Source organism: Homalodisca vitripennis, chromosome 5 (assembly GCF_021130785.1).
Source record: "Homalodisca vitripennis isolate AUS2020 chromosome 5, UT_GWSS_2.1, whole genome shotgun sequence".
In the NCBI taxonomy this organism is placed as follows: Eukaryota; Metazoa; Arthropoda; class Insecta; order Hemiptera; family Cicadellidae; genus Homalodisca; species Homalodisca vitripennis.
The window spans coordinates 128447298-128731777 of record NC_060211.1 but is presented as its reverse complement, the minus strand read 5'-3'; the positions used below and the strand labels follow the sequence as shown (position 1 = coordinate 128731777).

At 33.4% G+C, this 284480-nt stretch overlaps 5 protein-coding genes across 6 annotated transcripts; 2 read left to right on the top strand and 3 right to left on the bottom strand.

Moving 5' to 3' along the window:
• Positions 1–17528: 17528 nt before the first annotated feature.
• Positions 17529–40110, bottom strand: LOC124362877 (serine/threonine-protein kinase Warts-like). The gene is made up of 2 exons (XM_046817745.1): positions 39935–40110; positions 17529–26747 (listed from the first exon to the last, which is right to left on the bottom strand). The coding sequence occupies exons 1-2, from the start codon at positions 40049–40051 to the stop codon at positions 26316–26318; spliced, it is 549 nt and encodes a 182-aa protein (XP_046673701.1). The 5' UTR covers positions 40052–40110; the 3' UTR covers positions 17529–26315.
• Positions 40111–64470: 24360 nt separating this feature from the next.
• Positions 64471–109379, top strand: LOC124362876 (epidermal retinol dehydrogenase 2-like). 2 transcript variants are annotated; one of them, XM_046817744.1, is made up of 8 exons: positions 64471–64572; positions 90190–90349; positions 95414–95568; positions 96666–96843; positions 103524–103653; positions 104769–104886; positions 105671–105796; positions 108815–109379. In XM_046817744.1, exons 2-8 carry the CDS (start codon positions 90206–90208, stop codon positions 108882–108884), a joined length of 921 nt encoding a protein of 306 aa, XP_046673700.1. In that variant the 5' UTR covers positions 64471–64572; positions 90190–90205; the 3' UTR covers positions 108885–109379. The 2 variants fall into 2 exon arrangements, with proteins under 2 accessions (XP_046673700.1, XP_046673699.1); XM_046817743.1 differs by lacking the exon at positions 64471–64572 and adding an exon at positions 88568–88726.
• Positions 109380–126256: 16877 nt separating this feature from the next.
• Positions 126257–184338, bottom strand: LOC124362875 (serine/threonine-protein kinase Warts). The gene is made up of 8 exons (XM_046817741.1): positions 184001–184338; positions 166230–166639; positions 160500–160614; positions 151964–153582; positions 150467–150564; positions 142801–142979; positions 136631–136929; positions 126257–135455 (listed from the first exon to the last, which is right to left on the bottom strand). The coding sequence occupies exons 2-8, from the start codon at positions 166530–166532 to the stop codon at positions 135024–135026; spliced, it is 3045 nt and encodes a 1014-aa protein (XP_046673697.1). The 5' UTR covers positions 166533–166639; positions 184001–184338; the 3' UTR covers positions 126257–135023.
• Positions 184339–211986: 27648 nt separating this feature from the next.
• LOC124362874 (KICSTOR subunit 2-like) lies at positions 211987–248947 on the top strand. Its single transcript, XM_046817740.1, has 9 exons — positions 211987–212194; positions 225479–225616; positions 228910–229046; positions 238380–238520; positions 239078–239216; positions 243718–243911; positions 244503–244656; positions 245681–245779; positions 248041–248947. Exons 1-9 carry the CDS (start codon positions 212114–212116, stop codon positions 248212–248214), a joined length of 1257 nt encoding a protein of 418 aa, XP_046673696.1. The 5' UTR covers positions 211987–212113; the 3' UTR covers positions 248215–248947.
• A 6832-nt stretch (positions 248948–255779) lies between these two features.
• On the bottom strand, positions 255780–281225 carry LOC124363611 (platelet-activating factor acetylhydrolase-like). Its single transcript, XM_046818866.1, is given in 11 exon segments — positions 255780–255904; positions 258702–258813; positions 258816–258843; positions 263214–263387; positions 271279–271370; positions 273127–273240; positions 273353–273479; positions 277560–277737; positions 278169–278283; positions 279020–279120; positions 280995–281225. Coding segments are annotated over 11 exon segments (1206 nt in total). The 5' UTR covers positions 281035–281225.
• Positions 281226–284480: the final 3255 nt, after the last annotated feature.

The following is a 284480-nucleotide window of genomic DNA, read 5'->3' as shown; positions in this document are numbered from 1 at the left end:
GGGTATTCAGGATAGGTAAGGTTGGAGGTAGGGTTGCCTCCTATCGAGATCCATGAGGAAGTCCTATCGAGACCCAATATATATAGGGCACTAATCTCAAGTCATGTCCCCTCGAAAGAAGAGGATGCCAGCTCTGAACCAGTCTCTCCAACCAAAGCAGGCAGTTTGGGGCATACCCTTAATGTTTAGGCTGGTAAGAACCTCTGAGGTTAGGGAACATTCCTCACCAACTCCAACAGTCATCTCCCACAGTAGACTATTGAATTTCCCTTGCACCCCAGAATCTCGACATTTGTGGTTATTAATATGCCGCTCCTAGACATTCATAAGGTTACCCAGATTTGTGACACTTCTGTTTTTGCTGTGCCCAGTGATAGGTTCAACTGAAAGGTATAAACAAGCCAGAAGTGATCTCTGCTGGGTATATATACATATACCCAGCGGCTTGCGGAAGTGATAAATGTCTAAAAGCCTAAACAAGTTGAAAGTTGATACAAAAATAGATCCTGTAAATATCTTGGCTAAGTTCACTGGTCAGCTTGGTACACCATTTTGTTCCATTAGGCTGTTCAAACTGAAGTCAACTGTGTGGGAGAACCAGGTCTATGCATTGAAAAATGCTTTAGCATCTTCCACCAAAGACTGTAAACTGGTAACAGGGAACTGTAAATAGTTTTTGTGTGTAACAAACGGGCTCTTACATTATCCTTTGTAAAGAATATGTGTTATTTTTTATATTACATTTATTCAAATAATACCTGTTTTTTGTGTTGAGTAACCACGCAACAACGTTGTGCCGCGTCGCACTATTATACGCTATGTGCGGGACCACTGTCCGGACAGTTCCATTGTTTGGAGACAGATCCAGTGAAAATCAAGATCATCTGTGGCATTTCTGGTCCTTTTGGATATTACTCATCACAATTGGTAAGTTATTATGATATTTTATCTACTTAAAAAAAAATGCCTTTGCCAAAAGTGCGGGCCACTGTCCGGACAGTCCAGGCCATTACGCGTAAGCACGTTATACCATCTAATATGATGATTTTAAATCATAATGAACCAATAAGTCCAAATGAACGAAAATCACGAGTTCGAATTTTGGCGCGTATCAGATTCATTATGGGGGTCTTTTGCCACAGCGAACGTGTTAACATTGGTGTAACTTGTGTAACAAATTTGTTAATTTTGTATTGAATTAATAATAAGTAAATAAATAATAAAAAAGCCTTTTATTGATGAGTGGTTTTCAGATAAATCTGATTTTCAGAATAACTCCTAGTTATTAACTTGTTAAATAAATAACAAAACTAACAATACAATATATATTACAACATATATACTATATACAGCGTGTTCATTTGAAAACTTTAAACTCGTATTAAAAGACTTATTAGCCCAAGTATCAAAATTCTGTAAACATGAGTTAATATTGCTAATTGGGGGAACAAAAAAGATTATTTGCAAAATGGAGGTGCTCACCACCCCCCTCCATACCCAAAGCCAAAATTTTAAATGCCAACTAATACCTTGTGACACCTTAAATTGAAGCTCATAAAAAATGCTGTATTTTGGTTAAAAAAATTGAAATTGGCCAAGCCATTTGGTATCAGCAGCCAATAATGTAATGTCTTGTACAACAATTATTATTCTAAAAACTACTGTACTACTGCTAATAACAACAAAATTACTCACTGAATACTGTTGGACCTGTTTTTATTGAAGGAAACTTAAATGGAGAATCGCTCTAGATTTGCTAGAAAACACTATTGATCCTCTTATTGTGGAAACACTTGAAAACTAGGTAATGAAGTAGGCCAGTTAAATTTAGATATAGATCTGTTTTATTTTCAACAATATGAAGCTCCTCCACATTATGCTCTTCCTGTGTGACAATGGTTAGATGCACACTACCCGGATCACTGGATCGGTAGAAGAGAGTCAATTGAGTGGCCGGCAAGGTCTCCAGAATTAACACCCTTAGACTTTTTTTGTGGGGTCACTTGAAATCAGTAGTTTTTAAAACACATCCCATTGGTGTCCAAGACTTCAAGAACAGGGTCACTGCTGAGTGCAGACACTTAACGAGAGAGACTTTTAGAAAGGTTGGGTAAGAATTTGAAAATAGATTATTTATTTGCTTGAACAACAGTGGCTACCAATTTGAACATTTGATTTGAAGTTTACAAAGGATTTACAACAACATTCAGTGAGTAATTTTGGTGTTATTAGCAGTAGTTTGTAGACTAATAATTGTTGTGTAAGAAATTGTATATTGCCTACAGATACCAAATGGCTTGGCTGTTTTCGATTTTTGTTTTTACCAAAATGCAGCATTTTTTATGAGCTTTAATTTGAGGTGTCACAAGGTATTAGTTGCCATTCCAAAATTTTGGCTTGGGTACGGAGGGCGTGGCGGTGAACACCCCCATTTTGAAAATAATTTTTTTTGTTAACCCAATTAGATAACCCGAATTTTTTGTTCCGATTATTTTTTTTTTTTTTTTTTTTTTTGTACTGTACACTTTTGTTTACAGAATTTTGATACTTGGGCTATAAGTCTTTTAATATGAGTCTAAGGTTTTCAAATGAACAACATATCAGCGATCATAGCGTTTCATGCATTGTACATTAATTTTACATTTTTCTTAAAAGCAGTACAGGATAAGTGAACAATGTCACAGAGGAGGTCGTTCTACGGTTTTGGGCCGAAATACCTAAACCCTTTTACCATAATATCTCTAACGAGACCTTTGAGAAGTGCAACTTCCCACTCTGCTAGGTGGCACACCAAAAGACATCCTCCTGATATGAGAGCCTCTTATGAAGACAGCATGGCTCCTTCAATGTAAGGACTTTATGCACCAAACAACAAGTCTCTATTCTGCTGTTTCTATTAATATCATATGTAGAGCTTCTCAGTAAGCAGAAACATGATTGAATCTCCTCTGATGACAGACAAACCACAATGTGGCATACTGCATTTTTGGAGTTCTGCCAGTATCCTCTTTTGAGATCCTGTTGCCATAAGCTGGGAAGCAGTAGTAGAACACAGACAAAACCAGTGACTGAATGATCTGTAATTTAGCAAACTCAGGCAGCAGTTTTCTGAACCGGCACCATCCCCCCTCAACCTACCTAGAGCTTGCTGGCAAGCATATGAATAATTCTTTAAATGTGCAAGCACATTTTTTGTGCCAAATTTGACAAACTTTACAAGTGTTGAGTCACACACTGCATCAATTCCTTGAAAATTATTTTATTAAAACTTAATATTTATCCAAAATATATTCAGAACGTTAGTTTACAATATTTTGGCTTTTCTGTATATTACATATTTAGATAATTTTAAAATAAACTTGTATTTGTAAATACAGTAACTTTACTGTATAAAACCTTCTACAGAGGGCTGGCCAAATTTCTTTTTTGTTTCTTTGTCTATTTGCATGACATCTTGAGAAGGAATTAAACTATAGATTTTACATTTTGCATGAAAGTTAATTTCTGCATAGGAAAGACAAGTTTGAAGGTGGAACATCTCTGTCCATGGGATTTGTTGACCATTAGTGAAGCCTATTATTACACCCAAGATAGAATTGTGCTAAAGAATTTAAATTTAATATAAAATTTAATTTCAACATTGGTAAGACGAAGTGTGATGATGGTACATGTCCACCATTGGGGTTTGCTGAGCATTAGCAAAGCCTGTCATTAAGTGAAATATCTCAAGAAAAAAACTGAGCTACAAAATTGGAATTTTGTATGAAACAATCTCTACATTGGTGAGAATAGAATAGAATAGAATAGAATATTCTTTATTGCACATATTCTTGGAGAACAGGGCAAAAGTCATGTTTATGTTACAATTGGTGTATGAGTTATTGTTTGTCAAAAATTGTGTGTTCTACATTGAACAAATTCTTGGATTGTGTAAATTGGTCGCTCCAGTAGCCAGTTTCTCAAGGAGGCTTTGAAGTTCTTTTCTGGCAGTCTTCTTAGGGATTCAGGTAAGAAGATTGGAATTAAAGAGGATTCAGGAGATCGAGTTAAATGACGGTGCATATCCCTATACGGACTATCCAGAAGGATGGCAGCCCTCCAAGCATGATTACATGGTAACTTATATTTTTTTTGCATAAGTGAGGTCATGTTACCTTTATGAACAATGGGATGAACCATATTACACCAAGATGTCATCAACAATATTCATGGCCTCTAAACTTAGCAAAGGTTTTTACATGACATGGGGACTGGCAGATAAACCTTGAGTAATCTGATACCAGGCCATTTCCTTGTTTCAGATTTTTCATTACTACTGAAGAACACGAAAAATCTTTTTTTTTAATCTTTAATGGTAGCAATTTATAAAGCTCAATTCTTCCTTAAGATAATTCCCTTCTCTAATGTTTAGCAAATCCTATGGATGGACATGAATCACCATTAAACTCAATCTCGCATTGCTCTATTCGCTCTCATAATATCCTGGGAAAAGACAAAATTTATATTTTTATACAAGAAACAGAAGATAAATATCGTAGGCCCTCTGAGAATTTAATTTAGTTCGTTAATTCCCAGTCAACAAAGTCCAAAGTGCATAATGCTTCGGGTATTAATGGTAATTAACACTGTGTACTTTAGCAAGTGCAGTGTTAATAATAACACAATCACTACAAAGAGTACAGTTGTAGTGTGTTGTGATGGCGGACACTAGACACTGAAACCAAAATATTGTCACAGTGCAGATCAGTTTACTGAATTTACATTTACTTAACCAAGACAATCCTCTTATCTGCTGCTACATTTTTATTAAGACAAGTCTACAGTCAATAAATACAATACAAATAAAATATATACATCTATAGAGATTAGTAAGTATAGGAGCAACTTACATTGATATGATTAAGTAAACCAAGGTAGGATTTGTATTTTAGACTCTGGTTTATTATATAAGTCCTCTTTTACTCTAAATGTTTTAAGTAAACCAGCACATAAATCCTCACTGGATTGTGGAGCCACACACTCAGGATCCTGAAATACTAAGTGTGTGCTGATATTTTTGGACAGTAAGTTACCAGGTCCTTTTTATTGATAGCAAATCAACTCAGGGTTTTTAATACACTTCAGAATCAAATACAGTCATTAAAAATATATCTGGCCAAAAACTTACCCACAATTTCAGTAGAACAGAGCACCTCCTCCCAAGTGTGATGGTCCCTAAATAAAATGTTTCCTCATAAACTGGATGGATGAAGAGGAACTGCAGAATGACCTCAAGATCATTTAATTTGTCATCATTTGACTTGTTCTTTTGGGGACACATGATAAATTAACTACAAAACAAAAACTTCATTATTTAGAAGAGCTGAGGCAATGAATTGGAGAAGAAGCTAGTCTAACTCCTGTAGAAGAATTGCATAGGTAAGTATCAGCTTTCTACACTTTGCCAGACTGTATAGGAAAATCATTTTAAACACTTGTAACCTTTTTCTTAATTTGGGAAATGGACTTTCTTAATTTTAATAATCATCTAGGTTATTGTTGTAATGTTTATAAATTTATTTTTCTTCTATTGACTATTGGAATGTAAAACAGACTTTTTAATACAATTTGTTCAGTTATAAATCCAAAATTTAACTTCATGATTGGCTTCTGTAGGCTAACGTTTCTGAACAAGTAGATTCACTCAAATACCTCTGCTTTGAAACTTTGACCAATTACCATATTTGATATTTTTTTAGACGAAACTCGTGACCTACTTAGAAAAAATAGGCTTTAAAATGATGATAGGCTTTACCATTATTTAGCATAGATTCTTATAAGAACTTTTTATGACATCCTTCAAAGACTATCCCCTCCATGTTGAAATACATTCAACACCAAAAGATGATGGTATACGTTCAACTATGTAGAAAGTCTCAAGCTACTATCTGTATAATTCAAAAGGTATAAAGTTGATTCCATACTTGTTTATGAACTGTATTAATCATTACATCCACATTCAGCGCTGGGAACAAATGTTATAAGTGAATAAAAAAAATAAAATAATAAGACTACACATTTTACTGAAACCCAGCACTGTTTACAAAGAACATAAATTGTTTTTAAAATGAAACAATTAAGTAACATTTTCTTGTTTAAAATACAAAGTTGTTGAAACACTTTCTAAAAATAAAATACCGCAATGCCACTATAGAAGTAGTGTTCACCTCAAGAAAGTACCAGAGATTTTACACTCTACAAAAAAAGTAGTGTGATACAGTTGTAAGCTCCTATTCAACACTAAGATTGAAGATAGTATCTCACTATACGTATCTTAGATTATAACTATGTCTAATACTGATTCGATGAACCATTTTAATTCACTCAAAAACTCAAATTTCATTTTTATGAAGAATTTTTTAATATTTAACACTTAGAAGAATTGTACATTGTGAAAAAAAACCAGGTACGAGTTAACTAAAGTTTTTAAAATATTCATTTAACATGGTTTATATTGATCCATTATTTTAGCATATATCTTGATTTGTCTCTGTTGAGAGCAATGTTAAACCTCAAACTGTTTGTGTTATTCACTTATTTTTGGTTGTAGTTTTTATTTTTCTCATTTTATAGATATGGCCTAAGCGTACCCAAATTCCTTATAATTTTCTCAAATACTACTATTATATATTAGCTATTTAGCAAATATATATAAAATGTATTTTAATTAAATAATTGATCATAGAAAATCTATATACATTTCTTTTGATTACAAAGACATTTAAATGCTTTATATTGCCATAGTTTTAAAACGAGATATCTTGCAGAGTTTTGTGAAGATGAAGGAGAAGAATGGTTTAAGGTGTAATATTTTTCTTGTGGGACAAAACACATTGATTTTGGTCTGTACAATCCATAGTTAGACTCAAAGCTCCTAATACTGTACAACATTGATTTGAGTACAAACAAGTAACTATTGTACTATTACCAATGTTGAAATGAAGATTCGTGCTAAATACTGTATAAACAAGAGTAGCATAAAACGTGGAGTTTTAAATACCACACTTAAGTTTATTTCTCCATAATAGTTTATCTCCATTGAAGCAAAAATTTCAGTTAACTAGAGCAGTTAAGTGGACTAAAGGAAGAAACCTTGAAAATTTAGATGAATATCATTATATTTAATTTCAACTAAAAATGTGACAAAAATTAAGCCATTTTAGATTTTAATAATGTTTACCAATGTTAATTTGAATAGTTGAAAATTTACTAATTTCAAGCTTTTGGCTTCAACTCACTCTTAGCTGAATCTAATTATTGCAGAGTTATAAAAAATCACACTTTTTAAATATCAATAGTTTAAATGTTTAATTGTAATGTTATTTTAACAACACATTTTGCATATCACTTATTTCTTTCCTTTATCTTTTTCTTCTGTGCATCTGGCCACGAAAATCCTCGGCACTTCAAGACATCCTGGACATTATGACAAGTATAGTATGCATTTTCCATAGCATATTTTAACAACACATTTTGCATGTCACTTATTTCTTTCCTTTCTTCTTTTTCTTCTGTGCATCTGGCCACGGAAATCCTCGGCACTTCAAGACATCCTGGACATTATGACAAGTATAGTAAGCATTTTCCATAGCATATTCATTAAATATATCAACATTACATCGTGATTTAGATTTTCCTTCACTTTTCCTTGTAGTTTTAGTTGTTGGTTTTTTGTTCTTTTTAGACTTGTCATCACCAGATTTTGAGCCTTTCTTTTTTCCCTTACTTTTATTAGGCATGGTTTTAGTTATTTTCAATAAATTTCTGTCCCTAAAAATTAAAACAATATTAGAATTACTTTCATGTTTTATCATAAACAAAGTTCATTATAAAAATTGTTTATTTACAGTACACAAAATATCAATTAGTGACTCCACTTATTCAGAAATAAAAACTATACCACACAATTCTTTTTAGATTTGATACTATATACAAAGTGATTACCTAACTTTGTAAAAATATTGCTTATAAGAGATTTTAGGACTGAATGGCAAGGGGTGGAATGTGCTTCAGTAAATCAAACATGAGGTCAGGTATTTATTATTATTATTATTTGACATACATATGGCAGTATGTCAAATAAATAAATAAATTTACTCACTTATAACAAGGAGAACCTTATCTACAAAACCCATAGAACTTGATAGAAATGCGTAACACTATTCTTTGCACTGTTCAAACAATCACAGCTGACACCTCTAATTGATTAGGTGACAGCATTGGTTGGGAGTTGTGCTTACAGTAATCTAGACATGTGGGATGAAAAGCTTGGTGGGGAAAGCCATTTCAAGGAATCGAGAGGATCTACTGACTGTCAAGGTCGTCTGGTTTTAATCAAGTCTGCCTGATCTTTAGCCCCAGCGTATTCCCACATCTGCACTAACAATCAGTGTTTATGCTAGTAAACAAACATTAAATTAATTTAATCCTTTCTAAATGGCCGTTACTTGTGATATATCTATTTTCAATGGTGCAGTGTAGCGGGTACGGCGGTTATCGCAAGATAACCAGATCAAGCAACGTCAAGCGTGGCCGCTGCTTGGAAAGGTGACCGCTGAGCGATCCTGTCCTTGCAAGCGGCCCGCCTGCCCGGCCATTGGTGGTAGTTCGGAAGTCACCTTTAAGCCGTTGGTCCCCAGGTTAAGTGTTGGAGAGGGCTTCTTAGCCCTAACTTCGCCTGGTAAAATAAGACATTCTTTACTTTACTTTACTTCAATCTGTCAGTCATATATGAAAAAAATGTTTCTTTACTCACATTTGAATAAAGTACTTCTTTAAATATACAGTGCTTTAGTATTTGTGGAAAAATATTGTTTATTTATTCAGTATTGGTCTACTATTAATACATTCATAAAAAGCAATAATACAGTACTAATATAATATTTTAATTGACCAAAATAAGGTTGGAAACCATTTTCGTGTATGAATTTTTTAAGAAATTCAAGGAAGTGCCTTCTTTCCAAATTGTGAAAGTTAGTACTCGGCTCCAAATTTAAATAAAAAGTGGTTATAATACAATTTCTAGGACGTGATTTTCTCAAAATCTTTCATGGTAAACCCTGTTACCCACCATTTAAGAGGGGATATTCCTTAATCTCCAGACTCTCAATCACCTTATCTCTCCTTCTCTTTTATTAACTACAAAGCTTATTTTCTTCAAGCAACATTACTGCCTTACACCACTGTTAACACATTAACACATATTCTACAATATATATAGTTATTGATGTTAAAACTCTATCACTGCCTTTTATGATAAAGTAATAGGTCCTATACTAGTGTTAAGGAGAAAAAAGGAAATAAAAACTAACTGTACCAGTAAAAAAGTTTGGACAAAAATCATAAAATGATAATTATATATCATGACTTAAGTAAAATGTAGTAACAAAATTTAAAGAAACAATTATTAGTCAATACTTTAGAAACACTATGACATCAGTTTAATTATCCAAAATATTCATTGAGTTAAGTTGAATATTTAAGATTACAACACGAAAGTTGGTGAATGTTATTTTGTGATTCTTAAATTTTGTTTTAAATAATGATAATGTTATTTGCTGTCAATGTTGTTCCAGCCACAGAGTACATAGAATCTGTTAACTTGTCATTGGTATTAACAAATAATGATTTATAGTCCAGTCATTTAAGGTTTTATCTGCGGAAAAATTCCTAGTGAGCTAAATTTTTGTATACACCTTCATTATGGCGTTTTAATGAAGATGTGAAAAATCGACATTGATATCGTGCCGGCTAAAACAATTATAAGGGTCAAAAGGTCACAAAAGTCAGTTTTTTCACGAATATCTCGCGACCTATGGCTTGGAGGAGTCATTATAAAAATTATTCCTCATACGATTATTACAAAAAATGTCTCTTTCATTTTTCTGTAAAGTCAAAACCGTTGACGGGCTAGAGTGCTCGTGAAGTGCCAACATTATGATGATGCACTCGTTTCCGCAACCACCATTGAGTGATAGAATGCAAGGCGCGTTTTTTACAATACGATGGTTTCCCCCATAGGGCATACATAATCCATGATCTGGTCAATAAAAGTTTTTTTTTATTTTATGCTTAAAATAATTATTTATTTGTACATTGAACAAATAGGGAAAAAACATTTTTTGTAATATAATTTTCTTTTATATTCATTCGTTGTTGATATTCCTCAATTTCAACTTCATCAAAAGTTGCTGACAAAACATCGAGTGGACTTATTGTTGTAAAGGGTGAGAGGCGCGGTAATTTGTCTTTTTTGTGCACTGCAGGAGCCTTTTTGTAGCGGCACTGTTGGTCGAAGAGAAGGAGAGAGTGGGCGTGGGCTTATACGAGTGGCTGACGGGAGATTGTATTCCTCCGCGTTCCAGTTGCCATCATGCAGTGGACACGAGAGGAGAGGTCGTTTTGTGGTTGAAGCGTATTTTTCAAATGCCCACTCGATCATTGCAGTGCAGCGTGCTTTTTGTTTACGATTCACTGTTCCCACACACGCGGACGTGTTCCTCGGCAGTCAATCAATTGTAAATTGGAGTAACTGCATTCAGAATACAGCAGGGAATGGTGTCATGTGTACGAAGGGGACCTTCAGAGAAGAATTACAACACCGGAAAACAGATCGATAGAGTTAGAGCAGTGATCAGTACTGCAATCTCCAAAAACGCTCTTGCTCGGAAGCAATCACTTGCTCTTGGGCATTTCAAGACATTCTCTCCACTAGATTCTTCATGATGAACTGAGATTTCACCCGTATAAAATGTGCAATGATCCATCAATTGTCAGCACGGGACTATTTGACACGGCGTACTTCTTGTGAAGACATGCTTGCAACTATACCCGCGTGACGCAATTGTGTTCTTTTCTGATGAGGCACATTTTCACCTCAGTGGGTGTGTCAACAAGCCAAAACATGCGCTAACTGGAGTGAAACAAACCCTACACAGAGAAATCCACCAAGAGACCTGTGCATTCGGCATACGGACCGCGTCACTGTGTGGTGCGCCATAATCACGAGTAGGCATCATTTATTGGCCCTTTAATTTTTTCAGGATAAAACCGTCGTGCCATAACTGTGAACTCCCCGAACGGTACTTGACTATGATACAGGATTTTTCAGGCCGGCTCTTGAGGCAATGCAATTAGAGGATACATTGTTCCAACAGGATGGTGCCCACTGCACACACAGCGAGGGTTACCATGAATTGTTTGAGAGGCAAATGTATTTCCTGGACGGCTTATCTCTTTGAGGGGTGGTATGTGAAGTGGCCGGCCCCCCCCCCACGCTCACAAGACCTAGCCCCCATGCGAATTTGTGCCTTTGGGGTTACCTGAAGTCGAAGGTGTATATCAAAACCGTCCCAACACCATGGAAGATACCTAAGGAACAATATTGAGGCTGAAATTGGCAGAATATTACCAGTCCGACATGCTTTTTAGAGTTAATGAAAACTTCAGAAAACGTATGCAGGCGAAGCAGTGTGTGGATGCCGAAGGTCGACATTTGGCAGATACTTTATTTAAAACCATGTAATTTAAAATTCCCTTACTGTTCAATATAATTAAAATAAAAAATAATTTTTTTTTGAGGTTCATAATTTTTTTTATTTCATTTACAAAATCAGCAAATTACTCATTACCGTCGCTCCACCCTGTATTTAAATCAAAATCTTCATCATTTCTTTGGTCTTTCCCTCTTTATGTTAAGCATGACTGACCATAACAAATATGTCCACAAGCTTTAGAAGATCTCGCAATCCAATTTTTTTACAAACCACCCATTTGCCACCCAAAACCTTTTGTATACAATTACAAAAGTTTAGTAGATCATCTGGGTGCTGGTGGCAATACAGTTGTTATTGACTGTATATATTGTTTTTCATCCTCCCAACCCCATTGTTCTGGATCAATTTCTTTTCCTAGCCAGGTTTGTATTTGATAATAGACTTAATAAATATGCTGTTGAGCTGCTGAAGAAAGTGGGGTGGTAATAATTGAAATTTCAATTCAGCTGTGCTTTGTCTTGTTAGTTTAGCAAAGCTGCAGTATCTGTAACTGTCAATTGAATTTTCTGATTTTTGGAGCACCGTACATTGCTAGTAGAAAGTGTATTCCAGCATTGACAAGGGCATCTCAATAGCAAATTTTCTTGTTGGAATATTTCTACAGAAATTCTGTAAATCGAGTCTTTTTTCAAACATCTTCATGACTTTAAATTTTTTCCTTTCCCAAAAAGTGTTGAAGTTGTGTCACATCCGGTCCATGGGTAAGTTGTAGAAAACAGAATATTTTTCCTGCAGAGTGGATACTTGTTGAGGCTCTCAGTCAAGTAATATTTTTGTTTCAAACACTGTTTTTCACTCTGTTTCTTAAAAAAATTTATGTAGGTTGATCAAGTTATTTGTGTGCGTTGCTATGAGAAGTACTAATAGATCTATGTCTTCGCCAAATGACAATTGTAGTATTATTTATTGATTTTTCTCAATTGCTGTTTCAACTATTAAGGACGTGCATCATCATCACGTGATTGTCTTGTAGAAATACCAACGTTTTTTTTTTAGAAATTCTGAATAAGCATTTCAATTTTCATTTCATTAATTTTCTTTTGTTAAATCGATTAGATCAAATTTTTTCTTGACTGATAGGAACTTTCATCGATTCATTGAAGTGCACTTCACAAAGATGTAGAAAAACGGCTGCGGTATCGTTTTTAGTTGTTCCATTGCTTTGATATTTTTATAGTATCGGCAGTAACCATAAAAAAATGACAACAGTATTTTGACCAACATTGTTTGATAAATAATTAATATATTTTGTTGATTAACAAAGAGTTAGTTGAGTAACAAAAAATTGAGAGAATAAACACTCTATCATGGTACTTAGCTTCAACAGAGACAAGGTCAATACTCAAAATCTATAAAAAAACGCTCCTTTACATTTCTTTCCATATTTAAAAATCTGCGGCTTTTAAAACTGTGTCTTTAAATGTGAAAGTACTCACCTTCTTATATAGCGCATCATGTATTTTTTTTTCTTTCAATTTCTTCACTTGCTTTCTTCTCCACAACATAACAAACCAGCATAATTTGTTTGAAAATCGAATGAATTAATTCTTTTTTTGCGCAGAGATGTTGATGTACTCGGCTCTTCTTGTGTCGTTTAAAGGCCCGCAATACTCAAATTGTTCATATAATTTTTACGACAATTACTGTGAACATTTACAAATGTCACAATATTCAATGTTACCATAACTTCTAGCAACACTAGCATTTTTTAATGTTTGTAGACCACGTCTAACTTGTACAACAAACATTTATCACTCAATGTATGAAACTGTTCATGTTCAAGAGCACAAAACTACGAAAATAACATCTTTAACACTCAAGAAATATTTTTCAACTGAGCTAAACACGAGTCCCGACAGGCAGTAGCAGGTATAAAGGGACGGGTCTCAGAACAATAAGGAACGGAAGTATTATATGGGTCATTTGTATATATATATAGTACATTTTACTAAGTTCCAAAACCTCTATAATATAAGTATATTTGTCACAAAACGCCCGAGTAGAAGTTAGAAGTTTTAAGAAAACTTAAAATACATTGATAAAAAGCAATACGAGTTATGACGCCTTATATAATTATAATTCTAGTGTATATAGTACCCTAATGTGAGTGCATTCTACCTCGCTTTCCCAGCACTCTACTCTAGTCCGAAAATGGTTGACTTATACAGAAAAATGCAAGATGGCATTTTTTGTAGATAATCGTATGAGAAATAATTTAGTGTATAAATTTCCTTTATTGACCTCCAAGCCATAGGTCACGAGATACTCGTGAAAAACTGATTTTCGTGACCTTTTGACCCTTATAACTTTTTTAGCCGGCACAATATCAATGTAGATTTTTCACATCTTCATTAAAACGCCATAATGAAGGTGTATACAAAAATTCAGCTCACTAGGAATTTTTCCGCAGATTGAGGTTTAAAAAACCTAAAATGACTGGACTATTAGTTTTAGTTTAGATTCACCATACAATGTGTTTTTAAGGTATTTGGTAAATAATTAATTTTAAAAATATATTATTTAAAAATCCTTTTATAGTAGTTTAGCTGAGATTTATTCACTGTGAATCTTCTTCTATGTGATGAATAAATTACCTAAACTCATCTACATGTACAGGCTTTTGAAAGTAGGTGTAAGATAATATTTTTATATTTCTATTGTTATATTTTGTTATACAAGTATTTTTTTCGTATTTTTCTTAGATCTACTTGTAGGCAATCTAGATGGGTATTTATTATAGATCCCAATCAATGTGTTTATGACAAATGCATTGAAAATGGTCTAATGTGTTTTTATCTTTGATTGTTGATTCTATCATCTTATTGGATATATAGCCATTATCTATGTTTATTATCTAAAATTATTAGGTCCATCACATAAACTTTTCATGTATGAAGTATTTCTTCTGTTGTGAGTATGATATAATTGTTGTGTTCATTAGAAATAAAGAGCCTTGCCAAAAATAAAATGTTATTGGAATTTTCATTTTTAAATGTGTAAAAAAAATTATAATTATGATTTATAGAATGCAGTGTCAAATTTTATTTTCTACTAATTCAGCATGTTACAATTGAAACATATACACTGAAAAAGAAGATGTATTCTTTATCCTATTATTGTTGTTATTTAAAGCACAGTATACATCTGTTTATCAGCAGTTACTTACAATATGACCACTTAATTCCTTGTTATTTGAACAATCTATTTTATTTCTTATACACAAAATATAATATTACTACAAATACATTTTATTGGTGGATATTGTACCATACTGTTTTTAACATAATTGAATTAATAAAACTATTTATAACAAGAACTTTTACCTTTTTGTCTCTTTACCAAAACCAGCTCAACATCATGCAGTTGACATTTGCTTTAATTGGAATACACTTAGATTTTGTTGGTATTCAATTTAAAATAATTGTTATATTTACTTGTAAGAAAACACACATTTATTCACACAGACTGATTAACTCAGAAAATCACTCAGACTATTGTGAACTGACCAAGGCTTTAGTTTGATCAATAAGCCAAGTCTCTTCACTTACTCCCTTGGAAACATTTTATTGATGTTTGTAAAAAAAGAGGGAGGTAAACAAAGTCTTGAACCACTACGTGTGATTACTTTATCACATGTTAAGTTTCAAATATAAAGATCTTAACACATGAAGTCCAAACGGAAACCAATATCAGAAAATGTAAACTAATATTAAAAAGTGGTTTAGTGCTAAATGACTAGTTTTAACGTATTTGTGAGTTTTAACTGTAGGCATTTCCTGAAAGGCTACAAAAAAGGGGCGTAGAGTGATCTAATGGGTTTGAACCTGAAATAATTCTTACAGCTTTCTTTTGCCCATTAAAATTTCATTTATCCTACTGCAATTACCCCATAGGATTAGACCATGCCTTAGAATGGACTGGAAGTAGGAGAAATAAACAATTCTTACATAGTTTTTAGGAACAAAAAACATAAGATGTCTTGATAAAAAGTTGTTCTTGACAATTTTGAAGCTATAAAATCTACATGTGTATCCTAGCTGAATGTATGTATTATGAAGGAAAACTCCAAAAAATTTAACTTTACTTACCAAATTCTCCTCACCAACATTCAATTTGTATATTTTCAATTTGGTATTGTACATTATGAAAAATCCAGGTAAATTAGACTTCATAACCGACATTCATAACCACAATACCAAGAATCTAAATAATTTAATAGTTGAATTTAAACGTCTTGGTAAAACCATGAATATTCACAAAGTTATTTCATAAGTTCGTAATAAATTAATGCCATTGGTTAATAAATATCCTGACTTAATTTTCAGAAAGAAGCTTTATATGTGGTTACTAGTTAATCCTTTTTACAGCCTTCAAGAGTTTTTTGTAGTACCTAGGTCAAATTGCTTTTTGAGAATTGTTTACTCTTTCGTGTTATTTGTCTCAACTCTACCAGTTGCTTTTTCTTATTATTTCATATTAGTCTATAACCTCTAGTTGTTATTTATTCATTGGTATTGCTAGTTTATTTATAAATATTTTATTAATAGTTGAATTTTAGTTTTGTTGATTAATAACAATGTTTTTTAAATTTGAATTGCCATTTTAATTGAAGTAATTTATTTTAACTAATTGATGGCATTGTTTTAACTCTTTTTACACCTCAACATATATCAAAGTATAAAAAAGTATGAATTTTAAATATAATAGTTTATCTGTAATTTATAGTTATATGTATATCTAGACTTTGTGTTGTGCTGCAATACTGACGTTATTAATACTTGTAAAATGTCTTATAACAATAAATTGATTCATTCATTCTATTTATCACTGCTAATTAATTGCATTTGTTCGCAGTTTATGGATTAATGTCGTGGTAGAATAGTTAAACTCAATTTATCTACCACTTCTGAACATTTCAAACTTAGTTACGTCATCTTTCTTTTATTTGTTAGGTTGCTGATAAAAAGGGATGAGGCAGGTCTAACTTTCAAATTATTGTGAAAGATATGAGTAACTTTTTCACAAATAAATTCAAACATCCCACTGACTGTCTTGTGTTTTTGATGGACAGTTACCATACTACAGTGCTGTTTGTAGTACAGTGGTGCCTTGATAAATCGAACCTCAATATATCGAATTCCTTGATAAATTAAAGTTTTGTTATTCCACTAAAATGTGCCATTTACTTCAATGCTAATTTTACCTATATATATATATATATATATATATATATATATATATATATATATATATATATCGAAGTTTCGTCTTTAATTTTGCTTGCTGTTAACCTCTATATATCGAAGTTTCAGTTTATCAGCCCAAGTACAGTACCGTATTTTTCATGTTGAGACTTGAAACCCCAACCACCAAAATTCCTTTGTTTACTGTTGTCACCAGTGGTCAGTCACCACCCCACCTTCAGTTTGCTTTGGACGTTACCGTGATTCAAGTAAAATTAAAGTCAATTCAGTGAACAGTGCGTGTTAGATTTTCAGTGGTGACAGTATTTCGTGTAAAACTGAGATGACAAAATGAAAAACAATCTTGTCAAGATAAAGTTAAACTTATAGACAGTGGACGCTGGGATCAAGGAAAAAGTGACACTGTAAAGGAGTTTGGTGTACATAAGCAAATACTCTCTGACTATTTCTTACAACATATTTCCCGATAAAGTATTCATAATGAAGCCTACATTATTACTATAGTTGTAGACCTCTATACATCAAAGTCTGCCCCAAACAGCCTTAATACACTAAACTTCATTAAATCACAAGTTTTATATTTCCATTTCACTTTCGATATATCAATGTTTCACTGTATAACGTTATGTGAAATCACCGAAATACTGTCATGAACACACACACAGACAGGGCTGCTGAAGAGTTGATCTGGTATAACTAGTATATTTTCACGGGTAATGAGACACTTCAGTTTGTTTAAAACATATTCATGTATTGCTGAATTTAAATAATGTACATTATCACTAGCACAGAGTGGCATGGCAGGTCAATATTTATACACTACTTACAAGATAACTGTACATAGCTTTATATAAAAACACAAAGGCACTAAACTTCACATTAAATTCGATGATAATATTTTTGGTACATCAATCCTCTCAAATTTAAATGGTCATCATTTACTTCATGTTAATGGAGCGACACACAAACCCGTTAGAACATAAATGAAGCCTTTTCAATCCACTAGCACGCATTACTTCCAGTAACTTCTATAAATAACATATTTACATTGGAGCGCTCATTATATTAATATTTATATATATATATATATTACTGTTAATAAAAGCTAAAAAATGTTAATTCTGTGTATTTATATATGTATATAAATATTTATAAAACAATAATAATTACAAAAGCTGGAAGATAGCAAAATTCTATGTACAATGGTCAGATCTGGCAGAGAGCGAGTGTATGGGGTGTGTGCTTCATCAGTCATGGTAACTCTTAGGCCTACAACTACAGGTAATGTGATGAGACATGCATAACTCCATCCATGGCAACTACAGCATGAACTGATTGGTTGCAATTTTCTCACTAAATTACATCTAACAAGGAATCAATTGAGTAGAAACAAAACATCTTCAACATCAACAAATAAGTGTTTTAAAACATGAAGTGATTGACATGCAATAAATTATAGTTAATAGATATTGTAAACATATAAATATTTCATTTAATACCTTATCTACTATCACTTTATTAGCAGGGCTTCCTCTGAATTTACATTTTTAACAAGATATTTACAATTTCAAACCTATTTTATTTTCAGCTGGAACAATAACATTTCAAAGGATAATTAAAATATTAGTGGTTCTTACAATTTTCATAAAAATTATATTAAAAGGAGATTGAAAACATTTGGATTCCATTCCCACTTGCATAATCTCTTACTTTCTGAAGCCTAAAAATAATTCCATAATTTCATGGACCAAAATAAATAAAACTAAATACTTAGTTTCAAATACCACACATTACAAAGTAATAACAGTCAACCATAAACTACAGAAAAAATTCATGCCAATTTGAATAAAGAACTTTACTCCTTGAAGGAATTTATTAAACAATTTAAAACTAACATGCAATTATAGCTTTAAACAAATAAAACTAGTACAATAGTAATTCTATAACACTATACATAGATGTACTATAGTATTTCAATAATCAACAATTCCACTTTGTTTCTGCAGAATAATTTTTTTTAAAGCCCAACAATAATACATTGTACCAAACTATGTATTTGAAGCCATTTCCTTCTTGATGAACGTGAAAATAAAGAAATTCTTGTCTTGTCTTGTATAACAATAGGTTTTTCTCTTATCAATGACAGTTAACAATTTTCAAAATCTTATTCCGTAATCCACTTTTGAAACATCACATTCCTGACATGATCCATGTTTATTAATTTTACATCTTTCACATTCTACACATGTAATGAGTATTACATCCAAATAATAAACTTCTTAATATTTTTTTTTTTTTCAGTAAAATATGTTAGGAAGGTACAAAAATACAAGATGGTTTTATAATTCCTACAGAATTACTTTATATAACTAGTTCCAAAATGTAGATCTTTGATTGTAAAGATACAGTGTTGTCGAATTTCATTGATACAACATTAAATAATAAACAAGAATGTGCACAAACAAAAAATACATACATTGGGGTTTGGTTATTTTAATGTTTTGCATCTCTAAAATCATTGAATTATTATTAAGAAACAAATTCCCTGCTTGCTTCAATTGCCAAACAATTTACACAAGTCCTAACACTAAACAAACATATTGGGTGAAGTGAACAAAAATTAGTACTTGCTTTGTTATGCCGATTTTAAAGCAATTACTTTGTTTACAGTGAATAAAAATTAATGTGTTACCAGTATTTACTCCTGATTCATACGAATAAAACTGAACACCTAATACCTTGCTCTAATAACCGCATCGTATAAGAGGAGCCTAGGTCAGACTGTTTTAGTTGTCACCATCTGGGTGATTTCACACACGTTCAGGGGTATAAGTTGTATCATGAGCTTTCGCATGTCACTGATACACAATTTTTACTGTTTGAGGAAGAACGTGTTAATTTTTGTACTGCTGAATTTCTGCCAGAAAGTGATGACACAAAAAGAAGCTTTGACACACAAAAATTGAAATTTTTTACATGCTGTGTCTAATTCAGTATTTCAAGTTAAAGATGTTAGAGTCGAAGACTATTACACTTGTAATTATTTACTTTCTCATATATTTAAATGACCGGTGTTCTCTAAATGTTATAAGGCAAGCAAATAGTATTCTGTTCACACAACTCTTTCCAACAGTACCACTAGAACCTTCAGCTTTGAGACATCTTGTCGTGAGGTTCAGAGAGTCAGGAGTAATTACTATGATGTAGTAAATGGTAAGGAAGTAAAAACTACCATATGTTCCAGACAGCCTGTAGTAGTAAGTATGGAGTGACAGCAGTTGTTTCTTCACTTCCTTTCAATACAATGCTATTACTTCGTGGTGGCTTCCGCTACTATTTATTTCTTTTTATTCACTTCACCCATTATTCTTATTTAAAGAAAAACAATTCCTTAAGTTTATTAATATTAATTTAAAATTAATTGTTGTCACCCAATAAAGTATTTCCCATATATCACACACAACGGACACAAGAAATAGCGATAAATTTAAAATTGTATCTTCCATAGATACTTTAATGCAAAAAATGGATATTATTACAAACTTCAACCAAATCCTTCGATTCACTGGAAACGGTTAAGTGATATGGGTCAAACCTTTAAACATTGCCTAATATGCAATAGATTTTGACGGATTGTTTATTTCACAGTGTTCAAAATCTACAGCACGTCTCAAAAAAATTGCAGTCAGTTCCATTTACTATGTAGTAAGTTTGAAAACACTACGATCTTTCTGTAAAGAATTATAGCACAGATGGACAAACAACATGATTTTATAAAGAACCTGTCATAATAAACATTAATAGACTTAGATAATGTTACTTTGATTGATTTCTTTTTAACTGGTTGAGTTAGTCTGCATAGTTCCTGAAACTGAACTGATACCACTTAGTAAGTATTGAATAAGAGATTAAATTGAAGAGTTTATACATAAACTTTAGATATCTTGATTATTGATATGTCAAGATACATGGTCTTGGAGTATTACCCTTCCTGTAATGCTCTGATAGCAGTTTAATGGGTTTCATCAGCCATCATAACCCTCAATATAATACACAAAAATAGTAGTATGTACAAAACACAACATTAACAGATCTTCTTTTATAAAATGTTAAACATTGATATGATTATTATTTTTTTCATGATTATGCGGTTTTGTATGTCTAGAGCCATAGCTGGCATTATTGCTTATCACTCATCATCTTAACCAGGATGGCAATCAGTGGAAATTTGTTATATTAATAAAAAAATCTTAACCATAATCGTTACCATTCATAAATTCAAGGCCCTCTATCACCAAGAGTAGACGGTTTTAAACAGCTAATAAAATTAACCTAAGGGGTTAAAATTTACCCCTTTAAATTATATTTTACGACTGCATTTAAAGGCAATTCTACAACAAGTGTGCTTAATTCAGTAAAATGGAACATATTGACATAAACTTATGTTCCCTAGAGGATATCAGAAATTTTACCACAATTCAACCTCCTTTCACATTTGTATTTGATAAAATTTTGCTTAAAAATAATGATATTTCTACACTAAATATTATGTAAACTGTATTTAAACAGATGAAGATATAGGCACTTTTTAACCCTAAGCATTTGAAGGCAGTATTTATAATTTGTCCTTAGAGCTCGTATGGCCAGCTCTACTGGCTGCCACCATTTTGAAGGAAGCATGGATTAATTTTTGCGTTATGTTATCTCAGCTCATATGTCCAGCTGTACTGGCCAAGATATAATACGTCTACAGATCGTAAGCCAGCACTACTGGCTATTAAACATAGCAGTTATTTTCTAATATTCTCTTTGTTTTATAAAGACTGGTGAGTGCTGAAACCTATCAACAAGCAGCTTTATTTTAAAGTACTTTTTAAGTAAAGGAGTAAATTTTTAAATTAGCCTACAATTCTTCTCTAAACATTGCAACTGTGCAAATAAGATGAATGATGCATAGAGGACCTATACACTGAAGTGATAGAAAGTATGGAAACTTAGAAAATTTTACTAAAAGACATGTACTAACTATTCTTGACTACACATTGGTATGTATTATTAAAAGTTTTATTCCATAAAAAAGTGTAAAGACTGAGAAAAATGTAAAATAGTTTGTGTGTGAATATAACATAACTGTAAAGGCCTACTTTAAAACATTTTATTTACATATCTTTGTTAGCAATATACACATGAGTTAATTTATCAAATCTATGTTTATCCTTTGTATTAGAAATTCATTAAAAATAAATTTAAAATTATTTTTCATTTCTTCTTTAAACACTAAATTACCATGCAAATAACACAAAGGAAAATGGAAAAATAATTCCGTTCTGGGGAGGCAAACAACAAATATGGCCGCCGAGCTGTCAATGAAAGTAGCGTGGACATCTGTACTAGCCATACGAGTTACGAGGACAACCTACGGCAAAACTAATGCAAGCTGTCTGCAACCTTGGTGTGGCCAGTGCTGCTGGCCTTTCGAGCGTAAATGGTTAAAACCACTAGGGTAAATATTTTGTTTAAACTGTTAAAAAAGTCCACAACTACTTTACTTAGTTCTTACATTAACAACTTAATCAACTACTTTTGCTGGTTTAAAAAAATATTACTAATTTACAGGCTGTATTTTATACCATTACAATACTGGATCTAGTTTATGAACATGCCCTGTTCTAATCAGAGTATAAAGATTTAAGAAACAGTTGCTTTAGTTGAACTTCTTAAATCAATATCCTTTTAGGTTGTTTTTGTCCATTTTAAATGTTTACCATAACAATAGAGTAATTCAATAACATAGTAGTATTGTACTATCACTAGTATAAACGAATACAACATTTTCCAATATAATTTTTATTTACACAAAAGAAAAATTATATTGGAAAATGTTCAACATATTAGTGGTTATTTTACATTTGTTGAATTTATCATTATAAAGATACAATGACTGTATAGCCTAAGTAGCATAGTCTACCACAAGGACTGTACAAATTTGACAAGGAGTAGAAGTGCACATCAAAATAAAACATATTCATCGGTACGAATAAACTCTGTTAACAAGTACTTGATATTTTCATTAACATAACTTAGAATTAGAGGAAAGGCACGTTAAGGCACCTCATCCTGATATCCATGACATGGTTCTTCAGATTTACATATTTACCACAAGTGCTGTAAAAACGTATATGAAAAGGTATAAATTACGATGTGTCAAGTAAAAGAGTTCTATTCACTTGTGTATCATCTTTTATATGACCTATCAAACCCATTTCTCTGTTCATTTTATAACATAAAAACAAAATGGAGTTTTCAATCTTGTCTATAAAAACAAAGTGGAAAACTCCCAGCAGAAATGTATGTAGATTTACAGCAACTTCGTGGTGATTTTTAGGCTTATAAAAACCATAATACATGTAGCACATTTATATGAATTTCAAATATAATTAACTAACTACACACAATGCAGTGAAATAAGCTACAAACATATGGTCATTCATTTTGGACCAAATACTGAAAATCCCTAACATATAAATTTCTATTTAGCAATCAATAAAACCTGACCAGGGAACCAAAGGTCTAATATACTCGTGTAAGTTTTATTCTTTAAATATTATCTTTCAATTAGAACTTATTAACTTACGTTATGATAACTTAAGTACCAATAAAATTCCATAAATGCTCTCTTAATACAATGCTATAATTGCAACTGTTGAAAATGAAATAATCTAAAACGAATAAGCTGTTAGTGAACTGTTGTGAGATAACTGAATGAGCTGTTAGTGAACTGTTTTGAGATAACAACTGAATGAGCGGCTTGCACTAAATCGTCTCTAACTACTACAACATTACAAAGTGAAAAATTGACTGTATTGGCACATGTGTTCGTGATTGTTTAGAGTTAAGGCACTGCACAGATATCTACAACTAAGTAAAAAATATATATATATCGCAAAACCAGCTATCACTCACTTACATCACAGTTCTCTAACGCACTATACAACACACACCAGCGCAGTAAAATGTACATGTTTACAAAATCTTAACACACACCCCAACATTATAAATCTATATATTATAATAATAAAATAAATTGTTAACAAATCCTATGATCAAATAATATTTATTGTGATTCAAAAAAATCACATAAAGTAGGTAGTACAAGCAACCTGACATCTTATATCACATACCAATTGACTTGAAGGCATACCCAAACTACATGTCAGACTGAGGTGTGCCAAACATTAATATACCATGTTAATAACAATCAACTTTGGTACCAAGGACAATCTCATTGTGTCAACTATATAACTGCATTTTTATCACGATTTTATCTGAATGCAGTCATGCAATCACAAAATAAATATAAACACTAGTATACACAAAAGGCAGTTCATTTATGGATTTTCAAGAGCATTTAACCCTTAGACATGTTATTTTTCATCTAATCGACAACTTTTAACATGATTTATTTAATAAATTTTGAATTCAGCTACCAATTTAGAGTTTTCTAACTTAATGTACGTTATGAATAAACTTTAGAACTTATATGACAATCAGTGGTGATACTAAGAACTGGAAAATAAACTTAGATATTTTTAATATAGTTTTAAAACTATATAAAACAATTCCGTTGAGTCAATTTCAGAAACAATTACAACAATATGCTCACAGATACATTTGCACAAAATTCATCAACTGCTGTCACATTTTCAACAAATGTTAAAGATCTCATACATAGTTTATCTAAAAAAAAAAAACAATAAATCTAGATATTAATGCCAGATTAGCTGAATGACTTATGACCTCAACTACTGCAAAGTTCAAAATATAAGTTCCTGCAGTATAATGTTTAGTATGAAATCAATAAAGGTACCAATATGTAATACTGATTTTGATATCAAATATCAAATAAAATCTATTTTTACTGAAATCGATTCAACAAATTTTCTTGTTCACGTTCATTATTATGGGATGTGCTGAAGATGACAAGACATATTTAGTATGTAAAACACATAAAATGATTACTTTAGTTAAATCCTCTAAATTGTGTTTTCTTAAAATATACTCCATTTACATATAAAAAAGATACTTAATGTACTTTAAAACATGCCATTATCTAACAGATTTCACAAATTTTTGAGTTATTTAAATGTCTACTTATTTAACAACCTATCAAACAATACCAAGAGACATGCAAATATGGAAATCAATATTTGCATATTGTTAACTATGTATAACAATATGATCAAAAAAATAGAATGCTCAAAGATGTTCTTGGAGATAACTTCAAGCATACTCACTAGAAACCAACTTTCATCAACATTTGTAAATAATGGTCCTGTTTAACTTATTTTGCTACCCAAATACAAATTGGAAACCTACGTTTTTAAATAAAAATGATATACATTAAACTATTTGAGTTGATCCATTTACGTTACTAATGTATATCATTAATAAGAATTTAATGATTGGTATGATGTAAAATCATTAATAACATATAAGAGATCCTGGGAAGATCAATTAAAGTAAAGTATCATGTTATATGTATCTTGCTATCTACGATGATATCGTTACACCAAATATGTTGTATCTTTTCAAAACCACGTGGTACTTACAGGAACAATCTAAGATATCAAATTGCATGTTTATAAACATTTATCTTAAGTATGTAGTGTAAAAGTATGTAGTGTAAAATTGAATGCTTAGACGAACTGGGTGTGCTTATTGTAAACCACAGCCTAAAAACAAGTTAAGATGAGTACATTTTAAAGATCCGAGAATTTAATCATGTTGTAAATTTGTTGTTGTTGTTAGTAAATTTGACAGTAAACAAATATTGTTATGTAAGAAATTTGGCTTATTTATAGAAAACATTCTTTAGAAATAAACACTATTAGAAGAAGCATACACGTTTTAAAGTAAAAGAGCTTTTAAAAAAGTTGAAAAGAAAAAGTTTGTTGAGTCTCACTTGTTTGTAGTTAATGTTGAACAATAAACAAATCTATAGGTAGATAGCAACTCAGATTAGTTGCACCAATGTTATAAAATTATAGATTTTAAAATAGAATAGAATAGAATATATATTCTATAATAACATATTCATTAAGAACATTGATGTCATTGATTCCTAAACTACTGAATAAATGGCAGGCATTTTAAACTTTGCAACTTTGTTTCATTCAATAATTGAGTTGACATCTTCATAAACAACTTACAGAGAGATACTTTAAAATAAAACTTCTCTATGCAAGGTAACTTGGTTGATATACCTAGGAAAATTAAACTGATATAATTACTGTGCTTCAGATATTCTGGCAACACCTCAATCTGCTGACAAACCAAATCAAATTAGAAATTTGTGTATACATGTGAGAGCAAAGACGTTTCACGCCTGACTACTTCACCTTCACAATAAAATAACATTATACATTCATTTGCAAATGTTATTGTAAGTGTACCGAGTTTGACAACTCAATAAGTATTAATACAGTACAATACAACAATTGTAAAGGCTAACATAAAGTCATACATAAACTGCACCTTGGTTATCGTTATCATCCAAACTAATCTTATTGGGATATGGAGTCCCACCTCCGTCGTCAAAAAACCTCCTAAATGTAAACTCAAAAAACCCGTGAAAAGGTTTTCCACTGTCTGAGAACTCATCAGATTTTGACGAATCTGAGGACGCAGAGTTCCTAAGTTTGTCGGGATCCACTGGGTCAAAGTTAGAAGTGTCTGTGGAGTATTGTATCCTAGGAATATGAGGAGGAGATTGCCGCCGAACTCCTTTCTCAAAGTCTATACTAGCGAAGAATGGATGTGATTTTACTTCATTCGCATTCTTCCCTAACCGCCTATCCGCACTTGTACACAGTTTGAGGATCAAGTCCGTGCCTTCAGGTGAAACGTTCGCTATTTTGGGTATTTGGAGTGTTGATTCCCAATTTATAACCTGAAAACAGAAACATTCCATTAAAAATATTGAAAACTGAATAAAATAAAATAATAATATCAGTTAATCGTACTTTTATTAGTGCTCTATAAAAGTACATTTCCTAAGGTCGTTAAGATGGTGGATGAAGTAAAACATTTTCTTCTCCTAGTATTATTTAAAAGCACATTATCCTAAATATCTGAATTCAATAATAAGCCATACACTCTGTTAATCCTACAAATTCTAAACAAAAGAATCATAATTATGAATAAAATAAGGAGAATGTCAATTCCATTGTTTACATTGGTTATTGCACCATGATATGGACAATAAGAACAAATAAATAAATTATGCCAGATGTGTTGATTTTAACATACTATGCCAAATCTTAAATTTAATTTGAGTGTCTAAGCTATCTCAAATTCAAATCAACGTAAAACTTAGAAACATTAACCAACTATGAACTATTTTATGGTTTTGAGAGCATAAAACAATTGAATTTAAAAATTTTTTTAATTGTTGTTGAAAATGTTTCTATGAAACATAAGACTATGTGTGAGACCTGGTGTAACAACAGGGTTTTCTTCATTTTTGTGTCCAATGTACATTTACATTCTAAGGAAGTTTACTGTGGCCATGGTGTTAATGTAATAGTTGGATATGGTTAATTGAACTGTGTGACGGCCCATTAAGAAAGCCCCTGACCATTTGACACTGTGAGGTTAATATTATTATTGACCAGTGAAGTACTACAGTATTTATATTGTAGTACTACCAACCAACGATTCTTCATTGTTCCTAACAGTAAAATGTAAGTACTATTACTTACAAAATATCTACCGTCACCTAAATTATTAAAAGGAAATAAGGAACAGTGATTATTATATATTTATTTAGTAAGATATAAGTCCAAGTAATAGTTGCTCGGAATATTCTAGTTGATCTCAACTGAGTTGTTAAGCAGAAGTAGCCCGATACCCGTGGCAGCTTTAGCTGCAGCTGGCTGAGGAATTTGCTGATTCTGCTGACTCCAGCCTGTGTCTGGCCAAGTTGTGTCGTTTCTAGACTCTGTTACGCCCAAGTAAATCGTTTGGGAGCAGCACCGTACGGAGTCTAGTCCGCCATTTTAATAAAAATTTGTAGCGAAAAAGTATGTGCGTGGAGTGAGTTGATCGCCGGTACTCGAACGTAACGCGTCGCTCCGTGTTTGCCCTTCCCTCTAAAATCTAAATTTTTTTAACCTACTGTTTCGCTGATGAATTATTAATATATTTTAAAAGTACAGTTTAGGGAATGTGAATAGTATCGTAATAATTATTAATGTGAAAGATTAAATTAAAATCAGATTTTTGCGGCCAACTAGTGTTCTGATTATCTAATTCCCAAGTCCCGTCTCGTCCGTTACAAGTGGTGTCAGGTGTGGGGTGCGGTTCAAAAGTCCGTGATTAAATTGTTTCCACGTTTCTGCGAGTCCTACGGAGCTGAGAAACCCTGTGGAGATGGGACTGCGGATCATCAGCGATTCCAGTAAGTAAAAATAATCTATTACGCTTAACCTAAGCTAGCAATAATAATCAGCTAACAGATTAATTAATAGTTCTTCTATTAAAAATTTATTTTGTATATTTTTAGAGGAAGGGCACAAATATTAATCAATTAGTTGAAATTTGAACATAATCTGGTAATATATTATCAATTTAAATTAAAGCATATTTAGAAAACGTATTTAAATTTGATAGTGATGCATTGATTTAGGCATCAGCTCAGACTATCATAAAGGCAGTGAAGCCTGACAGTAGGCAGTGAAGCCTGACAGTCCACGTTAACTGCTACTTATTCTTAGTTAACAGTATTTTAACTATAACCCTAACTTGTTTAACATACAATAGAAGCTTTTAAACTAACCTAGTATTAGTATAAACTAATATTAGAATAACCATACCTAGTGTGTTAAAGTGCGTTGGAAGCCGTCTGGGCGTCATTGAAAATGGCTGATAATTAATTATAATTGATTGATTGAATTTAATGTCAAATTAAAATAAATAGAATAATAATAACTTGAGACATCGACTCTGAAAAATATAGAGTCGCATTGTGGCTAATTTTCCATGTCAGGTCAAAAGACGCCAGCGCATTTGACATACTATAGAAATTAATTAATTATTGATTGTTTATTATTTATTATTGATTGCGATAGTATGAACTTACAACATAAGTAGTAGAATCAAAGGAAAATTAGAATTGAACGGTTACCGATTCAATAAGTGATAACTAGCTATTCTATGATAATTTCGGAATTTAATTCGATATTTTGAGCTAAGGACTTAGTCGAAATTTTTGGACTTTACTGATTACTGTAGGGTGCCTATGGCGGTGTGAGGAATAGCTTAGTGACTAATTCAATATTAAAACTTGTTATTGACTAAAAAGTTTATTCATAAATCAGGAACTAAATTTATCGAATTTTAAATTTAAAATATTAAACGCTACGTGGACTTAGGCGTATAACTGTGATGATTAGTTAGACATTTGAAGAGATATTGCGTGAGGGTTTGATTTAATGACGAGTAACTAAAAAAAATTAATTGATTAATTGAACGTGACAATTTTTAAAATTATTTGAAGAGTTGAGTTAGTGTATGGAATTTTCATTTCCCCTTTGGAATTTAGTATTGGCATACACTATGAACGCGTATCTCTTGAAAAAGGAAGAGAATCAATATGAATTGAAAATCCGCGGACAGCCTACTTCCGGTACGGCTGAGGATTTAAGAAAACGGCTGACGAAGTGTGTTAAGGCAGGTACGCCTATTGATCAGGCTGTCTTAGCTTCCTTAAATGTAGATGAGGAACTGGAGGCCTGTGAAGATAAATATAAGTCATTGGCTGCCTCCGCGAATGAATATGAGGGGGACTATACAGACACTGAAGGTCAGCGTCTTCAAGCCAGGATGTGGCATAACTATTTAAGGGCGGGACGTATACCAATAGGCGCATTAGGTGACAAAAGTATCGCAAAACGTCATGAGGTGTTAATGGATAAGACCAAAGAACTGTGTGACGCGGCCGAAGCCAAGAAAGACGCGGCAAACGTCGAAGCTGAAAATTCAACAGCCGAGCAGACCCCGCGGCCCAAAAATGCGGATGTGAAATCGCCTCCAGAGGCAACAAGCCACATCACCGTCGGTGCACTTGCTCGACAAATAGATTCAACCGTCGCGATCACACCGCAACAAAATTTTAACTTAACGTCATCCGCACATAGTAGAGGAGTGCCTGTGTATAAATGGGGCTTACAATTTGACGGCCAATCACAGAGCGTAGGGGCGTTTCTGCAGAGAGCAGAAGAACTGCGCAGAGCTCGAGGGGTCACCACAACCGAACTGTTTGATTCGGCAGTGGATTTGTTCACGGGACCTGCCCTAACGTGGTATCGATCTACGATAGGCCGTCTCAGAAACTGGGAACAGCTGTGTAGGGATATGGAACTGGTCTTCCAACATCCTGACCATGACATATACCTACAGCAAGAGATATTCAATCGAGTCCAAGCCGAAACGGAACCCATTGACTTATTTATCGCTGCGATGGAGGGGTTGTACAGTCGCTTGTCAACACCCGTAGTGGAAGAAGTAAAGCTTAGGCAAATATTGCATAACTTACATCCCCAGCTGCAAGACCGGCTTGCTCTTTTCGATGTTACCTCTCTTGAACAACTGAGAGTGATGGGTAGAAAGGCAGAAGCGGGACGCTTGAGGTCCATCACCACGCGTGCGGTAGCGTCTAACGTGGGTGTACTCGAACCAGACTTAGCATATCCTCCTCCTCCTCGCGGGCCGACTCGGGGCAATGCCCGTCCCACGCCTGAACGCAAGGTGTTCCAGGCAGCCAATACCTCAGATATTACATGTTTTAATTGCCATATGAAAGGCCACATCTCTCGGGACTGCAGGAATAAAAGAGAGGAGCGCTCTAGTCGAATAACGTGCTGGCGTTGCAACAAGGCAGGCCACATACAGAAAGATTGTAGAGTTCGACTAGACTCTAAAAGACCTCATTCGGGAAACGGGAGCGGGGTAAGTGGATCCACCGACACGAAGCCCCGGAATTAAAGGAAGCTGTTTCGCAGCTACCTACTAAGGTGAACCTAAATATGTGTACGACTCGTAAGAACTGCACTACTGAGAAGCAGGTCAGGACTGTCCCCGAGATTCGAGATGTGGTAGATGAACTTGTAGCCATCGGTAAGATAGAAGATGCAGAGGGAAAGGTCCTAATTGACACTGGAGCGCAGGTTTCCCTCGTAAAAAGAGGAGCCTCATCCGCTGAGCTCACCAAACCAGACGTAATTTTGAAAGGTATTTCTGGTAGGACATTGAAAACTTACGGGCGACAAGAGTTGACTTTAAAAATGAAACCGGGCGTTGAAGTGGTAGGAAATTTTGTAGTTGGGAACCTCCCTAAGGGATACCTAGCCGTACTTGGTTGCGATATTTTGGGCAAAGGAAACGGAGAAATAAATGTTGAACATGGTCTACTTCGGTTGTATGGTGGAGACATTTGGTTAAATCGGATAAAGAAAGGGGAGGCCGTGCCGGATCCTAACCGTCCCTCAGCTAGCTGTGCACCTCCAAAACAGCAACGCTATGTGTACTGCTGTAGCGATGTGAAAATTCCGCCCCGGTGTGAAAAGATTATCCAAGTGAAGACTAACCGATGTGCCACCGGTTCCGACGACTTAGAGGGAAAGGACGTGGTGATTGAACCCCCTGACTTTATCATGCACGGTGTTTATCTTGCTCGAACCCTGACAAAGGTAAAAGAAAACCGCTGTTGGGTCAAGACCGTAAACGCAAGTGCTGAGGAGTTAACTCTACCCAAGAACTTGAAGTTAGGAACGCTCGACAGAGATTTCGACCCAGTGGAGGGAGGAAATCCTGTGCGACAAAAACTACTAGTTTTAGCAGACAGTCATGGTCGTGGACTCCAGGAAATACTATCCGAAAGACTACCTAGAAATTTTGATGTAGAAGTCTTTTTCATGCCCAATGGAAAACTAAAACAAGTAACCTCGAAATTTGGTAGTACTATTGATACATTGACCGAGAACGACACGGTGATCTTGATAGGGGGAACAAACGATGTTGACAAGTGTGCGCCTTACCCGTTAACCCTGAAACAAGCATTTGAAAATTTTCCGGTGAAGTGGAAAGCGAGAGTAACTGTTCTGTCGATATTTGACCGCTATGATCAAGACCTCAAATCCGAACTTGGAGATGCCAACGGAATTCTTAAATCCATCATTCAAAATTTAGCTAAAAATAGAGATAAAATTCAACAGGGTAGGATTGAATTTCTAGACCTCAAAGGAAAATTAAGCCATAACATGTACACAAAGCACGGGTTGCATCTGAACCAACAGGGTAAAGTGAAATTGGCCACTGTTGTGCGCGACATAGCACTTCATAGCTACAAAAGGCCACAGGCAAGAGTAGGCATGGTGAGTCGTTCTGACGAATCCGACTTAGAGGCGTGCTTGGACGAGAAGCTTAGGCATCTGCCAAGTCACGAGCGAGACCTTGTGAAGTCCACTCTCATGGAATTCAAAAATGTTCTTGCTCACAGTGAAGACCAACCCCTGGGTTGTACTTCGGCAGTGACACATGTCATACGAACCGGGAATGCAGCCCCTATTTACAAAAAAGCGTATCGCGTACCATACCATCAGAAGGCCACACTTGACGAATTAGTTAAAGATCAACTAAACAAAGGTATCATTGTTCCTAGTCAGAGCGAGTGGGCATCGCCTGTAGTACTTGTGCCTAAGAAATCTCCCGACGGTACCCCTAAATTAAGGTTTTGTGTCGACTACAGAGGACTTAATGCGGTGACCACCCCTGACGTGTACCCCCTCCCGAACATCACAGAAACACTGGACTCACTTGGCGGGTGCCAGATGTTCACGACGTTAGATCTCCGGTCTGGGTATCACCAGATTCGAGTTGACGAAGATAGCCGACCAAAAACAGCATTCAATGTCCCCGGCGGACATTATGAGTATCAGCGTATGCCATTTGGACTAAACACGGCTCCGGCTACTTTCCAAAGACTAATGGACTCAGTGTTAATGGGCTTGAAAGGTGAGAAATGCCTTGTCTACTTGGATGACATAATTTTGTTTTCCAGGGACTTGCCTTCACACCTGGAAGCCCTTCGTGAAGTGCTATCGAAATTACAAAATGTGAACCTGACAGTACAACTTAGTAAATGTAATTTTGTGGTCAATGAAGTCAGCTATCTTGGTCATGTAATCACTAAGAAAGGTGTTGAACCAGATCCTGGAAAGGTATCGGCTGTAAGGGACTTCCCTGTGCCCACTACGGTGAAGGACGTGCGCTCTTTCCTAGGCTTGGCTGGCTATTATCGGCGTTTTATTGACGGTTTTGCCACCATTGGACGTCCACTATTCGAGTTGACCAAACAGGATAGCGAATTTGTGTGGACACCAGAATGTCAGGAGGCTTTTGAGCTCTTAAAGACAAAACTAATATCTGCTCCTGTGTTGATATACCCTGACTTTACCAAGCCGTTCATATTAGCGACAGACGCGAGTACTGTTGCCTTAGGAGCAGTCCTCTCACAGGAGATGGATGGCCGGGAACACCCCGTAGCGTACTGTTCTAGAACATTATTCCCAGCCGAGAAGAACTACTCGACAACCGAGCGCGAATTACTTAGTCTAGTCTGGAGTACAAAATATTTCAGATGCTACTTGTTGGGGCGTCCTTTCAAAGTAATCACCGATCACTCCGCTCTAAAGTGGATGATGTCGCTTAAGGACCCTAGCAGTAGGCTGATGAGATGGTCGTTGCGACTAGCTGAGTTTGATTTCACGGTAGAACATAAAGCCGGAAAAAAACACACTAACGCGGATGGGCTAAGTCGCGCAGTGCGAGCGGTTAAACAGGAAGTGCTCCCTGTCGTTGACCTTGAGTTAATTAGAACACGTCAACGCGAAGATCCCGTAGTTCAGGGTTTGAGACAAGCCAAGAACTTCCGGATGAGCCCGGAGAAGGTCCTGTACCGTTTGAGCTCGGGTGAAAAGAAAATTGTAGTACCAACTTCCTTAGTCCAGGAGATAATTAGGATCAATCATGATTTGCCCACAGCCGGACACGCCGGAGTGGCAAAAACACTAGACCGGGTGAAACAGAAGTTCTGGTGGAGAGGTATGGAAAGAGACGTTATGAATTACGTCAGGACATGTCGTAGCTGTAGCCAACGAACGAATTACGGTAAAGCGAAAGCGCCCCTGGGTGACGTCTTCAACGAACCCCAGGAGCCCTTCGAAGTGATAGCGGCAGATATAGTTGGTCCTCTGCCCATTAGCGAATCCCGCAACGTTTATATTCTCAGTGTTATGGATCACTTCTCCAGATACTGTGAGTTTGTTCCACTGCCAGATCAGACCACCGAAAGTGTTGCTCGAGCACTAGTGCAGAGGGTGATAACCAAGTTTGGCGTGCCAAAGGCCTTAGTTACCGATCAAGGAGCTAACTTTACATCCGGCTTAATTAAAGACTTATGCAAATTTCTGCACGTTCGAAAAATCCAAACTACTGGTTTTCATCCTCAGAGTAATGGCAGACTGGAGCGGGTCCATTCCACTGTGATGAGAATGTTGAGTCATTTTGTTAACCGGAACCAGACCAATTGGGATGAATACTTGCCTTATGTCACCATGGCCTATAACTCCCAATCTCATGAGAGTACTGGGTATTCTCCGTATGAGTTAATCTTTGGTCGGAAAATGGAGGTTCCTATGGAAGCGGATCTGAAGATTACGGATGAGACAGATATATATGACAATCATATCGAAGCCCTCCGGGAGAAACTACAGGAAGCTTACAAGGAAACTGCAGTGCTTAAAGCCAGAGCCCGAGGCCGTAATGAAAGTCAGTATAATAAGAAAGCTAAATCAACCGAATTCCGTGAAGGGCAGTTTGTATTATTGCATGTACCCAGTATAGGACGTCATCGTGTAAAGAAATTATCAAAACTATGGAAAGGACCATATCCCATAGTTAGAGTGGTATCACCTCTAAATGTTGTTCTTCGAATACGAAAGCGAGAGGTCGTCGTGCACGTGAACCGTATCAAACCTTATAAGGAACGTCCGCGTCCTTCGACCGCGCAGAAAGAAAAGCAAGACGAGAATAGTTCCAGTGACGAAGAGGTAGATGATAGTGGTCTGCAGAACTTAAACGGAGGTGTAAAGGGTGACGATGAAACCCAAGCCCCGGTAGCAGTAGCCGGGCCTGCAAGTATCGGACGCCCAAAACGGAGTAAGAAAGAACCCGCGAGATGGGGTGACTTTGTTAGACTTTTGAAGAGCTTTGGAATAGTTGGGGAATAGTGCTCGCTACATAGCCTGGGAAATGGTGGATATCGAATTTGATAGTGTCACATGAAATCATAGATGTTCTGTTGTAGGCCTTTTAGGCGTTTTATTGATCCTGGAAGGTGTCCTCTGCTTCCACCAGGGTGTCATATTCGAGAAAGAAGGGGACGTTTTACTTACAGACAGCTACTGGACTGTGGTGCTCCAGTACAACCTGACAGGAGTGGAAGAGGAAAACAGAAATCTAAGTATAATCTTGGTAAAGGTAAGAGGTCAGTATGATGAGTTTTTCCAAAATCTTCTCTCGCAAAACAACAGCTTACATACTATAGTGCATGACCTTGAAACCAGTTTCAGATACGAATATTATGGACTACAAAAGATGGTGACCGACTACGTTGGCAAAACGAGTGACTTGGTCACTCTGCTGCCGCGTACCCAAAAGAAGCGCGGTCTGTTTGATGCCGGTGGTCATGTACTAAAATTCTTGTTTGGAACTGTAATCGATAGCGATTTGGAAGTTATGAATAGTAAGATAGATGATGCCAATATAAGGAATGATGAAATATATCATGACACAAAAGATCAATTAACTGTCTTAGATAACATGCACTTAGAAATTTTAAACCATTCGAGGGTAATAAATAAAATGATTTACATCTTGAAAGCGTATCACCAAGTGATGCATGACAACATGGCTCAAAACTCAAGAACAGAATCCGTTTTCTCAAGTTTGTTTAATACTCTTTTCCAATACTTAAAATTAAGTTGTGCCTTGTCAGAAATTAAAGATGCCATTAACCTTGCTGTACAAAGAATGAATCAACTTCACCAAGCTGTAGAGGACTTGGCTGCTAATAGGATGACTAGCAACCTATTACCCCCTCATCAGTTCCTAGAGGTCCTGAAATCTGTAAAACAGGTTATACCACCACCTGCAAAATTATTCTTAGACGTTAAGTTAGAAAACCTCCATAGCTTCTATAAATTTGCAATAATCAAATCGTATGCTACGGAAACACAGCTTAGAGTACTCATTAAGCTCCCCTTGAAAAATGATAACCAAGTGTATGAAGTTTTCAATGTAATAACTTATCCTGTTTTTGACCCTTCTCTAAAAAGATGGGTGAAGTGGGAAGTAGACGACCAAAAATTAATAGTTAGCAAGGACAGACAAACCTATACCGTTTATTCATCTGACCATTACCGAAGTGAGTGTAGTTTCGGCCCTTTAACAGTGTGTCCTCTGTCGGAAGTATTATTTAATGTACACCAACGACCAAATTGTCCAATTGAACTTTTGCTGAAAGAGAAAATTACGTTGTGCACTAGAAAGTTGATATCCGGCCTGAAATCCCCAGTCCTAATTAGAACTCCAACCCGATGGATCTATACTACCTCGGGTGAAGCCAAAGTAGTATTGAATTGCTTTAGACGGGATGCTGGTCTGAACGTTAGTACAACCATTCTGAAAGGGGTGGGTGAAATTCCGAATCGGGATCGATGTGACCTGATTGCAGACGGGTACAGGATGCCTGCCCGATTCTTCGGCAGCTCCTGGCACTCGAGCGATTTTGGAAAGATAACTTTTCCTGAAGTAGATGGGATATATAGTAAAGAAGAAACCGAACTGTTGAATCAGGACGTGAATGATACTTTGAAGGTCCTCCAAGCCTTGGATGACCAATTTGGCACTCTAAGCGTAAAGGAGTATTCTTTAGAGAGTACTTTCCAGCACCTCAGAGTCAATCGTTTTAAGCATCGTATAGTTAAGCAGGTCATATTGAGTGGATCTACGATTACTGTGTTATTAATTGTTGTTTTTATCTGTTTGAGATATCGAGTACGAGTTGCCAATCTGCTCCGTGCCAGCCTGAGAGGTAACCGACGACACCCAGAAGCTACCCGGACCGATGCGGAACTCAGAGACCTTGGGAAGTCGATTGTCCCAGATGAGCAGACCGTTAGAGAGAGTAACCAACCAGAACGAGAGTGTGTGCCAGGAGGATCTGGTATTATCGCATAACCGAAATCCAAGCTTGGTGTGTACTAGCCGTTACGTATGTGCCAGACGTATGAGGATCCTACGGACGTAAGTGAATTCTAATATTGTGTTGAGCTCAACCTGAATGAGGAACTTTCGACAGTGTTTCGAGATTGACGTGTCTCCGTGTGAACTTACAAGGGTCGACCCATGGTGCACTTATCATAGGCCTTGAACAGGAAAATCGAATTTTTCTAATATTGGGACCATTTACAGGGGTTTAGTTAGTAAGTAACAAGATCTTGCCATGTTTCGTCATAGTATAACTTTTGTAACATTGTAAAAATTTAACGTTGTATTATTAATTTGTAACGAGTAGTCGTAGGGTTTCATTGGAGGCTGGTAAGGGAGAATTTTTCATAAATTAATATTATGATCAATATCCAATGAGTGATATCTGGTATCCACAGAAAGGTAAAGCCGGCATCCCCTCCCCCTTATACCCATTCCTATCGCTTCCCAATACTGGACTGTGGATGCCTAAAGAAAATAAATTATTAATACATGATGAGCACACAGCAATTAAGACTGTGGTGAATGCCTTGCTGTGGGATCTCCCGGGCCCCATCAGCAAGACAACTGCTGTACCGTTGCCAGCCCTACCAAGATGTTACGCAAGCACTTTTAATATTATTTTAAACTAGCTCACGAATAATACTCAAACTCCAATAGTATATAGATGATTGTTTAAGGAAACTATAGGTTGTAATTCGTGAATTTTTGTTGTTCAAGTGAACCAAATAGTACTTGCTGTTTTAATGTGTTGCTATGTTAATCGTATGCATGCCTCTAAATTTAGTTTTCAAAATGCTAGATTAAGAAAATATCAAGTGAACACTGTTTGGCACTGCTAGGTGTATGGCAATGCCAACGACTTTAGGTTCTGTTATAAGGATTCTAGTTGCCTCGTTTTTGGCTATTAATGGCAGTATATATGTCAATTTGTATATTGGTACTTTTTTTAACTTAAAATGTGTATTCTCGTTTTAGTAGTAAGACCTTGTGACTTAACAACTGTTCCAATTTTAAAGGGGTGACTGACCTACGGCGGCCCCGAGTGAAAGCCCATGCGGCCTCACCTATACTGGGCAAGTAGCGGTTAAAATTTCCTAATCGACACACTTAAATACCTTTTTTTTGTAATAATTGGATCTTAGCAATCCACTGTGGTGTGCTCGACCAAAAAAAGGAGTAGGAAACTAAAATTAACGATCTCCTCCTTCTCCATAATCCCACAAATAGTTGTTGTGTCATTAAGGGTTGTTGTTTAAAGCATGTTTGGTTGCCTAGTGTTAGAGTGTCTTTCTTGTTGTGAGCGTATTAATTATAGATGTCACTATTCAACAACCATGTTACTTTAATTATTATGTTAAATTTTATTTCATTTTCTGAAACGAAATTTGTTATTGCTGAGTATGTTAGTCGACCTTGAATTTTGAAGTTTATTTTTTAATTAATGAAGCTTTTGTTTTATTGACTTTCTGTGAAGGGAGAGGCACACCCGAGCGACGTATGTTTGCAAGTTTCCATCGATTTTTAGCGAGATATATTAGCACGAATTTAACTTCGAAAGAGAGTCCAGATAAGGACATCCAACATTTTTTTCTTTTTTTCTATTTCAATACCTAAATATCAGTTGAGATTAGCTGAAACAAATTCCTGAATCAATTAAAAAAAAAAAAAAAAAAAAAAAAAAAAAAAAAAAAAAAAAAAAAAAAAAAAAACAACAAGGGAAACCTATTGAACATTGGACTTACCGTTTTATGTTACCTCATGCTGAGGACAGCATGGTCTAAGGGTGAGGGGTGTGTGACGGCCCATTAAGAAAGCCCCTGACCATTTGACACTGTGAGGTTAATATTATTATTGACCAGTGAAGTACTACAGTATTTATATTGTAGTACTACCAACCAACGATTCTTCATTGTTCCTAACAGTAAAATGTAAGTACTATTACTTACAAAATATCTACCGTCACCTAAATTATTAAAAGGAAATAAGGAACAGCCGGTACTCGAACGTAACGCGTCGCTCCGTGTTTGCCCTTCCCTCTAAAATCTAAATTTTTTTAACCTACTGTTTCGCTGATGAATTATTAATATATTTTAAAAGTACAGTTTAGGGAATGTGAATAGTATCGTAATAATTATTAATGTGAAAGATTAAATTAAAATCAGATTTTTGCGGCCAACTAGTGTTCTGATTATCTAATTCCCAAGTCCCGTCTCGTCCGTTACAACTGTACCAAATATTTTTAAATCCACAAGATAATATACAAGATGTTCATTTTGAGAGGTGTACTGCCAGAAATAACTACTGACATGTACATTATATTTTCCCAAGTAGTAAAAATAACCTGGAGGAAACCTTCATTTAGCACCCGACCCAAGGTTAAGGAGGGGAAATAATTGGACTAACTGGAACCAATACGATATAACCATTTAAATTTTCTTACATGTAACAGAGTCTAACTCATAATTGTTAAAGGTCTTGAAAATCTTTCTGTTGTCGACACCACATAAATGATCTTAAACATTAAAGATATTAGGCTCACAATATACTTTATCACATTTGACAGCTTTCCTACTTCTTGATCCAAACATATTTACGATGAAGTGAATATGGCATAGTTAAACTGCTTTGGACTCATATTGTATCTGGTATCTTTTTACAAAAATAAAACTCAATTTGCAAAAACATACGATGAGCTAATTTAAATGTTATTTACTTATTTTGTTAAATAAATAATGAGGAACATACTTTAAACTGAGTTTCACCAGGGGTGTTGGCCAGGAACGGTGGCGAACCAACCAACATCTCATAGAGTATAACACCAACACTCCACCAGTCACAGACGTGCGTATATCCGGTCCGCATGAGCACCTCCGGAGCAATGTAGTTGGGTGTGCCGACCAGCGAGTGGGCAAGACATCTCTGGTGCTGGGGGGGGGGGGTGGGGGGGGGGGGGGGTGGGGGGGGGGGGGGGTGGGGGGGGGGGGGGGTGGGGGGGGGGGGGGGTGGGGGGGGGGGGGGGTGGGGGGGGGCTCTTTATGGGCGTTATTTTAGCATTGTCTCTTATGGGATATACATTTGGGTACTTCCTAACCACAGACTTCCTGGTTTCCGGCAACTTATCTTAACCCCAGACTTCCTCTTGTCACCTATCTTAACCCTGACTTCCTGTTTATCACACACCTCTGACTTTCTTTTCCAAAGCCGTAGCCGACGCCTATTGAACCAAACCTTGGCCGTCTGGACACCCGCACACTGCCCAGGTCCGATACGGATCCGTGCGTATCGATCTTACCTATTGCATAACCTTTACGTTTGCATACACCTATCGGTACCCGCTTTTGACCGTATTTCTAACCACCCCTCCGACTGTCTTACACTGTTAGCCCCTGATTTCTAACAAACCCTAAGCCTGCGCCTACAGCCTGAGCGTTTTAAGACTCACACTAGCATATGGTCTACACTTTACCGATACCTTTGCTAAATCATTAGTCTGCCGGGACCCTAAACTTTTTCCAATGCCTCCCATACTCCTACCGCCTACGTTTTTACCGATGAATATCCACATACTTCAATCATTCACATCTTTTCGTGTGTCGGCACCCTGCTCAGTCCTTTTCCACCACCATCACCTACCGTACTTTGACGTATCGCCTACACTCGGATCTTATACTGATACATATCCATGAACACGTTTCTATTGTCTCCCATACTTCGGGCCTTAACAAGGCGTATAACAATCCAAAATGTACGTATGCCTACGCCTACAGACTCCCACCTTTCGAGTAACGGAGCGCCTGCAGCCCTCAACAGCATACTACCAGGGCTTTAATACTTTCCAGCTGTCTCATCCCGGAATATCGCTCATATCAGTATTTGTGTGCATAGGCCTATCCACCCTTTCGAGTACCGGAGAGTCTTAAGGCTCACACTACCGGTGCCCGATACTTCTCTAATGCTCTTAGCCGATCGTTTAGCTCATATCTATCACCTTTACGTGTGCATAGACCTTTCGCTACACGATTTTACCCATATTTATAACGGCTCCCTCAAATTGTCCTACGCTGTTTAACCTCTGATTTCTAACTACGTATGCCTACAGATTTCCACAGTAACGGAGCGCCTGGAGCCCTCAACCGCATACTACCAAGGCTCCAATACTATCTAGCTGTCTCACCATGGAATATTCGCTCACACCCGGATTTGTGCATAGGGACTATCCACCCTTTCGAGTACCGGGGACTATTATGGCTCACACTGCCTGGACTCCACACTTTGCCTGTCTCCCGAAACACCCTAACCATTACGTTTACCTACGCCTCAGTCTGCGTATCCCAAGCGTCTTAAGGAGCGTCTAAACGTCACGCTGCCAAGGTTCTCATACTTGAGCATACCGGAGTTTACCGTCTACACTGTACCGATCACTGGCCTACATCATTCATCTGCTGGGACTAAACTTTCAATATGCACCTCCGACTCCTACCGCTTACTTTTTACCTATGAATATTCACATACTTCAACCATTCACATGTTTCGTGTATCGGCACCCTGCAGGGATCCCACACTTTCCATATGTCTTCCGTACTTGAACGTAACGCTCATACACGGATTTTACCACCGATCAATATCCACACATAAGCCTATATCCACTCCGTCTCTTGGACATGCATTTCTAACGGTCCCTGCCGGAGCCTCACACTTTCCTAACGCCTCCCATAATTCGGGTCTTAACAGAGCGTATAACAGCCCAAACTTTATGTAGCCTACGCCTACAGCCTGAGCGTCTTCAGGCTCACAATGGCTTAAGCATATGGTCTACACTTTACCGTACACTGTCCTATAAAAACTCATCTGCTGGTACCCTACACTTTCAATATGCATCCCCGACTCCTACCGCCTGCTTTTTACCGATGAATATTCACATACTTCAACCGACAACATCTTTCATGTGTCGGCACCTTGTTGGGATCCCACACTTTCCGTCTGTCTTCCGTACTTAAACGTAACGCTCATACACGGATGTTATCACCAATCAATCTCCACATACATCGGCCTGTAACTGCTCGTCTCTTGGACATGCATTTTTTAAACAGGCCTCACACCTTCCTAACGCTTCCCATAATTCGGGTCTTAAACAACCCAAACTTTACGCGTACCTATGCCTACGTCTACAGCCTGAGTACTCCGAGCGTCTCCAAGGCTCACTCTGCCGAGGTTACTTTTCGAATGCCTCCAGCACTCGTAGCGCATACCCCGATTTATCACCTACGACCGGTATCCACATGACTGCCCATATATTCCCATGTATTTTATACTGAAACACATTTCTAATTGCCCGGTTATTCCAGACACTGATGTCTTTAAACTCCTGTATTGGTTGACCATACATAGTCTAATACATATTTTGTAGTTCACTTAACTTACTAAAGTTTTAGGCGTATGACCGAAAAATTCACCTTCGCTCCTCGCTCAGTTTCACGGAAACCTTTAAGGGATGACTTCAGAAAAAAAAACATCTATACATGTTTTATAGTACCTGAACTAAATATTAGCCGCGTGTTTTCCAAGGCCCTACTCTGAAGCAACAACCCTAATATTTGCCCATACACTTGTCTCATTACCCTTACCTATTCTAAAACAGTTTTCAAAACAGTCTAGAGAAAGGTCCATATATTTTTGTGTATGTACGTCCATGTATTTCGTAACACACTGAGCCCATTACGGAACCTCAAAATCTTTTATTCACACTTAATACAGCGGGCACCTATTCAAGTGAGCTTTGCATTCTTTACCGTACACGCCTAACCCCCGACATACTCCTTACTATGCCAATACTTTACTTTTCGGACGAGATACATTCACTTGACCCATATTAAAAAACCAAAACTTTTGCATTATGGCCATGCATCTCCATAATTCATTAATAAACATTATCTTTCCGTTGAGGCACATTAATTTACTACTCTAGTGTATGAATTTCTGCCTGACATTTTCTTAGTTCCGATATATTTATTACGGTAAACCATCACTTTATGAATGACGACTTACTTGTTGCACCGGCTGACTGTTCGTGGTAGACTGGTCGTGGTCTGCGGTTACTGCATGCTCAGACACGTATACAACAAATACAATATTTAATGAGTTCACAGGATATCTGAATTCATTTTATCCGAGTGTGTCCAGAGTCTATTTTCAAAAAGATCTCGCTTAGTAGTTCATACCGGACGTGACGCGCGGCTTTGAGGTTTGTAGTCACCTGTAAAAAACCAGACATTTAACATCTACCTCAGCGGTCTCATTGGTCGGAATAAGCGCGTCCCCGATTGGTCTAAATTAGCTTCCTGACTGGTCTGCTCCCTACAGTAGCGGCAACAGATACAACTGACAACCGGTAGAAGGCAAAGAGACAGCCCCTGTGCTCAGCGGTATTGTGTTTAACTTCTAATCTATTACTATAGTGAATATAGTGGTATTTGTTATACAGCAAAGCAGTGTAGTCTTAGTGTCCTGAAATGTTTTAAGTTATTTGTATCATAGTGGTGTTTTATTAAAGTGAGTTATCGTGAGGGCCTGTGTTTCAAGTGCTTGTTTTTACTATCGTAGTAGTGTTTTTATCAAAATATTGTTCGTGACTGTATTTCAAGTGCTTGTTTTTACTAACGCAGTGTTAGTGTGTAGGTATCGTAACGGTAACCTAAAAAGGCTTAGTCAATTCATTCCGGTTATTGCATCATACCATAGTGCACCGTAAAAACGTGTACTGCGCATGCGCGGCTCCCACTCCTATTTAAGCGCGTGACGGGGTCTTCTTGTCAGTCTCTGACGTGACGTTGAAGAATCAAGTCCGCTCTAAAAGCTTGTATCAAAGCTGTTCGCTGTATTATATTAGCGGTTTTTCATTATTTATAGCATTATCTTAGAGCTAATTACATACAACATGGAGCCCATTAAGGTAATGAGTACCAATAAAAACCTACAGTAGCAGGTTTTAGAATTAATGGATCTGAAACCGTCTTCAAATTTAATCCGGTGCCTAAAGGGGTGTCCGAACTAGATTGGATTAGGAAAGGGTTCTCTGATCTTGTTAAAAAGGCGAAAGAGGACACTAGCGAAAAACGATTATCTTGGTTTCACTTTAAATTCTATAAATTTCAAAACTAAAGACCCTGGATATGTAGCTTACCGACCTGCCAGTCAAGTACATGGCGATATACTTTGGGACATCTTTGGAGGGATCGTTCAGAGTAATGCCGATTCTATTAAATCTTCGGACACTTTTAAGATCACATGCACAAGAGTGAACCTCCCTGTAGGTAGTGGTGGTAGTAGAAGACCTGGCTTGTACAATAATTTTCACGAAGAGTGCAAGGCACGAACAGGTATTGTATCGATAGAAAATGTGGACAATTTGTGTTTACCCCCCCGTGCGTTGGTTGTGGCCAAAGCCTACGCCAAAGAAGATCCTCAATTTAAAGCAATAAGACAGGATAAGGGTAAGCGACAAACTTTCAGAGCCCAAAAACTGATGACTAAAGCCGGTGTCCAAATTTCTGAACAGGGAGCGGGGATCCCCGAACTTTCAAAATTCCAAGACCACCTGAAGAATTACAACATTACAGTCTACAGTTATGGAAACAAAGGCCGGGTTGTGTACTTTAATGGTAACAACTCTGATGCTCAGTACAAAATCAACCTGCTTTATCACGATGGACACTACAACGTGATTACATCTCTCACTGCAGCTTTTGTATGCACCTACTTCTGTGAGCCTTGTCACACCCCTTATGACCACAAGGGTGAACACAGGTGTTCAAACATATGCCCCTCCTGCCAGACCATTTCTCCGCCATGTAAAGAGGAGCATGGAGGAATAGTTTGTCCAAATTGTAACATCAAATTCAAAAACCAAATTTGCTTAGCAGCCCACAAGAGTGAGCGCTGCAAGTCAGTAAAGAAATGTAAAGACTGCCAAAAACTCGTATTTTTCAAAAATCGCAAGTCAAAACACGTGTGCGGTGAAGTGTTTTGCAAAACTTGTAACGATTATATGCCACCAAACCATCAATGTTACATGCGGGTAGACAATAATAAACCCAAAACTAAAGATTTTTTGTTCATTTTCTTTGATCTGGAGACCCGCCAAGATGAAATTTTAGCCGAAAATTCTAAAGTTCACAGAGTCAACCTTTGTGTCTCTCAACAGTTCTGCTGGCAATGTATTGATGGTAAATCTTGTGATATTTGTAAAGACAGAACCAAAATATTTAACAATGATCCTGTAAATCAGTTTATGGAGTACGTAATGGATGAGAGGAAAAAATTCAAAAACGTATGTGTAATGGCCCATAATGGCCAAGGTTTCGATTTCCAGTTTTTGCTAAAGTACGTTCTCGAACAAACCAAATTCACCCCGGAACTGATCATGCGAGGCACTAAAGTAATTCTCATGGAACTGGACAATGTGCGATTTATCGATTCGCTAAACTATTTCCCCATGGCCCTCTCTGCATTACCCAAAGCCTTTGACCTTCCCCCGGAGAAGAAGAAGGGCTACTTCCCTCACCTCTTCAACACATTGGCAAACCAAAATTATGTAGGCCCCATACCATCCAAGGAGTACTACTGCCCTGAAACCATGTTCGAAAAAAACCCACAGAGACTTTGAAAATTGGTATAACGAACAAGTCGCTAACAATGTAGTTTTTCATTTTCAAAAAGAGTTGATCGAGTACTGTATTTCAGATGTAGACATACTGGCGCAGGCGTGCATTAGATTCAGAGACATTTTCTTGAAAGAGTGCAATGTTGACCCCTTCATGGAAGCCGTTACCATTGCCAGCGCATGCAACCTGGCTTTCAGACGCAACTTCCTAAAACCAAACACCATCGGTCTGATCCCTAAGAACGGATACCGTCTTGTGGACATTCAATCGCCTATCGCTCTGCAGTGGCTGAGCTGGGAGGAAGAAAAGCGCGGTGTTCAAATTCAGCACGCGGGGCGGGGGAGAGAAATCAAAATTGAGGGGCTAAAAGTAGACGGTTTTGACGGAGAACGAATCTATGAATTTCAGGGCTGTTACTTCCACGGGTGTCCTAAATGCTTTCCTTTTAAAAGGGAAGAGCCCGTTACAGATGACCCTTCCGATACTCTGCATTTAAGGTTCGATAGAACCAAATCCAAAATTTCTCGACTTGAGAATGCCGGCTACGAGGTAGTTGAAATGTGGGAGTGTCAGTTTCAAAAACTAAAGAGAGAACAACAATTGGATTATCTAAATTCACTCCCTATTCTAAACACACTCCCACTCAACCCCAGAGATGCCTTCTTCGGGGGAAGGACAGGAAATGCGAAGTCCTATTACAAGTGCGAGGACGGGGAAACTATCCAGTACGTGGACGTCTGCTCTCTATATCCCTACGTTAATAAATTTCGTCCTTACATATTAAGCCATCCGAAAATCTATGTAGGGGACAAGGAGTGTAGAGAAAGAGGCTTGAAGGCCGAAGGTCTCCTCAAGTGTAAAGTTCTGCCTCCTCTAAATTTGTATCATCCCGTCCTTCCAGCACGTATGAACAATAAATTAATGTTTGTTTTATGCCGTACATGTGGTCTAGAAACGTCAAACACAGAGTGTAATCACAACATCGAGGAAAGAGCATTGACAGGGACATGGACAATGCAGGAAATACGCAAGGCTGTGGAAAAGGGATACGAAATTGTAGAAATGTATGAGCTCTGGGAGTACGAGGTGGCAAGATACGAGACAGGGGGCCTATTCACCGACTTCATAAACAAATTTTTAAAAATCAAACAGGAGGCATCAGGTTACCCTTCCTGGTGCCTCACTGAAGAAGACAAGACCAATTATATTCAAAACTACTACGAACACGAAGGTATTCACCTGGACCCGACCAAAATTGAAAAGAACGGGGGTCTTCGCTCCCTAGCTAAATTAATGTTAAATTCTTTCTGGGGTAAATTCGGCCAAAGAGAGAATCAAACAAAGACATCGATTGTTAGAGACGCTTATGAGTACTTCCAACTGCTGACTAATCCAGAAATAGATGTAAATACTACTCAAATCATTAATGAGACGGTACTAGTTGTGAATTGGCAATATATTGATGAGGTATGTGAACCCGCGAGAACTGTAAACGTAGTAATTGCAGCATTTACAACATCACATGCCCGATTAAAATTGTATGAACATCTAGAAAAGTTAGAAAGCCAGGTTCTCTACTACGACACAGACAGTGTCCTCTACGTTCACAGAGAGGGCATGCACAAGGTCCCCACAGGGGATTACTTGGGCGAGATGACCGACGAATTGGTCGAGTACGGCCCAGGCTCCTACATTGTAGAATTTGTTTCCGGAGGGCCAAAGACCTATGCCTACCTGGTATGGTCCACTAAACAAAAATGCACTAGTCGAAGTATGCAAAATTAAAGGCCTTACCCTAAATTTAAAAACCAGCGGAAAATTAAATTTTGAAACTCTGAAATCATTGGTCCTGAGTGGCTCATCGGAGACAATAGACATTGAAGAAAACAGAATAAGACGTACTAAAGAAAAGAACATTGTTACAGTGGAGGAGCATAAATTATTTAAAATTACAGGACCCAAAAGAAGGCTTGAAGGACCTTATGACACTTTACCTTTTGGCTTTAAAAAACAAAAATTAACACACGAGGTAATACATCAATCACATTCTTAACGCAGCGTTGTAAAACCTGAGGAATGCATACAGAGAAAATAAATGTTATTTAACATCCGTTGATTGTGACCGAACGTTTGTTGTACCGCGTCCTTCAGATGTGTACTACTATTGAATTATGTTATGAGAGCTGACCACGAGTAAGAATTTGAGATTATTTTATTATACAGATATTTTAAGTACAAAAGAATTTTTTAAATACTAGATATTGTACTGTATTATTGCAGCCATTACATATAATTTTGCACTCCAGACCCTTCTTTGGGTGGTTGGCCAAAGGTGCAAGTATTCTGAGTGTAGTATATCACTGTTCTATCATCTTTACCTTCAACCATGAGAATGCGTGACCACCCTTGTGCCAAGGGAGCGTCTGCTTCTAAGGCAGGCGTAACACCTGTAAGTCCTGGAGCAGTTCGACCTCTTTCACGGCCGGCTTAAAACCGTAAGCCCGGGAGAGGTTGACCTTGGACAGTGTGGAGGTATGAATGTGGGAGCTCAGTAGAGTGTTTGGACTTGGGCATGGAGATGAACAAGTCTAGGCCCTCGAACGGCTCGGTATGGATGTGGTCTTTCGGGTGGGCTAGGCCCCATAAGTCCCTGAGACCGTGATTGTCTACTGTTGACTGAAATGGTATATGCTGATTTTCTTAAGCCCTTTGGTAAACAGTTATTTGCTTTAGTATTTTATATTTGTCTATTGTACTATATCAATGTTTGGAGACTATCACTTTTATAAGCCCCTATGTATGACCTCAGACAAATCCGTTTATCAATGTTCACACCATGATTTTGTCACAAAATGAAACCCTATATACTTAAAAAAAAGTATATTCCTTGAGATTCTTTCCAAATATTATATAATAACCCGTAACAGACTCTACACATACCCATGGAGACACACATACCCATGCACACATACATCCAGATACTTGTTATATATTGATTGTAGCTTCTCCGTCTTCATTCCTACACGAGTACTCAGAGAGTTAACATGGGGACCGTCCTTAGGCTTGAGTCTAGAAACATTGTTAGCAAAAATGAGAGGTTTCGTACAACATGTGAAAAACTAAAGTTTTCACTGACCTCTCCCATTGACTTAATAGAATGGCCCCTAGCATTTTCAGAGTGTATTGTTGATCATATAAAGGATGACGCCTTACCTACTGATCACTTTGGAATTACAATCGAACATCAAGGTATGCCTAATGAAGGCCGTATCCCTTTCATGCCAGCATCTAAATTAACCTCTTATGAATTTGATGATGCATTTGAGAAAACATTCTATAATGTTCAAACCTTAGCAGGCCCTTTACTTGTAACAGTAACTAGGGTAAACATACCGAAGCGGTTTCTACAATAACTGACGTAGATATAATTTAGTACTGAGGTTTACCTTGATTTAATAATCACTCTGTGCTGACCGCCTCATACCGGAACCGATAAAATATGCTGGGAGGTAGCAAGTGTGGCTACCACCGTAAAGGGCGATGGTTGAGGCTCTTTACACACACGTGGATAGGCCTACAGGGGAAGGAGCCACGTAAAATATCTCCTAACGCGCCGGGACCCCTACCCCTTGGGTGGTGTGGAAACGTGGGTCAAGGGTAGATTGCTGAAGTATAGAAACTTCATAGATTCATACTCTACGGTATTATATGTTCATATCTAGCAATACCGTTGGTAAAACTTTGATTTTAAGGTTTTGCCAACTGAGAAAGGGGATAGATTCAAGCCTCGAAACGTAGTGTCTTACCATATAACGGTGGAAATAATCAAAATCCTATTATGCTTCCATACTATTTAATACAATTACCAATAGTGTTTACCGTGGCTACATTTGTACCATTGAATTAATGTTACAGATGCAAGGCTTTAAACATATGTGAAGCTAATAAATGAAAAAAATTGTTACCAAAAATTGTTACCAAAAATAATACAGCAGTGCAGTATTAGTCACATAATAGGAACCTACAGCATGTATTAGCTCGATTTATTCAAATAAGACTGGTGTATTACTATTCCAATACACCAGACTCTGTCTGTACTTGTAGCCTAGAAAGGTAGTTTACATTAGTATTGATATATAAAACAGCAATATTGATAGCAAACATAAAAAACTAGCAGTAATACAGACAAGTAGAGTAACCCGGAGGATAGCCCAGCGCTCTGATTGGTCGAGAGCAGGTCACGTGATCCAAGATGGCGTCTCCCATATCGCGATTGGGCGGGGAAATCCCTCGCACTCCAGTGATTTCCCCAGCAAACCGTGACATGGGCGCCGCCTTCGTGGATCCTCTCGACCAATCAGAGGCCTGCTAATCCTCCGTTTCTCTAGACTCAAGCCTAAGGACGGTCCCCATGTTAACTCTCTGAGTACTCGTGTAGGAATGAAGACGGAGAAGCTACAATCAATATATAACAAGTATCTGGATGTATGTGTGCATGGGTATGTGTGTCTCCATGGGTATGTGTAGAGTCTGTTACGGGTTATTATATAATATTTGGAAAGAATCTCAAGGAATATACTTTTTTTTAAGTATATAGGGTTTCATTTTGTGACAAAATCATGGTGTGAACATTGATAAACGGATTTGTCTGAGGTCATACATAGGGGCTTATAAAAGTGATAGTCTCCAAACATTGATATAGTACAATAGACAAATATAAAATACTAAAGCAAATAACTGTTTACCAAAGGGCTTAAGAAAATCAGCATATACCATTTCAGTCAACAGTAGACAATCACGGTCTCAGGGACTTATGGGGCCTAGCCCACCCGAAAGACCACATCCATACCGAGCCGTTCGAGGGCCTAGACTTGTTCATCTCCATGCCCAAGTCCAAACACTCTACTGAGCTCCCACATTCATACCTCCACACTGTCCAAGGGTCAACCTCTCCCGGGCTTACGGGTTTTAAGCCGGCCGTGAAAGAGGTCGAACTGCTCCAGGACTTACAGGTGTTACGCCTGCCTTAGAAGCAGACGCTCCCTTGGCACAAGGGTGGTCACGCATTCTCATGGTTGAAGGTAAAGATGATAGAACAGTGATATACTACACTCAGAATACTTGCACCTTTGGCCAACCACCCAAAGAAGGGTCTGGAGTGCAAAATTATATGTAATTTGGCTGCAATAATACAGTACAATATCTAGTATTTAAAAAAATTCTTTTGTACTTAAAATATCTGTATAATAAAATAATCTCAAATTCTTACTCGTGGTCAGCTCTCATAACATAATTCAATAGTAGTACACATCTGAAGGACGCGTTACAACAAACGTTCGGTCACAATCAACGGATTGTTAAATAACATTTATTTTCTCTGTATGCATTCCTCAGGTTTTACAACGCTGCGTTAAGAATGTGATTGATGTATTACCTCGTGTGTTAATTTTTGTTTTTTAAAGCCAAAAGGTAAAGTGTCATAAGGTCCTTCAAGCCTTCTTTTGGGTCCTGTAATTTTAAATAATTTATGCTCCTCCACTGTAACAATGTTCTTTTCTTTAGTACGTCTTATTCTGTTTTCTTCAATGTCTATTGTCTCCGATGAGCCACTCAGGACCAATGATTTCAGAGTTTCAAAATTTAATTTTCCGCTGGTTTTTAAATTTAGGGTAAGGCCTTTAATTTTGCATACTTCGACTAGTGCATTTTTGTTAGTGGACCATACCAGGTAGGCATAGGTCTTTGGCCCTCCGGAAACAAATTCTACAATGTAGGAGCCTGGGCCGTACTCGACCAATTCGTCGGTCATCTCGCCCAAGTAATCCCCTGTGGGGACCTTGTGCATGCCCTCTCTGTGAACGTAGAGGACACTGTCTGTGTCGTAGTAGAGAACCTGGCTTTCTAACTTTTCTAGATGTTCATACAATTTTAATCGGGCATGTGATGTTGTAAATGCTGCAATTACTACGTTTACAGTTCTCGCGGGTTCACATACCTCATCAATATATTGCCAATTCACAACTAGTACCGTCTCATTAATGATTTGAGTAGTATTTACATCTATATTTCTGGATTAGTCAGCAGTTGGAAGTACTCATAAGCGTCTCTAACAATCGATGTCTTTGTTTGATTCTCTCTTTGGCCGAATTTACCCCAGAAAGAATTTAACATTAATTTAGCTAGGGAGCGAAGACCCCCGTTCTTTTCAATTTTGGTCGGGTCCAGGTGAATACCTTCGTGTTCGTAGTAGTTTTGAATATAATTGGTCTTGTCTTCTTCAGTGAGGCACCAGGAAGGGTAACCTGATGCCTCCTGTTTGATTTTTTAAAAATTTGTTTATGAAGTCGGTGAATAGGCCCCCTGTCTCGTATCTTGCCACCTCGTACTCCCAGAGCTCATACATTTCTACAATTTCGTATCCCTTTTCCACAGCCTTGCGTATTTCCTGCATTGTCCATGTCCCTGTCAATGCTCTTTCCTCGATGTTGTGATTACACTCTGTGTTTGACGTTTCTAGACCACATGTACGGCATAAAACAAACATTAATTTATTGTTCATACGTGCTGGAAGGACGGGATGATACAAATTTAGAGGAGGCAGAACTTTACACTTGAGGAGACCTTCGGCCTTCAAGCCTCTTTCTCTACACTCCTTGTCCCCTACATAGATTTTCGGATGGCTTAATATGTAAGGACGAAATTTATTAACGTAGGGATATAGAGAGCAGACGTCCACGTACTGGATAGTTTTCCCCGTCCTCGCACTTGTAATAGGACTTCGCATTTCCTGTCCTTCCCCCGAAGAAGGCATCTCTGGGGTTGAGTGGGAGTGTGTTTAGAATAGGGAGTGAATTTAGATAATCCAATTGTTGTTCTCTCTTTAGTTTTTGAAACTGACACTCCCACATTTCAACTACCTCGTAGTCGGCATTCTCAAGTCGAGAAATTTTGGATTTGGTTCTATCGAACCTTAAATGCAGAGTATCGGAAGGGTCATCTGTAACGGGCTCTTCCCTTTTAAAAGGAAAGCATTTAGGACACCCGTGGAAGTAACAGCCCTGAAATTCATAGATTCGTTCTCCGTCAAAACCGTCTACTTTTAGCCCCTCAATTTTGATTTCTCTCCCCCGCCCCGCGTGCTGAATTTGAACACCGCGCTTTTCTTCCTCCCAGCTCAGCCACTGCAGAGCGATAGGCGATTGAATGTCCACAAGACGGTATCCGTTCTTAGGGATCAGACCGATGGTGTTTGGTTTTAGGAAGTTGCGTCTGAAAGCCAGGTTGCATGCGCTGGCAATGGTAACGGCTTCCATGAAGGGGTCAACATTGCACTCTTTCAAGAAAATGTCTCTGAATCTAATGCACGCCTGCGCCAGTATGTCTACATCTGAAATACAGTACTCGATCAACTCTTTTTGAAAATGAAAAACTACATTGTTAGCGACTTGTTCGTTATACCAATTTTCAAAGTCTCTGTGGGTTTTTTCGAACATGGTTTCAGGGCAGTAGTACTCCTTGGATGGTATGGGGCCTACATAATTTTGGTTTGCCAATGTGTTGAAGAGGTGAGGGAAGTAGCCCTTCTTCTTCTCCGGGGGAAGGTCAAAGGCTTTGGGTAATGCAGAGAGGGCCATGGGGAAATAGTTTAGCGAATCGATAAATCGCACATTGTCCAGTTCCATGAGAATTACTTTAGTGCCTCGCATGATCAGTTCCGGGGTGAATTTGGTTTGTTCGAGAACGTACTTTAGCAAAAACTGGAAATCGAAACCTTGGCCATTATGGGCCATTACACATACGTTTTTGAATTTTTTCCTCTCATCCATTACGTACTCCATAAACTGATTTACAGGATCATTGTTAAATATTTTGGTTCTGTCTTTACAAATATCACAAGATTTACCATCAATACATTGCCAGCAGAACTGTTGAGAGACACAAAGGTTGACTCTGTGAACTTTAGAATTTTCGGCTAAAATTTCATCTTGGCGGGTCTCCAGATCAAAGAAAATGAACAAAAAAATCTTTAGTTTTGGGTTTATTATTGTCTACCCGCATGTAACATTGATGGTTTGGTGGCATATAATCGTTACAAGTTTTGCAAAACACTTCACCGCACACGTGTTTTGACTTGCGATTTTTGAAAAATACGAGTTTTTGGCAGTCTTTACATTTCTTTACTGACTTGCAGCGCTCACTCTTGTGGGCTGCTAAGCAAATTTGGTTTTTTGAATTTGATGTTACAATTTGGACAAACTATTCCTCCATGCTCCTCTTTACATGGCGGAGAAATGGTCTGGCAGGAGGGGCATATGTTTGAACACCTGTGTTCACCCTTGTGGTCATAAGGGGTGTGACAAGGCTCACAGAAGTAGGTGCATACAAAAGCTGCAGTGAGAGATGTAATCACGTTGTAGTGTCCATCGTGATAAAGCAGGTTGATTTTGTACTGAGCATCAGAGTTGTTACCATTAAAGTACACAACCCGGCCTTTGTTTCCATAACTGTAGACTGTAATGTTGTAATTCTTCAGGTGGTCTTGGAATTTTGAAAGTTCGGGGATCCCCGCTCCCTGTTCAGAAATTTGGACACCGGCTTTAGTCATCAGTTTTTGGGCTCTGAAAGTTTGTCGCTTACCCTTATCCTGTCTTATTGCTTTAAATTGAGGATCTTCTTTGGCGTAGGCTTTGGCCACAACCAACGCACGGGGTAAACACAAATTGTCCACATTTTCTATCGATACAATACCTGTTCGTGCCTTGCACTCTTCGTGAAAATTATTGTACAAGCCAGGTCTTCTACTACCACCACTACCTACAGGGAGGTTCACTCTTGTGCATGTGATCTTAAAAGTGTCCGAAGATTTAATAGAATCGGCATTACTCTGAACGATCCCTCCAAAGATGTCCCAAAGTATATCGCCATGTACTTGACTGGCAGGTCGGTAAGCTACATATCCAGGGTCTTTAGTTTTGAAATTTATAGAATTTAAAGTGAAACCAAGATAATCGTTTTCGCTAGTGTCCTCTTTCGCCTTTTTAACAAGATCAGAGAACCCTTTCCTAATCCAATCTAGTTCGGACACCCCTTTAGGCACCGGATTAAATTTGAAGACGGTTTCAGATCCATTAATTCTAAACCTGCTACTGTAGGTTTTATTGGTACTCATTACCTTAATGGGCTCCATGTTGTATGTAATTAGCTCTAAGATAATGCTATAAATAATGAAAAACCGCTAATATAATACAGCGAACAGCTTTGATACAAGCTTTTAGAGCGGACTTGATTCTTCAACGTCACGTCAGAGACTGACAAGAAGACCCCGTCACGCGCTTAAATAGGAGTGGGAGCCGCGCATGCGCAGTACACGTTTTTACGGTGCACTATGGTATGATGCAATAACCGGAATGAATTGACTAAGCCTTTTTAGGTTACCGTTACGATACCTACACACTAACACTGCGTTAGTAAAAACAAGCACTTGAAATACAGTCACGAACAATATTTTGATAAAACACTACTACGATAGTAAAAACAAGCACTTGAAACACAGGCCCTCACGATAACTCACTTTAATAAAACACCACTATGATACAAATAACTTAAAACATTTCAGGACACTAAGACTACACTGCTTTGCTGTATAACAAATACCACTATATTCACTATAGTAATAGATTAGAAGTTAAACACAATACCGCTGAGCACAGGGGCTGTCTCTTTGCCTTCTACCGGTTGTCAGTTGTATCTGTTGCCGCTACTGTAGGGAGCAGACCAGTCAGGAAGCTAATTTAGACCAATCGGGGACGCGCTTATTCCGACCAATGAGACCGCTGAGGTAGATGTTAAATGTCTGGTTTTTTACAGGTGACTACAAACCTCAAAGCCGCGCGTCACGTCCGGTATGAACTAAGCGAGATCTTTTTGAAAATAGACTCTGGACACACTCGGATAAAATGAATTCAGATATCCTGTGAACTCATTAAATATTGTATTTGTTGTATACGTGTCTGAGCATGCAGTAACCGCAGACCACGACCAGTCTACCACGAACAGTCAGCCGGTGCAACAAGTAAGTCGTCATTCATAAAGTGATGGTTTACCGTAATAAATATATCGGAACTAAGAAAATGTCAGGCAGAAATTCATACACTAGAGTAGTAAATTAATGTGCCTCAACGGAAAGATAATGTTTATTAATGAATTATGGAGATGCATGGCCATAATGCAAAAGTTTTGGTTTTTTAATATGGGTCAAGTGAATGTATCTCGTCCGAAAAGTAAAGTATTTATTTATTTATTTATTTATTTATTTATTAACGGACAAACCATTTTACAATAAATTACACAATAGCTGATACAAGCGATAAGGCAATAAAAATACAAAAAAAGAATAAGTGTATAAATCGAGAGAATGCGATACAATAACATTATGAAGCTTATAAACAACAAGATGTAAACAAAATATAAACTATTGAAACATAAACAATGAAACTGCAAGATGTGTTCTGCAAATACAGCAATTAATTAACAAAAATCAGATACTAACAACAATACAATATATATAATAATAAATACCAACAATAATAAACTATATAAAAGTGCAATAACAGGAATAAATAAAATATAATAAATATATAAAAAGCAATGAGAACTAATATTAACAGCTAATAAACTATGTAATTTAGCAATAACAAGAATACCATATATTAGTAATTAAAAATGAGTAATTAATAAGTAGCTAGGAAATAAATTATTATATAAAATTGCAAAACACGACACTCCGTAGAGGCGCTTCCAATCACTCTTGAGCTGCGATAAGTGAGGTGTCCTTCCTCCTGAACAGCTGGCCACTGCTGTATAATCAGTAGCTTAATTGGTGAGAACTTCCACTCCCCGCGCGATGGTCCGCGCCTGTACAACCTTGCCGTGCCTTGTATTGGCATAGTAAGGAGTATGTCGGGGGTTAGGCGTGTACGGTAAAGAATGCAAAGCTCACTTGAATAGGTGCCCGCTGTATTAAGTGTGAATAAAAGATTTTGAGGTTCCGTAATGGGCTCAGTGTGTACGAAATACATGGACGTACATACACAAAAATATATGGACCTTTCTCTAGACTGTTTTGAAACTGTTTTAGAATAGGTAAGGGTAATGAGACAAGTGTATGGGCAAATATTAGGGTTGTTGCTTCAGAGTAGGGCCTTGGAAAACACGCGGCTAATATTTAGTTCAGGTACTATAAAACATGTATAGATGTTTTTTTTTTCTGAAGTCATCCCTTAAAGGTTCCGTGAAACTGAGCGAGGAGCGAAGGTGAATTTTTCGGTCATACGCCTAAAACTTTAGTAAGTTAAGTGAACTACAAAATATGTATAGACTATGTATGGTCAACCAATACAGGAGTTTAAAGACATCAGTGTCTGGAATAACCGGGCAATTAGAAATGTGTTTCAGTATAAAATACATGGGAATATATGGGCAGTCATGTGGATACCGGTCGTAGGTGATAAATCGGGGTATGCGCTACGAGTGCTGGAGGCATTCGAAAAGTAACCTCGGCAGAGTGAGCCTTGGAGACGCTCGGAGTACTCAGGCTGTAGACGTAGGCATAGGTACGCGTAAAGTTTGGGTTGTTAAGACCCGAATTATGGGAAGCGTTAGGAAGGTGTGAGGCCTGTTTAAAAATGCATGTCCAAGAGACGAGCAGTTACAGGCCGATGTATGTGGAGATTGATTGGTGATAACATCCGTGTATGAGCGTTACGTTTAAGTACGGAAGACAGACGGAAAGTGTGGGATCCCAACAAGGTGCCGACACATGAAAGATGTTGTCGGTTGAAGTATGTGAATATTCATCGGTAAAAAAGCAGGCGGTAGGAGTCGGGGATGCATATTGAAAGTGTAGGGTACCAGCAGATGAGTTTTATAGGACAGTGTACGGTAAAGTGTAGACCATATGCTTAAGCCATTGTGAGCCTGAAGACGCTCAGGCTGTAGGCGTAGGCTACATAAAGTTTGGGCTGTTATACGCTCTGTTAAGACCCGAATTATGGGAGGCGTTAGGAAAGTGTGAGGCTCCGGCAGGGACCGTTAGAAATGCATGTCCAAGAGACGGAGTGGATATAGGCTTATGTGTGGATATTGATCGGTGGTAAAATCCGTGTATGAGCGTTACGTTCAAGTACGGAAGACATATGGAAAGTGTGGGATCCCTGCAGGGTGCCGATACACGAAACATGTGAATGGTTGAAGTATGTGAATATTCATAGGTAAAAAGTAAGCGGTAGGAGTCGGAGGTGCATATTGAAAGTTTAGTCCCAGCAGATGAATGATGTAGGCCAGTGATCGGTACAGTGTAGACGGTAAACTCCGGTATGCTCAAGTATGAGAACCTTGGCAGCGTGACGTTTAGACGCTCCTTAAGACGCTTGGGATACGCAGACTGAGGCGTAGGTAAACGTAATGGTTAGGGTGTTTCGGGAGACAGGCAAAGTGTGGAGTCCAGGCAGTGTGAGCCATAATAGTCCCCGGTACTCGAAAGGGTGGATAGTCCTATGCACAAATCCGGGTGTGAGCGATATTCCATGGTGAGACAGCTAGATAGTATTGGAGCCTTGGTAGTATGCGGTTGAGGGCTCCAGGCGCTCCGTTACTGTGGAAATCTGTAGGCATACGTAGTTAGAAATCAGAGGTTAAACAGCGTAGGACAATTTGAGGGAGCCGTTATAAATATGGGTAAAATCGTGTAGCGAAAGGTCTATGCACACGTAAAGGTGATAGATATGAGCTAAACGATCGGCTAAGAGCATTAGAGAAGTATCGGGCACCGGTAGTGTGAGCCTTAAGACTCTCCGGTACTCGAAAGGGTGGATAGGCCTATGCACACAAATACTGATATGAGCGATATTCCGGGATGAGACAGCTGGAAAGTATTAAAGCCCTGGTAGTATGCTGTTGAGGGCTGCAGGCGCTCCGTTACTCGAAAGGTGGGAGTCTGTAGGCGTAGGCATACGTACATTTTGGATTGTTATACGCCTTGTTAAGGCCCGAAGTATGGGAGACAATAGAAACGTGTTCATGGATATGTATCAGTATAAGATCCGAGTGTAGGCGATACGTCAAAGTACGGTAGGTGATGGTGGTGGAAAAGGACTGAGCAGGGTGCCGACACACGAAAGATGTGAATGATTGAAGTATGTGGATATTCATCGGTAAAACGTAGGCGGTAGGAGTATGGGAGGCATTGGAAAAAGTTTAGGGTCCCGGCAGACTAATGATTTAGCAAAGGTATCGGTAAAGTGTAGACCATATGCTAGTGTGAGTCTTAAAACGCTCAGGCTGTAGGCGCAGGCTTAGGGTTTGTTAGAAATCAGGGGCTAACAGTGTAAGACAGTCGGAGGGGTGGTTAGAAATACGGTCAAAAGCGGGTACCGATAGGTGTATGCAAACGTAAAGGTTATGCAATAGGTAAGATCGATACGCACGGATCCGTATCGGACCTGGGCAGTGTGCGGGTGTCCAGACGGCCAAGGTTTGGTTCAATAGGCGTCGGCTACGGCTTTGGAAAAGAAAGTCAGAGGTGTGTGATAAACAGGAAGTCAGGGTTAAGATAGGTGACAAGAGGAAGTCTGGGGTTAAGATAAGTTGCCGGAAACCAGGAAGTCTGTGGTTAGGAAGTACCCAAATGTATATCCCATAAGAGACAATGCTAAAATAACGCCATAAGAGCCCATGTTAAAATAACTCCATAAGAGCCCATGTTGGGGCTCGATCCCGGGGTAGTCTACTAACTACCATTGAAAGATCATGAGCTTTTCAAACCACTATTTATTAACTTTAAAGAACGCAACGTTTTCTAAAACTTATTACTTAGGTGGGTGATCTAAAATTCGACATCCTTATAAGCTATTCGACTATGTTTGCATGTTTCCGCATCCAATCTTGAGAACTTGTAGGGCCTTGACGTTACTAATTACATTATATCTTCGTAAAAATATCGCGCTAAAGTTGGTATATAGAACTTTCTCTTATAAAATGTATGTAAAGAAACGATATCATAATCTCACAAAATACTTGTATAAATATGTAAATATAATTGATAATTTTATTGACAATTTTCGTCATAATCAAAAGCCCCTAAACATTTAAAATTTACTCTATGATTCCTCATAAGTACCACATTTGTTCCCTTTAACGATCATTTACTCTACCGTTGTAATACATCTAGGGATTCGCGGAAAATCGTGACTTTATTTACTTATTTACTCATAATGAAATCTCTAACCTTAGCAAACATTGGGTACTGATGCTTGCAAACAAACCGGTGTAATGTACTACTATTAAACTGTTGTCATGCATTACTATTAAGCTTTCGCCATACACTATTTTAAACTTTCGTCGTACACTAGTTTAAACTGTTGTCGTACACTAGTTTAAACTTTCGTCGTACACTAGTTTAAACTGTTGTCGTACACTTTAAACTTTCGTCGTACACTAGTTTAAACTTTCGTCGTACACTAGTTTAATCTGTTGTTGTACACTATCATTAACTATTGTACACTATTATAAATTGTTGTCGTTATTATAACACTATTATACATTATTATAACTCACATCTGCATGTAGGGTACTGTTACAATGATGACTAAAGATTGTTACTACATCATACCAGATGTCCGATTTAGGTACCAGTAGGATAATGTGGATTAAACTCTAGTCATACTCTATTATAAACACGGAGGTGCTCTTAAGTTTCAAGAGCTACTTATTAAATAGTTCTAAAACTTTTCTAAAGCGGAGACTTGCGGAAAAACACATATTTTCATAACTGATTTTATTAATATAGGCCTGTTTTACAAAATTAGAAATTAGCACTTTGACCTCTTATTAGACTACACATTCACATAATTATTTACAAATCACGTTGTTTGCCTGCTTTCGTGATCGATTGTGGCTATTCACGGAAATATTTTGTGTCAGAGCGCTATATGTCAATACCTTACAGTAGCCACGAGTGCACACGATCTTCTGAATCTATAGGAACAGCTGAACTATGAAATGTTACCTCACCAAAGGGCACTAAAAAACAAACGGGTTTGGTACCTGACCTCAGAGCTCTTAAATATCCCACTGACCTTGAACTACTAAAATATCAGAAACTAATCGATCAAATACTTCTACCTTTTGCATAGACAGTTATGGTATCTCATAGTTTTTCTCTAAGAAAATATATTTTTTTTCTTTGACGTTTATTCACCATTAATGAGATCTTTTTACTCACGTTTCAATTATATTAGCTTTGTTGCGTTCCTTTTTTAATTCTATAAAGTATTCCTTTATCACCCTATTTTCATTTTAGAGATAACCTCGATAATCTTAAGCTCTTAAGTTTATAGAACATTTCGTTTATAGTACGACAAAATCGTTGTATATTTCATGTCTTTTTGCCAATTTTCTTATTTTAATGATTCAAAGTTTACTTCTGTTTTAAGAAATATATACGAATTTCTAAATTAATGAGGACATGTTTATGTGAACACTGTCAAATCCAACATGTAGAATACGCGTTAAAGTAATAAAATTTATTTTTGTTTCAAAAACTTGTTCCTGTTAAGATTTTTGTCCATTCCTATACCACCAATACATTTATGAACTTACGGCATAAATACTTATACCATATTTGAATAAAATTATAATTTGTAAGAAAACAATACTCTAGAGTACGTGATGTATTGTGTATACAGATTTTATGTCAGCAGTATCCTAACACTGAAACATACTTTTAAATAAAATAGAATAATACAATTTTAAATTTTAATAATTTGAGTTTAGTGTTTAAATTTGGTAATAATATTGGCACAGGAAACAATTTAATCCTCTATTTCACATAACGAAATTTTCGGTGTTCCAGGATGACTCGTCAACTTCCCCATACTAATGTTGAAACTATATTACTATCGTTTCCCTTGGTATTTACATACTATAATGCAGTACATTTGGTTTTGTACAAAATGTGTAATGTTGTGCATAAAGATTAATGAAGTGGTATACATTATATACTGTAAGAGTTCTAACATTTCCTATCGTTGGTACAACATTCCTTAACGTTGCTTTATCAAACAGGCAAATTAGTAACGCATTAAGGATTAGTAATTAAATACCAATTATAGTAATGTTTAAATACAAGTATATCGTAACACCTTTGCATCCAGACACTTAAATTACAAATTATATGAATCTATATTTGTTAACTGATGAAGGTAACCGACAATTCAAATATAAAAAGTGAATAAAATATTGATAAAATTTAAAATTATAAATTTACTGGCGGCTTCATACGCAATTTGGAAGTTTTTGCTCCTGTGTAAACACTTCTGGTTCGAGTTAATTATATTTTCGACGCCAATGTTTGCCTTCTTGCCACAATCAAGAAAATGTGGTAAAAATGTATATTTACGACCATTGTAATTTACTTCGGTCTTAGTAATTTTGTTCCATAGTCGATTTTTCATTTTTTCCCGATCAAAAAATACATATACAGACACAACCCTGAGAAGCCTATTTAGTGGGCATTGCACGTGTATGACCACTGCTGGCTTGAGTGAATTATATTTCGGACACCAATGTTGATCTTGCCTTGTTTCCCGATAAGAAAATATATATCACAGATTATAGAAGCCTACTTCTGTCAAAAGACAACTAAGATTAATTTTATAGCAGCATTTTAATTTATAGTAAAAGTTAGATAGTACATTTGACTGTTACATATAATACTTAACATTTGCTAAAATGTGCAGTTAAAATCACATTAACAATGACACCATACACGAGTTTGTTTCTTTATAAACTGCAAAATATTTACCCTTGGTACCTACTTTACTTCAATATCACAGAAAAACAAACTCTCATCTAGCATAGTTCTTGTCGACTGCTTCAAAGGGAGTCTTCAGAGTTAAATTCTGACCATCTTATGTTTTCTAAGGACATTTTTTAGGAAGAGGAGTACTTTCCTAATCGCTGAAATGTAAAAAAGGTGTGAAAACTAATTAGAGAATCTATACATTTATAAATGTAAACAAATTGAAAACAGTGGTTAAATTAATTAAACATTTTGTTGTACTGTCAAAAAATAATGTTTACACAGAACAGTTGATTACATTTGACAGGCTCATTCAATTAATATCCCACAACTTTTGTGACCAATATGGTATTGTTCGCTACTTTAAAGACCAGTGGGGCGTATCCCGGAGGGTTTTTTCGAAATTTAATATGCTTATCAGGGACCGTACGTCCACGTAACTTTTCAGTACAATCGGTTGAGTAGTTTACGCGTGGAAGAAAAAAAAACAAATAAAGGCACTTTTGCATTTATAATATTATTATAATAATTATATTTTATAATAGTATACCGTATATACTAATAACTGTTAGAGTACCTATACATAGTTGCTGTTTGCTCTTCCAGAATAAGAACATGCGAGGTGTAGTTAATTCATTAATCGAGAATTCAGTTCTTATGACTATATTTAAGTAATTTGTTTCATACACGTCATCTCAATTACTATTTTCAGATACTAGGGTCTCGTCGCGATTGTAACATCTCTTTACTAAAGGTAGTAATCATCTCTTGACAGGTCAATAATCTCTTAATTTATATCTCACAGTTTTCACTATCACAACATGAGACTGACGCTTATTAATAGAGAAATAAAAGACGTCCTTCAAAGTTAGAAATTTAGTAAATATGCAACATTTCAGTGATATTTTATTTTAAAATACCAATTAAGTCTCTCTTTTAAGTGAAACAATACCTTACTATCCATTATATGTATTATTTTCTAAACTTGTCATTGGCGATGGATGATTTGAAACGATTAAAAGTTGGCAGAAATTTGACATAATTAAATTTATCAAAAATATAAACACTTTGTTGAGGATTGGAATCTATCTTCTTCTTCTTCGGGTATCGGAAACCTTACATACACCATTAGGTTAAGCGTATATAAAAAAGTAATTAATAGTTGTTTAAATATTATTTATATAATTATTTTAATTTTTTCTATACATTTTATTTGTATGCCTTTAGGTTGTTTGAGACCTGAGGAAGAGTAGATTCCAATCCTCGAAACGTTGCATTCTATTTTTGCAAATTAACGATGGTTACAAGTGGTCGTAGTACTCATCTCCTGAAAGATGAACACTAATACAAGTCGTTGTAAGTTTGACCTCGGTCGGTTTCACGCAAGAGGCAGACCTGAATGTACATTATAGTCGATGTGGAGGAGAGAGCGCAGCGATCAAACTAACGGTTACCTAACAGCACTTGTCTATTCCGAGCCTTGCTGGTCGCACTGGGCTAGAAATATTTACTTGTCAGGTCATTACTCTTTCCACCCCCCTCCCCTGTTCGGAGAAGTCTTCAATTGTCATTTGGAATCAATAGGCTAGTTACGGAAATAAATACCTTTTAACTCTTCGGCGTTGTTACACTAACTTGATGGACTCGGTGTCAGTGTCTATTCGTCCCTTCCCTGCACCCTCTCACCCTGTTGTTATTTTCGTACTTAGGTTGACCCAGGGGCCCACGAGGCTGGTATATAAGCTCAGTGCTCTCTAGCGGCGCTCGCACACACTAGAGCTGCAGTGAGAGTAAGTCCGAGTCGAGAGTGAGAGTGTGACTGCCAGCCGCGCCGCCACACAGAAGTCACGCACAGATCGTCTCAGGTTAGTACCTGTGTTTACTGCCTTCGCCTTTCACGTAATGGAGCATGTAACTCTCTCGCCTTGCACTTCATCTCTGATAAAACAGTTTCTGTAATCTACAAGCGAGATCGTAGTGTTGGTCTATTGGGGTTGCCTTTATCAATTTCTTTGTTACTGCTCATATATTTTATTTCTAATAGTCTAGCTGTTTTATATACCATTAAGTATTTTAAATGCCAAGGCATGTTTTATTGTAGAATATTGTTTATAGCCATCAGCATAAAACGTAAAGGCAGTCGCTTTACCTCATTTTACTCAAATTTAAATTTTTTCACGTTTGTCTCAATGTTTCTAAAAACGGGAAAACGCAAAGCGATTTCACCAATCGCCAAAACATATTAAACCATACAAGCCCAGTTCGTGAAAGAATATATACAAAATTATTAACACTTAGTCATACTTTATGAAAGAACACATGTTTCACTCCATGATTAATTGTAATCTAAGCCATTTATTATTTAAAAAACTAATTTTCTTTAATTATAATTTTGTTTATATTTTTATATCGAGTAATATTTGTATCAAGAAAACGTTATGTAGCACTTTTAAAAATATAAATATATTGTAAATGATAGGTGAGTATTGTAGTGAGTGCACTACTGTACTACTGGAATAATGTCATCCCACAAGGAAACGACATTGAGCGGACAAGTTTTTGTAGGAATTTGACAAGGAATGTCTCCATCCAGTTCTTTCATATCAAGGTCATTTACAAATGTCTGCATCTTTGCAATTTTTTAGGCTTTATTGATCTAAAACATAATATACTGATAATAAATAAAATAATACATTTTTGTTAATTATTATTCTTCAGACGCACGCAAATCCCCAAACAAGTGCTAGTAGTCTCCCTGTAATTAATGTTAAGATTTTAATTAGTTATTGCATAAAGTTGAGAATATATACAAATTAATTAATTTATGTTATCAAAACTATTAGAATAAATTATAAAAGGTATTTTCTAAAGGTATATTCTAAACACAAGTCATCCGTAAAAACCCGATGGATACATTTAGGCTAAAGTGAGTTTTTATAATTTCTTTGCTTAAATATTTTCGTTTTATATATTCAAAATAAAATACATTTTATAAAGAAAATGAATCGCCAAATGCGTCCCTAAGCGCTAATTTCGAGAACAGCTTAACCAATTCTGAAACTTCTTTTACAACATTCGTGGTAGCTCGAGGAAGGTTTTTGTAAAGAGAAAAATTGGAAACTTTTCCCGAAATATGACAAAATTTCCGAAATATAATTCGAAACTGACAGTAAACAGCTGTTGACAGTTTCCGCTGACGTTCCGAAGAGGCTTTTGTTGTAAGACACATTTGTTTATATTTCAGTTTTAGAAAATATTAAATATATACTGCTTGATCTGGTGTTTGTACATGAAATACTTCAAAGTGGTGACTCCATTGACACTGTGTATAATATTACACTGTGGCTAAAAAAAAAAAAAAAAAAAAAAAATGAGACAAATAAGATACGGTAAGGAGCCATTCCTTTCCAAGACTTACAATCTGAAAAACAACAAGACTTACATCGTGCAATCTTATTATAACCGATTATTTTGAAATACTGCATGAACTTAGTTTCAATGATTTTGCTCTCTTTAGTGGAAGCAAAACAGCTAACGTATGTATATTTTTTCATCAGAGTACAAATTAAAAAATAAAAATCAGTAGACAGAAAGGGCACTAGAAATATTATAGATCAGGTAGAGGCTCTTTAATCGAAGTTGGTTTCCAGGACCTACATTATATATATAAAATGTATACTGTGAAACCGTAAACAAATTAGATCGGAAGTGAATGTAAACCGCCAGAATAGACATTTTATGATTGCAGTAACTTTTTATTCGCAGATAAACTCAACTATGGCGCTGGAAATACCTTTTACGACTCTAATTAAATTTAAATGGCCTTAAGTTAACACTTGTTAACCGAGATAGTTTTCCGAGACCTTTATATGATCTTAATTGTAGCATCAGGGTAGACAAATTCAACTGTGGCGTCAGAAAAATAATTGATTCGAACCAGAAATGCTCATGCACTCGCAAAACCTGAAATAAGAACGAATAGAAATGTAATTTATCTTTTGAATTTCTTAATCATTGATAATGAAATAATAAATACCATAATATATATATTCCTATTTTTGTTTGAAAAATATCATAGGATATGATTCAAGTATGATTCAAGAATATCATATAATATTCAAAAATATTACATAATGAATGCTTTCGCTAAGAAAACTCTGCGTCCTTCGAATTTGAAAATTGTTGTGAAGGCGTGGGCAACTGATAACTAATATCAAACCACTTTTATTTGCCAACATTTCATGCTGCTCCAAATGTTTAAATAACGTTTTCTTACCAAAAGATATCTTTCCTAGTTCAAAATTCCTGTTTAAACTGTTGAGTAATTTTTTATACATTTCCTTCCTTGTTTTGAAATGTTACGAACACTGTAGAAATATAAAACCATATTGTATAACAATTTGTATTATGACTAAGTTTGTGCTTACTATTTAAGTTCCCTAGGCTTTTTTTCACGTGTCTGTAGCAAAGATAAGGTTGACCTTGACCTTCGGTCATTATCCTCATCGATGGTTTTTGTTATTACGTGAGTGACATTGGACAGGAGCCAGTAGTGAGTGTATCTACAGTGAATAGTGATCATTTGTGTGGTTGTTTTCCTGAAGCCACTGAGTTATAAATATGCAAATGCCGCTCCAGGACGTAAAATAAGAAATAATAAAGTCAGAATATTGCAAATGATTTATAACACGTCTGGCATACATATTATTGATTAATGTATTTTTATGACACTCTACAGATTATTGTATGTGAATTATATATCAATAAGTATCAAAAAAGTTACGTTCCTTTTGAAGGGAACAGGATTTTTTTCGAAAATTTTCCATCGTTCAGTGATACAAAAGAATCAGTAACACTACGTTACGAGATCTGCAACCTGATCTCGAAACATTGTGTTCATTGTTACCCGTATCACTAAACGATGGCAAATATTCGGAAAAATTATATTTCCTCTTCAGTTTTCCATCGTGAAAATCATACTTCAAACAAAACGTTCCATCATTATATCGCAAGGATTATCATTACTGGTATTCAAAGTTTTTACTGATTTTCTTTCTTTCTTTTTTAAACTTTTGCTGGTTGTCTGTTCGTAAACAGTTGAATGATATTTTCATTACTTCTGAAGGAATAAAGAGGTTTTTTGAGAAATTTATTTTAACTATTTATCATAATATAGTAAAATGTATTACACACTGATTGCAAATATGTCGTATAATTTAAGTTCAAATCGTGAGCTAGTAATGAAGCTGACATTGAGATGTGTAGAAATACGAAACTACTAATATGCGAGCCTCGTACTACCCTTTCTACAAACATTTCCGTGTAATGCCTTAGACGGTTCTACGAGCGTGAACCAGATGTCAGTCGCAGCAGTGTTACAACACAACAGAAGAAAATTTTGCAACTGAAAGAAACGTGTTTTTAATTGGCAGAAAAGAGAAAATATAAGTCTCACTTTAACAACTGTTCGCAGTGCGATCCGATGGCCAAGCCTAGTACTAACACCAAAGGGAAATACTGTAACAATAACGTATTCTGCTGACTGGTTCTAGTTACTAAACTCAGCAAGATATTTAGGTTTTTTGCAATTGTCAGTTTACGTACACACTTTTTCAGCTTTATTTTTTGACATCAAGGCGAAATCCACCAGAGCAGAACCCGCTTCATCGGCATTTTCCCCCCTCTTTTTTTGTTTGTTCATAAACCAACTTACGTGCATATATATTTGATGACAACGCTTGAAAATAGTCAAATTAATGCATTAAAATTAGGGTTAGAGGAGTAGTTCGTCAAGCAGCATTCGCTTTTAACTTATTCTCTACTTAGCTTAAACCGATATAAATTTGTTTTCAAGGTTGTTATTGAAGAACGAGAATGATATTATATCTAATTGGCAAAGAATCATTACTAACATTTAGTAAAACAAATGCTATATAAATCCACTCTGTACTTTGTGTTATGCTGGAATAATGTGCTGGAATCTAAGTCTGAAGATCTGTACAGTACTATTCAACACTTTGTTGCACTTAAATGGTTTTACCTAATATCAACCTAATGCGTTCACAGCCGCCATTGTGTAGTTTAAGAAGCCAATCTTTGTCTAGACCTAGTGATTGAACAATACCTTGCTTCATCTATTGTATTCACTTAATGCTCAATTCAATTGTGTAACCATGTTAAGCCGCTTGGTGTTAACGTACGTCAAGACGCATTGCGTAAGGGATTGTTTAACTACTGACAGCGTAACCGTAATGATTCTACAAATTATAATGAAACAATTAAACAATTAGAGTTGTATGCTAGAGAGAATCTATGATGGACATGAATTCGTTTCTGTAATTTCAATTAATTTGAAATCGACCATTTTTTTAAAACTAAACGATAGTTTAGTTCATTCATCTGATTGAAATTTCTGTAGAGCCATAATTGTATAATATTTTCTTCAATAATAGTGTCTTTCCATACATATTCATTTTTCAACTATCAATTTTTGGTTATTATTTAGTAGTTTACGCTTAAATTATATATTTTCTTATACAACATTTTCTGTATGAATATAATTCAAAAGATCTACATGAAGTTTTGCACCGTTTATCCTATTATGCATTTAACCCTATTATTTTTTCCGTATAAGAAATTTCAGCCATGTGTTTTTGTAAAACAGCTTCTTTATTAAAGTAAAGAGGATTTAATTCCTGAAATTAGGACTTTAATAGTGGATTTCAAGCTAAGTGTACATGCAAGACTAATAATTATTCACGTGAGAATGCTTTCAAATTTGACGAGGAATAACAGAGGAAGAGAACTGACTGAATGTTTCTATTGTTCCTTATTGTAACTGATTATATAACAAACAAGGGCTTTCAGTATTAAAATCATAAAAAAACACCACTTCATATTAAAAGAAGATTTGATGTAATAGCTAGGCCTACAGTACAAAACTAGTATCAAAATTTCCGGCATTCACACAACTGCAGAAATCTAGTCGACCAAACTATACATCTTACTGCATCAAATCTACTGCATCTTCCTAGGTACAACAGCAATGCACGTTATCACTAGTCGTATATAAATTAATACAGATATGATGACATTATTGTTCAATTCGGTACAACTGACGCTGACATTTCTCATGATAGGTTAACCGTATGTTAACAGGTACGCTTACTGTTATTATAATTTCCAACTTATAGAATTGGAAAAGCAAATTAAATTTATGATTCCTTTTTCAATGTAATTATATATAAACGAGGATTTTCTAGTAGAATGGTGTGGCTATAGGACAGATTAAAATGTGTTATGATGCATCTTATTGAATTGAAAAAGAAAATTAAATTTATGATTCCATTTTCAATGTAACTATATAGACGAGTCAGGATTTTCGAGCAGAATGGTGTGGCTATAGGAAAGATTAAAATATGTTATGATGCATCCTATTAAATTGAAAAAGAGAATTTAATTTATGATTCCATTTTCAATATAGACGAGTAAGGATTTTTTAGCAGAATGCCGTGGCTATAGGAAAGATTAAAATGTGTTATGATGCATCTTATTGAATTGAAAAAGAAAATTAAATTTATAACTCCATTTTCAAGGTAACTATAACTATAAAGGTAACTATAAAGACGAGTTAGGATTTTCTAGCAGAATGGCGTGGCTATAGGATAGATTAAAATATGTTATAATGCATCCCATTAAACTGAAAAAGAAAATTTAATTTATGATTCCATTTTCAATGTAATTATATAAACGAGTCAGGATTTTCTAGTAGAATGGCGTGGCTATAGGACAACCAAAAACGTGTAATGGGTTCGGTTTCCTACAAATCAAGTAAAATCGCACTATCAGATCTTTTTATTTGATTGTTATTTCGTTTACAGTTGTGATTCTTTAGTTGTCCGAATGTAATACACATGCTTTGAGACAAGGTGTCGTGAAAGTGCTGTATGTATCTATTCTATTCTTTAGGAACGTACTCATATTGTCCCAAAATTTTTAGAACATCAATGGCAACAAAATAAAGAATATTTCCAGGTAAACCACCCAAGGATTAATCAAGAGGTTGATGAATTTCTCTTGCATGGTTGTAACAGAGGCCTGAACAACAAGTCTTAAAACCGTAAACGATCTCATACAAAATAGGTTATCGTTGTAGAGAAAATTATGTTTTAAATGCTTCCCAACTCAGTTATGTTAACTTGTTTCAAACGCATTCAAATATTGAAGCGTTCATTAAAAGTGAAATATTTTCACAATCAATAGTTGAGCGTAAACTCAAACGCTAAAAGTTATATAAAAGGACGGACTGAACAATCAGCACATTACAATCTGCGATTACAACGTCACCGTAACTTGGCGCCCGCGTGCAGCTTCTTGTCGATAATGACATTGCCAGAGAAGCCTGCCATGTGTTGGTTGATTGTAGGGCGTCAATCTGAAATAAACATTCTAGTCGATACTATTAACTCATTACTTTTAATCAGACAAATATCTTATTTTTATTAACATATTCACCTTTATAAGTGATACCTACTGGTCTTACAAAATAATAAGACCTGGAATATAAACGCTTATAGAGTTCTACGTCTTTAACGTATTACTTTGTTTCAAACTATTATAATAATACGAGATATTTATTGTAAGAATAGTGTTACAATTAAGTTACTTAATATATTTTCTAATTTCAAAATTTACAATCTCCCTCATTACGAGCGTTAATGTAATACACGATAAATGTAATTCTAAATCGTTGCCTGGGTCCCACACGGTTAGTAGTGGCTAAATTGAATCAATTAACGACTTCAAGTTCAACTTCACTACTCGTAAGTGCACAGAAAAACCAAAACAACTATCCACCTCACAGTTCAATTGCGTTTTGCAGAATAATTTAATGTATTCAGATATGAATCTTTTAGGATCCATTGCCAAATTTTACTCCTGTTGAAGTACAAAGTATGAACGCAGGGAATTTACATTGCTTATATCAACAATGGTCGACTGTGTCAACAATATAAAGTTACACAAACATTCCGAAGGACGTTCCTTCGGCTATAAACATGTTTTTTTTGTCTGTCAAGGTAGTAGCAATTTTTAGACATCTATGGTCAAGAACGAATAAACACGGGCGTTCACCCTCGGAAACTTTTTTCCTCGTATATTACTCCAAGTAAACATGAACTTGGTTCGTAAATGTCCATAATTAGTCATATAATCTGATCAAGGTTTTAACACTGGGATAGTATTTTCTACTAAAACATAGACCCATGCAATCTTTACTAGGGAAGAGTTGTTTGTTTTAGCTGAGAAAACCTCTCATTCAGTGAGTCCAACACTCCAACTCGTAAAATGGTCTCTGCACTGCACTGCTCCCGAAGTGATAAAATATACACGATGGATAGCGGGCTCTATCTCGGGCATGTCACCTTGGAAATGTGGAAATAAAATCATGTTTATTTCAAGATTGTATACAATAAACAAACGTAACTGAGAATATTATTTAACTCGGCTTTCCTCTAACTGTAAGTGACGACATTTGCAAATTTTTCTAACATCACAATGTCATAATGATTTCCCTTTAAATAAAAAAAAATATTTATTTCAGTTTCTATGTCCTTGTTGTTTAAGGTGCAGATAAAAAGTTTAGGTATATATCATTTCAAGACTGTATCATGCCACACCAAGTGTCACATAACAGGCCTCTCTTAGAGTGTATGCAAATCTCAAACTCATTTCGTGCTCGAGATGTTCTGCGGACAGATACAGACAGATGTTCGTGTAGAAATAAAATGTACTTTCACCGGTAGGCAAAAGAGAAATTGTGTCAGCCTACTGAGTGATAAGCTTCAATGATGCTCAGCCTAATTCGATGGAATTCGACGTGTACCATCATATAACTTATTCTAGTCTATGAAAAAATGAAGTTTCATGCAAAACCTAAAGTCTATAGATTAAATCTCTCTGAAGAAATCTTGCTACATGCTGCATTCACATTAAATTTTTGTTCAAAAAAATTGAGTTACGTAGCAATTTTCCAATAATAAAAGGTCCGATGAGCTACAGAGGATATTACAACACAAGAGTGCGCTAAAATAAAATCTTCTCAAACGATTTCTAACATTGTTTTTTTCACTCTATTATTAAATTTTTCATTTTACTCTCATATGATTATACTTAGTTTGTTTACAAATGTATTTATTCTGCTACTCTCGTTGCCATCGTGGTTACACCATGACACCAATGTAAATATATTCGCTAACGCTCAACCAAATTCCATGAAGTAACATAAACCATCATCGATATAAGTGTTCCGTTTATGAAATTAAAGCTTCATTCAACATTTCAAGTCTGTATGTCAGTTTGTCTTCGAGTAATCATGCAGACAGAAATGACATTTTTTCCAGTCCAGGAGTTATAGGCTTCGTTCCCGTCAGCCAATTAATGTTTATTAAATATTAGTAAATGAATACATACATTATTAATAATCCAAATTAATAAACAACATTATTTTATTAATGTTATTATTGCTACCGTATACCATAAAATATATTATGATAATATAGTACCTGACAAAAGTACAATGCTGTCTGAATCATATATTTTGTTCTCTCAGCCTAGGTTATCATTGTTTTGTTTTAGTATATTTAGGTTATCTCTTTGTTTCAATAAGATAAACCATCACGTAGTTTCTGTTACTAAATTGTTAGATTACACAACATTTTCTGTTTAAGACAAAACGAGTGACAATAAATTATAAATTCGTGTAATAGTTACCATAATAAATCTTTTTTATTATTATAAACCTAAACTCACGTTTGTAGCAAGTAAATTTTCACACACTTATAAAATTACAGTAAAGTAAAACCCTGTTTACTATACACAAAAGTAAATTTGTCTCCTTCAAGTCCTCCAATCATTTTTATAAACATTAAGTTTATAGAAGATTATATCAGTTTGATCAAAACACAGAGCGCAATTCGTAATAGAGGTCCATTGAATCATTCGAAAGGATGTCTTTCATAAGGATCAATAAATAATTAATACGCGCAATTATAATAAAAGTTATGTTCCAATTGTAAAGAACTAATGATATTTATAGATTTAATTATAAGTTTGTATATCATATAACCTTAAAGGTGTTTTACACTCAATAGCCAAGATGGCAGTCTGTGGTGTTAATACTCGTATTTATATCTAATGTAGGTAAATATAGATATTTTTAGATAGCAATATAGTCTGGTGAGGCGTGGTTAGAGAGGAAAAACAATAATACGTTGCGTTCGCCTTCGCTCCTCAGTAACAGCCGCTAATGAATATTAGTATCGATTGCATCAGGAAAATATTGAATTTTATTTAGTTCTTTTTTCTATCAATCGATCGATACGTTGATAATACGACTAAAGAACGTTCTCAATATACTATAATTTACAAGAGAACCGAAGCAATAAAATTAGCTAGTAAAATAATGTGGAGATAATATAATTCTCGTTAAAGATATAATTTATACATTTATTCACAACATAGGTAATGCAATATAAATCCTCATTTTTGGGTTGTGATAAAGGTTTTATCTTAAAAATTAAATTGTAATTTATTACTTATTATTTTTTTACACTTTCTCTTAGTACACAATTGAAACCCTCTATTCGTTTGTACTTCAAAGTAAATAACTTTTTATAATTTACATTCACAATGTCTTCATGAATGTCTTAATGTCATATATTACTTTCAAAGTGTATATATTGTATTACTAAACAATCTATTTTTTTTGGAAAACTGGATTAGGAAATATTACTGTTTTGTGATTCTGGATATTAATTAGGAAATTACGTATATACCACAGAGATGAGATTGTGATAGCAAATTTATGAAAACATAAAATTTTAAAGAAATTCTGTTGGAAATTAAAGGACAACGCAGTATTATTGGCGATAGTTCTGGATTATTCTATCATATTATATCGTAATAGAATAATTTAATAATTTTCAGTGTACATAGATAATATTCATGACGAAATGACAACAGCGTCAGCCTTACTGTATGTGCACTGCTATACAGTATAGATGAATATTGTCACCTTGTTGCAATCATAAATTACAACGAATATTGAATAGCATGGATATCCAGTATGACAACTTTATTGTGCGACTGGTTATAAACATTTGGTACTTGCGTTCGAAATTGGTCCACATTATTGTAAGAAATCGGTTTCATCTCTTGATAGACTTTTGAAACGAAGTACTAGAGCAGCCAGCACGAAAATAGCCGATGATGACTGTTGTGTTATAACCCCCCTCCCACTACACAACACGCTAATCTTACTAGTTTTTATGTATTAGAAATTACTGATCCACCTCAACATCAGGAAACAGCTTGTGATCAGCAGAAATATGGCAACACTGCCTCAAATTTCATTGACTACTCCAACAAAAGGTTGGGGAAAACATGATTCTTTTAAATTTTTTAAAGTAACTCCTTCATTGCTATTACACAAATAATGTAGCCCTACACTTTGTAGAGCATATGTACATTGTCTGTGGATAATAAAGAAAAGTATGCATTTAAACATGAGTTTGAGTTGTTTTGTTTCAATTTTCGATTAAAATAACGTCTAGAGGGCTATTTTATTTCCGATTTACCACAAACAAGCACATATAGCCATTGATATCAATGCTTTCATTACGGTTACCAGATAACTCGGATGAGGGTAATTGACCCCTCTGATTCGATAACCTCGTTAGACAGTTAAACAAAAACAAATGGAATTATTTTCTGTCTTCTATCGCGTATTTGTGTATCTACACCTAATTTAGAAATGTTTGTTTACTAGATCTTTGTTGTTTGGAAAGTAAATATACGCCAAGCCTCTCGTGCCCTTTTTGGTAATATCGTGTACGTTGTCAATGTCTTGTGCCCACTAATGTACTGGGACTGATAACTCCATTGTATCTTTCTCTATGTGTAAGTGATTACGTAAAACGTTTATGATTTCCTGTTCTGGGAGCACATGAGTCACTCACCTGTATAAATTCTGTGGTATCATATGAAATATCAATGTAAGTCATCTGGTATATTTGCCAGTGCTTTCATTGCCTCTCTTCTTTCTGAAATGGCCTATGTCCAATTAGCACAATAAATTGTTTTACTGTCTGTAAAATGTGCTGTTAAATTTTAAATATTTAACTTCCTCTTGTAAAACAAGGAGCTGATCTCCGTTCGTGGACATGATATAACAATTTCAATATTGAAGTATAGCACTGAAACTCTGTATTTTCGTTTACCCTTCACGGCAGTTCACATAATATATTTGTTTATCAGTTACTACATTTTGTGAAGTGACCTTATACTCTTCACAAGAGTCACACGTCATATCTGTGGTATCATGTGGTTTTATGAGTCTCCTGAGGAAGACCAAGTTGAACTCAGTCAATAAAACGTGTAATTTTTCGAACATACTTTTACGAGACTAACATGATCTCCAACATGCTTTTTTATCTCATTTACATACATATGACACATTTTCATCATACTCAAATTCAATCTGAGGTACAACCGTTTAGTTTTTGACTAGAACAATGTGACATGCATGACTGAATGGCGGTAAATGAGTTAATACGAACTTTGTAATTTCTTACCTACGGTTTTGATATTTATCGGGTTATAACATTGACCATTAAATTTTTATGAGTTACCATTTTGGTTTCTGTTGTTGTGTACACTATATATTGTCTTTTGGGAAATGAAAACGGTTCAGGTAAATATCTAACACACTTTAATATAAATGATCAAACAATAAAGAAATATCTGAAAGAATGCTTTTTTTATTGTGTTTGTATTTGTAGCCCTAATAGTTAAATTTTAAAATGTATTTTGAGAAACTTTTCAGTTTACCTTACTTTTATAAAACACTGAATTGAGCTTTTTTCTTATCTATTGGTTCTAATTCCACTCTTACTGACAGCTTATTTATAGCTTATTTTACTTATATAAGTTTCAAATCTAACCAAGAACTAGGTAACAACAATAAATAAGCAATGCTCACAAAATAACTCAGCTGTTTACCGCCAAATATAAGCATCTGGTATATTTGGCCAAAGGCAGTTGGAACCTTGTCTCACGGACATGTGAAACAAAAAGAAAGTAAGCGTATGACGAGATTCCATCTGGCAGATGGAACTTTCATTTCAGCTTTCAAATAAATTTATTTAAAACAGAACTTTGGCATTCCTGCTAACTCTGGAATGGGCCGAAAAGGTAGTGTGTTGTATAGAAAGGCTCAGATGAAATTTTTGTGATGCGAAAAACTAACATTTCGTGTTTTTAATAGTTTAAGCCTTGTTATTATAGGATAGCGACTTGTCATAAACTACCTCAAATTGAATACGGGGAAAGGAATTCACGCAACAAATGTTTGTGTTTACTGCCTAAAGATACACTTAGACTCACAGGTTCGTATTGTTAAATTTTCGATCATAGAACTGGGTTATACTATGAATCATTTAAAAGTAATGTTAAAACTTTATTAGACAAGACAAAAATGTGAAAATTATCTATCCGTTTTTTAACGTGAACTATAAATATGTATAACAATGTTTTAAACATGTGGATACTTATAAAACACTATGTATAAAAAAAGTAAATAGAGATATGTGCAAAACTAGAAACGGCAACTATTATCGTCATTAAAGGAGTGATTAGAAATTTAAAATTCTCGCAACCAACACAAAAATGTAATATGGAAGTACTTTGTGTTGTAGACAATTTAAACATAGAAATTAAAGGCAAACATGTTTTAAATTATAAGTGATATGATTATTTCTCCCAAACATTTGTTTATTCATAAAACTTATTCAGTCTTATAAATGTTGTGACTATCTTATAAACATTTGCACACACACACACACACACATATATGCACGTATATGTACTATATAGAATGTATATAACACTTTTCATGTACTATTTGGCCATTTTTAAATAACTTACGTGAAACTCCAATTAGAGTATTAAAATCGTGTAAGTCTTTTATTTCATCGGTAGCTCTGTTACATGGAAGACCTTGTCTGTAATGGACAGGTAGTGGTTTTTTAGTCACTCTCCAAGGTTGCATTCTGTCACAATTTCCTTAACTTGACCTGTAGTTTAAACTCAAATAGTATAGTATTTTATAGTGTATGCCTTGTATTTTAGAGTATTGTGGCAAATCTAAAAGAGAACAACGTAAATCACTGGGTGTATCGAAATATTTTTACCTAGATCCGTTTACACTGGTTCATAAAAGTTGCTTGGTGAGGTCACAATCCACCGACCTCAGCGGTTACCTGTGTACAAAATCGTGCAGGACCCGTCAGATCAGAGCCTTCTCAAAATCGTCTCGTTTTCCTTCCGCCTCTCTGTGCGATCTCTTGAGTTCCAAGATACTTTCAACTTGGTATTCAGCTTCTAACAAGGAGAACCCGTATTAGTTTTTTAGTCTAAAGGTCAAAATTAAAAGCGAAAATAGAAGTGTAACATCTTGGTCTAATGAGTAAACATGATAAGATGGCAACGATAAAAAATGCATATTAAGCAAATTTTTACGAAAAAAGTACAGTCATATGACGTTTTTAGTAAGCTACCAACACATATGATGAAGTTACTTTGTTGGATTACCGGTAAGACGTTCGTTAAGTTATCTCGCGTCTATCGATATTTCGTCGTACTGATTTATTAAAATTTGAGAAAATTTAAGGTTTTGATTCTTGACTTTTTCAATAAAATCATTCTAGGTGAAAACTATCTATGAAACATATTATCCGTTGTTACGTTAAAGTTAATTAGAGGATGAACCGTTAAATATTCAGCAAATGTTCAACTCCAACGAAAGTCTCTTTCTCAGTATTGATTTTTTTCGATCACCTGCACAGTCTAAAATGGTGATATGCCTAACTAATTGTTTAGCGAGTTTCCGTTAGTTGTATTGTGTTCTAGCTCATTTGCATGTTTAATGAAACAAAAAATACTTCATTAACTTTCGTTCTTAATTGTTTACCTTTCAATCTGTTATATGACAGCTAAAAAATCTCTATCATCTATGCATTTTCTGTTGCGTTTATTTAAAGTTCCGAAGTAAACAAACTATTGAAACTAGTCGGTTTCGGAAAATCCTCAACGGTGTTCGAATTTTCATTTAGCTCAACAGGTTTTGAAACTTAATCAAACTATTTGTTGTCATTAAAATAATGCAATCAGTTGTGCACTTCGTAATTTTTCTTAAGTACGCGTATTAGGAAAATCCTAGAATATTTACAACGTTTTCTTGAAAATTAAGTCTCAATTTGTGTGACAAAAAATCTCAAACAGCACACAATAGGCACTCATCTATTATATAAATATATACACAGCAATATATATATTATATAATTATATAAATGTATACACAGCAATATATATATTATATAATTATATAAATGTATACACAGCAATATATATATTATATAATTATATAAATGTATACACAGCAATATATATATTATATAATTATATAAATGTATACACAGCAATATATATATTATATAATTATATAAATGTATACACAGCAATATATATATTATATAATTATATAAATGTATACACAGCAATATATATATTATATAATTATATAAATGTATACACAGCAATATATATATTATATAATTATATAAATATATACACAGCAATATATATATTATATAATTATATAAATGTATACACAGCAATATATATATTATATAATTATATAAATGTATACACAGCAATATATATATTATATAATTATATAAATATATACACAGCAATATATATATTATATAATTATATAAATGTATACACAGCAATATATATATTATATAATTATATAAATGTATACACAGCAATATATTTCCTTGAACAAAATGGATATAGCGTTTGAAATATCAAGGTATTCTTGTCTATAAATTAATTATTTTGCATTTATATTGAGGTTGTACGTCGTCATGCCTCATAGATATATAGTCTTTCTCTGCACCTTGCCAGTTTATGACCTTATAAATCACACAATACGCCTTATCAACTGCAATAAAATTAGCTATTTATTTATATTGCATATTTTTTTTATTCTTAAGTACTCCAGATATTAATTTAAGCCACAAATACTACTTTATAGTTTAGGTAGTCTTTTTCGTCATTTGATATTCATCTGTTACAAAATCGCAAGTATCTCATGTTGGTCAATTAATATTCATAAATGAATACAACTCTAAAATGTCAATTTTTAAGTTTACTTAATTTATGAAATAAGCAAAACAGTATTAATTACATGATGTTTAGATTGTAGCTAATGCAGTAGTAAGCTCTGTACTAAGTTCTTCGTCAGTGGAGCTTAGCGGATTTTTAATTTATAACATAAATTCTAGAGTTATCTTTTTAATATAAAGGCATTAAATCATAAAAATCGAGTGTAACAAATTATACACTACAATATAATTTAAAATATTCATATTAGTAATATACTGAGCAGCATGAACAAATGCTCCAAAGAGAAGAAAACTACATGAAAGGAATTTTGGAAATGACTTTCGTAAAGAAAACTATTCATATAGAATATTTTATTATATTATATTAGTCCCAGAATTGACACCTGATTCATCAGGTATGCAAAAGTGGATATTTTGTACTTCAGTATATATTTTATATATTATATATATATATATTGTGTGTGTGTGCGTGCGTGCGTGAGTGTCTAAGTTAGGACACCGTTTGAGTCCTCATGGCTTTGATTGATTTATCCTTATAACATTTTTTTAGTGTTTAAATGGCTATTTTTATATAAACAACTACATTACAATTAATTTTTAAAATTAAACCACACCGTTCAAAAATTGACTATTTCTCTGTAGATATTTATAAAATAACTTAAATACTGAATTATATTAAAACCATAACTTTATCGATAGTCACACGGATCAGTTACATTTGTTGAAAAATAATTTCTAACATTTGGTCATATTTAAAATTCTTTTACGCATATGAAAGCCACTTTTTATCTCATATAGTCCCGGAACACAAAGTTCAAATGAAAATGAAACTTTTATTATTAGCAACATCTTAGTATAACGTGTGGGGAAGAAATACAGCTAAAATATTGTCTCCAGGAATCTTTTTAAAATTGAAAACTCCCAAATATCCATCCAAATTAAAACTAGACTAAGTTATAAATATACTTTAATTTGTACCATGTTTATATAAAACATTAAGTATTGTTTCATATTAATTGGAAAAACATTTCTTGCTTCGATGCAAAAGAGGGAGCGCTTTGTATAGAATAGTGTCAATTGTAAGGATAAATCTTAACACTTTTGTACAACATTTATATACTTACATGGAATTCTTCGTAAAATATTTCGTGGAGGTAACTATATAACATTGTCATGTATAAACTAATTGTTAGAATATTGTTACTGTTCGTCTTCTTCACTATATGTGGATGTCCGTACATACTCCTGAGTGTGGACTTGCTTCTGATGTGGAAAGTGTAATTAACAGTTTTAATCTAGTAATACTAAACATTTAAAACTGGCTAACACAGTGGGACCCTAGCCGCAAGTCTCTGTTCATCTTTCTGGTCACCAGGCCACTGTTAAGTCCCCAGATGTTGACTTGATAACATGTAATTATAAGTTTGTGATCATCGTTCATCGTTATACTGCATAGAATCTTCTAGATTGCTTACGAAATACTGTAAAAACCTAGCAAAGTAATAGATCTACCTATAAGCTAATCGATAGTAGAATGTTAATATAACCCTATAAAATAGATTACTCGTATCATCATATCCAGTATCTTCGGAAGCACTAGATCGTTTACATTAAACATATAGTGCATTAAAATTGTAATCACTGATTGACACGAGCATTATGTACCGCAAAGATGACCCTGACTGACCGTATTCTTTCGATTTACGTCACACGACATACCAACGTTGTGACGTACACACTTTAATAGTGGCCCTTTGTAAGTGGGGACTGCACTCTGTCTAGATGACGTAGGCCACTGAAGGACCCTTGCCGACACAAGCTTCCTAGCGCGCGTACTCACAACACTGGGCTTCCCTTTCAATCACCGACTTTGTTTTCGATGTGTATTTACCAATTTTGTTCAATCTTATTTGTCTCAGTTACTTTTATAAATTGTACACAATGTATCATCTTAATACAAAAATAAAGAAAGTAAGTTCAAATAGATTGTATTTATGAAAGTAAATACAATCTATTGGAAACATATAAATGTCCCCTACCTAAAGGGGCTATGCTAAAATCTTCATTCGATTTATAACACGTAACGTAACATTTCCTTTCGTTTTTCATGTAGTAACATATTTAATCAAATAGTATCAATACACTAAGGAATAAAGTACCTATAACTATACTAAGAATACTTAAAGCTAAGCGTAAACAAAAATGTCACAATTTTGAGAAATTATTACAAATACCTTTAATACTTTTGGTTTCAAGAAGGCCGTTCAAATTTTGGAAAAGATTGAATATATATCTCAAACATGCATCATAGAGCAAAACGAAAAATAGGTTTGAGAATTCTCTAGGTCATTTACAACGCACAATTTTGTGTATTAATACTATTTTGACGTGACAACGTCTTAAATTAGGTTGCGGCTCGGAGTCACTCATGAAAAAGTGTAACGCCCTCGGTAACGTTACGATGCCCGTCCAGTGGGTCCGTCCGCACGGATCCGCACGGGATTAAAGCAAGATAACTGTGGAGCCGCCGCACGGGATAAAGCAGATAACTATGTTTATTCGTGAAAATGTGGAGCCTTTGAGGCTAGATTTGTCATTTACAACAACTACAAACAATAAAGGTAAAATACTTGACACTGATATTTCATTATCGTAAACTATGATTGATTGATTAATTGTTAGATTGACACAAAAGTTGAGAAAACTGAGGTTTATAGGTTATGTCCATACTATTGGACAAATGTTGATAGTGTTAAGTAAATTATTTAGTTTTAAATCACTCTGCATCAATCGTAATTCAGTCGATTGAGAAAGAAACAGCGGCGTATTAGCTAGTCAAACATTTAAAATAAACAAATTATAACCTCTAACCTGTCATAACAGTGCGACCAAACAAACGAACTAAACCGAAACCATCACCACGCGCGGAGTCTTAGGATTTAACTGTGTTTAGCAAGAATTTCAAATTCTAATTTTAGTAAATGTTTTATTCAACTTTACTCATTTACAATAACAAATTTTAATTAATTTCAAAAATTATGTACAATGTTTTAGTAAACAAAATATATTTCTATAGTTAAAATTTGTGCAATTCTTATTTTCATTCAATTTCCTTGTTCCTATTGTGCAATTTAATAATACATTCATATCAATAAATATTCTTACCGAGAGGAAAAAGACGTTGTCACGTAAAATCTTCGCCCGTTAAAACAGGCAACCATAAATTTTTTTTGATACCATCGAAAGGTTTCGAGATAAAAAAATAGATCACACAAAACTTTAAGAATATCCAATAGCGTTGAATCTAATATAGTGAATTTCGTAAAAGCAAATAATAATTCTTATGAATTACATCTGAACCAAAGTCCATAAGTTTCTAGGAAAAAAGGTATATGCTCATGACGATTAACATTCCTTGATGTAGTTCACTTCGACTTGTAAAATCAGTTAGGCCCAAAACTATGCATGACTAACATGAGAATGAGATAAAAAAAAACTTATTATTGAAATTGTAGCCTCAGTTTATATTACGCAACTCTTGGTTCCGACAAAATGTAGGATGAAAGACAATCTGACCACATCGACCTGTTGACAAAGCTTGTATGGCGGTTAGGCGAAGGATAGTGGTCAATAGAGGACATGTTCTCGTCTTTATTTCATGCAGCTTTAGTTTTATTTGAAGCTAGGGTGAAGACGATCTGCATCCTTCTTATTCCATTACAAAGAACCAAACAAAAGAAATTCCTGTCCAAAACTTACTTTCGATGTGCTGCAACTGTATGTGTACTGTTCCAGGAAGGAATAAGAAAAATAAGTAGTAGTAATCTCTCCCCATCCTGAAAACGTGAATCATTGCGTCCTAAAAAAGAATGCAATTTTTATATAGTGAAGAATGGAACATAATTGATCATACATAAAAATATGGACTCCATCGATAATATGTAATAAGAGTGGATTGTTACCGACAAAGATAAACATTTAGGAAGAAAAAGTTCAAGGAATTCAACTACAAAGTATGCAGGGAACTGGAATACTTTAGGGATCTTCTTCTCCGGCTTTTAATTATACAGGATAAAAAAAAAGGGGGTCCTTAATTTAAGAAATAAATAACTAAATCCAAAGTAGATTCACTAGTGGTATTAAAAGAATTAAGAAAATCCCAAAGTGTATTTTAAAATAATGTGTTCGTAGACACCTACAGTCATTTCAATACAAGTTTCTCTTTTTACACTACGCACATCGTAAAAAAAAATAAACCCTCGTCCAGACCCCTAAAGGTCGGAACACAACGTATCCGCACCGTGCCGGACACGTGAGTCGGCCGAGTGTCGGTGCGGGGCTCGGCTCGGTTACCGTGAGGGCTCACACACGTCCGTACGTAGTCCGAGCGCAACACATCTTACTGTTTAGACAAGAGCATGTTTCTATTGGATTTCTACGTGACAGATACTTTAAAAAATATTCAGAAGATTAAGTATTAGCCTACTATAGAGATGAAGAATGTTAATTTTATTGTGTGTAATTTTTATTAATCTGCTGTGGTGAATGAAACATTGCAATGCTACAGTAAAGCTTAGTACAATCAACTAATATGTTAAAATTAGTAAATATACATTATCTGGTTATATTTTTGATCCCTATTATTTCTTGTTCATTGTGTTTTCATTGTAGTGAATTTCGGTCAAACTACACCATAAAACATTATATTATGGTATTTATTGTATAAAAGCTGCTAGTGTAGGCACGTGTTGTGCCAGTGTACAAAGCCTTTTTAATTTTTTATAATAATTTGTAAAAAAATAGTACATATTTGTAAAAATATTGGACTAGAGAACATGTTTTTTATTTCTTGCATGAAAATCTTATTGCAAATAAAATTTTTGTATTTTAACTTTATTGTAGTGAAAAGAATAAAAATAACAATGTCATAGAAACATTCTTAATATGATCCATATAAAATACCAGAGAATAAATTTATCTAGTAACTTCAATAGGTACATCCAAGATTAATTAGAATTTTGCGCAAAGTAACTTACCCTTGTTATTTCTTAATGAAAACTTATTTATAGAGTTTGACATAATTCGTAATCTAGTTTGTTTAACAATCAATTACTACAACAATACTACTAACATTAAAATTATTCTACATTTTTTTTTAAATTTGTTGTTAATTTGAGCATAATAAGAAAATATAACTTGTTTACTCTCTCTAACATGTAAAAACTATTAATACATACTTTTATCAATAAATATGATTTGCGTACGCGAACGCAGGTGTGTAAAGTTAGTAGGCTATAATTCAATAAAATAGAACGTTTAGACTACTTAATAGTTTAGTTTTAAAAAGAAGAGTGCAACAGTAACCAACATAGAATTATACTTCAAAACTCTATTCAAATTTATGCTTTTTCAATTTCTCATTTTCACGTAATCTTCTTCCGCACACATTCTCATCTATTACTCTCTGCATTCCGATATTTTTTTTCACTTGATATGATCATAACTTTAAATAATATGATAAATAAATAACAGGATATAATAATAGATAAATAACAGGAAACTTCCTTACTACTCTTCGATTTGTTCTATATCCATGCATGATGACGCTCGATAGACCGCACCGTGCCCGTCAAAAAAAATTCAAACTCCACATATCGGTGACGGTGCGAGCACGGTTGCGGCACGAAGGTCTGTGTCGGTGCGGGACATGTCTGACACTTGCAGGTTTAATACTGCGCTGCAATTCTTTCACCGTAATAACGGCCAACAATCGGCCGACTCAAGTGTCGGGCACGGTGCGGGCATGTGTGTTCCTGGCCTTTAAATCATTGGTCACAGTTGCTATGATCAATTTGATCGTACCTTTTTGAATACTGGGTGGCCATAAGTTAGTTGTCACTAGCAGTCCATTTATTCTGTTCCTTTGTTTGTTTTTAGCCAACAACTTCGGCAACCTGAATCCATGAGGGTTTGAAGTTCATTTGTTCTGTTAATTTTGGAAAAAATGAAGGAAACAAAAAAAATTTGATACATCTTATCTGCCAGGAGTCGACTAGCAAATGTCCTAACCCGAAAAGGAAAGGCCACGGATGGACGAACCCAAGGACTGTATAAACATTCCCTGTTGGATTGAGTTTTTTTCTGTACTGTAATGAGTAATTTTCTGCTGTTTTCTTAAAACTCTCTGTTTTTGCTCTCATAACACACTGTTAAGTTTATGTTTATTAAATTATGTTAATTTATAAAAATGCATTAGTTCCTTAAAACTGAATGAAACTTTGGACGGAAACTGATAGAAAGAACGCGATGGTGTTGAGGATGTTATCCATTTTCAGGTTAGTAAAATACACAGTGGTCAGCACCACTGTCGTAAAATTTAACAGTATACTTTACACTGATATAATTTTTTTTTTAATTAGTGTTTACAAAATTTATTTATTGGTAGAGAAACAAATGAGAACACAATTCTTCACTTCTATAGGGTTTAAAACATTCAAAATATATCAAAGTATATCTTAATAACCACTCATAAATAACTCCAATATTATAAACCAAGACGGCTGTCTTGAGGTATGTTCAACAACCGTTCAGCGAGAGGGTTATATAAACAAACAGACAACTAGTTACAGAGCTCACTACCAGGGAGAAGCACTAAATACAACGGAGTTCGAAGTGCATCATAGTATACAATAATTTGTTGGTTTCTTAAAAAAAAAATTCTACTTAGACAACTGTAGAATAATTTTGTTTTTCATCTATACTATGAACTGTCTAAATAGTAGTCTAAATATTTTGAAAAATCAGGTCTTAAGAGGTTAATGTGTTTTTTTCCAAAACTTCCTCATGTAATGTTAGTTATAGGTATAGTAGAGTTGACATATCACGGAATTTCTCCTGAGATTACTGGATTTCAATGGAAAAGTATAGTTCCGGGAAAGTTTTTATAAAAACAAGATTTCTCATTTTTTACATTTTTATGCAGAAGTGCGTTGTATAACGGAAATGTTTTTGATAACGAAAAGTATTTATGTTTGTTACTTTATTATATCATGTAATGAATTCCAAAGCTAAACCTTTTGATTACATTAGTACACAAGAAGTATAAACAAAATGCTAAACCCATTCCCCCTTTACACTTTAAAGTCTATCGTTATTACTCTTTGTCTTTTTTTTCTGCACGAAACTTCGATCATAGCTTATAAAAGAAAAAAGAAACGTCGTTAGCTTTTACCTTTATGTACAAATCTGGTATCTGATTTTAAACCAACCTCGCAAGGACTAAGAGATTTGAAATGTTACACATAGCTTAGAACTGGATCGCAATGGAATAATGTGCAATATTAATACTGTAATACGAGTAAGAACATAGTATATATTTTTAAGTAAGAATAAAATAAAATTCTAATGCTTTTGCATTTTGTTATGAGTAACCATGACGGCAACGAGAAAAACAGAATGAACAAAATTTTAAACAGGGTTTTCTGTGAAAGTTTATGAATTGACATTTTTCTGTAAGTTACCAACACATGTGATCAAGTTACTTTGTTTTATGGGCTGGTATCGTATAAAGACTGAATATTTTAACGACCTGTAATTTGTTACTTTATTTTACTTTTCAGACACATTTTTTTCGTTTTACGTAGGGCGCATGATTGGTGATTATACATGAAACAACTGTTTCTTAATATTCACGACTTTGTTTAAAATTGTACTGGTATTTTATCTAACAAACTACTATACATTTTAGTACAATCAAAATGGAATCATGAACCTGTTTGAATGTAAGTTAAATAAACTAGCATAGTCCATTTTAAAAACGTGTTTTAAAGTGAACTTATTAATTGAATTATAGGCTAATTAGTTCACGATGCAAGGTTTCTTGATTTCCATTTGTAGAGATGTTGTTTTCTCTTGTCTGCCCAAAAGAAAAAAAAGAAGAATAATAGTAGATGCAATCAAAGGTAAGTAATGTGTCAAGTATAGTTTTAGATGACATTCTTGTCAAGAGTCATATAAAATAATACAGTATAGTTTTTAAGGTTTGTTGAAAAAAATAGCATTCACAATCAATTACAAAATCCATCTTGTCGTCGTTCTAGTACTGGCTCGAACTCTACAAATGAGTGGTAACTCATTTCAGTTCAAAGCTATAAATGTTAGTTATCCTTATAAACGTTATACATTTAATGTTCAATAAAAAAGGACAATGATGGTAGGTATCAAAATCTGTTACTGCAGGTTTATATTGTAGTCTAGTTTTATTAATACTAAAATATTGAATATTAGATACTAGCTGATAAGGTGGCGTCACAATTTTGAAACTTTTGCTTAACTTTAGAACTTAAATAGTAAAAGAGGAGAATCTAATCTTAAACTCAGTTAATTTCAAAGTAAAAAAAGAATCGTGTGTGCATTCTGATGATATTGTGGTTCCATATTCGCACAGACGCGGGGCAGAACCAAAGAGTAAAAAGAATAAATTACATTTTTTCGATCCTAACAGCTGACTGTATTTGTTTGTTTGTCTTTTGTGCCATTGAAACCGGGTATGTCTGTACTCCGTTGTTTTTTGTAATGTTGCAGACAAATTTTCGTGCAGTACTGGTTTAGTCATTGTTTGTTTATGTATATGTGGGAGGAAAATAATCATGTGGTTTAGCCTTGAGTTTGATAAGCTAATAGGAGTATTTATCTTATCTACTAAATTGACTATTTGATCATTAGTCTTACACATGTACTTAGGAAAGAGTTCAGTTTGGTAGAGTAAAAGGTAATGCAATATTTTATCAACACTTAAATAGTCTATTTATTAAGTTTGTAATTAGGTAAATAATATATGACAGTTATACTTATTATTCTGATAGATGGGTGTTGATGGGATGACAATGCTAAATTTAAATCTTGTGTCAGCTCTAGAATTTTCAGTTAACAACATAGCATTAGAAACAACTAGGCATAATAATTATTCTTATTTTGTAAGAAACAAATTCAGTCTGATTTTTAATTTCAATACATTAAGACTTCAGTAAATAGGCTATTAATTTACTTTAGCCACTTCACACTATTTGTCAAAATTTCAACTTAAAATAAGAAAATAAATTTATAGGAGATTAGTACAATAGATAATAAAGGAAGACAGCTGAAATTGGTTACAGTATAATAAGCAGCCACCAACATAATCGGATGATGATTATCGAATACAATAATTGTATTCATTATTGATCATTGCTAGCTTTCTTTATTTAGACTAGTGACATCATTACCAGCTGTTGTTATTTCGTTTATGTAGGAGAAGGTTATTGAGAACGACAAGAACAATGGCAATCAATATGCATATATTGACTCAAAACGTTTTTATAAACACTGAGCAGTGATTTAAATGGCTGTAAGATTCACTAATCCTATTAATAATTGTGCAACATGTTACACCTGGAATAATGTTTTTTTTTAATAATTTTAATTTGTTAATTATAGCAATCCAAAAACTGGCAAGTAAATTACCTCTATTGGCAGACCACTTTTCAGGTTTTGCTTGGATATTTTATAAAAAAATATAAAAATCACTAAAAGTTATTTGATTATGCATTGTCATATATAATTTTTTTCGTACTCCCTCGCTCAATACTACTGTCAAAGACAGCTAGAATATCAGTAAAATATTGAACATTATATACTAATCAATAGATCATATCCACTATCAAAAGCTGTAATTACATTTTGCAACATACTAAATTTTACCACATTTAGACGCTATTTCACGGCAATGTTTGAACATTGTATTCGTGACATTTATCAGTTGTTGGGACAATAAAATATTGCATTTTCTGTGCCTAACAGTTGTTGGGCTCAAAATTATTTATTAGAACATATGTAATAAATGCATTTTTGTGGATTAAAAGAGAAATAATCAAACTTATTTAAAAATTGTGTTTAAAATTAAATACTTAGAACATAAGGCTTCCTGTTTGTTCATTTGAATATTATGTGGTTGAATAAATGAAAACTCAAGTAAAATAAAATGTCTGTGTTTCCTACTGTGAAATGTTGATATTTCTGACAGTATTTTTCACAAAAGACAGCAATATTGATCTGGTTTTTTAGTAATAAGTTGGTATGATTTTTTATTGGCTACCTTTTAGTACCTATACCTTACATTTTCTTTTAACTTGATTTTTTAAACATTTTTTATATAAATAATTTTTGTTTTGTCTCACAAAAGTGTAAATTTTTCAGATTCAATCTGTGAACTATGCTCTCTACAATTTCATCTTATGCTGTGCTCGTAGCTGACATATTACTTCTTTTACTGAAAGTCTTAATTGGAATAGTGGAAGCCTTGTATCAAGCTGTAGCCCCTGCACAAGAAAAATCCGTCTCCAATGAAACCGTCCTCGTAAGTTGTATTATAGAAATTTTGTAGAATAAGTTTTTTTTCTAATATAAAATGTTAAAATCTCCCTATGCAAAATACTGTAAAAGACTATGTCCCTGTGTAAAAAGAATTCCTTTAGAGTCCTGTTCAGAATCATTTAGAATCAGTACGCACCTTGGAAAATTTATAAATTATCACTCAAAAATGTTTAAATCCCTCCAAAATAAACAAAATTACAAATTAAAGCTAACTATATTTTTTGTTAACTGATTATTGGTGCACCCTATTTATAATGTTTACTGTAGAACTAAGTAAGTTGTAGTATGTAATAACTATTATTATTATCAAATAATCTTATTTCAAACCTGACATTTTTTCACTAGCTGCTGTTTTGTGTAGAGGTTATTTTGCTTTGCATGGTATGCTAGGTCAGTACTGATGGTGTCTTGCATACCACACCATTGAAATGACATTGATAGAAGTTCTTACCTAAACTTGAATTTGAAATTGATGTATTTTACTAGTGTACGGCAAAATTCTTCTTAATTAATCTGTGCACTTGGTAGTATTAAAGCTTTTAACCCTTAGAACTCTGACGTCCAAAAAATGTGCCAAAAACTCCAGTGTCCAATAGGTTGGACATTTGATAAGCAGTGTTGCTTGCTATGTATGATCCAAATGCATTTAATTTGTGATAAACCTAATCTGAATAGTTGTAAAATATAACAATGTAGTAAACATTGATGCTCTATGGAATGTTTTTCATTAATGAATGATGCAGTATCAACTTTTTATCAGTATCAGGTAGTCAGTTTATTTTTGGTTTGTCTGTATTTTTGGTTACTCTCTAAAGCTTTTTTTCTCTTTTATGAGTATTTTACTTTGTATTTTTTGCTGTGTTACTTATATGAGGAGGTAACATTCAAAAGCTCACATGTCCAAAATTGAAAAAAATCGAGCTGAGCACTGATTATAAACTGTTAGTGAATGTCTTTATGACTACACATCTTTTCCAGTCAAAAGCTCACACAATTCTATTTTAAATCAATATATATAAATATCACTTTCCAAGCAAAACCTCACTTATTTTATTGACAGTTCCAAGCAAAACCTCACATGTACCAAGAGCCAATAGGAGCACGCCTTGCAGGTCACGTGACCTGTCAAAGACGTGTCAGCTGTTTTTTATAGCTGTCCATCAGTTTGAGGTTATGCACTGTAGATTTGCATTTACAATAGTAGTCATAGTGTTTTTCATGTGAAAATATGGAAAATATTACCTGTGAAAGTGGTGTATTTAGTTAAAAAATACGTCTCAAGGAAGTAGGAAGAAGTTTAAGAAACCTACAAAGCGTGAAATTGCTAAGAATTTAAGACATTCTGCTCCATCTGGTTGCAATGTTTTTACCACCGTGTAAAACATAATATACTAAGGTATTTCAGTGCTGTAAAGTGCGCCCTCAGGATGCATTGAAACTATCGAAAAAACCTGTACTGTTCTTCTAACAAACAACTACAAGATCAAAAAGTAAGTAGACTTATTTCACATTCTGGAGTAAAGCGTCAGAGATCCCGCACAACTAATTGCCTAGGCCTAGGCCTACCTAAAAAAAGTAAATCTCACAGCTTTTCGGCTCATTACGTGTTTTCCTGTGGCTAATGGAAGTAATATCACAGTCTGCAAATCATTTTTTTTTCTGCACTTAACTAAATTCAAATCAGACAGGGTTAGGCAAATTTTGAAGAAACTTCGTCTTGGCAAGGACTTTTGTAGAAAACCGAGGTGGGGATCGAGTAAGTGGTAAGAGTATTCTAAAGAAAAAATTCTGTTAGAGAATTTATAGGTAATTTAAAAAGGTTCAGAGAGCCATTACAGCAGGAAAAAAAAACAAAAGAGTCTACCTCAAGTAGTGACCTGTCAATTAAAAAGTTGTGGACTATTTATGATAGCTCTACAATTTCCAATGATCTTAAAGTCACAAAATCTATGTTTAGACGTATATTCTGCAATGAGTTCAATATCGGATTCAAATCCCAGCATTGGACATCTGCAGTTTTTGTGCAATGATGGATAATAAAATAAAAAGCGCAACACCTCATGAGAAGCAAGGACTTTTTGTCCAAAAGGGACTATTCACAAAAAACGCGCTAAAGCATTTTATGAACTCTTGAAAGAAGTTAAAGGCAATGAAGTAACATTATGTTTTGACATGCAACAGGTTCAGAGTCTTCCACGAACACCTGTACAACAAGCATTCTATGCAAGGCAGCTGAGCCTATACAATGTTTGTATTAACGGATGTGAATACAAAGAAGCCTGAATTTTTTATGTGGTCTGAAGAGCAGGCGGACGTGGATCTACAGAAGTTGGGTCTGCTCTGATAAATTTTTTGAGCTCCTACAAATTCGATGAATCTATTCACCCATCTTAGACTTTTCTGTGATGGGTGCACGGGCCAAAATAAGAATAACCATATTTTGCATTGTTTGATGTACTTTTTGGCTAAAACGGAAGGGAACTTGGAGACAATTTCAATTACTTTTCCTGTCCGTGGACATTCTTTTTACCCGCAGACAGAGTGTTTGGCCAGAGTAGAAAGAATATTGAAGAAAAAAACCAACAATAATTAAATAAAGAGGAATATTTTGGAAGAGTATAGGAAAGTGGGTCCTGTCAAAGTTCTAGGCACTGACTGGAATCTAAAGGATTTGAAGAGTTTGGGGGGGAAAGAAGGTTTTCTCAAACCATTAGCTATGATCAGTGAAAAAAAGAGAATATTTATGACAAAGAAAGTATCCTCTAAAGGCACCATCTCAGTGAGGGTAAAAGCCAACGAATATTTTAGGTTCGAGGATGAAAACCTTAAACAGTTAACCCTACTAAAAAAGGGAATGAATTGGGCAACTATTTTAAAGGCTCCCGCTTCGAGAAGTGCCTTTGATTCACCCTATTACCAATGCAAAGAAAAAAGGATGTTGATGGCCCTATTGAAAATCCTGTTTGGTGAACATTGGGGTAGGGATGAAAGCCTCTCCTGGTACAATGATATAATACACGGAGAAAATACACCAACCATTGAGGAAGAGATCGAGGTGCCCCAGTGTGACTGCCTAGAAGACGATTGTGCGCTTCACATTTAGTGTAAAGACTTATTAAAACACAATGAGAGATTTTCATTTCACTTTATACATGATTTTTTTAATTCCTAGAATATAAATTCAACTCTTTAATATTCTTTAAGTAATTTATCTTTTTGGTATTTTAACTTTGTGGTGTTAAATAATATAATATTGTAATCTGTATATAATGTTTCTTATTAACCTTTACCTAGACATAAATTTGTGCTTACTTAAGTTTAATTTATCATTCAATTACTGCAAAATGAATCATGTCAAAACAACACAAAATGAACCTCAGTTCTGAACAAAAGCTCACATGTCCCAAAGATTCAAACAAAACCTCACATGTCCAAAATTTAAACCTAAATATTTTAGTGAACCTAGCACATTTTAGGCTCGAAAGCTTTAGAAAATGTGTTTTGGGGGACAAGGAAAAGGTGTAGGCAGCTTATTTTTTGTTTCAATTAACAAGGTTGCTGGAGAAGAGTTTTTCTCTTTTCGTGTAAATTTTGATTTGATGGACATGTGAGGTTTTGAATGTTACCTCCTCATATAACAAAGTTTGTGTTGAGTTAACATTTGGTGATTTCATATCGTAGTTATTGGTTGGAATAAAAACCCTATGTAAATAGTAAACATTTTTCCGTTATGAATACATTTTGTACTGTTTAGATTACTTATTCAGTAAAGTTGGTAGAAAATACTGATTATAATGGAAAGCAAAAAACTATGAATTAATCATTTGTGTTATAACAAAGACAAAATGCCCGCATATCTCTTGACATTTCACTTCTTGAGAGATTTGTTAGCAATTAAGAAAACGCCTAATTTTTTGGATAATGAAAGCAAGTTCATAAAATTAAGTACATTAGTAATTAAGTTATTAGAAGATTGAAAAGTAATAATGATTTTTTATAGGTTAATGTAATTTCATTCAGTTATAAGGGCTGAATGTTTAATTTTTAAAATATATACATTTATAAAATAAACTTATAAAAAATAATAAAATAGGATTTCTAGCTAAATATTTTTATTTTTTATATGTAGAGTTTTCTAAAAAAAAAAGAATCAAATCATGCCTTTATGTACTAAATAAAGTTATAGTTTTTTACAAAATTAATAAAAAAACCATGGAGAATAGGTCACGAGACAGTAAAAATAATGCAACAAAAACCATCATCTGGGATATCAGCTTGCCACCAGATGACCTACTGTGGGAAACCAATTCTGCCCTGGGAGGTTACATGTGGTGAACCACAATTGTTACCAGAAGACCCCACCTGGGAACTGAGGAGACCTCTCATAGACAGAGCCCTCTAGCCAATCCGAGACTTAGAACCCCTTGGGTGCGACACAGTAGGGTAGGCTGTGCCTCCTCTGGAGAGGGAAGGCACCACCTTAGTATAAAACCCAAAACAGTCAAAAACCTCGTAAGTCCTGACCAGTGTAGATGTATCCGTCTTAGTACCGCAACATTTTGCATTCAGTCATGTCTTTGTTAGGCATCTTGATGTTGGCGCTGGGTAATTCACGCTATCCCTCGGCTCTAATGTATATCTAGTAGTCTCCACTAATATTTGGAACATGTAAGAGTAACTTTTATTCAACCATTAATTGTCACATTTAACCAGTCTTGTTTGCTTTGCTTTAATAAAGTAATGATTCTCTCAAGCATTTAAGTTTGCCCATTATTTACCATCCTGACTTAGACGGTATACCCCAACCATACTTAACACTCTGATCCTATCTAGAAAAAAAAATGTTGTAAAGACTAGTACCAGAACAGACGCGCCCAAATACACCTGTGCATGACCACAACAGTTCATTTTCCTTTCAAGAATTCAATAATAAATTAAATACACAAACTAAACTTTAGAACTTAATGTTTACTAGAACTTTCTATTTTTGTAACTAATGAGAATTATAGAATCTTGTTTCATACATTCCATTCTCTATTTGTTTTAGATAACCGGAACAGGACATGGAATAGGCAGAGAATTAGCTTTACAGTTTGCTGCCCTAGGAGCCAAGATAGTCTGTGTTGACATTAATGCAGAGGGCAATGAACAGACAGTCAAAGAATTGAAAGACCGAGGCTATACAAGAGTCCATCGCTATGAGTGAGTAACTTTTTAACCTTATAATCTTTTTTTAAGAATAAGCATCTAACATTTTTGTATTTTTTATAAAAAATGCAGACTGCAACTGTCAGGGATATAAGGTTACTCCCCCTAACAGAGGGTGGTAAACACTACCGAATATAAGTTTATTTCATTCTTAGTGTTCCAGGAAGATTCTTACAAACTGTTTGCCATCTACAAATCCTTTTTTTATTCTTCATTTCAGATTGGTCTTACATGTCCTGATCAACATTACCTTCCACCTCTAAGCTAATCTTATCTCTTTCAGCACAATGAAATAAAACTAATTGGTTCCACTCATAATAGATTGTTATACATTATTATTTATCGTTATTACAGTTAACTACTCTTACATCCAAGTATGAGATTAGGACTAACTATTGATAAACAAAGAATAAGTCAATAAATAAAGCATTAATATTTTGTAATCTATTTTATAAGGCTTAATTTTGTGTTTATAATAGTCCTTTAATTATACAACTTTGTTATTTACACTACCCAAATGGAAAATAATAAGATTGTTGTACATCAGCTTCTGGCAGAGAAACGTGCAAAATTTGTATTACATTTGAAGTTATCTACCTAATTAAGTAAAAAATCTAACAAAAGTAAAAGCAAGTAGTTAAGTTTAATTGTAAAATCAAGGTGAATTTAAATCAAGGTTATCATATACATTTATGAGTTTAGCTCCAGTTCAGCTTCCTATTCTGGAATCAGACGCTATCACAGACTTGACTCCTGGAATCTTGGGTTAGGTTCCATATTTGTTAATATCTACTTTATTACCTACAATCATATGAATTATTACCATAGATAAGGCTTTAGATACTATATATTTATCCGTTTTACCTTAAATGTTTTTACCTAGTAAAAATACTTTTTTAATTCAAATTCAGTCTACTACTCAAAATATTTCATTTTCCAAACGTCAAAATTATGTACTCTTAGTATTTTAAAATTATGATTGATTAAAATTGATTACTGTTCATTTTCGTGATGTTTATAACCTAATGATGCCAGTTTTGAGTTAAATAGTAAAATATTTGTAATAATTTGGTGTTCTGTGTTTGCAACAGGTGTGATGTGTCCAGTAGGGAGAGTGTGTTGGAGCTGGCTGAGAAGGTGGGGCGAGAAGTAGGAGATGTGACTGTACTTGTCAACAATGCTGGTATCATGCCTTGTCATCCATTTACCTCCTCCAGCCATGAAGAGATCATGCGAATTTTCAACATCAATGTCTTTGCTCATTTTTGGGTGAGTAAAGATGAATGTACATATGTTCAACTAAATAAATGGGGTCTTTTGTAGAAGAGGGCCACCAGTCTTGAAATATGTTCTTTAGCAATGGCATATTGTTTGAAGGGTCTTATTCTGATTGTTAATGTTAGGGGCACTTAACTGAAACACGGAAGGCCTATAGTAGGCAAGATTCACTATTGTTGCGTTATCTTATCTTATCAACCAGTGAGCGCCGAGCCGCGCGTCGCCCGCCACTCCGTTATCTGATATATTCAGTGGTCAGTCAGTCTCGTGTATCTACTTGTTCTAATTATGTCGCTGTTCTTGTTGTCCCAAGAAGTTAATAGCAAGGAAAAAGCCGTTAGGTATCTACAAACCATAAAAGTGTTGCATAGTGAACGGGTGTATGCTGAAGGACACAATATGACACTTCAGTTGAGTGAAACCAAGGATCGCTGGCGATGCAGCTTAAGGCAATGCCGTAGGAGTGTTGGCCTGAGGAAAGTTATGTGGTTGGAAAATTCAAAGATTCCATTGGACACATTTGTATTATTTGTCTATTGCTGGTCACAGGAATACACAACTACAAAATTTTGCAATAAAGAACGTAATATGTCATCCCACACAATAACTGATTGGAAAAAATATTTACGTGAATTGTGTGCTGACAGCTTGTTGCGTAACCCAATCAAAATTGGAGGTCCTGGTTTAACGGTTGAGATTTATGAGTCATGTTTTACCAAGAGAAAGAACAATGTAGGCCGTGTTTATCCACAGCAATGGATTTTCGGCGGAGTATGTCGAGAAACAAAAGATTGTTTTCTGTATGCTGTACCAAATAGAACTGCAGCCACCTTGTTGTCCTGCATTAAGGAATGCATTTTCCCGGTACAAAAATAATGTCAGATCTATGGAGCTCGTACAATGGTATTACTAATATGCCAGGAATGCAGTATGAACATTTGACTGTTAACCACAGTGAAAACTTCGTCTATCCGGAAAATGGCACTCACAAAAAACAAAACAAAAAACATTGTCCTCGGGAAATGAGCCTGCATGGGCTATGATGCCTGTGCGCAGACTCGAGTTGCTCACGCCTGAAGAAATAACGGACTGGATACACATTTAAAAAAAATTAATACCTATAAAATATAATACACTATTATATACCACATACATACGTGAATATGGAATAAATATATTAAAAGGATAAAACCGTGTAATTTTAATATGTACCTGTTTTAAAGAATTGAATATTATTAATTTTAAAAACATTTACATATTAGCAACAAGGGTAAATAAGCAGGGTCACCGCAGATTATAATGGGGTAGTGATAATGAATAATGATGGGATAGGAGTAAACAATAGAATCTTTGTGGGCGTCAGCAAAGCGAAGAAATAGAAAAGAATGTGGTACAAGTAGGGCTTTGATAGATTCGTACCTTTGCGAGTTCATGTGGCGGCGAAGAAACAAAGATGACGATATGTTTCAAGCTGTCTGGCGGGACATGAACCTATTCTGGCCTCTACAAGAATAAACCCTTATATAGTTTGTAACATAATTATTTTTTTTCTTTAAAATGTGTTCAAATTGTGTCCAATACATATATAGGCTACTGAGTGTACAATGTGTGTTTGTTGGTTCTGTATTCATAGAAAATATTTCAAGACTGGTGGTCCTCTTCTACAAAAGACCCAATAAATAAATCGAGAAAATTACAAAATCCAAATCTACTGACAAATTGTGGCTTAATACATCAAATGCCACACTAACCCAATGGGGCCGGCCTATATGACATTGTCAATTTTTATGCCCTATAGAATTCTTACATAAATAGAATATATACAAAGTTTCTCCTTTCACTCAGTCACTGGACTGGATTGAACTGGTCTGGCATAGTGTTCGTGCAGGTTGTAGCACTAATTTGTGAACTCTACAATTACATCCAGGGCAGAAGAAATTGGTTTTCTTTTTCAAGTTTTTACACTCACATATGGCACACAAGCGACAGTTCGTGTTGGCAAGTTTTACAAGTTCATGATCAGGGTCAGGGTTAGGAACATCCCCAGGTGGAACAACATCTTCTCTGTCTGTCTTACACAACTGTGAGAGAACACTTACTAGGATATCACATCTGCTACATGGTCTGTCAGGTTTACCTCAATCTCAGAATAAACTTCATCATCAGTAGAAATAGAATGATCCAAAAACAGCTCTCTAACATTGCATGATTGGTCTCTAAAGTGTTCACCCATAATAAACAACTAAAACTATAACCTATGAAAGCTGAACCAAGTAATAACAACACTGAAACACTACAAAATACATTTTTACATAGATACTATTGGATTCGTAGCTCCAAACAAAATCCGGCACTTGTTTACAGTTTCACAACAACAACATGGCTGACACAACAACATAGTTGATGTGTATTACATTCTCATCAGCTGTCTGTTGAGAATGATGTTCGATGTTTTACGATAATCTAAGTAAGAACAATAAATCACTACTACAGTTAATACTCTGCCAGAATATATCATATGAAAATCACTTATATAACCTTAACCCATTGGCCTTGTATCACGGAACGGTTCCGTGACAGCTAGTCTGAGCTCAAAATTTATATCACAGAACCGTTCTGTGACAAGTACAGCGCCATCTAATACTCTAATATCATTGTACCGTAACACATATGAAAAACTGCAATACTACAATTAATTGAAATTTAAATGAATAATAAGTTACTATAAGAATATTAGTGTACTACAAGAGAAAAAAATCAATATTCTTGGAATTTTCAGTATTTAGAAAAAACATTTATTCTGACAAACTATGCATATTCTAGTATTGCTAGGTAGAGAAATACATTTCAAATAAAATAAAAGCAACAATGGGATATTTTATTTTATATTATTTGAGTAAAAAAAAGTTTTGATTTAAAAAATTCCAAAAAGTTTTTGGTTTTTACAGTATTATTATTTTTAAATTATTACCAAATATATCACTATCTATTTATTATTAAAGCCCATTTCATGTTAATCCAAAAAGATATAAAATATAACCAAATAACTTGAAAAATCAATTTTTTATAAACATATAACAAAACTCTTACGTTGTTGGCATTTTTAATAGGATAACTCCAGTTGAGCTGATAGTAAAAATATGTATAAGCGAATGGGTTAAATGCTACAATTTAAATAACTGTAGATGTTTACTTTGTGGATGAATATTGGTCGCCAATTCTTTTCATGCCAGCTGTAGGGTTAATATAAAATCAACGTCACTAAATTCATGAATCAAGTTGGCAATACCCCACCTTGGGAACGTATATGGTGGAAATTATGCATTAATAATATATTTAAGTAGTAATTAACAATATTATTTTGTCAGATTATATGATACGTACCATGACTATGACCAAAAAATTATATTTGTTGATCTTTATATTTTTATTAAGGACTTATAAAAAACTTGTCTCGAACACAAATGTAGTTCAGGCATATACTTGATCTATACTTGATCAATTTAAGTATAACCCAGGGAATATTCCCTGACAATTTTAAGTTGGCTAAAGTGTACCCTTTGCACAAGTCAAAACAGCTTTACTGACAAAAACAACTTCCGTCCGATATCCTCTTGAGTGTCTTTGCTAAGGTACTGGAGAAGGTAGTTAAGGAACAGCTCATACATTTTCTCCAGGTAAATAATGTACTTTCTCAGTGTCAGTATGGGTTTAGGGACGACAGGAGTATTTCGGATGCATTGTTTGATTTAAATAAAGAATTAAAATAGTGCAAATCTCAGAAAACAAAAAATCAATGCTAATCTTTTTTAGACCTCAAAAAAAAGCCTTTGACTCTGTTGATAGAAATAAGTTAATGAATAAATTAGAACAATTTAGGTGTTAGGGGCAATGCCCTTACCTGGTTTCAAAGTTATTTTACCAATAGAAAAACCAATATGTCTCAATTTGTAATGTTAGTAGCGATGCAATTAATGTAGACTACGGTGTAGTTCAAGGGGAGTACACTTGGGCCAATTCTGTTCTTATTATATATAAATAATATTGCCAAGCTAAATTTAAACGGAAAAAATAACATTATTTGCCGACGACACACTTATTTTTCTGAAAGGAAATACATGGGCGGATGTGAGACGAGAAGCATTAAGTGATTTAATGTTATTGAAAAAGTGGTTTGATCAGAATGTCCTTTCCTTAAATATAACTAAAACAAAATTTATGCCAATTTCTTTGAATCCTCAGTCGGATTATGTCTTAGGAAATCTGATCATACATAATTGTGGAAATTCACAGTAACAGTACCTGTATTTGTGAAGCAATCGAAAAAAATAAAAACTCGTATAAATATCTTGGCGTTATTTTAGATTTCCGTTTGAAATGGTCAGACCATATTGAATATCTCAAACAAAAGACCCGAAAGTATATCTTTGCCTTTAAGAACCTTAGGGATATTCTTACTGTTCAAGAAATGAAAATGGTATATTATGCATACGTGCAATCTCTTTTTGCATTTGGGATAATTTCTTGGGGGGCAAGCTTATAAATCAAATCTTGATCCTCTTTTTACGGTTCAGAAAACAATTTTGAAAGTAGCTTTTAAAAAATGTCATAGGTTTTCAACATCCATTTTATTTCAAGAAACTAAAAATGTTTACAATAAGACAACTTTTTATAAAATCTCTTTTTAATACACATGTATAAAAATTTAGATGATTTATTTGTAAGAACTCAACACACCCATAACACACGTTATTCTAGATCAACAGGAATTCTACCATTGCAATTAAACTAAATCTTATTCTAACACCAACTCATACTATCTTGCTCACGTGCTTTTTATAAATATGAGTAAACAGTTTCCAAATTTTAGTTTTTTCAGTGATATTTCTACAATTATTTTTAAAAGGAAGGTTAACCAGTGGTTATTATTATTGTCTATTGAGGAGGCCGAGGCAGTGCTGTCTTCGGACTACAGACGGACAGTTTGACATGTAAACAGCCACCACTCCTATCCCATCATCATTCATTATCAATAACCTATTATAATCTGCGGTGACCCTGCTTAATTACCATTGTTGCTAATATGTATATGTTTTAAAATTAATAATATTTAATGCTTTAAAACAGGTACAAAGCAAAATTACGCGGTTTTTTTCCTTTTAATATATTCATTGCATATTCGCATGTGTATGTGCATGCATATGTATATGTGTATATATGTATGTGTGTGTGTATGTATGTGTGTGGTGTGTAATGGTGTATTATTTTGTACTATATTTATATTCATTTTTTTTTTTTTATTAATCCAGTCCGTTATTTCTTCAGGCGTGAACAACTCGAGACTGCGCACAGGCATCATAGCCCATGCAGGCTCATTCCCGAGGACAATGTTTTTATACATGATGCTATTTTTATGATGTTTATTTTATGTTGTTTATTCTATGATGATTATTTCTTATTCTTTCTTCACATTTCAAAATTGTTCGGTATTGTAACAATCTAGAAATTAACTGTACAGATTGTATTATAATATTGTACATATTTTTGGGAAATAAAAATCAATTCATTCATTCATTCATATGCCACAACATGTGTCCATGTCACCTGTCGGTATCCGTTGCAAACAATCATGTCCTATTTGCAGTTCTTTAGCTAACCTATACAACTCACTGTGTGTTTCTGACGTGTTCAGGATTATAAATCCTGCCATGTGTGAGATATGGTCAGTGATTCATTTTTTATCCAATAAAAGTATTATATGGTGATAATGCAATGATAATGTAATTTGAGAGAATAGAATATTCTAGTAACCATTCTCTCAAAAAGTATCGCTCTCAGGTGTCCATGTACTTGTATAAAATTGTGTCAAAAAAACTCAAATTTTGCTCTTGATGCATTCCCAAACTCCTCAAAGAGGACCACAAATAATTGGAATTGGACAGAACCTTGATCTTTATGACTTTTTAAAGCAAAGAAAGGAATTATCTGTTTTGACAAATTGTCACAGGAAATAAAATGTTGGTATCCCATATCACCCTTGAATCCAGACTGTTGTCTATGGTATGTTGGCACACAACCTCTCTACTATTAAAGTCAAAGCCAAACATGTGACAGTGCAAAATAATGGCACCTGAGTTCTAGGATAGGGTTGTTGTTTTGCTGGTAAACTTCATTCCATGAGTAACAACCTTCAATGCAGAAGCCTACAACACAACATTGACCTAAGCTCTTTTGAGCGGTTTAGAACAAAAGACACAGCATGCTGTTATAGGAAATCCATAATTGCTTGATATTGCTCCTCCTCGGTAGTGCAAGGCCTTACACTTAAATTCTCCCACTTCAATAACAATGAAGAAATTAAAATGGCCATAAACTTTTGGCTTTAAGAACATGCAGGAAATGTTTTAAGATAAATTTCAAAACTTGGTTTCTGTATTGGACAAGAGCCTAAATAAATAAGGCAACTATGTAGAAAAACAAAGTTATGCAGAATGTTTTTGATATATGTATGTGTTTTGAAAAATATTTGTTTTTTTTTGTGTTGTAAAAATACAGTCTTTATTTTAATTAATTAATTAACAACTATGTTGTGTGCCAACCTTATCTCAATGTAACATGTAGTTTTTAGTTATATATTTGTTGATATTATATTAACTGCTACAATTTTTCAGATGCTCCAAATGTTTCTACCAGGGATGGTTCGTAAAAATCATGGACACATAGTTGGTATCTCTTCCATGGCAGGCATTTTAGGATTGACCAATCTAGTCCCCTACTGTGCTTCCAAATATGCAGTCAGAGGTAAGCATCAAGAACGCTTAAGTATGTAAATCGTTACTGTATATAACTGAGAATTTATTAAATTGAATTTTAGTACCTATAATAAACACTGAAGATTGTAAGTTCTTTCATTAAATATATTTATTTTTTAAGGGAACTACTTTTGTGTTAACTAACTCATATTAACTTCCTTGTGTTGGTAGTTATTACTCGTAATACCTTCAATATAATCCCGGTGCATAAAAAGGGCCTTTTCTTCTTCATCTTCATATTTGCATTTTAGTTACCTTAACAAGCTGCACTGTTTAATTTTCTTACATAAACATTAACTCTGTGCCTTTGATGAATAGTTCTGATTTGTAAATGTCCAAAAAACAGGTGTGGTTAATGGCACCTGTGCTCGGATTGGACGAGCGGGCATCATATCACACTTCATTGCAAAGTATAATAATGAAATCCTAGATTAACTAAAGTTAATTAAAACCGATAAGTAGAGTTACTACCTTGGTATATTTTAAAATCCTCAAATTTAGTTTATCAGTTATTTTATTGTTATAACATAGTAAAGAACAACAAAGTGACTTCAAGTGTGGTCTCTTAAATACATGAGAATGGAAGTGAGTTTAAACGGCCAGAATAGACACTTGTATAGACTACTTGTACTTGGATTGTAGTAGGCTTCTCCGTAATACGTATGTGTATAAGATTTAAACTCACTTCTGTTCTAATGTATTTTATGTGCCACACACACACATATTTCTTCATTAGAACAACAAGGCAAAATAATATATATCTCTGTATGTAGATGTTTTTTGACTGAAGGAGATTTCCAAGATCTGTATATGTGTATATTATTTTAATCAAGGAAACAAATCAAAATCAAGTTTGGCACAAAACATACTAAGACTGGAGTAAATTACAATAGCCACGAATATACACTTTTTGACATTTTTTTTATGGTGCCAAAAAGGCAAAATCAAAGTTGATGTAGGAAATATAATTAATTTGAACCATAAATGCTCAAACACGTGGAAAGCCTACAAAATAGCATGTGAAGCCGCAGGTAACTGCTAGGTTGAAGTGTAGTTCAATTAGAATTCCTCAGAAGTGCAAGTAGTGTATTTTATTATTTGCAGGGTTGATGGAGGCTTTAGCAGAAGAGTATAGAGAAGATCCTCGACAATTGAACATAAAGTTTACTTCTATTTTCCCATACATTGTGAATACTGGGCTGTGCAAAAAGCCTAAAATCAGGTAATACTTATTATATTTTGTTAGCTATTTTAGGTATGGGACAATTCCAATTTAAAATCAAGGTAATTTCTCAATTCCTTACTTTTTGAGCTTAGTTTAGATGCTGATTATTATTATACTACTTATTAGTCTTTATTTATATACTTATAATGAGTATTAAACCAACTTTGACCTTATTGAGTATTGCACTTACAATGCTTGGAGAACTCCGTTTTGAAACGTTATAGGGAGTTCTAATACTAGCGATTAAGAATCAGCAAAATGCTAAGAATTTGCTTATGTCTATCCTTCAAGACACCTTTATTCTGTTTTGAACACAGTGTAAAATGTTAGACTCAGTTGGGACTAATAAATTTTTTGTAATTAATGAATACAAAATTTTGTTCACACATAAATAAATTAAAATTAAAAATACAATCACAAAAAAAAATGAAACGTAATTTTCTGTTACATAAGTGTTTATATTTACCTACAAATTATTCATTGAAGACACTGGAGGAGAGAATGAAGTAAAACTTTTTTTTAGTGAGATGGAGCATTATGTACCTGCAAAAATTGGAGGAGTGGATCAGTTATTTTGGACCAGAGCACTCTAGATGAACTTTTCATATTGTTGGGATTTGCTAAATGCAATGACACATGCATTTCACGTTGTATTATTTTCATACATAAAAAAATACACATTTTTTTTGTTTAATTCCAAGTTAAATTAAATTGTTTTAAAACATCAATCTGAGAGAAAAGTAGCCACCATTATTAATAATGTATTATGTTTTGCTGACAGGTTTCCCAGTTTGTTGGGTATAGTCTCGACCCAAGAAGCTGCTCGCCAAATTATCCAGGCAATGCGGAGAGATGTCACTGAAGTGTCTATTCCTTCAGGACTCCTCACAGTCAATTATGTGTTGAGGTCAGTTATATACATTTTATTAGATTCTTTAGATTTTTATGTATAATTTCTGATCCCTTAAAATCAGTATATGTGGTATTAGTAGTATGTATTACCCACAATACTGTATTTCTCTTCTTTTTTCAATAAATTTTGAGTACAGTATTTAAAGACATTAAACACAAATTTTTTTATATAGGATTTTTCACTTAAAAATCTAAAGAGTGTATGTCATAAAAATATCAATTTCTACTTACAATCAAGACACTGTTGTACTCTAAATAGCATTTAACGTCATGAAAGAATCTAAATTTAGTTTAGATTAAGAACATTTATGAAAGATCAGAACAAAATGGAAATGGATTGAAGCCAAAAAATTTTATATATACTCAATTTTCTCTTGAGATTAGTATTACTCATATGTCTTTTTTGTCTACTTATGCTTTTCAAACATTTTTAAGTGTCTAGATTTGAATACAATGAACCTTATGGGACTTTTTAGCTTTTAAAACTAAAGACTGTCTGTTACAAAAGTGCAGAATGCTATATCACAAACAAGTCACTGTTGGCCTTCAAACTAAATACCATTTAACAAGAAACTGAGTAGGAATGAATCATAGCCAACATTTTTTATTTATGCTTGCTGCGTAATGATATGGAGATGATTACACATGAGTGGAATATAACAGCAAATGAATAGACCTGACTCAGATACAGTATATTGTGAGGGGAGCATTGTTACTATAACATTTGGCACTCTTCATGACCACGTAATGGACAGAATGAACAAACAAGGACATAATACTGTATATGAGATAGGAGAAATTGTAAGTCAATGCCAGAAATATTAAACTTGTATAGCTATCCCTCTTGTATTGTACATTTCAGCTCTTGTTCCTATTCGTTTTTGTTGTGTAGTGTATCTTAATAAATAGGTAGGAATGTATGTATGAACATTTTCCTGAATTTAGAAACTATAGTTATAACTCTTTTAATTGACAGTTTACAATAATAAATCTTTGTTTATCAAACAAGTATATAAAATTGTAATAAAATTTAGAAAAAAGTCTTACAACCAATGCACACATGATGATGATGATGATATTATTAAAATGAAATATCAGAGACCTCCCTTGACCCGTTATAGTGCCACGTAGTGTATGTATATATGTATCACAAAGTGATTCATAAGTGAAGACTTACATGTCTTTTGAATATGTTTATTAATTGGATAACATGAATATTTAGTAAAATGTTATTCTTTCTCAAAATGTCTCTCATAATAAATTACAGTAATTTTAAATGTTATTTGAGACAAATCAGTTGTAAGTTGTGGAGACCATTAGAAAAATTATATTGACCTGTAAGTAAGTTAGTTTCTATTTCTATCCGTGGCACTGCTGCGCTCGCAGTTCCATGCATGTGTGGCATTATTCTGACTCAAGGAGAAGAAATGTACACCATTTTGAGATTGCTGCTGCTGACGTGTGCTTTGTGTGCTTCTTTATAATGTTAGTGTTAATTGAAAACACCATCGCTTGTGAATCAGATCTGTGATTCTTTTCTAAATGCAAAGAAAGTTAAACCAATTGAAATTTATTAGCAAATCTGCATGGTTTATGGACAAAATGCTATGAGTGATTCAATGGTTAGATGGATCAGGCTGTTCAATGAAGGACATGATAAAGAGAAGCTTAAGGGAAACCGTAAGTTTATACTTAGTGCTTTTGCTATGGAATTTCCACAAATCTCACTAATTCATGAAATTGTAACTGAAAAACAAATTTTGAAAATTTTGCTCTTGTTGGGTACCCAAACTTTTTACCGAACAACAACAAAGAATGGCTGGGCAGTGCACTTTAGTTTTATGGCTCACTACGATGGAAATGGTGATGGTTTTCTATCTAGTAGTCACAGGGTATGACATTTGGGCATCTTATGACAACACTGAAACTAATTGGCAGTTGATGGAATGGAGGCACATTTTGTTGTACCCAGTGAAGGTTAAGCCTAAGCAAATCTTGACACCTTGAAAAATCATGTGCACCTGTTTTTGGGACAGAAAAGGCATTTTGCCGATTGATTTCTTACCATGAGGCGAAACAATCAATGCAGATGTTTACTATGAGGCTCTTAAGAAATTTTGATTTTGTAATACAAATCAAAATTCTCTTAATTCATCCATGTACAGCTAGTACATGAAAGAACGTAATTTTTTTAAACTACACAACTAAAGTAAAACTATATTGAAATTCAAATTTACAATTTATTAAAATTTCAATGTTGTTAAGTACCTAACTCATAAAAACTCCTCAAGTGTATATAATGCCAATTCTTTTAAATGCTTCTTTAAATTTCTTTGAGCTATTTTCATTTTTTTAAATCATTTGGCGATTTTTGAAAAAACTAATTTCTTACATAAGCGGTCTTTTTTAATTCCAAATTGTATTTTTTTTCTTTGGTACAGTACACAATAAACACTGAGGATTACTGTCAAAAGGTGTTGTTTTCTCCACGATAATGCCCAACCTCACATTGCCAACGTGACTAAAAAACTCCTACAGGAATTTGGCTGGGACTTGTTTGACCATCCTCTGTATAGCCCGGACCTCGGTCCTTGCGACTTTAATCTCTTCTTACACCTGAAATCTTATCTTGGTGGTCAACACTTCAACAATGATGACAAGCTGAAAGAACATGTTATCGCATGGTTAAAAACACAGGTGGCAACCTTCTATGAAGAAGGCATACAAAAACTTGTGCCACGCTATGACATGTGCCTTCAAAATTCTGGAAGTTATGTAGAAAAGTAGTTTTAAGAGTTGTAGATTTTTGTACAATAAGTATTTTTTCTGTATCTGTTTAGGTTTTTTATATAACGTAACATAACTTACTTTGTGGAAATAACTTGCAGTAGAGTCAAAAATTAAAAACAAAGATGGAACTGAAATCATGTTTTCTCATCTCCAGTGACAACTATGGAGTGATTAACTATTTTTATGTTCCAAGTGTTGATCTAACTCTGCATCACATTTTCAGGTTATTTCCAGTGAAAGTCACTCGTTTGGTGAAGGACTTTTTGGACAGTGGTTTGGAACCACATGACTGAACCTTTCTTCTTGTGGCTACTGGTGCAGTCAAGTAGTGGAATTTGCACATTTAGTCTAAGGCTAACCGTGGCATTTGTGTGCTGTCTTGATGATACAGTACATCTCTTCATGACTTCAAAACCTTGTCTTGTAAATAGGTTAGGTTAAGTGCCTACCTTGCCTGCCAATTGTTGTAATCACTTGTACTACATGACATCACGTAAATCAATGCATTTACATGTGAAATAGACTAATCAGGGGAAATATTTTACTTTTGTTTACGAGTTCTCAACTCTTACATAACCTGTAAGGTACTTGCCTGTAACTTATTAGACATAGTTATTTCTCTATTTATCTTGTGAAGTTAGTATTAGATTACAGTTTGACTAGATTATTAGACTGTTTTTACATTTGGCTTGAATCGCCTTTTTCTTAAATTTGTTCAACTATTAGTTGTGTTTTTGTGATATTGTTAAGTATAAGCAATTTAAATATACACATGTTTTCGTACAAAGTGTAGCATTCATTATTTTAAATCCATTTTTATCATTAGGTAGATGTTGTGAACAAAATCGGCCTATTGTAATTGTTCCCATCCATGGTAGTACTTACCGAAAATGTCTGCATAAATTCACTAAACATGACACCTTAGAGCATATATATATATATATATATATATATATATGCAATATGCAATTGATATATATATATATATATATATATATATATATATATATCATAGTTTTCTTTTGTTCTCTTAGAACGAGAAGCTTTTATATTGCACCTAGTCCTAATAAGGACCTTTGCACTGCTTCCGGAGTAACAGGGTATTCAGGATAGGTAAGGTTGGAGGTAGGGGTTGCCTCCTATCGAGATCCATGAGGAAGTCCTATCGAGACCCAATATATATAGGGCACTAATCTCAAGTCATGTCCCCTCGAAAGAAGAGGATGCCAGCTCTGAACCAGTCTCTCCAACCAAAGCAGGCAGTTTGGGGCATACCCTTAATGTTTAGGCTGGTAAGAACCTCTGAGGTTAGGGAACATTCCTCACCAACTCCAACAGTCATCTCCCACAGTAGACTATTGAATTTCCCTTGCACCCCAGAATCTCGACATTTGTGGTTATTAATATGCCGCTCCTAGACATTCATAAGGTTACCCAGATTTGTGACACTTCTGTTTTTGCTGTGCCCAGTGATAGGTTCAACTGAAAGGTATAAACAAGCCAGAAGTGATCTCTGCTGGGTATATATACATATACCCAGCGGCTTGCGGAAGTGATAAATGTCTAAAAGCCTAAACAAGTTGAAAGTTGATACAAAAATAGATCCTGTAAATATCTTGGCTAAGTTCACTGGTCAGCTTGGTACACCATTTTGTTCCATTAGGCTGTTCAAACTGAAGTCAACTGTGTGGGAGAACCAGGTCTATGCATTGAAAAATGCTTTAGCATCTTCCACCAAAGACTGTAAACTGGTAACAGGGAACTGTAAATAGTTTTTGTGTGTAACAAACGGGCTCTTACATTATCCTTTGTAAAGAATATGTGTTATTTTTTATATTACATTTATTCAAATAATACGTGTTTTTTTGTGTTGAGTAACCACACAACAACGTTATGCTGCGTCACACTATTATACGCTATGTGCGGGACCACTGTCCGGACAGTTCCATTATTTGGAGACAGATCCAGTGAAAATCAAGATCATCTGTGGTATTTCTGGTCCTTTTGGATATTACTCATCACAATTGGTAAGTTATTATGATATTTTATCTACTTAAAAAAAAATGCCTTTGTCAAAAGTGCGGGCCACTGTCCGGACAGTCCAGGCCATTACGCGTAAGCACGTTATACCATCTAATATGATGATTTTAAATCATAATGAACCAATAAGTCCAAATGAACGAAAATCACGAGTTCGAATTTTGGCGCGTATCAGATTCATTATGGGGGTCTTTTGCCACAGCGAACTTGTTAACATTGGTGTAACTTGTGTAACAAATTTGTTAATTTTGTATTGAATTAATAATAAGTAAATAAATAATAAAAAAGCCTTTTATTGATAAGTGGTTTTCAGATAAATCTGATTTTCAGAATAACTCCTAGTTATTAACTTGTTAAATAAATTACAAAACTAATACAATATATATTACAACATATATACTATATACAGCGTGTTCATTTGAAAACTTTAAACTCGTATTAAAAGACTTATTAGCCCAAGTATCAAAATTCTGTAAACATGAGTTAATATTGCTAATTGGGGGAACAAAAAAGATTATTTGCAAAATGTAGGTGCTCACCACCCCCTCCATACCCAAAGCCAAAATTTTTAAATGCCAACTAATACCTTGTGACACCTTAAATTGAAGCTCATAAAAAATGCTGTATTTTGGTTAAAAAAATTGAAATTGGCCAAGCCATTTGGTATCAGCAGCCAATAATGTAATGTCTTGTACAACAATTATTATTCTAAAAACTACTGTGCTACTGCTAATAACAACAAAATTACTCACTGAATACTGTTGGACCTGTATTTATTGAAGGAAACTTAAATGGAGAATCGCTCTAGATTTGCTAGAAAACACTATTGATCCTCTTATTGTGGAAACACTTGAAAACTAGGTAATGAAGTAGGCCAGTTAAATTTAGATATAGATCTGTTTTATTTTCAACAATATGAAGCTCCTCCACATTATGCTCTTCCTGTGTGACAATGGTTAGATGCACACTACTCGGATCACTGGATCGGTAGAAGAGAGTCAATTGAGTGGCCGGCAAGGTCTCCAGAATTAACACCCTTAGACTTTTTTTGTGGGGTCACTTGAAATCAGTAGTTTTTAAAACACATCCCATTGGTGTCCAAGTGCAGACGCTTAACGAGAGAAACTTTTAGAAAGGTGGGGTAAGAATTTGAAAATAGATTATTTATTTGCTTGAACAACAGTGGCTACCAATTTGAACATTTGATTTGAAGTTTACAAAGGATTTACAACAGTATTCAGTGAGTAATTTTGTTGTTATTAGCAGTAGTTTGTAGACTAAAAATTGTGTAAGAAATTGTATATTGGCTGAAGATACCAAATGGCTTGGCTGTTTTTGATTTTTGTTTTTACCAAAATGCAGCATTTTTTATGAGCTTTAATTTGAGGTGTCACAAGGTATTAGTTGCCATACCAAAATTTTGGCTTGCGTACGGAGGGCGTGGCGGTGAACACCCCCATTTTGAAAATAATTTTTTTTGTTCCCCCAATTAGACAACCCGAATTTTTGTTCTGATTATTTTATATTTTCTTTTTTTGTACTGTACACTTTTGTTGACAGAATTTTGATACTTGGGCTATAAGTCTTTTAATATGAGTCTAAGGTTTTCAAATGAACAACATATCAGCGATCATAGCGTTTCATGCATTGTACATTAATTTTACATTTTTCTTAAAAGCAGTACAGGATAAGTGAACAATGTCACAGAGGAGGTCGTTCTACGGTTTTTGGGCCGAAATACCTAAACCCTTTTTACCATATCTCTAACGAGACCTTTGAGAAGTGCAACTTCCCACTCTGCTAGGTGGCACACCAAAAGACATCCTCCCGATATGAGAGCCTCTTATGAAGACAGCATGGCTCCTTCAATGTAAGGACTTTATGCACCAAACAGCAAGTCTCTATTCTGCTGTTTCTATTAATATCATATGTAGAGCTTCTCAGTAAGCAGAAACATGATTGAATCTCCTCAGATGACAGACAAACCATAATGTGGCATACTGCATTCTTTGAATTCTGCTAGTATCCTCTTTTGAGATCCTGTTGCCATAAGCTGGGAAGCAGCAGTAGAACACAGACAAAACCAGTGACTGAATGATCTGTAATTTAGAAAACTCAGGCAGCAGTTTTCTGAACTGGCACCATCCCCTCAACCTACCTAGAGCTCGCTGGCAAGCATATGAATAATTCTTTAAATGTGCAAGCACATTTTTTGTGCCAAATGTGACAAACTTTACAAGTGTTGAGTCACGCACTGCATCAATTCTTTGAACATTATTTTATTAAACCTTGTGCTTTTTACTCAGTTGGCGAGTTCATGGAGTACACTTGAGATTGATATTCGCGGCGGTGTTGCAATCCTGGGGGTTGATCCCACAAATTATGAATTTTGTTTTTTTTTTTTTTTTTTTTTTTTTTTTATGTGTATGAATGTGTGCCTGCGTGCAACTGTATGGAAAGTTGAGTGAATGGATTTAGTTTTTAAGATAAATACCGTAAAAAATTGGTATTATTGACTATTGCAATACAATGTAATATACATTGTCAACGCAATAAAATATATTCTATTCTATTCTAAAACTTGATATTTATCCTAAATATATTCAGAACGTTAGTTTACAATATTTTGGCTTTTCTGTGCATTTACATATTTAGATAATTTTAAAATAAACTTGTACTGAATGGGTGAAGAGGAACTGCAAAATGACCTCAAGATCATTTAATTTGTCATCATTTAACTTTTTCTTTTGGGGACACATGATAAATTAACTACAAAACAAAAACTTCATTATTTAGAAGAGCTGAGGCAATGAATTGGACAAGAAGCTAGTCTAACTCCTGTAGAAGAATTGCATAGGTAAGTATCAGCTTTCTACACTTTGCCAGACTGTATAGGAAAATCATTTTAAACACTTTTAACCTTTTACTTAATTTGGGAAATGGACTTTCTTAATTTTAATAATCATCTAGGTTATTGTTGTATTGTTTATAAAGTTATTTTTCTTCTATTGATTATTGGAATGTAAAACAGACTTTTTAATACAATTTTTTTTTGTTTAGTTATAAATCCAAAATTTAACTTCATGATTGGCTTCTGTAGGCTAACGTTTCTGAACAAGTAGATTCACTCAAATACCTCTGCTTTGAAACTTTGACCAATTACCATATTTGATATTTTTTAGATGAAACTCGTGACCTACTGAGAAATAAATAGGCTTTAAAATGATGAACCATTATTTAGCATAGATTCTTATAAGAACTTTTTATGACATCCTTCAAAGACTATCCCCTCCATGTTGATATACATTCAACACCAAAAGATGATGGTATACGTTCAACTATGTAGAAAGTCTCAAGCTACTATCTGTATAATTCAAAAGGTATAAAGTTGATTCCATACTTGTTTATGAACTGTATTAATCATTACATCCACATTCAGCGCTGGGAACAAATGTTATAAGTGAATAAAAAAAATAAAATAATAAGACTACACATTTTACTGAAACCCAGCACTGTTTAAAAAGAACATAAATTGTTTTTAAAATGAAACAATTAAGTAACATTTTCTTGCTTAAAATATAAGAGACAAAGTTGTTGAAACACTTTCTAAAAAAATACTGCAATGCCACTATAGAAGTAGTGTTCACCTCAAAAAAGTAACATGGTTATTTTCCACACTACAAAAAAAGTAGTGTGATACAGTTGTAAGCTCCTATTCAACACTAAGATTGGAGATAGTATCTCACTATACATATCTTAGATTATAACTATGTCTAATACTGATTTGATGAACCATTTTAATTCACTCAAAAACTCAAATTTCATTTTTATGAAGAATTTTTTAATATTTAACACTTGGAGGAATTGTACATTGTGAAAAAAACCAGGTACGAGTTAACTAAAGTTTTAAAAATATTCAATTAACATGGTTTATATTGATCCATTATTTTAGCATATATCTTGATTTATCTCCGTTGAGAGCAATGTTAAACCTCAACCTGTTTGTGTTATTCACTTATTTTTGGTTGTAGTTTTTATTTTTCTCATTTTATAGATATGGCCTATACGTACCCAAATTCCTTATAATTTTCTCAAATACTACTATTATATATTAGCTATTTAGCAAATATATATAAAATGTATTTTAATTAAATAATTTATCATAGAAAATCTATATACGTTTCTTTTGATTACAAAGACATTTAAATGCTTTATATTGCCATAGTTTTAAAACGAGATATCTTGCAGTTATATTGCCATAGTTTGAAAACGAGATATCTTGCAGAGTTTTGTGAAGATGAAGGAGAAGAATGGTTTAAGGTGTAATATTTTTCTTATGGGACAAAACACATTGATTTTGGTCTGTACAATCTCCATAATTAGACTCAAAGCTCCTAATACTGTACAACATTGATTTGAGTACAAACAAGTAACTATTGTACTATTACCAATGTTGAAATGAAGATTCATGCTAAATACTGTATAAACAAGAGAAGCATAAAACGTGGGGTTTTAAATACCACACTTAAGTTTATTTATTTATTTCTCCATTGAAGCAAAAATTTCAGTTAACTAGAGCAGTTAAGTGGACTAAAAGAGGAAACTTGAAAATTTAGATGAATATCATTATATTTAATTTAAACTAAAAATGTGACAAAAATTAAGCCATTTTAGATTTTAATAATGTTTACCAATGTTAATTTGAATAGTTGAAGATTTACTAATTTCAAGCTTTTGGCTTCAACTCACTCTTAGCTGAATCTAATTATTGCAGAGTTATAAAAATCACACTTTTTAAATATCAATAGTTTAAATGTTTAATTGTAATGTTATTTTAACAACACATTTTGCATGTCACTTATTTCTTTCCTTTATCTTTTTCTTCTGTGCATCTGGCCACGGAAATCCTCGGCACTTCAAGACATCCTGGACATTATGACAAGTATAGTAAGCATTTTCCATAGCATATTTTAACAACACATTTTGCATGTCACTTATTTCTTTCCTTTCTTCTTTTTCTTCTGTGCATCTGGCCACGGAAATCCTCGGCACTTTAAGACATCTTGGACATTATGACAAGTATAGTAAGCATTTTCCATAGCATATTCATTAAATATATCAACATTACATCTTGATTTAGATTTTCCTTCACTTTTCCTTGTAGTTTTAGTTGTTGGTTTTTTGTTCTTTTTAGACTTGTCATCACCAGATTTTGAGCCTTTCTTTTTTCCCTTACTTTTATTAGGCATGGTTTTAGTGATTTTCAATAAATTTCTGTCCCTAAAAATTAAAACAATATTAGAATTACTTTCATGTTTTATCATAAACAAAGTTCATTAGAAAAATTGTTTATTTACAGTATACAAAATATCAATTAGTGACTCCACTTATTCAGAAATAAAAACTATACCACACAATTCTTTTTATATTTGATACTATATACAAAGTGATTACCTAACTTTGTAAAAAATATTGCTTATAAGAGATTTTAGGACTGAATGGCAAGGGGTGGAATGTGCTTCAGTAAATCAAACATGAGGTCAGGTATTTATTATTATTATTTGACATACATATGGCAGTATGTCAAATAAATAAATAAATTTACTCACTTATAACAAGGAGAACCTTATCTACAAAACCCATATAACTTGATAGAAATGCATAACACTATTCTTTGCACTGTTCAAACAATCCCAGCTGACACCTCTAATTGATTAGGTGACAGCATTGGTTGGGAATTGTGCTTACAGTAATCTAGATATGGGGGATGAAAAGCTTGGTGGGGAAAGCCATTTCAAGGAATCGAGAGGATCTACTGACTGTCAAGGTTGGCTGATTTTAATCAAGTCTACCCGATCTTTAGCCCCAGCGTATTCCCACATCTGGACTAACAATCAGTGTTTATGTTAGTAAACAAACATTAAATTAATTTAATCCTTTCTAAATGGACGTTACTTGTAATATATTTATTTTCAATGTGTCAGTAATATATTGAATTTTAATAATGTGGAAAAATATTTTTTATTTGTTCAGTATTGGTCTTCTATTAATTCATTCATAAAAAGTAATAATTCAGTACTAACATAATATTTTAATGGACCAAAATAAGGTTGGAAACCATTTTCGTGTATGAATCTTTTAAGAAATTCAAGGAAGTGCCTTCTTTCCAAATTGTGAAAGTTAGTACTCGGCTCCAAATTGAAATAAAAAGCGGTTATAATACAATTTCTAGGAGGTGATTTTCTCACAATCATTCATGGTAAACCCTATTACCCACCATTCAAGAGGGGATATTCCTTAATCTCCAGACCCTCAATCACCTTATCTCTCCTTCACTTTAATTAACTACAAAGCTTATTTTCTTCAAGCAACATTACTGCCTCACACCACTGCTAATACTACATATTCTACAATATATATAGTTATTGATGTTAAAACTCTATCACTGCCTTTTATGATAAAGTAATAGGTCCTATACTAGTGTAAAGAGAAAAAAGGAAATAAAAACTAACTGTACCAGTAAAAAAGTTTGGACAAAAATCATAAAATGAGATGAAGATGTGAAAAATCGACATTGATATCGTGCTGGCTAAAACAATTATAAGGGTCAAAAGGTCACAAAAGTCATTGTGTGGGTCATTTTTATAAGGGTCATTAGCACATCTAGCACATAAAAGGGTCATTTTTAAAAAGTCACAATTATAAGGGTCATTTTTCAGTACTCGTGAAAAACTGATTTTCGTGACCTTTTGACCCTTATAACTTTTTTAGCCGGCACGATATCAATGTCGATTTTTCACATCTTCATTAAAACGCCATAATGAAGGTGTATACAAAAATTCAGCTCACTAGGAATTTTTCCGCAGATTGAGGTTTAAAAAACCTAAAATGACTGGACTATTAGTTTTAGTTTAGATTCACCATACAATGTGTTTTTAAGGTATTTGGTAAATAATTAATTTAAAAATCCTTTTATAGTAGTTTAGCTGAGATTTATTCACTGTGAATCTTCTTCTATGTGATGAATAAATTACCTAAACTCATCTACATGTACAGGCTTTTGAAAGTAGGTATAAGATAATATTTTTATATTTCTATTGTAATATTTTGTTATACAAGTATTTTTTTTTTATTTTTCTTAGATCTACTTGTAGACAATCTAGATGGGTATTTATTATAGATCCCAATCAATGTGTTTATGACAAATGCATTGAAAATGGTCTAATGTGTTTTTATCTTTGATTGTTGATTCTATCATCTTATTGGATATATAGCCATTATCTATGTTTATTATCTAAAATTATTAGGTCCATCACATAAACTTTTCATGTATGAAGTATTTCTTCTGTTGTGAGTATGATATAATTGTGTTCATTAGAAATAAAGAGCCTTGCCAAAAATAAAATGTTATTGGAATTTTCATTTTTAAATGTGTAAAAAAATTATAATTATGATTTATAGAATGCAGTGTCAAATTTTATTTTCTACTAATTCAGCATGTTACAATTGAAACATATACACTGAAAAAGAAGATGTATTCTTTATTCTATTATTGTTGTTATTTAAAGTACAGTATAAATCTGTTTATCAGCAGTTACTTACAATATGACCACTTAATTCCTTGTTATTTGAACAATCTATTTTATTTCTTATACACAAAATATAATATTACTACAAATACATTTTATTGGTGGATATTGTACCATACTGTTTTTAACATAATTGAATTAATAAAACTATTTATAACAAGAACTTTTACCTTTTTGTCTCTTTACCAAAACCAGCTCAACATCATGCAATTGATATTTGCTTTAATTGGAATACAGTTAGATTTTGTTGGTATTCAATTTAAAATAATTTTTATATTTACTTGTAAGAAAACACACATTTATTCACACAGACTGATTAACTCAGAAAATCACTCAGACTATTGTGAACTGACCAAGGCTTTAGTTTGATCAATAAGCCAAGTCTCTTCACTTACTCCCTTGGAAACATTTTATTGATGTTTGTAAAAAAAGAGGGAGGTAAACAAAGTCTTGAACCACTACGTGTGATTACTTTATCACATGTTAAGTTTCAAATATAAAGATCTTAACACATGAAGTCCAAACGGAAACCAATATCAGAAAATGTAAACTAATATTAAAAAGTGGTTTAGTGCTAAATGACTAGTTTTAACGTATTTGTGAGTTTTAACTGTAGGCATTTCCTGAGCTACAAAAAAGGGGCGTAGAGTGATCTAATGGGTTTGAACCTGAAATAATTCTTACAGCTTTCTTTTGCCCATTAAAATTTCATTTATCCTACTGCAATTACCCCATAGGATTAGACCATGCCTTAGAATGGACTGGAAGTAGGAGAAATAAACAATTCTTACATAGTTTTTAGGAACAAAAAACATAAGATGTCTTGATAAAAAGTTGTTCTTGACAATTTTGAAGCTATAAAATCTACATGTGTATCCTAGCTGAATGTATGTATTATGAAGGAAAACTCCAAAAAATTTAACTTTACTTACCAAATTCTCCTCACCAACATTCAATTTGTATATTTTCAATTTGGTATTGTACATTATGAAAAATCCAGGTAAATTAGACTTCATAACCGACATTCATAACCACAATACCAAGAATCTAAATAATTTAATAGTTGAATTTAAACGTCTTGGTAAAACCATGAATATTCACAAAGTTATTTCATAAGTTCGTAATAAATTAATGCCATTGGTTAATAAATATCCTGACTTAATTTTCAGAAAGAAGCTTTATATGTGGTTACTAGTTAATCCTTTTTACCACTTCTGAACATTTCAAACTTAGTTACGTCATCTTTCTTTTATTTGTTAGGTTGCTGATAAAAAGGGATGAGGCAGGTCTAACTTTCAAATTATTGTGAAAGATATGAGATTATTGTGAAGCTTCTTTTTTGGAAAACATTCAGGTGAATTCACAAGTCACATAGTTTATGGTTCTACACACTCCACTAAGGATGAGTCTCAAGTTGAGGTTAGTGGCAATGTATCTTTTGAAGTCAAACTTGTACTTATTAATCTTCAATCAATAAAAAACAAATTAAACCTATTGGACATTTTCAATTCGTACTATTTTATGTGATATACTGTGTGTCAATGAACATTGGTGTACCCAGGTGTGAAATTGGATTATATGTACCTGATGGATATTTTCTAGCTGCTAGCTATTGTAGACCTTCTCCCTACGGGGGGGGATCTGCAATTTTTGTAAGATACTCTTTTCAATATCCATTTGAGGTGGTAAATATTGACATTTACTGTGAGTGCAAAATATTTGAAGCAGCCATGATTGTATCCAATGCTGTCGGTCTGATCATTTTAACTGTATATCGTACCCCAGATTCCGCAATTGACATTTTTAATGATAGATTTATCTGAACTTTTGGACTTTATAACTAGTAACCCTAAATTCTGTAAGTTGAAGATTCGTTATCGCAGGTGACATAAACATTGATCCTAGAGTAAATAGTTCACAAACTATAAAGTTCATCAATATGCTTAAGTCTTATGATTGCTTTTGTTTGAATTTTCAACCCACTCGTGCGGAAGCGGTGCTTGGATAATTTCATTTCCAATCTCCATCCAGCTACTTATACTTGTAAAACTGTCCAACCTCACCTCTCCGATCACCTTGGCCTGCTGTTGAATTTCGAACTTCCAGTTACAAGCTCACAACCCGTAATGCGGGTGAAAAAATAACCTACAACTATAGACTTTTAAATGATGTAAATATTAATAGATTGAAGTATAGGTTAAGTAATATTAACTGGCCCATATATATTCTCAGTAGCTAATGATCTTGAAAGTGCCTGTTATTCTTTTCTACAGTCTCTGTCATTAAGCCTTGATGAATGTTGCCCTCTAGTTACTAAAACTATTTCTAGGCCTAGGCGTGCCAAAAAACTGGTATACCCCTTTCCTTAGGAAAAAACTTAGGCTATTGCTAGATTTAAGCCATCAAAAAAGCAAAAAATGATCCTAGCCTGTTACAAAATCATAGGAGAATCAAGAAGTTTTTATAAAGAACAGATTGATATTGCAAAAAAGGAATGCCAATGATAAATACATACTAGAATCTCGTAACCCATGCAAAGCGGCTTGGAATGTCATCAATGCTGAAAAAACTGGGCGTAGTTTAAAAAAACAATTGTCAGTCTAAACTTCCCTTTTCTGCCGATGACTTCAATAACCATTTTGTCAATATATGTAATAATGTAAATAGTAGTAATGATAATGTGTAAATACAGCTAGTGCCATAGAGATATTAAAATCAACCATCAAGAGTCCTCAGGTATTGCCTTTTTAAGTGGAGTTATGTTAACCCTGTTGATATTCATAACACTGTATGTAGGCTAAGTTAACTCTAAGTCTGAAGATGTCTTTGGATTATCCAATTTTGTTTTAAAGAAAGTTACAAAGGAAATTTTGTATCCCTTGACAATTCTTATTAATTGGATGCTCAGTGTTGGTGTTTATTCCTAGATGTTTAAAAAGACTGTAACTGTGCCGATATACAAAAAAAGGCGATAAATTAAATGTTAATAATACCGACCAATTGCTTTGGTGCCTGTTGTGTCCAAGATAATCGAAAGCATTGTTAAATTCCAGGTTGAACATTATTTTGAGCAGAATTGCTTACTCTCATCGGAGCAATTTGGTTTTAGACAAAACCTCTCCACTGTTAAGGCTGTAGAAACATGGTCTCCTATATTATTAATGGTTTTGAAAAACAAAGAAGAGATATGCACTTTATTGTTGGACCTTAGTAAAGCTTTTGACATTGTACCTGACTCAGAACTCATTGAAAAAGCTTAACCATTATGGGACTCGGAGATGTTGAACTATCTCTTTTTAGTTCTTACTTGTCTGATAGGTACCAGTTTGTCAAACTAAGTGGCCAGAACTCTGATCTCAAGAGAGTGACTAGGGGGGTTCCCCAGGGCTCTGTCCTGGGCCCCTTTTTGTTCGTCGTCTTCATTAATGACCTCCAAAATTTCTACCAAACAAGAGTATCTTATATGCTGACGACACTACTTTGATGTGTTCTAGTAAACTTCCTGAGCTTAATCTGTTATGATGGACTATATGAAAGAGAGATCCTACCTTTGGTTTACTGCAAATAGTCTAAGAGTTAAGGCAGTCCGACCTCCATAAGAACATAATGTTAACTTGGGAACCTATATCTCTGTAATGGTTATAGATAGAGTCCTGATTTTTATTTTACTTATTAAATAGCTTATAATCTAGGTCTTATCATGAGGGAGTTTTTAAATTTGAAAAAAAAATTAAAAAGTTATAATTTTTTTATAATTTATTTGTTTTTAACTAACTTTTTTATAAGTAAAAATGTTTACTGTGCCTCATTGACAAGAGATATTTATAAATTCCCATGAGGGGGGAACTAGGCAATAGTAAGTAGAATACTGTATAAAAATTTGACTGGGGTAGGGCCTAGTAGTTTTTGAGTTATAGGGCCCCAAAGTTAAAAAATAAACAAGTTTCGGCAAATCAAGAAAAAGCAAGAAGGTAGCATATTTGGACTCATACCTTGGTTTAATGATGGCCTGCACTGTAGGAAGGGGTTGTCTGGATCCTCTGCTTCTTGATACAGATCCTCCAGCTTCCTTTTGGCTAAAGTCCTTGATTGCCTGATTTTTTTTTCAATGTCGGTAGGCCGCTTTATTGCTTTGCGAATCCGCTGGGTGTCGAGACGTTTTAAAGCTAACCGCATATTCAGTCCTGGTTCTAGCCCAATGTGCTCTAAAACTTTCACTTTGGAGCTGTACCCATCATTGAATGATAGGACTGCCTCATAGACACCTAGCCTAAGAGCACCTAGTGTAACAAAAGGTGCGTTTAGGGAGCCGAGCCCAAATGACATTATTCATAGACTCATTAGGATTTTGATGATTTTCCTTTTGAGACATTTTCTGAGTAGTTCTAGGCTGCACAAAGATTTAAAAATAGGTTTGATTGCTTTCATTAGAACAGGTGAGAGGTGAAAATTGCTGGCTGTGGTCATATTTAGTTTTTTCTTTGGCGGCTTTGTTATACTTACACCATGTGTCTTCGGTGTCTGGGCATAAAATATGTAAAGGCGTATCGTTAGTAGACTGAACATGACAGTACAACGCCCCAAAATGCTCGCCTCATGGCTTTCCACGCTGTGTGTATTCCTACGGATGGCTAGTCCATAGTATATTTGGATTTGTTGGATCGCCTTCCCTGTTAGCCTACCTTTCCCAGAAAGAGATTTTCCGTCAGAAAGCTTCAAGCCTTTATTTTTCATGATAAAGTCCCTTATTCTTGTCCCCATCCTCTTCTGGACGTGTCCTACACATTCCAAACTTCTGAATGGACACATCTGGGCCATATGGTGCTTCTGCCACAACTGCTGCATAGCCATTGGAGTCACCATCTCCAAGGTACTCCACATAGCGAACACCGTATTTAGTCTCGGATCTTTTGAACATTGCAGTCGCACCTTCAGCTTCCATACCTCCACTGCTACCTACATAATTTGCCTTGCATATTTCTAAGTGTTGGTTGCTTGTTCTCTGAGGGCAGTTACAGTATTTTGACATTGAATAAATATCTATTACTTTACCCGTATCTGCTGAAGTAATTGTGACAACGCCATTTAGCGAGGTGTGGCCTCGCTTTTGCCAGCTTCCGTCAACCGCAACACATAAGTCATTAGAATTTCCATTTTCAATAACTGCTTCTGTCACTGCTCTCTTCATAGAGTTTTCACACACACTTTCTACATGGCTGGACAAAAACTGTTCATGTTGATTGAACTTGCTGGGCGGAGCGGGTAAATTCATCATGCCGCAAAGAGTTTGGGCAGCAGTATAGCCCTTTCCTATTTACACGCAAGCCGTTTTATACTAACCTTAGGTTCAAGTCATAGTAGCATTGTGAAACTTTTGCTTGGTGCCTCAATAGGCCTAGGCCTAATATCTGTTGCTTTGGGACAGTTGTCAAAAGCTTTTGTCATGCCACAGCTACAGGAGACGGAAAATTTGTACTGCGAGCCCTGCTAATGGTTTTCGACTAAATGATAGGTTGCCATGACAAACCCTACACACTGCAACATCTTTCAAAAACTGATTCTAGCTGTACAATGTTTTACTATGTCATACTGTAAGGTATCAGTTGAAATTATCATAGCAGGCTAGGTTAGGGCTCAATTTCTCATTGGATGTGGAAACAACTTTGGGTGTTCTAGGCCTAATCCTCTTCATTACCTGAAGTTACTACTGTTTTCTTGCTACGAACAACAGTCTTCTTCTTGTAAACATAGTTTCTTAGTTCCTACTCTCTTCTTATTACCCATTTTAATCTACATTCAATTACAATAAAAACTCCTTTACAAATAAAAACAACAGGGAAACTTGCAAATCACAAAACACAGTATTTCAAAACTTCACAATAACCTCCAACATTAAAATAATAACAACAGATGACATCTGTCATATTGCTGACAGTGTGTGATATCAGCTAAAACCAGACTAAAAGCAAAACAGTACCAACATAACAAAACCAATTAATATCTATTTTATAGATTGTTGTTTACTATAAGGAGTGGTGCTCAACGCCAAACAACAGTTGCAAGCCTTTTTATATATATTTTTTATATAAGGTTAATATTATAGTAATAAGGTATATTATATTACCATTTTAAAGAGAAAATTCTAAAGAATATTAATAAATAAAAAAACCAAAATTCCCCAAAAAAAATTTTTTTTTCATGTCAGACTGCCCTTAATGAGGATAAGTCAGAGGAAATAATATTTAACCTAGGTGTCAAACTCTGTAAATAAGTCTGTTAAGTTACTAGGTCTCCATCTTGACTCAAGACTTACATGGAGAGCACATACTGATGCTTGTGTGCTCGTCTATGTAGAGTTATCTTTTTACTTAAGAAACTTAAATTTTGTACTAGTTGTAATTTAGTTTTAAAGGCTTATTTTGCTCTTTTTCACTCTCACCTTCTGTATGGCACCCTTCTCTGGGGTGGATCTAGTGGTGCTAAATGAGGTTTTCTTGTGCCAAAAGAGGGCTGTGCGTACAATTTTTAATATTAGCTATAGTGACACCTGTAAACCATATTTTATAGAATATGATATACTTACGCTTCCTTCAATTTTTATCTTACAAATTTTATCATATGTAAAAGAAAACTTAGAATTATTTAATTTAAGAAGCTCAGTCCACAATCATTATACTAGAAACCAACATTCTATTGATCAGAGGTTTGCTAGACTATCTAAAACACACGGTGCATATCTTTATTTAGGCGTAAAACTCTTTAATAAGTTACCATTAGTTGTAAGAGACATTTCATGTAAAAATTTTAAGAATTCAATGACTAAATGGTTTAAAAGAAAAAGCTTTTTATTCTGTAGAAGAATTTTTATTCCTGTAGTATAAGTGATTGCATTTTCATGTAAATTTTGCTATGTTGATTTTTATGTGCCATGTGATTTATAAACTGTTTTGTTGTAGGCTATTTTAATTTTAATTTTAACTTAATTTTAAATTTAAATTTTAATTTTTAATTTATTTATGTGCTCCTATATGTTGGTCATATTTATATATTTATTTAGGCCTACTAGTGCTATTCTGACGTTGTCAATACATTGTTATGTGGGATGACAATAAAGATTCTTGATTCTTGATTGATTCTTGAGTAACTTTTTCACAAATAAATTCAAACATCCCACTGACTGTCTTGTGTTTTTGATGGACAGTTACCATACTACAGTGCTGTTTGTAGTACAGTGGTGCCTTGATAAATCGAACCTCAATATATCGAATTCCTTGATAAATTAAAGTTTTGTTATTCCACTAAAATGTGCCATTTACTTCAATGCTAATTTTACCTATATATATATATATATATATATATCGAAGTTTCGTCTTTAATTTTGCTTGCTGTTAACCTCTATATATCGAAGTTTCAGTTTATCAGCCCAAGTACAGTACCGTATTTTTCATGTTGAGACTTGAAACCCCAACCACCAAAATTCCTTTGTTTACTGTTGTCACCAGTGGTCAGTCACCACCCCACCTTCAGTTTGCTTTGGACGTTACCGTGATTCAAGTAAAATTAAAGTCAATTCAGTGAACAGTGCGTGTTAGATTTTCAGTGGTGACAGTATTTCGTGTAAAACTGAGATGACAAAATGAAAAACAATCTTGTCAAGATAAAGTTAAACTTATAGACAGTGGACGCTGGGATCAAGGAAAAAGTGACACTGTAAAGGAGTTTGGTGTACATAAGCAAATACTCTCTGACTATTTCTTACAACATATTTCCCGATAAAGTATTCATAATGAAGCCTACATTATTACTATAGTTGTAGACCTCTATACATCAAAGTCTGCCCCAAACAGCCTTAATACACTAAACTTCATTAAATCACAAGTTTTATATTTCCATTTCACTTTCGATATATCAATGTTTCACTGTATAACGTTATGTGAAATCACCGAAATACTGTCATGAACACACACACAGACAGGGCTGCTGAAGAGTTGATCTGGTATAACTAGTATATTTTCACGGGTAATGAGACACTTCAGTTTGTTTAAAACATATTCATGTATTGCTGAATTTAAATAATGTACATTATCACTAGCACAGAGTGGCATGGCAGGTCAATATTTATACACTACTTACAAGATAACTGTACATAGCTTTATATAAAAACACAAAGGCACTAAACTTCACATTAAATTCGATGATAATATTTTTGGTACATCAATCCTCTCAAATTTAAATGGTCATCATTTACTTCATGTTAATGGAGCGACACACAAACCCGTTAGAACATAAATGAAGCCTTTTCAATCCACTAGCACGCATTACTTCCAGTAACTTCTATAAATAACATATTTACATTGGAGCGCTCATTATATTAATATTTATATATATATATATATTACTGTTAATAAAAGCTAAAAAATGTTAATTCTGTGTATTTATATATGTATATAAATATTTATAAAACAATAATAATTACAAAAGCTGGAAGATAGCAAAATTCTATGTACAATGGTCAGATCTGGCAGAGAGCGAGTGTATGGGGTGTGTGCTTCATCAGTCATGGTAACTCTTAGGCCTACAACTACAGGTAATGTGATGAGACATGCATAACTCCATCCATGGCAACTACAGCATGAACTGATTGGTTGCAATTTTCTCACTAAATTACATCTAACAAGGAATCAATTGAGTAGAAACAAAACATCTTCAACATCAACAAATAAGTGTTTTAAAACATGAAGTGATTGACATGCAATAAATTATAGTTAATAGATATTGTAAACATATAAATATTTCATTTAATACCTTATCTACTATCACTTTATTAGCAGGGCTTCCTCTGAATTTACATTTTTAACAAGATATTTACAATTTCAAACCTATTTTATTTTCAGCTGGAACAATAACATTTCAAAGGATAATTAAAATATTAGTGGTTCTTACAATTTTCATAAAAATTATATTAAAAGGAGATTGAAAACATTTGGATTCCATTCCCACTTGCATAATCTCTTACTTTCTGAAGCCTAAAAATAATTCCATAATTTCATGGACCAAAATAAATAAAACTAAATACTTAGTTTCAAATACCACACATTACAAAGTAATAACAGTCAACCATAAACTACAGAAAAAATTCATGCCAATTTGAATAAAGAACTTTACTCCTTGAAGGAATTTATTAAACAATTTAAAACTAACATGCAATTATAGCTTTAAACAAATAAAACTAGTACAATAGTAATTCTATAACACTATACATAGATGTACTATAGTATTTCAATAATCAACAATTCCACTTTGTTTCTGCAGAATAATTTTTTTTAAAGCCCAACAATAATACATTGTACCAAACTATGTATTTGAAGCCATTTCCTTCTTGATGAACGTGAAAATAAAGAAATTCTTGTCTTGTCTTGTATAACAATAGGTTTTTCTCTTATCAATGACAGTTAACAATTTTCAAAATCTTATTCCGTAATCCACTTTTGAAACATCACATTCCTGACATGATCCATGTTTATTAATTTTACATCTTTCACATTCTACACATGTAATGAGTATTACATCCAAATAATAAACTTCTTAATATTTTTTTTTTTTTTCAGTAAAATATGTTAGGAAGGTACAAAAATACAAGATGGTTTTATAATTCCTACAGAATTACTTTATATAACTAGTTCCAAAATGTAGATCTTTGATTGTAAAGATACAGTGTTGTCGAATTTCATTGATACAACATTAAATAATAAACAAGAATGTGCACAAACAAAAAATACATACATTGGGGTTTGGTTATTTTAATGTTTTGCATCTCTAAAATCATTGAATTATTATTAAGAAACAAATTCCCTGCTTGCTTCAATTGCCAAACAATTTACACAAGTCCTAACACTAAACAAACATATTGGGTGAAGTGAACAAAAATTAGTACTTGCTTTGTTATGCCGATTTTAAAGCAATTACTTTGTTTACAGTGAATAAAAATTAATGTGTTACCAGTATTTACTCCTGATTCATACGAATAAAACTGAACACCTAATACCTTGCTCTAATAACCGCATCGTATAAGAGGAGCCTAGGTCAGACTGTTTTAGTTGTCACCATCTGGGTGATTTCACACACGTTCAGGGGTATAAGTTGTATCATGAGCTTTCGCATGTCACTGATACACAATTTTTACTGTTTGAGGAAGAACGTGTTAATTTTTGTACTGCTGAATTTCTGCCAGAAAGTGATGACACAAAAAGAAGCTTTGACACACAAAAATTGAAATTTTTTACATGCTGTGTCTAATTCAGTATTTCAAGTTAAAGATGTTAGAGTCGAAGACTATTACACTTGTAATTATTTACTTTCTCATATATTTAAATGACCGGTGTTCTCTAAATGTTATAAGGCAAGCAAATAGTATTCTGTTCACACAACTCTTTCCAACAGTACCACTAGAACCTTCAGCTTTGAGACATCTTGTCGTGAGGTTCAGAGAGTCAGGAGTAATTACTATGATGTAGTAAATGGTAAGGAAGTAAAAACTACCATATGTTCCAGACAGCCTGTAGTAGTAAGTATGGAGTGACAGCAGTTGTTTCTTCACTTCCTTTCAATACAATGCTATTACTTCGTGGTGGCTTCCGCTACTATTTATTTCTTTTTATTCACTTCACCCATTATTCTTATTTAAAGAAAAACAATTCCTTAAGTTTATCAATATTAATTTAAAATTAATTGTTGTCACCCAATAAAGTATTTCCCATATATCACACACAACGGACACAAGAAATAGCGATAAATTTAAAATTGTATCTTCCATAGATACTTTAATGCAAAAAATGGATATTATTACAAACTTCAACCAAATCCTTCGATTCACTGGAAACGGTTAAGTGATATGGGTCAAACCTTTAAACATTGCCTAATATGCAATAGATTTTGACGGATTGTTTATTTCACAGTGTTCAAAATCTACAGCACGTCTCAAAAAAATTGCAGTCAGTTCCATTTACTATGTAGTAAGTTTGAAAACACTAGGATCTTTCTGTAAAGAATTATAGCACAGATGGACAAACAACATGATTTTATAAAGAACCTGTCATAATAAACATTAATAGACTTAGATAATGTTACTTTGATTGATTTCTTTTTAACTGGTTGAGTTAGTCTGCATAGTTCCTGAAACTGAACTGATACCACTTAGTAAGTATTGAATAAGAGATTAAATTGAAGAGTTTATACATAAACTTTAGATATCTTGATTATTGATATGTCAAGATACATGGTCTTGGAGTATTACCCTTCCTGTAATGCTCTGATAGCAGTTTAATGGGTTTCATCAGCCATCATAACCCTCAATATAATACACAAAAATAGTAGTATGTACAAAACACAACATTAACAGATCTTCTTTTATAAAATGTTAAACATTGATATGATTATTATTTTTTTCATGATTATGCGGTTTTGTATGTCTAGAGCCATAGCTGGCATTATTGCTTATCACTCATCATCTTAACCAGGATGGCAATCAGTGGAAATTTGTTATATTAATAAAAAAATCTTAACCATAATCGTTACCATTCATAAATTCAAGGCCCTCTATCACCAAGAGTAGACGGTTTTAAACAGCTAATAAAATTAACCTAAGGGGTTAAAATTTACCCCTTTAAATTATATTTTACGACTGCATTTAAAGGCAATTCTACAACAAGTGTGCTTAATTCAGTAAAATGGAACATATTGACATAAACTTATGTTCCCTAGAGGATATCAGAAATTTTACCACAATTCAACCTCCTTTCACATTTGTATTTGATAAAATTTTGCTTAAAAATAATGATATTTCTACACTAAATATTATGTAAACTGTATTTAAACAGATGAAGATATAGGCACTTTTTAACCCTAAGCATTTGAAGGCAGTATTTATAATTTGTCCTTAGAGCTCGTATGGCCAGCTCTACTGGCTGCCACCATTTTGAAGGAAGCATGGATTAATTTTTGCGTTATGTTATCTCAGCTCATATGTCCAGCTGTACTGGCCAAGATATAATACGTCTACAGATCGTAAGCCAGCACTACTGGCTATTAAACATAGCAGTTATTTTCTAATATTCTCTTTGTTTTATAAAGACTGGTGAGTGCTGAAACCTATCAACAAGCAGCTTTATTTTAAAGTACTTTTTAAGTAAAGGAGTAAATTTTAAATTAGCCTACAATTCTTCTCTAAACATTGCAACTGTGCAAATAAGATGAATGATGCATAGAGGACCTATACACTGAAGTGATGGAAAGTATGGAAACTTAGAAAATTTTACTAAAAGACATGTACTAACTATTCTTGACTACACATTGGTATGTATTATTAAAAGTTTTATTCCATAAAAAAGTGTAAAGACTGAGAAAAATGTAAAATAGTTTGTGTGTGAATATAACATAACTGTAAAGGCCTACTTTAAAACATTTTATTTACATATCTTTGTTAGCAATATACACATGAGTTAATTTATCAAATCTATGTTTATCCTTTGTATTAGAAATTCATTAAAAATAAATTTAAAATTATTTTTCATTTCTTCTTTAAACACTAAATTACCATGCAAATAACACAAAGGAAAATGGAAAAATAATTCCGTTCTGGGGAGGCAAACAACAAATATGGCCGCCGAGCTGTCAATGAAAGTAGCGTGGACATCTGTACTAGCCATACGAGTTACGAGGACAACCTACGGCAAAACTAATGCAAGCTGTCTGCAACCTTGGTGTGGCCAGTGCTGCTGGCCTTTCGAGCGTAAATGGTTAAAACCACTAGGGTAAATATTTTGTTTAAACTGTTAAAAAAGTCCACAACTACTTTACTTAGTTCTTACATTAACAACTTAATCAACTACTTTTGCTTGTTTAAAAAAATATTACTAATTTACAGGCTGTATTTTATACCATTACAATACTGGATCTAGTTTATGAACATGCCCTGTTCTAATCAGAGTATAAAGATTTAAGAAACAGTTGCTTTAGTTGAACTTCTTAAATCAATATCCTTTTAGGTTGTTTTTGTCCATTTTAAATGTTTACCATAACAATAGAGTAATTCAATAACATAGTAGTATTGTACTATCACTAGTATAAACGAATACAACATTTTCCAATATAATTTTTATTTACACAAAAGAAAAATTATATTGGAAAATGTTCAACATATTAGTGGTTATTTTACATTTGTAGATACAATGACTGTATAGCCTAAGTAGCATAGTCTACCACAAGGACTGTACAAATTTGACAAGGAGTAGAAGTGCACATCAAAATAAAACATATTCATCGGTACGAATAAACTCTGTTAACAAGTACTTGATATTTTCATTAACATAACTTAGAATTAGAGGAAAGGCACGTTAAGGCACCTCATCCTGATATCCATGACATGGTTCTTCAGATTTACATGTTTACCACAAGTGCTGTAAAAACGTATATGAAAAGGTATAAATTACGATGTGTCAAGTAAAAGAGTTCTATTCACTTGTGTATCATCTTTTATATGACCTATCAAACCCATTTCTCTGTTCATTTTATAACATAAAAACAAAATGGAGTTTTCAATCTTGTCTATAAAAACAAAGTGGAAAACTCCCAGCAGAAATGTATGTAGATTTACAGCAACTTCGTGGTGATTGTTAGGCTTATAAAAACCATAATACATGTAGCACATTTATATGAATTTCAAATATAATTAACTAACTACACACAATGCAGTGAAATAAGCTACAAACATATGGTCATTCATTTTGGACCAAATACTGAAAATCCCTAACATATAAATTTCTATTTAGCAATCAATAAAACCTGACCAGGGAACCAAAGGTCTAATATACTTGTGTAAGTTTTATTCTTTAAATATTATCTTTCAATTAGAACTTATTAACTTACGTTATGATAATTTAAGTACCAATAAAATTCCATAAATGCTCTCTTAATACAATGCTATAATTGCAACTGTTGAAAATGAAATAATCTAAAACGAATAAGCTGTTAGTGAACTGTTGTGAGATAACTGAATGAGCTGTTAGTGAACTGTTTTGAGATAACAACTGAATGAGCGGCTTGCACTAAATCGTCTCTAACTACTACAACATTACAAAGTGAAAAATTGACTGTATTGGCACATGTGTTCGTGATTGTTTAGAGTTAAGGCACTGCACAGATATCTACAACTAAGTAAAAAATATATATATATCGCAAAACCAGCTATCACTCACTTACATCACAGTTCTCTAACGCACTATACAACACACACCAGCGCAGTAAAATGTACATGTTTACAAAATCTTAACACACACCCCAACATTATAAATCTATATATTATAATAATAAAATAAATCGTTAACAAATCCTATGATCAAATAATATTTATTGTGATTCAAAAAAATCACATAAAGTAGGTAGTACAAGCAACCTGACATCTTATATCACATACCAATTGACTTGAAGGCATACCCAAACTACATGTCAGACTGAGGTGTGCCAAACATTAATATACCATGTTAATAACAATCAACTTTGGTACCAAGGACAATCTCATTGTGTCAACTATATAACTGCATTTTTATCACGATTTTATCTGAATGCAGTCATGCAATCACAAAATAAATATAAACACTAGTATACACAAAAGGCAGTTCATTTATGGATTTTCAAGAGCATTTAACCCTTAGACATGTTATTTTTCATCTAATCGACAACTTTTAACATGATTTATTTAATAAATTTTGAATTCAGCTACCAATTTAGAGTTTTCTAACTTAATGTACGTTATGAATAAACTTTAGAACTTATATGACAATCAGTGGTGATACTAAGAACTGGAAAATAAACTTAGATATTTTTAATATAGTTTTAAAACTATATAAAACAATTCCGTTGAGTCAATTTCAGAAACAATTACAACAATATGCTCACAGATACATTTGCACAAAATTCATCAACTGCTGTCACATTTTCAGCAAATGTTAAAGATCTCATACATAGTTTATCTAAAAAAAAAAAACAATAAATCTAGATATTAATGCCAGATTAGCTGAATGACTTATGACCTCAACTACTGCAAAGTTCAAAATATAAGTTCCTGCAGTATAATGTTTAGTATGAAATCAATAAAGGTACCAACATGTAATACTGATTTTGATATCAAATATCAAATAAAATCTATTTTTACTGAAATCGATTCAACAAATTTTCTTGTTCACGTTCATTATTATGGGATGTGCTGAAGATGACAAGACATATTTAGTATGTAAAACACATAAAATGATTACTTTAAAATCCTCTAAATTGTGTTTTCTTAAAATATACTCCATTTACATATAAAAAAAGATACTTAATGTACTTTAAAACATGCCATTATCTAACAGATTTCACAAATTTTTTAGTTATTTAAATGTCTACTTATTTAACAACCTATCAAACAATACCAAGAGACATGCAAATATGGAAATCAATATTTGCATATTGTTAACTATGTATAACAATATGATCAAAAAAATAGAATGCTCAAAGATGTTCTTGGAGATAACTTCAAGCATACTCACTAGAAACCAACTTTCATCAACATTTGTAAATAATGGTCCTGTTTAACTTATTTTGCTACCCAAATACAAATTGGAAACCTAGTTTTTAAATAAAAATGATATACATTAAACTATTTGAGTTGATCCATTTACGTTACTAATGTATATCATTAATAAGAATTTAATGATTGGTATGATGTAAAATCATTAATAACATATAAGAGATCCTGGGAAGATCAATTAAAGTAAAGTATCATGTTATATGTATCTTGCTATCTACGATGATATCGTTACACCAAATATGTTGTATCTTTTCAAAACCACGTGGTACTTACAGGAACAATCTAAGATATCAAATTGCATGTTTATAAACATTTATCTTAAGTATGTAGTGTAAAAGTATGTAGTGTAAAATTGAATGCTTAGACGAACTGGGTGTGCTTATGGTAAACCACAGCCTAAAAACAAGTTAAGATGAGTACATTTTAAAGATCCGAGAATTTAATCATGTTGTAAATTTGTTGTTGTTGTTAGTAAATTTGACAGTAAACAAATATTGTTATGTAAGAAATTTGGCTTATTTATAGAAAACATTCTTTAGAAATAAACACTATTAGAAGAAGCATACACGTTTTAAAGTAAAAGAGCTTTTAAAAAAGTTGAAAAGAAAAAGTTTGTTGAGTCTCACTTGTTTGTAGTTAATGTTGAACAATAAACAAATCTATAGGTAGATAGCAACTCAGATTAGTTGCACCAATGTTATAAAATTATAGATTTTAAAATAGAATAGAATAGAATATATATTCTATAATAACATATTCATTAAGAACATTGATGTCATTGATTCCTAAACTACTGAATAAATGGCAGGCATTTTAAACTTTGCAACTTTGTTTCATTCAATAATTGAGTTGACATCTTCATAAACAACTTACAGAGAGATACTTTAAAATAAAACTTCTCTATGCAAGGTAACTTGGTTGATATACCTAGGAAAATTAAACTGATATAATTACTGTGCTTCAGATATTCTGGCAACACCTCAATCTGCTGACAAACCAAATCAAATTAGAAATTTGTGTATACATGTGAGAGCAAAGACGTTTCACGCCTGACTACTTCACCTTCACAATAAAATAACATTATACATTCATTTGCAAATGTTATTGTAAGTGTACCGAGTTTGACAACTCAATAAGTATTAATACAGTACAATACAACAATTGTAAAGGCTAACATAAAGTCATACATAAACTGCACCTTGGTTATCGTTATCATCCAAACTAATCTTATTGGGATATGGAGTCCCACCTCCGTCGTCAAAAAACCTCCTAAATGTAAACTCAAAAAACCCGTGAAAAGGTTTTCCACTGTCTGAGAACTCATCAGATTTTGACGAATCTGAGGACGCAGAGTTCCTAAGTTTGTCGGGATCCACTGGGTCAAAGTTAGAAGTGTCTGTGGAGTATTGTATCCTAGGAATATGAGGAGGAGATTGCCGCCGAACTCCTTTCTCAAAGTCTATACTAGCGAAGAATGGATGTGATTTTACTTCATTCGCATTCTTCCCTAACCGCCTATCCGCACTTGTACACAGTTTGAGGATCAAGTCCGTGCCTTCAGGTGAAACGTTCGCTATTTTGGGTATTTGGAGTGTTGATTCCCAATTTATAACCTGAAAACAGAAACATTCCATTAAAAATATTGAAAACTGAATAAAATTAAATAATAATATCAGTTAATCGTACTTTTATTAGTGCTCTATAAAAGTACATTTCATAAGGTCGTTAAGATGGTGGATGAAGTAAAACATTTTCTTCTCCTAGTATTATTTAAAAGCACATTATCCTAAATATCTGAATTCAATAATAAGCCATACACTCTGTTAATCCTACAAATTCTAAACAAAAGAATCATAATTATGAATAAAATAAGGAGAATGTCAATTCCATTGTTTACATTGGTTATTGCACCATGATATGGACAATAAGAACAAATAAATAAATTATGCCAGATGTGTTGATTTTAACATACTATGCCAAATCTTAAATTTAATTTGAGTGTCTAAGCTATCTCAAATTCAAATCAACGTAAAACTTAGAAACATTAACCAACTATGTACTATTTTATGGTTTTGAGAGCATAAAACAATTGAATTTAAAAATTTTTTAATTGTTGTTGAAAATGTTTCTATGAAACATAAGACTATGTATGAGACCTGGTGTAACAACAGGGTTTTCTTCATTTTTGTGTCCAATGTACATTTACATTCTAAGGAAGTTTACTGTGGCCATGGTGTTAATGTAATAGTTGGATATGGTTAATTGAACTGTACCAAATATTTTTAAATCCACAAGATAATATACAAGATGTTCATTTTGAGAGGTGTACTGCCAGAAATAACTACTGACATGTACATTATATTTTCCCAAGTAGTAAAAATAACCTGGAGGAAACCTTCATTTAGCACCCGACCCAAGGTTAAGGAGGGGAAATAATTGGACTAACTGGAACCAATACGATATAACCATTTAAATTTTCTTACATGTAACAGAGTCTAACTCATAATTGTTAAAGGTCTTGAAAATCTTTCTGTTGTCGACACCACATAAATGATCTTAAACATTAAAGATATTAGGCTCACAATATACTTTATCACATTTGACAGCTTTCCTACTTCTTGATCCAAACATATTTACGATGAAGTGAATATGGCATAGTTAAACTGCTTTGGACTCATATTGTATCTGGTATCTTTTTACAAAAATAAAACTCAATTTGCAAAAACATACGATGAGCTAATTTAAATGTTATTTACATATTTTGTTAAATAAATAATGAGGAACATACTTTAAACTGAGTTTCACCAGGGGTGTTGGCCAGGAACGGTGGCGAACCAACCAACATCTCATAGAGTATAACACCAACACTCCACCAGTCACAGACGTGCGTATATCCGGTCCGCATGAGCACCTCCGGAGCAATGTAGTTGGGTGTGCCGACCAGCGAGTGGGCAAGACATCTCTGGTGCTCCCGTCGCCTACGTCGCTCCAGGGGCTTCAGCTGGTGGCATCTACACTCACTGTTGGGTCCGCCGGCTGTCATCCACTCCTCACTCGGATCCATAGAATCCTGTCTTCCGTGCTCTCCTACAGACATCAATTATTAGATGAACAATGACGACTCCAAAGCCTAATGATAACCTTAAATGTTCAAATGAAGTGGCTAACTTAAAATTGTCTTTTCATACCACAGTTTGATACCGAAGTGACATATATTATAAATGGCTATAAGCAACTAGCTGTGCTCAACATAACTACAGTTTGGTAGGCTAAAGAAGGTCTATGAGTCAAGAAAGTGCATGTTGTTATTCCCTGTGCTATGCTACATTTATTGAATGCTTGTAGGTCATATTATTATTGACACACAAATAATATTGCTTTAGCTGCAGGACTTATGACAACTTTGTAGTACATATTGTTTCCCAGTCCAGTACAATCTCGTTTGTCCAGTTTTTTTGGGACCAAAAGTGATCCCAGATAGACCAGGAATAGAGTAAAAACATAATATATTATAGATAAGATTACATTTGTTACAAATATAACAGTAAAACAAGGCCAATTTATTGTTTATTTTTGCAAAGATTAACCCTTTGAGTGCCACGGGTATTTTCCGAAGGCATATGCATAAAGTGCCACGCTGTTTTTCGCATATTTGTAAGCTTTTGGGAAAAAAGCTGTTGTAAAATAACTACCAAACAGATTTCCATAATTTTCTTGTTGTTTTTTTTTATTAAATGCAGAATATGATACATATCGTTACAAATAAAATTTGATTTATAAAAATATAAAAATTTCAGTATTTATAAAAAAAGTTTTTTACTTTTGTATAAAAAGTTAAATTTCGACCTAATTTGTGTGTATACGTTATTTTTAAGATTTTTTTTATTTATACCATGATAAAGGCCATATGATTCTAAATAAAACCCATGGGTAATATCTTATTCTAGAATTTTAAAAACATGGCATTATATGTATTAACAAAATGCTGCCCGGTATCGACATTTTATAAACTGTACTTCATTTGTCAGAGTTTAGAAATTACTTAGTAATGATGTAGTTTTCCCAATAAATCTAATAAAACATTAATACAACACTAATAAATATGATTAGTAAATTTAGGAACAAATACTTGCTAACATATTTACATAAAACTGTACATTTTCTATATAATAACCCTAATAATATTTACACTGAAAATTCACGTTTTTTCGCTTGAACACAACTCAAATCATACATTACTTTTGTAAAGAAATACAGTAAAATACTGTATAAGTTACTATTTTATTTTGTATTTACTCAAATGCTTGGTTATCGGCACATAAACAACAAGAAAGGCCGTTACGCAACACGGTACTCGTCCGCTACGTCGCGTGACTGGAAGACAGAATCATCGTACAGGTACTTATCACAGCCCACTATTTTTGGACGAGTTTTCCTTATCAGAGATCAAAATAAACTTCATTTTACGTTCCTTCTTCCATAATGAATCGAAAAATACTCGATGAGTCATACTTCCTATCTCCAAATAGACACCCGAATGGCCTGACATTTTCGAATAATGAAATTTTGTTCTTACAGTTTTTGATTTAATTGACTGTCGTAATAACTTGTAAATTCCAAAATAGGTTAAATAAAGTCAGTTGTTTTTAATACTGTAATTTATTTTGTCCCCGATAAGGAAAACTCGTCCAAAAATAGTGGCTTCTTGATAAGTACCCAAACAACATAAGTTTCACAGATACAATAGTAGAGAAACAACATAAAACTCGTATTTATTGATAGTTTGGAACCTATTGAATACAGCCGTCTGATTATTTGGCCAAAATAATCTTGTACTATATAAAATATTATCGAAATATGAAACGTCAAAATTGGCAACGCTGGCACTTTATGCACTTTTCGTACCGTCAAAATTAGCGACGCTGTGGCACTCAAAGGGTTAATAATTACAGAGGACACAAATTTGTAAAAAAGTTGCTTTTTGTTTACCAGTGGAAATTCAACTATAATAGTTAATTTTTAACAACACTGCTTCAATTTGTAAAACCAATCCGGGGATAATACACAATGTTGTACTGTATGTTTAAAATATGTTTAACTTGTAATTTGTATAATCAATAAAAAAATTATGTATTTTAAACTTTAAACCCTAGATCTAGACATCAAATTCTACCTATGCTAGCAGGCTTATGTTGCCTGATTTACAAAAGGTTTTTATAAACCACTCTCAGGCATGTTCACTCAAAAATATACTTCTTGTACATGTGTTTTTTTTACTTTCTTTAATAATATTTTGTGTATTAAAATTACCCGTTATTGTTAAAAAATGTTGTAAAAACCCAACTTTAATTTATACCAACAATTTGTATTCAATAAATTAAGATAGCCAATAATTAATTAGTAAATAAATCCAAAAGTAAGACATTGTAAAACATTTTATGAAAATATGAAATAAAAATATTGTATACTAAGAATTATAAAAAGGCATTGAATTAACAAAAATGCAAACCTATTTTCAGGGACTAAAAAAATACATTTTCTAGATATAACTCCTAATTTATTGTGGTATAAATATTAAAAATGTATGTTGTAATGCATGAGTACAGGAATTTTGTAAAAAACGTATAGATAATAATTTTAATGTTGTGTAATAGCTGAGAATCCAGGTATATCAATCCAGCTTACTTTTTGATTGATATACAACACTCCCCATTTTACCGAATAGGCATGTGCCTAAGGCGCAGGACAATGGGCATTTTTTTGGGAGTGACAAAATATTAAAAATGAAAAAAATTGCGGTGGTTGTACGTATTTGCATGCACGGTTGCGCTACTGCCTACACTCAACCCAATTACAGCCGCTCGGTGTGGCATCTGCAGCTTGACACTGTCATGGCGTCTGCCAGTCACACAACCCGCTGAGCACCCTTTTCTGCCACGCTGGCGTACTTTCTACACTGTCTTGAGCTGATAGGTAAATTGTTCCATTTCTTGCTCAATTTTAAACGTATCGAGATTATGAAGTACTGAGATAAATCTTAGATGAAATCAAACAAGCTCGTTATTTTTCTCTATCATAGAGTCCACCCCAAACGCGTTGAACACTGACCAACTAGCTGTAGTACTTCGGCATGTTTGTGACCTGACCAATGTTTGTGTCAACAAATGCCTGCTACAACTCTTATCCAGTGTATGCCACAAATCTGGAAGTTTGGAAGAAGCAACCCTCAGTTTACTGTCGTGGAAAAAATTACAACAATGCATCCAAAATGTCGGGCATATACTCAGGTCTTCAGGCAATGATTAAAAGTAAAAATCCTGTTGAGTATGTATAATGTGTAGCTCACTCACTAAACCTAGGTGGGAGTTTTGCTGCCGAGAAAGCATGTCCAGAAGCTACCATATTTTTTATTCCTACAAGACCTGTATGGTTTATTCTCTGCATCTACTTACAGGTGGAACGTTCTCAAAAGTCATGTTGAAAAAAGAGTACTGAAGGAAAATCAAAACAAGATCAGAGAAAGTTATTGAATAAACCACTGAGTAACACAAGACGGTCTGGGTAACAGTAACCACTGAGTAACACTTGATGCTGAGAGTCAAGAGTCAAGTCAGAAATTAGATCACCAATGAATGATTGATGAAAAGCTGAATGGTTTATTGTTGTTGTGCACCCAAAACGACATTACTTTGAAATTAGATTACAACAAAATTATTGATGACTTTGCAACACGAAAATCCAGAAAAAACCTATTGTATGAGTATCTAGTCTAGTGGCAAACCAGTTCTAACAAACCAAAAACAATTCAAAGAAAATTAGATTAGACAAATAATGTAAATACTTAAAATTACAAGCAAGGAGGGTGGGTGGTGTGTGATGCTGTGAGGTACGCCACCCGCATTCCCACCAGATGGAGGTCAGCTAGATACCTCACGGTACCAGTTGCCAGTCTGGGACACGGAGGGTCCATGGGTGGTGGATAACGTAAATGCTCTCGGAAGAAAATTAAGGAGAAACTGTATAGTTGAGTTAAGGAACATCAAGTCCTTCCCGAACCAAAACTGGCATTTCAGACTAAATTTATGGAGTAGGCGAGGGGGAAGTAATCGACTGGCAGTGGTGTGAAAAGGGCGCTACTATTAGTTGTGCCTAGGGTGCTGGCAGGGTCAAAAACGGGCCTGCTGCTAAACAAATAAATTTTTTCTTCTTTTTCCAAACTAGTAACAAATACATCATACAAATACTCAAGTAAATACCTCAATTTCACCAAAAACAAACAACTAAGAACTAGTCGATGGCCAGAACAGAACCATTTGATTGCGGCTGTTCAATAGAATTATTTTTAATATGGAAAAATAAAAGTAATGTAAAAACCTCCAAATCACAACAAACTGATTTCCTTAGTGATGTAGCTTTCATTCTCACAGACCAAAAATTTCCTCATGTTGGCTTACATTAGGAGCTTAATTACTATGTAAAATCTAAGCATTAATATATATGGTATATATATTATATGGTATATATATATATATATATATATATTATATATATATATATATGTATATATATATATATATATATATATATATATTATATATATAATATATATATATATATATATATATACTTTATTTAATTAACCAGCCTCATTCTTTTAAATATGACTAACTGTTTTTATAGCACAATTCTTTAGGAACATACACATAATAAATTTGTTGGCATTAATTTTGTAAATGGTTACTTTAATATGTAGTGAAATCAAACACGACACTCCGAGTAGATTCTAGTTACTGACCAGTATGAGGGTTAAAAACTTGAATTTTTCAGTTAAAATGGTGTGCAATGACATTAAATAAATACTATATTTCACTCTTAAACCTGTTTATAAGCTTCTCAAATATATAAGCTATGAAACACGATTTCAAACAAAATGTTGCCTGATATAACAATAAAAAGAACGCCACAGAATTTGCATACACAATTTTTATACTAAAAAATATGGCTTTAATTTGTTTAGTTACATGATATGAAATCTTTACAATTACAACTTTAAATATGAAAATATTTAAAAATTTCTTTCGGTTTGATTAATCACTTTAAGAATCACTTTAATCAAAGATTCAACTAAATGTATTTAGAAATTTGTTTGAAATTTTTAAATTAATTTTGTTCTAAGTTTAAAAAAAACAAAGGTTAATTTTTAAAATCTTTCTTGTGATAGAGTGTTTATATGCAGAATACAGAAGATTTATTAAATCAAAGAAGATGGACCAATACAAAATTCAATATTACAATGTTTAATAGTATAATTCCAGTAATGATTTTATTTTACTTTACATACTACGCCACACAAATGAATATTAAAATCACATATGTCTAACTATTATTAAAAACAATTTTACTTTTTGTATTTACTTTTGTGATGTGTCTGATGAAGATAGCGTTGCTATCGAAAAGCCTCACATAAAAAAAGTTATTAGTATTGATTAGAGTGTTCTCAATATAGTGATTAAATTAAGGATAGTCAATACAAGCTCCATCTTCAACAAACAATAAAGTCTTGACAATAATTTGCATAAACAACCCTGTAACAATTCAAAAGAAGGGGGTTGATTTACAATTCTGTAGAAAAATAATTGTGCTACCCCTACTGACCCCAAATTATCCAACTCTTACCACATACATTGTAAAAATCAACATCACAAGCAAAAAGAGCATGGGTATTTAGAATACAAGTCTAAAAGAAATTAACTTTTTATTGTTATTTTCCAAAGAGAAAACTGTTACCCTTCACCTATCACCAAGAACTGGGCAAAAACAATTACAAAACAATATTAGTGTAGAATTACTAATAGTACTATATCGCAACTAATGTAATAAATATTTAACTCAACATACCAAAATTATTACATCATTTCATAGAATAAATTCAAACTACTTTTGGAGATATATACTTACCATTACGTTGATAATACTTTGAGTTGTGCGTCCAACGAAATCCAGTACATAGACCAAAATCTGTCAATTTTATATGACCGTCTCTATCAATTAAAATGTTGTCTGGTTTAATGTCCCTATGAATAAACCCCATTTTATGAACACTTTCCACAGCACAAGTTAGCTCTGCTATATAAAACCTGAAACAACATCGAACAGTTTGTTTATAAACTCATTAATATTTTTAATCGTATGCTCCAGTAAAAAAAATGATGCTATTATAAATTGTATTGCATTATAATATTAAATCAAATATTTTGTTAAAATTCGGGTTCAATAAAATTAAAAAAATTACTATTATTTACATTTGTTACAGTTTAAATGTGATGCAACAAGAGATATCAAATGAAAACATAATCATTTGTACTTGTTTCTACTTAAAAAAGCAAGTAAACTTTTAATAAAAGTGTTTGCAGAAACCCATCAGAGCAGAAAACGAAATTGGGTCTGGAGATGTTCTGCACAGACAAACAGAGAAATGATGCCAGCCTTCTTGTGATAACAAAATAAATACATTTAAATATATAGCTCAATTCATTCTCAAGATATCATGAGGAAAGTTAGGCCTAGTTTCACTTGGCCAAATCCCATGGAAGGATATGCATCCTCATCGAACTCAATTTTGTTTTAAAGAAATGAAACTTCATACAACATTTCTAAATTTGTCCTTGACAGACCAAGAAGGAAAATTTTGCCAACAGCCTGAATGATAAATTTTGATTGCTTATGGATTTCATTATGGATTATTATGCAACAGGAACTGGATGTTCTCTCTTTGACTTTTACCATTCCAAGTTCTGGTAGTTTGTTTTTGAGCAAAACTAGTGTAGGGAACAGAAACTCTATCAGTTGCTTTAATGAATGATAGTTCTCTAAATTTTATCAAGAAAATTGATTTAAATGTGTCTTTTTATGATAACGACTGCAAACAACTATTTTTTTCCAATAAATCACTGATAACTTTAAGTCAAGAAAGCTCAGTGAAGTGGCTAATAAATATAAAGATGCTAGTTTGCGAGGATGATCAAGTCTGTTTATAATATTCCAAAAACATGACCACAGCTGGCGAGTTTTAAATTTAAATTAAACAGCCATGGGTAACATTTATATATGAGTAGAGTTATAGTTACATGTTAATACTTTGCAGTTTACTTTGTCAGAGCTAAAAGATTTGACGAGGTAGAACGGATTCTTCTGGCACATGTAATTTTAGTTCTGTAACCCAAGCAACAGCTTTAATTGAAAGTTAGTGGTATAATAATGTTCAATGGTATAATATATATATATATATATATATATATACATTGTGTTGGTAACACTGCCAATCTATCCATCATTTATTTAAGCCCCACATGGACAGAAAGATAGAAAATCAAGCAAGATTGATACATAATATGACAAAAATGATTTATTATGACCCATTGAATACCCTGGTAAAATGTTGGCCATCAATTTACAGGATTCCCTGTATACTTTATTTACTTATTAACTGACTAACCACCTACTATAGAATAACTGAAACAGCTAAGGGATAAGGAAGAACAATCACCTGGTACAACCAAAACAGCTTTGCAAAGCAAAGGAGCAATTGTCATTTATACAAATTTAATAACTGTAAATAAAAGTCGTTTGACAGGTATTTGGTCTTCCGATCATATGTTAGTTTGGTTATTAATTCAAACGTGACAGAAATGACAAATACAAAATAATTGAACGGTAAAAAGTAAGGGCTCTGTGGTGTGGTGGTCGCGCACTCACCCGGCAAGTGAGAGATCCGGGTTCGAGTTCTGGTGGAGCAAGTACTTTTTGTGATTCAATATTTATTTAAATCATACATATATATGTATACAGTGTGAATTAAAAGTATGGATACACTCTGTTTAGTTTTTTATGGATAAAGATGGAAGGATGGAACTCAGAAACACCTTTCTAGGAAATAGAAGTGAACTTTTTAGTCGCTGTTACAACTTTGCCCATATCCTCAAAAAGGGATTGGGGGGAGGAGGTGGATTAAAATATTTAAATGTAAAGACGCATTAAGTGACATCTCATTTGAAAAGTCTTGATAAAAAAAGAACTACAGCTTTTTATCACAACTAGAACAAAATGGCAGCTCACTGAAATTAATTAAAACTAAATTGAGGTTAAAGATGAACATCCACATTCGGAAGGTAAATAACTCAATAGACAACCACTTTCCTTAAAAACTAAAACCTATTTACAGTTATTACATGCTGCAGGACAGGCCTCCCTTATTTTATCAGTTTTGAGAAAGTCCAGTATCAGTTGAGTTTCTGGTTGTAATTAACAAAGTTAAGATTGTTTTTATGATAAGTTAAACTGAAATGGAGTGTTTAAGTGAACAAGAGTGTATTATGATCTTGATGGTGCAAGGCTACAGAGACCGGGTAAGATCTTATGGTGAAGTAAGGAATTTATTTAATGACACTTATCCCAATCAAAACCCTGTATCGAAATCAGGAGTTTATAAAAACAATCCAATGTTTCCAGGAAACAGGCAGTGTTAAAGACCGCCCCAAACCTAGACAACCAAAATCAGCTACAAACAAAGCATTGTCACTTGACGTTTTACAGTCTGTTGTAGAAGATCCTCATGCTTCAACAAGAAATGTTTCTCAAATATTAGGTATATCTCAAATATCACTTTGTAAAGTTATAAATGACAGTGGTTATAAAGTGTACAAAATTCGTTTAGTTCATGAGCTAAGTAAGGACGATTTGGATTGTATTGTGAAAGAATAATGTGGAACATTGATAGTAATAAAATTAGATTAACCCTTCAACGTGGTTCCACATGACATTCACAGCTGACTAACGAAGCCCGTTGCGGTGGTTTCACGTGAACGCCACGTTTTCGTGCAGACCTATTCGCCTAAGCGATCTAGCAGCGACAGTTTGAACTACTTCGAGCGATGTTTTATATTGTTAGAAAGAGGACATTCCATTCTTGATTTTTGTATTCACAGAATTTTTTTTTTTATTCAACTGTTCTAAACCAAACAGATGACTCAGTCAGCTATCTTGCGATATTCCAATACATCGTGTCTGTTGTTGTTTATTGCTGACCGGCTTGTGTTTACACTGTGTTTTATTAGATCTTGTATAATATTGATTGTTTTATATTACGTTTATAGTTGGTACTGTTGGTACTAGACGTATTGGTTATTATTTTGAGCCTAAATAATACTATTACATTCTTCAGTAAGTGCAAATAATAATGGTAGTAATTTAGTGAATGTGTGTTTATGAGTGATGTAGGCCTAGGCCTATCTGTGAAAGTTAGTTGTTTTTATGGATAATTTGAACAATTTAGGGTAAGTGTTTTTATAATTTCTAACTTTTAGACATTTATTTATTGTTTATAAAACATAAAGATATCACAATGTCAAATGGCAGTGACCAAATAGCCGACTGGCTAAATGACCAACTGTCAGACTGTGGCAATGAGATAGACTTTAGCCCTGGTGTGGAAGATTTGGATTATACACAGTTAGATTGTATTGAAGATAATTTAAATGATGATCAAATGTTGCTGGTTGGGGAAAGTACACCAGAAAATGAAATCTTGCCTCCTAGGGAAATATAAAAAAAAAAAAAGATTTGGGAAACCATGGAGGGTTACATTCCTGAAATTACCCCATATCCGATTCTCTGGACAATTTTCAAGCCAAATAAACAACTGTAATACTGATTTAACCCTTACGAGAGCAACGGTGACCGTTTATAGTAACCAGCTGAGTTTGCAAGAAGCAAAATGCGAGAAATTCAGTAAAGATTTATCGCTATCACCTATTTTAAGCTCTTTAGTTTTTATCTCTGAGTCTTTTAATGTGTCAATATAACATTCCTTGTGTGTATACCTAATAACTTTCCTTTCTATAATGTTTGGAAAATACATGTATCCAATACGGAAAAAACAAAGATAACAAATTAGTAACTTTCGACACAGCACTACCGTAGGACAGACTACCACGTTACTTCATAGTAATTTACAGAGATTGCAGGGAAATGAATATATTTAAAATTATAAGTCTAACATCTACATTCTCCTTTTAAATATTGGAATTTTTTTTTACATAGGGGGAATGCATTTGCGCATGGAGTGTGGGACTCCCTTGCAGACTACCTACTAAACCCCCTTATGGGCCACGGAGGGTCCAGGCCGGAACCCTTTCGGATGACATCTTGCCTGGTCCGTGTGTCTTATGTCCCATCCAGGACAAAACTACTTGTTTCGGAAGCTAGGTGTCAGCCAGGCATCCGCCTTCACGCTTCTGATGAAGGATCGCATGTACATGAGTGGTGACTGCATTCCATGCGTCCTCACTCTGCAGCATCAGCTCCACAATGGTGTCTGCCGAAACATCACTAACTGTGGTGGCGAGCGTTTGCCTGGCCTCGATGAAGCGCCCGCAAGCAATGAAGGTGTGATGAACATCATCATCTTCCTCCGGGCAGTAAGCACACCGAGGCGACCTGACTCATCCCATTCTGTAGAGGTACTTCCTAAAGTAACCGTGCCCCGTCAGGAACTGACACAGGTAGAAATCTATCTCCCTGTGGCCATGATCTATCCAGGATTGAAGCTCTCAAATGAGACGGAAGGTCCAGCGACCGTCCGATCCTTCTGTCCACCTCCATTGCCAAACCTGCAGAGTCTCCAACCTGGCAGCAGCCAAGGCATCCTCTCTACCCCGCTCGGCAGCCTCCCGAAAGACGATCTGTCACTCGATGGCCAGCAGATCAATAGGAATCACCCCAGCCACGACCACCATGGCTGAACCGATGGTGTGATAGGCGCAGGCGACCCTAAGTGCTGCTTTTCTCTGTACCGATAACAGACTTTGTATTGCTTTGACTGTATTGCCTTATCCTCATGACACCCGCCCAAACCTCTGCGCCATAAAGAAGGGTTGAGTTTACAGTAGACATGAGGAGGCGTCTCTTACTCGACCTAGGGCTTCCTTAGGTCTTCCTAAGACTCCTTATACACGTTTTAAATACGTATTTGGTTTGAACAGTTTGAATCGTACGACCGATCTTCACATGTGCAGGGAAGTCATTCAAGTAAATAGTTGATGAGGGAAATGACGGAATTTCTAGCCGTCGTCTAACCAATCCCGCTCTGACGACGAAAACTGACATTTGTGGTTGATTCGTTTGGCTGGCCGTCTGCAGTCTTCAGCCTGCGACAACATAAGCTATGTTTACACTGGCAAGGAAAGTTGCGAGAGAATTTGTACAACTACTGTAGCGTAATTCGAACAAGACAAGCAATCTTACTCACGACAACTGTCGCAAGTACTTGCTACAATTGTATCAAACGATTATATTCAAGCCATTAAACAGACAAGCAATAGGTAACGTCAAATAAACAAGATAACTATGATTTTTCTGAGTGTCAATACAAAGTCTGTTCATTGACGGCTGTGATGTCTCGGCAATGTTTATAATTGAAATTTCAATAGCCGACACCGACACTCGCGGCAGCGCTCTTGCGCTCGTTTAGACGTGATTGTTACAGTTGGACATAAAACTTGTGTAATTTTTTGCCAGGGAAAACACAGTTCAGTCGAGGTTTAGATGTGACCGTGATATCATAACATTACTTTCTTTGTTTTAGCCAATGTGATCTGAAAACCAATCGGAACATGTGTGAGGAACACTCATTTATAGACACATAGAGTCATCGGCCGCAAAACAAGCAGTGGGCGGTGAGCACTGGAGAGCGGCGAGTTAAAGTTTAATGTTTGTGTTGTACATATGGGGAACACTCAACACTAGCCACGACATGTGAGTGGCAAGGCCACACGATCCCACTTATATTCTAGATAATAAATGTTTCTCCTGCCACTCAGCCCTCAACTCATTCTGTCATTGTTGTGCAACATTTCCGACACAAACATGCCCTGCATTACTTGTTGTAGTTTACTCACTAATTTCTTCTCCAATAAGTAACTTATCAGACCTGGTAAAAATTCAACTGAACTTCTGGTGTACTCAAAAAACCGGGTTGCATACCAAACCTCTAACCAAACCGTCAAATAGATTATATTATTCAACAAACCCAAACCAGTTTATAGAGTGAATACTGTCCATTTTAGGCCTATGCTATCTATCTAATACACGTCTTGTCAAAATACTATTTTCACTCAAGAAAGTTGGACATTGGTCAGAGACCCCACTTCGACGACTGAATAATATTTAAACACAAAAAACCTGTTTGTAGTGCAGTCAATGCTTAATGTGTGCCGCTTGTTTAGTGCAATGCATTTAGGGGAAAGGGGAGGGTGTGGAACTAACCAAAATAAACTCCACTACACTAGTGGATATCTTCATTCACAATTTCACACTTCACGTCATGTAAAATGATGTTTTAAGATTAATTAGTTCTTGATTCAAGGAGCTGTCAAATTATGTCTTGGTTTTATAAATTCTTGGAGACGGAAAAAACAGCTTTTGAAAATTTTCAGGTTATCAGATTCCTGGCTTATTCCCGGTTTTTTCCCCGGTTGGATAGCCACCCTGTATTAAGAAATTTTACAAAATCAGGTTTACCTAGCTATCAGTAGCAAACAACAACTGTAATAAAGTTTGATTCCAGCAGGATGGAGCACTTCCACACCAAGGCCTGCATGTCCGCAAGTATTTAAACAATATTTCTCCAAATCGCTGGAGAAGCAGAAGAGAAAGTATCAAGTGGCCACCAAGATTGCCAGATCTATCTCCACTATCTTGACTACTTTGTGTTAGGTCACATTAAAAACAACATGTATAAAACGAAACCACAGTGCATTGATGACCTTAAAGAGACAGAATAGTAGCGGAAATTCAAAAAATCCCACGTGAATTCATACAGCATGGTGTTTCAAGTTTCTACAACAGGCTTGGACATTGACAAACTGTCCTGGGACAGCAGTTTGAACATCTCATAAACACAGGTTAGTAAGTTCTAGCTGTTTTATTGACATTATTGTAAGTACTAGTGCTACTGTAACTTTACATTACAAAATTAACATTTAATGTTAAACTGACCACCAAAGAGCCCATTTTGAGGAAATGGTTGGCTTTTGTTTCCAAGAGGGGTGTCCTGAGTTTTATTTTTCCATCTTAGTCCATTGAAGGTTGAGCAGGATCCTTCCATGCTCTTATTAACTTAATTAATTTCAATGAGCTGCCAATTTGTACCGGGTTGAGATAGAAACTGTAGTTTCCGCTGTTCTTCTTTAATCAAGACCTTTCAAATAAGGTTGTCACTTAATGGGTCTTGACATTTTGTGCCACAACACCCTCCATTCCAAAATTCTATTTTGGGGAATTGGGCAAAGTTTTAACAGTGACTAAAAAGATCACTTCTATTTCCTAGAAGAGTGTGCAGAATTCCATCCCTCCATCTTTATCCACAAAAAAACATGTTATCCATACCTTTAATTCACACTGTATATATTACAAAGTGCAATATTGTCCTAATGAACTGATTTTTGCCCTCTAGTACAAATAGTTAAAAGGGCTCACTGTTTTCACTATAATGAGTTGAGTAAAAAGGAATGTCAGATATATAAAGATCGGATAAATGGAACTCTACTGTATCTTTAAATCAACGTACCTTGCTAATGGCTCTTCAAAAATTCCTAATTTAATGAGTAATGACATCAGATCTCCTCCTGGTATGTAGTCCATGACAAAGTAGAGATTATCTTTATCCTGAAAACATAGACAAAAAATAAACATTACATTTTAAATTATTTAGTAAGATAACACATTCACAACACCCTGACCAACCATTTTAAAAATGGTTGATTTCCATTTTTAATTAATTATTTTAGCTCTTACAGTGCCAGATATTTATTTTTCAAATACTAGTAAAAAGTGTTACGGTTGTTTTAACAGGTGTTATCAAAAAATGTAAAAAGTGTCACTTTTAGCAATTGTATAGTTATTAAAAAAATGTCAAAACTTTGTTATTTAGTGCCCAAGTTTTTATAGTTTTTGTTTTGCTCTGTGCAAAAATGTATACATTATTAACATTTAATATATTCAAAACTTCTTATAAGAAAAAATACAAAAATTAAATCACTCTAGTATATTTTAAATTCAAATGACTCAATGAAACCAAGCACACTAAAAGAGCACTTTATTTTTAATATATCTACACATTTTTTATTACATAAACACTAAAATAAAAATAATATAGTGCTTGTTAATGATTGCCCAATTTCATTATCATATTTTGTCACAGTTACTGATTGATCAGGTGTGTTTGTCACTATATATCACATTATTAACAGAAAAAACATTTACTTTCAATGTGAATTGATATAAAATACACCTAACTATTAATGTTTTGATTTAAAATATAAACCAGATATTGGCCATGTATGCATGCTTTTACATATCTGATTACACTGAAAGGGTTACTTGTGAATTCTTTATTTTAAATAATAAATATTTTTTTTAATACACTACAACCTCAATTATCTTGAACCACTTTATACAGATCAGTAAGTGTCAAAGACTGTGATAATCGATTGCTACACAATAGGTTATTTTAAGCAGTCCAAAACTTTGTCAGTAGAAATTATGACCTTAAAATTAAAATGTCTGTGTGGTCATACTCCCAGATTTAGAAGCAGTACCAAATTTAAACAAAAGAGACTGATTTGTTTACAAAACAGTAAGCATTTCTTTTTTATTTATAATTTTAGTTGTTTTCTTTATATTAATCTCTGTAAACAAAATAATAAATTGGCTCTCTTAATATTTACTGTACAATCTTAGAAAGTTAGCATTTTTTTTTAATATTTTTAAAACCTTGTAACAATAGCAAATTACAATGTCAGTCAGTGACAGTAGACTGACCAACTCCAGTAACATACAGTAGTTTCCACTTGTGAAAATTCTCATTTTGTAAGGTTAATCAACTAGAGAAAAGCAAATACTTCAAATGCTTAAACCTATAGTTCACATCAAAAGTACACCAAATTATTGTAATAAAAGTAATAGAAACCATTTAATTTTTGTGTAAATTTTCTTGGCAAAATTTTAAATGTCCAATAAACAATTACAATATTGATATATGCCCTAAAAATTTCTTGTACATTACCTGAAAAGAGTAGTAGAGTTTGACAACCCACTCATTGTCAGCTTCTGCTAGAATATCTCTTTCAGCTTTTACATGAGCAACTTGATTTCTCTTCAGCACATCAGCTTTCCTCAAAGTTTTCATGGCATAAAGATGATTTGTGTCTATTTTTCTTACAAGAGTTACTTCACCAAAGGCTCCAACTCCAATAGGCTTTATTTTTGTAAACATTGATTTGTCCATTTTAGCTCTTTTCAATCTAATATAGTTTGATTCTTTTTGAGACAGCATTTTTCTCATCTGACACTGTGCTTCAGCACTCAATCCAATCTTTTCCATTTCAGTCTCGAGTTGAAGCCTTCTAAAAACACGTTGTTTGTGTGATTTTATAACATTTTCAACATGTTGCTCCATGAAGAATTTAAAAGCTTGAGGAGAATAATTTCGCACTTTACAATCCCGCCTTTCTTCTTCCTTCTCTTTACTCATATGTTTCCTTTCAGGAATTGGTGATTGGTGGTTAATTTTAAACTGTCTCCTCTCCCCATTTTGTGTGGCAGAGGTGGATGCAGTGGGTGGTAAAGGAGGTGTTGTCTGAACAGGACTTTCAGATCTCGATTCAACTGGAGAAAACTTTCTCTGTAAAACCGGATGAGGGTGAAGAGCTGGAGACGTTCTGGGAGCTACTGTACTTTCAACAGTTGACACCGCTGCATTGCTGCTGAAGTTGTCTTCTCCGTAAGGAGGTGGTGGAGGCATCCCTCTCTGTGCAGCCAGGGCCTGCATTGTACTGGCATAGCTTGGTGGCTCTGTGGTGGGTACAGTCGTCACAACACTTACGGACGCCTGCTGGGGTTGAGCCACCGCCTTCTGTTGCTTCTGCTGAATAGAAGAAGCATAGGATGGAGGGGGAGGCTGTGTCGCAACTGTTGGTGGTGGTGGTGCTGTCGCAGTCTGCAAGATGGGTTTCTGTACTTGCGTACTCTTCACTGATTGCATGATGATGGGAGGCTGAGTCTTGGCTTGCCTTGCGCTCCAACACTGCAGGGGGGCAGGGACAGTGGGAGTGGGGCTTGGTGAGCCGGCGGACGCAGGACCTGAGTATACACCGGACGAGGGACTTTTCCTGTCATAACCTTGCGTAGGACTCTGACGATTTGCAATGGATGCAGAATAAGAAGGAGGGGGAGGGGCAGCCGATGGGGAAGGAGGTATCAGAGGGTATGGAGGGGGTGGTTCTGATGAGGTTGGATACAAACTTAAAGCTTGTATCTGTTGGGACAGTTGCTGTTGCACTTGAGGACCATTCTGGACTATCATGGGCTGCCTGGAGGTGACTGCGACCGGACTGGTACCTCTTGCTACAGGAACAGGTGCAGGAGACATGCGCTTAAGCATGGGAGGATAGGGAGCATGAGGAGGTGGAGGCGGGGGTGGGGTGGAGCCACTACGTGGTGGGGGTGGAGGTGGGGGCTCCGTGTAGCCACCAGGAGAGTACTGCCGGCTGAGCTGCGGGTGCTCCACAGACTGACGGGGACTATCAGACCGAGAACTGCCAGCTCCACTATCTAACGCTGGACTGCCTCTGTGCAGATTCAGCTCCCTCTCAAGACTTGGTTTACGGATCAATTTTGATAAGCCTGAAACAGACACATTTTAAATGTAAATATGTGTAAAAATGAATAGTTACTTAACTAAATTGTAGAGATGAGTTAATTTTGATACTTGATACCTCAATTCTTTTTGGTATCGAGGATTCTCAAATAATATGGCTCTTTCCAATTGATTCTGATAACAATATTTTAAAAGTATTTTGTAGCAAAATAAAAAATAAAACTAAACAGAAGAGCTTAAAATGCAGTTGAAAACTAAAGCCAAATTTCTAATCCATAAAATTTTCAAATAAGTCTATTTGTGGACAAGTTTTTACCTATAGAGAATTTACTGATTGCTAAAACATGTTACTGTTATTAATTCTCTATAAATTATTTTGGTATCATCGTTTCGCTATTAAATTTTATTATACCACATTCATGATGGAAGCAGGAGTAAATTGTATAGTCGTATAGTCGAATATTTACTTAACCCACTGAACATGTAATCTCACTCAGTCATAATTCAAACTGTTAGATATTTTGAAGCAATTGTATATAAGTGAACTCTGTGTGTGAGAAGAAAGTTTAATGCGGTGTGTTACTCCTTTTAATTTTTAAAACATTCAAGTGTAAAACACTTTAATAAGTGATTCAAATTTAGTGCAGATATTTGTTGCTTTATATACTCGAAGCCCATATTGTAATTGATATAATTACCATATTATTTATAATCTTTTAGATAAAGTATAAGATAAGGAATATGACTTAATTTCTTAACACATTGAACCCTAAGCCTATAACATCGAATTTACTCAGTATACTGGCCGTTTTTTGTAATAAAAATTGTTTTTAATTATGAAGACATTGTTTTAACCTGACATATTATATATCAAATTAAAGAGGAGAACACGCAGTTTTAGAAAATGTGCCTTTTTATGATAAAATAAATTTCAACCAAATTATAATGTACACAAAATTATGGAAAAAAATAAAATTAAAAAAATTGTAACTTTGTATAAACGTTTTATTTTTCAACCCCCTAATGTTGTATAAACGTTTTTTAACCACCTAATGTTCTATATATATATATATATATATATATATATATATATATATATATGTTTTTTATATAAAATTAATATAAAAGAAAGAAAGTATTCATGTTAGTACTAATGGAAGGCCTATCATAATTATAATCAACATCATTCACGTCTTGATCATTAGGCCTAACCTCAAAATCTGGATCAGGATCATTGTCGTTGAGAAACTCACCCTACGATTCAGAATTATAAATTTTACCCAAAATTCTTTCTTTTAATAGTCCTCTTTTGCCGCCTCTGCAAACCCCAACTGCTAATTTCCCAAGTGAGCATACCCTGAAAAAAAAAACAGGATGCAAGAAACCCCAACTCAAGCCCCGCTTTTTTAGAGTCGGGCATCAAAAGCAAAACTCGGAAAAAGGAGGCCTATCACACCAGATACTTTTTCAACAAGAACGTGCAACTGAAGCCACAAGCAATATAACACACCAGACAGTTATCAACAATACTAACAGATCCTTCTCGGCCATACCTAATCACAATAAACTAGAAAAACGAACTTTTAACAACCAACTGAAAATTTTACATCAAAATATAAACTGGCTATCCAACAAAACTGATAGGCTAGCACACTTTCTACAAGATGAGAACCCCGACTTCATTGTAATAACAGAACATGGCCTTTCTCATGAAAATCTCCAAAACACATGCATAGAAGGCTACTCACTGATTGGGGGTTTCTCTAGGAAAACCCACGTTAAGGGAGGGGTGGTAGGATATGTAAAAAATGGTCTGGAAAAGAATGTCTCACTCATACGCACAAGTAATGAGGAAACAGAACTGACCTGTGAAACAGCACTCTTTGAAGTCAAAGTCAGCAAACAACCTCTGCTGGTGCTAGGTGTATACAGACCTCCAAGTGCAAACCTCGACCAAGCCATAGACATTCTTACAGAACAACTAGAAAGAGTGCTTGCTGCTGATAGACAGGTATTGATAATGGGGGACATCAATGTAGATACTCTAACTGACGGCACAGATAAAGCAAAAATAGAAGAATTCCTAACTCCTTTTAACATCACCAGAATTAATTTGCCACCTACAAGAATCACCCAGAACACAGCAAAATCAATAGACTGGATATGTACAAATATTAATCTTCAACAAATACAGACTTCGGTCATAGCAACAGGACTCTCAGACCACACAGCGCAACTAGCAAAGGTACACACTAAAAAACTAACAACAGACAAAATTAAAGAAAAAAAACGAATCTACAATAAAAATGCAATAGAGCTCCTTAAAGCACAACTACAAGCCCAAAGCTGGGAAAGTGTAATAATAACTCATGATGTAAATGAAGCATACAATAAATTCAACAGCATAATCCAATCTGCCCTAAATTATGCCTGCCCATTGAAGACATCAAGAGTTAAACATAAAAGAACACAGTGCTGGGATCAAGAATGTACCAGGCTCAAGAACGAGTATGTAAAAGCCCTTGATAAACAGCAAACAACCGGATTAGATGAGGACAAAACTAGAACAGTGGCTAAGAAGAAAGAGTACGATCAACATCTAAAAAAACTCCGAAGAGAAAACGCTACCGCCCACATCAATAGCTCAGAAAACAAGTCAAAAGCTTTATGGTATACTATAAATTGTGAAAGAAGAGCCAGTCCCACCACCGAAAACCAGTTCATCCTTCAAATTAACAACAGAATGATAGATGACCCAAGAAAAGTCTCAAACTGTTTCAATGAATTCTTCTCAACAATAGCTGAAAGAACACTACAGAACAGTTGTAACACGATAATGAATACCCTACCAGTTTCTCCACCAACAACACATCATATTCTTAACTTTGGACCAATCACTCGAGAAGAAGTCCAAGCATCCATTGACTCTTTGAAACAAAAAGACTCAGCTGGAATTGATGAGGTTTCAGCCAAAATGTTAAAAATCATCAAATTTGAAATATTAGTACCTTTAACAGACTTAATAAATAAATCACTTTCACAGGGTATATTTCCAGATAAGCTAAAGATTGCCAAGGTCTATCCAAAATACAAGAGCGGACCAACTACGGAAAGAAATAGCTACAGACCAATCTCTCTAACCTCAACATTCTCTAAAATCGTTGAAAAGATTGTGTTAAACAAACTGCTGCATCACCTAGATCAGCACGGACTCCTCACTGAACAGCAGCACGGGTTCCTCAAAGGCAGATCTACAACTACAGCTGTAATTCAACTGACTGAGCACATCTTAAACCAACTAGAAGATGGCTGCACTTCTACAAGCCTGTTCCTTGACTTCAGCAAGGCTTTTGACTGCCTGAACCATGACCTCCTTCTGCTCAAACTGAGGAACTTGGGTGTGGGAGAGGAAGCAGCAAAATGGTTTAACAGCTACCTTAGTGATAGGAAACAGATAGTGGAAATAGCCTATACAAAAAACAGCACAAGATATAAGGCCCAATCCAGAGCTGTTAACATACAAAGGGGTGTACCGCAGGGCTCTGTACTGGGACCAGTCCTCTTCCTCCTTCTCACGAACGACTTCCCTAGTTGGATTGGTGAAGATGGACATACCGTCATGTATGCCGATGACACAGTCCTAACGTTTGCCGATAAGACACCAGAATTACTAAATGAAAGGGCCAGTACACAATTCCACAGGACTAAGCAATACTGCTCCTCCAACGATCTGGCCCTGAATGAAAACAAAACAGTACAGATGACTTTCACCACCAAACAAACTGACACTGCTGTATCGTTACCTGGACTTGTAACTGAAAACACCACGAAATATCTGGGCATCATAATTGATTCTAAGCTGTCATGGAAACCTCATATAGACCAGCTCTGCAAGAAACTATGCTCTGGGATCTACGTCATACGCAGAACCAAGCAAGTGTGCAGCTCAGAGGCAGCCAGAGTGGCCTACTTTGCTCTGTTTGAGTCCCACCTTAGGTATGGCATTGCAACCTGGGGAGGAGCTTCTAAAAACAACTTAGACAAAGTACTCATTAAACAAAAAAGAGCAATTAGATGCCTGGCTAACCTAAAACTACAGGGACAGTTGTCGAGAGTCTTTCAAGGAACTGAAAATTCTTACAGCCATCTCACTTTACATCCGAGAAGTAATCCTTCACACCTTCACAACAGCACAACCTAGACACAGGGATCAACACCAGTACGACACCAGACATGCAACCGATTTCACAATCCCACAACATCATCTGAGACTGTTTGAACAAAAACCCAGCTATAAAGGTGCCTTATACTTCAACAACCTGCCAGAACACCTCAAGAGAGAACAACCAAAACGTTTCAAGTTTCAGCTGACGACCTGGCTCCTGGAACAACCCTTCTACTCAGAGGCAGAATTTTTAAATAACCAACTATAACCTATGTATTTTTGACGCATTACTGTTCTTGATGAATATGTGAATAAAGAGTTGTCTATTGTCTATTTCAAACTGAATCGCAGATGATCTTTTATTTTCATTAAAAATACAATTATCCTCAAGTCATGCTCAGAATCTGACATCATATCACGTATCATGCACATCGTTATTTTGTCTAAATGATTACTCATTTTACACAATGATCAAGAAAAATAAAACTTGTATCACTAAGAAACCAATCAAAATAAACTAAACCATCACTAAACCAACATTTATCACTTCATTAACACTTTGTACCCTGAGCCCGAGTATAGGTCGGGCCACGTCGGCAGCGCCTACTACCGGCGCCCGAGTATAGCTCGGGTCGTGTTATTTAATTGTATTATTTAGCTCAGTCATCTTATTTTTGGATTCAAACATTTTGATTATGTTCATTGGTTGTCTAAGTTCGTATTTGTTGGTTTTGAGATCCCTGGGTCACGTTTTAGTAATGAAATACGTATATTTTTCGTCGTACTACAAGTGAGTCTAGACAGCTGATCGTATGCGCCGCGGCTGATCGTCGCGCGTCGATACTGTCAGTTTGTTTCACGATGTGTGTTGTTGTGAGTCTTAGTGATGTCTTACTAAGTTTTCTTCCAATCTTGCCTACAAATACTGAAGCAAATGTTATTATAATGTATTCTAAATGTGAATTTAACTGTTTGTAAATAATCAGAACTTTAGTTTCTTACTGAATGAAGTAAAGGCAAATGCAAGCAATGTGAGGTTATCCGTGTGTTTTGTTTTGTATTTACACTCGCTTTGTTCTTTCTTCTCGACTTTCCGTTGATTTTCTTTTATATTCTTTACTTATTATTTTCGAGTTTAAATAATATGGGTGATGAAATCAAAAGTGATGCAATTCGCGATCTTTTGTTTGACTCAGAGTCGGAATGTGACAATGATTTTGATACACACCTGGTTCCAAATATTGATTTTATGAACGATCTAAACGAAAATGTGCGAGATCCTTTATTTGATTCAGACCATTCTGCTTTAAAAATTACCACACTAAGGCGAACTACCTGAACTAACAAGAAATGTAGCAAAAACTTTTTTTGTATTTTTTACATAACATTCAGTATTATGTAATAATCTTTTTTTGTAAATAAACTTTATATCTGTATACATTTAAAAAAAGTATGTATCTCTATCTTTAAAAAGATATATAGTATGAGTTTATAATATAATTACTGTAATAACACAGACCTTTTAAAAGCATCATAAAACCCCAGGGAGCCACACCGAAACATGTATTAAGGGCCCAGGGTACAAAGTGTTAAGTAACAGTGGAACTTTGTTTATAAATAACAATGCTCGCATCGCTGCGTCGTCAGTCGGTTACGTAACTAAGCAGTTGTGCAATAGTTAAAAATACTATTTTTACAGCTGCACAACTGTTACTTGTCATAAAAAGGCGTATAAAAATATAACATAAGAAATAGTCTAAAACAACTAAACCCGATTTTATACTGAAAACCTAAACGTATCGAATTAAGTACTGTAGCCCGAGTATAGGTCAGGCTCCGTACACAACGGCGTACGAGCTAGTCCGACCTATACTCGGGCTCCGTATTCAATGTGTTAAAATATATCTATTTCTTTGAACCTCAGATATTCCCTTTACAATAAAGTGGTATTCTTGGATTATTTTTTATATTACCAGACAGTTTCCAAAAATTTAAGAATGACAGATATTGGATTGGTGATTATTTTGTTTCAATCGTACTTAGAATTCATTTGAGAATCAGGAATCATTTTTTTTAAATTCAGGATTGGATTTGAGTGTTGCAGTATAATAAGCAACCACCAGGACAATCCAATCATTGATATTCATGAGTAAAGAATCCTATACATAACTATTGAAATAATATTATATTATCTGTATTTCAAATTACAGTACAGCTGTTTTTATATCTTAAAAGTAATAACTTAATGATAAATAAAAACTACCTAGAAAAAACAATAAACATTTAGCAACTTTTTACTATTTTGAAGAATAAACACAATTGACACCTTGTGACAATAATAACACATATACATCACTATTGTACTTGTGGTTGACTATTATTTAAATACCATATATATCATTTTATTATTTTTAATTAATTCGGAATAATAATTTCGAACCGATTTACCTTATAAGCTTTTAAGGTTGTATTAAAATAAAATCAGCTAGCAATTATTAATTATAATATCTATAGGTTAATATTTTAATATTCAATAGTTTAGATATTTTTAATTGATAGTTGATTCGATTGTTGTGGTGGTCGCTTATTATACTGCAGCCAAAAATACTTAGGTTTAAAAAAAAACTAATAGGATTAAAAATGTTTCAATCAAGAATGGATTTTTTAAGATTAGGAATTGGATTTGAGATTTGAAAATTCTGGTTTCACTTATCACTAATATTTAATTAAGACAACCATATTGATTAATACTAATTCAGTCACTTAAATTAGGATTACCTGATGAAGGAACTTTGGTTAGGCCATTAACTGTTTCATTTTGTTGCTTAACAAGAAAATCTAGGGCAGATTCAAAACCACCATTGGAGACCTTTAGAGCTCTTAGTGATGCTTCCTGTAAAAAAGATCCATATTACTAGCAGACATTTTATAAATACCATCATGCAATAGTACTATATAACTCACTTAGCATAAAATAGTTTAAGAAGCATTTGTGATATGATTCATGTTACAGTGATTTGCAATTTTTACCCAGAAAAAGCTTCGATGTTGGGAAATTTCCAGGTATTGGTATTTGACATGTACTGCCATCTCTAGACAGTTTCAGAACCAATCGTTCATTGCTAAATAAATTTCAGAAACCAAAATAATTGTCATTGATTGTTACATTAACACCTACCAGCTAATGTTAACGTTTTGTTTACTACACATTTTTTAGATATATACATGTTACTGGCATTATATTATTATTGTTGTTGTTATAATTGCTCATAATTTGGAATAATCAAAATCTGAGAATCAGAAATCAGAATCAGAAAAAAGAAGAGAAGAATAAAATACCGTGCAATGTATTCATTGGTTGGTTGTGTCATAAGACACAAACAAATTTGTTTTGAAATTTCACGAAAGTGCCAATAAAACTGTAACTACATATTTTAATAATCGATTATTAGTATATTGATTGAAATTTGAAAAAAAGTTCACTGTTTGATAAACACTGTTGCTACTAAGGAACCAAGCAAAAGAACCTTGTAAGTTAATTTGTTGTCAGAACTCATAAATAATTATATTGTAATTTTGTTATTGAAAGTTCTATAAATTAATTGAAAACACAGACAGTATAAAACAATAAAGTTGTTTATTATTATGTTGTCTTACATTTCAGTTTGAAATATGACAAAACTTTTGGTAAAAATAGTTTGTTGCTTTCTATGAACAAAAATATTGAGACAATACTTTAAAATAATTATTTTGCTTTAATGGGCAACAATTTATTCTTTAGTTTTTAATGTAATTATTTATTATAATTATTATTAATTATTATAATTATTTTGGTTCTAAATAAATTAGCAGTTTTACCTAAAACTGAAATTAGCCTAACAAGAAATAGAGGTCCCAGTCCCAGAAAATTGGAGTGGAGAGGGTTTCTAGTGACATACATAAAACATCCTATGTTTCTCAAGTTTATGTGACAAAAAATAAATAAATTCTAAATAGAACAATCTAAGTAAGTGATTCTGATATTTCTATATGATTGTTATGACTGTGAAATCATAAATTACCTTTTAGAACATTCATATTATCAGTATATACAACCTACCAAAATAATATATTTATTATTATATCCCTGCATAAAATGCACCAAAACCATGAGGACATGTAATAAACATCCCTTGTTTCCTGCTAAAGGCCACTTGGTTTGTTGAGTGAATCTTATCTTGTTTTATAAGATAAGATATCTGGATGTTATTACATGTTAGTTGACTGATTTTAAAATTATCATTAGCTATAAAATATCTTCAAGATATGAAATAGAGTCAAGTTACATACAATAAGGTACAGTATTAACCCTTCCAACGCGGCTAACGCCTATAGACACGGAACTGCCGATGCTTTAAACGTCGAATAACGTCTACAAACGCAAAAGCTTTACTTTTGAAATGGCGAAGAATTAGTTGTTAAAACTTCTGTAAGAGAGCAGGTCGATGTTCCTTTTGACTGTCGGGACTAGACAAAGCGCTTTGTCACCATTGGTGGACGTTGTAAAGGTATCTACTCGGGTTGAAAGCAATCGCCGCCATTTTTTGTATGGCCTTAGACGCGGCATACGCCTACAGACGCGTTCGTTTCATTCAGCTGTTTAACTACGTGTGTGTTGGTTGTATGTTGGTTATATTGTTAAACAAAGTGTTTTGAATCAGTCCGTTGTTATTCTAATAGTGTTTTAGTTCGTTTTTACGTGAACTGATTTTCCAACTTTCATCATTTTACTACGAACAAAGTAGTTTGAGCGCATTTTTTGTATACTATGTGTAATATTTTTTTTCAATTATTTGTTTTGTATTTTATACCAGTTTCACTATACAAGTCCAGTTTATTTATTCTAAATAAATAAGGTTTATAAGTACAATATTTGTTTCATTTCCCTTGTAGGCTATCGTATAAGTAAGTTTGTGTTGAATTTCATATTATTACATTTCAAAATCTTATACTGAACTTATTTATTTTTATGTACTAATTATACAGAAACTTCAGTTACAATTCACTAATTATAAATAACCTGTATAAATGTAATGTAATCTGTCAAATAGTGTTCCTATGTACATTATCCTGCAATTACTTTTCATAAAACTAGAATTGCAAACTGTTATTAACCTATATATATTTGACTCAGTATTATACATTATGAAATATATTCAATCTCAAACTTTTAGCAGAGATCTACATAGCCATAATACCAGAAATAAAAATAATATTGTAATGCAACATTGTAGGCTAAGCAAAACCCAACAAAGTCATATTTTAATTTCCCAAAAGATTTACAACAAATTAATAGGTCTAGTTAATAAGTATTCTGTAAATATTTTTAAAACTAAGCTATATAACTGGTTAATACAGAACCCATTTTATGAACTTTCAGAGTTTTTTAGTATTAATGATATATATTTCTAGATTGTCAAATTGCATATTCCAATTTGTTAATCTAGTGGTTTAAAGCTTTCATCTGTATACTGGAATTATGTTTTATTTAACATCAAACCTAAAATATATGTACAGTATTTTTATATATTAGAGTAATATCTCTTTTGACTATGCCACTTAGGTGTATTTACGACTTTGTCAATGCATTTTGTAAAATGACAATAAACATTATTCTATTCTATTCTAATGCAGTTTACTCAAAATTTCAAATGTTTTTGTGCGTATAAAATTCTCAAAAATATGTAATATTACATGTTTATTATTTTTTCTTATAAAGGCAATATCAAGGAATATGAAACAAAAATTAGCATTGGGAAATTTAAAAAAAAATATTTGTTTACGTCTTAGCATTTAACAGTAATTTAAATTAGCGCTTTAAGGGTTAACAAGAATACTAACAATGTTTCAAAATGTGATGTCATCAAGTGCAAAGAAATTTATCCAGTGAGTAGAAAGCGTTTTCCTTCAGTAAGTTGTTTGATTGTATTCGCAGGTGTTGGTCTTCTGTTCCTTTTGCGCTTTCATGAAGGTGGTTCCAGAGTTTGGCTCCCATGTTTCTCATACTTGGTTAGTTCATGTATGGGAAGACAGTAATGTGTTGCATTTCGGGTGTTATATTTAAGCAGCTGTGATCCTGTCTTCAACAGTTGTAGGGTATTTGTGCGAGCGTATGTGTCAAATATAAACAGTCCAACCACAGTAAGGATATCGAGCTTTTTGAATTTCTCCCTACAGAATTCTCTAGGAGTTAGCTCTCCAAGGATCCATATAGCTCTCCAAGGATTCTTATAGCTCTCTACTATTGAATAGGCACTCTCTGCATGTTTCGTCTTTTGAGTTTCCCCACATTAATAGACCATACTGCAGTAAATCAATCCAAAAAGAGAGTGGTAGGCTATTTTGGCAGTGTTTAGGTTATTAATGGTCATGATTCTCCTGAGTACATAAATTCCTGTGCCTAATTTCTTGCAGAAATTGTCTGTTTGATGTCAAGGTTAGATGTTCGTCAATTATGATTACAAGGTAATTAGTGTTTATTAGTAATTTGTAAGTCTGAGGGTTTTGTAACAGTTTGATTTTTATTTTTAAAAATGAGTTGTTTTGTTTTTGACTGGTTCACCAATAAATTGTGCTGTTGACAGTAATGAACTGTCATTTAGCACTATGTTGGCTGTAGCTGCAATATTATTTAGATAATTTGTTTCTTAGCAAAAGGACAGTGTCATCAGCATACATAAGTGTAATGCTATGTTTTTGAATAAAGTGAACATTACTGGCCCCAATATGAATCTTTGTGGCACACTTCTTGTTATAGTTCGTGGTTTGGATTTCATACGCTGAACTGTCCCTTTATCCATGTGCTTAATTTTCACTACTTACTTCCTCATGACAAGGTAGCTTTCTTACTAGTATGTTGATATCCCTTCAATACAAAATGTTATAAGTTTTTCTAAAAGTTGGTTGTGGTCCAGACAGTCAAATACTTTACAGTAGTCCACGAGAATAGCATCAGGAATGCTGTCAGATTCCAAGTGGTCCATGATAGTTTCTATTAAGTCAACTAATTGTGTGGAAAAATATAGTAATAATATTATCAAACTTTGTCCAAGCTTTAAACTCCATTGAGATTAGTGACCTCAAAGAATGGCAGTTGGGCAATGGTTGTGAGTCTTTGTGCAGTGCTGCTTTAGCTGTAAAATAGTTTAATACAATCTAGTCATAATAAATCAGAGAATATGTTAAAATATAACGTTCAACTTTTAATAACGTTTAGAGCAAGTTCACAATCCAGAACACTCAATAGCAACTTCAAGTAACGTTCACTGCAGCACTATACTGTGTGTTCTTGTCTTGTGTCTACATCACACTAGTGCATCTGCCTCAGTGAACGAGTTGAACTATTGTACAATAACTGCCCAGCTATATTACATATAGTTAACACCTTTACTGCGGCTTTAAACTGAGTGTTTATGTCACAGCTAAATCACACTAGTGCATCTGCCTCAGTGAACGAGTTCAACTATTGTACAATAACTGCCCAGCTATATTACATATAGTTAACACCTTTACTGCGGCTTTAAACTGAGTGTTTATGTCACAGCTAAATCACACTAGTGCATCTGCCGCGCTCAATGTGTTAAGGTGTCAATGATGCTTAATAAATGTACGTACCAATAACATAAGGTTATGTGAAAGATAATAAAAAACAAGCATACTGAACATGATTTACATTAATATTTTATTAGCTCTCTCGGGGAAATAGAAATAAGACAATTATTCTAGATTTAAAACATTATATCTATTTTTAATATTAAAATGTATGAATTAGTTGCTTTTATTGAGGATAATATTACTCCTTATGATTTCTGAAATGAGTATGAACACTAATAGTCTTAATCATTAAAACATGCCAAATGATATCTAGGTTTGGCTAAATATATGATGAACTGAAGGTAATCACCTAACATATCTTCTCGACACCTTCAAAGCGGATCCTGTAATTTTCCATCATATATTATGTTTTGACTGAATTATATTTCCAAGACCAGAAGGTCTCTACTAATTTTTCTTCCGGACCCACTTTTTTAGTAACTAATATTTTTCATAGAATAATTTCTAAGGCGGAACTCTTTAAGCAGTACTTGTGAAGAATAATCAGACGTCACACAGCACAACATCAGGTGAGGAGTCCGACATATCAATGAGGTGATAATGAGTTCGGCCTTTAAGTTTAAATATTATGGGAAAAAATACGTAGTAGACATCTACTGTTATTAAATTTCATCAAATTGAATAAACCAAACCAGCATCTATTCCCATCTTTGTAAACCAAACAAAAAAACTGTTAATATTCAATTACCAAATGCAAATATGATCAATACATTCACCATTTTTATATCTTATTAATCTTCCAGAATAAGATCAATTGTTCACTAATTTGATATTTTATTCCTTATATTTACAAACCCTTGGACCTCAGTATTGAACAATATTTAAAATAATTCACAATTTTACTCAGATACTTGCCTCCGAATAGCCCATGTTGACAAGTTGTGTGTGAGCTTGTCGGACGAGAGCGCTGATCTCCTTATCGACCCCGTTAGAGGCAGAACTGAGACCCGATGCAGAACTGACTCCACTAGTAGTCGAGAGCGTGGAGATAGTACTGGCAGCACTGGAGCCAACTCCGTTGTTGTCACCTCCTTGATTGGCGAACGGCAACAACGAGTTACGTATCTCCGCAAGGGCTTTCTGGTGGTAGCCCGAGGAGCGGGTTGAGGACTTGCCCGTGACAGCGGGGTTCATAGTTGTGGCAGGCTGTTGGCCCATACTAGGCCGTCATCCACCCACACCCTCATTCACGACACACTCCAGTCCACTGCAATGGATTACTGTAGCTGGTCACTCTACATATCAGTTCCCACCGTTATCAACACCTGCAAATATACTCTACATAAGTCTAGATATCCCAATTATTTAAAAATAATAAATAAACTCTTTATTCCATCAAGGATAGATAACAAGTAAACAAAGCACTAGGAACCTAGTACGTCTAATGATGGTTGATAATGTGATTTTATACATTGAATCATTCAATTTTAAGGCCCAACTACTGTATCCACACAAGGAAATAACATCAAACCTGCCACATAATTTAAGTACCCACACTATAGGATTTACATGTTTGTTATAATATGCTTGCATTTTCAGTTACTTTCTGTCTATTTATTGACATACATATTAAAATAAATATATTATCAAAAATAATTATAATTATACCATGATTAACTTTTTCCATACCAGCATCCGGTTTTTCAGACGTTTGTAATTTGTTCAAAAAATCCCAGTGTCCTGTTTACCGGACATTCAACAACAAAACATACAAAAAAAACCCACTGTGCAGTTTTCCAGACGTTCAAGAGATTAAAAAAAAATTAACTCGGAATATATATATATATATATATTAAAAAATATATAAAAATTAAAAAATATAAAAAAATTAACTCGGAATATATATATATATATATTAAAAAATATATATATAGGTATATATTAAAAAATATATAAAAATTAAAAAATATAAAAAAATTAACTCGGAATATATATATATATATATATATATATATATATATATATATATATATATATGATATAGAAATGTTCTGAATAAAATTTTCTATTATAAAAACATTGATTTGTTACATATAATGTTTTATTGTAATACAACAACTTATTTATTATGTTGTCTTTATGTTGCATCATCAACTGTGTTGAATTTGGTCAGCTGTATTTGTTAGTGTTTCATTTCAGCTTGTTGTTGAGAGGTTATTCCTGTTTCATGAATGATTTGGTAATTGTATTTTTTTAATGACACTGACGAATCAGACGATTTATTAGAAGGTGGTGGTAGTTCTTCTGATGTTGTGGACGATTCAGATGCTGATCCTCATTGGAATCCAGGTCAGCCTAGTACTTCAGGTATACATTTACTTTTTCCTAATGTACCTAAAAGGCCTACTAGACCTTATTTGGTTAGCAGTTGTGACTCTGATGTTGACAGTGATAATGGATTGAACACTACAACACGTAGACCTAGAGGACACCCAAGCAAGCAAGATAGGCCAGTCCCTAACTCTAATTCTAGTGTCTCAGATAATGATGTACAATGGTTCAATGTAAATGAAGATAATGATCCAGGGTGTATCCCTAACTTTAGTTTTCAAGAAATACCTGGAGTCAAACATTGCCCACCTCGCAATTCAAAATCAAATTCATATTTCAAGCTATTTATTACCTTAACATTGCTTCAAAGAATTGTCAAGTACACTAACCTATATGACCAAATTGTTATATCTGCCAAAATCCAACATGACCCAAACAGTTCAAATTCAAAACTGGGTAAATTTTGCAGTTAATGAAATTCAGAAGTTTATTATGTTTTAATCAACATGGGTGATACACGAAAACCGACTATTTTATGAATAATATTTTAAAACTAGAAGAAATTTTGTACAGATTTCATATTAAAAACGTTACAATATAGGTACTAATAGGAAAACTGTGACAGTTTGAAGATTTTGACCAAAAACGGTTATTAGAGCTCAGCGAGTGGATGACACAACCACAACTGTCTCATTAATTTTTAGTTTTTTATATTACGCACAACTTTGTCCATTTAATCTTTGCTGAATCTTGTGGTTTCCAAGATCTCTTCAGTGTGCATCAAATTTTGAACACAGAATATATGTTCTTATGGTTTATTTTATTATAGAGGTTTTTTTCTTTATTTCTCCATTATTATACTCGTATACTTCATTTTAATCTTTTTAGAGAGCTGAGCATAATATATTCTATACTCACCTATTTTTTTTAACTGGATGGGTTGGCATTTTTTTACAATTTAGTCAATAGCTCCCCCTGTAATTGACCTTTTCTGTTGGCGCAGCTGATTGCGGTGTAATTTGCAATGCAAAGTCTTATGTTTCTTTTATTATTTTTTTAAACAATATTGTTAGAGTTTGTGATATGTTTTATAGTGTAATTATAAGTTAATGTTTTAGTTTTAATTAATTCATATAAAATATTAAGAACTTACATAATTATTTTATCTTTAAGTTTATATTTCTAGTTTGAGATGATTAATATGATTGTTAAATATGGTTCTATTTCTTGTAAATTTGCCGCAATAAAGCTTATAAATAAATAAATAATTCAAACAAAATTATAAAAGTCATTCTCAGAAATACACTGAATTGTAATGCCCAGAATTATGAAGAGTGATTAATCTAATATCGAGTTGTGTGCTCTGTCACACTAAAAATGCTGGGCATGGTGATACTTTCTGTTAGTAGGCTTTTAGTTATTGTTATTGCTCTACTAGCCTACAGCTAAATTAGAGAGAAAAACACAAATATTTGCCACCTTTATAATATCATTTAATCCTTTTAATTGTTTAAATGAATCTGTTAAAATGCTGTAACTTCAACAAAATTTGCTGAAGTTTTTAAGAAAAGGTTGTTTTAACAATAGAAGGGTTAACATAATGAGATAATTATTTATTTTTGGCACAGCAGGTATACAGTAAACTATACAGTAATGTTTAAACAAACATTTTTAGTTTGAAAAATTGAAATAAAATCAAAAGTGACATCACTTTTGAACACACTTTTTTAAGGCTTCAAAACATTTTAATGGTATTCTGAAAATAAATTGATACATTTGTGTACTTTATCAGACCTTGTGTATATTAAAACATATACACATCTAAAAAGCGTTTGGATGCTTATTAACTATTTGGGTGTAGAGGTCTTTAACATTTGTTAGACACCAATTACAAAACTCAAATTTGCATTCTTGTTCAAATTAATGGTCACGAGTTACGACTACGTTTGTATATAAAATAAATAAAAAAATTTAACAAATCAGTGTTCAATCTTGTACTCACTAACATAGGTAAAAAAGAACCAAAATGCATGTTATTCAGAAACAGCTTGGCCAACTTTTGATAATTTTATATTTACAACATAAAAACAGATTTCCACTTTGTAAATTTCCAAAGTCAAAGACTGGTTTATTCTTCATATAGCACTTATCAATTATTTAAATTCTTTTCTAACTGCTCACACAAATGCATCTACATTTGCAGCAATAATTCTTTTTGAAGAACATTACTGACCTTTTACCACTGATATCCATTTATATGAAAAAACTCCTTAGTTATGTACACTTGAATTTATATAACTCAATAGCTTCATATTTTAACAAATGTAATGAAATTTAATACAAAACAAAGGTATAGAGAGCAAAAATAATTATTCAAAAACGATACAAAATTATATACATACAATATATATATATATATATATATATATATATATATATATATATATATATCACCTCAGTATGCCATTTCATTCCAATATAGCTACCATTTAAAGTTTAAAAAAATCTATATCTCTTGTTATTTATGGACCTAGAGAAAATATGAAAAGTATTCTACAACACTTATAACATTTCCTAAACATTTTGTAATTCCACAGATTTCAAGATATTGATTACATGTAAATTTCATAAGAAATAAATTATTAATATTTCTGTTGTTACAAAATCTTAACTTTTCAAACTGTGTGTGTAGACCCGGAAGGGACTATTTTGTACCTGAAATCTAATATTGTTACCAAGTGATTTAAAGACAACGAAGAGATCAAAAACCATGTTAAGTTACCTCTAGGTTGAAACACAGGAGGCTAATTTTATTTTTATAATGAAGGAATATAAAAGTTTTCCATGTTATTATTACAAGTGCTACAAACTAATGTAGAAAAACTTATCTATATAAAAAAAGAAATTAGGAAATAGATTATTTTAGAATAATTATTTTCTTAGTAATATAATATTAATACTACAATTTATGTAATAGAAAAATACTAAATGATGGTTAGTAATAAAAATACCAACCACTTGACTTGGTGGGTAACGAAATGAAATTGTTATAATTAACCCTTTGAGTGCCAGAGCATCGCTGCATTCTGGTTAGATTCTGATTTTTACGGCAGTTGTAAAGTGAGCGCGTCAATCGATTTTAGAATCGACCGCTACATGGAAATGTCACCTACGTCATATGTTTTGTTTGCGCTGGTGTTTATTTCACAAATGATTGTAAATATTGAAAGTTTTTAAGTGTAAATGGGTTTGTAGTGTTAGTATCTTCAAATAATTTCTTTTGTGTATGTTGTTCTAGTATGTGTGTAAGTAGAACAATGACTTGACCGTGAGTTACAGTGATCATAAGCAGCTAGTACTTTATTAAATACATTTGTATAGTATTATGTTTTTTTGTGTTTGTTCAGTGATATTTATAAACAATGAGTCGTAAAAACATTGCTGACAATGAAGACCTAGTATTACAGGCATTAGATTTAAGCATTAACAGGGTAGACAATAAACAGAGTGTTAGGTTAGGTTAGAAAATTTCTAGTTTTGTTGTGGTTCATATTTTCATATTTATATTCCAAACTTTATTTGTAAGTTTAAAAAAAGTTTTTATATGTATTTTTTAAAGAATTAAATGGAGTATAAGATAGAATAACTAAAAGTAAAAAAATAAAATATTTCAATAATACTAAGTTGTGTCAAAATAAAAAACAAAATGTTTTTGCTCATAAAGGTTTTGTTAATGATTTTTTTTATTGGTATAAAAACGTTAAATAAGTGATCAATATATTATATGTATAAAGAAAATATATTTATTTAATAAAAACAAAAACCCAAGACATTATACCAATAAATAATTTTGTTAAGAATTTTTAACCAGAACCTTGCAGAATCAGGCATTTTCGCTCGGCATTTTATGCATACCATATAGCAAAACGCTGCGGCACTCAAAGGGTTAATAGCAAAATGAGTGATTCACAGAGGAAAAGCAAGTTCACTCTGATATTCTCATAAATAAATCATTCTTCAAGCCACAAATGTTTACTCAATTACATAGGCACACATAACAAGTAATAGAAGTTTTTTTTTATTTTTTTTATTTGATTACATTTGGTCAAACAAAGATTTTACAGTTTCCATTTAAGTATAAAACAAATTTTGTTATATCATTTAACAAAGTCAGTCCTGATGGAACAGATCAAGCCAATTTTTAGAGACCTTGCTCAACCAGATTTACTCTGCATGTTGCTATATGGTGGAACACAAAATTCCAGTGAATTTGTAAATAGTGTGATTTGGGCATGTCTACTAAACTCAAAATTTGTTTTAAATATACCCTGGAATTAGATATCTGAGGTGAAGGATACCTACAATGAAGGAAACACTGTAAAATGCCACAATTTAATAAAATTGAACTTAGAAATAGTCAAGAGAGATAGACACTGGACAAAAGAAGACTGGAGGATACTTAAGACGAGGCAGAAAACCCAGACCACCCTATGTACAGAGCTGTGAAGGTCAGAATGTTTTAAACCCCACATTCTGGTAAAACAGCTAGACTTAGCTGTTTTTAAACTACACTAGGTTTTTTTGAATATTTTTGTTTTTTTATAATGTTTTACAGTCAAGAACCTTTTATTTACTCAAAACTACATTTTAAACAGATCAATTTCTAAAATTTGTGAACATCTTATAAAAAACCTCTGAAAAAAAATTAAAATTTTATCTCTTCTTTTTGAAAAGTGTACCTCAAAGATGTGTAAATAAATATAGTCAAGATAGGGATCCTTGACTCCCCAAAATGTTATCTCCTGTCTATGATGGTGAGCGAGATGATAATCGCTACACTAAAGTAAAAGACTCAGGGCAGCTTAAGAGATGAACCAAATATGTTTATTGCACTAAGCAGTGTTTAAGTTGAGATCGCATTTTGCGAAACAAGCTGAGAAAATGAGATGCTGTTGAGAAAAGCTCGCACAAGATTGCGACGAAAGCGAGAAAGAACAACTAACAGCAAAAAGTATATAGAATTTTCAAAATCAGTTTACAGCGATACAAATATTGTTTTTCGATGATACTAAGATCATATATTTTCTCATTACATTTCATTTCATACATATAATATTAGATAGGCAATGTCGCCGCCCATTAGCAAACTGTCAGGTTGGAAAACACCAGCCTACTCTTGGATTAAAAAGAATAAATACTCGAGTTTGGACGTTAACCAAAAACTAATACAGCGAAAATTATGGGAGTACATTAAATTAAAAATGAGACGTATAAAGCAAATTATTTACAAACAATAACCAAGTTTTGTGTCTGTAACAATAAAAGAAGGTACCGGTTTTGGCGCTTTAATATTAAACTGCAATTTTGAAAGTTAAATTATTCATAGTTAATCCTGCTATTGGAGGCCCAAAGATCATACGAAAAAAGCTGTTGGAAACTGGCCTAATATATCAAAACAATATATAATTTACTAAGGCTTCCTCTTGCACTTAAGGGTGTGAGTGGACCGTGCACGACCATTGCAACATCGCCCTCACTGGTCTGATGGTTCACACGTTACGAGCAGGCGCCAGCTTCGGCAAATGAACAAATTTGTTAAATTAAGTTAAAGTGGTATTAAAAATTATAGTTTTAATTTGTGTTTACAAAACAAATTGCTTTTGAAACAAAAATAATGACTGTAAGCTCAATACAGTAGAACCCCTCATATCCGGCCACCACAGGACCGAGCCCCTGGCCGGATAACGATTCGGCCGGATAAACCAACCTACAGTACACAGCACTTGACGAAACAAAACAATTGTACTGTACTGTACTAACCGCACTGGAAATAATCAACAAACTGTTTACACGTTAAACCTATTAGCTCAACTGAGGACAACACAGGAAAATGTAAACAAATAGATACACCAAAATAACGCAAGAGTCATGGGAGACTAGTGTGTGCAACTGCGCGTCTGCAAGCCGTGGTAAATAAATTTCAATATTGGCTTCCGGGAAGTGGCCAGATAAACCGAGGTGCAGTAAAACCGAGGCCGGATATGAGGGGTTCTACTGTAACATAAATGTTGATTTTTTTAACCGAAAAAAAGTTAAATAGTTTACAAACAACTGGTTCATTTAACAACTTTTATCCATATATTTCAAAAATTCTAAAAGTACAATCTCTAAATTAGTACTATTGTACATATTTTATATAAAACTTTGTTTTAGGATTAAAATATTTCCTCCTTATGAATGTTCAAAATTGTAGTCTGGTTGAAAAGCGCTAAAACAGGTACAGTTTTTCGTTCTTACTCAAATAAAATTTATATTTTATGTTTGTAAACAAGTTGATTTATTTCTAGATGCAGTAATAAACAAGCTAGATTTAATTTGGTTCCTGTGATTTTTACTGCCTCGTTTGTGTAAAACGTTCAAACAAGGTTATCTGTACTTTTTGATGGGAGAGTAATATCCAACGAACACCCATCCTTGTTGCTATAATAACGGCCACTTGCAAAAAAACGCACATTGTATACTTCTGAACGTCTTGTCTTGGCATCTGCAACTAGTACTGGAGATTTTGGGTTATGTTATAGTCAGATTTTATTTTGAAACGTCAGAAAGCATAATCAATTTAAGCAATTTGTTGATGTCTAATGAAGTTACTAAAAAGAAAGGTCCATTTCAATGAGGATTAAACATTGGTGTTTACGAAACAAAGAAGGCTACAGATTAAATGATGTTTGTAGGGCCTAATTAGTTTTTTTTTTTTAGATAAAATGATGTTAAAAGTAACTTGTTTATTATTTTATTTTGTTTTTTAAAGTGAGAAAAGACTTTGTTTTTTGTATATTGTTACAACAAATTTAAAAATCTATTTTCTATCTATGCTGCTTTTAATAAAACTTCGTAACAAAAATCATTTAATTATTGAGGTTTAAAATATTTTAACAATACATTTATTAATGTAAATATTGGTTCTGGGGTCTAAAGTATTACAGAACTGCAGACTTTTTAGATAAGTATTTTGTAATCTTCACCGAACACCAATATTATTACTAAGCGCTACAAGACAGACATTTTTGATAAAAATTCTAAAGAGCTTGTAGCATTTTTGCGTCAATTTAGTGAATTTTAGTGTCAGCAGAAAGAAGTTTTTCTAGCTTAAGCTAATAAAGGCATTCTTGAGAAATGAAATTACTCAAGATAGCCTATTAACATTCCTAACTTTATTCTCCATAGAAAATGAGCTAACGAGTTAGTGATAATTCAACTGGAAAAAAGGTGTTAAGTGAGGGTATGAAATCGTGCATGGATTAACGGTTAATTTTAACAGTTATTAACCCTTTGAGTGCCATAGCTATTTTTTTACTATGTTACTCCCTGAAATTGCCAGGTCTGATTTTTGTATATTTGCACAACCTTTTTAGGATAAAAATTACTGTTTTATATAGCCACATAACAGATTTTTCAGAATTTCTTTTTTGCAATAAAATGGAGAATACAATATATTTTAATATGCGTTAGTACTAACTTTTTTCAACACGTTTCAGTTTTGTCCATGTGGATTTTTAAGACTTTTAAGCTATACCAAGTAAAAGGTCATAAAACTATAAACGAAATTCAAGTACAATATTATATTTTTCCACAATAAAGTAGTATCAACAATAAGTGCTGTTTAACTTGTATGTACTTGACAGGAGTACGAGAAACAATGAAAACCAAACACATGCTGATATGGAAATATACACATATTATATCAATATGGCCAAAAGCATAATTTTCATCTGAAAATTCATTGACTGAACACATCATAGTTAACAAAGTAACTCTTAGCAGTCATTTGTACACCACGCGACTGGAGCTGTACCAAATTGTTCGACTTTTCTTTTTTGTACTCATATTTTGATTTCTGTATTGAATTTGTGTTTTACTGTGTTTTTTGTTTATCAAAGATGGATGAGTGGAAACATTTTATATGCTGTTGTGTAGCAGAAGAAGGCAGCCAAGTTACGAGCCGACATATTGTTTGCAAGTTCTGAAAATAATCCAGATACTTACAAAAATAGCGCAGGTAGGCTATTATTGAAAGAAAAGTGGCCAAAAGGCCTTTCATAAATCTATAAGAAAGAAAAGAAACTGCAACAGAAAACTAAGTTATTCCAGAAAAGGATTTGGAAACTAACTCAAGGTGTAGTGCTCACAAAAATGTTGGACATTTAGTCTGACGTCATTATATTATTCATAGTGAACAATTTATTACTTACCACCTATCAAGTCACAAGGCAGGAGCTACTGCTCCAAAATTACCTCTTGAACTCTGAAAATTATAGTTTCATCTCTGTTGTTCTTTTAGTTTTTTACTTGTATTTACAGTTAATGAGTTTTATATACAACAATTGGATGTCAACAGAACAGAAACTACGAATAACATTTTATACTCAATAATAGAATACTTTTCCATTAATTTTTGTAATTATATTTATTTTATATATTCGCCTTCCTTAACTCCTTATAAGATAACAACTTATATAAAAGGTATGTTTAAAAACAGGATTTTTCTTTTCTGGAAAAAAATTAATTATTGATCTACATTAATGTTGTCACCTTCAAAATAGTCCCCACTAGATGTTATGCACTTGTGCCAGTACTTCTTCATCCTTAAAACACTTCTCACACTCAATCTTGGGGATAGCCTATATCTCTTTCAGCAATGCACTTTTTAATATCACATATACTTATAAAATGACAGCCCTTTAAGGTTCTCTTAATTTGGAAAAAAATGTCACACGGACTTGTGTCTGGAGAATATAGAAGCTGGGGCATCTTTATAATACTGTTTTTGGCCAAAAATTTACGAAAAAGCAATGAAGTTTGAGCAGGTGCATTGTCATGGTGCAAAATCTATGAAATGTGTTGCCACAACTCAGCAATTTTTATTTTTTATAACTGCTTCACAAAATTTGCAGGTAGTACTCCTCTTATTGACCATTTGATCTTGTGGCAAGAATTCATAATGCACTATGCTATTAAAATTGAAGAACACAGTGACCACAACCTTTATGTTCGACTGCACTTGACAAGCCTTTTAAGGTCTTCGCAATCCAAAATGTCTCCACTTGATGACTGAATCTTAGTTTCGACGTCATATCTATAAACCCATGTTCTGTCACTTATTATAACACATTTCAGTACATTTTTATCGTCGTTGACTTCATTTAGTGCTTCCAAAGCTACTTTTATTCACTGCTGTTTTGGTTCAAAATTCAACAATTTTGGGACAAATTTTGCTGCCACAGATTTTATACCCAAAACATAGCAAAAAATGTAATGCATGAGCCAATTGACATGCCATCATCAGTGACTTCTCTGATCGTAATAGGCTACGGTGATTGTTCATAACCATTTCTTCCACTTTTTTCATGTTTTCATCGGTTGTTGATGTGGTGGGGCATCCGTAGTGTTTGTCATCTTCAATGTCTTCACCATCTTTGAAACGTTTATACCACTCTTAAACCCTTGTTGCATTCACAGCAGACTCACTATAAGCCTTTGCTAAAATATCCAACACTTTATTTCATTTTTCACACAACATTTTATACAAATCCTTCTTGACAAACAAACAAAAATCGCAGAGTTCATAAAACATGTCTAACCCTAAAAATACCACAGAAAAAATAAACCATGAATACAGCTGAAATTGTTATTATACTTCAGGAGAATGAGTACCAACATAATAAAAAAATCTTGATTATCACACTCTTCAAACTCACAAAAACTTAAAAATTCCCATCACATTTTGAACAACTTCACAGACCTAATATACTCAATAATAAGTATACTCATTTATTTAAGAGAAAACATGATAACTTGCACAGTTTTAATTTTATAATAAATAGGCAAAAATGTGGATTGCAACCTTTTGTACACCATACAACCCAGTGAATACAGTGACAATTTTAGGAAGGTGTAACCTCTTAACCCTTAAAGCGCTAATTTAAATTACTGTCAAACGCTAAGACATAAAAAAATATATTTTTTAAAATTTCCCAATGCTAATTTTTGTTTCATATTCCTTGGTATTACCTTTATAAAAAAAATAATAAACATGTAATATTACACATTTTTAAGAATCTTATACACACGAAAACTTTTGAAATTTTAGAATAAACTGCATTGCAGGATAATGTACATATGAACACTATTTGACAGATTACATTACATTTATACAGGTTATTTATAATGAGTAAATTGTAACTGAAGTTTCTGTATAATTAGTACATAAAAATAAGTAATTTCAGTATAATATTTTGAAATGTAATAATATGAAATTCAACACAAACTTATTTATACGATAGCCTACAAGGGAAATGAAACAAATATTGTACTTATAAACCTTACTTATTTAGAGTAAATAAACTGGACTTGTATGGTGAAAACTGGTATAAAATACAAAACAAATAATTGAATAAAAAATATTACACAAAATATAAAAAAATGCGCTCAAACTACGTTGTTCGTAGTAATCATTTGGATCATCTGGATTAGCTATTATAACAAAAAATAATACTAAATGTTAGTAAAAACAAACTAAAACACTATTAGAATAACAACTGACTGATTCAAAACACTTTGTTTAACAATATAACCAACATACGACCAACACACGCGTAGTTAAACAGCTGAGTGAAACGAACGCGTCTGTGGGCGTATGCCGCGTCACAGGCCATACAAAAAATGGCGGCGATTGCTTTCAACCCGAGTAGATATCGTTACAACGTCCACCAATGGTGACAAAGCGTTTTATCTAGTTCCAACAGTCGAAAGGAACGTCGACCTGCTCTCTTACGGAAGTTTTAACAACTAATTCTTCGCCATTTCAAAAGTAAAGCTTTTGCGTTTGTAGACGTTATCCGCGTTTTAAAGCATCGGTAGTTCCGCGTCTATAGGCGTTATCCGCGTAGGAAGGGTTAAGAGTTAATAAATGTTCTTAAAATTGATACATTTTATAAAAGATTGCTTAACACTTTGAGGCTCGCATGGAATGCAATAGCACTGCAGGCATTTTGTTCTGTTCATAAAACGCAATTAGCAACATGAATGGTCTTGAACACTCATCTACTTTCTTCCGATACCCCCGGCTCCAATAAGTGACAACTGCTGAGTCACACATTCTATTTTCTAATGATTTATTTATCAAGCACATTTTAATGATTGAATTTAGAGTGCCGTTGGACCCACAAGCATAAGTGTCCCAGTATTTTGTTACTGAGTGACATGTGCAGAGATTGTTTTTGTGCTATACAATAATTAGTAAGAAACAATAGATTGACAATTTGTTGTGTTTAACAATGTAAATAACTTGTTGCTAATGATTCATTTCGATATAAACAATATATGTACTGCCATCTAATCTAATATTATTAATTATATTATACTATTGACAGGCTTTTGCGTTTGAATTGTAAATAAGCTTTTGCTAATGATTGATTTTAATGTAAATTACATGTGTACTAACACCTAACATACTAATTTTTATTATAGTAATTATTACTTTTATATTATACTGACTATTTTTTGTATTTAAAAATATAAACAAATTGTTTCTTTAGTACATAACCTGTATACTACCACATGTTACAACCTTGTTAGGTTGAGAAATATACAACAAAACAAAATGGAGTGCAATGGCATTCCACACGAGCACTCATATTACAGCACTCTACGCAAGCATCAAAATGTAAAAAAAAACCACTCGTAGACATCCCATATTAATATCTCTGTTTTCGGTTAATAAGTTACATAAATTTCAAAAATATACTATAAATCTTGAAATATCACCAAATAATGTGCCTTACACACCAAGATTTTTTTCTAAATAGTCTTCTGCTTTTATTGAGAATTATTGCATACACTCAGTATTTTGGGCCCCACGATAACAAATCGTAAATGACTCCGTTATTTCAGAGCCACCCACACTGTCTATGTGTTAGGTTAGTTATCAATTTGAAAAAGATATAAATTGAAGATTTCAAAATGTATTGTATTGTTTTTTTTTTTTGTTTTTTTTTTTTTTGTTTCACTTGATAATGGCAAGTATAAAAGTTTCCTGTAAGCCAACTTTATTTCATGTACGATGCAGTAACTATTTTTTTCTTCAATATTGGTCTTATAAGATACATTATTTAGAGTTTCCTAATAACAAGTAGCATAAAAACTGTCCTAATTTAGAATAGTTGTTTTGTAGCATATGAACATGTTATCTACTATTTAAGGCATTTTCTATGCTGCAGTAATAATAAGCAGCCACCACAAATGAAATCTTATTTCTGAAAATGTTGGACCATATTACATTATAGATAGGCAAGGTTCAGCTACATTTTTTTCTAAAATAAGTACCTAACTTAACTATGAATTAATGATGAATTAAAAACTATTTATAAATATATTTATTAAATGTAACCAATAAAGCAGTGTAATATTTAACTACTTACTCTAACAATTTTGAAGGATGAACAAACAAGTCTGACAATAATTGTAACACAAACGATGCAAGTTTATCGTCATTGCACTTGCAGCCATTATTCAAATACAAAACAAATGATTTTACTTTGTTTTACTACCTATTAGTTTTAAACAATATTGTGATATAATAGAAAAGTTGGCAACATTAGTAATTATAAATAACTGCAAACAACTATGATTTTGCATTTGATAGCTTACGTATTTCTAATTTCTAATTTGGTTTTTTGGTTTGCTGATCAGATTGTTGTGGTGGCCACTTACTAGACGGCAAGCATTTCTTGTTATATCTCGGTGTTATAATATGTTAACATGTCAAAATAAATAAAAGCATAATTACAGCCTAGTAAAAAAGCTATTTTACTTCTTTCTTTTTTTGTCTTTTCAATAAACCATTAAAGTTTTAATTGCAAAAGAATCTTTATTCTTCTTGATCTTTTTTCTTTTTCTGATATATATATTATTATAAAATAACAATCAAGGACTCAAAATACTTTATTGCCAGTGTTCAATTGGTAAAAGAATTTGCAAATAAATTTTCGGTATCAATTTACAATATCGTGACCATGGAAAGGTATGTTCATTTTTTTTCCTGAAAACAATAGTGAAAAAAAATTCGTCGGCAACAAAAATCAAAGGAGTTACGATTTTTTGAAATTCTCTGAAAACTCTGTTTTTGACAGTACCTCTGGCAACTCTATCCATATTTGAAGTTTGGTATTACTCCGCGGCTCTCTCAAATAAAGAAGGGACGCCATTTTGAACTAATTTGTTCCTCCGTGTCTATTCTTAACCTCCTAGTTCAGTAGTGGTAATGGCACACCTTTGTGTTGGATGTTCATTAAGGTAAGTGATAAGTTACTGAAATTATGCTGACTAGTACGTTAGGTAATTCTAAGCAATATATGGGTCAACCTCGATTTTTCTCATATTACAATATAATGTTCCAATAGTCAATTAGAAAAGGAAATGACTAGAATTCCTTGCCGGAAAGCAGTTATAGGGAACAGGCAACCGCCAGACGGTCATATTGCTTAGAGTTACCTATTAGTGATCAGGGGCGCTGACGTGATCTGGGCTTCAAATTTGGAACTACTCGAGTTATTTTTTTTTTCTAAAAGAGCAAGCAGCGCGAAGCGCTGCGCAGCGGGCAGGCATCGTGCGTGATCCTTTTTTTTTATTAAAAATTTCTGATAAATTGTTATTACATATTACAATATAATGTAGGTAATGTATTTAAAACAATTTTAAACACATAATTACATGCTGGAAAGCAAAGTAAACCAATATAATCCGCCCAATACAAAATCTCCGTAAAAATCTGGTAAAGGAATCTGTATCATTCCTTTGGCCTGAATCAATTCAGTATATACGAATATCACGCACGATGCTTACCCGCTGCGCAGCGCTTCGCGCTGCTTGCTCTTTTAGAAAAAAAATTAACTCGAGTAGTTCCAAATTTGAAGCCCAGATCACGTTAGTGCCCCTGATCACTAATAGGTAATTCTCGCGGTTGCCTGCTCCCTATAACTGCTTTCCAGCAAGAAATTCTAGTCATTTCATTTTCTAATTGACTATTGGAACATTATATTGTAATATGAGTTGCCTGCTCCCTATAACTGCTTTCCGGCAAGAAATTCTAGTCATTTCCTTTTCTAATTGACTATTGGAACATTATATTGTAATATGAGAAAAATCGAGGTTGACCCATATATTGCTTAGAATTACCGTACGTTAATCCTGTCAACGATGCCTGCCCGATGCGCACTGCTTGCTCTTTTAGAAAAAAAATTAACTCGAGCTTGCAAAAGTCGAATCCCAGATCACGTGATGCCCCTGCTCCTTAACGCAATAATGCCCGAAAGGCATCAATATAATACAATAATATTCTTTCCCCCCAGTTTATATGCACCTGTGATAATAATACTAAGCTATAAATGCCCAACCCATGAAAAAAAGTCCATTTTCCATGGTCACGGTATTGTAAATAAATACCAAATTTTCATTAGGAAATAATAATGGTAAAAATTTGCCCGCTATCAAAAGAAAGCAAATGACTTCCAATTGATAGGTTGAAATCAAACTTGAGTCTTTTAGGGCAGGGTATGATAAGCAGACCCGGTTTTTTATATCGAAATTGGCAAATGATATTACTGAATCATAACCTTTGATATAATCAATCGATACTGATTAATTATTTTTAACGATTAATTAAATAATCTAAATCAATAGCTGTAAAAACTTTCAAACAATAGCCTACTCTTAATGTAATATTTCAATTTTATATAGTAACATTTGATTATTAAAAATGACAGTCAATTTTAGAAAACTACACAACATTGCTTTAGAAGATGATAAGACATGTTTTTCATGACTTCAACATTTTGGACTGGTGCGGAAAAACCCATTATGTGAAATTTGTGGGAAAGAAACAACTAACTGTAACTGTGAGAGGAGCAAATATGGTCGTCTTCAGTTTTCCTAATTTTGGTTATAACTTAATAATTTGTTTGAACACTGTAAATATTAGATCCATATTTTAATTTAAAACATATGATTGTTATTGAGAACTATAGATACTTTATATCGATTGATAGCCTAGGATTTGAGATGCGAATATTAGGTATCGATGATTACATTCTTCGATATAAAAAAACCGGGTCCGCTTATTGTACCCTACCCGTCTTTTACTATATTCTTAATAAGTATAAATAATGGAAAACTGCTGACAAGACACCACAGCACCTATATTTTACTGAAGTGTTTGTATTATTTATAGTATAATAAGTTATAAGTTAGCGTAAATATAAAATTATATTTATTTGCACGAGAAGAAATATTATGTGTCATCAATAACTTATAACATATCAAAATTAAAGTTAAAAATTCTTAACCTATAGCCTATGGGGGTTTGAGATAGGCCTGAACATAAAAATGTCTTATACTAAATAAGACTTTCATCAGGGCTTTCACATTCATGTAGAAAATGAACGCTTTACTATTAGGCCTATTTACAATGCAGCCTAAAACATATATTTGTATGAAAAGATTAAAGGTATGCACAATAACACAACCCATTTTAAACCTCTGGTGACTTTTTGACTTCTAATAATAGTTCAATTAAAATAACACTGTAAATATGCCTCCTTGGATAAGAAGTATTTCAAACAGTTATACACTTTGTATTTAAGTTAAATTGATATGGATCATTCCTTGAACTTTTTTCAAAAGCCAAGATGGAGGAAGAAAGCTTTCCTAGCTCAGTAGAATACCATTTACTGTATAGGTTGAAATAAAAATGTATGAGGACTACAGCCTATATAAGAAATTATGTATGTATACTGGTTTAAATCCTATTGAGCCCTTAACATAGTTAAGGTTACATAAATTTATGAAAGAAATGTCAATTTTTCTACAACTTATAGGGCTATGTTTAAAAGATTCTTCGAGAGCTTGAAATATTTTATAAAATTAAGAATTTGGTGTACACCCATTCTTCTGTATTAGACCTGTAAATGTACACCCTATACATATAGTATAATACATAGGTCTAAATAGGTCTCAGCTAAGCTTGAAATTTAGATTTAGCCTACATGATGAAATTAAATGGTAAAGTCAAGGCTAGAATCATATAGTGTCCTGTATTTTTCTTTTTAATTAAAAACCTACATTTCTATCCATTATATTTAGCCCATCTTACAAAAACTTGTAATCTATCATCTGGTGAAGAACTATCAGAGAAAGAATGTCAAAGCCTGGATCCTTGGCAATTTTCAATAGAACATTTTTACTTAATATGCTTTTTAAAACGTACATATTAGTGTAGAAAACTTAAATAATCAACTTACAATTATTATCCATGTCACAGTTCAACAAAAAATCAAAAGAAAACTTGGAATATAGTAATGATTTTTATTCATCACAATTGAAGAAAATGTCCTAAAGAATGGTGTCTGCCGCAATAGAACTGAAAATAGCAACACACTTTTTTCACGTTCTCACTGTATTCACTGTATAAAGCATGACAGATAATACATAATGAAAGATACTAATGAGAAAAACTAACTAATCAATTTAATAGATAATAAATACTACGAAAACAAAGAAAAGTAATCCAGCTCTAGGTTGGCAAGCCAACGGCCGCCATATTGAAGTGCCACATTCCGATGCAGTGATGATTGCACTACGTGAGTCACATGAATACCTTGTCCTGGTACTTAGCTAATTAAGCGAAAATGTATCCAAAATTTAAAATGTTTTTGTTTTATTACAACACAACTTCATTTTATTCTGAAAATCGCCAAATAAATACTTATAATAATAGTATTAACTATTACTATTTACTAATTTGACAATACTAAATCTTGGCTCATGACAGAGATTAAATTTAATTAGTCTTTACAAAACAGATTTGACGTATGTAAAATGCAATACTATAACTAGTACATTCAGATATGAGCAATTGCCTTTTGTGGTTAAGAATGAATAAATCTTTTTTTATTTTTTATTACATTTATTGCAAAATAAGTAACAATTGCAAGCTTCAGCTTTGACATGACCATATAGCTATTAAGCGTAACAAACTACATACGCTGAAATGAAATATAATTTCAATTGATTACATTGAAATTTATTAGGAATATTATAAACCAATCAAAGTATTTTTAACATTTATTAAAACATGGTATGAGTATGCCACATCGTGCCACGCAACAACATTTCGAGTCTATACCTCCTTTAATTATCAAAATATCCTGTGGGGAGATAGAGAAATAGACAATAACACAGAAAAAGTTAACACTAAAATTAGCTTTAGCCCCTTCCATGATTGGACATCATCATAAAAACCTTTTTAGTCTATGTAGAAATGAAGATTCATGCAACGTTTCAAGTCTACAAATGAAACCTTACCACACTAAAGAGATATTTTGCTACATAATACATTTGTTTAACATAGGTTATATAGTAATTTCACAATAATAAAAGTCCCGGTGAAGTACGGAGGGTACTACAAATCAATATTTTTAAACAAAAGCTATTTATTTACAATCTGATCAATTTAAGTAGAACAATGAGTAAATATTATATAAAGAAACGACATAACAAATAAATATGGACTAAAAGTTAAATGAAAAATGTGGCTACTAACTAAAATCACTAATTAAATTATTAAGGTACTAAAGGCAGTACCAATAAAAAAAAACTAGATTATCGTAGCCTAGTAGGAAAGAATAAGTTTATTTAACCCACCAAATATAACAAAACAAGTGATTATGAAAATACTCTTTCCTAGAAAAATGTAAAAAGCACTTCTTTGCTGGTTTATCAGATGAAATACAAAAACACCCTTCACATCTCTTTACTCTGAATGGATTTTTTAAATGTTTTGGAAAGACAACATACTTTTTATTGTTTTAGTTCTTTCAGTCAAAAGTTAGTTCATTTCTGTCCTTTTTAGGTACATATTTTATGTACTGTAGTAAAGTTTATGTTTAATGAATTTTATAAAAGTAAGGTAAGTATTAAAATGAAAATGTTATATTTATATAATTTAAACAACAACTATAGGATTGTACATTTATTAGCGTTCAATGTTAGCCAACAAATCGAGGACCACGGCTAGCGCTTCTTTCAGTGTGGCAACTAGCGCTTATAACCGAAGAAGACGGTACGAATCATGGCACCGGCCATCCTATGTGATTTAAATGGGCCTGATGCGATTTTTGTATAAAGCAACATATAGTAATAGGTAATGTACTAGCTATACACATTTGGGTACCGGTATAGTTTTAGCAACATATAAACATGCACATATTTGTATAATACATTTCGACTATAACAACTAATAAAGCCAGTTATTAATCAACATATTAAATTGTTCAGTTCTTAACATAAATATTGATATCTATAAAAGTCATTCTTTTATTATATAGTGGGATGTAGAGACATATAGAAAATAATAGGCGATAACGTTTTCGTCTGGTATCTTGAACAATAAAAGTATTTCGAATGACATTTTTACGGTAAAAACAAAATTTTGTAACTTAAAATATAATGTTACTCTGATACCACAGAGTTAATTGACAATAAAAGAATATTCTACAAGAGACTATAATATTATTATACAATACTGCTCTTGTCTGTCTACTCACCAATCAGTACGCGCTGTACTCGTCAGTAGCGCTAGTATAGTTTTTGCAATTTTTATTCTGCTTTTTTGTTTAATGTACACACTTTGGCCTGTGTTCAATAATAACATTCTCTAATGCCTACAACTTGTATATATATATATATATATATATATATATATATATATATATATATATATATATATATACTTGTAGCATATATTAATCTATTATGGAATTGTAGTTTCTTTATTTGGAGAATAAATAAATAAGGTTTTGAATTGATTGAATTGAACTTGACGTTGTGTAATTCGTAACTAATTTATATAACTCGTAATTATATTCTTTGAAAACCCTGTAACTGTTAGAAATGTTTTGCTGTGGGAACAGTAAACCTCTCGCTGGTAGAAAATAGCCTATTATTAGTTTTATTAGAAACACAATTATTGACTTTCCATGTGTTTGATGAATGACTTCTGTACCGTCACCGAGCATTAGTGCGATGAGCTTACCTGCTACTTTTAAATAACTGATTTTTATCTGCTACTCCGCGATTTGACTTGTTAGATCTATTATGAGGTATTAAAGTGAAAAATGAATAGAGATTCTTGATTCGGCAAACACTATATGTAACTGTATATAAAATCTGAAATTTTGCTATTGAAATAAAGTCATACTAGTAAAATTATTACAATAAAATATTCACTATAGGCCTATGCCTACCATTTTTGTATGTTTACTATTCATTGTAATTTTAAAAGTATACTTAGTAAATTATTTCACATTTTTAAACTATACAATACTGAGCAATATGTTTCATAGTTTTAAATTACATTCATTATTAACGATGAAGTTCATTTTTAGAAGCTTATAAAATACGTACTATGTGCATAAAACTTACAAATTCATTTAATTTACATACATTTAAGTTTACAATCAGGATCAGTTAGAAAGTTTGAATAACCGCAATTCCTAACATAAATTAATGTATCTTCATTTATTCAAAAAAGACATATTGACTTGAAAAGAACGGATAAAATGACATCAACTACTACAATTTCTTACTTGATATATCGTTCAGTTACTAATAGCAATAAAGTCAAAGTTGCGGTTCGTAATTACTGCTGACCTGTCAGCTACCTTGATTTCTTGCCTGCTCTTATAAGTAACAATATGTTTTCACGTAAAATATAAAGATTACCCTATTTATATAATGATACATACTAGATAAATTTATTCTATATTATTTGAATTATATATTATAAATAGAGGAATACATATTTTCATAAAACTTAACAAATTTAATTATTTCTATGATGAGCAACTTCTTTTTCTATTACTTGGATTTGAACACATTAAATCAGAGTCGAGCTGTGCGACCGCTATTTATAACCTGCTACTTTCGTCCAGTAACAGTAAACGATAACTGTGATTTGAAAATCGCGCGTAAAGTAGCAAGTACGCGAATATTGTGACCCATCACTACCGATCAAGCATGTACTTTACCTTAGCCGCCCGAGCCTTTCTTAGGAGTTGTTCTTCTACCACAACTCCTAAACTATGCATTTTTGACAATAAAAGAATATTCTACAAGAGACTACAACCCTATTCTATTTGGTTTTGTGATGGACCGATGATGACGATCATCCTCCGGAGTATGGGTGGGGTGGGAGAGCTCTCACTCAAATGTATCACCTTCCGTGGGCGTTCAAGAGCCATAAACATATAATAAATGTCACCAGTTGTAATTGGGCGGTTGAGTTGAATTTAAATGTACCATTTACTGACACCACTACAATAGTAAATTCAATTGGAATTAGCAGGTTAAGGTCAATAATGTAATAGGCAGAATGATCAACTAAATTGTTTCAAGCTTGACCTTGACCCACCAGTCCTGACTGAGATTACTCTAGTGAAGTAGGCTATTAACCAACTACTAGTTTTCTGTTTAAATTAGAAAATTAAATTGAGCTGATAACTATTGTTTTCGACTGCGATCATTTCAATAATAAATACTGCCTTTTGTTTCTTTGAGGTTATTAGTTAAGTGTACTGTATTTTTATGTCTATAATCTGTCAGTTGTGTTTATACCTAACCCATTAATACTTGTATTATTAGTCACTGTACTTATGGTTATGTTTTATAAGTCTTTTGGCAGTATTAAGGTTATAGTATACGCACTTACTATTAGTGGTGGGATAACCAAACGGTTTTTATGACCGAATAACCAGTCAGTTATTTCTGTCGTTAATCGGTTATTTCACTCATATGAATAACCGATTCCTTTTTAAATTCAATCCATATTGACTGGTTCACTTAATTGTAGAGACCTCATTAATCACATGAATTAGTTTAATTACCGCACCAAAAATTTTTTTAGTAATATAGGGTTTTATTTTTGTTTCAGAGTTTATTTACACATTACCATTACACATAAATCAATAGGCTATTGTTCTGCTTAACTTACTTATAATATAATGAATTTTCCTATTTTATATTGAAACAAAACTTAATCATTCACAAAACACCTCGACCATGTAATTTTCGATTTCGAGTTAAGTAGCTAATGTTTGCAATAGTATAGAGAATAAATAAATCAAAATTGGTAATTAATTATTGTTTTTTACCTTTATTTCATGTAATTTTAACATTTTCAAATCAAATCACAACTAAGAGTATGTTAGAAGAAAACAAAATTAGTAAGTTATAAACAGTAAAGTAAATATGTCTTATAAAGGTGAAGTTAGGGCTAAGGTGAAGTTAGGGCCCTCTCTAACAAAACCTGGGGACCAACGGCTTAAAGATGACTCTCAAGACTAATTTAACTGGTTGCAACAAAAATAACCGACTAATCGGTTAAATTAAATTAACGAAACTGACCAGTTATTTTCAATCAGTTATTCCTACCACTACTAACTATATCAGTTATAAAAACTTAATAACTACAAACACACACCTCATGTCAAATGTTTTTAACCCTTCTGACAGTTCCACAGTAAAAATATTTATAAGTTAAACTAAATTTACAATACGTTCTAAATTTAAATTGATGTTGGTAAAGGGTTTTAAAATTTGAAAGAATTACATTTTACTATTTTGTATACTACAGTATATATAAATTAGGCTGATTAAATAGATAATTTTTGAAAAAATATGTTTTAAAACCGTAAACATAATTTTACTTTGACAGAGATGAAAAAATTAATCACTATTGCAAACCCTCATAATGATAACACCTTTGTGATAAATGTTTAACAATGGAAATAATAAAAAAAGCTTTAAACGATTTATGGAACTGGTTGAAGTTGTTATGAATTTTGTATTTTATTCCTGTTTCCAAAGCTGTAGAGGATGGATGACCCAAACTTTTCAAATAATAACCTCCATAATCCACATAATAGAATAATGCAACAGTGAAATCAAATGCTGTTTATAAAAACTGTTATATTTTCATAAAATAGGATGATTAAAAACTTAAATGTTGTGTTTTGACAGCCAAACAAACATATTCTTCTTTAAAATGAACGTATAGTTATTGCTTTAAACTGTATTTTGTCTCTTTTCCCAAAATTGAATGTGGGGCTGGCCCAATTAAACATGTTGAAATAAAACTACCAACTTGCGAGCAATTAAATATTCTACTTTGTCCCAGTAAAAATTGTGCGTAGTTAAAATGTTTCATTAATTATTTTGGGGTTAAAAATATACATCACAATTTTTTTTTTTTAAATTTGTAACAAGGCAAATTTAAACTGTAGCTTCATAAATAAATCAGACTGGATATGAATGTAACGGCCAATATTAGACACTATTTGGTCATAGTAGAGATTTTCTCAATCTTGTGTGTATCTTGATCAGGGAAACAAGGCAAATTCAACTATGGGATTGGAAATAGCTTAGACCAAAAGCCTAGTACAACAGACATAGGTAGACGCTTTTTGACTAAAAGTGTGTTTTCTGAGACCTACATTATTTATATTTTTTGATCAGGGCTATGAGTCAAACCCAATTCTGTGGATCTGTAAATACAAGACCGGAAGTGAATACACCTGGAATAGATTTTGACATAGCAACCTCTTTAGTGTGCGTAGTGTTTTATATATATATATATATATATATATATATATATATATATATATATATATATATATAAAATATATATATATATATAAATAAAACACCCTCCTGTTTATTATTGAGTATACTTATGGCAAATAAAATTATATTAGAAATAAATAATTTCAAAACAAGTAAAACTGTATTAGATACACAGGTTATCAAGTGAAAATAATTTAAAATATTGCATTAAAATTTAAATTTAGGCGTAGTGAATATGCATATGCCTCAATCTAGTGCTAGAGTTTACAAGATAACTCTTAAATCCTTGGTTGCGGGATAGCACGTACATATTTCGATAAACATCTTTTGTTTATAATAAAGAAATAAATTTTAGTTTTTAATTAAATTTGGTGATGTAGTTTAAATTCAGTTAAAAATGCAGGAAATTATCATAAGCCTTTCCATTAAAAGTTCTTGTAAAAACAAAGTTTATTATTAATCACATATTCCCCTTCAATGTTCTTCTTGTATTTTAGTATTTAAACTAGTTTCTTGATGCTGGAAATAGTTGTCGAATTGATTGCTACTGATTCGGAAAATTGAGTTTCAGTAGGTAATCAAATATTTGGGAAAGTTTTTTAATGCTGTTTTATATAGTAGGCTAAACTACCACCTCATCAGCATTGAAAAATAGAATGTTTTATTTTGTCCCGATTAAACTAGTCTGTAGCCAACAAGTTGTATTCGATTATATTGAGGATAAAAATATGTATCACCAATCTTTGGTAGAGAAATATAAATTATTATTTCAAAATAAGATATAATATATATAATATAGTGATTATTTCCAGAAGATCAATTAATTGATTTATTAATTTATTAACTCAATTAAAATTTCAGGAACATGATTAAAATAAACCACAATCTGAATTTCCAATTTCAAATAATCCCCATTTTGTATAGAACAAGTTAGATTTTCTTTTATAAACAACATTACATTTAATGTTTTGTTCATTTATTTAATTGATTATAATCTATGGTTCATGATCTAATAATTTTTAGTTGTTCATCCACCATATTTATAATAAATTTCAAAAAGTCTATATTTTGTATAACTTTTGTGCATTTTATTAATAAAGATGCGATGAAAAACATAATAGTAATATATAGATAAAATGTCAAATTTAACTCAATTCTTCTTGAATCCAAATGAATATTGATATTTTCTTCATTTCAGTGTTTCACATTTTTATCTCCCTTTCGTTTTATTTGAGTATTTTCTCTAAACAAGTTTCAGAAATAAAAAGTTGAATTAAAAAAGCCTTTACACTGAAAAGAGTATTATAAAGCATATTATTGGAATGTATTGATAAATACAAACTGATATTACACATTTGCATGAAAAACTGTAGAATTCAAATTAATAAATAACACTAATAAATTATCCAATAATGACAAAAATCGAATAGCTATATTATTTACTCGATTCACAATAAACATACTTATGATCAGAAGAAAAGTAATTAATTTTATTGCTTTGAAATAAGATATCAAGCATTTATTATCATTGCTGTCTGATCCAAAATTCACAAATTCATGTATGTCTAAATGTGTTTCTATCCCATATATTCAAAGAGTTTAACTTCTTAAGTATTTATGTTCACTTGTAAACAATGTTACCTTTAAAAATACTTTGCAGCAAAATGGAATACTTAGAATTTTGATTCAAAATACACCTTTACGAATTGGGCAAATATTTGTGTGAGTGTGCATGCATGTTAGTGAAAATCAACTATAAAGAGCAGTGGTGTGTATATATATATATATATATATATATATATATATATATATATATAAAGAAAAACTTCTGAGGGCGCTACATATTGGATGGTTTAATAGGTTTAAAACACTTTCCAAAGACCATACGGCTTCAGGAATCTTCTCCTGAGATATTGCAGAGCTTCAATATTTTATATATGCGTTCTAGCTTAAAACTACTGGGTGCAATATTAATCTTAGTCTTACAGTTTTTGGAGAGGCTAATGGAATCTTCTCCTGAGATATTGTAGAGCTTCAAGATCTTATAGTCAGAAGTCAGCATGCTTTATTCATGAACTTTAAGTACAGAATTTGCGTCATAAATTAATAAAAAAACAACATATACTATCAATAACAATAGTAAATAGAATGGTGAAAAATGTTTCTTCTAGAGGATCAAAATTCCTGTGATTGTCGCCATCCATAAAACTCAGTCATGGAGTAAAATTGGTGGTCAAGAAGCCAGTTCTTCAGCAAGTGACGAAACTGTTGAATGCTTGCAGTCTTAAGCTCTGGAGGAAGGACATTCCACATTCTGGCACCTGCATAGCTGGGTTTCTTCTCAGTCATTGTGCGGTGGCGTGTAGGAAGGCTGTAATTGGCTGAATGTCTTGTGCTGTAGTCATGAATCTGAGCTGCGGTTCTTATGGGATTTAATGATTTCAGATGTGAGTATGTTACAACTTCCAAGATATACATTTACTACAGTCAGGATTTTTAGGTCTTTGTATTTGCTTCTGCCATCTAGCTTAAAACTAATGGGTGCAATTTTAATCTTAGTCTAAAAGTTTTTGGAGAGGCTAGAGGAATCTTCTCCTGAGATATTGTAGAGCTTCAAGATCTTATATATGTGTTCTAGCTTAAAACTAATGGGTGCAATTTTAATCTTAGTCTAAAAGTTTTTGGAGAGGCTAGAGGAATCTTCTCCTGAGATATTGTAGAGCTTCAAGATCTTATATATGTGTTCTAGCTTAAAACTAATGGGTGCAATTTTTAATCTTAGTCTAAAAGTTTTTGGAGAGGCTAGAGGAATCTTCTCCTGAGATATTGTAGAGCTTCAAGATCTTATATATGTGTTCTAGCTTAAAACTACTGGGTGCAATTTTAATCTTAGTTTAAAAGGTTTTGGAGAGGCTAGAGATCCCTGAGCATTTTCTTATATACGCCCATGACTCATAGTAGCCCCCAGGAGCTGAGAGTCAATTTTCATTGTATAAATACACAGTCTGGTTTTTTGTAATCTATAGGGAAATTTCCCCTAAGAAAGAAGATAATTGTCAGCCATGCTAATTTTGATTGGAGTTGAAATGAGAGAGTATGAAAAGCGTTAACAACATGAAATGATAGTTTTTCTCAGATCACACATTCTTTAGCTTTACAAAACTAAAACAGCCATTAGACATAAATAATATTTCAACAACAATCTTATCAACCTAATTTTAAAATTATTTTAACAGTAGAATTTTGTGAATTTAAAATATTATTAAATTCATACATACCACAGGTTTCTTATGTAATATAGGAGTATATTACACTGCAGTTTACCATTTTCAAAATATGTTGTTTCAAAAAGAATAACATGTTCAAGAAGAAAGATTACCAATGAAAGTTTCTGAGAAGATGTCAAAATTAATGTACCATGACAAGTTTTTTTGTAGAAAAGCCAACAAATTGTAAGCAGTTACCGTTTTTAAATGTATTACCATTTATTTTGTCATGACAACCAATATCATAAAGTATTATTCTACTTAAATCACAAAGTACATTGTTAGTTCTTGTAATTGTTGATTGGGATAGTTTTGTAATGGGTTTGCACATAATTTTGTCAGTTGTTTGTAGTTAATAGTAACATATATTTGATTTCTGTTGTTGATGAGCAGGCAGTGTGACTAAGAATATAGATGCGTCCAAACATGTATGAAAACGGCGCAATTCACAAAGATTTGTTAAACAGAGCAACAAACAGATGGCTGTAGTACTAGAAACGGTGTAATTCACCAACATTTAACTGAACAGAGACAGTTCAGTGGAGTTTCTGACATCTGCATGTTGATATGATGAGAGATAACTCATTTTTTAAGGATATAACTAATACAGATCCAAACACTTATTAGTTTCTCAATATTTTTATAAATTATTCTTAATAAAATCTCAAACTTTGTTGTATTTCACTGTTTAAATATTAAAAAAGTATACGCATTACAAACAAATTAAAAAGCGTTTGAATGCGTATTAATTATATATTTAAAATGCGACATCTCCCATCAACGCTACAATCAAAAATAAAAACATAAAACTGCATCAAGTTTAACATTCTTCTTATGGAGAAAACTCAAGGTCATTTTACTTCAAACTCGTCTTAATGTGACCATGTTATAGCTTGCAACAATGTATAAAAAGGCAATGAATTATTCTACCCTTTTATATGTATACAATACATTACTCAACAATACATTACTCAACAATACATTACTCAAATTAACATCCTAACAACAATCAAAGTATATTTAAGTCCTTGAAATTCAAAGATTATTGAATGAGACACTTTGGGATGGAGACATTGAGGGTTTCTTTTATTATCATTGATCTTAAAATTTGAGGACCTCTTACTTGCTTCCTAAGGTGCTAATTAACTCTAGTTAAATAAGTTAGAACAAGATAAATGGTTATTTTCAAAGTCACAAATTATTAGTTTTTTGTGGAAAACAGTTTTCAATATAAGCCCTTTATAATGCACACCTTTAAATATTTCAAGTAGGGGAATTCAGACATTTTCAACAAACAACTCCAAATTCACTTCTGAAAAATTTCCCTTCCGTAAGGAAACATTATGAACACAAAGTTCTGTTATCGTTTTACATTATTTAATCAACAACACATTTAACTAAAGTATTAATTTAAGTGGTCTTTGCAATCAAATACATAGATGCATATATTATTACCTGCAGAAAAAATATATTTATTTATTTGACAAAAAAGCTTTTTATAAAGGGTGTGTTCACACATAAAAAATCTTGAAATTAACTTACAATTATACATAATTAATTTTTAGTATATTTCAATAAACCTTGAAATAAAATTAAGGTAATATTTATTGTCCAGAGTTGTTAATATGCTACTTTACTTCTGAAACTTGCCTTATCGACATTTAAATTAGCATGTACCTAATTGAAATAAACTTGTTCATTGTGTTGCTTATAGTGGTTATGCTAATTGATGATATATTAAAATGTTCTTTACAATTAATTAGTTGTTCACCATTAGTCTCTGAAATCGCTTTCTCACATAGTATATGAACCAATTTGCACTCTATAAGTACACATCCAGGGGTTTCTTGAAATAGATAGAGGAAGTTTACTTAAGAATGAAATGGTTTTTCAGCCATGCTTCTTTTTGTGAAGGTTGAAATGGGAGGGTATGAAAAGGATTAAGAATATGAAACGATAATTTTTCTCAGATAATATTTTTTCTAGCACAACACAATTAAACTTACCATGAGACATAAATAAATTAACTGTTAATTAAATCAGTGTTAAATAACATAACACTAATAACACGCATAGTTCTCTTGAGTGTAGGAGGGTGATCTTTCAGAGCTTCAAAGTGGTGACATTCAGCGTATCTAGTTGTCTAAGGGTGATATACATATTATGTATGTGTCGAATGGTTTCTTCAAAGTGTGTGAAGCTAGGAAAAATATGATGAGAAAAATATTAATATTTTTAACCCTTTTCATACTATTCTATTTTGACCTCTACCTAAAGTAGGATGACTGATGATCAATTTATTTCTGAGAGAAAAATCAGTCATAAAAACACCTTGCAATTTGCTTATAAAGTTTTACTGCAAAGATGAAAAAACCACTTTTATATTGCAATGAATATAGGTAATATAATTAATTGAAACAGGTTTATTTATTAGAATAAATAATAATTTAACTATCATTTTTATATTAATTAATTTTAAATGTAAGATACATATAATTAATAACTTTACACTTATATGGATCTATTTTACTTCATGCATTGCCAAATAAGTTAATAGGATAAGTTTCATATTTCAGAAGCCAAATGGCATTATAAGGAATTTGAAAGTTGTATTTTCGCTGTAGCTTTGAATGAATTGAAATATTGAACAATGGTTTCACTATTGACCTCAGAATAAAAAGACAACTGAAAGGGAATGACCTATTCTACTTTAAAATATTAAATCTAAATCCAAAGTAGTAGACCAAGATGACCAAAAAATATTTTATGAGTTGGCCACCATTAAATCAATCTATGAGAGGTATTACTCCTGAAGGCACTCTGAAAAGTGTTGTCTGCCATTTTAGTATAGTTTTTCATAACTATACAGAGAATACAAGAAAAACAGTACAATCAGTCCTCAAGTAAGTCAGTCAGTTTACTGTGTGACTGGATTGTGTGTATATTAGTGTTTTATTGTATTAGTTACACAATTATTCCACCAAAACCATTTGATAAGCAAATTCCTTAAGAACAGGGCATGTCATAGTTGTACTAAACTTACTATGCAAATGCACTGAGGAAGATTGGCAAAACAACACCCTGAGGGATTGTTAAAAAAACATCATGAGTTAGTTTCCAAATAAAGCTTACACATCTAAAGCAGATGACAGAAAGGAAGCACTAAATGATGAGATATATCCCAACTTAACATTTGACTTTCAACATTGTCTTCCAGCACTGGAAAAGACTGAGGTTGTGTGTGTCGAGTGTGAATTTGTGCCTGTGTCTCGCGCTGTAGTCGTGTTGATCCCCCAATCTGGCTTGGCGAGACTTCACGGTGTTGATACTACAGTTAGTATTTTGAGTTCCTAGAAAGCGTGTCTGCAGGTATCCTGTATATTCAGACCCTTAAGTGTTCAGTCCCTTTTTTGTATTATCAAGATTCTTTGAAGGAGTGTAAGCTAGTCCCTCTCCATACTATCATAATTTTGTATCACTTTTCTATTTTAGATTTTATAACTTATTGATGATTATTTTTTGATCAAGGCAATGCTTTGCTGAAATCCAGCAATATCGTTGTTGCTATATAGCTTTGTTCCAGTTGATTATACTTTCAACTAGTTGTATTACTGCAGTTGATCTGTTCCTAGTTAAGCCATTTTGTTTGGGAGTAAGAAGGTTGTGCTTTTGGAGATGCTCAAGTAGCCTATTTGGTGCAAATTTTTCCATAATTTTTGAGAAATTTGAAATAAGAGGTACAGGGCGATAATTTGTTGCTTCTTTGTGTTGACCTCTCTTGCAAAATTATTTTCCTTCCTAAAATTAAAACTATACCCATTTAAAAGTCATTGACCATAATTTCTTGGTACTCAGACATATGGTGACTCAAATAGAAAAAAAAACAATGTTTACATTTTGACCATATGACTGGACACAACTAAAGTTTTTCATATTCGAGAAAAGTTAAGTTTAAAGTCTTAGAAATGTAAAATCAGAATTCTTCTAATATAGGGTACACAATTTTAAGAAAAATAAAAAAGTCAAAATATCTGTGGTTGCCCATAAGAAATGGAAAGTCTTTAACAACAATAAGGACTGCTTTTTATGCCAAGAGGCAAAGTGGTAGTGGTTTATTTTAGTTTAACATGCACAAAACATTTTAAGATCTACTATTCAAATCTTTCTCTATGATAAAAGCAGGACACCCAAGAAATAAGTGTATGTCCAAACTATCACATGAGGGAAGAATCCCAATAACTGAAAACATTTAATCAGTATGGTTAATTGTGTGTCACCAGTTTTCATGAATACTACAGCAGACTTCCATTAACTGATAAATCTGACAGTCTCCCAGATGTAGATTGTAAATCCTGATTAAGCCTACTCACACATCACAACTATTAAATTCACGCACTGGATAATTTTTCTCATGGCATACTGATTCAATCAAGATAATGTATTTTATATTTATGTATTTTACCTTTTCTCAATGAGATTATAGCATAGTAATTTTGGAAATAAGGGAATATATCTACTCCAGTGGAATACCCAGAAATCTCTGGGGTGTTCGGAACACCAGGGAGATGGGGAGGGGGAGATGGAAAGCCCACTAGATCAGTTGGGGGGTCCGGAGTCCTACCCCAGGGAAACTTTTGAAATATTAGCTTCTAAAATTGCTATTTTATAGTACTTATGAATTAATGAAAGGAGGGTAAAGATCAGATAAGAGTCTAAAAAGTTTACAGTAACACCACTCTACCACCAATCACTAGAAGCTTATATAGGTATAATTACAATATTTTGCAACAAATACAGTTTATATGCAGTGTATTTAATTAAAACAAAATTTAATCATAACCTTAACAAAATGTTGAACAAAATAGTTAAATTTAAATCACAAATCAAGACGAATTTAAATCTTAATGTCTAGTCTTTATTCAAAAAGTATCCATGCTTGAAAGTTGACCACAAATTAACTAATAAAGCTACAATAACGGGAGTTATATTACAACTTAGCTTGTTTATTTCTGCGTTCTTATACATAAAATGGTTTACTAACAATCATTACCAGTTTTTTTATCGATAACAACAAAAAATACTAGTTGTTAGTGCTTCATAAAACAGCAAATTTGAAAATCCCAAACTTTAAAGACAGCAAAGATGTTCACTAAGATAGCAACAAGTCTACTGTAATTGAGTATGAAATTTTAGAATAGTAGTAAAATAATGTTGTTTTTAAATTACCATCTTAACTTTTATTCGTGACCGTTGGTCTGCAAAACTCTAAATCATTATCTTGAGTCTGTAATTTTGTAAATTAGTACATAAAAACTTTAATTTAACACATATTAAATTGAGCATTTTTTTTAAATTTACCGTAAGCGACAACTGCTCAATTTAACGTGCAAATTACCAGTGTGCACAGGGCAGTGTCGCCTTGTGACGACGAATAACAAAAACTAACACAGTATAAAACTATTCAGAGATCAGCAACCACTCACTACTGTGAAAACTGGCCACATAGGGACTACTGAACACGTATTTTGTATCAGGTACTAGTTCGTCCACATACCAAAAGTACCCGGTACAGGTAACTGTTACAGGTTTTATGATACAGATTCAGTTATTGAAAGTACCGGGTACAGGTAGAAGCCACAAGAAATAATAAAAATTTACCTCACTTTTGTAGCTGCTGCATTACTATGAAATTCAAATATTCAGTATTTTAGTTTAATATATATTATTAGCTCAACGGGGGAGGACAGGTCCCGCTCACCCCCCCCTCTCTGTGTGCCCTGTTCTATTCAAGTAATTGGGGTAGAAGAGAATAAATCATTTAAAAATTTTAAAATATTAATTAAAAAATGCTGAACACATATTTTGCTAAATTAATGAGTATCTACAGTTGTTTAACAGAGGAATTTTAAACTATATTTACTATAGGAAAAACATTAAAATTTAGTTATTGTGTTTTCCACAAGTAAATAAAAACAACACTTTTTCCTTAACCCCATAGAATTTTAAAATAAAACAGCTTTAACATATGGTGTCATATAAGGATCTATTTTTTGGTCAATTCTTTTCATCTTACATTTACATGTTATGAGTTGATTTGTGAATAATAAAAATACATTTTGTTATTCTGAGGATATAAAATCAAAAACTTTAAGCTTCAATGTTGTGTGAGTTAATGAATTATGAAACTTTCCAAACAAGAACTAACAGTATAGTTTTGGTTTAATTAAGACATTGTTTAGGTCATAACTAAATAAATGGTAATTGAGCCTACTTGATACACTGTAGGATATTCACCAAAATCATGTTAGACAAAGGCATTAATTCAGACAAAATTATCATAGCTTTAATAATAAAATAGCGTTTTCAAATCCACTGATTGTAGTCCTCAGATACATTGCAATGAGATCCTACTAGTTTCTCCCTACTCATACAGAAACCAAAACCACAAATATCAACCTATATAATACAAATAAAAATGCATTATTAGTTTAGCTTCAGTGATTACAGATTAAAATACCTGTATGTAAAAATATTATTATTAGGAAATTAAAATAAAATGTATTATTGTTCAATAAGAGAGGGAGGAAACTTAAATTATGACCATTGTATGATTTACTTTTTTAACCATCCAATTAAAACTAAAATTGTAACTGAAATTAAAAATTAAAAATTGAGTTTTTAGGTTGAGTGCTAACAAAGCCTATTGCTTGGGAGATTGGAAGATTTAATTTCTATCTGTATCCTTACAATATCTAGAAAACAAACTTACCTATTTATTTTACATGAAGCAATATTTATATACGAGGAATACTTATATAAGTTGGATTAGCATGTCACTCCACGGGATTCCGCGTTAGAGAATATTTGTACAATAGTCTTATGGGTAACCATGTTGGCAACAAGAAAGTAGCAGAATAAATCAATTTGTAAACAAACTCAGTAGGCCTAAACTTATCCCTATTGGTATTATTGGTGTATTCAACAACAATATTTTATGGTGACTACTTGTGTAAACTTTTATTATTTAAACACTGGTATGAAACCCAATTTAATAAAAAAAAGTGAATGTAACAATGTATGTGAAGATATCTCGAGAAAGATTTCATCTGTACACTTGAGCTTTTACATGAAACTTCATTAGACAAGAATGAGTTATATGATGTTGTATATGCAATAATGAAATTTGGCTGAGCATTGTTGAAGCTTACCCCTGCCTGTACCATTTGGATTTAATATTATAGTATCAGTAACTCGATTGCCTATTTTCACAACTGGTGACTTTGATACAATGTTTAAGGCCCTCAGACTCCCACCAAAGGTGAGACGTCTGAGGGAGAGCCCACCCAACCAGAGGCCATCGGTCCATCGTGATTCGTAAACCACGTGAACAAAAGCCTTGGATCCTACCGATCCGAGCCTCTGGGTTTACTGACCGTCACCATCGGTCCATCAGAAGATGAACAATATTCCTCCCAAGCCGGGGCTCAGACGACTAGGGAGGCCGAGCATATCTAGGTGATTGCACTAGGCAAATCAGACAGATTCATGCTCAGTGACGGTACAGAGGTATAAATTCAAGGATAATGATGTAGTAAAAGTTGATGTTTATAAGAAAATTCATAACATGTTCTACCAGCGAGAGGTGCATTTTTCCAAAGCAAAATATTTCTTATAATAGAACGTTTTGCACAGAATTTTAAAATTACGAGCTACATATATGTAATGACATATTACAAAACAAGACAAGTTGTAGGAAATAGAGAATATTTGTATTAAACAAAGGTAAAACTGTAACTGTATACATTGTAAATGAAACAAAGCCAAGCAAGAAATGCTATACTAGCGCTACTGCCGACTAACGAATAAAACATGTAGTAACTGAAGAAGAGAAACACAGACAAGAGACAATATTATCTGTGGTCTTTGACTCCCCATAACATGCGAAAAGCTCTGGTGTAATATTTTTGTATGGTCATTATTCACTTTGTGGTATCAGAGTAACATTAAATTTTACGATTAAGTATTACCTTTTTAGCGTAAAAATTATTTTAAATCGCCGATCACTGAGCTATAAGTCTTTAGATCTTACTGAATAATAAAATAAACTGGCTAAACGTCAATAATTATGTTCAAAACTGTATATTAAATTCCAATCAATTTAATTTTTTAACATAAACTGGCTTTATTAGTTGCAATTGTCGAAATGTGTTGTATAATTTATTTGTTTCCAACGGACATACTTCTCCATTTTTATATTCAAGATCCATATAATTAACTTATAACAAACTTTACCTAAACAAGAATTTCTACGACAAAACATGTGAAAGGCTGAAAAATAGTATTAACATAATAAACCATGGCAAGGCGTGATTATAACAAGAATATTTATATGGTGTGTGTGTGTGTGTGTGTGTGTGTGTGTGTGTGTGTGTGTGTGTGTGTGTGTGTGTGTGTGTGTGTGTGTGTGTGTGTGTGTGTGTGTGTGTGTGTGTGTGTGTGTGTGTGTGTGTGTGTGTACATATATAAACACAGTGTAAGTGTGTGTTTGTTTGGTTATTTAAACACATATATGTGAAAGAAACGGCCAAATTCGAAATAATTGAATCGTAAAAAGTGAGGGTTCTGTGGTGTAATGGTAGCACATTCACCCGGCAAGTGAGAGTTGTTTAATTCTGAGTTGGTAAAATTGGTAATTTCATTATTTGCCATTCCTGTTGCTAATGAAAATAAACTAATTAAAACAAACAATACATACTAAAGTAATTGGAATGGAGACAAAACAACTTTTACATTACAGAAGAAATAAACAGCTGTTCACATTAATCAGCTCATTGACATTAAATCAGCTGTTCAGAGTAAAACTATACTTCTTGTTGTGTAGTGTGTAAAACATGGTATTATGTTTAATAGTACTAATCAGTTGTTTGTTATCCGATTTTTATGAAACAACCACTGTTAGATTTAGAATAAAGGTTACAACATTTTAATATTCTTGTAAAATTTTCATACAGGGTATCGATTTTGCGGAATTTAACATCAAAATTTATGATTGACTGCCATTTTGAAACGGGTAAAGATAATTTGTTCATATTTTTTTCTCAAATGGGCATAAAAAGGCCAACACAACTGCAAAGTTTCATAACTTTATCTTTGCTGGTATAAAAGATATAGAAAAAATCAACTTCAAGGCATCGTTTGGAACCAGAGCCATGAATTCTTTCAGCAAGGTTGCAACTTCCTCCTCTTATGCAATGCTGAGGATTCAGCGGCTAGGGAACAACATTCCATCCACCCTCGACATCTTTATCGCATCCAAATCTGCAATCAAAAGCCGGCTTGCATCACTGTAGCTGTTATTATTATTGGCTCGTCTCTACACCTACCCTGCCTGTGTTGTGCCTCAGTCTTTTATTTTATTATTGTTTGTCAACACTGTTACCTACGTCATAGTTAATTTCTTGTTAAGCATCTTTTTTTGTTATTGTTATAATATTTATCTATTTATTGTTACACATTACTTGTTTTCTATTTATACTTTCTTGTTATGCATCTAACAATTCATATCTATTTGTTTCATTATGTATCTATTGTTTTGTTTACTGGTTGCATATTCTATTGTTTTTGTTTTTGTCTACTGATTAGTTTCTTTGGTCAATTGTTATGCATGTAGATAAAATTGAAACTTACTTGTTGAAATGGTTATGCCGTTGAAATAATAAAAAAAATAAAAAAACTTTTTTGGTAAAAATCACATACAGACAGATAGACGGAAAACTAAACGTTTTAGGACATACCTCCATATGGAGTTTTTTGCTCATTTTCACGTCTAGAAAAAAATACCAAAATATTGGAACACCTTTAGGAAACACCCTGTATATATGTATATATATATATATATATATATATATATATATATATATATATATATATATATATATATATATATATATATATATATATATATATATATATATATATATATATATATATATATATATATATATATATATATATATATATATATACATGTAACAATACCAACAGGAAAACAGCAACAATAAATAAACTATAACAATATAAATAAAATAATAAACTATTACATAATAAACAAGAATAATCATAACAATGTTTCAAAACAGCAACAGTAAAACAGTAACTATAACAATAATGACATGATAATCTATGGCATAAAATAACAAAGAATATAAATATTATATGTAGACAGCAAGTTAGCAGCGGAGACAACAAAAACTGATGGTGGTATAACATGTGAGAAATTGAGTGGAGGCATTTAAGTTGATAGCATTGCACCTTTCAATTTCCTCTTCAATGTTCTCACACCATCGTGGAACAGGTCGACAGTAGAAGGCAGGTTGTTGCCGGCCCTCTGAAGGCGTGCCACCGTGCTGTTTGTTGCATAGTTTGTCCCATAGTATTGCCTGATGAAGAGGTCATTGGAACGAGTGCTGGATGGTGTCTTGAAATGGAGGAGTTGAAGGACGTCTGGGCAAACCTTCTCACCATTCACCAACTTGTGGAGAACTACTAAGTCAGCTACAGTCCTGCGAGTCTCAAGATGTTCTAGTTCAAGTTTGGAGTACAGATCATCAATTGGTACTTGTTGACATTGGTATCCATTTCTAACGCCCACCAAACGAATGAAACGACGCTGGAATCCTTCAAGATCGTCACAAAGGTATTTTTGGTGAGGATTCCAAACAGTCGAGCCATATTCCAGAATATGGCGTACCAGGGCACAGTATATAGTCCTCAGAGCAACCATATTTGTTATATGTTTAGAAAAACGGGAGATGATTATTTTGTGATCAAGGCAATCGAATGCTTTGCTGAAATCCAGCAGTATCGTTGTTGCTATATAGCTTTGTTCCAGTTGATTATACTTTCAACTAGTTGTATTACTGCAGTTGATCTGTTCCTAGTTAAGCCATTTTGTTTGGGAGTAAGAAGGTTTTGCTTTAGGAGATGCTCAAGTAGCCTATTTGGTGCAAATTTTTCCATAATTTTTGAGAAATTTGAAATAAGAGGTACTGGGCGATAATTTGTTGCTTCTTTGTGTTAACCTCTCTTGCAAAATTATTTTCCTTCCTAAAATTAAAACTATACCCATTTAAAAGTCATTGACCATAAGTTCTTGGTACTCAGACATATGGTGACTCAAATAGAAAAAAAACGACAATGTCTACATTTTGACCATATGACTGGACACAGCTAAAGTTTTTCATATTCGAGAAAAGTTAAATTTAAAGTCTTAGAAATGTAAAATCAGAATTCTTCTAATATAGGGTACACAATTTTAAGAAAAATAAAAAAGTCAAAATATCTGTGGTTGCACATAAGAAATGGAAAGTCTTTAACAACAATAAGGACTGTTTTCTATGTCAAGAGGCAAAGTGGTAGTGGTTCATTTTAGTTTAACATGCACAAAAATTTTAAAGATCTACTATTAAATCTTTCTCTATGATAAAAGCAGGACACCCAAGAAATAAGTTTATGTCCCAACTATCACATGAGGGAAGAATCCCAATAACTGAAAACATTTAATCAGTATGGTTAATTGTGTGTCACCTGTTTTCATGAATACTACAGCAGACTTCCATTAACTGATAAATCTGACACTCTCCCAGATATAGATTGTAAATCCTGATTAAGCCTACTCACACATCAAAACTATTAAATTCATGCACTGGATAATTTTCTTCATGGCATACTGATTCAATCAAGATAATGTATTTTATATTTATGTATTTTACCTTTTCTCAATGAGATTATAGCATAGAAATTTTGGAAATAAGGGAATATATCTACTCCAGTGGAATACCCAGAAATCTCTGGGGTGTTCGGAACATCAGGGAGATGGGGGGGGGAGATGGAAAGCCCACCAGATCAGTTGGGGGGTCCGGAGTCCTACCCCAGGGAAACTTTTGAAATATTAGCTCCTAAAATCTTTATTTTAGTGGAGAACTACTAAGTTAGCTACAGTCCTGCGAGTCTCAAGGTGTTCTAGTTTAAGTTTGGAGTACAGATCATCAATTGGTACTTGTTGATATTGGTATCCATTTCTAACGCCCACCAAACTAATGAAACGACGCTGGAATCCTTCAAGATCGTCACAAAGGTATTTTTGGTGAGGATTCCAAACAGTCGAGCCATATTCCAGAATATGGCGTACCAGGGCACAGTATATAGTCCTCAGAGCATCCATATTTGTTATATGTTTAGAAAAACGGGAGATAAAGCCAGGCATTCTGTTCGCCTTTGAGCAGATATTATTAACGCGAGCCTCATGGCTAAAATTCTGTGTCAGAATAATTCCCGGACCTCTCACTTCATTCACTCTAGCGTTGGTTTCTCCTTGTAACAAATAATTGTATATTATATGCGAAGTGCAACGGTAAAATGATATGGCTTGACATTTCTTGGCGTTTAGTGACATTTTGTTTGTTAAGCGCCATTCATATACGCTATGAAGGCTATATTAAAGTGATTCACAGTCCGCAACATGAGTAATTTGTGAGAATAACTTGACATCATCCGCAAACATTAGGCAGTCACTGTTGATATTCAGAGGAAGATCGTTTATGAAGAGTGCGAAAAGATAAGGTCCAATGATAGAGCCCTGGGGAACACCAGAAAGTGAGAAAAACTCAGAGGATATTGAGCCAGCAAACTTCACTGCAAGCTTGCGCTCGGAAAGGTAACTCGACAGCCAACGAATTGAAGTGTTATCGAAGCCAAGTGCAGAGATTTTTTGAGTAACAAGGCATGGTCAACAGTGTCAAAGGCCTTGGAAAAGTCTAAATATATTGTATCTAGCTGTTTACTGTTAGCAAAAGCACTTTGCACCTGAGTCTGAAGTAACATTAAGCTTGATAAAGTCGACCTTCCTGGTGAAAAGCTGTGTTGCTGAGGACAGGTTAACTGAGCAATCCTAAATCTTATTCCATCAAGAAATAGATCCTCAAAAACTTTGGACAGAGCTTAGAGGATAAAAATGGGCCTATAGTTAGAGCCGATATCAGTAGGTCCTGATTTAGAATGGGGACCACGTAGGCTGCTTTGAACGCCTCAGGAAAAATTCCCATCGCAAGTGAAGTATTAAGTATGTGGCAAACTGGAGTAGCCAAGATGCTTCTGATGTACTTAAGTACACATGGAGGGATCTCATCAGGACCCCAGCCCTTTTTGTCATCAAGGTTTCTAAGCTTCTCCAATACTTCTTCAGGGGTGAACTAATAAGCAACTCCATCGCCGAGATGGTCATATCCGCTTGGAACAAAGACCTCCGTGGGCTTCGTGAAAACCGAGGAGAAGAAGTCCTTGAATGCTTCACACATCGCAAGAGCATCCTCAGCAACGACTCCATTGTGAACAATCTGAGAGGGCGCAGAAGAAGATTTTCTTGTGGAATTGACATGACTCCAAAAACAAAAAAAACGGAAGTTGTTGGGAATTCCAGCCTCAACCCTTTTTATATGCTACCGGTAATCCCAGACAGCTAAGACCCTACACCTTGCTCTTATGTTATCAAATCTGCAATAATAAGATGCTGACGGAAAGAGCTTGTATTTTTATGTAAACTTTTTTTGTTATTATTAAGTTTTTTAGGAAAGGTGAAAACCATTTAGGAAACGGTGTTTAATATCACTTAGGTGATATTTTAATTATTACTTATTAATTAGGATTTAATAGGATTTAAATAATACGGCACATGTTCACAACACAATGTATTCTTCCAACCTTCTTCTTAAATCTATCTTACGTGGAGCTGTGTGCCATTACAATACTGGTACACTGCCACATTCATATCAATATAGATATGTACTATATAATTTATTTTAAATATATTTATACACAATATATTTATATATATACACAAATTTAATGTATGTACTATATAAAATGTACAACATATTACCAATATGTAACATCCTCCTTTTTTTAATAAAAATGATAAAACAACACAAACAGATTAAAGTTAATATAATTATGAAAATGGATGTTACCAAAAACTTTCTTTAGTATCTGAAGCTAGACCTACTTGCAAATTATTAACTCTTTTAATCAAATTCAACTTTACGCAAGCAATTAAACCAAGTATTGGGACACTTTCGGTTTTTACTACTACGTATTTTTTACCATCAATCTCCGAGTCAAGAACAATATTTCCTAAACAACTTAACTCTTGATTGTCATAGCTTAGAATTCTACTATTATTAGGCTCAAGTCTTACCTTAGGTAACTTCAACTGATTCAACACATGTAATGGTAACACATTGCACTGCGCACCACTATCAAGCTTAAAACTCACATTTTGCATCCACGACAACACTTCCACTTTCTTCTCAAGACTGTTTACCTCTCTGGACACATCTGCTTTGGACTGGACCTCCCTGGACACCTCAGCTTTGGACTGGACCTCCCTGGATACATCTTCTTGGAATAAGGCGCCTATGAAAATATCTTCCATGTCTTCTCGCTCCATCGTAGCTTCATGAACGGGTTTCTTAAGTTTTGGTTTATTTTTATTTGCTCCATAACAACCAATGGCATAATGGTTCTTAAGTCCACATTTCCTACAAGTTTTTCCATACGCAGGACAATAGCCCTAGTATGCTCAGTTCCACATTTTAGACACTTATACGTTTGTCCTTTATTAAAATCTTGACGAGCTCCTTGACCTCTTGATTGGTCGCTTAGTTTTTGGTTTGGACTAAAATTATTGTTTTTAGGCCTATCATTAGTGAAATACTTAGGTCTTATATAACCTTTCTTCTTGGTTGCATGCAAGCCTACGCTATCTGCAGTACCTAGGCCTACCTTGCCTTGAATCAAAACATTATCACCTTTCTCAAAACTACCAAGTGACTTTGATGTTCTGTCATAATATTTTTTTAGATTTTTCATTTAGGCTACTTCTGTTGACATTAACTATTTTAGGCTTGAGGTCATTAGTATATACAGGCAATTTTGACTTTAACACTCTATTCAAAAACAATTGTGCAGGACTGACATTCACATTACTAAGAGCAGTATTTCTGTAATCTAAAAGTAACAACTCAATATCCTTACCACTATCCTTGGCCCGTCTCAAAAGATTTTTGCATATTGCAACAGCTTTTTCTGATCTACCGTTACTTCTAGGATAAAATGGAATACTTGTCACAGTCATGAAATTGTACTCATTGGCAAAAGATTTGAACACTTGAGAACTATAGGGAACATTGTCTGAAACAAAGCGTTCTGGCACACCAAACTGAGAAAAAATATTTTTCAAAACTCTAATAACACTGTTGGCTGACTTATCATACAATTTTCTCAATTCTACCCAGTTATAATAAGCATCAGTAACTACCAAATAATTTTGACCACCATACTCTAGTATGTCACTATATACAAATTGCCACGGCCTACTAGCCGTGTCGTGAGACATTAATGGTTCTTTTACGTTTGCAAACCTATATTTTTCACATATCTGACAGCTCAAAACTAGGTTTTCAATGTCTCCGTTTATGTTAGGCCAATATAGAATTTGCCTTGCTCTGGCTTTACATTTAACTACACCAAGGTGAGATTCATGTACTAAATTTAGCATACTTTGTCGCAAAACAGAAGGAACGATGATTTTGTTGCGAAAAAATAACAAACCATCTTCATATGATATTTCATCTTTAACTTTATGATAAGTTTTCATTACATTACTCAAACTTTTATATGAAGGCCATCCTTCATGTATGAATTTAACAATACCTTTCAAAACACTATCATTCTCAGTAACACTTTTAAATTCTAGTTTTTTACTTTCAGACATACTTAACTGATTTTTTAGGCTATGAACCATAACAGATTTTTCAAGTTCACTATTCAAATAACTTTCATTCTTTTCATTCATTTTACATGAAAATTTTCTAGACAATAAATCTGCTAAAATATTAGATTTTCCAGGTAAGTATTTAACTTCAATATTATACTTAAGTAGATTAAGTTTAAACTTTTGTAACCTATTAGAAACCTTATGCATGTTTTTTGAAACAATTGAAACCAAAGGTTTATGATCAGTATATACAGTAACCTTTTGACCATAAATAAATTTATGATACTTCCACATTCATATCAATATAGATATGTACTATATAAAATATACAACATATTACCAATATGTAACAAACGGAGAGTAGCCAATTCTTCTCACTGGCGAGTTAGCCTTCACTATGTTGGAAATTGTAGAGGTAAAGGAATTTGTTGCCCTGTTAAGGTATGAGTTGGACAGTATTGTATGAAAGTCAGTAGTTAACAACGAGCGGTGAACATTGGTAAGGTTACACCTTTTCACATTATATATGTGTCTTTTGAGTAAGGGAGATTGGTTGGTATGTCGGTAGTGGATCACAAAGAACAAGGGTGGGTGGTGTCCCTCTTCAACTGGCAAAAGATTATCACTCTCCAGTGATACAGTAATATCTTTGTTAGAACTCAGAATCAGGTCCAGCATGACGTCTCTGCTGTTATAGATTTGAATGATTTGGTAAAGCTGAAACAAGTCCATCAGTGACCGTGCCACTCTGGACGCTGCGTAATGTGTACCGGTTGACAACCCATTCCAATCAATACCGGGAAGGTTGAAATCACCCACGACAACCACCTCATCGAATCTTCGCCCCGTTGACATTAGCGCCTCTATTGACTGTAACAAACTATTTGGAGGGAGGCTGCTGAGGAGGGATGTAACAAGCTACTAGGAGCCATGGGATATATAAGCAGGGCTTAAGCTCAATAAGAAGGTGCTCAATCTCATAGATTTCAGAGTGGAGTTGAGTTGACGTAATAGTATCTCTGATGGCCACCATTACTCCACCCTTACTAGATTTAGAGCTGCTCAGTGAAGACCTATCACATCTGTAAATTGAGAAGTTCTTGGGCAACACCTCAACACCAACTGACAAATTTGTCTCCGCCAATATGACAACGTCGAAGTTAGACATAGTAGTTGAGGACTTGATAATTATGTACATTTGTGTATTTTCATAAGTGTATACCGATATCCACATGTGGATAGCAAGTACATCGCTTATTATGGTAAGTAGCTTTGTACGAGAATCACACAAACAATAAACCATAACAAATGAAGTTTAATAATAAATGTTAGTGAAATCTTAATTAGTTCATACATTTTAACTAATGGCTTAATCTTAATTTTTATTACAGAAACTTCGTGTCGTATACTAAAATATCACATTATATGAGAATATTTTGTATCCCATGCTAAAATGTGTTGCCACCTGATAAGTTGTGGTTGTGCAATGTAAAGTTGTATATTACTGTAAATGAACGAAATAGTAGTTATAAATATATTACAGGAACGTATTAAACAATGTTATACCTAGTAAAGCCTGTAAGTAATAAAAAATAAAATTTAAAATTACGTCACGAAAATAAAGACTGAAAATAATAATAGAAGATTCAAATAGATTAAAAAAAACTTATTACGGTGGCTCTATGTATGCGTTACCAAACATATCTACTTGTAATAAAAAGGGTTCATACAATGAAGAGCTTTAACGAACAAAATTACTACCACGCAATTACATTCACCGTATGGATGCAAGATCTATTCTCTTTAAAAGTCAAAGCTTAAAGTATATTCATTTTTCGAAAGATAATACCAAAATATAATACCTATTGTACAGGTATTTCACAAAAATGGTACTAAAGATTTTTTTATTTGATGTGTAACGAAAATTACTGTAATACTTGGATCAGATGCTGAACTAAGCGGAATGTGAAATGGAGTTGAACTCAACATTCGCATTGAAACAATCCGTGCCATAGCTATGTTATGTGTAGAACGTAGAACATTGTTGGTTGCTCAGCCGTGCTTTGGGAGCATGTTTAAAATCAAATTATCGTAATGCAATCAAAGGTGCACCTGATAACACAACGAGAACATTATCAAGAATACGCTTTATTTTGGCTCTGATGTCGAAACGAAACAAAGAGTTCATTTTAAGTGTTTTAATCGCTGATATTTTTGGATTTCTTCCGACAGACGTGGACTTCTATCTGTGGCAGCATAAGATTTCAGGCGGAAGGCGAAACAGAGCTGACCTTACCATTGCGTTGCATTCATTTGTCATAAAGGTCATGCTTACGATTGATATTTTTTAATTTCAGAATTGCGTTGAATAATAAGACATAGTCGATAAGAACTAATATTAATACATATAACATTGAAATATATTTACAATTTATTTGATTGTATGACAAAGGTAAGAGAGTTATGAGGCTGCATGAGATGGTTCCTAAGCCTAAGAAGTAAAAAAATAGTTGTAGAACTGACAAGTGTAATGTTACCTGAGTGTGGAAGGCTTAAGCGTAGTCTATTATTTATGTGAAAGTGAAGTAAATTGACTGAACAGTGTAAGGCTAACTTACTACTTAGTGGAGTAAAATATGGAGCAATTAGAAGATGGTCTATATCAGTTTTTCACCCAGATATCTCATCTTTGTTTTGATAAGGGACAGGAACTAATTGTAAGTTTTAATGTTAATTAAGAATTTTTGTTCTTAACCTTTAAGAGGCGAATCTTAAAATTGAGGCGAGCAAATTGGGTTTTAACCATTTGAGTACTAATTAATTTTTGTAACTCACTTCTTAAAAGCCTAAAGGCCGGTATCGACAGTGCGAGGCTGCTCGCTGCCAATGCCTCGTGCCATCTGCCTCAGGGTGAGCTCTTCAGCTAGCAGCTAGTTTGTAACCACGAATGCTCACTGCGAGCACGCGAACCACCCGCATACGTAGTGAAGACAGTCGGGACAATATGCTTTTTATTTTTCTAGAAATGCGCAAGCTGCTTTTATTGTGATGGCGACGATTACTAAGAAAAAAACAATAGAAAAAGCGACGTAAACCCCGTTGGTGGGTCAAAAACATTTATCGAAATCGGTTTGAATATGGGAACAGACTCCTAGAAGACATGAGGTTCGACGAAGACGTGCCAAATTTCTTGCGAATGTCCAAGCAAGATTTTGAACATGTTTCGGGTCCCACAGTAAACGTTTGGTTTCATAACACTTCACTAATTGTCTGATCATTTCATGATTATCCATGATGACAGTTTCGTTGTGGAGGTTTGTTGGTTTGCAGTTCAGAATTGTGTCTTGTACGGTACGAGGCAGACAGCGCAGGTATCCATTTGACGCACAGCTCGAAGCGAGGCACCTTTGAGCATTGCTCTAAAACCGACAAGCACACGGCTCGCCTCACATTGTGCGACGCGAACGCCTCATAGCGAGCAACCCCGGTATCCACAGTCCGAGGCAAAGCCGAGCATTCACCACGAGGCATCCGCAGCGAGCAGCCTCGCACTGTCGATACCGGCCTTAAGAGTATTGGTTAGTTGAGGCCCAGGTATTTATTTACAATACCGTGATCATGGAAAATAGACTTTTTTTTCATGGGTTGGGCATTTATAGCCTAGTATTATTATCACAGGTGCATATAAACTGGGGGGAAAGAATATTATTGTATTATATTGATGCTTTTCGGGCATTATTGCGTTAAGGAGCAGGGGCATCACGTGATCTGGGATTCGACTTTTGCAAGCTCGAGTTAATTTTTTTTCTAAAAGGGCAAGCAGTGCGCAGCGGGCAGGCATCATAGACAGGATTAACGTACTAGTCACTATCATTTAAGTAACTTATCACTTACCTTAATGTTCAGGTGGGTACAGTTTTGCAGCCGCAACCCAGAAATGGTGGATCCGCTCATTCAGATTTGGGTATTTCGCCTTAAAAAGGTATTCACCCAAATACCCCACAAAATTAGTTTTTATCCTGCCGTAACGCGGAATTTTATCTTTTACACTTCTCCACGTCCGCTCGATGGTATTTGTGTGGGCGTGAGTGCGTGGGTCCACAAACTCCTTTGAGTGGTTGACTGTCTCATGCACAAACCCCTCGTCCTCTAAGCAGTCGTACGCACGCCAACAATCACTAATAATTGTACTTCCCGGTAAAATTTTTTCTTTTATGATCTTTAAGAGAGTTTCCTTGTCCCTTTTCTCTACCGGCACTAAAAATGTTTCGTGTGTGGTACGGTCTATACCACCAAACACCCACTGCCCTTCAATAAGTCTTCCTCTATTATATTTCCGTTTACCAAATTTGGCCTCGTCAATTTCCACAATGTGGCCAACTCCACCTAAAGTTACATCATTATTGGCCACATGGTCAACAAATACTTCCCGACAAAACGAATACCAGTCAACAGCTGTCTTAGAACTAATATTAAAGTTCTTTTCCAGGTAATCTTGTCGCGGCGGCACTAGACACAATATTGACGCAACAACATAAAAAATGTTCGTGAATGGTAAATGGGCGTTTTCAAAGAAAGTCCCCTTTTTCGCACTGGCAGTAAACCGACACTTAATTTTCTTTCGTTTCGGTGCAGGCGTGTAGTACTTTCCACACCGAAAAAAGAAGTCCCCAAATTCGTTAACAACGAGTTCGTTGCCACACTTCCTATTATCACAACGCCTAGTCCGGTTGTAAGCCCCGTGGTTTACATAAAATTGCAAAACTCCATACTCGTCTTTACGAATTGCTTCCACGTAAGATAACGAACATCCAACACAAAGGTGTGCCATTACCACTATTGAACTAGTTCAAAATGGCGTCCCTTCTTTATTTGAGAGAGCCGCGGAGTAATACCAATCTGTCAAATAAGGAGGTTAAGAATAGACACGGAGGAACAAAATAGTTCAAAATGGTGTCCCTTCTTTATTTGAGACTGTCAAATATGGATAGTGTTGCCAGAGGTACTGTCAAAAACAGAGTTTTCAGAGAATTTCAAAAAATCGTAACTCCTTTGATTTTCGTTGCCGACGAATTTTTTTTTTCACTATTGTTTTCAGGGCAAAAAAATGAACATACCTTTCCATGGTCATGATATTGTAAATTGATACCGAAGCCCAAGTAGAATCTCAATACTAATGTTCCCAATTGCTACCACACAAAAATCTAGCCAGTATTAAAGTGAAGTTCACCAGTGAAAAAATATACATAGCCTAGCTCTCTCAAAAAGTAGGCGTAGTGTAACAAATTCTAGGGGCAGGGTACGATTAGCGGACCCGGTTTTTTATATCGAAATTGGCAAACGATATTACTTAATCATAACCATCGATATAATCAATCGATACTGATTAATTATGTTGAATTATTAACTTAAATAGTCTATATCAACAGCTGTAAACACTTTAAAATAATACATATAGGGTAATATATCAATATTACATAAGTAATTTTAATTATTAAAAATGGCAGTCAATTTTAGAAAACTACACAACATTCCTTTGATAGATGATAAGACATAAATAAAATATATTGTTTTTGTGGCTTCAACATGCTGGACTCGTACTGAAAACCTATTATGTGAAATTTGTGGGAAAGAAACAACTGTAACTGTGAGAGGAGCAAATATGAAGAAAAACAAGAAATTTCTGAAAATTCTTATTTGCTAAAACTAGTGTAAATGAAATGTTCAATGCTTTTATGCTCACAGTTCGGTATTACTTTAATTTAAGCTTTAATAAACAGGTTAAGATTAAAAGGAAAAATACAGTAAATATTGGTTCTAAGGCTAATGTAGAGTGGTACACTGATGAGCTGTGTGCTAAAAAAGATAGGCTTCACTTACTTTATGAACATTTAAAATCTTCAAAAGGGCATGAGTTTGAAATGTATAATGTATTGTACAAATCGGAAAAAAAAGATTATCGCAAGCAAATTAAACACACAAAAAAACAATATAATTCTAAACTAGTAAAGGAGTCAGGAAATCAGAGCAAAACCCTTTGGCAGATTGTAAATAAAAGTAGGAAAGGTGAAACTAAAACAAAAGACCCAAATATTTTTTCATCAGATGAATATAACAGGTTTTTTATTAACATTGCCAGTAATGTAAAGCCGAAATTAAACAGTGTAGCAGCTAATGGGCTTAAAGCAATGCAGTATGTAAATAATTGCAAGGTACCTGAGCATATGGTAGGGTTAAGTTTTAGCTATGTAACTGAAAAAATTGTCTTGGATGCAGTTAGTCATTTGTCTAGTAAGTATAGTAAGGACCATTATGGCTTGAGTAACGTTTTACTGAAAAAAATAATAGATTGTATTTTGAATCCTTTGACAAGGCTAATCAATTTATGTTTGGCCCAAGGAATTTTCCCAGATTGTTTAAAAATAAGCAAGGTCATTCCTATATTTAAGAAAGGTAAAAAAGATGACTTGAATAATTATAGGCCTATAACGGTAGTTCCTGTCTTTTCTAAGGTCTTAGAGTTAATCATAGGCAAACAATTAATGTTTTATTTTGAATTGAATAGGCTAATATGTAACAATCAGTTTGGCTATAGAAATGGGTTATCTACCACACATGCCCTTATAAAGCTAGTTGAGGGTATATACATGATTGTTTTGAGGGAAAGGACCTTGCTGCGGTCACGTTCTGTGACCTCAGCAAGGCCTTTGATTGTGTTTCACACGATCTTATAGTTTCTAAGCTTGAGTATTTTAGGGTAAAGGGTGTGGCTCTTCAAATCTTTCAATCCTACCTTGAGAACAGAGTACAATATGTACAAGACAGTAATGAATCCTCATGTCTCTTGCCTGTCACGTGCGGTGTTCCGCAGGGATCTGTTTTGGGTCCTTTATTATTTATTATTATGGTTAACGACCTCAGTAGTAATATTCCTGCGGAGATTATTCTCTATGCAGATGACACTACTGTCTTAAATAGGCATGATAGTGAAAGTCTGGCATTAGAAAATGCTAAATATAATCAAACCCTCATTGAGAATTGGTTGGCTGCTAACGAACTAGTGTTAAACAAGGAAAAAACCAACACTGTACTTTTTTCTCTTAAAGAAAAAAATATGAACTTAGATAGTCCAATGTTCTTGGGATTAACTTTAGACCCAACCCTTAATTGGCACCAACACATATCTGTCCTCAAAAGTAGGCTTAGTAAAAGCATTTACGCTTTAAAAAGGTTAAGTGGTGAGTTGGAAAGGGAAGGCCTAAGGCAGGCCTATTTTGGTTTATTTCATGCCCATATGTCTTATGGTTTAATAGTATGGGGTGGTGCTCCCAAGTCAGAAGATATATTTGTTGCACAAAAAAAAGCTATAAGAGTAATTACTGGTTCCCATAGATTAGCCCATTGTAAACAATTATTTATTGAATTAAGAATATTGACTTTACATTCCCTATACATATTTCAGTGTCTCATGTACTTGAGAGCTAATTTAGACAAGGTACATACAAGAAGCTCCATTCATTCCCACAATACTAGATCTGCAAATTTAATTAATTTACCACAAAATAGGCTATTAAAAAGTGAAAGAAATCCCATAGTTATATCAAGCCGATTAATGAATAAGTTACCCGACCCAGTCAAGAATTTAGAAAATGATAAATTTAAAATCTGTATCATAAATTTTTTATTAAAAAATCCGTTTTATAAAGTGGAAGAATTTCTTTCTGAGAGTTGGTCCGAATTGGATTTTAGCCTGACCTGACGCTTTCAAAGAATCTTTTGTCACTTTGTGCTAAACAAATATATGTTTAAGTAAAATAATATCTATTTATTGTAATGTCCAATGTGTTGTTTATTATAATGTTTAAGTTAGGCCTGTTGTAATTTATAAAATGCTATTTTGATTAAAATATTTACTAGTATTGTAATACTATATTGCTGTTATTTATATTATAGGGCCTACTGTAGTCTTAAAATAGTCCATTGGCTTAGGTTATATTTATGTAAACAATGGCTTGTGTGTAGAAATATTAATCTCATAGTTACATGACTTGCCTATGTATTCTATGGAATATCTTGTGGTGAATAAAGATTCTATTCTATTCTATTCTATGATCGTCTTCATTTTTTCTAATTTTTTTTTATAATAATTTGTTTGATTACTGTAAATATTACATTCATATTTTAATTTAAAACATATGATTGTTATTGAGGACTATAGATACTTTTATATCGATTGATAGTCTAGGATTTGAGATGCGAATATTAGGTATCGAAGACTACATTCTTCGATATAAAAAACCGGGTCCGCTTATCGTACCCTACCCAATTTTAGTAAGTCTGATCCAAGCAATTACTATTTCAACTACATTTTTAGGCTGCAGTATAATAGGCTAAGTATTCAACACGTGAGTGATCGATAATATCAAATCATCAGTATTCATGAATGAAGAATCCTCGCTACAACTACTTATAACAAATTACATAATATTTTAAGTAGTATTTCAAATTAGGGTACAGTATAAAATGTAATAATGTTATGGTGAATATAAAACAATTTAGGATATGTATTTATAAAATATAACAAACAAATCAGTGTTAACATTTATTTACTTTTTACTATTTTGAGGGATAAACGTGTCAAACACAAATAAAACATTTGCATAACCACTCCACTTGCCTCCATTACAGATCTACAATATTAGTGTTGGTAGCAGGTAATTCGGTGGTGTTCTATTACTGGGATACTGTTGTTTCAGTAACTGCTGGATTGAATGATTTGTTCTCATAACGATTTTTTGGTTTTGGGTTACACGGTAGCTAATAACAACCCAAGTCGGTACTTTGGGATTATACCGACCACACCCAGACATGAATCGTTATTCGACATTTTGCTTCTACTGATTACTAGATTAGCGTAGAACAATATTTCATCAATATAAAACAGGAATTGTCTTATCGCAAACCCCTCCCATCCTCAGACAGAGGTCAAAGTCGAGCGGTCTAGTAGATAACGTGATTGCAGAGTCTCGCGCCCGATCAGCTGCTGCGTCGCTTTGTTGTACTTCCGTGTTTAACTCTACATTTCTCCAAACACAAAAATTCAACAAAAACAAACATTACCAAACTAAAACTAAACTCTTTATTGAAAAAACACTCAAAACTTGTTTTTATTCTTGATCACATTCCGCCACCCAAAATGCGAGTGCCTCCGGCCATCTGCGCAGACTTCAGGTGCTGCCCGGCGCTGATGTCAAGGAAAGAAAAACATCCCTCGAGATAGTACCTATCAGTAAAATATCAAATTCTAGAGGGGCTGATCAGAAATATAAATTGAATTGTAATGGAAAGGCAATTATGTACCGTGCAAATCATGTGATGCCGCACGGCCTGCCGTAATCGGGATTCTCGAGAAAGATAAGATAACAGCGACAACAATACCGATCACAATACCTGGAAATGCTTGTAAGTTTGTAATTTTGCAATTAAAGAGTTGTTTTTTCGTTCTATCATGTTTATTTCTATAAATTTATATTTTTGTGTTCTCCATACTGGTGTGGTCGGTATAATCCCAAAGTACCCCCAAGTCATTTCGTGTAAGCAATTAGGCATATATTAGAAATGTAAATATTACTACACTATTCAATGTTATTATGCATTGTAAGTAGGTTTGGATTAGGTTATTGTAAATATGTTACTAGCAGTACAAAAGTTAAACGTAACCTGTACGTAATTTGAGCTTGATTTAGGGTACTATCTCGAAGGATGTTTTTCCTTTTTTGCCAGTAGTGTGGGGTAGCCGCCTGCACTGATGGGCAGACGCATTTCCAATCGGTACTTCCCGATCTTGGATGACGTCCTAAATCTCACAACATGATCTGATGTCAGGGAAGTTGTATGATCTAGGACGTGACCTGAGGTCGGGAAACTACTGATCAGAAATGCCCCTGGTCATCAGTGTGGGCTTTGATGGCATCGGCGCCATCCCGCACGGGTAGACTTTAATAACCAGCCTACACTCTTTATTAATGATTTTTTGTTATTGAATTATTTGATTGTTTTTATTCAAATGAATAGTACGATATTACAATTTATTTAACAACACATATGATTCCTACTTATTAGTTACAGTCATTTTTCGTGTAAACAATGAACAGCAAGAAGTAACTAATTTGTTGAGAATTTAAAATGACGGTGAATATGAGGAAAATATGTAATATATTTCTAGATATACATGTGGGTTTGGCTACTGCCTCCATAAAAGTGTCAGCTCACTACAATCTGTGCAATCTATAAATATTGTAACTTATTTTTATTTGTAGGTCTAGGCCATAGTTGGATTTGTTATTTTGTAATGTTATTGTTAAATTTACATTATTAAAAATTGTAATGTATTAATTCTATGTATCATTGTTAATGTATTATAATTCTTGTTTCATATGATTAATGTATAATATAGAATTTGGATAATATATTGAATAGTTTGATAATAACAACTGAATAACGAGTGTAGGCCGCTTATTAAAGTCTCTCATCCCGCACTTCTGGCAGAACAAGAAAAACATCCCGCGAGATAATACCCAAATTCAAGCTCAGATCACGATATATATATGGTGGTCCTGGCTCACTTTTAGGACAGACCGAAAATTAAACTAAATTACTGTTTAAAGGACCGTAAATAATCCAACAAAATATTTTTTACCACACTTTTAAACAGACTGAACAAATTGAAGTAAAACTTTTCAAAGGACCTTAAATAATCTAGAAAAATATAACACTTAAAAATTAATGAAAAATCTCCTTGGAGATAACTGAATAATGTACTATTTGCTCAGAATCTAAAAAAACCGAATCTGTCATCACTAAAAAATTCTAGTAAAATTAAAAATCTGCCACAGTCAATATAGACAATAGACAATATCTTTATTTTTGCATAATCTTGGAGATCAGCATGGCGTCACAACTGTTACAGAGAAATGAGAAAGTAGTAGAGTATCGTCCGTGGGCTGTGGAACGAAGTCAGGTATAGTCTGGGAAGTCCTTCCATCTTAAATATTCTTCTATGGAGTAGAAAGGTCTTTTCAGCAACCAGTCCTTTAGATGCCGCTTCAGCTGTTGGGGGTTGTGGTTCTTCATGTCATCTGGCAATAGGTTGAAGAACTTGGCTCCGGCGTAAGTGGGTTTCTTGTTGTAGAGTGTCAAGTGGTGGGGTGGCAGGACAAAGTCTGCAGAGCTCCTTGTTCCGTACTTGTGGACATCTTGATTTCTGAGCTGCGAAGTTGAGATTGTGTGGAGGATGACTTCTTGTATGTAGATTGCCACAACGGTAAGAATTTTCAGCTCAACAAAGGCCGTTCTGCAGCTGTCCCGGTAGCCAAGTCCTGTTAGGTGTCTGACCGCTTTTTTTTGTCGGATAAGGACCTTTTCTAGGTTAGAAGAGGCAATTCCATCCCATGTAGCTATGCCGTATCTCAGATGAGATTCCAGCAGAGCAAAGTAAGCAGTTCTTGCTATTTCTGAGTTGCTTACTTGAATTATTCTGCTAATAACATACATCCTAGAGCTTAATTTCTTGCACAATTGGTCGATGTGGGGTTTCCAATTTAGGTTGGAATCGATTAAGATACCAAGGTGTTTAGTATTTTTCCTGGATTCCAGGCCAGGCAGTGCCATAATGTTTGCTTCCTTGCTCTTAGTAGTGAAGCCCAACTGTACCGTTTTAGATTTGTTCAGGACCAGGTGGTTGGAAGAACAATACTCGTTGGTCGCAGTGAAAGCCTCTTCAGTGCTAGATAAGAGTTGTTCCTTATCTTTTCATGCAAGAGTTACAACAGTGTCATCCGCTAACATAACAGTCTGACAGCTGTCTTGCAGGTGGGCAGGGAGATCATTTGTTAGTAAGAGGAACAGCATTGGGCCCAAAACAGAGCCTTGGGGAACTCCTCTTTGTATACTGATGGGTTCAGATTGATATTTCTGTGATATATTGTTAGATGTATATTGTAGTTACACTTGCTGTTTCCTATTTATTAGGTAGCTCTGACACCATTCTGCTGATTTCCCTACTATGCCTATTGTTTGTAGCTTTTGTAGTAGGCAGTTGTGGCTGAGACAATCAAAGGCCTTGCTAAAATCCAGAAAAAGGCTGTTAACGATGCAACCTTCCTCTAGTATGTCTATGATGTATTCGACTAGTTGTATCAGTGCGGTTGCCGTCGATTTGCCTTTCAGGAATCCATGCTGCTGGTTGGTAAGCACATTGTTCTGGTCAAGATAGTTCGTGAGCTGTTCCAGAACAATTTTCTCCATGACTTTAGAGAAAGTTGAGATGAGCGAGATCGGTCGATAGCTGTTTATTTCATTTTTCGGGCCTTTTTTATGCTTGGGATACACTTTAGAGAGTTTGAGTTGTTCTGAGAAAATTCCTTGTTGTACAGATTTATTTATTAGAGCCACAAGCGGAGAGGCCAGTTCTTCTCTACACATCTTTGTAACCAAAGACTTATTTCATCGACACCAGATGATGTTTTTGGCTTCAACGTGTCTATAGCTTTTAGAATGTCTTTTTGTGTTATAGTCTGAAACTGAAACATATTAGTTGTTGGAGCTATGGGTGGATTGTTTTGGTGGGTAGTTCTGGGATCGATATTATTGTCTAGAAGTGTTTTTTTTGCTATTGTTGAGGAGAAATAATTGAAATGATTTGCTATTTCCACTGGGTCTTCCGTGATTTGTTCATTTACAAGAATCTGGAGTTTCTCTGAGGTGGTTAAGGTTTTCCTCTCCCTATTAATCACATGCCAGAGTGCCTTAAATTTGTTGTCTGCTCTGTTGATGTACATGGCTGTTTGCTGTTTCCGTAGGGTTTTCAATTTTAAGTCGTATTCCTTTTTCCTTGTCTTTGTTTCTGCTTTATCTTCTGTCCGTCCATAGAGAATTTCCTGGTCAAGGGCTTGTATGTAAGCATTTTTCAATATTGAGCACTCTTCATCCCAACATTGCCTAATTTTATTGCGTTTGGTTCTGGATTTTGTGAACGGGCAAGAGAGATTTAAATTTGACTGTATAATATTGTTAAATATGTTGTAGGCTGAGTAGTACTTGAGGGATTTAATTTGGGTACTGTATGCTGAGTAAAGGGACTATCAAAAACTAATGGGGGGTGATGAACATCAACTGTCACTAGTGGATTATTTGTGTGTTCGACCGTAAGTTTATTGTTACTTAAAACCAGATCTAGCGTTACGTTATTTGAATTGCAAATATTATTATACGAGTTTAAGTTATAAAATATCATTAAGTTGTGAATAGTTTTAGAAATAATTGAACCAGTCAACAAGTTATAATGAATTCCATTAATTTCAGCAATGTTAAAATCTCCCAATATAATAATTTTTCCGTCAAGCATATCAGTAATACTATAAAGCTCAGAACAAAGCTCAGAACCTGTCTCCAGTCTTGGTTCCTCAGGTTCAGTTGGAGCAGTTCAATTGAGCCCCGGCTGAAGTTTCTTTTTTTGTAGCTAATGCTTTTGGCGATGTTCATATTCAAATTCAACAAAGCCAGCTGTGCTGAATGATCAGATAACCCTGATGTAATGACTGATGTCTGAATGTTTTCGGGTTCTATGTTCGTACAAATCCAATCTATTGATGTGGATGTTGTGTTTGTGATGCGAGTAGGTGGCAGTTTTAGTCTTGATATATTAAAGTATGAAAGAAATTCTTCGATATTGGTGTTGTCATTATTCTCCTGAAGAATGTTCACGTTGATGTCCCCCATGAATATTGTTCTCTTGCCTGTTTGGAGTGGCTTGTTCAGGAGTTCTGTCAGAATGTCTATGGCATTATCTAGGCTGGCGCTTGGAGGTCTGTAGACTCCTAACAGTAGTAGAGTGTCTCTTTTCAGTTTTATTTCAAAGAGTGCAGCTTCACAGATGAGTTCTGATTTTTCTTCACTTACTTTTAGAAGTTGGATTGTGCTTTCTAGGCCTTTTTTAATGTATACTGCAACCCCCCCCTTTTGTATGATTTTTCCTAGAGAAGCCACCAACCAAAGAGTAGCCAGGTATGTATGTGTTTTCTAGGTTCTCCTTGGATAGTCCATGTTCTGTTAATACTGTGATATCTGGATTTTCCTCACTGAGGAAGTGGGAGAGCCGCTCTATTTTATTTGAGAGCCAGTCAATATTTTGGTGCAGGATTATGAGAGAGGTTTTCTGGTGTTTTAGGATTTCTGCTATTTCTGAGTTTAGTACCAGTGTTTTGTCCTCTGGAGTGGGCAAATCCGGGTTGGCTGGAGAGTTGACAATTACTTCTGCTTGCTGTTTATCAAGTTGTTGTGGTCTAAAAAAAACTGTTGGTCGGTTTAGCAGGACATCCAACACTGAGAGCGCTGCGGGAGGAGACAGCCAGCCTGAGGTTGAGGGTTGCTGGTCCAGATCATGATGGGGTGGTACTAGCGCATGAGGGCCAGTCTGGGATGGGTCGTCACTGTCAGCCAGATAGCCATAGTGTTTGATCATGTGGTTCCTGTAGAACATGATGTGTTTAGAGAAAAACACCTCACAAGTCTCGTCTTTAGCCCTTGGCTTTGAGTTTAAGGGTGGGCTTTTGGTCTGTTTCAAGTCATTGAAGAAAACAAAACAATAACGTAAATATTGTACAAAATGTATAGTAAGACTTTCTTTATCTTTTATTGTTTTTTTCGAGTATCAACTAAGTGTAAATTCAATTTGTTTATCTGTTTGTTTTTTTTTATTGTGTAGGATAGTCAAAACTCCATTCTGCAGGTTCACTTTGCAGTCTTCTAACTCTGCAATAATTGGAAATCCGAATTTGTCTTATTTTCTCTAAATTTACGATTTTGTGCTTCTTTTTACTTCTAAATTAGCTAGTTTATTGTATTCTTTGCATCTTAGATCACCTACTTTATTTATCTCTTAAAAACTCCCATCATTTATTAAGAAAAAGATTTGTTTAAGAAACTCGTTTTTTGAAAATTTGTTACAAACAGACGACATTATGCCGTTTATAATTCGAGAACTTGAATTATAGAATGCATAATGGTGCCTAATAATAATTTTTTTTTTAATATTCACAATTATTTTGATCAAGATATTCTTCAAGTCTTTTCTTCAAATGTACTATGAAATAATTAAAAATTTCATAATAAAATTTTATATCTAAATAGTGAAAAATCATAGGTATTATCTTCTTGTAATAAATGTGCTCATTTACACCAACAAATCTGATATATTCTTCAAATGATATATGCATTTTTTAATATCTTCAAAAGTCAGGTCAAATTTTTCATTGTTTTTTCATTCTGTTTGTTTATTGTGTCCTTATTGAAATTTTCTAAGCAGATTATATAAATGTTTTAACTTGTTGTTCCTTTTCTTTAATTTAGACTTTCATACAAGATTAGTTTGCAGTTTTTAGAAACTAGATATTTTTTATCAATAATTTCTCCTCTCTCTGAAAAATTATAACAGTTTATCTTATAAACCTTCGTTCATTTATATAGAAAAACTTTATAGAAAAAAATAAAATTGATTATACAAATAGAAAAAATCTTTGTTATAAATGCAAAGAGAAATTATAGAACTAAATCTACCGAGAAATACATTTTTCAGCACAAATGTTTGTGTTTACATTTCTACAACTGCGATAAATAGAAATGATTTTATTCTATTGTACTTAACTATTTAGGATATTATGTTTATGATTACAAGGCTTATTATGGAAGACAACAAGATTTTTCAATTGCTAAAGAATATATTTTTGAAGTTTTAGAGGAATGAAAGTTTATGAATTTTATAAACTATAATGATTATAAGGGAGATTTCAGTAGGCATATTTCCATAACATTACTTAAAATTGAAACTTTATTGGTCTTGTCCATCTTTCTAAGCAGGTGTTTTAATTTAACTTTCAATAGATTAGGAAGGAAATGATCTAAATTTCATTAGTTTTGTCTTTTAATAAAACTTTTATTTACAGGACAAGGAGAAAGAGTCTGCTCCTCCTGGCCCATACAAAACGCTTCTCAATCAAATGCCAAATTTGATTACAGCAGAACGTTCGTATATAAACTTGGGTTTTGTTACAACTAAGAACAAAATATTTTTGAGAAAAGATGTAAGTTGAATCAGTTACAACTGTACAATATTAGTTAGTATGATAATATTTTAAAAGGTCAGATATACACCTAACTCTATGTTTATTTCACAAAGTAAACTTTTCTTTTTGGATTCAAGCTCACCTAATGCACTACAGTACTTGTCATTCCACATATAGAATGTGAGGTAGTATGTACATGTATTTAATGATAGGTTTTCTCACGTAACCTTGTACTTTGCAGCTATGCTGGTATGTTTTCTTTAGGAGCCTATGGCCCTTTTACAAATTCTGCAATGGACTTGTTCCTTTATTATTTCAACAAGATTTTGGAAAATTTTTCATTTTTAGTTTTGAAGCAGGTGTTTCTTCTCATGAGTCTTTATTTTATAATATTTAAATTTGACTAAAACATACTACCATACGCTATGAATTTAGAATTCTAAAATTTTGCCACAGTTTTCCAGTAATATTTTAAAACTTCTAGATTCTTGGAAATTTCTTACTTACTTAATTTAGAAGCTACAGCCTATTAAAGTTTTAAAAACTCAACTTTTTGAAATGTTTAAGCTACATTGTGAAATTGTTTTCAAGTGTAGTAAAACTGCATAGGACATCATTGTTAAGTGAAATCTTAGTACTGTAACCAAGATTAGTAATAAAACCTTAATGTTCTAATGAATTGCCAACATAAAAATTATGGTGCCAAAATTACTAAATATTACAACTATGGTGGTCATTATATAGAGAAATCCTTAGTAGGCCTATCTAATTTTTATACACATGTCAGCGATTTATTAATTTAATTAAGGCTTGATTACTGACCTGGATACAACACTAATAGTTCACTGAAAAATTCACTGTTTTATTTGATTTGAAACCACTATGTGCTTAATGTAGCATAACATGGTATTTTAAAATTGTTGTAGACTATATAACTCCCATACGACTAAAAAACAATTTTAATGTTATTCTATATTCAAGGTCACTATAAAATATAAGGTTTTCATTAGAAATTTTAAAGTTAAGTGCCATATAAGTGAAGTTTAATTTAGTTTCATATTGAAAACTAGTGGCAAAAATTTGGAATTCTAAATTCATATTTTTAATGGTCTCTGAAAGGTAGGTGAAGTCCGCCATTTAGAGACTTATTTTAGTAATTTTTTAGATACTATTGGTGGCACAGTTAATATGTACACCATGTATATATAAAAAAATAATTTCCTTAAGTAATACGTGATTAAAAACCATGTAGTTTTCTACAAATCATTAAAAACATATCATTACCCATTCCGTTTTCTGTTTTTCTGTGGGATTCATAATAAGGTGCTCCAAATCTTTAAATATCTACAATCGCCCATGGAATGACAAAGGAATTTATTCTATTTTTCCTGTCCTTAGAAAAGGGTCTTTAGTAACAAAAACAATTTAAAAAATTAACCCAACTGAACACAGATTGCACCACATACAACATGGAATGAACACACCACTTTGGAAGTGGCAGATACTGCATACTGCATCTTGTGCTAGTTGGATCATATTTTCAGTGTACCGTAACAAAAATGGTAAAAAAATATATAGTAACCTCAGATGTTATGTTATTAAGTAAACAAATTGAAACCATTGGGTGTTGTGTGTATTACATACTTGAAGCATCACTGTTTTTGGGGTTCACATAAAAAAGCTGTGACTGTGCTTAAATAATCTATTTGCTATGTAACTAAACAAGTTGCAGTTAACCTGGAACAGGAAAAGTCTGTTTACATGTGACATGACTGTGATAAAATGGCTGAAGGTGCTGATCCATCAGTTGTCTCTCAAGAAGAGATGAGTGATAATTTGAATTATTTAGCTATTGAACTAATGTAGAAGTCCTGTGAACTTGCTTCTAGATCATAAGACCCCTCCCTTCTCCTCTATAAAATATAGCTTCCCCGAATGTCTTTAGGTGCTCAATGATTTCTATCAAGTATTGCAGAACTCTCAGACACTTGTTTGTTATGTTTAGAAACCAATTTAGTACTATAGTTTGCAGTCTGAGAGCCTTTTGTATATAGATCCATTATTGGATACTTTTTGTAATTATCATTCTAATGCTCCTTTTTACCCCTGAGGTGAGTGTCTGCTAGCTACTTTTGACCACTATTAAAGTAAATACTGGTTGAGTATCTACTTAAGATTGTAGTGGCAACGACTAGAGGAAATGCCTTAAGATACACTAGACACTGTAACATTTTAAACAGTTGTTATGCGCTCTTTTGAAGGGGAGTTGTGTACCAACTTAAAAAAGTTTGTTCTGAGAGGGTAAAGAATTAAACTGTAATTTTATTAATGTTCTGCATAGACAGCGATACAAATATCAAATCATGAATTTTGTTTGGAAACTTTTTGAGTTGTTGAAGAAAGCATATGGAAGAAAGAATATGAAAAAGAACTGTAATTTATCTATACCTAATTCTGAGCAGGAAGTTTGAAGATATGTCTCTTTTGATAGGCCTGGCAATATGAGAACTTATGAGGGCTGTCCAGACGGTATTTAATGTTCAATGATTACTCCTTATCCAAGGCATCTTTGCTATGGGTACTATCTCACCTGCTTGTACTGAGAATAGCTTTCGTTCCTACTTTTCATAAGTTATCTGTCACTCAGTGTCCCTGACTTCCAGGAATTTGTTCTACCATTAAAAAAAATGGTTACAATTGGGTTGAAAGTTATCTGCATTCTGATTAGCCCTCATCACACCAATATGAACGTGTGTGGTTAACGATTGAAGAAACCAATCAGTGCCTGAGCTGGAGAAATATTTAGACAAACTAAAAACCGTTGGTGCTGTCAAGAGGATTTGGACTTGAATGAGTGGTTGTGAAATTTGTCCCAAAATTGTTCACAGATGATTAAATGGAGTGGTTTTTTTGATGTCACACGATACATACAAAACCATGACCACCGACTCCAACTTATGACTATTCTAGAAATTCCCAAATCAAACTAAATAATCTTTCAAACAGTTGAAGTCAAACTGAATGTCACAGTGGAGCTAATGGCAGTTCTGAAGGTGGACTTTGCAGCTTGTTTCTCAAAGTGGGAGGATGGACTGAACAAGTGCATCATATCCAATAATGTGTACTCTGAAGAAGGGTAAAGTTTTGTTGTGCTCGGTAAGCTAGTTTTTCCAATAGTATAAAAATATCACATATTTTCCAGATAGCCCTTGTATAGTGACCAAATTATCTGGCATTGAAAGGGTTGAAAATAAGAACTATTGTTAAAGAACTTTTTTTAATACAGATAAAATGTACTTTATTGTCTCTAGAATTCTGTACGCTCGCTGTACGAGAGTCTGAGGTCAGAGCTGACTCGGCTCGAGGAGACAAGTGGGGGTGATGTTGTGTCATCAGTTGCTTCTCAGACCTGTCGATACATCAATGCTCGCCTACAACTCATTGATGTGTAGGTTCTTAGTTACGTACACAGATTTTGTTTTGTAGGAAGCCACAAAATTTACATTTTATAGTAAACAATGAAATATTTGTTATTATATTTTATTTGGATTTTTATTAGAAATGAAAGACAGTAGATATTGTATCCTTTTAAATTAATCATTGCATTTGTAACCAATTAACATACATGATTAAGCATGAAATGAACTCATTTAACATGGAAAAGTGTTATAAATAAGTAATACCAATAATATTTATTGTCAGAGTACAATAAAATAATATTTTAATACAGTCCAATCTTGATAATCCGACAGATCCATGGGACCAGCACACTGTCGGAGCACCAAGGAGTCCGGATTACCAAGGGTGCCATTTACACAATGCATAAATAACCTATAATCAGTAAGAAACGTGAAAATAAGTAAACACTATACTGTAAGAATAAACTTTTTTACTGTAAGTACCTAATTATATTAGAATGAACAAATTTTGCATACATAATACATAAGTGAAAACTCTTAAAATACCATCTTTACACTTTAAAAAATCAAAAACAGTTTTTTGCTTCTTATTACTTAAAGATTCTGAGATCGCATTCTCCTGGAAATTTTTTAAATGAAAAATTGTCTCAATTTCAACACCACAATCTTGACAGTAAGTTATAAGGATAGCAGCTGCAGACACAGCATCATTAAAACTGACTTTAAAAGAACTAGCAGCCACCTAAATCTCGTTGCCGTCAGTCTTGCTGCTGTCTGGAGTAGTGGTCTCTTCAATAATCTCATCATCATTTAACCCTTTCCGGGCCAGGCGGCAATATATTGCCGCCATAGATCGCGTCTGAAAAGAGCCAGGCGGCAGCCTTGATATTCGTTGTTTTCTTAAATAAATACGACGTCAAATGATTAAAGTTTTATGTTTTTTATTCCCTGGTATATTTGTAGATAATTAATATGAATATCATTTTTATTTTGGATGTCTATGCATTTTTATTTCGTAATTGTCACGTGACATTATCAGCTGACTCGATCTATTGTTGTTAATTCTTTATGCTTTAGTGTAATCGTATTATTGTATGCTCGATTCTTCTTCATTATTTTATTTTGTGGTTGTAAATATTATAGTGTTAGTAGTTATGTGCTTAGCTATTGTGTGTAGTAGTTACAATGACTGACAATTTGCGATCTCACGGAAGTGAAATTGTAAGTAGCATATTTGTAAATAGAAAAAGTGTAAATAAATTTCAAATAAAATTGTGTAAATATTTCTTGGTAAATAGTGTTTTTAACTGTATTGAAACTGTTTATGGATCCTACAATCATCTGTTTACCGGTACATCCATAATGTGAATATTTATTTTAAGTTTCTTGCAGTGTAAGAGTCAGTTGCTTTATCACTTATAAAATGTTGCGAAGTACAATTATGCGTATTTATACAAAATGTTTCATAAAAAATTTATTTATGAGAGAAATAACACAAAATTTTGTATGGTTGTTCCTTTCTAAATGTACAATATAATAACATAGCTTCCCACAGTAAAATTATTTTTCATTTTTTAGTTATTTACGAAAAAAATAAAATTTTTTTTATGTAATCCATTAAAACATTATTTTTTTAAATTTTAAATTACTTAAAACTACATCTATATATTTTTTTGTTGATAGTATATATCTATACGAGTAATTTGGTGCAACTTTTAGGTCATCCAATTTTAGCCTGGCACTTTTGACTAGTCACAAGGGCCCTGAAAGGGTTAAGTAGGCATTTAGTTCAGCTTCCATCAGCCACTTCTATCCAAACCACGTTGTAATATGAAACACAAACAGCTGTACACTTATAAAGTACTACAGTGACCTGAGCAGCCAGCGTCGACTGCAGACAAGCCTTTTTCGAGCGGGTCGGACTGGCAAATGTCGGATTATCAAAATTGGACTGTATAAAAATTTGTTTTATAAGTGTTATAGTCATAAAACATACAATAAATTATTTTTGTAAACAATCTATTTACTATGAACAATGGTTCTATATGCTACACAGTATTACAAATGTAACTTATGTTGTGTAATACCAGTTGATTAAGATGCATGGGATTTATTTATAAAAACTTTATAAAAGTATCTAAAGGGAAATAATTTTTAAAATTTAATTAAAATGCTTGAACATTTGGTATGATATTTGGACTTTTATTATAAAATATCTGCATGTGATGGCAAATTTTAATAAATTTCTCCCCTGGATAATTTTTTCTGAACGGATTCCTTTTACTGTTGTGGTTGTTGGAAAGCGCATTTATTCCTGTTCTCAAATGTAATTATTCTTGCAAGTACAAAGACAATAGTTTCAAAAATATACAAATTAAGCAGTGTTAAAATCTGCAGTTCTATAAAAATATTGTGAAAAAATCTCATCAACCTAAATTTAAAATTATTGTAATAGGGGATTAAAAAATCAAAAATTAAACTAATTATGTAGCACATGTCCCTCATATACTAATGTCACATTTTACATGGAGAGTATATTGAACCATTTTCAAAATATTCTGTTTGCAAAAATGAGTCTAATTTTTAAGAAGGAAAACCCCTAATAGTCTACTAGCCAAAAGCCAATATACATTGTAGGAGTGCGTAACATAGTTTTTCATTAAATCAATACAGAAATTTGGGCTAAGATAGTAATTTATTGTTAATTACACTAGTTTTGGTGGAAGTCAAAATAGGAGGATTTTGAAAGAGTTAAAAATATTGAACAAGTATTTTTACCCAGATCTTATATTTTTTAGCTTGAAATGTTTAAAATCAAACATCAGACATAAATAAAAGTTAAAACTATTTGGCTGAAAATTTCTTGGAAGAAATTCTTGTATTGATTTATTGAAAAACTTGGTTAGCTGAGCAATACAAATTGCTTGTCAATATTAGACACTGAACATTGTATAGCCTTGGACGTGGACATTCTCACTTTTTAGGGGCGAGTGGAGTTCGAGGTGTACCACTCTGAACTGTGGCTCTTAGTTTCAGGATGATACTGATTTTGGGGAGAGATCCATGGGTCATCTAAAAAGCCTGATTTACTTTTGTACTGCTCAAATAACCCATGTGAAATGTCGTTTTTGTGAAACGCCCAATACTATTGGCATCAATTTTACAAAATCCTTCTTATGATCAAATTTTCAGAAGTTATTTTAGGATTTCATAAATGTATACTATGTCTCATTTTAATTTTAAACAAAAACTTATTGTGTGTATTATAAAACAGTCATGGATATACCTAACAGGCACATAAGCAGTTATCTTTATCATGAAAGTAATATTCAAAGGAACAAAAAATCATGCAATATATAGCAAAACAATGTAAAAGAATATTTTAATTCAATTAACTTTAAGTATTAAATTATTTATGATAATTACAATATCAGGATTTTTATGTATATATTTTTAATGTATAAAAACTTATGTTAAGGCGGTAGTATGCGCTGCACCCCAAGTAGGCCACTGTGTACAGGGTTAGCGTTACAGCATGGTCCAGACTGCTACACACCGAGACTGCTTTCTTGGTTTACTAAGAGTTTTACTTATTTACACTATTTACACACTTTTTAATTTTATTCTTTCTCATGATAATTTTTGAAGCATGCACCAAAGCACAGACCAGGGTGACCTTGTATCACAGTGTTTTCTTTTTGCGTTCAGTCTGGCAACAGATTCGACTTTTTTCTTTGTACTCTGTTAGTACAGCCTTAACTTTTTGGATTTTGTGAATTTTAAGTCGTGCGCCCTTTTCTGAGTGGGGCTCTCAACAAGCTTGTCTAGAAGTGGCAAGAGTGATCAAATGACTTAAGTCTAAATTCATTTACCACTGGTGTTTGTTGTCTAGGTTGTGTAGTAGTTCTATGTTTAGTAGAATCATTTGAAAAATGTGAATACAAATGTTCTTATACCATTGTTTTTTGTTCACTAGGTTAATATGATGATAATTGGTCAGCCATATCTAATTCACTCATGTACGTGTTACATTGCATGATTGGGAGTGGCTTTTTCACAACGGTGTTATGTTTGATGATGAAGTCCACCATTTTAATTTTCAAATTTCTGTACTAACATAGGTCATTACTTTTAGTTTGGTGGTCTGTCTCATTTACATAATTTTTTCTGTTGAGACGCAATGTTTCGGTGTATTATGTAACCTGTGCTAGGAGCCTTCACGCCAGCAAGTAAACTATTATAAAAGTTTTCCATGAAAATGGAGTGGCCATTATTCACTTCTTTTTTTTTAGCACATGCAGTACAACCTTTTCTGCATTACCTCTCCCGCCTACATCTGAATCTAAAGAACCAACATATACATGAAATTTCAGTATAAATCCGGAGTATCTGTAGGTGAGTACAATTTCTCACTGTACTTGTGATGCTTTACTTTTATATATTTGCAAAAAATGTAGGCGGTCTCACCAAAGAACCATCGTCTTATCCAATGAAAGCTCCTTCATTTTGTTATTGAAATGGGTAACAAGAAACTGGATTTGATCTGTACTATAATTTTCCTGGTGGTTTGGATTATAGGAAAAGTACAAACATCGTAAAATGTTCAAAAATCTATCTCTTGACATAACATGGCAGAAATTATGTAAATTAAATAACTTATCAGTATTCCAATAATCCTGGATACAATTTAATCTAACAGTTCCAGTGTGCCATAAAAGGCTAAAAATGCAACAACTCATCCATTGTTAGGTCTTTCTATTTGTTTTATACAAGAATATAGTATCAGATGTGATTTTACTGAACTCTTCAAAGGCATAAGCATTTGCACATCTGATTATGTTCTCTAAGAAAATGTCATCAAGCAAGAGCATAAAATAATCCAACGGCCGGCTTACCTTGGCCAGAACAAGGTACTAGGAGTCCAGCCAGGTAGGTGGAAAAAAGTAATGAGTTTCAAACGAGAGGTTGTCGAAGTCCATACATGGGAGTCTGTGTATGAATGGACATACCCTAGATTTAATTTATTAGGGTGGTTTTACCTAATAAATTAAACACATATTTAATAGAAGAAAAGCAATTTTAATTTTGTATTTCTAAATATAATATAAGGAATTATAACTTTATTATGATAGGTTTATATAGATCTCCAGCATCTTGTGTAAAAATATTTTTGGATAAATTAAGTCAACTTCTAAGTTATTTAATCAAATTATATAAAGATTGCTCTGTTTTTTGTGCTGGAGATACAAATATAAATGTTTTAGTTAATTCTAAAGAGCAGACAATGCTGAAAAACATGTTGGCTAGTCATAATATGGAATATTTAGTCAAGTTTCCAACTAGAGTAACAAACATTTCAGAAACCGCTATTGATAATTTCTTTGCCAAAAAGCGTTTACCAAATCTAATTTCTGTAGAAGGATGTGTAACATGTTTCTCAGATCATGATGGACAAATTCTGGAATTCGGATGCCCAGAACATACCGTAAATAATAATACTTTTACAATTGTTCAGAAACGTTGTTACTCGCAAGAAAATCTAAGGACTTTTTCTTATTTGTTATCAAAAGAATCGTGGTATGATATATATTTTTGTTCAGTTGAGGAAAAATATGATAAATTTGATTACTTACTCAAATTCTATTTCAATCAAGCATTCCCCATGAAAACAATTAAACAGAGAAATTAAAAAAATAAATGGATAACATATGCGTTAAAAGAAGAAAAAACCAACCTGGTTCAGTTAAGTAAACAATTTAGACAATCTAAAGATAAAGACACAAACACAAAATTGAAAAGAAAACTGATGGATTATAGGAAAAACATTAATGAAACAAAAAAAGCATTATATAATGATAAGATTCTCAAGTCGGAAAATATGGTAAAAACAGTATGGGCCATAATTAACTCTGAAGTAGGAAGCAAAAACTGTCAAAAACATTATAATAACTTTAAAATGAAAGTAGGTAATAAAACATTAACAGAACCTACAGATATTGGAAACAGTTTTAAGGATTATTTTGTAAATATGGTTGATTTATCTAGCCAACATAGTCTCCAGCATGTCTGCCTTGATGAGACATCTAACGAATTTTCAAATGATAATTTAAGAAAACCAACTTTTAGATTTAAACCTGTGACTGCTAGGGATGTCAATAATGTATTAAGCTTAATGAAAAATAATTATTCAAGTGGAATTGATGAAATACGAGTTATACTTTTAAAATCTGCTAGAGAACATCTGTGTGAAATACTAGCACATTTAGTAAATTCGTCATTTATATCTGGCATCTTCCCTAATAAATTTAAAATAGGCAAAATTTTTCCGATACATAAAAAAATGACAAAAAAGAAATGTCAATTACCGTCCAGTATCTCTACTTCCTCATCATCAAAAATTTATGAAAGAATCGTTCACTCTCAGTTAATGGCGTTTTTAGAGGAACATAATCTATTAGACGATAACCAGCATGGATTCCGTACTGGTAGATCGACAATAAGTGATGCAGTACAATATTTAGAGTCGATAATAGATTCTGTTGATAAAGGGGAACATGCACTAGGTATTTTTATGGACCTTTCGAAGGCTTTCGATAGCGTAGACCACTCAATTTTAATTAAGAAATTAAATTGTTTAGGAATAAATTCAACAAATTTTTAAATGGTTTCAATCTTACCTTAATAATAGATTTCAATATGTAGAAATTCCTTCGATATCCTTACCAAATAAAATCTCGAGAGTATTCTCCAAACTTAAAAAAATAGTTTTTGGAGTTCCGCAAGGTTCAATTTTAGGACCATTGCTATTCTTGTGTTACTTGAAAGATATGCACCTTATCTTAAAACACATTCCCCAAGAAAACCTGTGTTTATATGCAGATAATGCAAACCTCAAATTACCATCTAATTCAGTAGATGAGATAGAGAGGCTTTCATATTTGGAATTGAATAACATTAATTCTTTTTTAAATGAAAACAATTTAAAATTAAATATAAATCAAAGAAATTATATATCTTTTAAAACCCAACAAAAAAAGGAAATAATTGAGCCAATGATCATATTAAATAACCAACTAGTAACAAAAAATCAGAGTACCAAATTCTTAGGTCTGACTATTGATGAAAATCTTAATTGGGATCAACACGTACAATTGTTGATTACAAAATTAAACTCGGGAATTTATGCTTTGACGAAGATGTCTTTTATCTGTAGCACTGATACATTGAGGACAATCTATTTCTCTTATATACACTCTTATATTGCATATGGCCTCTGTTTGTATGGTGCTACGAAAAAAATCAAATCTTGATGAAATTCTCCGGATACAGAAAAAATCTCTGAGAATTATGTTAGGACTAAAAATAAATGATTCTGTGAAAGAATATTTTAAGGAATTCAAAATTTTAATTGTCTACGGCCAATAAAGAAAAATTGACCACACATTGTATTGTATGTAATGGATACAATTATGTGCTCTAAAATTAAAAACTTAAATACTGGTATGACCAACGTAATTCATTTGTATAATACACGTAATAAAAATGATATTTTAATACCTCACCATAGGCTAAATTTTTACACAAAAAAAAACCAACACACATTGGATCCAAATTTCTTAAATCCATTCCACTTGCTATCAAACAAGAAACAGAACATAAAATATTTAAAAGAAAGCTTAAGGCATACCTGATAGACAAGGCTTTATTTATATTCATTAGATGAATATTTTGATTTGCAAATCAGGTAGTTTTATTTTAGTTTTATTATAGGCTTATTTTATATTAGTTTTTAGCTAGTTTAAACTGACACTATTCAAATGTTACATCATTGTAACTAAAACGAATAAAGATTTTTTGACTTTGACTTTAATGTCAAGGTTATTGTCAGAAATATAAGACATATTGGAGGATTCACTTGAAAAATCATTAGAATTACCATCTACTAAATTCTGCACAGGATACACAGTATGATTTGATAGGCGCACATCATCGCTTTCATTGGCAGAGTGTGGACCACTTTGAATCCAAGTTCCTGGTAGATAAAACAAAATTCTAAGAACTATAATTAGAAAATAAAACAACTATATTTGAAAGTTTGCGTTGACCACACCGCATCTGGTACAAAACTGAAACGTTCACTGACACAACACAATGCCTAGTTGAGTAGCGGCGTAGTGTCATCCAGCTCTAGCGAGTAACTGAACCACAATGAACCCTTGGACAAAGAATATCACAAACAATCCCTGGATACTGCCGCGCTCCCCGTCATGTGGCGGTCACCAGTGACTGCGCCGTAGACAATGTTTTAAAAAGAGAAAAATCTTGAAAACCATGCTACTTAATTTCATGAGCATTTATTACTTTACATAGCCACTAATTAAACCAATTTTAATATTACCTTTGAATTATAAGATACCATGTATATGAAGTGTAATTCAGTATGAAACTTACTTGATTATATTATAACGATTCAACTTATATATATACTGTGAACCTCAACATAGATCTAAGATATTTTTATATTATCAGTAGTTCTTCCTCTCCTTAAAAGATTATGAGGGTTTTAGTGAAAATCTTAATGTAAGCATAAATTATATAACTTTATGAGACAATAAGAGTGGTAAGAAATAAAATATGTAATGTTCTGAAAAATGTGGCCGTTTGAATTTTGTCAATACTAAATATTAAACAAGTTGTATAATTTTATAAAAGGGATTCATAAATGTGTTTAAAATTTTAGAACTTAGAGAGGTTATAATAACATGTCACAAATCACAATCTTCCCAAAAATAATTTGCACAATTAAAATTTGTAATAATTTTTGTTGTTGCAATATTGTTTATTATTTTCTCTTTACAAAACAAAGTAAATAATATTAAAAAGGACCTATACATCATTTTATAACATTTGGATATTGATAGGCATTAATTTTAAAAATATAAAATAAAACATCGGAGTTAAAAAATATATTTTCTTTCACATGCTAAAGTAATAGACCAAAATTACACGAATAGAGAGATTTAAAAGCACTAGAATACCATTAAATACATGATTTTACTCACTTGACTAGGAGAGTTTGTGAGGTTTATTTGTCTGGATCCAGGCCTAAACCAACTTTACATACATGTCTCGCTGAGTCAGGTTAGCTTAGGCTCTTTGCATACTAGTTTGTAACCTAGACATACCCTTTATTACTTACTTTGTTTTGTCCTATTTCTAGTACTAATGTAGTATTTTAGACTGATACTGTGGTTTTAGAGGTTAAGAAGTTAATACTGTTATTTATTAAGCAGTATCCCATCCAAGGAAATCCTTAAGAAGAAAAAGAAAAAAAGTCATTAATTATATTGGTGTTGTTACAGGTATGAGAAGATGTACGCCATGGGTATAAGCAACAAGATGATGAAGTATGAGGAGCTATTGAGTCTGGTGGAAGCTGTAATAGATCTCCATTCTCTTGCTCTAACTCACGTTGCTCTTACAGCCTTGAAAACTGCCATCAGGTAACTCAAGAAACACATTCTACAGAAATTAAGGTACATTTATAGTACATTTTCTTTATCAGTAATTAATATATTTTATGTAATCTCAAATTGTTCTAAAATACAAAAGTACACCTTTTGTGGTCAAAAGTAAAATTTTATTATTGTTATAATTTATTTAACATTTATTTTGTTAATATTTCATAAACTAAATAACATAGACAACTGTTACTTAAAGTTTTTTTTTTCATAATTTTTTACCTTTCATTTCAGAAATACATATGATTATGTTTTAAGTGACAAATAGTATTTTTATGAATTTTTGAAAGTATGCTTATATTTTGTCCGAGTTCTGCCTGCCAAACAAAAGTTTTTAACATCTCCGGTTGAAGGGTTGTTAAAAGTATATGTATAAAAAGTATAGCAGCGCATTGGACAATTACAAAGGCCTAAGCCTTTGTGTCTGTCAGTCCGACTAGTAGTGATGTAAAACAGTTTCTCATACAGATAAAAATTTTATGATTCATCAACAATGGCTTAGGTATTTGCTTTAAAAAATCATTTCTGTTAATTTACAGTCTAGAGTGTGAGATTTTGATGCTGCTATTGAGAGCACAGATGGATCTACAAAACTGGAGGTTTCTGTCAACTTTACTCAATTTGCATGGTGCCAACACTAGAATATCAGCCTGGGAGAAGATACTTCAAAACAGAGATGTAATTTCAATAAGTTTCTCTATTTTAAGGTTTAGACATATAGGTTATCTCAGCCTTACATATACAGTAGAGTCCCGGTAATCCGAGGTGAATGGGACCGAATGTACCTCGAATTGTGAAGAACTCGAATTATACGGAACACTTTGAGAAAAATTGGGTTATAATTAGAACTGAAGGCAAACAAAAGAAATATGCTTTTATTACAAATACCAGCATTAAGAAATTACTTACAGAGGTCCAAAGATGCAATGTTTACTTAAAAAAAAACAGTCTAGAGTTTTTTGTTTCACCACACTGCAGCGTTTGCGGGCAGCCATGTCTCTCCACCGCCGAAGCAATAACGTGTCTGCCGCTGTCGCCTCTGCTTGCTGCTCTACGTAACGCAGGGCCGCATCCAGTGCCGCGTAGCCGTCGCTGTGAGTCATTGCCGGGTCTGCCTCCTGCACACTTTCTTCTTCGTCACTCCCGTCAGCTGTCATGTCTGTGGCCATCTCAACTATGGTGTCGTCTGTTGTCTCTAACTGTTCGTCCCTACTCATCCACTCTCCAATATCAGTTTGATTTGTCCCATTGCAACCAAGAAGTCTGTTTATTAAATTTACTAACGGTAGATCGTCATCTTCATCATCATTTTCAATTTTACACACTCCGATTTTTTTCCATGATTTCTGGATTGTTTCTGGTTTAATTTCGCTCCAAGCTTCAGCGATCCAATAAATAACATCCTTGATTGTGACTTTTTTCAGGAAATCTTTTATGATTGCCTCTCCTTCAATTGTTTGAAACATTGATTGCAACAAACGGCGTCTGTACTTTTTTTTTCAAAGTTTCAATTACGCATTGGTCCATAGGCTGAATGAGGCTGGTCACGTTCGGTGGCAAAAACATCGTGCGTATGCCATCGCATTGTAGTTCCCCTTCATCTGGGTGTGATCCTGCGTTATCAAGTGTTAAGATGGCTTTAGAGGGTATGTTGCTTTTCTTCAAAAACTTTTTGGTTTCATGAACAAACTTACTAAAAAACCAGTTTTTAAAAATTTGTTTGTCCATCCATGCGTTTTTTTTGGTTTGTATAAGTTGCTGGAAGCGTTGAAATAGACATGTTTTTAAACGCACGAGGCTTAGCAGACTTGCCAATGACAGTTAGTTTTAATTTATGGCTTCCCGACGCGTTTGAAGCGGCTAGCACAGTCAGTCTCTCTTTGCTTTTTTGTGACCCGGAGCAGCTTTTTCCTCCCGTGAAGCTAGAGTTTTTGATGGCAAAGTTTTAAAATTCAAACCAGTTTCATCACAGTTGTAAATCTGATCAGGTGTTAAATTTTCACTTTTAATAAGATTTTTTAACTTTTCACAGAACTGAACAACTGCCTCGGAATCCGCCGAAAGTTTCTCCCCACAAATTCTAACTGCCTCACGCCATAACGTTTTTTCCAACGGTCAAGCCATCCTACACTTGCCGTAAAATCTTCCTCACCTTGATTGATTTCATTGCGAAAGTACAATGCCTTTTCCTGTAAAATAGGTCCGGAAATAGGACAACCTTTGTTTCTTTGTTGACAAAACCATAAAAATAGGGCCTCGCTAGTTTTTTCATACTCTGCTTTCTTCATAGACTTCCGCTCATTAGTACACTTTTCCGAGCACTTGTCTGATGCAAATTTTTAAATTTTATCGCGATTCCTTAGCCAGTCACCAACTGTCACTTCACCAACTCCGTACTCGTCAGCTAATTTTTTTAACGTTTCACCTTTATCAAGTCTTTTAAGAGCTTCTAGTTTTGTTTTTATCGGTACAAACTTTCTTTTACTTTTTGAACTCATAGTTCACTGTACAATGAACACATAAACACTTCAGAAAATACTAAAACTTAATATTTAGACAACAAGTACTGTACGTTGTAAATAACAGCCGGGTAAGCGCACTGCGATCGTAATCTATAACAACCGTACCGCAGGCGAACGTGATGAGCAACGGACTGATTTATTTTTAGACAATACGGGGCGCAATGTTCCGTGGCCTTGACAATAGGGTGGGGGTGGGGCGTTGCAAATGAAGTGGCACTGATGAGTCAGGCGGCCGGCTTCTCCAAGTAGCCTAGCACTCAGTTTACAGACATGCGCTCGAGTGTGTTGTACAAATAGGTCAATTTCACATTTTATTTTTTTTACATGTGTTGGCTCGGATTTAACGGAACCTCGGACTATCGAGACTCGAACTATCGGGACTCTACTGTACATATAAAAGGTTGAATCCTGGCGGAGCAAGTACTTTTTGTGATTCAATGTTTGTTGAAATTAAATTAAGCTCTTGCCATTTATACAAATTTAATGAGCATAAATAAAATTCATTTTATAGGTATTTGGTCTTTCGATCATATGTTAGTTTGGTTATTTAAACACATATGTAAAAGAAACGGCCAAATACAAAATAATTGATTTGTAAAAAGTAAAGGCTCTGTGGTGTAGTGGTAGCACACTCACCCGGCAAGTGATAGATCCGGGTTCGAGTTTCGGCGGAACAAGTACTTTTGCGATTCAACGTTTATTGAAATTAAATTGTATATATATATATATATATAAATATAAAATACTTTGTTTCCACCAGTTCTTTATTACTATTTTACTCTTTAAACATCGTAGACAAGTATACTAGCAAGGAGACTATTTGCCATTACTGCTACATCACCGTACTATTGCCACTCTAGCAAAGTCATGTGAGTTGTCTAGCTGCAGCGTTCAGTTGTCTAATTTTTTACTTGGCTGAGAGAAGGGGCGACATGAGTTCATAAGGTGAGAAAAAATGAAGGATGAATCCCGGTACATGTGTTAGAGCAGTGACATTGCTTTATGTATAGTAGTGCCGTATGTAGCAGAATACCATATACTAATAATAAACTTCTAGGATTATTTTCTAAAAAGTGTACTTTAACCCTAGAACTGGCAATCGTCGCATATGTGGCTCATTTTGGTCTCCCAGAATTGGCATCGCCGCATATGCGGTTCATTTGCACTGTTTTGTTTTCATGACCCATTAAACGTGTAATTATTAACCAATCACGTTTTATCTCACACCAATGTAAAGAAGAAGAATCAATCTACATATTGATACCGGTTTTGTTGGTCTTTGCTTTTATGTTGCATTCTCTTTGTACATTGCAAAATGTTATTCCGCCCCGCACTAGTCTATCGGTAGTTGACAGCTGACGTCAACAACTGTAGCACTTGTTACACGTTTGTTTCATCGTATTTGATCTGTCGTTGCTGCATACTTTGTATAGAAATTTTGCTAGGCAACAGAATATTTTGGTAAAACAGTTAAAAAAATATTTTTTGAAAGTAAAAAAAGTTTTTGTGGTTTTTTTTTCTAATTTATCTAATTTATTTAGGCATATTTAGATTCTGTAGTCTTTTCTGAAAAAATCATGTATAATATGTTACATTTGGAGTAAGTTAATTGGTATAAATACTTGTCTAAAAAACCTATTACATATCAATCTAAAATACTGTGGCATTTCAGGAACAACCATTGCCAGTTCTAGGGTTAAAGAAGTTTGTATTTTATAATAACTGTATGAATGTCTAAAACATCTTTGTTATTTTTATTAAATTTATCTAGTCTTTTAGTAAAACCACTCTGGAATAAACTGTCATATTTATGTTCTAATCAAAATAGACCAACACAATTAATTTCAAAGACTTTACAAGAGACATATAAATCAAAATACACAAGAAAATAATCAACAGATGCAAATAAAAAGTTATATACAACATATATGGTTACTTTTTATTACCAAAGGTAAATAAAGCAATAGAGTTCGTCTGAAAAGAAACTCAGTGCATCTGACATGGCCGGACGCACAATACGCAGTGATCAAATGGTTAAATCTGTGTAAAGATAAAACTGGAAAAATTTTTGTTGGTTCTTATTCTTTTATTTCACCATTGAATTCTGTTCTTTCCAGTACTAAGAACTCCATCCAATCGGCTACTCTCATTAACAAGCTAACGAATTCTTTGAGAGGCACTTCAAGAGTATTATTTCACTTAAGTATTATTTCACATATTACGGATAACCGTAATAGGGCTAACTGTAACTGTGGGCTTGGGGTAGATCAGGCAAGTCATGGCGTTAGCTCAGCTTTTCGTGTCAGACTACAATGCCTCTAGTCATGAATCTTAAACACTGTATGACCAGGTTCAACTTGGTTACCAGCTCCTACCCAAAATCATATTTAAACATTATAGAAACACTTATTACAGTTTAGAACAATCTTGAATATCAAATGGACACATACTGTGCACCTAGTAGGAAAGAGGGTAATACCGATAACTCATGACTTCATTTAGACATAATTTTGTATAGATGTTATCATTTTAAATATGTGCATTTCAATAATAAATGTGTCAAAGTGTATAGTTCCTGAAAAACCGTAGAAGTAATTTATTTGACTATAGAATTTTGTCAATTAATTATATAGATTTTATATGCTCTTGTTTTATAGTCGTGGAAGCTGGGTTTTGGAGCATCTTTCCTGAAAGTGAATGCATTGCCGCCGTTGGTGCAGTGGTTGGTGAAACTGAAAATGTCGATAGTAAACAAGTTCACACTGTATTTCCACCATACCCTGATGCAGCAGACAACACCAATTGAATTCAAAACCATCTGCAGCAAGCACAATATTGAGGGATTCCACAAGTAAGTCCTCAGAACAGAGAGATTGGGTCCTTCACAAAATGGTATTAAAATATATAATTGTGTACAAAAATGGTTTGATTGGAAATGCATTTACAATTTTGTGGTATGCACTAAACATACAATTTTTTTAACTTTAACTCTTTTCACTCGGATCTAGACATTGTAAAAACATTAAATATAGAGTTAAAAATATAATAATAGCAATAAAGTAAAATAGATACTGCTTCTCCTCTAAGTTTAATATTAGTAGTTTTAGAAACTCATTGACCAATAACTCATAATTATTTTCACAAATCATATGTTTGAGTCTGCAGCAGCGCACATTGAGGCAAAGTCTGCTGAATCGCACATCATCATGATATACTGTCCTATAGTAAGTCAGTTCTTTAATCAATAAAACACAGGTTACAGGGCCTGCAGCGGCGGTATGATGCCATGACAGTTATGTTGCTGTTTGATCCAGCTGGGGTATCAGACTATGGACCTGCCTACTAGAGAGCCCTTCCCATATTGAGGCAAAGTCTGCTGAATCTCACATCATCATGATATACTGTCCTATAGTAAGTCGGTTCTTTAATCAATAAAACACAGGTTACAGGGCCTGCAGCGGCGGTATGATGCCATGACAGTTATGTTGCTGTTCGATCCAGCTGGGGTATCAGACTATGGACCTGCCTATCAGAGCCCTTCCCACATTGAGGCAAAGTCTGCTGAACCTTACATCATCATGGTGTACTGTCCTATAGTAAGTCAGTCCATTAATTAGTAAATCATAACTCTGATTATTTTGTATATTTTGATTTAATCTTTACAATCGCCCACCCAAAACTCAAAACAGCAGTAAAAAAATTTGAAATGCTGATTTTTCTAGATGTGTTGTAAATGATCCAACCTTGTTTATTGACTGAACGTGTGTAAGGAACCGTAAAATGTAATTAATATCTGTCTCTCCACACGATATCTAGAAAATAAACAGAGCTGTAGAATTGGAATTTTGCATGGAATTTAATTTCTATACAAAGAAATCATATGACATTTTATAACATACTATAAAATATTAACAGTTATGAGATTATGAGCTCACTTGTTCCCATTGAATGAAACAGAGCATTCGGACTGGTCTTGTGATAGTTACTCCAGCCTGTATTATAGTCTGGTCTTGAATTTACTGGATACTTAAAACTTGGTGATTTGGCATCACTTTGTCATACCATAACCAATATACCTCTCCTGCCATTATAGTTTTAATTAGATCCACACTTTTGCTAAAGTCAACTAATTAATAGTAATGGAAAAATGAAAATGGAACACTTTTAGCTTGTGAATGTTGAGTTCAGCTCCAGTTCACCTTCCTTTTAGTGCGGCGTCTGGAATCTGATGCTGTCATAGACTTGACTCCTGGAATGTTCATCTGAAGAGATCTAATGAAATGGCATCTGTACAGACAATGAGAATACCTCAGCACCTAGTCTACACTATATTTTGTCTCTGATGTCAAAATGATGGAAAGAGTTGTTTTGAGCTTCTTCTTTGCCGACTATTTTTGGAGATGAACATGACACCAGAGTCAAGTCTGTGACAGCGTCAGATTCCAGACACTGCACTGAAAAGAAAGTGAACTGGAGCAAAACTCAACACTTACATTGAATAAACCCATCCCACCTTTAGCTTTTCTGGAACATAACATGGACACCTAATGTTAGTATGGTATCTACCCTTCTCTAATTTACCTTTTAGATTAATCTTTGAAACTTTTTATGACTTTTCAGAAATTATTGGAGCAGTTGCCCACAATCAGCAAGGCTATCAGTGAGAAATCAGCTGATTTGGCTACCATGGACCGTGTCGTCTGCTGCTACAGTACCAAGGTATGTTGTTTAGCCCTTTGATGTTTTACTCCATATCTAATAAGCTGTCACTTCCTGCTTTGTAGGTGAATTGACATATTTGGTACATGTATGATACTACATTAAAATAATAGTTTCTTGACCTATATTTGTTATAGTCAAAACTTTAGTAGTCAGTAGCAAATAAACATTTGAAGTACCATAAATGCTTTTGACTTCTCAAATCTTGCTTTAGACTATTGTTTGCTATTGTCAGTTGTGTTACTAAATAGTATTTTTAATCAAATTTTACAGGATTACGCTAAAAAAAAGCACAATTTGTACGTGTTTCCCTCCCATGGTAAACTTCCTATTTCAATTAGTTTTTATATTTAGAAGTGGAAAAAATAATGAATAAGTCGTGTTGGACACTAAGCTCAAGTTTGCTAGGGAATCAGTTCTTTTGTTCATATGAGGGAGTCATATCCCAAGAAACAGTTACATTGTTGATTATGCCAGGGAAAGAGACTACTTGATAACAATCCCAAACAAGTTTGTAGTTGAACACACTGAGTCCAATGTCCAGTGGTACCTTGCTATCTGTGAAAATGCTAATCGTCTTACTCCTATACCGCAGACAAAGATTCTCACGAGCATGATCAATAATGGCTGCAACTTCTGCCTAAAAACTCGTGGGATAAGGACCCATAGGGCCCACCCTCTCTGCAAGGTCTCACTCCTAAAACCCTAGCACACTTTATTGTTTAAGAGCCGTCCGTAAACCATTCAAGCTCTACTGGTGTAAGAGGTGTCTTTCCCTCTGACTAAGCCTCCCTAGAAGCTATCACAGCCCTGAAGGGTTTGTCGAAGGCAGACGAGTTTGTTGTAGAAGTAAGCTTATTTTTTATTGCTGCAATGAATCTTGTAAAACCAATTAAAGTGGTACATTGTTAATGCTAACCATGAGATTGATAAGGATTTTGCTTAAGTATGTTTCTTGTATTTTCCTTCATTTTGTTTAAATATAATAGATATTCATTTGTTCAGTAACAAGCTATTAACCCTTTCCGCTCGGATGGGCAGCAGTGCTGACCAAATATGGCTTCTCGTAGGCTCGTATTATTTTAGCGCGTACTGTCCACTCAGATCGGATGGGCAGCGGTGCTGTCCACTATGGCGCCAGCGTACACACAGCAGCCATGTCATTGTTGTGTCCCCACTCGGATTTATTTTCGCTGCGTCATTGATACTGTGCCTTTTAAAAAGTTAAATGGATTTAAAGGTCCAAAGGTAAATAATAATGTAGTCGAAAAGTATTACAATGGAAATGTTATATTTCTATAAACTAAAATGAGTTACAATGAGTATTAATAATGTGACAGTAAATAATTATAACATGATAAAAAATAAAATTTAACTGCTTATTATTGTTCCGAATACAAATTTAACTGCAGGCTAGTTGTCATCTTGTTGTTGAAATATTTGAGATGAATGGTTCTTTTCAAAACAAACACCGATGTGAAGACCGGGCTCATTTTCACGAGTTTTGCAATAAAACTTCACTCTTTTCCTGGTGCCGCCTTGTGCTCTGCTGCTACACACGACGCAATTCTTCACTTTTCTACCTTCAAGAGGATATGGTAGATGAAGTTTCCCATTTAGTCGGGAAATGTCTTGCAATTGGGATGGTCTTCCTTTTTTATTTTTGTTCCTTACATCGCCAACAAGCTCTAATACCAGTAATTAATAATAATACCAGTAAAACCAGGTATTAATACTGATATATTTACACTTTTATTTACAGTTATATTTACACTGATATCTACAAAACTTCATTTACACTAATATTTAATAAAATTGTACAATACTAAGAATATTAAACAATCCGTTCTAATAATGCGTGTGGGTTAACTCACTAGTGACAATGTGGTTAAAAGCGCGCTAAAACGAAAGCCTAGAATGCAATATTGACCAGATGATCAATTTCCAAGCTTTGTAATGAAACAGCTGATTGATATTAATGCGTTGTATTTAAAAAAAATACGTCAGAATAAAAAAAAGAGTTTATAACTTGTGGTCAACGCTGCTGTTCATCCGAGCGCTAGTAGGATTATTCAACGGACAGCACAGCTGACCATCCGGTCTCTGAGGACATTCTAACATTACCGCTCCGAGCGGAAAGGGTTCACATTATTCCCAAAGAATAAGATTTTCTTGAATCATGCATATAACTAATCTTTTTTGAATTAACATGAACTTTTTAGTTTAACAAGTTACTGATTATATACTTTTTTGTTTTCTAGGATCAGAGTTCCTACTTCATGACCAGCCTGGACCCAAGAGTCACTCTAGTTTTCGTGTTTGATTCCAAAAAGGATGAAAAAGAAACATCATTGTGTAAAAATATAATGGAACTCAGTGTTCAGCTAAGAACTAGCAACAGTGTTTTCTCTAAACTTAAATTAAATAACAAGTGAAACAGATTTTTGTATACGGTCAGTGAAACACTGTTCTCTGTTGAGAAAGTTGAATTTGTTGGAAAGTTGGATCTATAAATGGATAGCAGATTTACGTATTCAGGTGTTTATCCTAAAAATACCTAATGAAAATGCATATATTATATATTTACGGAACAATTTTACAGAAGAGATTTTGTGAATTTGTAGAGTTTATCAGGAAGAATTGCTGTGGACATTTGTCTTTATATTAAATGTTACAACCAAACTAAAACTATAAGCCTTGAGATTTGCCTTGTCTTTTTTTTAAACTCTCTAGAGTTTTGCCGTAATATTAAATTAAATTTCCATTTAGAGTGTAATAGATTATTAGTAATATATACATATAATCCTAAACACTACGTTTGATCATAATTTAGTGAATACGCATGAATTATTTTGTTGTTTAAATAACAATTGGCTCTCACCATAGTTTAAAGTGTACTGTAATTTGTATAACGAAATATCTTAACCATTTCAGTTTCATATCTGATAGTACCAGACTCTTATATCAGTTTCAGCCAATCACTGTTTAGTTAAATGTTGTCACACTTTAACCCAGTAATAGCAGACAGTTCACTAGACAATATGTTAGTTGGGAAATGATTGCCAAGCTTAAAATGTTAATGAGGTGTTGTCCTCAAGTTTATTGTTAATTAAAATGTGACAGTGTTCCTACAGATTTATTTTTTATAAAGATTTTATTTATTCACAATGTTTTTCTTTTCATCTCAAAAACTCATTACTAGAGAATATTATCCAGAAGAAAACCATGAAATGAAATAGGCACTAATGGAGCTTAATAACAGTTCACCCATCAAAATGTATGTGACCCTTTCTAATAGGTTGCTAACTCAGTGCAAAAGATTGTTTTATTACAGAATAATAAATAAAATTAAGTCTCGATTTCACAATATCATGACTATTGGTATGTCGAAAGAAAATTACTGATGCCGTAATGTGCTTTTATATATTTTATGATTGTGCATTGCCATGAACCTGCTGTGTCTATTAATGGACAAGAGATGATAAATACCAATATATATATATATATATATATATATATATATATATATATATATATATATATTGGTATATATTATTAGATACAAATAATACAGAAATTGGTATTGAATTCAGAAACAAAACCACAAGTTTGGTATTTATATCCAAATAACATTTTTTTTTTTATTGGTTGATCATTAATTCTGGCACAAAGGGAAAATATCCATTTCAAATATTATTCTGGGAGGAGGGGTTGGTATAAAGATAATTACATGTATCCTTAATGTTAAATTTCAAAAGTAGGCACTTATATATATCATTTAAAAGTTCTCTAAGAAATCCAAAATATGTAAAACTGTTAGTTTTTTCTATATAAAATTACTTGTGATTTTTTAAAACTCTAGTCTCTAATTGATGTGTAGTGTACTATCAAGAAGTAAAGCAGCAAATGTAAAATTTGCCTAAATATTAAACTAAAACTTTAAATGCATACAAAAAACCAATCTAGTTATAAAAATTAAGTACAAAAAATTATTGTCTGGAGTTTTAGAAACTTAGAAATAAAAAATACCTATGCTGAAATTTTATATATATATATATATATATATTTTTTTTTTTTTCAATAAACATTCAATCACAAAAAGTACTTGCTCCGCTGGGACTCGAACCCGGATCTCTCACTTGTCGGGTGAATGTGCTACCATTACACCACAGAGCCGTTACTTTTTACGATTGAATTATTTTGTATTTGGCCGTATCTATCACATATGCGTTTTTAAATAACCAAACTAACATATGATCGGAAGACCAAATACCTGTCAAACGACTTTTATTTACATTAAATTTGTATAAATGGCAATAGCCGAATGTATATATAATATATAAATATATATATATATATATATATAGGGTGGCACAAAAAGAACACATGGATTTTTAAAAGCTATAAGTTGGTTAATTTTAATTACACCAAAACAATCATCAATCAACCCAATTTGAGAGTCGGGTGTTAACAATTATAAAACACTTAACTAATTTAAAAAAATAACATCGGAAAGATGGCGTCCTCCTGCATGAATACACATCAGAAGTCTCTCTTCAAAGTTTTCCATAATTTTGTTCAAAGTGTCCTGTGATACAGCGGCAATTTCTTCACTTATTGCAGCCTTCAATTCTTCGAGTGACCGAGGTTTACGATGGTAAACTTTGAATTTCAGGTGTCCCCATAAAAAGAAGTCGCACGGCGTCAGATATGGCGAACGTGCAGGCCAATGGAGATCGCCGAAACGTGAAATCACGTGACCAGGAAACATTCCTCGAATGACAGCCATAGATTGATTACTCGTGTGGGCTGTGGCTCCATCATGTTGAAACCATGTTTGTTTCATATTAACCCCAAAAGCTTCAAGATTTGGCTGCAAAAATGTGCGTAGCATTGTCATGTAACGTTCATGAATTAACAGTGACAGTTTGGTCACGCTCTTAAAAAAAATAAGGTCCAATGATGCCAATTTTAGAGACCATACCCACACCATACCGTAACTTTAGGACAATGCAGTGGTTTTTGATACATTTCCTGTGGGTTGTGAGCTGCCCAGTAGCGGCAATTCTGCTTGTTTACTGAGCCATTCAAGTGGAAATGAGCTTCATCACTCAGCATCACAACATTATTAGTCATATCCAACGACATCAAGCATTCTCTCGCAAAAAACTCTTTGTTCGTGAAAGTCACGTTCATGGAGCCTCTGAACAATCATTATCTTGTAAGGGTGGAATTGTAACTCACATGTCAGGATGCGCTGTAGCGATCGATGTGATATCCCCAAGGACGGAGCACGCCGTCTAGTCGAGTGGTGAGGACTTTCAATAACTGAGGCTCTGACACGTTCAACATTTTGCGGAGTTCGCGCCGTATGAGAGCGACCAGTCGATTTACTCTTCAACACTGATCCTGTTGTACGAAACGAGTTAACCCAACTAAGTATCGAGTTGCGATGAGGTACCGAACCGTTACGTGCAACATTAAACTGTAAACGAAATTTTTGTTGAACAGTGATGACAGATTCATTTGATTTGAAATAGTGTTCAACAGCGAACACGTGATGCTGCACGTTCCACTGTTCCATTGCTACTAAAACTGGACGCTCTAACCAACAAAATGGTGTCGCTCGGCGGTCACTGACCGCTCCCCTCCACTGGTACTTCGTTACTCAAATCCTTACTGCGTACTTTTTGCGCCACCCTGAATATATATATTTATATATTAGAAAAATTAGAATTGAATAAAAAAATTTCATCACCATGATAGCTCAAGAGGAGTGAATCTAGTGTCTAAACTTACTTTGCTTTTTGTTACTTGTTCAGTAAAAATACAATAGGCATTAATTTTATTGTAGTCGATATAAAACATTAAGCTCAGGATCTCATATTATATTGAATTTATCTAAATTTTAAACATGAAATTACGAGTTGAACCCTGAGTGAACCACATTTAGTGGTTAACAACAATTTCCACATATAGGATTGAATTATACAGAGTGAAAAGTGAGCATTTTCTCAGTGTTGATTAAGGTAGTGAATGTAAATATTTTTTGCCATTAAATTTAGGGTCATCAATGTTCCATTTACAAGGAAATTGTGAATTTATTGTATACATGTGGTCTGCTAGTTTTCCTATCAACTTATAGGTCTGGGTAGGAAACCGCAAAGCAACCTAAACAAAATTTTATTATATGCTTGTGTAAAAAAAATGAAAATAAGGTATAATATTACAAGAATTATCAAAATTCTTTTTGTTTGCATTGAAATAAAGCCAAGCTCTTCCAAATCAATTGTGTAGCCTTTACAAACAATTGTGGGGTTTCCTCACTTCTGCTAAGCAGTTACAGTGTGCAATATGAGTATGTTTACATAGTTTATTTATGTCTTATAAATTTAATCTTTTAGGTAACCTCAAAGGATGGCCCTGATACAGGAACCCTGGATTTGTAAGGGTAAAGTATAGGGTAAGGGGTTAAACTTGTAAGCAAGAGCATGTATTGCTGTAAGTAACACGGTGAACAGCATTCCTGTTCTAGAATTTGTTCCAAGAATCTTTCCACCTCCAGGTTGTTTGGGACTGGCACTGGACGAACCCTGATGATGTGGATTCTACACTAGAGAGATGGCTGCTTAGGTGGATCATGGTGGAAAGATTGGTATGGAACCAGTGATTGGCTGTAATGATAACTCGCATAGTAGGCATGTGGCAGCACTAATGCAAACAGAAGAAATAAGGCACTTCTGGAGTATATAATATTCCGTAGTTTGGTGATTGCAAATGTGGAAAATGCTCCTATACAAGAAGAGAGGTGATAGACGTGACCATGATGATGGAGGGTATGGTTACTTAGATACATGGCTGGCAAACTTGGTATACTAGTGAGGCTCTTGCACTGTACAACCGCAAGGTTCGTACGGCTAAGAGATAACGGACAGATAGGACAGTTGACTTTCAGCAGGGGTTGGATATTCTCCTTCCCTGACTGTGGAGGCTATTCAGGACCTATGTGGTCCTCTGGTACATTCCTCTGTCCTTGGAGAGTATCCAGGGTGTATGATTGGTTATTTTCAGCAGTTTTTAGAACTGATGAAGTTGTAAACTGGTTGGCCTCATGGTATACTTCTGGGGTGGGAGAAAGGCCCTTGAGGCTTAAGTGCATGGCAATAAGCCACCCCTCAAGAACAGGGAACCCTGGAGGCCAGAGGAGGGATCCATTCTCCCAAACCATCATCTTGGATACTGTTAGTCGAGAAATCAGAAAATGTATATTAATTGAAACCATGATGTATAAATTTTCAAACATGACAAAGAGAATAGGACGAAGACAAATATGTAACCAGCCTATAGAAATAGAACAGAACACCAGAAATAAGAAATAATACACAATGGAAATGGGAATTGCTGGGACATGAAGTCAAAACATGATGTGTAGGGGTGAGTTGGCATCCTGTTATCGCTTAACTCTAAATTTGTTTGATAACTATTAATTGACAACACATGTAAACTATTAATAAAATATGTTTTTTTCCACAATCCCTATCTATCTTAAAAATATGCACACTTCTATCAGAATCATCCTGTACATCAAATGAAAGCCTGAGAGTCTTTCAAGAAGTAATCTTTGATGGTTGTAATCAAATCTTCAAAGCTACAGATTATAATTATAGAATTCTTTTATAAATAGACAGTGTATTTTACGGCAAAAAGTTATTTGTACGAGCACCTGTTACAACAATATGCTTCAGTACAAGGGTAATACAAAACATACAAGACTGCATGACATATATTTTATTGTCTTATTTAGCAACCAGGTAAAAATGTTTAAAATGCCCTTTTCCCTCAAAATATAAAAATATAATTTACCCAATATCCTCATAATATTATAATATTTTATAGTTATTTTATAATAACACAAATTCCTTCAATCTGATTATCCAGGATTTTTTGTTAAGATAATATCATTTCAAAGTCATGTGGATGATGTTTTGCAGCAAATGTTTAACATATGGTAACAGTTTGAAGGCTTTTAAATATAATTTTCTAACTTGCAATTTATATATTATAATATACTCTATTTTTACAAGAGAATGATAAGCGACATTTTATATCTATATGTGTTACACTTAAAGATTTTTTTTATTAACTTTAGAAAGTGAGTTTACAAATTACAGTACAAATTTAAGAATTTCTTATTTCTAGAGTTATATTATATATAATATATCCTTTATTATAGTGAAAATATACATTATATTTATTGTATAACTTAAATTTACTTGACCATGGTTAAAATGTCATTTGGAGCACTAAATTTTAAATTCTTAACTAACATTTAACAAATAAAGGTATCATCTTAGATTAATAGATGAAATTTAAACATACAACTAAAACCTGCAGGTTAACTTCTTATAGGTATTTGTAAAGCTAAATTAATCTCCATAAACTAAGGTAGGTTTGGAAGGTACAAAATTACAAGTCACAAAATCACAATAACTATTAAGAGCCAAATAATTACAAAAAGGTAACATTCAAGATTTAACGGTACAACGAATCAACATCACAGCCTTAAAAGTTAAGTATAAAACTACTTCTAAATCACTTATTACTTACTTAATAGTAATTCAACCAATTAGTGAAGTGCTAATTCTAATTAAAATCTTTCTATTCTTAGTGGTATTAATAATTCTTGATTATTCCAATATTTCTTCGATTCCAAAGCCTATAGGCTACTTCTAAGTAGGAATGGATAAATTCCATGTTTTTCGTTTTATTGGTACCCAATCAAGATTGTAATGATCGTTGTAATAATTAGTCAATCAGAAATAAATGTTATTACTTTCGATTTATTGGCGCTCAACGGTGTATTGAAGAACTGATGTTTTAACCGAAAAATGGGAATACAATGATAAAATGGGAATGTAATGATTGTTGTAATAATATTGTCATATCAGAAATAATTGTAACTTACCACAAGAGATTTTCATTACTTATAATGATAATAATGACAGTAAAAATAAGATGTAAAAGTTAATATGTGGTACTACTAAATGATACAGGATGGTGCTATATGACAAAAAATTATCACAACACCAAAATGAATCTGAGGCAGCTTCTCAACGAAGACTCAACTCATTGTCATGGAATGACTAATCGTAATAGATTCCCATAACAACAACATTGTATAGTTTCCGGTTTTGATTTTTACCCAAATGATGGTTTGGTTGGAAAATCGAAAATTTACTTAAGGTTCGTTATGACACTAAACTTAGTAATTCATAACCTGAAGGCAAGATCATAAGTGATATTGTGTTTAGGGAACATGTAGAGGTACATTAGAAACAGCAGAGTATTATAATCTATAATGTAAAATATTTCAAAATTAGTATCAAACATTATTGAAATATACCTTTCAATATTAACTAATAACAAAAATTAAATTCAATTCAGAATCGAGAAAAATTGTTGAATTGAAATTGAAATCACTCCATTTCTAAATAAAGTCCTTAAACCAATATGGTAGTTTTAGAAAGTAAAATATATTAGTACCCACCAAATAATTAATAATATAGCAATGACTAAACTTATGGAATGCAATATTGTATTATATTTCTTTTCCTTAGTTACAACTAACTGTCTCATCTACTACTACTAGAGGATGTTTAGTCTACAAACCTCAGAATTTTAACAACATATACAATAAAATATTATTTGGTAAACGTTAGTGCAGGAAACTATGTTAAAATATCACAGTTACTTTTTAAAGTACATATGTACCAAAACATAAAAATACACTTTGTAATTGATGTTTATTAAAAAACCCTCGGACCTGCATAGTTGGCCAGATCTAAAATAAATCTATAAATGTAATATTTCTTCATAAAAAAACTTTCCCTGACTTCATTCAAAAACTATTTCCAAACTTAGTAATAAAATAAGTCTGGAGTTATAGTCATCCCCTGATGTGTTTGAACTCTAGAAGATTGTGTAGTTCACACTTGTCCTGTTATGCAAACAATGTGATGAACCGTTTACGAGCACGAGGGACCGAAGATGGCAGCTTGCCTTCAATTATCAGTTCCCGATTTTCATCCAACACTTGAAGTTCCTTGGATATGTTATCTGGCAAATCTGAAAGAAGAGGTAATGTATTATGATTGATTCAGCACAAATATTAAATGTAATATAACAAATAAAATTATTATATAAGCATGTTATTCATCAAGTGAATATTAAAAAAATATATCCATTTGATGTTGAAATTGTCAGTCCACTTATAAAAAATTTATCTGAAGGAAGTTTTTGATGTTCTCTTGAATTTTTTTTTAATTGTCTGATTTCATGAGGTTAACCCATTACAAAGCCTAAACGTCAAGGCCTTTTATAACGGTTATATAACCTAACAAGACGTATTAGCAAATCATTTTCACTCTTGTATGGGCACTTTATCGTTTTCTAAAGATGGATAAAATGAGTGTGCAATGTTAGTGCACACTGTATGATGTATATTACAAGAACAGTGACCAGAACAAACTCACAAGACTTGTTTATTTCTGTACTATACAAACAACTGTAAGTCTCAGCTCTTCTACACAGCAGTAGACAGGCTGGTCATGAAACAGAAGCAAATAAGAGTGACCATAACAAACTCAAAGACAGATTTCAAGTCCATGGAAAATGAATTCTAATGAACATCTGGTTATTTGTAACAAAAAACAATTGGACGTTGTTCGCCCGGTGGTTTCTTTTGACATGAGTGGATATTTTGTTGAGGCAGTATATTCTGTACATACTGCCTTTGGTGATATACTGCCCTGTTGTCCACAAAGAGTTAATATACAAAGACTCATCTTTTGCAAGAATCCATTCCATTTAACCACCACAGATTAGATAAATCGTTTTTATGTTATCAGCTGTGCTGTTTAATGGTAACAGCTGTTATATTGTGTTAATCAGTGTTTTATTTGATTGGAAATGTATATGATATTGTGGTCTAGTTAGTAGTGCTATCTAATAAGGTGCAAATTCCAAGTGTATTCATGAATACAATAAAAACATGGACACAGTTAACAGAACGGACATGGTGCTCACCTATGTAGTTAGCATGGGGCGTACACATGAGTGATACAAAAACCTGTTGCTTCATATTCTGGATATGGCAGTCCTCAGTGCTCATGCATTAATTATGAGTAAAACTATTACTTTCTGAATTATAATTCGAAGTTGTACGTTTTAAAAATATACAGCTATGCTGATTCAGCATAAGAAAGGGAAGTGAAGCTGATTCAAAGTTATTTCCCTACGTGTGTTCACTCGACAGATAAAGAGTATTAAACACAGCAGTGTCACTTGTGCAAACACGTGACAGATGAGCCAAGCAAGAATAATGTTATATGTGCAAGGACTGTGGCATTATCTTGTGTGTGATACCGTGCTTAAAGGAATTTCATATTCTTAAGAAAATACTGAAAGGAACACTAGTGGGTTTTTATATAGTATATACAAAATAACATTTGATCCTTTTTTTCATTTTTCAATCGATAAAAATTGTAGTTTTTATCTCTAGAAAAAATGTAATACGAAAAACTTACTAGAAAATGGTTTTTATATTTTCTTGATATATCCTCCTCTCCAGGGTTTCATAAATAAAATGTTATATTATCAAATATTAATTGAGCTTTAAGATGTTCATTCACATACTTGATAACAGTTTGCTTTAAATGATAAACTTTACATGGCATATTTAAAGATTAAAGAACTAATAAAAACAGGAAAAAAATACCCAGTCCTGGATAATATCACTAAACACTTTGATTGCACTGCGTGCCTGGACTTACAGGGGTTAAAGGGTTAAAATATCCTTGCTCATATTTAATGCAATCAATTTGACCCAAAAATCATGTTGCAGCTTTACTTCACAGAAATTGTGTTATGTGATATCTATATATAAAACACAACATATATTTGTGTGATTTATTCATTACATGTAAGCGTCTACACCGTTATGCGTAGAAGACTCGGTTGCTCCGGTTTGAGATTGTGTCAGTTAACATTGTAATGCACTCAGTTGTGCATATGATGAGACAATGAGAATACCTCTTCACCTAGATTACATTATATTTTGTAGTCTAGGTGTCTCTGATGTCAATGATGTAAAGAGTTCGTTTTGAGCTTCTTTGTTCTTCGTCACCAACTATTTTGGGATCCCTCAGACAAACAAGACTCCAGGTTTCAGGAGTCAGGTCTATGACAGCATCAGATTTAATATGCTGCATGCAAGAGGAAGATGAACTGGAGTTAAACTCAACATTTGCATTGCACCAACCCTTCCCACCAAAGCTGCATCATGTGTAATCGTTATATTGTAAAGTTGAAAAATAAAACAATTTCTAAACATTGTTAAAAGGTTTATTTTAGATGTACGCTATTTGTAAGATAACATATAAAATATGTTTTTACTAATAGGTTCTACTACAAACAACGAAATAAATCACATAATAATCATAATTTTACCATAAGAAATAAAAGGCAACTGGTTTGGCTTTAAAAGGGTTAGTAAAACTTTCCCAGTGTATGAAATGAATAAAAAAAGATTTTATTGAGAGGTGAAGTAAGGATGTAAAGTGCTCTCTACCACTTAATCTAAAAAACATTAACAAAAATTTTTGTGATAAATAAGTAAACAAAATAAAATTTATATAAAATTACAAGAAAAGTTCAATCTTATCTTGTCATAATTAATTTACAAACACATTTGTACTCTTATTAACAGACATGCTTTCATCCAACTTGCATTCCAACGCCCCAAGTGCCACATTTCAACACTGATCAGTGCTAGGCTTGGTTTTATGTATCTGCAATATCTTAAATAATAAAATCATAAATGTCCTTTCAGTGCAGAATTAGTTAAGTTTACTTAATGAGTTACCTGTGTAAGACTTTAAAAATGTGATGATGAGAGAGTTGTTGATGGAACTGCCGAGCTTTGGGTCTATTTTCGGCTTAAATAAGTCTAGCCAATAACCAACCACGAACGGTGTGTGTCGGTTTGTGTTTCGTGATTGGAAGTTCTGAAAACAAAAGTACATAGTTTAGATATATTATTAAAAACATCGACAAACATTTCTGATTGATTATTCAGCTTAAACTGTATTAAGGAGCTTATTTACTGAAAACTTATATTTATGATATCTTTTATATCTTATATTATATTATTTTATATATATATATATATATATATATATATATATATATGTGTGATATATATCATATATATATATATATATATATATATATATATATATATATATATATACATATATATGACAAAGTTTTCGATTTTTTCGGACTGATGATGAAAACTTCCAGTCCACGTAGCTCCTGAACCATTACAGATATTGAAAAACTCTCAAAAGCAAAAATGTCTTATTTTGTAGACTAGAATCTAAAAACAACATAAAATACAGGGTGTTCCATAAAAGATTTTAAAGTTGGCCGCCATATTGGAAAATGGCAGCCTTCTTCAAAAAATTTGAAAGTGTATTTCTGAGTGAAACTTAAAATTGAGAAAGTTCCAAATTTAAAGTGTGGTGCTAAGTTGTGTAATTAAAAAGTTAGCTATTGGATCACTTAAAAAAAAATCACCCATATATATATATATATATACGAATTTATGTAGTTATTTAATTTATTTTTTATTTACTGTGGTAATGTAATGTGTGTGCTTTGTTTTAAATATTGGTATGGTTTATTCATTATTCTAATTGTGTATATTTTACTCTGAAAGAGGAGTTGCCAGGCCCATCTGCCTTCAATTAATTAGTGATGGCAACCTCAACTGAGCTATTACCTCAGAGGTGCTTATCCATTGTACTTTTATCTACTGTTGTGATATATTTTTGTGTTAACAAATGATTGTAATGTACTTTGGAAATAAAGATTCTTGATTCTTGTTTTATTTAAATTGGGCATTCAAGCTAGAAAGTCAATAATAGATCCTGTGATCAAACTAAAAAACATCATACAAATACATCACATTTAATATGTCTAAAAATAAAATAAAATAGCCATTTCATAAAGCTTATACACCTGTTAATTTAGTGTTATTAGTCTCAAATGACTTTTGCTTCCATTCAGGCCCCAGAGTTTGTAAAGTTTTATTTCAATATATCTTCCTCATTTGACTTCTAAGATATGTGTTTTTATACTGATCCTTACACCTGTACACCAATGAAACAAAATAAAAACTGCATCTATAGGCCTACCCGCTATAGTTAAGCAGTCTTATTAAAATAACAGACATACCAAATATTCTGTTTTCCTCATAAATTTAGCTTACTTAAGTAATTTTTGTAAGTCTTAAATCTAATAAAATATAACTAGTATAAATCACACAAGTTGCCAATGTAACTTGTGGTGTTGCCAGTTTGGTATGGTTAAATTAACTATATCATTGATTTCAAAGGCCTCGTACAAATACAAATTTACATTGTTACTTATTTTGTTGTACATGTCGAGCATATTAAATTAACTATTTTCCAATTACTCCAAGAATCTTCATTCAAGCTATTTTAAATAAATATACAATTTAACACTTTGAGTGCGGATCGAATAATTTTACGGAATGCCAAAACTTCATGAAGAATTACATAACATTCAAGTTTACAGAATAAATGTTTTTAATAATAATCACTAATTTTACGTTGTAATCGTTTATTGTGTAATTTGACATCTATTGAGTTGTTAGCAATTCTTAACTACAACATGTGCTGTATTACATCAGCTTGTTTACAAAGCAAGAGGTGATGCCTTGTATTGTTAGTTGATTTTTGTCCCTCATGGATTCATAAACAAATTTCCAACGTATATATATAAAATTGTACTTATAACTTACTGTTTTGTGTGTATACATTCAAAAATATTGTAAAGACAAAATAGTGTGTTTTATTTGTATAGAACTTTGTTGATTTCAAATGTTTTCCAAATACTATGTAAAATTATCAAGTATACATAATGCAATAAAAAAATCTGTGTCACAATAAAGAAAAGACACAGAGATTTCAGCAATGTATCTTTTTATACCTTAACTGGTTTGTGAACAATGATTGAAAAAAGTAACACCCAAAATGGCTATGCATGACCACGTATTTTAGAGCCATCACTCAAACTATCAAGTTAATCTTTGTTTGAACCTCATTATTAGCTATGGATAATTTAAAAAGATACAAGAGTTTCTATAAATGTAAAAAATGAAATTTGTAGTTAAATTAAAAATATGGTTGTGATGTCATAATAGAATGTTTACATAGAACAGTTGATTACATTTAACAGGCTCTTTCAATTAACAAAATTTGTTTGCTGTACTGCAACTTTAGACACCAAGACAGATCTCCTCAAAGTAATCTCCTCCAGTGTCAATGAACTTTCAAAGTTGGATTTACACTCATTGAAAGCGCCCAACTTTTCAATTTTTGAAATGGAGACCAAAATATTTACAAATCTCATCATCACATCGATTTTTGTGTTTAACACATTGAAGACCATCCAGAAGTCGCACATAGTGAGATCAGGTGAATAAGGCCTCCATCGTTCTGATGTATTTTCGGCATTTTGAGACCTTGTGAGAAGAAGCATTGCTGTGGTGCCAAATTAAACCCTTAATGTACAATGTTAATGTTCTAAAGAACTTCTGTAAGAACTGTTCAGTGTACCAACTTGCTGTGTCCTCTGTTCCTCCATCTTAATAGCCTTCACGTACTCCAGAAGAAAATAGCGTACATAACTATCTTCACAGATCATATCTTTTGACAATTGTGGGGATGGTTCATCTTCAAACAGCCATAAGTGATTCTCTACTTGAACTCGTAAAATGGTATGTGCGCCTCATCACCAGTAACGGTACTATTAATGGTAACAGTAATAAGATTTAGCAGTTGGAGTGTCTGCTGGGTGATTCTCACACGCTCAGCGTTTTTTCTTTGTTCATCTGTCAAATCTTGAGATACACCCATTTACAAAAAGTTTTCTGACAATTAATAGGTCATGCAATGTTACTCAAATTGCTGTGGATCTACTCCCTAGGGAAGCTTCAATCATTAAATAAGTGGAGTGTCTGTCCTCTTGGATTATAAAATCACGCATCTGATCAATGTTTTATTGGCAGCAGAATGAGGCCTTCCTGAACATTCGTCATCTTTCAAAAATCAAAATTTTGAATACCATCTAAAAGCAGAAGCACAAGATTCTGCTTTAGAACCAAAGGCAATTTTGAGATATTAAATCATAGCTCAAAAATTCTATCTCAACAATTTTGTGACTTCATAAAGTTGATGTTTCCAAACAGACAACACACATACACTGATAAGTTCAAATACTGTCAGGTACTGACTGGCTCTCTTACAATCAGATAACTATATATATATGATTATTGTAGTACGCACTGTCTGCTAGTATCTTAAAACTTACAAACTGACTCCCATATAGCTTTGTATCTGGTATACTGAGTGAAAGAATTTTTTTTCTTTCTTTTTTTTTTTTTTTTTTTCCTTTGGGATATTGGGGTGGATTCATAGATCCTCACACGTCAACCTGAGCTTATTGTGTGCCCCTTTGATGTTAGAGGGGTAAGCCTATCTTCGTGCCCTTAATTAGGCTAAGAAGCTTTTCCCTAAGTGAAAGAATACTAATAATAAGAATATTTAAGTTGATTATAAGTTCTATTATATCCAGTTAAATCATAAAAATTAAATATATGAATCTACAAATTATATTACAAATGTATCGCACAAGGATAATTTTTTCATTTTGTATTTTTTGCATTGGTTTTTTAGAACATCTTATAACTTTATAAAACATTTATGATATTGTGAAATGTGTACAAAAATTCTAAAAACGGAAGAATACATTTATAATTGTGAAAATTAATTTTATATTAGTTTAGAGTAGTATATAGTTTTATAGCAATGTGTGTAAAAAATTATTCAGTGAATTGGTACAAAGATTGCATATTTACTGTAATCAGTATTATTACTAAGAAAAGATGGACAAATATTGATGAATAACCTACTTATCATAAACAAAGTTAGTAATGGTATAACAAATTTATAAAAATACATACATGAAATACTTGCAGCAAACAGCACAAGTATGTTTTAAAATTTTAACTAAAAAAAGTATTGATTACATAATGACTTTATTAAAAATACTGATAGTCATTCTGTCAAGTCATCCTGTTCTGAAACAAAAGAATCAGATTGGTTCAAATTATTATCTGTCGGTGTTTGAAATAACATACTCCAAGCCAGGATTTAAACAGATACATTACCCACATAGCTACCATAGACATCAGAGGATAAAAACAGTGTCCTTTGAATCAGATATCTAGCATATTTTGGTTAGAGCATCCTTAGAAAAACAAGAGGTCCTGACTATGATGGCTTACTTGATGATGAAGAGTTGACGATGGGAGCCTGGAGGGCTGGAGATAAACCTCTCCATGACAGTTAAGTTGCTGGTGATGTGGAAGGTGGGAGTGTTGATGAACAAGAGAGGTTGTGCCACTTCTAGCTTTTCTTCCTTCAAGGGGAACATCCAGCCATCCAGAATCACACCTTGCCTGTACAATTTGTTGATTTGGATAATTATAATGCATATAAGAGTAATTTTAAAAACAACTAGTTCACAGTATTGAAGATCCAAGAAAGAATCAGATGTGTAGAGTGTGTTATAGGTTGAGATGGCCTTGGAACATTAGCGAAGCCTATTACTTGTGGGGCTGAGAAATTTCATTTCTATCTGTCTATTCTCTTGAAATTTTGTATGAAGCTTCATTTCTACATGAGGAATTCTGAGTTCGACTATGGTTCCTGTCACTTCAAGGGATTAGACTGAGCATTAGCGAATATTTTTACATTGACCTTATAGTTAACCATGATGGTAATGAGAAAATAGCAGAATAAATTAATTTTTAAACAAAAACTCAGTATGCTCATAAGATATTTTTACATATTAAAATATGTTCCCTAATTATTCCAACACATCCAAAATCGTTTTACAGTGACTTGGTGTGTAGACTTTTTTTATTTAGGCACTGATTTGAAACCCAATTTACTGAGAAATACGTGTATCTGTCGCAAGATATCTCAGGAAGTATTTTATCTGTAGACTTGAAAGTTTGCATTAAACTTCATTCCTACATAGACAAAAATGACTTTTAGGATGTTCTATGTCTGACAATAGACTCAGTGTCATTGAAGCCTATCACTCAGTAGGTGACACTTTTCTTTTGTTTGCTGAGGATCTGTAAGTAATAAAAATTGAAGCTGGTGTGGCCTACTCCTACCCTGTCCATAAATGGGTAGAAATCTTTGTTAAAATTATTACATACTAAGTAGTTTGTAATTACGAGGGGTATTAGAAAAATAAGGTTCCCTATGCTGCCGAGACAGAATGCGTTATTTTGGGAGAAATCTAGCAACACTGTCTTACTCATCAGCTGTCCCTCTCTCTCTATCCATACCACTCGCGCCTCTCTACGTCCAACAGTGACGGCATAGCTGCCTTCGAAGATGGAGCTCCCTATCGTTGTTACCGCCAGATGCGAAATTCGTGCTGTGATACGTTTTTTAAATGCAAAACAGATTTCATCTATTGAAATTCATCGTCAGTTAATCGAAGTTTATGGGGAAAACTGCATATCTGTTCAACACATTCGGAAATGGTGTAGAGAATTCAATGAAGGGCGCATGGAAATTCACGAAGAAAACTGAATTGGTCGGACTTCAGTTTCAGATGGAGTTGTTGAAAAAGTTGAGAGATTATTGTTTGAAGATCGGAGAATCACCATTCACGAACTTGCTTTGCTTATTCCTGAGATTTCCAGCACCACAATTCATAAGATTTTAACCGAAAAATTAGGCTATCACAAAGTGTGTGAGCGGTGATTCATGACAACACTCGACCTCATGTCTCACGTCAAACTCAAGAACTGCTGACAAATTTTGGCTAGACTATTGTGCCCCATCCCCCCTACAGCCCAGACCTAGCCCCAAGTGATTATCACTTATTCCCAAAATTAAAGGAACACTTGGGTGGCCAACGCTTCAGTACCGATGATGAAGTCAAGGAAGATTCAGATTCAGATTCAGATAATTCTTTATTCATAGGTATTACAGTCAATACATTGAATAGTGTCATTAACTTAAAAGTATTCAACATTTCTTAAAATTAGGCTAATTTTTACTTTATTGCATTTATAATTCCTTAAAAGAGTATAATACTTTGATTGTTAGGTAATCCTTAAGTATTTTTTTAAACTTATTGAATGATGGTTCAGCCTTAATATGTTGTGGAATTTTTGTTAAAAAATTTAATTCCTGCATACTGAGGTTTCTTGCAAAAAAATGCCGAATGATGAGTGGGAATGGCAAAATCTTTACTTTGTCTGGTGTTATACATGTGAAAATCACTATTAAATATTTGATCATGATATCTTTGTTTTATAAAAATACAATTACTTCGTAAACAATAAAGGCCATAAAACTGTAAGAATGTTTTAATTTTTGAAAAGTGTTCTTTAACTGAGGTTTTTGGTTTCAGGTTCTGAATAATTCTAATAGACTTTTTTTGCATTTTTAGAATAGAATCAAGATTTTTTTGGCTAGTTGCACCATATAAGGAGATTCCAAAACTGATAATTGAATGAATGTAAGAAAAATATATGATTTTCAGTGTATGATCACATAGGTGTCTTAATTTGCTCAATGCATAAACACCAGATGATATTTTTGACATAACCTCTGGACCATGTTGCGTCCCAGCTGAGACTATGGTCCAGTTTCAAACCTAGAAAGTTTGTTTCATTTACTTGATTAATTTCAAAATCACCTGTACAGATTTTTGGATCAGATTTATTTTTAATGTTTCTTTTTTGAAAGGAGATGAGATTAGTCTTTTCAAGACTAAGCAATAAGTTATTTTTGGTTAAAGTACTGTGAAAGGTCTGTTAATATTTTATGCAATTTAATTTCTATATCATTCCAGGAAGGTTCATTTATATTAATACTTGTGTCATCTGCATATAAGCAATGCCACTTGAACAACAGAGTTCTGGAAAATCTGTTAAATAGCAAACAAATAGTATTGGTCCTAAAATTGATCCCTGAGGGACGCCATGTTTTATGAGTTTTGCATTAGATTTGTAATTGATTTACGATATTTTTACCATCAAGATAGGTTAATTTCAACAAAACTGTTTACGGTTTTCAAGGTAGGATTTAATCCAGTCATAAGATTTGCCTTTAATGCCTATTTTGTATAATTTTTTCTAGTAAATTGGAGTGAGAAATAGAATCAAAAAAGCTTTGCTAAGATCTATCAAAAGTCCAACAGTTTTTTTATTACAATCCAAAGCATCTATTACTGATTCAATAAAGGAAAGTGGCTGCTGTCGTCACTGATCTCCCTTTACGGAAACCATGTTGACAATTATGAATTAAATTATTTGTTTCCAAATAATCTACAAGTTGATTACACATAGCTCTTCTCAAATATTTTGGAAATGGAAGGTAAGAGTGATACTGGCCTGTAATTTTCAACATTCCTTCTGTCTCCTTTTTTGTAAAAAGGTATAACTTTAGACATTTTTAATTTTGATGGAAAAATTTACCTAAAATAAAAGATGAATTGATAAGATGAGTAATTGGTTTAATTAATGGTTTTTTTTGCCTTCTTAATTAGACTCATCGAATATTTTCATCGAAACCACTGCTTTTTTTGTTTTTTAGATTGTTAATTATTTTTTCTACTTCCTCCTCATCAATCGGCTTAACATCGAAAACATTTTTCTGTACTAATAACATGGCTATTTTCAGTAAAACAGGGCTTGTCAGATGTATCAAAATTTAATTTTGGGAGAATTCTGTTTTTCTACAATATTGCTGAAATAGTTATTAAAATTTTCGCAAACTTTCAAAGGATTGTCAATGGTTTTCACCATTTACTTTAATCTTAATATTGTTAATTTTTGGTTCTTTATTACTGACTTCATTGTTAATAATTTCCCAAATAGTCTTACTTACATTAGTAGAGACTTTAAGCCTTTCATTTAAAATGATTCTTTTTATGTTCGTAAACCTTTTTTTTCTTATAAGACTTATTTATCTTCCTTAATTCTGAAGACATACATTTTATTTTTTGAATTTCTGATTAACTGGCTAAATTCTATTATTTTTTGTTTTATCTAATTTCAGATCATAAGTTATCCATGGTTTATTTTTCCCTTGTTTTCTACACAACTTCTAGGAAAATGAGAGTTAAAGTAAAAACATTAATAAATCATAGAAAATATCATATTTACAGTCAGGTTCCGACATATACATCCCTATCCACGATTCACATTCTAATGATTGTATGAAGCTATGAGTATTTATTTCAGAGGTTACTCGATTCCTCAAAGGATTGGCGGCAGAATTCTACAACATGGGGATAGAAAAGTTGGAGCATCGTCTACAAAAGTGTTTGGACAGAAACGGTGATTATGTGAAAAAATAGCTTAACTTTTAAGTTTTAAATTGATGTATAACACTAAGTAGAAATATAGAGCTGACTATTTAAAAAATCATGGGAACCTTATTTTTCTAATACCCCTCGTATTATTAAACCTCATCATTTAAGTTGTTCCATGAACAGTTACATTGACAGTTTTAATTTTTCTCTAAGCAGTGTACGGAATACAAATAATTGTCACAACATACAATGAAATAAATGACAAAATACGTGTTGTGAGTTTATACTGGTCAGTATACTTCATCATTTGTCCCATAATTTACTATAGCTAAATATATTGGCCAAGGGCTTTACTTTATAACAAGAATGTGTTGGTCAGAGGATGATCAATAATATGATGCATCTGAGTATCTATCTTGTGACAAGAAAACAGTCTTATATTTTAAACAACTGCAATCATTTTCATCAAGAATAATTTTTGTAAATAGACCAAATTGAGTACGGACTGTCTGCTTCCCCACATTTATGATTAAACTTAACAGAATGTGATGATTTTAATAATCATTCTTTAAATATTGCAGGGTCTTCTTCATCTCAAACGATTTAACAAGGATAGAAAAAAAAGGAACTGATTACTCACAAAGAGTTGATGGGATTGAGTGGCATCTGTTCCATGCAGGTCTAAGTCAAAACAATTGTTATTAACTCAAAGCTAAAATTAAAATGGTCGATAGGACGGTTCATGGCCAATAAAGTAATGAATAGAATTTTTCCTTAATAAACTGCCACTGATTTTTTGGCTTATTATGACTCTTCAATAGAGGATATTTCTGCATTATTAAAAAATTGTATGCAATAATCAATTATAAATATGAGTATGTTAATGAAATACTAATTATAGTTCTACTATAATTTTAGTATGGTAGGTAGAATTGCTGTTAATTTCATTAAAATCAAACACCTTATTTTTTTCAACATGGACTGTTGTAAAATGTTCAAATGAACAGTTACGTAGGATGAAGATTTAACATCCAACATCCAAAACGTAACTGAAAAAGCTGCAAGAAAAGGCTTTTCAAGACCTGAGTACACCTTGAAGGAATTTATATAAAATCCAAGTGGTGAGTGGATTGAAAATTTCTTATAAACGGGAACACTACAGTAACAGAACTTGTTTTCTATACATAAAAAATTTCACACAATTCTTGACAAATGTAAATAGAGATTTGATTTATTGGTTGGTTGCAAACAGAATCCTTAAAGTCCTTGAAGATAATGCTTTACAAGACTATACTCGATTTAAAGAAGGCAGTTGACACTAATAATTATAAAAACATTTCTGAAAAAAAAAAAAAACAACAAAAACTGTATTAATGGCATTAAAGGAAAAGAACTTTCCTTACTGAAATCATATCTTTACAAATAAGATACAGTATATTATGGTATCAATCATAAATCTGCAATCAAGAGCTGGAGCCACTCTGTATTATCATAGTTAATGATCTCTCCAAAGATTTCCCCAAAGGTCAGTACTCTATGCAACTGTCTTTACATGGCCAAAAATTAGACAGTCAAATCTGCTACGTTGGATGTAGATATTACATTAAAGTAACCATGACCTGTTCCCTTGTCAATGAGCTTAATTTAAATTTTGATATGAGAGCCAATTAACTTTTTTACTCTTAAGAAAACTGATATTCATCTTAAAAATGTTAACGAATATTGGAAGATTTACTCTATGATAAGATGACGGGTGGTATATTAATATCAATATCCCTAAAACTTATATTGAGTAACATATATCTTTATACTTAAATGTTGTGGGAGAGAAATTTCATGGTTTCTTGTCTTATGATGCATTTCCTTGATGCACTTGTTTTAAGGGTGTTGAGGATATTTTTTCATTATCACTCCCACCCACTGACTATCACAAGAGCAAAAAGAGTTATAGATGGATTAAACAGAATCAACCAAACACACATATGAAATACAGAGATAGTTAGTCTGCTTTCTAAATTTTTCTTAACTAGTCGTTTGTCAATATACACATTAAGGATTATGATAGATGTGACCAGTTCCATTCCTAAGAAATAAAAGATTACTCTTCTTAAAGCTACCCAGTTTTTGGATTCAAGAAAGAATCGAGAAGCCATCATTCCATTCATGTTAATTGAAATGGCTACTTATCTAAATGTATAAAATTTAAAGCTAGTATTAGTTTGTAAACAAGTTTATACCTGAATATATTTTAATTTAATAATTAACGAATAATTATTTATTCACATTAAAGTAAATATTACATGCTATTACAAACATACCGTCAAGTGATTAATTGCATTATGTAGCTTTAGAAAAACATTCACAAATAAATTCTTAAAATTTTCTATGTATATTACCTTTTTGGGCTTATTAATTATAAATTACAAAAGAAGAAAAATGTTAACTGCCAAAAGCTTCGAAGGTTTTTCGTTAATACCTCAATAAATAGTAAACTTTATAATTTATATGTCAATTATATGATTATGGCCAAAGTATTAACCAGTTTGATATGAATATTCTTTGTTGATAGGCCAATTAATTGACTTACATAATTAAATTCTGTCAGAACCAAGATTATACATGAACATGTTGGGCCAACTGTTAGAAATTTGAATATGAATGTAATTTATCCCCTTTTCATTATAAAAAAATATCACCAAAGATTGACCAACTGAAATAATTTTGGATGTTGATGTTCTTTTAATGATATGTAGATCTATGTATATAATTTATCTTCTGTCAACCACAATATTATCACCAGAAATCTTGATCATTTATTATGTTTTTGGTATGAATGCTCTTAGTTGGTACGACAATCAATGAATACAATACTTATCTTTCATAGATCAAATTTGGACTATATCAAATTAGTTAACCAGCTGTCACAATAGTAGATATGACTGATGTGAGTTGATTCATTCAATCTGTACTCCGCCAGTCACACAAATATATGGCCAAATTTTGAGTATAGATGATCTTTATTTATAAGTTGATTGGTGTATAAAATTGATATTTTTCTGTTACATTATGATCAGTTTGTTGTTAACACCTTCATTGCAACAAGTCATGTACCGACTTTAGAGTATGCAGTAGTAATAATGTATGTCCGCCACAGTCAATCTGTTAAACAATGATACCTCTGTGGCTATATTATATGTCGTTAATACCTTCACTGAGACATGTCATGTACCGACTTTAGAGTATGCAGTATTAATAATGTATGTCCGCCACAGTCAATCTGTTAAACAATGATACCTCTGTGGCTATATTATATGTCGTTAATACCTTCACTGAAGACATGTCATGTACCGACTTTAGGAGTATGCAGTATTAATAATGTATGTCCGCCACAGTCAATCTGTTAAACAATGATACCTCTGTGGCTATATTATATGTCGTTAATACCTTCACTGAGACAAGTCATGTACCGACTTTAGAGTATGCAGTATTAATAATGTATGTCCGCCACAGTCAATCTGTTAAACAATGATACCTCTGTGGCTATATTATATGTCGTTAATACCTTCACTGAGACATGTCATGTACTGACTTTTAGAACACACAGAATAATGGTAATGTGAGTTCACTGCAGTCAACGTGTTAATATACCGATAAAAATTAATATATATTTTATCTTCTGTATATTGTATCATTATAGTTAAATGTATTGACCAAATTTAATGACTTTAGATATAAATGTTCTTTATTGATTTTTGAATATAATAAATAATACAGAAAAATGTACAGATATATTTTAATTTAAAATATTATTAAAGAAAAAAATTGGAATTCAGATTAAACACAATGCAAATAATAATAGATACAAAATGAGTTATTACATTTGTTGCACAGAAGTAATTAATATAAAATTAATAAGTAAATAAAAAAAAATTAATAAATGCAGTTTATTACTCAGAGTATTACTACAAGTTTTTCATATTAAAGTGAATTTATTTACTTACTTAAACCTGTAGTCTGAACTGAGAGTCAGCAAGGCTGTGGCACCACCAAAGGAATGACCCATTATTGTCACTTGATCCAGGTCCAACTGCCCCTATAAATAGAACTCCTGTGTTAGTATAATCCTCATTTTAGTTATGGATTTAAGTATATCAAATGTAATATAGTTGTATTTAAATCCTTGGAAAGTGGTCAAATTCAATACTCAGCATACAGTTTGTTTAATCTAGAATAAATGCTGTTCACCTAAATGGTATGTACTGTATAATCTTGCAAGGATCAATTAATATAAACAGGTTTGGTTATCAAAAGAAATTGTAATAAATCTTTGACCTAGAATTGATTGAAGTCCAGTAAACTTGTACTGTTAGGGAGAGGGATGAACTGACCACAAATTTCTTGGATCCCTTTACTATCAAAACAGAACATAAGTGAACAGGAAGTCTCTGTGAAGCAGCGGACAATAATAAAGTTTTTGCCAAGATAGGAGTGAAGGAAAAGTAAAGGAAAATCATCATATAAATTTTGAATCATCTAGTGTAGTGTTTAAAGAATCTTCCTGGACTAAAAGAAATAAAATTGAAAGTGCATGTATGACAGTTTTAAAAGATAATTGTATTTCCCAACCTTCCGTAAATTTCAGTGATATTTTTATACCATTAGTGAAAAAAGAAATCCATTCCAAAATTATGAATTGCAAACCATATTTTTGTACATAATTCTTTTATAATTTATCGGTTTTTGGTCTTTACAGTTAGTTTTAAATTTTATTCTATTTTATCATATGTTTTTTTTCTATTTTACACATATGTTTTTTCTGTAAACAATATCAAACTGATGATGCCTTAACCGGCAAAAGCGGTTTTTTAAATAACATTTAATGTGGAAGTATGCACAATGTCTTTTCCATTAAAACCTACTCACTTCCACCAAGAATACAAAGCAGAAGATATTAGTGAGCCCAACCAAAAATTTGCGGTGATTACAGGCCCAGTTTTGGGAAAATAATCCTCCAAGAACTTGTGTGTATTTGGTATAAAGACTTTTCTGAAAGGCGTGAACAGGTTGAGAATGAGAGCCACAATAGTTAGCCAAAAGCGAGGGGCCAAAAACTTGGTTGCTCCACCGTGCTATGGGATCATGTCTAATACATCATAGTGCACTCTACTGTGTACCTGAGGAGATAATGAGAACACCTCTTTATCTATAAAACACTTTCTTTTGTAGTCTAAGTGTCTCTGATATCAAAAGAATAAAAGAATTTGTTTTTAAATTCTTTTCACTGACTTCAGATTTCAGATGCTGCACTAAGTAAAAGGTGAAATGTAGTTAAATTCACATTTGCATTGAATCAAACCTTCCCACAATAGGTATGTTATGTGAAAAAAAGTTATTTCATGTCAAGTCTCAAAGTAGTTTAAAAAAATAAATATAAGCTATTTATATATAATATAAATATACATTTTAATATAAACATAAATATTTTATGTTACATATAAAAAAGTCCTAAAAAATTTTTTCACCAATTAGTTTTTCTGGAAATTAACTTGAAGACTTTCATGCCAAACACACACACACAAATTAGAAGAATGATGAACAAATGTATAAATGTTGCTAGAGACTATGAAAAGTAGCCAGAACTGTTTATTTATTACATAAACCATTTTCAAGCTGCAGTGTTTTGTCTTGTTACTGTACAGTATGTGAACATATTAAAAAAACAATAGGTTTACATATTTTGGTTCCAGTAAAGAGCTGACTCTTTGTATTTGTTTTTCTTCTATTCTGCCAGCTTGGTGAAAATAATGAAAAATTAGATTCAGTATTTAAAAACTTAATTCCAAACTCACCTCAAAATCTGAAAGATCTACTGATGTGTTTAAAATATTCTTAGAAGCATTGCCGTTGTTGATTTCCGCCAACAAATCGAGAGCTTTTATGCACTCATCTCTCCTATACTTCAACTGAAAATGTTACAAAACAATACAAAATTAGACACCTTAATAATTCACAGATATCCAAACAAGTTCAAAGATTCTGTGCTTAATATTCTAAGTTCAGTGAATAAGGTTTCACCTGTTTATTCCTGAGAGTGTAATGTGTAACTCCCAGCTCCAGCCTGACATGTTGTATCCATGTGCGTTCGTCTCTATCCCTGTGTGCTGGGCTCTGATAGTAGTAGGTGGCACAAGATGATGTGTCTCTGCAACAAAACAAACAGAAACGCAAACTTTAATAAAACTAAAAGTTACAGAAAAATGCACATTTCCAGTAACAAGGTATAATAAAATTGTACCAATAACTTAAACTTCAACAGCTCTTGTATTTCTGTTAATGTTTTTGTGAAATAACTGATCTCTCTTTGCACAGGCAAAACCAACCTCTTATGCCCATTTAAGGCTGCTGCACTGAGATCACAAAGACCAACAAGCAAGCAATCTGTACACCGGCTTGCTGCAAATGAGAGAAATCCGAGCTCACTTATTTGGTGCCCTTCCTGTAGAATGGAAGAGGACCGATATGCAACTATTTAAGAAAACATTAAACTTGGCAATAAGATAATCCTTTCTATTGACACTATCTGCCAGTGGGAAATTGATTTAGTACAGAGCACTCCTCCTGAGAGTATCCACACCACCTATTGCAATTATTGGGTTAGGTACCACAAAATTTGATCCACCATTGTTAGAAGATCTACCTCAGTTGGCTTTCCAAGAATCGACACTATCTGTCAGTGTGAAATTTATTTAATATAGTTCACTTCTACTGAGACGATCTATACCACTTGCTGGTATCGTTGGGTTAGGTACCCACAATGTGATCCACTATTCAAACCTTCCCTAGAATTTTTCACAAGCTGTTTCTGGTTAGGAGTTTTCTGAGATTAAAAAGAACACTAATGCAAGGATAGTTTCTGGGTATGCCAAAAATTCCTCTCTCGTTACAGATCCTGTAAGATGAATGTATTGGAAGCCAGAGGATTTCACTACACAGAGTCTTATAAGAAGAAATATAGGTTAATATGGCGAACTGTTATCACTTGTTAACCGTTTGACTGGTGGGTGTTTTCTCAGTGTGAGTGCCCTAACAAGTGAGTTTTTAATTTTAGATTTTGGTTTTTTAGGTGGGTTTACTGCAGGAGAAGTGTTATAAAAAAACATCCAATGAAACATTTTTGAAGTTTTGTGTGTGTGTATTTATTTATACATAAATTAATCTAATATTGCACAAAAGTTATTATATTTACAAAATATGAGAATAAGATAAAATATTCAGTATTTTCTCATAAACATACTAAGGTACGTGTTAGGTACAAGTTAGTTACAGTACACAAGACTCCTCAGAATTTTTAGATGGTAGGGAACAGTGGTGCATACAAAGTGGAACATCGCAATCGTGGCACATCCATGTATTATCGTGGCGCGACTGCTCACCGATGCTGGTCCATCTGCACATGTGGCATGTCCTTCATATCTGTAATAAGGATGGTAGCGGGGAAATGCCAGGCAGTGAGTCTCAGGGGAGCATATCAGTCAAAAATTCGTCTGCATCTCTTTCTTATGCCATTTTACACACTCAGTAATTACACAAACACCTACATTTATTTACTCACGATAAACACAATAAAACGTTTACAAACAATCAGGTTAGCCGATAATGTAAAAGTGAGTACAACATGTATCCAGTATACAAACAGAAATAGAATCAGCTGATTATTTGGAACAACTGATTCAATACCATCATATGGCAGTAAATTGGGTCTAAAAGAAATAAACAATAAAGCAAATGCGATCCTAGTAGGAATGACAAAAACTACTTTAGAGTGTTCCTTATCTATTCTGCTAGATTGCATACATATTCAGGTGAGAGATTATTCATCACAAAACATTATTGTGTGAAAACTGTTTAGCTCCAGAGCGCTTCCTATACGGCTATTGGGTTTACTGTGTGTGGCAAACAGTGCGCTTCCGAATTCGTTTTAGTATTACTAGTAAAGGGTTAAATTTAATATAAAAATGTCTAACACAAGCATTACTAAATACTTCAGGAGCACAATATTTTGGAGTTAAAAAGGCCAAGAACAACGCTGAAATATGTAGTACTTTTGCTCTTGTTACCCTAGTCATACCAGCTAAAAACTGAACTACGTTTTTCCTCATTCTAATCTTATCTGCAGTGCTTTGAAGATGGATTTAACCCTATAAGTGGCAGTTCAGTACTGCTATATTAGTAAGCCCTTTTTTGAAACGATTTCCATTATTATTATTCAAATGTTGCTATTAATACATATATAATTGTGTATTACAAACAACTTTGCACCAAAAGATGTATATTATTAAAGTGTAAAAACATACTATATATACATATGTATAAAAAGGCTAACATATTAATATTGACGTACTGTACTATATACGAGACATGTTTTTAAAGTAAGTACCGTTTTTAAATTACGCCGCTGCAGCGCTGCAGTTGCTACATCAGTTGGGAAGCCACAGATGCCATTACGACGCCGTTTGATCGAATCTTAAAATGTGATTTTAAAATGCCGCTGACTATCAAGAATCCAGCCGACTGTAAAGTGCGTGCTGTGATTCATTTTCTCTGTGCTAAAGGCTTAAAAGCAATTGACATTCATCATCAAATCAGTGAAGTTTATGGTGAAAACATTATGAGTGAAGGAATGGTGCGAAAATGGGTTAGGGCCTTCAAAGATGGCCACACAAATGTTCTTGATGAGGAATGAAGTGGGCGACCTTCAGTCATTACCGATGATCTCATTCAAAAAGTGGACTGTAAAGTGAAAGGGAAGAGACTGTTCACAATTTCGCCCTTAGCTGAAAAATTTCCTGCTGTATCAAGAAGTGTTCTCTATGAAATTGTGTCCGAACGTTTAAATTATCGGAAACTGTGTTCACGGTGGGTATCGAAAATGTTGAATGATGAGCACAAAACCAAACGATTGGGCAGTGCATTGAGTTTTCTCGAGCGTTACAGTAACGAGGGCAATGATTTTTTAAACCATACTGTTACAGACGATGAAACGTGTGTAGCCTACGTTACACCAGAATCAAAACCACAGTCAATGGAATGGTGGCATTCAACATCCCCTAGAAAAGTCAAATTCAAGCAAACAATTTCTGCCCAGAAAATCATGTGCACTGTCTTTTGGGACAGACAGGGTGTGTTGTTGGTCAATTTTCTGCCTTGTGGTGAAATGATTAATGATTAATGTAGCCGTGTACTGTGAAACTTTAAAAAAACTGCGCCGCGCAATTCAAAACAAAAGGCGTGGCATGCTGAGTGCAGGCGTCGTTTTGCTCCACGATAATGCTCGTCCACATTCAGCAAATCGAACGCAAGAGCTTATCACTTCACTTAGCTGGGAACAATTGGACCATCCTCCACACAGTCCCGATCTAGCGCCTAGTGACTACCATTTGTTTCTGCACTTGAAGACGCATTTGGCGGGGAAGTGTCATTCCAATGATCAAGAAGTAAAAAAGTCTGTGCAAGAGTGGCTGTCCAGTCTGGCGGCAAGGTTCTTTGACGACGGCATACAAAAGCTGGTCCCAAGATACGACAAGTGCCTTAATAATAATGGAAATTATGTAGAAGAAAGAATGCTCTTTCAGGTAAATAAAGTTTAGTTTGAAAAATTTACTTGTTGATTTTTTAACATCAAAATGGTACTTACTTCAAAAACATGCCTAATATTTTGGATTATGCTTCTTTAGGTACAATTGAACAAAACTAAACCCATAAAATACCAACAGATACATAAATTAATACACATAATAATTCTGACAATGTAAAAACATGTTCAAACTGTGGTTATAAAAATTTGATGAGTGTGCTGATGAGATCGGTGAGATGATCAAAATTAAGTACAGAATACTTTGTCATTCTTATTCTTAGACTATTTGCTGTAGAGCCAATATAGTATTGCAGGCATTTTTGATATGGATTATAAATATATGAGTATTTATTTTCTTTAAAGTTTATACAATTTTAAAACTTGGCTACATACAAATACATATACAACTTCCTTGTAACAGGTCAGCCTATCTTAGCTTCCTGTTCAAAAAACAAAGACAGGACATTTCCTACAAAATCATTTAAATAATAGAGATCCTCCTTGAGCTAACTACCTAAAGTGAGTAGAGAGTCAACACTATCAGTGTAAACATTCTAGGAACGATAATTTAAAAAATTAAAAAATAGATTTTTAGTATCAAAATAAAGTTAAAATTTTGGTAAAAAAAATGCATAAAACCAAGTGTACCTGTGTTCAAGAGAAGCAACAACATATCCTTGAGATGCTAGTTCTGTGAGCAGAGTTGAACATAAAAATCTTGCTGCTCCAAAACCGTGGGAAAAAATTATTACAGGTAATTTTCTGTTCTTGCGTTGTGATTTTGGTAGAAGTTTTGCTTCATACATTGCTGGTATGTGCATATAGCCTGGAACAAATAAGGATGAGAAAGATATTGCAATTAGATAGAATGCCAGAAATAATTTGAATATACAAAGACTTAAGTAGATATATATATATATATATATATATATATATATATATATAATTTATTTCAATAAACATTGAATCGCAAAAAGTACTTGCTCCGCCGGGACTCGAACCCGGATCTCTCACTTGCCGGATATATATATATAGGATATATATATATCCTATATATATATATAGGATACAAAGCAATATTTATATAAAAACATTGAAATTCAATTCTATTATTTAACTATAACAAAATTAATATTTTCTTACAAAGAGAAAACTCTATATAGATTATGAAGAATACAATAACAAATGATTCAAGAGAAACAAAACTTGTATGTAGTGAGACTAATTTAAAGTTAAACATGAATTTAGAAAACTTACCTCCATACCACCACATTACAAGACGTATGATAATTGTCCACATCCCGACTACGAATGCTAAACCCTTGATATATTTGTCATGAGGAATCCAGGGCAGCCATTGCTTTGATTGTTCCTTTAAAGCAATCATAACATATGTTACTTATAAGAAATAAAATAGTTACAATATTGATAATTTTTTCTGGTACACATCTATCAAGTATACTTATATTTATTTTTGACTTCTTTAAGTGTAGTTGTAGTACACCACTCAAAATCAACCAATATGATGTTACGTAATATTATTTAAATTAATTCTCAAGGAATAATAGCATGGTTTTAGTAGTTTAAAAAGTTAATTTTCATAAAATTAATTGTAACTTAATGAGAATATTTGATAGTTTTAAAAAATGTATTTATACATTTGTACTGCCTAATCAGACTTGCATGAAAAGTTTACATTTTTAATAAGAAGCTTAACATATATATATATACTATATGTGAATCAATTATACAATATAAGACCTAAAATTAATGAGAGCAGATCTGAACAATATAACAAAAACTCAAATATGCTGGTCACAGTTATTCCATCAAACTCAGTGTTACCCATATATAATTATGAAGCTTCATGCTAACTAAAGTCTATAAATCAGTTTGTTCGAGATATCGTGCGGACAGACAGACAGAAATGAAATTGACATGATTCGCTAACGCTCAGCCACCAATAATACACTTTTTATGACAAAATCAATATTTTTTATGACGATCAAACGAATAGCAGTATATTTTGATTGAAATATATTTAAATTACTTGTAGTAGTAAACTTTTATTTGTTATTATATTAAGTTTAGCGTGGAATGAAACTTACTGATAAAGACGAAGACGATGATGTAGGATAATGTAGACGTAAAAAAATGCCTTCAGAAGAATACTCTGTCATCAAGTCTAAATATGATGCAGAATATGGACCTAAAAAATACATATTTTTGTTTAATAATTATTAATTATAATAATTATTCTTAACTACAATTTTTACAAGACAAATTATAATTGTGTGATTATAAAACAAGAATTTATTCTAGAATATTTATTTTAACATTAGTAGGTAGATATTAAAGCTGATAGACAAAAAATAGGTCTAAGTACTTGACGATTTTCATAGACTTGCAAATCTGCATTGTAATTATAGAATATAGTAGACTAAAATATAGTTGTCATCTTATTATTTACAGAGTGATTAAGCAGTCATTGTAACAAAAATCTATCAAGTGATCTTACTCTTTAAAATTATTTTACCTTAATTAACCCATTGCAGGTGACAAAAAACCTTAGCGTGTGACACCCAGCGTTTGGAGTTGTTTACAGCGGTAGGCAATAACTATTACAATTAATGCCTGGCTGGTGTTATAGTGACAGTGGTATGATATCTGGATCAGAACCAGACTGGATGCCAACCTAGCCTGAAGATTCAGCTTGTTTGTCGAAGGCTTTGCACAGCTCGGGATTACACACTAATATTCGTGGACAAACACAAACTAATTCATCGAGAAACAAATCATCATTGCCACCATATTCTCCGTCACTGCAACTTTCTAATAACAATATGTCAAGATCTGAAGAACACAGGTTATCACCCATTGTATGTAACAAACGCGACCAACCACCATTTAATACAAACAAAACTGAAAGTGAATATCTTATTAGTAACAGCTGATATTCTTTGTAGGCTACTACTGCGAAAACAATACAGTACCAAACGTAACAGAGCATCCAAGCACATTTTAGTGGAAAAAGTACGTAATAAACAATAATTGTTAAACAGCGAACAGAGGACTTTCGCCTGCATTGGCTATTAAAATTACACAAATTTCCACTATGTATTGTGTTCAGGAGAGTTGCAATTTAAATTTTAAAATAATGCTCAAATTCAATAATTTGCATTTTTGAAAACTTTATAAAGTCATATTTTGGAGCCAACTAAAATGTTGAGTTGAAAATTGCTTATATTTCTAAGTCTAGATTAAGGTAACCTACATACTGAATTTTACCATTTAATTTGAATTCTGCTTAGGAACATAATGTTTTTAAAGTATGCTGTTTTGACATTGAATGACCCTACTGCACTAGCCTAGATAGGCTACATTTATGAAGGCCCACTAATCACAGATGATATTTCTTACCTAACAAATTCACAGATAAAACACTACAGTCTACATGTCGGCTACAGACTAAAAAACAAGTTAAACAATGATATGATGATAAAGAAACACTTATTTCACGTAATCATTTCCTTTTAAGTTTAAATAAATTGCTTTAAATGTCCACACAGCTAATCTAACAGCGCCTTTTCAAAAATATTAGATTTTCATTGTTACTGACATATCACAGTTGCCAATATAGAGAAGCAAAGAACACTACTTACTGAAATCAGTAACTTACTCTGAATTCAGTGATATATAAATCATGATAAACATGTTAAGTAAATAACTTATGTAGAAACGGGTGTGTGTCACATTAACATTATTTAGGCAATTGTCATTTAGAGAGTTAAAGAGTTCATTATGTTTTCTAATGACCAACTGTGATTATTATTATTTTAACTTGCATTACATATAAATGGCTCTGTCTGCTCACACATAGAACATATAAGAGAGTTTAATGAAAAAGGCTATCTAGATTTTTTATTTATCATCAATTATGATTTTACACATTATGACTGATCCATGAATAGATTTGTATCTCCAATATCTTCAGAACCATTATTAAAATAATAAAATGGCTATGAAAGTTAATTTATTTTCTAAAATAAACTATCAAAGAATATCATAATAAATAACATTTACCATTTGGAATTGGAAGATTCTTCTTCTTAGATAGGAGCATGGTTTTAAGAATCAATACTTTAGGTAGTTCACTGAATAACCAATCCCATCAAGTGTTGTGGAAAGAATTACCAGAAAAACAATTTGAACTTTCACAAGAAATATTCAAATTAATTGGTTGTTACACAATTCACTACAAGCGTAAACAAAAACAACATTACAGGTTATGTTGTTGTTTTTATACAAAATTAGAAATGCCAAATAACAGCTGACTTGTGTCTTGAACTATTTTTCTGATTTTTTTACTTGAGGGGCCGTAAAAGATGGAGTTAGTGATACATGAAGCTCCGATGTGCACAGCTATGAAGTTGTTTCGGTTTTAAATTTGTTCGTTGTAAAAGGAAATTATGATGCGATCCTGGATAACATGCAGCATATCAAAGAGTCAATGTCATGAATATACATGTATATTATAATAATAACAGATTTTTTATTTCAAGCGTGCTTTATGTACAACAACTTTTTCAAAAATCTAATTCAGTTAAATAGCCATACATACTGAAAATGAAAAAAATGAAATGAAAAATTCTTTATTTTTACAGGCAAAGTTAGGGCCGCATGGCCCTTTCTTACACTTAACCTGTTGCAATGTAAAATTTAAAACATTAAATAAATATTATCTAAGAATAAAACAAAACATAATAAAGATAATAAAATAAATAAATAATTACATTTACACAAAGTGGTGAAATTAATGTAATATTTTAACGTGTTATAATTAAAATTTAACACATTAATAAATTAACCATCTCTACTATTCTTAAAACATAATATAAATTTATATTTTTAATATACAAATAAATTAAAGTATTTATTGCTAAATGAACTTTTATCACACACAATCTCACATTCATCCCTCTGCCAGTGTCATGCCCACAGCATCTCAGACCGGAACTGCCCCGGCTAACCGCTCAAGATACATCTTTCGGTTTCGCCACAAACCGGGAACTGCTATCGATGGAAGTAATTGTTTGGGGAAGGGCATTCCACAACCTACAAGCCATTACATGGAATGACTTATCAAACACTGCAGTCCTGTGCTGAGGCATTCTCAAAATGTATGAGCCAGAGCGAGTGCTTCTTACACCTACATGAGACACAGATTTAAAATATTCAGAAAAATATCTTGGAAAATCAAATTTCAATATTGAATGAACTAGTTTTAGAATTTTGATGGATCTTTGATCTTTTAATTTTAGAATATTTGACTGAATATAGTACGGTGTACGGTGTACGTGTTACTGAAACATATATTTAAATAAAGAGACCACTTAAAACCTAAAATCAAACTACTATAACTGCTCATACGTATAGATGTACTGTAATATAACCATCATCATTTATAACATTTATATAGAAAACACGCGTTTAAAAAATTATTGTAAACGGGTTTCATAACGCTGATTATTCCAAACTACTGCTTAGTCTTGGAGGATGAACCATTCATCAATCTAGGAAAAAATGAACGCCACCTTCTGTCAAACTCTCATAGAGCATTCAAGACATATCAAGCTTGTCATCTTGGCAATTGCTACAGAGAGGTCTCAGGTCAGAACGAGTTCTGTCACTCTTAGAAAAATACGGTCTGCTCTCTATTATAAATCTGTAGACAAGGCACGAATTGCTTTGATATATCCTTGCAATTGATACATTATCATATTTCCTTACTCCACAAACGCATCAAATGCACATATTCTTTCCTATCTGCAGTTTTTCCACCGATATAAATGTCTATTTCTGTGCAGCATCCCAATGCCTCCTCCTAACATGTCATACTCATCTGACCATAGAAACAGTACTGCGTCAAACGGAACACCAAGAGGTTGAGTGAACAGTTTTTCACTCAACCAGTGGGACATCATTAATGTTCACTTCGGCGAAAGGCTGGAAAGGGAACAATCTAATGGCAGGAAATGTACATAGTAAAAAATTTAATTTAATTGTACCTTGGTATTATACGGAAGCCACTATTATACAGCGCACTGTGGTAGGTGAGATATTATGTTATTATAAATATGTAAATAGTACTTACCTTGTTACATTATGAATAGAACAATACCAAATGAGAAATACTTGGGTAAGTATGGATGGCATAATATGCTAATCAACCTTGTATCGATTCCAAATAAGATTCCAAGTTTAGAACAGCCATATGACCCCGATCAGAATTTTACAGAATAGAATGCTGTGCGTTGTCAGCATATGGATACAGCTGACAATATCGTTAACCTTTTCCCATGGTAGAAGCCATAAAACAAAGACTGGCTCAATAGAATTAATTAGTGGAGGTTAAAATCTCATTTAAACTACTGATGATGAAGGCACACAATACAATAAAGTTCTATGAATTCACAATCCAAGTATGATTGTAACTATGATAAAACAACAGGGTCTAGTTTATAACAACTAATCATGCCCACTAGAAGGGTGTGATAATTGGAAAAGAAAGATTTAAGAAAATCAAGCGTATTAAAATATGTTTTACCGTTCCAATTTTCAGAAGACATCGCAAATCAGCACGAGTGACGATAAAGTGTATTCCGCTCGGAAACCAGATTATAGTGCCATATATAGATTCAGACTTCATTAACTGAACAGACACTATTGTTTTTATGACTTTTAAAAGGGCAAGCAAGACCGAGATAAGGTAAAGATTGATCAAAGAGGAGGGGGATTTTATCTTAGGAGGAGTTACTATATATTCTCCTTCCACCTTACAAAATTTCAGTGGCCAAAGACTTATTTAGCAAGTGAGTAATAGTCCTGACACGATAAGAACCTAATATCTTAATCATGCCTATGGTAATACTACAAGAATTTATTGCGTTAGATATAATCTTATTAACTGTATTTATAATCTCTATTTCAGCGACAAATGAAAAACAAAATGTGTTTTCAAAACTTTAAAAATATATGTTTAAGATACAGATCAAGGTATCCAAAATGAACAACGCAACTTGATCCCATAATAAAAAATGACTGTTAAGAGTAACATACTATTAGGAGTAAGGACAAAGGAAACTCATAATCTCCGTCGAAAGTAACGCCACTTATTTATCTTATAAGTCTTTTGAATTAGAACATTGTATAGGTTCACGGGAAACATTATTCTGTTTTGTATTCCGAATCTCGTCATTCATAAAGTTTCTGGTTTTGTAGTGTCGTATTTTATCTCTCATATCCAGATTGCATTTGCTTTTAAAAAATTATATATTTTTTGTTCTATTTAATAACATTGACTCTACAAGGTGTATATTGATTATGGAAACTCTTTTCGTGACCAGCCAAGCTTACTAGTGAAATACAGTACACACTATTCCACTGAATACGTGAAGCACGTCTAATAACATCATCTTCAATAATGAAGATAAAATAATTTACGTAGGCCACTTATCTAACTGGCAAAGACGTGAGCAGGATTTCAGTAGTGGTGGTGCAATTCAGATT

Bases quoted from the DNA above. Each gene is read 5' to 3' on its own strand.
- LOC124362877 (XM_046817745.1), bottom strand. From the start codon at position 40,051: ATGCGGACCGGATATACGCACGTCTGTGACTGGTGGAGTGTTGGTGTT. The intron at 26,748-39,934 runs GTATGTTCCTCA...TTCTGTTTTCAG, and splicing joins CTGGTGAAACTCAGTTTAAA to GTTATAAATTGGGAATCAAC.
- LOC124362874 (XM_046817740.1), top strand. From the start codon at position 212,114: ATGGAGCAATTAGAAGATGGTCTATATCAGTTTTTCACCCAGATATCT. The intron at 225,617-228,909 runs GTAAGTTGAATC...TATTGTCTCTAG, and splicing joins AAATATTTTTGAGAAAAGAT to AATTCTGTACGCTCGCTGTA. The intron at 244,657-245,680 runs GTAAGTCAGTCC...ATGACTTTTCAG, and splicing joins TCATGGTGTACTGTCCTATA to AAATTATTGGAGCAGTTGCC.
- LOC124362876 (XM_046817744.1), top strand. From the start codon at position 90,206: ATGCTCTCTACAATTTCATCTTATGCTGTGCTCGTAGCTGACATATTA. The intron at 103,654-104,768 runs GTAAGCATCAAG...TATTATTTGCAG, and splicing joins TTCCAAATATGCAGTCAGAG to GGTTGATGGAGGCTTTAGCA. The intron at 104,887-105,670 runs GTAATACTTATT...TTTTGCTGACAG, and splicing joins TGCAAAAAGCCTAAAATCAG to GTTTCCCAGTTTGTTGGGTA.
- LOC124362875 (XM_046817741.1), bottom strand. From the start codon at position 166,532: ATGGGCCAACAGCCTGCCACAACTATGAACCCCGCTGTCACGGGCAAG. The intron at 160,615-166,229 runs GCAAGTATCTGA...TCTTTTTTACAG, and splicing joins TCAACATGGGCTATTCGGAG to GAAGCATCACTAAGAGCTCT. The intron at 150,565-151,963 runs GTAATGTACAAG...CTATGTTTTCAG, and splicing joins AACTCTACTACTCTTTTCAG to GATAAAGATAATCTCTACTT.